This window comes from Drosophila guanche, unplaced genomic scaffold (assembly GCF_900245975.1).
Source record: "Drosophila guanche unplaced genomic scaffold, DGUA_6, whole genome shotgun sequence".
Classification (NCBI taxonomy): Eukaryota; Metazoa; Arthropoda; class Insecta; order Diptera; family Drosophilidae; genus Drosophila; species Drosophila guanche.
Window position 1 is genome coordinate 4,822,917 of NW_022995750.1, and position 272,772 is coordinate 5,095,688.

General features: G+C 43.6%; 39 protein-coding genes and 1 long non-coding RNA gene across 66 annotated transcripts; 18 read left to right on the plus strand and 22 right to left on the minus strand.

The window, feature by feature from the left end:
* Positions 1-12,748: 12,748 nt before the first annotated feature.
* LOC117586071 (casein kinase I) lies at positions 12,749-14,199 on the minus strand. The gene has a single exon (XM_034275921.1). It carries the CDS (start codon positions 14,104-14,106, stop codon positions 12,811-12,813), a length of 1,296 nt encoding a protein of 431 aa, XP_034131812.1. The 5' UTR covers positions 14,107-14,199; the 3' UTR covers positions 12,749-12,810.
* A 12,126-nt stretch (positions 14,200-26,325) lies between these two features.
* Positions 26,326-40,477, plus strand: LOC117586759 (ras-like protein family member 10B). Its single transcript, XM_034277069.1, is given in 6 exon segments — positions 26,326-26,938; positions 31,464-31,586; positions 38,540-38,653; positions 38,756-38,869; positions 39,104-39,171; positions 39,342-40,477. Coding segments are annotated over 6 exon segments (984 nt in total). The 5' UTR covers positions 26,326-26,542; the 3' UTR covers positions 39,511-40,477.
* A 2,471-nt stretch (positions 40,478-42,948) lies between these two features.
* On the minus strand, positions 42,949-48,057 carry LOC117586760 (eukaryotic translation initiation factor 2-alpha kinase). Of its 2 annotated transcripts, none has more exons than XM_034277070.1 (4): positions 47,763-48,057; positions 46,095-46,845; positions 44,874-46,028; positions 42,949-44,814 (listed from the first exon to the last, which is right to left on the minus strand). In XM_034277070.1, exons 1-4 carry the CDS (start codon positions 47,975-47,977, stop codon positions 43,414-43,416), a joined length of 3,522 nt encoding a protein of 1,173 aa, XP_034132961.1. In that variant the 5' UTR covers positions 47,978-48,057; the 3' UTR covers positions 42,949-43,413. The 2 variants fall into 2 exon arrangements, with proteins under 2 accessions (XP_034132961.1, XP_034132962.1); XM_034277071.1 differs by lacking the exon at positions 47,763-48,057 and adding an exon at positions 47,386-47,557.
* A 747-nt stretch (positions 48,058-48,804) lies between these two features.
* On the minus strand, positions 48,805-49,834 carry LOC117586761 (60S ribosomal protein L35a). The gene is made up of 4 exons (XM_034277072.1): positions 49,771-49,834; positions 49,260-49,488; positions 48,970-49,197; positions 48,805-48,905 (listed from the first exon to the last, which is right to left on the minus strand). The coding sequence occupies exons 2-4, from the start codon at positions 49,479-49,481 to the stop codon at positions 48,882-48,884; spliced, it is 474 nt and encodes a 157-aa protein (XP_034132963.1). The 5' UTR covers positions 49,482-49,488; positions 49,771-49,834; the 3' UTR covers positions 48,805-48,881.
* Positions 49,835-50,308: 474 nt separating this feature from the next.
* LOC117586575 (polymerase delta-interacting protein 2) lies at positions 50,309-52,167 on the plus strand. Its single transcript, XM_034276740.1, has 4 exons — positions 50,309-50,643; positions 50,746-51,190; positions 51,249-51,590; positions 51,647-52,167. The coding sequence occupies exons 1-4, from the start codon at positions 50,534-50,536 to the stop codon at positions 52,016-52,018; spliced, it is 1,269 nt and encodes a 422-aa protein (XP_034132631.1). The 5' UTR covers positions 50,309-50,533; the 3' UTR covers positions 52,019-52,167.
* On the minus strand, positions 52,067-53,257 carry LOC117586577 (39S ribosomal protein L44, mitochondrial). Its single transcript, XM_034276742.1, has 2 exons — positions 53,135-53,257; positions 52,067-53,080 (listed from the first exon to the last, which is right to left on the minus strand). The coding sequence occupies exons 1-2, from the start codon at positions 53,199-53,201 to the stop codon at positions 52,182-52,184; spliced, it is 966 nt and encodes a 321-aa protein (XP_034132633.1). The 5' UTR covers positions 53,202-53,257; the 3' UTR covers positions 52,067-52,181.
* A 196-nt stretch (positions 53,258-53,453) lies between these two features.
* LOC117586576 (SWI/SNF-related matrix-associated actin-dependent regulator of chromatin subfamily B member 1) lies at positions 53,454-54,854 on the plus strand. Its single transcript, XM_034276741.1, has 2 exons — positions 53,454-53,856; positions 53,918-54,854. Exons 1-2 carry the CDS (start codon positions 53,585-53,587, stop codon positions 54,756-54,758), a joined length of 1,113 nt encoding a protein of 370 aa, XP_034132632.1. The 5' UTR covers positions 53,454-53,584; the 3' UTR covers positions 54,759-54,854.
* On the minus strand, positions 54,837-56,650 carry LOC117586574 (histone deacetylase 3). The gene is made up of 3 exons (XM_034276739.1): positions 56,211-56,650; positions 56,059-56,147; positions 54,837-56,000 (listed from the first exon to the last, which is right to left on the minus strand). The coding sequence occupies exons 1-3, from the start codon at positions 56,366-56,368 to the stop codon at positions 54,937-54,939; spliced, it is 1,311 nt and encodes a 436-aa protein (XP_034132630.1). The 5' UTR covers positions 56,369-56,650; the 3' UTR covers positions 54,837-54,936.
* Positions 56,651-57,295: 645 nt separating this feature from the next.
* LOC117586572 (biotin--protein ligase) lies at positions 57,296-69,122 on the plus strand. 5 transcript variants are annotated; one of them, XM_034276732.1, is made up of 12 exons: positions 57,296-57,462; positions 57,522-57,859; positions 58,127-58,283; positions 58,373-59,451; positions 59,515-59,663; positions 60,936-61,092; positions 61,163-61,375; positions 61,437-61,622; positions 61,687-61,836; positions 61,901-62,044; positions 68,120-68,454; positions 68,510-69,122. In XM_034276732.1, exons 1-12 carry the CDS (start codon positions 57,321-57,323, stop codon positions 68,685-68,687), a joined length of 3,228 nt encoding a protein of 1,075 aa, XP_034132623.1. In that variant the 5' UTR covers positions 57,296-57,320; the 3' UTR covers positions 68,688-69,122. The 5 variants fall into 5 exon arrangements, with proteins under 5 accessions (XP_034132623.1, XP_034132624.1, XP_034132625.1 ...); XM_034276733.1 differs by having other exon boundaries at positions 61,687-61,832; positions 61,897-62,044; XM_034276734.1 differs by having other exon boundaries at positions 57,321-57,462; positions 60,954-61,092.
* LOC117586573 (kinase suppressor of Ras 1) lies at positions 64,138-67,864 on the minus strand. The gene has a single exon (XM_034276738.1). It carries the CDS (start codon positions 67,580-67,582, stop codon positions 64,544-64,546), a length of 3,039 nt encoding a protein of 1,012 aa, XP_034132629.1. The 5' UTR covers positions 67,583-67,864; the 3' UTR covers positions 64,138-64,543.
* A 3,453-nt stretch (positions 69,123-72,575) lies between the features above and the next one.
* On the plus strand, positions 72,576-76,489 carry LOC117585942 (SURP and G-patch domain-containing protein 1). 4 transcript variants are annotated; one of them, XM_034275712.1, is made up of 7 exons: positions 72,577-73,210; positions 73,271-73,989; positions 74,183-74,309; positions 74,991-75,463; positions 75,531-76,089; positions 76,162-76,291; positions 76,351-76,489. In XM_034275712.1, exons 1-7 carry the CDS (start codon positions 72,648-72,650, stop codon positions 76,375-76,377), a joined length of 2,598 nt encoding a protein of 865 aa, XP_034131603.1. In that variant the 5' UTR covers positions 72,577-72,647; the 3' UTR covers positions 76,378-76,489. The 4 variants fall into 4 exon arrangements, with proteins under 4 accessions (XP_034131605.1, XP_034131606.1, XP_034131603.1 ...); XM_034275713.1 differs by having other exon boundaries at positions 74,192-74,309; XM_034275714.1 differs by lacking the exon at positions 76,351-76,489 and having other exon boundaries at positions 72,576-73,210; positions 76,139-76,255.
* Positions 76,490-76,546: 57 nt separating this feature from the next.
* On the minus strand, positions 76,547-88,961 carry LOC117585941 (bumetanide-sensitive sodium-(potassium)-chloride cotransporter). The gene is made up of 9 exons (XM_034275710.1): positions 88,297-88,961; positions 85,256-85,349; positions 79,668-80,052; positions 79,361-79,594; positions 78,002-79,295; positions 77,505-77,941; positions 77,331-77,442; positions 77,001-77,274; positions 76,547-76,930 (listed from the first exon to the last, which is right to left on the minus strand). Exons 1-9 carry the CDS (start codon positions 88,536-88,538, stop codon positions 76,814-76,816), a joined length of 3,189 nt encoding a protein of 1,062 aa, XP_034131601.1. The 5' UTR covers positions 88,539-88,961; the 3' UTR covers positions 76,547-76,813.
* Positions 88,962-94,169: 5,208 nt separating this feature from the next.
* LOC117586653 (glutamate [NMDA] receptor subunit 1) lies at positions 94,170-108,613 on the minus strand. The gene is made up of 15 exons (XM_034276891.1): positions 108,493-108,613; positions 101,655-101,951; positions 101,447-101,569; positions 99,919-100,143; positions 99,626-99,828; positions 98,397-98,562; positions 98,223-98,328; positions 98,001-98,161; positions 97,716-97,932; positions 97,461-97,656; positions 97,178-97,390; positions 96,530-96,958; positions 95,889-96,061; positions 95,575-95,831; positions 94,170-95,506 (listed from the first exon to the last, which is right to left on the minus strand). Exons 2-15 carry the CDS (start codon positions 101,859-101,861, stop codon positions 95,174-95,176), a joined length of 3,009 nt encoding a protein of 1,002 aa, XP_034132782.1. The 5' UTR covers positions 101,862-101,951; positions 108,493-108,613; the 3' UTR covers positions 94,170-95,173.
* On the minus strand, positions 98,793-99,457 carry LOC117586662. Of its 5 annotated transcripts, none has more exons than XR_004574003.1 (2): positions 99,192-99,457; positions 98,793-99,135 (listed from the first exon to the last, which is right to left on the minus strand). XR_004574003.1 is itself a non-coding variant. In XM_034276911.1 (2 exons), exons 1-2 carry the CDS (start codon positions 99,447-99,449, stop codon positions 98,882-98,884), a joined length of 492 nt encoding a protein of 163 aa, XP_034132802.1. In that variant the 5' UTR covers positions 99,450-99,457; the 3' UTR covers positions 98,863-98,881. The 5 variants fall into 5 exon arrangements, 4 of the variants coding, with proteins under 4 accessions (XP_034132802.1, XP_034132801.1, XP_034132800.1 ...); XM_034276911.1 differs by having other exon boundaries at positions 98,863-99,123; positions 99,200-99,457; XM_034276910.1 differs by having other exon boundaries at positions 98,863-99,135; positions 99,200-99,457.
* On the plus strand, positions 102,164-125,368 carry LOC117586649 (inositol 1,4,5-trisphosphate receptor). 3 transcript variants are annotated; one of them, XM_034276883.1, is made up of 21 exons: positions 102,164-102,417; positions 103,023-103,206; positions 114,074-114,362; positions 114,428-114,498; positions 114,563-114,678; positions 114,750-115,548; positions 115,603-116,822; positions 116,883-117,058; positions 117,118-117,273; positions 117,329-117,482; positions 117,541-117,685; positions 117,768-117,794; positions 117,875-118,551; positions 119,257-119,757; positions 119,820-122,597; positions 122,655-122,847; positions 122,905-123,033; positions 123,258-123,430; positions 123,489-123,653; positions 123,712-124,146; positions 124,214-125,368. In XM_034276883.1, the coding sequence occupies exons 3-21, from the start codon at positions 114,262-114,264 to the stop codon at positions 124,778-124,780; spliced, it is 8,583 nt and encodes a 2,860-aa protein (XP_034132774.1). In that variant the 5' UTR covers positions 102,164-102,417; positions 103,023-103,206; positions 114,074-114,261; the 3' UTR covers positions 124,781-125,368. The 3 variants fall into 3 exon arrangements, with proteins under 3 accessions (XP_034132774.1, XP_034132775.1, XP_034132776.1); XM_034276884.1 differs by lacking the exon at positions 102,164-102,417 and having other exon boundaries at positions 102,948-103,210; positions 114,079-114,362; XM_034276885.1 differs by lacking the exons at positions 102,164-102,417; positions 117,768-117,794 and having other exon boundaries at positions 102,950-103,206.
* Positions 125,369-125,803: 435 nt separating this feature from the next.
* On the minus strand, positions 125,804-134,015 carry LOC117586652. 2 transcript variants are annotated; one of them, XM_034276888.1, is made up of 12 exons: positions 133,877-134,015; positions 132,807-133,114; positions 132,540-132,747; positions 131,895-131,966; positions 130,949-131,270; positions 129,679-130,888; positions 129,262-129,621; positions 128,740-129,197; positions 128,584-128,682; positions 127,927-128,520; positions 127,701-127,865; positions 125,804-127,637 (listed from the first exon to the last, which is right to left on the minus strand). In XM_034276888.1, exons 2-12 carry the CDS (start codon positions 133,042-133,044, stop codon positions 127,431-127,433), a joined length of 3,933 nt encoding a protein of 1,310 aa, XP_034132779.1. In that variant the 5' UTR covers positions 133,045-133,114; positions 133,877-134,015; the 3' UTR covers positions 125,804-127,430. The 2 variants fall into 2 exon arrangements, with proteins under 2 accessions (XP_034132779.1, XP_034132781.1); XM_034276890.1 differs by lacking the exon at positions 131,895-131,966.
* Positions 134,016-134,184: 169 nt separating this feature from the next.
* LOC117586665 lies at positions 134,185-135,312 on the minus strand. Its single transcript, XR_004574004.1, has 3 exons — positions 135,184-135,312; positions 135,037-135,118; positions 134,185-134,974 (listed from the first exon to the last, which is right to left on the minus strand). It is a non-coding gene; the product is annotated as an uncharacterized LOC117586665 (long non-coding RNA).
* A 680-nt stretch (positions 135,313-135,992) lies between these two features.
* On the minus strand, positions 135,993-137,202 carry LOC117586660 (protein-L-isoaspartate(D-aspartate) O-methyltransferase). Its single transcript, XM_034276906.1, has 4 exons — positions 137,036-137,202; positions 136,839-136,975; positions 136,368-136,772; positions 135,993-136,313 (listed from the first exon to the last, which is right to left on the minus strand). The coding sequence occupies exons 1-4, from the start codon at positions 137,088-137,090 to the stop codon at positions 136,230-136,232; spliced, it is 681 nt and encodes a 226-aa protein (XP_034132797.1). The 5' UTR covers positions 137,091-137,202; the 3' UTR covers positions 135,993-136,229.
* A 295-nt stretch (positions 137,203-137,497) lies between these two features.
* Positions 137,498-140,290, plus strand: LOC117586654 (DNA cross-link repair 1A protein). Its single transcript, XM_034276892.1, has 3 exons — positions 137,498-138,809; positions 138,863-139,316; positions 139,379-140,290. Exons 1-3 carry the CDS (start codon positions 137,635-137,637, stop codon positions 139,988-139,990), a joined length of 2,241 nt encoding a protein of 746 aa, XP_034132783.1. The 5' UTR covers positions 137,498-137,634; the 3' UTR covers positions 139,991-140,290.
* A 176-nt stretch (positions 140,291-140,466) lies between these two features.
* LOC117586655 (phosphatidylinositol 4-kinase type 2-beta) lies at positions 140,467-145,659 on the minus strand. 2 transcript variants are annotated; one of them, XM_034276894.1, is made up of 9 exons: positions 145,507-145,659; positions 144,948-145,332; positions 144,198-144,885; positions 142,413-142,531; positions 142,051-142,181; positions 141,794-141,989; positions 140,927-141,735; positions 140,799-140,867; positions 140,467-140,733 (listed from the first exon to the last, which is right to left on the minus strand). In XM_034276894.1, exons 2-9 carry the CDS (start codon positions 145,104-145,106, stop codon positions 140,730-140,732), a joined length of 2,175 nt encoding a protein of 724 aa, XP_034132785.1. In that variant the 5' UTR covers positions 145,107-145,332; positions 145,507-145,659; the 3' UTR covers positions 140,467-140,729. The 2 variants fall into 2 exon arrangements, with proteins under 2 accessions (XP_034132785.1, XP_034132786.1); XM_034276895.1 differs by lacking the exons at positions 144,198-144,885; positions 144,948-145,332; positions 145,507-145,659 and adding an exon at positions 143,139-143,463.
* On the minus strand, positions 141,018-171,149 carry LOC117586651 (serine/arginine repetitive matrix protein 2). 2 transcript variants are annotated; one of them, XM_034276886.1, is made up of 7 exons: positions 170,286-171,148; positions 167,861-170,209; positions 163,317-167,634; positions 162,816-162,895; positions 162,615-162,743; positions 162,344-162,549; positions 162,181-162,284 (listed from the first exon to the last, which is right to left on the minus strand). In XM_034276886.1, the coding sequence occupies exons 1-6, from the start codon at positions 170,670-170,672 to the stop codon at positions 162,388-162,390; spliced, it is 7,425 nt and encodes a 2,474-aa protein (XP_034132777.1). In that variant the 5' UTR covers positions 170,673-171,148; the 3' UTR covers positions 162,181-162,284; positions 162,344-162,387. The 2 variants fall into 2 exon arrangements, with proteins under 2 accessions (XP_034132778.1, XP_034132777.1); XM_034276887.1 differs by lacking the exons at positions 162,181-162,284; positions 162,344-162,549; positions 162,615-162,743; positions 162,816-162,895 and adding exons at positions 141,018-141,045; positions 158,667-158,669 and having other exon boundaries at positions 163,856-167,634; positions 170,286-171,149.
* LOC117586664 lies at positions 146,001-146,675 on the minus strand. Its single transcript, XM_034276912.1, has 2 exons — positions 146,312-146,675; positions 146,001-146,233 (listed from the first exon to the last, which is right to left on the minus strand). Exons 1-2 carry the CDS (start codon positions 146,635-146,637, stop codon positions 146,086-146,088), a joined length of 474 nt encoding a protein of 157 aa, XP_034132803.1. The 5' UTR covers positions 146,638-146,675; the 3' UTR covers positions 146,001-146,085.
* On the plus strand, positions 146,981-149,394 carry LOC117586658 (phospholipid phosphatase 5). Of its 3 annotated transcripts, none has more exons than XM_034276902.1 (4): positions 146,981-147,001; positions 147,865-148,193; positions 148,269-148,687; positions 148,755-149,394. In XM_034276902.1, the coding sequence occupies exons 2-4, from the start codon at positions 147,922-147,924 to the stop codon at positions 149,147-149,149; spliced, it is 1,086 nt and encodes a 361-aa protein (XP_034132793.1). In that variant the 5' UTR covers positions 146,981-147,001; positions 147,865-147,921; the 3' UTR covers positions 149,150-149,394. The 3 variants fall into 3 exon arrangements, with proteins under 3 accessions (XP_034132793.1, XP_034132795.1, XP_034132792.1); XM_034276904.1 differs by lacking the exon at positions 146,981-147,001 and adding an exon at positions 147,215-147,233; XM_034276901.1 differs by lacking the exon at positions 146,981-147,001 and adding an exon at positions 147,243-147,477.
* Positions 149,411-150,507, minus strand: LOC117586659 (RNA-binding protein 42). The gene has a single exon (XM_034276905.1). The coding sequence runs from the start codon at positions 150,420-150,422 to the stop codon at positions 149,511-149,513; it is 912 nt and encodes a 303-aa protein (XP_034132796.1). The 5' UTR covers positions 150,423-150,507; the 3' UTR covers positions 149,411-149,510.
* Positions 150,960-152,625, plus strand: LOC117586661 (GTP-binding protein Rheb homolog). Its single transcript, XM_034276907.1, has 5 exons — positions 150,960-151,283; positions 151,452-151,523; positions 151,668-151,875; positions 151,934-152,063; positions 152,123-152,625. The coding sequence occupies exons 1-5, from the start codon at positions 151,235-151,237 to the stop codon at positions 152,210-152,212; spliced, it is 549 nt and encodes a 182-aa protein (XP_034132798.1). The 5' UTR covers positions 150,960-151,234; the 3' UTR covers positions 152,213-152,625.
* Positions 153,963-160,752, plus strand: LOC117586656 (dihydropyrimidinase). Of its 5 annotated transcripts, none has more exons than XM_034276897.1 (11): positions 153,963-154,096; positions 156,879-156,971; positions 157,045-157,108; positions 157,173-157,363; positions 157,429-157,640; positions 157,697-157,759; positions 157,846-157,992; positions 158,247-158,485; positions 159,065-159,300; positions 159,359-159,844; positions 159,916-160,751. In XM_034276897.1, the coding sequence occupies exons 2-11, from the start codon at positions 156,893-156,895 to the stop codon at positions 159,993-159,995; spliced, it is 1,797 nt and encodes a 598-aa protein (XP_034132788.1). In that variant the 5' UTR covers positions 153,963-154,096; positions 156,879-156,892; the 3' UTR covers positions 159,996-160,751. The 5 variants fall into 5 exon arrangements, with proteins under 5 accessions (XP_034132788.1, XP_034132791.1, XP_034132789.1 ...); XM_034276898.1 differs by lacking the exon at positions 158,247-158,485 and adding an exon at positions 158,704-158,927 and having other exon boundaries at positions 153,986-154,096; positions 156,884-156,971; positions 159,916-160,752; XM_034276896.1 differs by having other exon boundaries at positions 153,986-154,096; positions 156,884-156,971.
* Positions 171,150-171,777: 628 nt separating the features above from the next.
* Positions 171,778-172,510, plus strand: LOC117586684 (mitotic spindle assembly checkpoint protein MAD2B). Its single transcript, XM_034276938.1, has one exon. It carries the CDS (start codon positions 171,845-171,847, stop codon positions 172,451-172,453), a length of 609 nt encoding a protein of 202 aa, XP_034132829.1. The 5' UTR covers positions 171,778-171,844; the 3' UTR covers positions 172,454-172,510.
* On the minus strand, positions 172,446-174,168 carry LOC117586680 (splicing factor 3A subunit 3). The gene has a single exon (XM_034276932.1). The coding sequence runs from the start codon at positions 174,049-174,051 to the stop codon at positions 172,540-172,542; it is 1,512 nt and encodes a 503-aa protein (XP_034132823.1). The 5' UTR covers positions 174,052-174,168; the 3' UTR covers positions 172,446-172,539.
* A 93-nt stretch (positions 174,169-174,261) lies between these two features.
* Positions 174,262-177,049, plus strand: LOC117586683 (V-type proton ATPase subunit E). The gene is made up of 5 exons (XM_034276936.1): positions 174,262-174,359; positions 174,459-174,567; positions 175,150-175,362; positions 175,431-175,757; positions 175,834-177,049. Exons 2-5 carry the CDS (start codon positions 174,535-174,537, stop codon positions 175,939-175,941), a joined length of 681 nt encoding a protein of 226 aa, XP_034132827.1. The 5' UTR covers positions 174,262-174,359; positions 174,459-174,534; the 3' UTR covers positions 175,942-177,049.
* A 1,078-nt stretch (positions 177,050-178,127) lies between these two features.
* LOC117586681 (protein krasavietz) lies at positions 178,128-184,104 on the minus strand. Of its 3 annotated transcripts, XM_034276933.1 has the most exons (9): positions 183,357-183,493; positions 182,893-182,974; positions 181,855-182,103; positions 181,681-181,781; positions 181,063-181,201; positions 180,636-180,801; positions 179,979-180,222; positions 179,566-179,908; positions 178,128-178,777 (listed from the first exon to the last, which is right to left on the minus strand). In XM_034276933.1, the coding sequence occupies exons 3-9, from the start codon at positions 182,090-182,092 to the stop codon at positions 178,740-178,742; spliced, it is 1,269 nt and encodes a 422-aa protein (XP_034132824.1). In that variant the 5' UTR covers positions 182,093-182,103; positions 182,893-182,974; positions 183,357-183,493; the 3' UTR covers positions 178,128-178,739. The 3 variants fall into 3 exon arrangements, with proteins under 3 accessions (XP_034132824.1, XP_034132826.1, XP_034132825.1); XM_034276935.1 differs by lacking the exons at positions 182,893-182,974; positions 183,357-183,493 and adding an exon at positions 183,968-184,104; XM_034276934.1 differs by lacking the exon at positions 183,357-183,493 and having other exon boundaries at positions 182,893-183,015.
* A 1,084-nt stretch (positions 184,105-185,188) lies between these two features.
* On the plus strand, positions 185,189-186,398 carry LOC117586177. Its single transcript, XM_034276089.1, has 4 exons — positions 185,189-185,387; positions 185,464-185,847; positions 185,901-186,170; positions 186,239-186,398. The coding sequence occupies exons 1-4, from the start codon at positions 185,241-185,243 to the stop codon at positions 186,329-186,331; spliced, it is 894 nt and encodes a 297-aa protein (XP_034131980.1). The 5' UTR covers positions 185,189-185,240; the 3' UTR covers positions 186,332-186,398.
* Positions 186,329-187,065, minus strand: LOC117586179 (protein KRTCAP2 homolog). Its single transcript, XM_034276091.1, has 3 exons — positions 186,942-187,065; positions 186,587-186,887; positions 186,329-186,530 (listed from the first exon to the last, which is right to left on the minus strand). Exons 1-3 carry the CDS (start codon positions 186,943-186,945, stop codon positions 186,413-186,415), a joined length of 423 nt encoding a protein of 140 aa, XP_034131982.1. The 5' UTR covers positions 186,946-187,065; the 3' UTR covers positions 186,329-186,412.
* LOC117586178 (39S ribosomal protein S18a, mitochondrial) lies at positions 187,054-187,700 on the plus strand. The gene is made up of 2 exons (XM_034276090.1): positions 187,054-187,229; positions 187,286-187,700. Exons 1-2 carry the CDS (start codon positions 187,133-187,135, stop codon positions 187,654-187,656), a joined length of 468 nt encoding a protein of 155 aa, XP_034131981.1. The 5' UTR covers positions 187,054-187,132; the 3' UTR covers positions 187,657-187,700.
* A 38-nt stretch (positions 187,701-187,738) lies between these two features.
* Positions 187,739-189,350, plus strand: LOC117586176 (pachytene checkpoint protein 2 homolog). Its single transcript, XM_034276088.1, has 3 exons — positions 187,739-187,870; positions 187,929-188,295; positions 188,361-189,350. Exons 1-3 carry the CDS (start codon positions 187,824-187,826, stop codon positions 189,192-189,194), a joined length of 1,248 nt encoding a protein of 415 aa, XP_034131979.1. The 5' UTR covers positions 187,739-187,823; the 3' UTR covers positions 189,195-189,350.
* A 6,672-nt stretch (positions 189,351-196,022) lies between these two features.
* On the minus strand, positions 196,023-197,521 carry LOC117586422 (putative odorant receptor 85d). Its single transcript, XM_034276459.1, has 3 exons — positions 196,508-197,521; positions 196,293-196,448; positions 196,023-196,225 (listed from the first exon to the last, which is right to left on the minus strand). The coding sequence occupies exons 1-3, from the start codon at positions 197,519-197,521 to the stop codon at positions 196,169-196,171; spliced, it is 1,227 nt and encodes a 408-aa protein (XP_034132350.1). The 3' UTR covers positions 196,023-196,168.
* Positions 197,522-223,879: 26,358 nt separating this feature from the next.
* On the plus strand, positions 223,880-224,330 carry LOC117586244. The gene has a single exon (XM_034276182.1). The coding sequence runs from the start codon at positions 223,927-223,929 to the stop codon at positions 224,143-224,145; it is 219 nt and encodes a 72-aa protein (XP_034132073.1). The 5' UTR covers positions 223,880-223,926; the 3' UTR covers positions 224,146-224,330.
* A 2,223-nt stretch (positions 224,331-226,553) lies between these two features.
* Positions 226,554-228,424, minus strand: LOC117586434 (transmembrane protein 135-like). The gene is made up of 3 exons (XM_034276470.1): positions 227,950-228,424; positions 227,112-227,888; positions 226,554-227,053 (listed from the first exon to the last, which is right to left on the minus strand). The coding sequence occupies exons 1-3, from the start codon at positions 228,100-228,102 to the stop codon at positions 226,616-226,618; spliced, it is 1,368 nt and encodes a 455-aa protein (XP_034132361.1). The 5' UTR covers positions 228,103-228,424; the 3' UTR covers positions 226,554-226,615.
* Positions 228,425-228,749: 325 nt separating this feature from the next.
* LOC117586300 (transmembrane protein 135) lies at positions 228,750-231,813 on the minus strand. Of its 2 annotated transcripts, none has more exons than XM_034276256.1 (5): positions 231,270-231,813; positions 229,654-230,612; positions 229,452-229,592; positions 229,217-229,383; positions 228,750-229,140 (listed from the first exon to the last, which is right to left on the minus strand). In XM_034276256.1, exons 2-5 carry the CDS (start codon positions 230,581-230,583, stop codon positions 229,011-229,013), a joined length of 1,368 nt encoding a protein of 455 aa, XP_034132147.1. In that variant the 5' UTR covers positions 230,584-230,612; positions 231,270-231,813; the 3' UTR covers positions 228,750-229,010. The 2 variants fall into 2 exon arrangements, with proteins under 2 accessions (XP_034132147.1, XP_034132148.1); XM_034276257.1 differs by lacking the exon at positions 231,270-231,813 and adding an exon at positions 230,692-230,829.
* Positions 231,814-236,272: 4,459 nt separating this feature from the next.
* On the plus strand, positions 236,273-237,838 carry LOC117586439 (odorant receptor 85c). The gene is made up of 3 exons (XM_034276477.1): positions 236,273-237,229; positions 237,288-237,443; positions 237,503-237,838. Exons 1-3 carry the CDS (start codon positions 236,273-236,275, stop codon positions 237,557-237,559), a joined length of 1,170 nt encoding a protein of 389 aa, XP_034132368.1. The 3' UTR covers positions 237,560-237,838.
* Positions 237,839-239,035: 1,197 nt separating this feature from the next.
* Positions 239,036-241,039, plus strand: LOC117586438 (odorant receptor 85b-like). The gene is made up of 3 exons (XM_034276476.1): positions 239,036-240,246; positions 240,298-240,453; positions 240,522-241,039. The coding sequence occupies exons 1-3, from the start codon at positions 239,287-239,289 to the stop codon at positions 240,576-240,578; spliced, it is 1,173 nt and encodes a 390-aa protein (XP_034132367.1). The 5' UTR covers positions 239,036-239,286; the 3' UTR covers positions 240,579-241,039.
* The last annotated feature ends 31,733 nt before the right edge of the window (positions 241,040-272,772 follow it).

The following is a 272,772-nucleotide window of genomic DNA, read 5'->3' on the forward strand; positions in this document are numbered from 1 at the left end:
ACAATTGTGTGACTGTGTGCGTGCAGGTCCTTTTCCTCGTTTTGTCTTTCTGAGCGAGCGTGTGCGTTATCCGCTTTATATTTGGACTACCCATAGCCATAGGACGTCCTGCCTGGCACACCCAAACTCAGCGAATCTTCAACCAAAATGTATGGTCATGCATAGCAAAAGAAGGATGAACAACAGCTAACCGATTGAAAATACATAAGTACAAGTGTGCGTACGTATCTTTGGGAGATTCTGTGGGCTCCAATGTGTGTGTGTGTGTCTCTGTTTGTCCTGCCATTAGAGAAAGCAAGAAGAAATGTTGACATTGTCATAAGAATGGCAAAGAAATGTGAGAAATGCCAAACGAACAAGCAACGGAGTGGCACATAAAAAGCGCAAAAAATTTATTATTATTTTTATTTATATCGTAGCTGTGAAAGATTTTTTGGGTGCCATAGAAAGGTGATGGGAGGTCATAAATTGTAGCAGAGAAATATATGTATATAATGTATAATAGATAAATGTGTGCGCATCGGCGAGTGTCACTCCTTTTGTTGGTCGCTGACAGGCAGACAGATTCAAGCAGGAAGTGGCCGTGGGCGCGGAAAAGGAAATGCCTTTGCGACAGTGTCAAACGTTTAGCATTAGATTTATTTGTTTCCCCCTATAGGTACTTGCATTGCCACGATATAACTTGCTACAGATAAATCTCTGTGATGTCTAAGCGGGTCAATGCTCAGGTCACTGGTTCGACCACTTCATAGCCCAGAATGCCAATGCATCTTTAGTTCTCTTTTCTGTTTTATCCTTCTCACGTTGCACTAACCATCTCTTAGACTATCCTCTCAGACCATTCTCACGATACCACGCCATGTGGTCGGCATAGTGTCCGTGGGTCTGTGTTTGTTTGTTGCCTGCCACAAAGTTGTCAACGCGGCAACTAAGCGAGTTTTGGTCTTGTGGTGGTCTATATATATTTATAGGAGTATGTAGATGTCCATATATATTTGTTATTAGACATTTCAATGTTTGTCGCTCTGCTGCAAAATTCAAAGTTGTTTTGGTGGCCAAAGCGCATGCGCGGAGAGGGACGCTCAGGAGAGAGCAGCACACAAAGTAGAAGAGATTTTATGAGAGTTTTTCTTGGGATGCCATCATGTCTGAAATTATATAAACAAATGTATGAAATGTTGAAGTTTTCTAGAGTAAAAATGGGATTAAACAAAGGTAGAGTTAGCTTAAAAAAATTCATATTTTCAATTATTTATTCACCAAATAAATTCTGTAATTTCATGTGTCCAAATTTCAGCACATCTTCAAATTGACATCTCCATTTTGACATCTTCCCAATCTATCAATAATCTGGCAGCACTGTCCACTCACGTGCGTTACGCGCTTGCAAATGCAACAAGAGAAAAGTTCTTGGAATTTCCCCTCTCTTTCTCTCTTCGACTCTCTCTTACTCCGTCCGTTTGTTGAACTATCTCTCATTTTTGCAAAGATTTCTCCCAGAATCGAGCAGAGAAAACAACAGCCACCTATTGTTCTAAGATCTCTGCTTGGTTGTGCTCTCTTTGGGTGTTCTCTCTTCGCTCAGCTCTCTGAACCCGCTCTCTGCACTCTGTTCGCCTTTGGCCAACAACGAGACGAGGACGACAGACAGGCAGCTAGCAGCAGGCAGGCAGCAGGCAGACTTCGATTTGAAGCCAGTCAAAAATGGTCCATCGACGTGAGATGAACATTAGCAAGAGCATCAGTCGACAGCAACGTCCACGGAATCGCAACCGCTGCCAAAAGCCAGAGCCAGAGCCAAAGCCAGAGCCATTCGAACCGGGCCAAATCTAAGAGAACGTGTGCGTGTGTGTTGCAAATAGAAGTGCTTGTGCAAGTGTAAGTGTTGGTGTATCTATGTGTTGTCCAAGAAGAGTCTGCTCTCCAACTCACCTTTGTTCGGGTGTGTGTGTCCATTCCTTTGGCATCGGTGCTGCTGCTGGTATAGCTGTTACTGCTGCTTGTTAGTGTTAAAAGCAAGCAGCACCATGGGGCACGAACCATGAGGCGTGAGGCATGAGTGCGCCAAAAGAATTATCAGTGTTGCAGACATACACACACACACACACACACACCCATTCAGGAGTGGCTACAAAAAAGGCAAGCACAGAAATGTCACTTGAATAGTTAAGCAAAAGAAAGAAAAAATATACTGGGGGACTCTGCCTTCGCTTGCCTCTCTGTTTCTGTTTCTGTTTCTGTTTCTGTGTGTGTGTTCACGGATTTATGCAGCGTTAGTTACATAAGCTATCATCATCATCGGCAGCAGGAGCAGCAATGGCTCAGTAGCAATAAAATCAACAACAACCGCAGCAGCACACAGCCAGAGGCATGGTTAGCATCCGCAATGCCGACTTTCGGCGCAAATAAGCAGGCTATGATTTTTGTTTGGTTCCTGAACAGCAAAAGGATGCGATGCCGTGTAGAAAATACAGCTACAATAGCTACAATGAAAATCGCATTAGCATTAGGATGTGATAACAGCTGCTACCCAGGCTACACACAGGCTGTCCAAACCCAGCCAGCCCTATCATCAGCTGCCAGCCGCATCCGACATCCAGCAACAAGCAACGACAGCATTTGGCCTAAGCCTGAACCTGCAATTACCAAGGCAACAATTGTTCAAAGTTTGGATAGCGCATACGCACTGTTGCACTTGGGCAAAAATGGAGTGGCATCCGCAGTCGCCACAATCAATGCTGTTCCAGTTTTCACCTGGAATTTATTCATTCATAATAATAGATTCAGTGATACCTGGCACTTGAGAAAGAAAAACCCTCCAATTATTTTCAAATGTGTGTCAGTCACCCTATTCCTAAAAGAATTCAGGGCTTGCCTTTCAAGCACATTTATGTTTGCTAAGCAAAAAGATAGTCACAGCTCTGATTTTGTTTACAAAGTTTACAAATATTCACCATATATTTTGTAGCTGAAATTAAACAATTCTGCGTCTATGTCGCGCAGTTTTCAATTTTTGTTCCCTAATTAAACACACAGCTAAATAGTTTCAGTTTACAGTTAAACAGCTCTCAACCCACATGATAGCCGAAACCGATCCTAAATTCCAGCTTAACCGCATTGGCACATGCCTGGCAGGTTCACCTTAAGGAATTTACGGACAAACGACGTACTCCAGCAATCAGCTGCAGCCTATATCGTCATTCGTTGATGTGCTACTGGTCCCCCTTCTGACATTCATTGCTATTTTGACCAACTTACTGCCCCAGGTCGCAAGTTGGTCAGCCACTTCCATTTGCAGTTGGAAAAGTGCACGATTTTACCCATTTTTCCCCCACAATCAGAAGGGCGGCTCATTAAAACCCACAGCCATATCAGAAATGAGCTGAAAGTTTCCCGGAGAAGAGGGTAAAGTGTGGAAGGATGAAGGCGCAGGGCGAAAAGCAAATGAGCAGAGCCCGGCGAACACACACACAGCATGTGGGCTTCTGTGGCGTCTGTGTGCGTGCTGGGGCGTGGCAAATTAGGGCAACAGCCAGCACAGCACAGGAAGAAACATGATAAGGTCTCGAAAATGTGGCCACAAACTTCATTGGCAACGGCACTCTGGCCATCAAAAGTATGCAGGATAGAATGTTTGTCTATACTCTCACAGAGAGCATAATCGTTTTGATCAAATTGTGGCATTTGCTACTGCATTATAACAAAGTTAAAAATTTAATAGACTTTATTTTGGACTCGGTATATATGTATGAGGGAAAATGCTGCAAGGGTACATACAGCTTCGGTACTCAAAGAACTTATCCCCTTCTATTATGTTTTCTATTATTGTTGGGGCGTCAGCAGCTGTGCAAAATAAACCGCAATTAAATTTGCATTAGCCCATAAAAACAAAGGAGGAGTGGCCACTTGTTGTAGTTGTTTCATCTAACGATTGTTGCTGGCTGTCATTGTCTCCGCAGCTAATTACTATAGTTATCCCAGCAGCAGAAGGGGACTAAAAAACAATAGAAAATGCGAGGACTGTAAATGCCTTTACAAAAGTGCCGTGCCACCACAAACATAAGCAACAAAAAATATAATCTAGTACGAGTTTCAAAAGATATTATGTAAAGGCCAACATGAGAGGAAAGCAACATAAGCAGAAGCATCCGCAACAGCAGCAGCAGCATCACTGAAATAAAGCCAACAGCCACATACCGTACAAATTCTGAAACTGAAAAAAGTTTAGAGAGAGAAAAACGAAATACGAAAATCATAATGATGATGGATTAACTGTTTCGTAGTGTTGTTGTTGTGGGAGAGAAGAGAGCGAGAGAAAGAGAGAGTGAGTGGAAAAGCGGAAACGGAAGCAGAAGCAGAAGCAGCAGCAACATTGCAATACAAACAAAAATCAGGTTAGTACTTCCTACTCTTCACATTCCATGTACTACGAGAATTCCTTCTGTCTACTGTTCTAACTTGGTTATATATGGTTGTTCTTTATGATTTTTGTTGTTGTCATGGTCCACTCAGCGGTTGACCGAAGTTTGTGTAAATCATTATTTATGCATTAATTATTGAAAAACACAAAGAGAGGCAGAGACTGAAGGCAGTCTCCTGTCAGCAGCTGTGTGAAATAGTCATTAATCTTGGACAGCTTACTACACGAAGGTGTGTGTGGTACATAGGAAATTACGACTGAAGTTTGGGCAAAAATGGGAGAGAATTTAATTGAAAGTTGGGTCTGGCAGATGGAAAAATTCCTAGAAGCGAAATCCATTGGAGAAATCATGAGAAATTCTAATGACTGCAGCTGGAATTTCAATTTTAAGCAGAAAAAACTTTGCGAAAAATTCCAAGTAGAATTGACAGAAGGATTCTGGCCACATTTGGAAATCAGTTTAGCCTTCAATTCCAATTCCAATTCCAATTCCGGCTGAAATTGTTTGTGGAACTCATAATTGCTTTCTGTTTGGGGGAAATTCTAACCTATTTGTGGGAGGAAATTATCTTTGTCTTGTTTGAGTTGAATTCAACCCTGTTCATAGCCATGTTCAAGCGGTTCCTTGATGAGAAGGATGTGAAGGGTAATCATATTCCAGTCATGTGGCACAACCAGAGAATGTCACTCTTGTCCAAGACTCATTAGCTCAAATGACTTGTGAATCATACGCGAGTGCCATGAATTTCCATTTGATTGAAGAGAAAAGGGAATGGCGAGTACGTGATGAACAAGAGATGAATGCGAAAATACTCGGCAAGCCCGGAAGCGAGATTGGGAAGGAGACATTGCAGCCCTGAGCCAATGACATCTGTAATATTGTGAATCCAATTAAATTATACTTTGTAATGCCTCGTTCTACTTTAATCCCATTATAGCACTAAATGCATAATTGCTTGCGGCTACACCTACTCCACTCCTTGTCCCCATTTTCCCGACTGCATTTCCACATTTTCTTCGCAAAGTTCTTACTGGGCGACGCATGTCGTCGCTGCAGGACATCGCAAAAGTTTCCTAGAAAGAATAAACTTATCCAACAGAACTATAAAGTTCTGGCTTGCCGAACGAATGTTTCATTTTTTGCACTTTCTGGGCAAAAGTTGTTTTCTTCGGGACACACTCTTGGATTAAATCGTATTGAAAAGAATGAAAAATAATAAAAACCCGCTCAGGAGTTTGCTTTTTTGATAAACAATTTAAACACAAGCCTCAGACAGGGACACAGACAGCAAACACTCGACTGCAAGTGCAATAACATTTGAGGGGCCCAAGGGAAAAAGTTTCCATTTAGCCGGCCAAAAGACAAAGAGTTGTGCCAGGAAGTCCACACTTGGTCTCCTATGTTACTCGAAGTTCTTACCTCGGGATGCAGTGCATGGCATGGGCTTTCCTCTTTCAAATGTGCTCGCTTTGGTACCCTGTATCTGTGAGGTGTATTTGTTTAGCCTTGCTGTTAGTTATTATAATAATACTAATTTGTAATGCACACAAGATTGCCCTTCCGTACCTTCTCTCATTCTCACATTCCCCATTTAATTTCAATCACTATAGAAATATATTTAGAAGAAGGTATTTCCAATTCGTTGTACTCATCTCTATTGGTCTTTCTCGTTCAGCAATAGCGTGCGTGCGTACGTGCTTCTTGTGTGTGTCCGTCCTAGACCCAGGCACCGTGCCTGGCATTAAATGAATTTCTCAATGAAGTCATGTCCCTTTCCCATGCAATGATTCGACCGCTCCGACATCCTTTGAGGCCCCATTAAAAGCGTCTGTTCCCTGCAGTCTCCAGTCTCCAGTCCCCGTCTCCCTGCCCGTCTGGTGCGTGTTTGTTTCTGTAATTGTAGTTGTCTCGTAAATTACAGTTTTTGTCAGGGCTCTTTGTCTCGCTTATTGTGCAGCAGTTTGAAATTGAAATAGACATGCAAAATGGCTGACTCGGCAGTCGACAGTACGTATATATCTTTTACCCAGCCCTCTCTTCCTCTGTGTTTATATTTGCATTTGAAATTATACTGTCGCAAGTTTGTTTGCCGAAAGACCAGGTCACGTGGAGCTTTTAAAGAGATTAATTCGGAAAGAGGTAAGCAATTTTTGTGGCAGGAAATGCATCATCATCATCGTCTTTCTGTTGCATGTGGGTTTAGCCAGAGAGTAAATTTGTTAATGGACAGCCACTGGAAAGGCATACAGAAAATGCATTAAATGAATTGAAAGGTCTGGGCTATCAATATCAATGGCCTTGCAAATGGAGTAACGAGTCTAAAGGCTCTGAGGGTATTCACAAATCAAAAACCTCTTTTGGCAACTGGAAACACCTGTCCAAGACAGTGTTTCCTTCTGGCATTTACTGGCACACAATTAAAGACATATTCAACGCGCATATTAAATTAGAGCCACGTCAGTTTAGGACACAAGACTTTGGCCAGTTCAGGCATTAACCTGGTCGAAAGGAGGTCCAGTCCGAGTCCGTGTTTGCCTTCTGGCACGTTCCCAGCTATTTCCATTAATAATGCAACTATTTTGGGGGAACCTGCAGCAGCTGTCCCAAGCAGCCTGCCTGCCTTCTCTAGCTAAACTTTCAAAGTTCCCAATTAAGAAACGCCATAAAAAGGACATAGGATATACGAAATGAATATCGAAGGAGAATTAATTGCCAACGATATCGGGCCACAGTCCGACAATCAAAGGCAATTAACCGGACAAAGGCCCAAAAGCAGCTTAGGGTTTAAATTCAATGTCACCCATCCTTTGTCCCAAAATCCGACACCTGCCCTTCCATTACTCAACCCCCAAAGATCTAAACTAATTTTAGCAATGCGTCTTATATCATTCTTATTTTTTGCCTTCACATAGGCAAAAATGGAGTGAAACTCCTTAAGTGTTTTGGGCAATTAAAAAGGGTCATTCCCTGGCATAGAAAACGAAAAGGCATTGAAAAAGAAAAGGCAGTTCTCCCCAACTAGGAAATAAAAGGCAGGGGCCAGGAGCCATTTTTGTTAAATGTTAAAATGGCAGTTGGCAAATGTGTTTGTCAGAAAATAGGGTATTTCAAAAACATAGGATTGCTCGAGAAGATTTATCCCAGCTTAAAGATAAGGAGCCAAGACTGAATGTCCAGATAAACCTTGGGCGTACAGCATTTCCTTACCTTTTACTCGTTTTCGAAAGTTTTTGTCTCACTTTTAATGGTGGGTTCTAGACAAATAAATAATTAAGCTAATCAGCAAATAACTAATCAAATATAGAGTCCCCAGCAGGATGTCACAAAGGAAGCAAAAGGTCCATCATCTCCTTGTTACCCCTTTCATTCCGCTATAACAAAAACTTCTCGTTCTTTGCTTTTGGCATTTTGTTTCCAGCTCGTTCTTTTTGCTCCCTGTGCCGCAGTTTCTGTTTGCCTGAAAATTGGTTTAATGGCCAAGAGCTTTGGCTAGGACACATACACAGGCACATATTGAGGCAATTTCAGGAAGGCTAAGCCATTCCCCCCTTTGCCCGTCGCCAGCACGCGACATTCTATCTCTTTTCCGCTGTCAAAGAGAAAAACTGCTGCGGCTGCGGCTACAGGGTTGCTAGAAAGAAAATAAATAAATAAAATGAAACAAGCTTAACAACAACAACAAGGAAAAACTTTACACACAACTTTTGTGAAATGTTGTTGCTGAATTTTTGCGTTTTCGAGTGGCTTGCGGCCCGATGGATGTGTCAATAAAATCAATATTTGCCCCTGCCCTTGCGACTAAATGTTCAATTAGCGCATCAATCAAAGACGCTTCAACGAATCAAAGGGAATGCCGTTTGTGTATTCAAGCCAAGCCACTTGATATCGTTGGTGGTCTTATGATGATTTACTCGTAGCAGTGAATATTAACTGATGTGATTAACCCGCAAATATTTGACTAATTAGCTAATAAGTTAAGCACACAGCCACAGCAAGGCCAAAACACAGCCACACCCAGGCCAAAATCGTTGTGTGCCCAACAAATTGAGTTCAGCTAAAGAAGTAAAGAAGTAAACGTGGCCAAGAAAATTGTTCAAGTAATTGTGGTCTTGATTAAGTGGGATAGTAATTTATATGCGGGTTATATTTAAATTATATCCCAAGTATTCAGTATTCAGATAGGCAAGAATAATCTATTGTTCTTATAAAGCTTTTGTTATGGACCTCTAAAAAGTCACGGCCGCTCCCCTTCTTCTTCTGATGAAACTCCATATATGTCCTGTCCTTGGCATTACAAAGATTACATTATTTCTGATTCACACACAAACACCACATACAAATCTTGATTATCTTTGCACAAGCGAAAGCTGCTATCCGTTCCCCAAAGCAGTAACAAGTGTAATGCATTTGTGGGGCGTGCAGTCTTTGGGAGTTCCTTGTACTTAATGAAATGAGTGGACCAACCGACCGACACACCAGAGGCAGGGCCTCACATGAATCCATCGCCCGTGATGCGATTTCAGTTGCATTAACAGCAGACGACAGACCGCAGATGGAATTGAGATGTGTGCGACAACACAGAATACAGAATGCAGAGCAGCCACGACACAAAGCCAAAAGGGCAATTGCAATCATTTATGCGCACTTAAGGACATTAAGCTCAGTGCAGACGCATTAATCATACGCCACATGTGCCGCGACCCAAGCGGCAGTGTCTGCTTATCGACAGCGTGGAGGTTACTCTCTCTCTCTCTCTCTCTCTCTCTCGCAGACTCAGTCTCTCGCTAGGCTCCCTGAGTCCTGGCCATGGTAATCATTTGCCATGTTGACTGATTTGCAACAGCAACAGCTGCTGGTGCTGCTGACCATTCATTACAACAAACAGCAGAAACAGAAACGGCAGAAACAGCAACAACCAAGAAACATGGCCACAAAGTCGCTCAAAGTTATGCAATGGAATTTGCCAACTCTATGTATGCTGCCATTTCGGTATCTGTGTGTGTTGAGTGTGTGCTGGTGTGCCGATGCATCGGCGATGTATGAGTGTTAAGTGTACTGGTGTGCTGGTGTGTGTTGCTTAGTGATTTGTGTATTTGTGTGCCCGCCTGTGAGTGAAGGCAAATTTATGACTTCATTTATATGGTGAGGGCCAACCCAGGTCCCAACACGGGTCCCAACACGCGTTTATCTGCCAGTCCCCGACATTATATACCCATAAACAAGTGTCCCCTGTACAGGGTCTCCTTTCAGCATAATTCACTGTGCATTTTTTTAACACATTTTTAATTATTTAATGTATGACAGAGAAGACAGAGTTCTGGCACTGAAGGCAATTGCTTTTTTTGTAGAAATATGTGCATGATTATAAAGAAAAGAGACTGATTGATTATTATCGGAGCAAAAGCGGCTTTAAAATATTCAATTTTAATTTATTGGAAATCTCCAAAGCTTCTTTCACTTTTTACAACACCCTTTTTTTAGTGGAAGTATCCCCATAAGAGTAATTTCCTTCACAATATTGTCCTTCCCGTAATTAACAGTCGATTGGAGTGTATAATTAATTGCCAACAATAAAAGGACAGCGATAAAACATTTCGGCTTGCATAATGACGGAACAATCTTAAATGCTGGCCACACAATATAAATTCTCCTCACATGCATTTGGAATTTAATTGGGTTAAGCTCCAATCTCTTTTTGGCCACAGGGCACAAACATTTTCCACGCTCTAAAGCTGCAATACTATGGTTTAGCTGTTGATTAAATTATAATTAATAGCGAACGTTTTATTTGTGCAATTTACTGGGTTGAAAACTCCTTAGAATGAGTGTATATTTATTGAATGAGACATCAAAGTAGACAGTGGAACTTCAATTCTTGAAGTATTCTTGTACAATATTGTACAGAGCATAGTTTAAGTCTAAGTTTAAGCCAAAAGTTGTTTCTTCTAGTGAATATCACACACTGTGAATATAATAATCAATTATAATGTTCAAGTTTAATATTTAAACCAAATTCTAGAAGAATGTCTTTGTTAGTATTAGCCTTTTGATGGTAATTCAATTTCCTTTTCCATGTCTCTTAAAGTCTAATAGGATAAATCAATTTGGAAGTTTACTCTTCGAAATGCTGAAATTGACTATTAGCCCTATTAGCTGCGAAACAATCATAGAACAACAATGACAATGATGGGCAAAATAGCTTAATGAGAGACTATATTATAAACCACATGGAGGATGGGGCAAGGCTAGGATTTTATCAACGCTGTGGTTCCCTTTTTTATGTCGCACCTTTGCCTCAGATATATAATAGAGTAGTTTTGGATTTTGTTTTGGAGAACATGGACTGAACATGAACATGAACATGGAGCTGACAACGATGGTACGATTTTGGATAAATAGGCTCATACTCATCAGGATGTTCCACACGTTGTGCTTCACCTGCTGTAATGTGAAACGTTATTCTTTAGTTTTTCAGCTAGTTTATTTATTGTTTTTCATTGCAGTCACTCCTTGCCCTACACAAAATTCCGTTCGGAAAAGAAAACAGCAACAATCCCATTGGATCCCCACCCATTCACAAAGATATACTTTGGCCACTCAGTCGGCCACACTCACATCGAATAGCATCGCATCGCCAGTCGTTATTGACCCTCAAATTGCACAATTTTCGTTAACTGCCCAATTTGAATGTCACCGAAGTTCATTGAGGAGCCGTCACTGGGGACCCCATTCCCAATCCCGAGGGCTGGCGGATCCATAATGTGTCCGCTCATTCGGTCAGTGGCAACTTATAAATAAAACACAGATTTGTAGCAATTTTGCCCTAATGGCGAACCAAAAAAGAACCAAAACTTAATTTGAAATTCGGGAAACCAAAAAGAGAACCAAGAAGACAAATATTAGGAACGTCGAAGCTTTAGATACACTTAAATATTCATCGTTGTGGTGTATATGCGCATATTGCATTGTGAGAGTGCTGAGGTAAGCTCAGGAAACTCGTAGGCAGAAATGTGGTCGGACTCGAGTCGATCGAGGAACCTTTTAATTAATTCTCACTTAAATTCACTGAGTTTGAGTCTCAGATTTTTAGGGCTGCTCTTTTGTACTTCCTCTGCTTTTGTAGTGAATCGTCATACCCACATATTCAGAGGGTATGAATACAACCAAAAGCCCGCAAATATTTTTACGCTTCAGCGCATTATGTGCCTATATGAGAGTATATCTATGTACATATGTGTGAGTTTTATGCTGTGAGAGTATATGTGTGTGGGGAGGTTGTTGTGTGTGTGTTCCCGTTTGGATGAGTGTACCATTAGGCATGCATTGAAGTTCTCAGGAGACGGGCATTCGTGTGTGTGTTTGTGGTCGCGAGTGTGTGACTTCCGAGTCGCTGCTTAGTCAGAGACACAGAGGCTGACAAATGGGCGTGGCAGCGTCTAGGTCTGCGCAAAGTAAGAGAACCCGAGTTATTTATAGATTTATGCACACTCACACTCCCCAGACTCCAACACCCACTGCTCCACCCCCAACAACGCCATCATCATCATCGCAGGCCAAAGCGGGAGCCACAGCCAGAGCCTTTGGGCAAGAATAGCCTTTGGGCCAACAAATAGTTAATTCTACAGCTGTGTGGGTGTATATATTTGCCGGTATATATATACATATATGTATATGAATAACTCTCTGTAGACATGTGTGTGTGTCCACATTATTGCAGCGCGACTAAGCAAACTACTTTGCCTGTGGCTCTGGGGCTGCTTCTGACCTTATTTCCTCTCAAGCAACTCAAGGGGAATCTCTCTTATCCACGACTCATGTCAGGCTCTCGTAGCGTATCCTGGCTTGCCTTATAATTAACCCTTTTATTAACATCCTTTCCTGCTCATATGAACTGTCTGCCCGGGTGTGGTTGTGTGTGCCAGTAAACTTTCTTACACACATGTCTCAAGGAGGCATATGCTCTGGAATGTCAATCAGTGGTAGTAGTGGTGCAGTCAGTCCCTTTAGAAATATAAGTGAATTTATCAGCAGATTACCATCCAATTTACTGGCAATCCTACTTTCGATGATTCATTGGGATCTTTCCCTACTGCCTATAAAGAAATCTAACCATTTGGTGCTCAGGGTATCCTCATGCTCTATACACATTCCTAGTCAAAGTTTATCCCATTGTTTGATGCCACAGAGAAGTTACTCCTTTTGTGTGGGTCCTGGCATGGATGGCCAATTATGCGAACCATTGATTTGACGAACAATGGAACCGCCTAGAATCGATGAATAGTTGGGTCTTGCGAAATATATATTTTCGTTCCTTGCCAGTTAATTAGCAATAAAAACAGGAAAGCGGAAAATGAGATCATGTTGTAGGGCGAAAGTTTTTTGGGGCACCTTATTGCTGTCCCCTCTGGGGATCCATGCGACGCCAGTGCTTGTGGTAGCTGCAAGAGCAGCAATTGAGGTTCTTTTTCATGATCTGGTGTTTATCCCTTTTAGCTACGCAGTCACGTTGCTGCTGGACGAAGCTCTGTTTGTCCACCCAGTCGAAGAAGAAGTCGTTGGTCCGCCTCCGACGGCAAAAAAGATTGCGGAACATCTGCCGCAGATACATATAGTCGGGCATCTCGTCAAAGTGAAGGCAGCGGACGTACCGGAGGTACATCAAGAACTCGTCTGGCAGGTCTGCGCATAGGTTGTCCAGCGGCGTGGAGGCCTTTATCTCGGCAATCTGCTCAAACTTCTGTGCCCTGGAATTGGACTGAATGCCCTGCCAGGGCAGTCGACCGTGCCAAAAGTAAACGAGAATGTAGCCCAATGACTCTAGATCGTCGCGACGCCCCTGCTCGGAGAAATGTGCCCGGACGGAGGCGTAGCGCGGTGTGCCCACCAGCTCCCGATTCTGCCTGTACTCAATGTGCCTCGCTGTGCAAGGACTATAGAAATTCTTGGCCAGGCCAAAATCAATAAGGTAGACCACATTGCGCTGTGCGCCCTGACCCATCAGGAAGTTTTCTGGCTTGATGTCACGATGGACGAAGCACTTCAGGTGGACGAACTCCAGGCGGGTCAGCATCTGTTCGGCCAGCACCAGGATTGTGTGAAGGCTGAACCTGCGCATGCAAAAGTTCAGCAGATCCTCCAAAGTTGGTCCCAGCAGATCCAGCACCAGAACATTTACATCTCTCTCGATTCCGTAGTATCGTACTTGGGGGATTCCTTCACCCCCAGATAGAATTTGGTATATCTTCGCCTCACGTTCCAGCATCGGTTGCGTCGCCTTGACAAGCTCCACCTTCGCAGCCACCTCCTCGCCGTTCCCGAGGTCTCTGGCCCTGTAGAGCTCTCCAAAAGAGCCATTCCCGATACGTTCGATTAAGCGATACTTTTTGGCCACTGTGAACTCCAAAGGGTCCATTGTGTCCACTTTAGGCACCACACGTGTGCATCGATTCTGCTTTTTTTCTTTCTTTTCGAACTCTTGGATCTGCTTCTTCCAGGCCACAACTATTTTATTTGGTTTGAATTTGAATTCTTCTTGGGGTGTCTTAATTTTCGGATGGCAATTTCCGTTACAGCTTCCTTTGGTGTCCTTCCAAGACTCTACGAAGTTGGGTTCTGTGCTGAACGATAGACCCTCAGCAGTCATATATGTAGATTCACCACCCGATACTTCTCCCAGCACAGACATGGCTCTAAAGTGTGGTTTACTCGATCATTCGAGTAGAGAAATGTGTATGTAGAAAAATATATTTTAGTGGCTGTCAATGCCCCATGTGTTGTGTACTGAATGAAACAAACTGACGGAATATTAGATGTATATATCTAGGAAAATGCTAGATGCTCGGATTTTCAGCATAAATAATAGTTTCCAAAGCAATTAAGTTTGCATCAATGTTTATACAAACAAATTTAAATAAAATCCATGACATTTTCGTATGAGGGCAAACAAAAATTAAATTAACACGATAAACCCAATCGGAGAAGTACCCCCGATAAGACCACAAGCAATATACGAGTAGTTGAGCGACAAAGCGAAGATTTTTGTTGGCTCTTAAATTGTTTTGCCAACTAGTTTTGACCCCTAGTTCTCTTAATAGAGGGTATTTTTTGGCAGCTACCCAACACGCTCTGCTCCTTTTATGATACAGTTTGACCCTTAATTTCCAATTAGTGGCAGCTGAGATGGCAAATTTTTTGGAAACAAATCGAGGCAAGGTAGATGCCACGTTGGCATCACTTATGCGCCCTAGTGTGCAGGGGGTTGCTGTACTTTAGAATTGATTAATTTAGTAAATTGATTATGCATCCTGCCTGGGATCCGCATTGGCATCATTTCTGCAGCATTGGCATCATTCACCAGGTGAGGTCAGGTGAGGCTGCCACTCAATTGTCATGCTTAGACCTGCTTCTGCTCCTACTCCTTCTCTTCCTTTTCTGCTCCCCTGTCGCTGCAATATTCCATTTGCCATGTGCACGTTCAATTAAATTAATTTCAGTCTGCCATGGTGCAAGGTCCTACTATTGTTGGGGGCCAACTACTGTTTCATCTGCACTCGACATAATTTTCTCATAAATAGAGCAAGAGATATCTGCCTGCTGCTGTGCCACATTTTGTGCCCATTTCCATTACCTATGCTGCAGTTCCGCGAATGCTTTCAAGTTTATTAGATTTATGACCAAAACTTTTTATGAACATTTCGTAATTACAGGACACCATATTTTTGATGGGATTTTTCCATAAAAATTCCATAAATTGTTGCATGAATTGAACGAAAACTACAGCTTTAATGTAGTCACATTTAAGGGAAATTTGTAAAATAAACAGTTATTTTATTGGATATAAATTGACGCAAAATATTAGGTTAAATATGTTCTTGAGTAACTTCGAGAATGGTACTCCTTTTCCCTTTCCTTCTCTCCTTTAAAAACCCCCAATTAAATTCACTAAAATATTTTCCTAATTTACCATCCTTTCCTTAAATCCCAACCAATTCATTTGGCAACTATGTTGTCTCAACCCTCACCCTATCCGCCCGAAATAAACCCTAAAAGCAACCCCATCAGCCATGGTTTCTGGGGTTAGGGAAAAGCCCACAGAAAGCCCTCACAATTAATACTCATCTACATATTTTGCTGCTTATAAACTGCAATAAAATAAAATGAATGGACGCCTTGACAATTTTAATGTGGAGTTTACTTGGACGATTTGCATGGCAAATCGTGGCGTGGTGGTTGGGGGGTGTGGTATTGCGGCGGTATGGTGGCGACATGGCTGACAACCGGAAGCGGAAGTGGATCCAGCCCGTACCCTGAGCTCTTATTTATGCGTTGCGAGAGTGAGCACAAGAGAAAAGCAGCAGGAGGAGCCGAACAAAAGCCGGCTTAACATAGAATCTCTCTCTCTCTCTCTCTATCTCTCTCTATGCATGGCTTTCATTAGTGTGTGGGTGCGTGTGTCTAGTAGTTATAGCTTCGCACATATACAACACACGCATGCAATAATGCTTCGTTTATGGTTGCTTTGGCATACAGCCTGCTCCTCTCAGCAGCTGAGGGACGAACGGGTGACAGTAAAAGGCAGCATTAATTTAAAGCTTATGGCGCATTAATTTTAATTAAAATGCTGCCACAACAACTAAAAGCAATAACAGCAGCGTCATCACTATACCCTCTCCTGCTACGTCCACTGCCAGTTATTCGTACACAGCCTCTCTTCCTGCCTCTTTTTACAGCATTCTGAAACTTTTGTATGATGGAAAAGTTTGGCCAGCAGCTCTGACTGATTAGCCATGTTAAGTGGGAGACGGGAGGAAAACTGAGGCAGCCGCCTCTGCTAACTGATTTAACACATTTCACTTTCCATTTCCCATTTCCATTGGTCGCTCGTTTGTCACTCGCTCTTTATTCTTTTGTTTGATTTCTTTACTATATCGTTTTTGTTGCCACACTTTGGTGGCCTCATCAACATCTCGTTTTTCACGTGTCCCGTGTCCCTTTTATGGCAATTGAAAACTTGCTTCCTGTAAGAAGTTATCCCTACCTTGGGTTGCTCCGTTTCTTGATGCCTTGTCAAAGGTTATAACCAAATTGTCTGCACATGCTTCGCATATTTCATAGTTTCCTCGTTCTTTTGTGCTGTTGTTGGCGCCACAAAAGTTTTTGGACAGCTAAATCATTTACATACACACTTTCAGGACAATTTCCAAACCACGTCCGATGTCCCATTGTGATCGCTGAAGTGCCAGTTTTCAGTCGAAGTCCCAGTTTCCAGCATTCTACGAGTATGCCCCTGTCCCAGACCCAGCTGAAGTGTTCTGCTTACATGGCGTATGAGTGATGTGATGCCTTGAGTGTCATCTGGCTGAGGTTACAACTGTCTTGCCTTTTGTCTGGCTCACCATCCATCTCCCACTCTTAACCTCCTTTTTGTAGTCTTCTGTCCCCTTCTCTCTCTACCTCTCCGTATAACCCTTTTTTGGAGATGTTGTTTTCAATTCGCATCCCACCAAAAGTTGTTTATCTTTCTTAGAATTTCTTAGAATCTGCACATGTGTGTAGAAAAGTCATAACATATTTGATTTCTGTTTGGCTTAGGGAATTGCTTTAAGATTTTAGAAGAGTCTTGAAAATAGTAAATAGAATTTTAGGTGACAAATTATTTCGTTGATTTTCTTTCTCTATTTTTTTATTTAGTTTGAAATCACAATAAATGTACTCAAATTGTACAATCATTCGCTGCAATAAAACAATTATTGTTGTTGCCAGTTTGTAGTATTTTTCTGGACCAATTGTATGCACTTCTGCAGATACTCACTTACAAAAGTCGAGTCTGACTTAGTCATATGCAAATTTCCAGAAACTTGCTCCGAAGCCTTTTTCTGTTTGTTTTGTGGTTTCTGTTTTTGCTCTGATTTTGAAGAGATTCCGACAAAGACCGAGAAACTCACTCCGAAAAAAGCTTGACTTTTGAGTTTTTACTGTTTCCCTCGCCTTGGGATGCAAATTAGTTCAATGTGACTTGGTGCTGGCTTCCCCAAAGACTCGCATACAAAATTGTCTTAATGGAAATTATAATCATGCTGACAATGCGTCATGGCCACGCCCATTCCCCCATCCCCTGGTCTAGGCCCTCTTGTTAGGGGCTGGTTGGCCTGATTATCAGAAGCGGTGACAATTTCGCTGACATTGTTGCCAACAAATTTAGGAGGGGAAAGAAAGAAAAGCTAAAAAAAGTAAGAAAAGTCTTGCACAAAAACTCATTAAAAGTGACAGAGAAGATGAACAGGAATTGTTAAGGAATTCACGGGTACCTTGTCGTGGACCCTAAATATACATACATATATAAAGCATCAAAAATTAATGAAAAGAAGGGCAGAAAAGAAATTGAAGCCATTGACAATGGTAGAACAATGAGATGCCTAAAGTTAAAGTTTGTTTCTTAACGAATCGCATAGATGCAAGATGATGGATTAAAGAATGACATGCTCTCAACACTGTGCTAAAAATATCTGTAGGATGATTTTCTCTCCCTTTTCCCCGTTTTATGGTATACTTTGGAAATTGCTTAAATACATATTCAATTTGTTGTCGGCCCTTGGGACACGTACATACAACATCAACATAATTTCGACGCTTTTCCTCAATTTGAACACGTTCAACAACCGCATCCAAGGATCCCAGTATATTGGTATCCGCCAGGCCCCACCCTGTCGATTGTTTGCTATTTTTAAATTCTGTGGGCGTAACTAGAATTTAATTTCTCAACCGCCCTTTGGTTGGGGGTTGGGTTGTGTGGCTCTTGGGTCCTTGGCTTTCCATTGGAACACGTACGTACACTTGTTCTTTTGCATTTTGGTGGGGGCGTGGGCTCTACGTTAAGCACATCTTCAGATCCCGGCTAAGGACAACAAAAGACGCTCGGCACACAGACTTACTCCTACGCCTGCCAAAAAGTAAACGTTTAGAAAAGTGCCATCGAAGGAGAAGATTTCTTCCTTATATCTATATTAATAGAACAATGTTCAGCTTTAAATTAGTCACAAGTGTAATTGATATTTAAATATTTCAAATGAAAACAATCTCAATTGATGGAAGATTAAATACAAGTCATTGAAAGCACGATAGACTCTTTTTGAAATGATTAGACAATTATGTATAGCAGCTGCTTTTGTGGAATTAAATTCTAATTGAATTTAAATCTGTCCAATTTTGTTGCATCTAAATTTTAAGTGTATGTTTGATTACTTAGTCAATGTTGTGTGTTTGTTATCCGTTTTCTTAAGTTAAGTGTATGATACTTTGAACATTTAAGAAGAATACTTTAATAAATGTGTTTTGATCTATAATTTAATTAAATTTATTCGAATATGAAAGTTATTCCTTGCGTATTTCGTTTCTTCTGCCCCATATACTTTTTTCTAATTCGGTCCGTATTCTTACGCACGTCGCGTCTTTGGGTTGCTTTAATTTTAATGTTTCACACTGTCGTACATCTGAATATTATATTCTTGTATCCGCTGCTTTGCTCTGTCTCTGCGTCTTGTCTTTGGTTTTTGTTTCTGGCCCTTGGTGTTGACTTTCATGTCAACCGCGTCTAAACATGCCCCTAACCATTAACCAGCACCAGCAAAAGTACCCTACATCCCTACATCCTCTTCCGCTTCCTTTTGCATTGCTAAAACGTTTAAAATTTGTGTTGTATATTTTTTCTGTATGTTGTTTTTTATCTCAGCTGCTGTGAAAATCCGTTGAAATATCTACTTAGGCACAAGCATGTGGTGGATGGAGATGCTTTTGAGGGAAAACATGTACGAGTATCTCTGTGTGTGTGTGGGGTGAGGTTGTTTGTGGATGTTCTGCTGTGTGTTTGTATGTGAGTGGGTGTGTTGGTCTTGTGGGGTTTGTTTGCATTGGTATGTGTGACTTGGCATCAACTCGTGCGCAAAACAGTTTAAGAAAATTTCATCTGTCTTGCATTTTAATGATTTAATTTTGCATAAGCTTGTTTCAGCCCAGGATCCGCTTCCATACTTCCGTCCTTCCTTATCGGTGTATGCCAAAAAGGATATGGGTGTTTGTGTGTAGGCAATCGGCTCTCCTTTTGGTTTGGCTTAAGACTGAGTGACATGTCATTTGATGACATTAGCCCGAAGCCCGCTCTAGAGCCAAACCGATATGGGTCGTGCCGTGCCATGGCGTTCCGTGTGGCTAATCTGAAGGCATTCGAAAGGAGGACACAACACCTTACCGCTAGTTGGCGGAAAGTTTGTCCTTTCCGGTTGAGGATAATTCTCAAGTGTTTGTCGTAGTTTGTCAGTTCTTCAGCTTTGACTTCATTATGCCGCTCTCCGCTACAATTTCTCAAAAGGATATGCGTAATTTCCGAGCCAAATGACAGCTGCCAGAGTCCGTGCTAATGATGTCCTTCAGGTCAACTGTAAGTTTCGTATTGCTCTGGCCTGGCTAGGTAACTTCTTCCACTCTATGTGCTCTGCCACGCCCACAAACGCACATACACAGAGAGACGCATCCACAGACAGAACGCCCTCGATTCGCACCTTTCGTTGACTTTGGCACGCAACTGAAATGAATCCGGCTCATCAACGTGGAAATTTTCGTCTGATTTCTACCTCCTGACTCCCAGACCCCGCCAGAGCATGTTCATGCCGAGAATTGGTGTTCTTATTTGGCTTTTCACAACCACATCTGCTGCTCGTCTCTCAACGTTCCGTGCCTGCGGGTCCCAGGGGTGGTCCATCTGTAGTTTGCTTGGCTTCAACAATTTTTATGATCAGCAAGTGTTGTCCAGGGCCTTCGTTATGGTTTTGCTAACACGTACTATAATCTTGAGTACTCCTACTATTATGTGGGAGTGGCTGGGGCTGACATTGTACTTACATATATGAGAGAGGCGTGACTATCGGCATTCGTATTCGTAAATAATTTCAATAAACAAATTACCAAAACAATTACTGACAAATGGAATAAATTACATTAAATTATTTGTTGAGGGTTTAATGAAGGGTCGATGCAATAATTATAGGTATTAATTGTAATTTCATTTAATGGGTAATTATTGAGTGGCTTTATTAGAGACTAAACGACCAAATTAAACACGAATACATCGCCTTCTGGCAGTTTTACTTTCGAATAAGTCCCTTTTAGACTGTCTAAAATTTCTATGACTACTATTTTGTAGTTCCCAATCGGGAAGGCAATTTATTTGACTTATATAAATGTTATATAAAGGTTGGAAACTAAGTATTTGCAAACTCTCAAGTAAAACCAAATGGAAAAACTTAATCAGCTAAGGGAAAACACCGAAATACTACTTGAAAATACAAATCGCATTCATCCGGTAATTTCATTAGAAACCGGGGCTCAAGTTTTTCCCCACATTCCTTATCCAGACTCAGCTCAAAAGTTGAGTAGCTGCCTGTGCAGTCTCCCTTCTCGTAGGCATCAAGCACAATAGAGAATATTTAAAATAAATAGGAACCATAGCTTCGTTTTTGGGCTGGCAGGAGAAAGGAAGCAAAAAGGAAAGGATTGTGGGCCAAATCCGCACCGCCATAGAAAACCGCACCATGGGCAATCCTAATGCCCCACTACCTCCTTCTCACTCCCCTTCTTAGATGCCTCTTCACGGTTAACTCGTGCGGTTAAAGCTGCTTCCTTCCACTCAATTATATAAAGCTGCAGTAGCCCTCGCCATTTGTAGGTGCTGCAGGGGAGAATAAATAAAAGGCGGAATCTCTTGAAATATTGGAAAAGTTTTCACGGCATAAGGAAAAGCGGGAGGGAGGGAGGAAAGGGAAAAATAAACCAGTGGCGAATCCATTTGCCATTTCACTTGGATTCGAGTCGAAGCTGAGACGGATTCGGATTTGGATTCGCATTCGGACAGTGTCGATTGAAGAGTGTTAAGTTCTCTGGATCTCTTACTCTTCCTCTCAGACACAGACTGAGTCAAGCTAAACCGAAAGCTAAACAAAACAGCCAAGAAGCGAAATGAATCCGAGAGTATATCAAGGAGCTGGTGGCTCTACTCTGCTCTTCCCTGTCTGTCTGCTCTGTCTATCTGTTCGGCAAGTGGATGTCGATGTGGATGTGAATGTACATTGGGTACACCTCCATCGCGGTAAGCCATGCCAAGCATTCGCGTATTTGCTGAACACTCAAAACGTGCACTTACAGCGACACGCGCGGCAAGGACACCCTCTGTCGCAGCCAAGGACAAATGTATGCAAAAAAGGGAGTAAAACGTTTTGTTACACTCCCCTCTAAGCGGGTCTCTTATTATATGTGCAAGCTGAAATCAACGAAATCCAAACACATTGACAGTGCTTAAGTGTTTTGACTGGAGCCTCCGTTGTGCCTGGGCACAATGGTGGGTGGATGGGTGGGTTAGTGTTAGTGCTGGTGGGTGATGCCATGGGGAACCATCTTGTTGCCAATGGGGAGAAGTTGCCAAGACTCTGCAGCTGCACGAACCTGCCGACTTGCGCAAATACTGGCCCATAACCATTACACTGTAAAGCACAACCCTGATTTATAAATTTATAAAATATTATAAAATCAATCTGTAATATAATGTAAATAATGTAAATAATGAATATGTATATAGAAATATATCTCCTTCCACTGCCCAATCAAAACTACTTGCTAACCAGTGTAATCACAAACTAAAGCAAGAAACCCAGTCGGCAGGAGTTGCCAGTATACTTAGGTCCGTGTGGGATTCAACAGGCCCCTAAATGCCTATGTATCTGTATGTGTGTGTGTGGAAAGCAACTTCCGGCGCTGTTGCTGCTGCTGGTGCTGGTGCTGATGATGGCGTTGCCCTTGCTTCCGCTGCGCTGGTTTAGATAATGCCCCCGACTAAGCAGTGGGCACAGCACGTGCTCGTGCTTTCAGGAATGGCTGGTGGCTCTGAGATGCTCCCAATGCTTCGGGACGCTCCGTGGCCCTGCTCTCCGTGATATCCCTCATTGCGACTCCACGGGCGATGGCGTTGGCGTTGGCGTTGGCGTTTATTAAGCGCGTATAATCGTAAAAAAATTAGCTTGTATGAAATACTACGCACAGAGACGAAGCTAGAGAGAAAGATACAGAGAGAGAAAGGGCCAAAGAGAGGTGTGCCTAAAATGCAAATGACATAAAGGAAGGAGTCGAAGCGAGTCCGTGTCATCGCGCTCTGGCGCTTACTCTGTCTTCGTTGTCATTTCAGCGGATTCACTTCGTCATCTCCACAGATTCACTTAAGCATTTTGATTAAACGCTCTGCTCTGCTCTGCTCTGCTCTGGTTTATTCCCTTCATAATTTGAATTAATGTGAGGAGATTATGGCGTAAATTGCTTTGTTTAAGGTAGTTGTAAGAGATTATGTAAGGGATGGGAGATGGAAGAGTATATAAGAGCTAAGACATGACAGAGCATCTTCTACCTATCACACAACATGCAATAATATATAATATGAAACATTTTGAGCATTGATTTGACATAAGATTCGTGTCGCTTGTAGCCTGCTTGCTTTGCTGTGTGCCAACACGAAGGAAAATGTTGCCCCATCTCATTCCATGATGCCACACATCGTGTGTGAAAAATGTGCATACAACAAAATCAATATCCGCCCAAAAGCTACAGTTCGGTAGAATCAAATGTCACACATTTCATTTCCGTTTGTCTATCCGCGGAAGCACACACACTGAATACACATTTGCATGTCTCATGCTGTCTCTCCTGGAAAGGCGTCCTTGCTGCTCCTGTCTGCACATGTCAGCACCGCCCTACCCCCACCAAAATAGTTGTCCATGTGCATACACATGAAATATATGGGATCTGCTGCTTCTGGTGCTGCTCCTTTGACAGCTTTTTTGATTTGTATGCAAAAAAGGCAACCTATGCTTGAGTGTATTTTTTTGAATAGGAAATTATTCTTTGAAGTGGCTCAAGGACTGTAAGGTGAATTCAAGCCTGAACCCCCTAATTAAAATGGTTACAACTTTTAATTGATTGTCTCCGCGTTGAGCGCTTAATGCACTGTGCACAAAAGACAAAAGCCCTCTGCAGCACAACTGTGGAAAGTTGCTCTAAAAACAATAAATAAGCCAATAAAATGTTAGTGGCACGTAGCATAAAAAAACAATGGCCAGAGCAGGAAGAAAAGGACAAGGCGGAAGTGAGGCATAAAACAAAAGCCAAAGAAGAAAACGGAAGGCAAGTCAGACAGGCCATGAAATGGTCGTGCAGGGGATTGGGAATCGGATGCGGAATAGGTCTGTAACTCGGACCTGGACCCGGGCACTCGTACCGGCAGTCGAACTCCGTCGGGGAACAGCCTGCGCGAGCCTGTCAGCACAAACATTCCTGTAACAGCATCGAGTGGGCTGTGGGATGGAGGATGCGGATGCGAATGTGACAGCACTGAAACCGAGTCCGGGGGCAGATAAAAGTATTACAATATACAGAAACACAATAACGGCCCTACAATTGTCTGACTTTGTATCCAAGGCCAAGTCGCGCACAGACCCTTACACTCTTTTTGGAGTGTTGCCAAAACAGAAAGAAAAAGAAAAAAGAAAGTGAAAAATGTTCAATTGCCAGGTTTTGTGTCTCGACAACGACGCCCCCGGGCAGGGGAAAGCCCACACATCAACCTCAAAAACTTGTTTACGTACGTTTTCCGAGAGTGTATCAATCAACCGGGCCACGGGGCGTATGAGCAACGAGCGCTTGAACAAGAGGGAAACCCATTCGGAATGCCCCTTATGCGCTCCCAAATGTATTGTTTCCCAAATTAAATTCACTTCGCTTTACCCGGAATCTAATCAAAGTTCTTGCGTTAAGACTCTGTTAAAGGGTGTTTGGGAAACAAACTTACTCTCAGATTTATGTGGGCTATGTTGTAGATTTATTCGCAGAGATAGACTTTTCGTTTGCTCCATGGTCTTTTTTAAGTTTTTTGCTTCTGTAATGCCACTTTGAGTCGAAACTCTGTTGTCTCTGTTTGTGTGGATCTTAACTTTAAAAGTGTTCTTTATTTATAGACCCTTCGGGTTGCTTAACAGAAAGCCAGCAATTTTGCGATTTATTTACATCATAAATTGTATTCCCCTGCTATTTGTTCCTCTTAAAGATTCACTTATCGCGCATGGCAACGACAATTTGTAGCTTGATATTTGTACTACTCTTTCTTCAGAAGTAATCATAATTTCTACATTTTGTAATGTTTTTTCTTCCCATTAACTTCACCTTTTGATGCTGACGAGCATTTTCAATTTATTTTTCAGTGTTTAGATTTAGTTTTTTGCTATCGATTACTCACAACAAGTTTTCCTCCTTCATCCCAACTTGTATGGAATATCTCTCATCCAATCTGCTCAGTTATCATTTCCCGAGTCAGAGTATCCGTACAGTTTGACTCACATCTTTCTGGTTTATGGCCTCAAAAATAATAAAAACACAAGACAACACCCCACCGTCCCAGAAGGTGACTCACTTTTGTTTATGAGTGTGTGGGCCACGTGGTGGTGGTGCCACGCCCATGGCGCCCCTCAATCATATCAGATCAAATCAAATCAGCCGCCTCGTCTTGCTCCTGGCATCCCAACAATACTCACCTACTTATGTGTGGGCGTCGTCTCGATGACGCATGAAATTTTGTGGCGAGGGGGTAAAAGAAAGGAGAGCTCCTTGTTGAATATGTACCAAATGTAGAAGATGTTGTAAATGTGGGAGGTGCTATAAATAGGCCAACGATTTGATGGCTGTCTGGCGTTTTTGGCACTCCCCGTCTACCCACTCATTTCGCTCACGGCATATTTTGCGGTTATTAAATTTATTAAGTTTCCACCGCCTGCCATGCGAAGGCGTTGAGTGGTCGGATGATAGATGAAGCTGTTGGCAGATGTCTAAACAATTAGGAGGGAAACGTTGCCCCCCTTCCCTCTTTAAGTATCAACCAATTTTGGATATCTGCAAAAAACATGGCCGCCCAACTTTCCCTTCAATCTAAAAAACATATTTTTGGCTAATCAACGACCATTCTCATTTCGTTTCGAAGAAGCGTTCAAACTTTTCTAATTATAAAGCTGCTGTCGTGTAATTTACATGCACCCTGTGGTGGTTTCCTACACCCCTCCCCACATTTACTGAGAATAAAAAGAGAGGCAAAACCAGAATTGCCAAACATTTTTCACGCCTCACTTAATGTTTTTATTTATTTTTTTTTTCCACATTTCCAGCGGAAAATAGGCATAAAGAAAATGAGCCCTCGGGCGGCCGGTGGCAGCGCAAGAGCCAGAAATCAACTTCCGTTGTGCAGCGGAAGTGAAATGTGAAATTTGAAATTTATTATTGGCAGGGGGAGCGAGCAGGCGCGCTGGAAAATTCAACGGGGAAAACAACACAAACAAATCAAGAACGAGGGCCAGGGAATATTTATGTTATTAAAATGAAATCAATGTGCAATATCCGCTGGCGACTCGATAAATTTAGTTAGCAGCGTCGGAGCTGATTGCCAGCAGAAGATCCCATTTTCCTGTGGGTTCAGTACACTGGTACTGTATTTTTTTCGCAATTTTCGTTTAAGAATTTATTGGACTGCCACTGATTTGTGTTTACTTGGTGTAGCTGTCAGATTGCTGCGGAAATTCCATTTAAATTATTATATTATGCATTTTGATTGAGTTCCCAATCAGATTGGCAACAAATTCAATTGATGGAAATAACTAAATTGTCCAATTGGATATTACATCGGAGAAGTAGACTGAAATTGGGCAAAAAAAGCTTTATTCCATATTTTGTGACTTAGATTGATCAGCAGAAAAATAAGTAGTTTTTTAGTATTCACAGAAGATACATTTCAAAATTTCTTTCTTTCTTTCAGGCCTTTTGTAGATCCCTCAAGCAAGCCATAAACTCGAATATGCCTTTTCCTGCCCCACAGCTACAGCCATCAATCCAGCTTTAACCCGACCCCCGCCCTCACATCGAACCAAAGTCTGCTGCTTTGAGGACACCTTCTTCTATCCGAAAACCATTAACCAATAAAATCAGTCAAGCTGGAGTCGTTAAAGCAAAGGAATAACAACAATACTACAAGCAATTATAATAACAATATAATGTGGAGTAGTACAATATCGCCAACAAACTCTAAGAAACTATTGATCGGTAGCACACGAAGCGTTGATTATGTCGGTGATAGTGCAAGGACAGCAACAGCAGCCACTAATAAAACAGGAGCAGCAGCAGCCCCAGTCCCAGCCACAGCCCCAGCCTCAGGAGCAGCACGAGCAGGAGCAGGAACCAAAGGAACCAAAGCAAAAGCTAGTCCCAGTGCCATTGCAGCCAACAAAGCCACAACGATCTCAATTGAAATGGAGCTTCATATACAAAATAAGTGCATTTCGGCATAGCGCATCACTCTGGAGGGTGGTGCGGAGCCGCCATGGCTGCAGGGCCCCCTTAAAGCCGCATTTTTGGGGGCTACTGGCGTCGGCAAAACAAGCATATTACAGGTAAGCTATACGTATTGATTCGTATTTCTATCAATCAAAACGTATAAAGAACGAGGAAGATTCATCAAGTGATTTTATGGTTTAACATTTATCTTCTTAATTACAAATATTTAAATATATTATCCAAATATCAAACAACATTTACCTAGAATTGCAACTTAATTGAAACAATTAATTCGAAATTGCCTTTGAAGCTTGAAATACTTTGTGTGCTTGTATGGACATATCACACTGCAGTTTGTAATGCAATTAAAATTAATGGCCATAACAGTCCTCAAACTGAACCCATTCAACAATCACCATCACCCCCATCCCATGCTGAATGGCATAGAAAGGATTCCTGTTGCCCAGTCGTATTAATTAATTTTTCAATAACAAATTGCACTTTCAATTAACACAATTCCTGATTAAAGCTCGCTCTCTTTCTCTTTGAAAATGTGTGGACATTTATATGCCATAGCCAGGGATGGGGTTAGGTGGGACAATGGATAGGCAGGACTGCACTTTTCGTGCCACAGCCCGGGCTTTAAATTATTAATGTGGCCATTTGGTGACGGCGAGCCCGATGAAAGCTGAAAAGTTGAACGGAATCACCAGCAGTGGTAGGAGCAGAGCAGCAGCAGGAGCATCAGTTTAGCGGCAAACTTTTTAATAGACCAGTCCCAGAGCAGCTGCCTCTCGGTGAGGATATTTAGCGCCCGACTCGTTTCACCTGCACCCGAAAGCTTTGCTCTGGCCTGTGCGTGTTAGCTCTTCTAATTGCATTTGTGTGCGTTTGGGGGCGCCGTTAATTTGATTTGCGCTTCGCATCGCATCGTATCTTTTGTGGTTTATCTTTTGTAATTAGACAATGGCGGGGCGCAGTGCCAGTAAAACGCACATGTGTTCAGCATTCAGAAGACTTTGGATGGGAAAGGTACATATCATCTAAGATGGGAGGTTTACAAACATAAAGAGTAACCCTCAAAATATTCTTACACATACATATTCGTATAAATATAGCTTTTTACAGTTTTCTCCAATATATTTAAAAGTTATGCTACAACCATTAGGCATTGGAGCCAGATTTTACAGTTTTTTTTGCCATCTGCCATCACAAGACATATACCATATCAACCATGAGTAACCTCGTTCGTTATTAACTCAGATCTAACTTAATTAAATCCTTAGATGTAGGTCACAATGTCTTCTATTCCTGTAATCGCTTTAAAAAGCGTATAAACGCAGTCTCTTCCCCCTGCGAAAACTCCAACAGATTCCTCTCTCCCTACAGACTTCTCCCCCATGCCCATGCCCATGCTGTATTCACGGCTCTTTGCTTGGCAAATTCAATTAACTGCAGTTGGCAGTTCTAGTTCCAGTTGGGAGTTGAGTTCCGGGTTGCTTTGCCATTTGCCATTTGCTTTCGCTTTGCTCTTCATTATTTTCCATACGTATGCTTTCTCTGTGTGTGTTTTACAGCTGCGTTTAATGTCTGCGATTGTCCGTGTATTTGTCTGTGTTAGGTCTGTGCATTAGCCTTAAAGCCCGCTCATGCTTTTAGATCTGTGCTGTGAGTCCAGACCCTTCACCCATGCTTTGCCCTCCTAAGAAACAGTGTGTCCATGTGCCAGTTCTCCATCTCTCCCAGTTGGATGTCTTTTTTTATTGTGTGTAATGCGAGATTTGTGCATTTTTATGGCATTTTAAGCACTACAAAATCAATTACGTCCCGTTCAATGGCTGTTTTGCGGTCAAGCTGTGATGGGAAATGGTCGGAAAACTGGCGGTTGGGAGTTTCCGATAGGGTGAGCATGAACATGTCTGAAGTCTTGATTGCTCTGTAAATGTAATGGCTGTGTAAAAGGAAATACATGTGAAATCAAATTACCAAATACGTGCCTATCCATATTCGAATAACTAAGCAATCGTTGGAATATAATAGTAGAACACAAAATATTCATGGCTGTGGATTGACTGTGTCCGATCTGTCCAAAAATTATTGAGTTGAAAATAAAGAGAGGCTTAAAATGTGATACAGCAGCAGAAAAGCGGAGGAAAGTGTTTTCTACTTTTGATATTCTAGATAGGAATACACTTTTATGAGAACCAAAAACCAAATACAGTCAAAATCGTGCCGCATTATATTCGTATTCGATTATGGAATGCAAAATTTAACATTGCCACCTTGAACTCCGTTTTGTTTCCGTTCCTGACTCCAACTCAATTGGTTGACTAAACTCTCGAATAAACTGGGCTAATTCTTGCATATAAAAGAGCCAAATAAAATGCAGTGCATCAAAGCCATAAAGTATATGCCATGAATAACCATTTGTGTAAATTTCGAAAAGCTTCTTTCGGCTCGAGACCGCCCGCCCGCCCTGGGCCCGGTCGCTGCTTATTTATGTGACAGATAATGTAGCGCACTTTATGGCGCAGCAAGAAGCATAAAGAGGCGCAAAGCCGTCCATGAGACAGAGTGCGAGAGTGGAGCAGTATAGCAAGGATGCTGAGAGACCACGACCAAGATGGAGACGACCATCAATGTCATTTCTTATTCAATTACCAGTTCAATAAAAATAAAACTCAATGATATGCGGCGCTGGGACATAAAAGCGTGGCATCTGCGCTATGCATTGTGACCCCTTTTCCCCATGCCCCATGACCTACGTATGGGAATCATCAGAGTGTCTCTGTGTGTGTGTGTGTTTGTGTGCAGGATATAATTTAAAATGGCCGCTAAAAGCATTCTAGGCAATGCTTTAATGCTGGCCAGCTACTGGCCGCTTCCGTTTCCGACGGTTCCAACTACTGATGGTGGCCTTGGCGGATATCCCTTTTTGGTCTTGGGTAATTGAATCGTCGTGTGCATAAATTGCATTTGATTTCATTGCAGTGCCAACATTGGAACCGCTGATTAACAGCATAGAATTTTGCATTTATATTAGCAGAACATGAGAATGAGAGTCAGAATGGCCCTCAAAAGGATTCTTACTTGACTTTATTATTAGCCAACTTATCAGGCACCCGCACTGGCACACACATACATCATGTGGGATAATCGTGAATTGGCAATCTCGGCGATGATTCCTTGGGCTGCTCAATGGCTGGAACTGGAACTGGAGCGGGAGAAAATGACAAGGCATCACTTTAAAATGCAATCAGGCGTTAAATATCCTTTGAGCCTGTCACTCATTCAACTCATGCATTGATACCCTCCACACACACTCACCCATCTACCCACACATATAGCCACAGAACACGCCCACCCATACTAATCTTCTTTCATTATCGTTTTTCCTTTTCACCTCCTTTTTTTTCTTGGAGGAAAATTTATTTTATGCCTTTCGCCGGCCTCTGCCTTATTTTCGGGGATACTTTTCCCATTGACTGCGATTCGCTTTGGCATCTCATCTCCCTGGCTTTTAGGGCAAAATTAGATGGTCTCGACCAATACACTCACACACCCAACTGCTGAACTTTTTGCTCAGAGAGCCCTGCGCTGGTTAATGGGGTCATTTCGACCACGTTTCAGTGCAGATTCTGAAATAGTCCCGCGTGTTGGTTATGAGCTTCGTTTCGTATTAGAGTTTTGGCTCGTTACTGAAGCTTAAAACTGTCTCAAAAGCTGGTGATAAAGAGTCTACAAATTTATTACCTAATGAAAAAGAAAGTTGAGAATTCAATGTTGTGAATTGAAATAGCTTTGGATTGCCTTTGGCGTTGATTGAATTAAAATTAAATTTGGGAAAGAAATATCAGACCGACTGAAGATTCAATCTGTAGATTTACCACAACCTCGATCCTCGATTAAATTAACATTTGAGAGGGAAATCCTGCCTGTCAAAAGCTGCAGTTTATTCAAATAAAGTACACAGAACTGTAAATAAAATCTATATGATTACCCAATACCCCCCCATTACCCCCATATATCAGCTCCATCCGTTTCCATTCACCGCCACGGCTCCAGTAGCCTTCGCTCTGTAGATTTACTGGGTTTTCCAGGCATTTTTATGGTTACATGACCACCGAAGGCATAAAATCCATGGCCCGCTTTTATGAGCACACAATTTTAATAAGCTAAAAATGTGGATAAAAAATTGTGTGACCTGACCTCAGGCTTGCGCGTCTGAATATGGGTGAAAGAACCTCATATAAAAGAACCTCAGAACAGAACAGTGCAGAGCTGAACACATATTTAAAATGTTTGCTCAAAACAGAACAAAATAAAAACCAAAGGAAACAGAAACATAAACAGAATTAAACCAGCGTCCGCTCGGCTTTTCCTTTTCGTACTCGTTTCTCTTCTTATATGGCCAGAAAACTGTCATAGAAATACCATAGAAGAACGAAAGAAACATAAATATATATGTACATATAACTTGGTTTGCTTTTGAGCATGGTTTCTAGGGGATTCAAGCGAGTTAGAGCTGGAATTTTCATTTTTATATGTATTCTTCCATGACGTCCTTCGCGACGCTTTGCGCAATATTTTACAATCACAATAATATTCAATATTTTGTATGTGTGTTTCCTTTTTTTGCAGCAATTTTTCTACCATGACTTTCCCAAGACTCATCAGACGACAACACGTCGGAAGATTTATAAAAACTGTTTGGTCTGCGACACCTGCATACGTGAGCTGATGGTACTGGACGTTCCACCCCAGGTGAGTAGGTGTAACCACCCAAATCCCTAGCACCAATACCAGCACCAGCAGCAGCACTAACACCTTCTCCTAGCCACAGGACATCCTAACTTTCGCATAATTTAGTTAGAACTTTCGCACTGTCAGCGCTAAGGGAAATATTTTATGAAAATGTGTACGATACAAACTATTTTTATGCAATTTTCCAGTGAATTTCATGGAGAACCCAATATATTAGAAAATTCTAAATTTTTACGCCAGCTGGGCAAAGTAATTTATTAAATAATTTAAATTGTCGGAGAGGGAGAGACCAAGCTGCTTCAATCTGTTGCCAGAGGACCAACCGAATTACATAAATGTACATATTCCGGATCCAAAGACACTTTCAGCCAGCTTTCTGTTGAGGGGTCTGTCTAGACGCGGCAATGGTGTGGCATATGGGTGCCTCGTACTACCTGAAGAATTTTCATTACAGTCCATTACGGTTCCCTTCAATTTTCGAATTCCCTCTTCTTTTTTAATAATCGAGCGAACCAGAGCAACAGCTTACCACAGACAACAATTAAACCACAAAAACCGAATGGCAGGCACCAGGAGCTGATTCTGATGTTGCCACAAGCGAACTCTCTTTGGGGGTTCTTTGCTTTTACGTTTTATTCATTTTTCTTCATTTTTTTCCAATGCCCCAAAGGCATAGAAATATTGTTGAGGGGTTGGTCGGATTTCGTTGCATAAACTGCACGGAATGCAATCAGATTTGGTTACGGAAAAAGAGCAGAAAGTATTCGAATTCCATTTGGTAGATAGCATATTCAGATTTAAATTATTGCATTTTCCAGGGACAGTAAATTGTTCACTTTTTGTTTTCGAAATATCCTCCATCTAAAGTAGGAGCACAGAAGAATTAACAATAGAACAATATTCTGATCTAAGGATAAACTCTAGGAACCACCAAAATTATTAAATATTAAGTTTTTGACATTTTGTTATTGATAAAGCCAGACTTATAATAATTATTTATTAAAATTATTTATAATAATTATAATTATTTATAATAATTATTATTAATAAAACCAGATGTCCTGAGTACCGGGTATAAAAGTTGAAACGCGTACAAACCGGCTCACACGTTCCTACTTGTTGTTGTTGTGGTTCTTGTAAAAAAAAAAATGTTTGCGTGGTTCCGACTTTCAGCTTTTCTCTGTTCTCTGTATGTTTAAATAATTGCTCTACATTTTTACATATTACAAACCGCTGGCAAGGCTCATGGAGGTACTGCAGATCAAGCGTCGCATTGGGAATTATCTGTTGCCGTCATTTGCTAAAACTTATCCGATTGATGTCTGGCCACATTCGAGTCTGCAAATGATAATAATAAACTTCCCAATGGTAGTCGTGTTCCTAGGCTTCCAAGCCTCGAACAAATTATATATTGCTTCCGAACAATACACAACAAAGCCAATGAAAATCCAGCGACTGAGAGAAAAGTCTCTCGGCGAAGTTCCTTTCATCCCCCTCCTGCACCATCACTCAAAAATTCAATTAACCACTTCTTAATATCAAAATTAATTTCTATTAGAAAAAGAAAAAAACTATTTAGTTTTATTTAACTTATTTAATTAATAATTATTTAATTTATTTAAATTGTACAATTTTGATTTGTTCCGAATTATTTACATTTTACTTTAAATTTTGATTTCATTTCTTGTGATGTGTATTTGTAGTGTTACTTGATGGCTTTTTGTTAGTGTTGTTAGTTTCAGTGAAGACAGAAGCAGATGTAGAAACTTGTTGTTGAAGTGTAACGCAGCCTACACCGGGAATCGAACCCGGGACCGGACACATGACAGGCAACACCTCTAACACCTAGCCCATGTCCGGTGGCGATGAAACGGTGTCAAAATGTTCTACTTAAACTGCCTTTTCTAGGCCTACTACGTTTTTCGAAACTTCAAACTTCAAACTTAAAATTGAAATTAAAATTGAACCTTCGAATCGAAGTTTGGGCTCGTGGTGGGACCAATGGGCAATCCATCTAATAAATTGGATTAATTTGATGAACAAAAAGAAGAAAACGTAGAAAATGAATAAAAGAAAATGTTTATGGTATCTGGCAGGAGGCGATCCTCTGCCTCCCCGTTCCAGGATCGATCAGTCTCTCCACCGAGCCATGAGTTAGGCTCAAAATGAAATACAGGAACAACAGGAACCGTGGGGCGAGGGGCACTCATTTTTTTTTAAGCTAAAACCAACGTCTGGCTGGTGGATCAATGCTGCTGACTAAAATCGTTATTATTCCTGTATAAGCTAAAAACTCGTCAAAAATGGCTAAAAGTACAACAGTACGAAAATGCTTGAAAGATAAAAAATTTAGTGGCCTTAAAGCCCCGAAAAGCCTGTGGCAAAGCTGCGGGACTGAACAAGCATCATGGCATGGGCATACTGGATAAAATCAGTAATGAATCAGGGTTATGGCACTCAACCTCAACATTTTCAACATTTATATATATTTCCAAAAAATAATTTTGACTCCTTTAGTAAGGTCATGTATCCATTTTTTCCTACTTCTCATAATATGCTCAAAACTTAAAAAATCATTACTGTATGATTATAAGCCATATTTGTAATGAAATGATTACGGTCCCTGGAATTTTCAAGTTTCAACTGCAAATTCTTCCCTGGCACTACATTTTCCCCAGTAACCCCCTCACTGGTTTCCAGTTACTTTCCGCAAATAAAACTTTCGTAAAGAGTATTTCCAAACGTCTCGTTATTCCTTCCCATCTGTTGGCTTCCCGGGTGGCTTCTCGTGGTTGTCTCTGGGAGATTATTTTGCTTACTTTACTTTATTAAAGTCTTCACTTCTGCCCATAAAAAGTGGTTGCATATATACATTTTTAATATGCCCACCGACAGCACAGGAGAGTGGTTCTGGTGGGCAGTTTTTGTGACTGTATATATGTACATACTCGTAGGTAAATATTATCAATTTTTAACTTTCGCTCAAATGCCTGAACGTGTCTGCTGTCGTACGAGGTCCTTGACGTCGTCATGCCCCCCATTTCGTACTATTATTCGCATGGAGGAGCAATTATGGCCTGCCCATAAAGTTCGTCCTGTCTGTGGTTTAACTCTCTGTCTATCTTTTGGGGGCAGTTTGCTCTGCATAAACCTGGAAGCTCAGGGCACTGGTCTGCACCAGTCCTTGCTTGGAGTGGACCCAAGGACTGCGCCACTGACTTCGGCAATTAGAGAACAGTTTTCGGTCAAACCTCAAATCACAAACTGACACCGAAACTGTTGAAGGAGAGTGCCCAGGGTCTGCCTGCGGCTTGGCCTGCATCTCTTCATTCTTTACAGTTCCCCTCCACTCTCACGCCCTATCCCCAAATGTGTTTGTTTACCACGTTTAACAATCATAAAATATTTATGGGAGCACACTGGCGGTGGAGCAAGTTTTTGTCTATGCAAAGTAGAGGAAAGGCCAGCTAAAAAGAGGATGTAACTGTGGGTTTCACATATAAATGGTTTTCCTCGAAGAAGGCCACTTAAAATTTAGAGCATACAGTCTTTAAGGTTCTGTCCTATAACTGCTCCATGGAACAGCCAGATAGTTCCAGATTTCACTTACCGAATTGGACCCATAAAAGCCTTAAAAAAGGATTACTTAAAATGAGCGAGAATGTTCTTGGCACGCCTGTCTTTGTCCTACCAACAGAGCTTCTTCAGTGCAGGGATCCCTTGGTGTTTTGTGGGTTTTGTTACACAACTTGATGGTATATCTTATATACCCTCTGATCGCTGTCTGGGATAGCAGCACAAAGACCAAAACTGGGCCAAGTGAGTGGGCTGACAATGTAGGCCAGGCACAACAAAGGGACAAGTCTCTGTATAGTCGCTATAAATATCCGAGCATTGCCAAATACATGCACAGGGCCACACACACAGATACTAGTACCCAAAGAAATTTGCATTGAAATGGCAAACGATGCAAAAGAGTTGACAGGCAGCAAAAAGCAGTTGCCAGTCGCTGGGCTGGGGGACTATCGGCAGTCGGCCAGCCACATCCATTGTCATATTAACTATGTAAATGCTACCACTCCTCCTCCCCGTTCATGTAACCGCTTTTGACGGCACTGCCATGCCCCCTTTTGCCACCACTGGCCACCTTTCCAATGCCTTTCAACTTATTCATGTCCATTTTGGCGTGAATTTGTTTTCGAGTACAGTTCTTTTTTTCATTCATTCATTATTATACTTCGTTTTTTTGTTTGTTTGTTGTTCCTCCATTGTGTTGACCAAATGGCTCTGACGGCTTGTCTAAGAGCCATGCCAAAAGAGTCAGCGGGATGGTGCTGGTAAGAGCTGGTAAGAGAGGACTTAGGGTGACCCCTGTTTATTGTGGTAAATTTTTCATCGTCAAGTGCACTGCCGCCTGGCAGTCATAACTCAAAGTCCACCTTAATGGTTCCACTTGTACAATCAGCGTAGCATTTGTTTTGCAACAGATTTTCGCCACACTCATAATACAGGGATGAAAGAAAAAACATCTGTTCTAGGTAGATATATGTATACAGACATATATGTATGTCTTTGTCTGTGATTGTGTGAGTGAGTGGGTAGGCCATTTAGTTAGCCATTGTTTACTCTAAGTGGCCTCCGCTGCGAAAGTCCAGCAACTTGAAATGACAATTTATTGAGAGCCCTCTTCTCGACATCCCCCAGAGAATGGGAACAGGTCGGAACTGGGGGACTCAATGACCTGGACTAACGATGCCTGTAGGGCATGTATTCAGACGCAAACTTTTTGTTGTAACATATTTCACAGTTGGGTAATGGATGTACACAGCTTACATACATATATTTTAACAGAGTTTTCAAAGAAGAACTCAGATGGATGATAAGCTATGGGAGCAGCAAAGTGATCTAGTTTTCACTTACCACTTTAAGGCTAAAATAATTCATAAATAATTCAAATTCCACGACTTTCCATCCATCATCCATCCAGACTTGTGGCATTTAATTCGTTTACTTCCCTTTGTGTAAAAGTTGTTTGCGTGTCCTTTCGGCTGCACTCTGTGGAGTATACAGGAGGAGGAGTACGCGTTACACCACTTGAGCTCCAAAGACCAATCTAAGGCGGCAACAGCAACAGTGCAGCAATTACAACGAAACAGACATTGAGTACATCCTGGCTAACGAGCTGCTCGCATTTCAGGCCAACACACAGCCCAGCTCAACCCAGCCCAGACCGTTAATTAACAAGGCTGCGGGAAAGGGGCCAGTGTCCAGGGGCCGGGGAAAAGCACAAATTAAATGAAATTTAATCAAAAACGTAAATCTAGCTAAGTTACTGCCTCCTGACGGGAGTGGCGTCGACTGGCTGCCAGCCAGTGGAGAATGACACAATACACAAACAAACAGGAGAGGAGGTTGATGCCGATGTAGGGACAGGGGCAAGGGGCAAAGAACCCAAAGGGCCAGACGCCCAGGCGCCAAGGAACTGGCGGACTCTTCAGCTTCTGCTGTCCATCTGTGGAGTGGTGGGGTATTGGTACTCCGGCTGTTTGTTCCTCCCTCAATGTTCGAGTCTCTTCTTTGGCCTCTCTTTTCTTTTAAGAGTCTCTTGTCTAGTCGGCCTTTGACTTTTATTTGCGCCTAAAATGCTGCGCCGTAAATTTAATTATAACGTTTACTTACTGTCTTGCTGTGGGCGTACAAAACCGAAACTCAGACCCATCCCCAGACTCTGTTTCTGCTTCTGCTGCTCATTCCCACTCCTATCCTTCATTCCATCTCCTGCTCATTAGCAGTTTAGGAGGGTAGGCAGACGCAAACGTAGAGCCTGTTGTGGGATTCTGATTTGACTTTTGGGTCCTGTTTACACCAAAACTGCAACACTGCCTGGGGACTGATTTATGCAAAAGTCCGGGAAGTTCCCGTAGCAGCAGTAGTTTATTTTTTGCCTGGGAAACCGCTGACACCACACACACATGGTTGTAAATGCATTAACTACTAGTACAGTCATTTTACAAGAACTCTGTTGTAACTCTGCTACGTTTTACGGCTATTATGAGAGTGACTCTGACATAGGAATAACCGCAGTAACAAGAGTTTCAGTTGTTCTTAATAAACGAGAAGCTGGCAGTAATTAAGGGTATTTTCCGAAACAAGGATAAATAAATAAATTCCTTTGCTGAAGCAACGTATACTAAAAAGATTACGACAGCCACAATTGTGGTAAAGTAAATGCTAAATAAATAGAATATGTGGGAGACCCCCAACCCCCCCCCCCAATGCCCTTTATCTAAATGTTTCACATAAAGGAAATATTTTATCAGAGATATTCGATACAAAGAGATTTTCCGTGTTTGGGATTATTCCATTTATAGTTCGAGGTTGGCATGGATTCTATTTCGGATTATTTTTCTCTCTCTTTCCCTCAGTCCATTGAATTTAATCCCAATTTAAAGACCATTAAGAGTACATACATCAACTAGTATAGAAACCAATTGCGTTTATCTAACGATTTATCATATTATAATGACATAAGCGCATTTGATTTGATGAACCATAGCTCGTGTTTCCACTCATACCATAAACTCAATAAACATTTTCCTGCATTTTTTTTCACTGCAAAAACATTGTATTATTCTTCCGTATTTATGTATGTCATCCATCTGCCTGTTGTGTACCGCTATTAAATGACATAAAACCCTTTTTTCCGCTTTTCCATATTTGCTTTTCATATGCGTTCCAAAATAATGCGAAACAAAAATACAACTCAACCGACCGTATTGACACATCTGTGTGCCGTACGATACGATACGATACTCTCCCCTGTTACTACGGGCACGTACGGGGAATCTTGGTCGCTGCGTGCCTGGATTCTCTGCTATGCTGGCGCTGTCCTCGTCGAAAATTTGCTGATGAAAAACAAACACTCGACCAATTGGCATGGCAATCCTTGCCAGAAGCGATTTCCGGCTGATAACTTCGCCGAATGGAACAACGGACATCCGCTGGGGCTGCGAACGGTGCACGCATATGTGCTAGTCTATGACATGGGCAATTTGGAAACATTTCAGGTGAGTCCATCATCACCATCATCATCATTGATAGCCCCCCTATGGCATGCAGATTTTAACTTTTTAATTGATTGCCAATTCACGCAATTCATTCGATTGCAGTACTGCCGCTCGATGAGAGATCAAATCTTGGACAGTTTCAGTCATCGTGATTTTAGCATAATTGTGGTTGGCAATAAATATGACAATGTGACTGAGGCGCAGGCCAACTCGCAGGTAAGGACGCTATTAGTGCTTTAAAGAGTCAAAAGTCAGAGTCTGTAGAGTATAAAGATATTTTTCTAAATATTTTACTGATATAAAGCAAACTTCTGGCAGCATTTTTTGAAGAATCGCTTGAGAAAGCCTATCTACTATCGATTCTCCTTTTGTGTTATTAGTTTGCAACAGATTTCCACTCAATATTGAATCTCTTCTTTTTCATCACACACACTCGTCATGGCCTGGCAGGAGCTCAAGGATATTTCCACGCTGGTGCGCAAACATTGGCGTTGCGGCTATGTCGAGTGCTCGGCGCAGTGAGTAATCAATATATGTACACCCACAGAAACCCATAGATGCCCATAGATACCCACAGATACCCCACAAATGCCCAGATATATCCACACAGCACTCGTATATCAATTGCTTGAGCCGCAGGCTGGCAAGGAAGACTAACTGGTATTGTTTTCTGGCTCTTTTTTTGTAGATACAACTACAAAATCGGCGACGTATTCCGTGAGCTAATGGGCTGCACGAGCAGTGGGAGCAACATGAGTGGTGGCGTTGGCGGTGGCGGTGTCGCCGGAGGAGGCGGTGGCTTTGGCACTGAGTTCTCACAATCAACTAGGAATAAAGGACGCTGTACAATACTTTAGCAAATGTTGCATAAGTTTTTTAAGCAAACATTTTGATCTAGCGCGTAAATACGAGTGTCCCGGGTGGATACTTTCGCATATGTTTGTTGCCGACGACATGGGGGCAAGATGTGGTGGCAAGCTCTCGTATACGCAATCTCCTTGAGGCCAACAGCAGCAACAGCGGAAGCAGCAGCAACATCAACTGAAGAAACAACATTGTTGCCCCTTGGCAATGGCGGCAGATGCATATTTTAGCATACATTTTAGTGGCCACACTTTGCAGTTGTCCCCGTGTGTCGACTCCCCTGCCCACCCCTCTTCTTTTGCCCTCGCTTTTGTGTGAAATTATTACAACATTTTGCTGGCTGCTTTTATGGACGGCGTTGCTTTTTTGTTTGCAAGAGCTCCGCTCATTTAAATGCCAATGCGAATGGGAATGGGAATGAGAATGGCAATGGCATGGCAATGTCAGTCGAACCTTGGATACCCCAGATACATTTGGCCAGGAGCAAGAGCCACGCCAGAGCCCCAACGAGCATCATCCTCTTGTTGACAACTTTTGTGCATTCGCATTTGCATTTGCAATTCAATGCTCGTAAGCCAGGCAGGAGGAGCAGCGCAGCAGACATGAATATGCAACACAACAATAAGAGTATCCCCGAAGATGTATAACAATTGAAAAAGTTTTAATATCATTTAATTATTATTGCTGTCGCTATAGCTATTATTTTGTTCGTCGTGGAATCGTAAATAGGCAATTAATCCCACCATAATTTACAATACATTTTATGTAACGAACGAATAACCTTGTTATGGAAACCAAACCAGAATCGTATAAGTAATATCTATAGTTAAGCTATACATAAACACATACATACATATATGTACGATAAACATACATACTTTAACGTTGTGATCATTTCAAGAATTAGTTCTTAAGCAAAACCACAAACAAAGCGTCAGCGAATGTCAAGTCTCAACAACATCCACACCCAACAACAACAACAAAACTGGATTACAAGAATGTAATGTACGTAATTTTAGGTCAACATAAGAGCAAGTTGGGGAAATAGAATAGCCTTAAGTGTTTGAGGGAGTACGAGTATTACAATCATGCCATTACAATGCTCAATCAATTTATACCCATAATATCTGCTGCACATCACATTCAAAGATGTTAGAAATAATAAATTATACTTGATAAATACTCGTAAGTGTGAATGACTGTTTAGGGTTGTGCATGAGAGAGAACCCTAAGCATGAAGCCTTAAGACAAAAAAACAGAACAACCGATACACACATCCAAACTAAGAGAATTATAACTTGATTAAAACGCACAAAATACCGACGATTGTGTTAATATTTTTAGTGATAGCGGCCTAATCCATACCATACCCAAAATATGTTCAACCTTAGGCTAGAAATAAGGGATAAGGTGCAACAGCAGGTGTTTTGTGTAGCGTAGTGGCGTAGAGGCAAAATGTTAGTTAGTTAGGTAACGTACGTACATATATCACTCTATCTGTTGGACACCGCCTAGGTAGCTGATTTCACTGCGAGTCTACTACGTAATAAATACATACCACACAGAACCGATCTCTTTCTTTACCTCAAGCAGCAACAAACTCAAAGCAACTCAAAAGAAAAGCAATCAAGGCTGACTTTGTACATAGAGATTTCAAACAAAATGATCTATGCGAATATATGCTATGAACCTACTTTTACTGCAATATAAGTGTTAATGGGTGGTGAACGGAACTATTGTAGTTACGTACGTATACGTATACATAAATAATTCTAAATCTAACTGATATTCAAAGTAGATAACTGGGCGCACTGCCAAAGTTGGTTCCACTCCCAGTTGAGTGTTCGATTAAGATTATAGGACGTACTCGTAATTAAGTAGAACAAAAACCAAAATGGAAAACAAATTTTTAGAACTTATTTGAAGGGTAAACAATGCAATGGCGATAATAAAACACACATTAAATGATACAACATTTAAAACAAAATACTGTTAATAAATAGAATACAAATACAAATTCCATAATTGTATCTTTGATAAAGGACATACATACGTACACAAACACATATATTGTTAACAAATCATTGTCAAATGTGGCTTAAGTTGCTTACTTGTAAATCCCCATTTTTCAATGCCAAAAAGGATTCATATTTCGTTCACCAGCACTGTACTGATCCCAGCAACAGTCTGTCTCTTTATCCTCAACAAGTAAGCAAACGACAAGCACTAACATGGACACATTGATATGATATATATCCATATACATATATACGAGTAAATCTAAATATAATTGTATGTATTTGGTTCGAGTTTTTGCCTTTGATTTTCAACATTTACGGATTCGTCAAAATGGCTGTTAATTTTTGGAAAATAATAAAAATGCTAAACGCTAAAACAGTTGAAAGGAAATTAAACAATAATTAAAAGAAAACGCAACAATTGTTGAATTTTTGTAAGTTTAAGCAACGCCTTGCCCCTGCAACCGAATGTAGCAAGTGGAATCGGAAAATATTCATACAAATATAAGTGTAGCAATATGTAATAAAAAATAATAAATAAAATCTAAACATTTAAATAATGTATTGATAAATCAAATGCTTCAGCCGCTTGTTGTTTGTTCAGAGCCATATAAGTTAAGTGAAAGCAGCAGCAGCTAAATTTAGATGCCTATTATTACAAAAATGCATAATATTGAAACGGATCTCTGTTACATTTTTGTAAATCAAATGCAATGAAGCGTAGAAAACAAATGTTTAATCGGAAAGAAGCTCGCAAACGCACCGAAAACCTAAATGTTAAGCAATTTAATATACATATAAAAACCGAACAAAAATAAAAAGAAAAGCCCCATCCCGAATATTGTCTACAAACAAATTGTGCTCAGTGTGCACCGGCAGTGTACTTACCGATGATGAATATTCGACGACTAATCGTTAGAACTGTAGAGAAAGTTTTTGGAAAATGCGCAAAAAGACGCCAATAAACACACAAAATAAAGTGATACAAAATATGAATGTGGAGTTTATCTTTTATTTAAACGTCTTTGCTCTAGGACTGTAAACGCACAAGCGAATGCTGCTTGATGGCAATTCGAACATATATTATGTAATGCTGAACTTATATTTATTAAAGTATCTCCAGGTTAACATTTGTTGAATTAGGGTATTCTTAATTATGCGCGTTAACAAGATGATGCGTGACTGACTGAGTACGAGTGGCGACTTCGACTGATCTCTTATTCTCGCTATCGGCTCTCTGAGAGAAAATTGATTCTGTTTAGCTCCTGCCCACTGCTGATTACAATAAAGCGCCCGATCCCCTTGGAAATACCAAACCGGACCTGTATTTCTGTAGACAATCACCTGACAATGTCATGTCATTAATAACATCAATTCATCATTATCGCTGTCGACAATTAGAAAACATTTCCATTGTTTGTATTTTTAAACATTTTTATTTCTTCTTATCGCCTAGATCTCTAAAAACAAACTTTCGCATTAGCTGATACGGCGCTACTTCGGTAGAAACAAACTTGGACAAACAATTTGAGGCGGGGCACAACTCAATCGTAAATCGTGTATCATAAACTTATTCTAGCGACTTTTTTTGGGAGTACATCAATGTGTATATTTATCATAAGTCTTATAAACAAAAGCACTTTGCGACACGCAAGAGTTTTAAAAGGTGAACGTAATACAAAACCTATTAAATATAATGTTACCAAATAAATTATTCTCTGACTTTGTGGTTGTGTCCGAGGTCTGCGGACGAGGCATAGCCAGGTGAGTGGATGATTAAAACAGAAACGGCGATGGGACACTTTTGGTAAATACATAACTTACAAACGAAATGTTAACAGATGACTGAAATTGGTTTCTGCCTCGGGCCGTCGTCTATCACTTATGCTGCTGATTCTGCTGATGATCGCTGGAGCTGCTGAAGGTACGGCTGCGACTCAGGCGACGAGCTGCCTCAGCCAGAGCCGCCTGCTCTGTGCGTCCGTCTGCCAGGTGGTCTGGCAGTCTCAGAATGTCGTGCAGCTGATTCTTCAGCTGCTTCGTCTGTGGCCGCTGATCTGGATTGGCGGACAACATTTGCTGGAGCAGCTCATACTGACCGGGGTAATTGTTGGCAAAGTCGTTCGGGTACTGTCCCTCTCGCAGCCCACGAAGTGTCTTGATGCGCTCCATTTCGGTGCAGAAGTACACATGAAGCTCAAAGAAGATCAGTCCCAACGAATAGATATCCACCCTGTAGTCGTAGTGCCGACCCAGGAGCTGCTCCGGCGACATGTACAGGTGGGTGCCGACCTGCTGTGTGTGCCGGGCACAGGATGGCAGTCCACTCTCATCGCCACATTTGGCTACCAGATTGGGTATGTCCGCCATGTCAGTGACCAGGCCAAAATCTCCAATTTTAATTTTTCCATCCTGCGAGAAGAATATATTGCTTGGCTTCAGATCACGGTGAATGAGACCCTTCAGGTGCACATAGTCCACCGCATCCACAATCTGATGGAAGATGTCGGCAATATGCGACGCCCGAGCGTCAGTTCGATTCTCCCGCAGCCAGTCGCGCAGACTTTCTTTGCGGCACAGCTGCATCTGGATGTAGAGGTAAACCTTGCTAGGCTTGGCCACCACTCCATTCTGCATGGTGGCACTCGGTGGAGTGCCATGGCTGCCATTTGGGTAATGATTGTGATTGTGATTCTGGGCCAGGGCCAGGGTGAGTGGCTTCTTGCGGAGCCTATCCGAATCCCCAGCATCGTCGCTGGCGTTGCCCTTGGAGCGTACGGATTCGATTTGAAAAGAGTTCGACACCAGCTGATGCTGCGAGTAGTTAATGTTCTTCAAATCAAACGAAGCAGAATGGATATCAATAGACACGGAGCTGCCATGCAGTGGTCCTACCCTCTTACTCTCATCATCTTCATCATCCTCTTCATTATCATCCTCCTCATCCTGATCGCCTGCTCGCATAGCTGCCGACTGCGACTCACTGCGAAACTCAATAAGAGAATCCTCCTCCTCATCATCATCGTCATACTCCTTGATGTTCCTGAGTCCGCTGGTATCGACATTGCCGTGAAAATCATGGCTACAGGCTGTGCTATTGGCCGCATCCGAGACCCAGGACAGAAGCTGCTGATGCCGTTTCTCCTTCAATTGATCGGCTAGGGAGGGCAGTGTGCTCTCGTCGGGCGTTTCGATTTGTATGGAAGTGGAGAGCTCGTGAGCCAGCAGCTTGCGATCTTCCTCCTCCTGCCAACCAGTTGGCGGGGTCTCCGTCCAGGACTGCAAACAAATTAAACGATTATAATCTCTTCTCTGATTACACACGAAGGATAACTCACATGAAAGTAACGCACAATATTGTGGTGCTCACAGCTGGCAAGAGTGCGGGCCTCACGCAACACCCTCTGCCGGGATGACTCCTTGTTGGGCAGCGTAATCCGCTTGACGGCATAGTGATTCTCATCCAGCTTATTCTTGGCCTCGAACACCACACCGAAGCCGCCGCGACCAAGGCATGTCATCAGCTCAAAATCGGTCTGGAAACGTGAGGTGTAATGCTCACCCGAGTGTGTGGTGGACTCGGATAGCGAACGCTGAGTAATTCCGCTGCTCGGAAAGCTAAAACGATTGCCAGCACGCTGCAGCTGCTGATGATGATGTGACATTGGCACAACGGGTCCGAGCAGAGCCCGGGTGGAAGCCTCAGTAGCCTCGATGGCTGTCTGAACCGGCACATGCCGTTCAATCACCAAATACTCCCGTTCCACACGCTGATTTCGCTGTCCCATGAAGATGTTTAGAATAACCGCAGAGGTGAAGGCAATCACCACAATCTCCTTCCACCAGAACCACAGCGAGAGGATCACAACCTTCACAGGAGCATCGATATCGTCCAGGCTAAAGCCAACATCATCATTGATGCTGTGATTGCTGCCCGAAGACGAAGGTGGCGCCTCAATGGCGGGCAGTCCAGTGGGTGTCTCGTTCGTGCCACACTCCGCCGGTTGCTCCAGCTCGTTGGATCCAGTGAAGAAGTAATATCCATTGCCATTCACAAACTCCGAGGCATTCAGCACAGACTGGGCGGCCACAGCAAAATTCTGATCATCATATGGCACCAGCTCGTTTCCTTGCGTTGGCGGCTCCTCCCCAATCACTTCGGGATTTATCTGATCCGCCTGGAAGATCACCAGGGAATGGCTACTGGCTGCTATCGGCTTCCAGGGTATCTTTGGCATGAGACTGGTATCGCCTGTCAGCTGCTGGTATACCTGCGTCTGGTCCATTATCTCCTGTCGCAGTCGGATCGACTCCTGGATGTACAGCTGCTTGTCATACATTCCGAGATAGATGGAGGGCGCGCTGGATGGTCTGTTGTTGGGTATCTCGTCCTGATCCTGGTCCCACAGCCACTGGGCCGAGCTGAACAAATCAATGGCCTTCAGTTCATCGTCGGCATTGGTGTTCCAGGCACTCACAATGGGATGATCGAACTGGAAAGGCACGATCATAAGATTGGCTTATAAATGGGCTTGCTCAGACTGTGATCCGACACTCACCTTATACTTCCAGAGCATGTCATGGGGATTGCTCTTGCTGAAGGCGCAGATGATGCCCTCTGGCACCACTACTTTGATGTCCACATCCAGAACGGCCAGTTCCAGCTCGTCGCGTGGCTTGATATGGCACTCTGAGGCCCGCACCATGTCCAGCTCGTGCTGTCCGACACTAAAATTCCAGCGTTCCATGCCAGTGCGGGATTCCACGGCTCTCACAGTCTGCGTTTGCCGGCGCACCACAATGACATCGTCCAGAAGCGGATCATGGGCCACAATATAGCCAGCCTCATCTCTAATGTGGTCATCATCATCATCAGCCGCGTCGGCAGGCAACGGCTCTTCCTTGAGGTCCTCGATGGTGTCGTTAATGGCGCGACCCTCGGCCGTGACATTTACACAGCCATTGATGGAGCATTCGTAGAGCAGTTGACCGGTACGGGCAGAGACGCCATATGTGCGGGTCTCCTTGCCGCCCGATATGACCAGATCATCGCTAAACTTGGCACTGGAACTAAGCAAATGTTCCGCTGTAATGGGTATGGGATCTATGGAGTCGCCATCGAATTTGTATATCCCACCACTGAGCGAGGGAATCATGCGAACGAATTGCCCATTGTTAGTGAGCTCCAGGCGGTGGATGCTCGAGGAGATCAGTGGTCCAGGTCCAGTGAGCACACTCCAGCGCAGCTTCCCCGACTTGGCTATATCCAAGGCGCTCAAACGCCCATCTAGTGTTGTTATGTAGAGTAGTCTGTGCAGGAGACAAGAAAACTGCGATTAGCTTTTGTTCAAGTAGGAAAAACAACAAGTCAAGTCCCTGACCTAATCAACAGATTCACTCTTATCGCCAATTGATTTATTTAATGTTAAATCAAATGATTGCATCATTTAAAGAAAGTACACCGCATGGATATCCGTTATTATCCGTTCGAAATGGTCACACTGTCAGCTGGTATGCGGGAGAGGGGGAGCACAGCTGATGCGGTGCCAAAAAAAACCAACAAGTGGTTTGGCCCCTATTTCTCTGCGCGCCATCTCGCTCGCACACACGGAAGAGACGAAAATGGCGCCCTCCAAATGTAGCGCAAAGCAAACGCAAGAATGGTGAAATTCGAAATGTTTTAAACAAACTCGCACTCGCAGAAAGCACAACAAAAATAAACGAAACGAAACCCGTTTCATATTGTGTGCATAACTAGCATATCGTACATCTCAGCCGTATCTTTTGACTAGCACAAACAAAAACGCTAGACTAAAAACAGTTGACTTTTTTCTATTGCACATGACTCACCGCATGCTTGATAAGGTGCGTTCCCTGATTACTACTGTTTTAGCGTAATTAGAGGGTCAACAGATATTTTCATAGGGATGAGCGGTTGGCCTTGAGCCAATTGGATATTCTAACGAAATAAACTCGACCAAAACACTAAATTTTCTCTGCCTCTCATTAGGGTTTCGTTTTAGGCGCAGTCAACACGAATTTTTCCAATAGTTTAGTCAAAAATAAACATAATTTTTTCAATATTTGCCTAGCTGCTTTTGCTTTTTTTCACTTGCACTGCACTCTGGGTGGTGACTGCGGTGTAGAGCGAACATTCGAGAACATTTTCTTTAGAATGCGTATGGAAAAGGTCACACACACAACACTTGGCCCCTGCTTCTTCTTACCGCCGTCCGATCCGGCGGTCGTCTCGCTCCACACAGTGCGTAAGGGCCGGTGGGGGATGGGAGCCCGCCTGCTGGAGTTCCGAATCTGTTCCCGCTCCTGCTGCCGCTGACGAAGGTACCAATGCCGCCACAATCGATGTGATCATGGTCAGCTGGAGGATCAGGTTGCGTCGACGTTGCGTGAAGACACCATTCAGTCCATCCTGTATGCCCATTATACGTACATATACGTAAGTTCTGATGATTTGTGTTAGTGTTCTTGGGTGTTTATGGAATGTATAAATTAGGTATTAATTGGCTTGTGCAACGGTGACGTGTTGACGCGAATTTGGTCGTTGGTGGTGTAACAGCAGCAGCAGGAGCACCCATCAAAGTCGGCTCACATTTCCTCATAACTTCCCGGCGCGCACAACAAAATTAAATGTTTATTTTTACATATAATTGTATTATAAAATAAAACATTTGATTTTAAATAATTTTTTTGTTTTCGTTCCTACCCGCAACACGCTGCTGTGCAGTGTGACCCGATTTTTACTGTCTGAAAATACCATTTTTGACGCAAATGAAGTCTAGATTTCGTCATTGCTGAAAAATACTAAGAAAATACCACGGAAGACTGAATGAGAACCTGGAGCACCGGGTCCAAATTAGAATGTGAAGATTGAACCCCCTTAAAATTAAGGCATTCCGAATCCCCCAACACCATTAGCTTTTAGGCGTAAGTATCGTAATAAGTGCTTATTTAAGCTTCATTATGTCACCTAAGACGCCACAAGAGATGCAGTTTAGCTAAAAATGCGGTTCTCCTTTTCGGAACAATTCTAAGAATCCATTCACAAAAACGGAGCAACACGACGAATTACTAGTGTGGTTGATCCAATCTAACCAGAAAACGGTTCATTGATTTTTTGGGGTTTTAAAGCCAAGTCCAGTAATATTCCTCCTGACCGAACAATTTCATAGTTCCGCAGTAATCTAAAATATCCATCCATGGGAGCATACCGAAGCTATCGATGTAGTTGATCCCAAGTTTGAGTTGTAATTAAATTTAAATTGTTTCATTTATTATAAAACGGATTTTTTTTACTCTGCAGGTCAATTAATTAAGTTGTTTTTAACTTAAATCCTTGATGGGTAAAGCATCTGCAATGGAAACAACACTCGTTAATGATGGGGAAAGAAAGATTTCGTTTGTGGGTAAACTTACAATGCGAATGCGGTGTCCCATGGCATGACCGGGCAGATTCCTGTTGAAACGGGCACGGACAGCGCCAGTGTTGCCATGAATGCGGATAACCTTGCCCCAGACGGCGCGGACGCGGGTCTTGCGCTCAGGATGCTGTGGCACGCACTTCTTGGTCTCTGCCTTATAGACGTAGACGCAACGCTTGCCAACATAGAAATCGCCATGCTCCTTGCGGCGGGCGCCCTCAATCTGAAATGAAGAGATTACACTTTACATTGGAATCTTCTTGAACCGAAATGTGATGGACCTACCTTGAGGATAGCCTGGTTCTCGTGCTGGTTCCTCAGACCGCGCTTGTAGCCGGTGAAGACAGCCTTGGCAAACAGACGACCGTGACGCTTGTACTTCTTGGCGGACACCTTAGCCTCCGTGGTGGCGGCCTTCTCGGCCTTTGGTGCCTTGGCGGCCTTAGGAGCCTTCTGGGCCTTGGCGGCCTTGGGCGCAGCAGCAGACTTGGCTTGTGTGTCGGCCATGGCTTAACTGTAGGAGCAGACAATTCCATGATTAAAACATGCACAAAACTGTGTAACATTCACAACTAGTATTGTTGGCCTATACTGTGGCTGTGGCACTGGGCATTTGTTTTGGTTATTTCATCCACAGACATCGCACAGCTAATCACATATTAGGCGCACAATAACTGTCTGCCAACATAGCACACATATCCACACAGTCTTTCGAGGCACTATTTCTCAAATTTACATGCATTTTCATGTATATATTTGCATTATTTTGTGGGCTACGAAAAAATCGCGTACGTACCGGAAATATGTCAAATGGCGGAAAGAGGGAGAAGTGTGACCGACGGTGTCAACATGGAATTATCGATCAAATATACCAACAGACCCGCGGAAATATACCAAAATATACCGTATTATTTTTAAAATATACCGTAAATATACCGAGAATTGCATCTTCCCCAATGCAGCAGGGCAGTTCTTCAGTGCTGCTTTCATGTCATCGAATTGCTCAACGAATCGATAAGAAAATTAATTAACTTAATTAATATAATCATGAAATGGAACAGACCTTGTAGTTAAATTTTCTGCAATTTTTTCAAGTATGCACATATCGAAGACAAATAATTAAAACGGCAGATTAATGACTTTGAAGGAAACCCTTAAGCATGGGGGGTTTTAATAAAATTAATATAAATAATGTTATGAGACGATTTCAATTTTTAATTGTTCTGCCATCACGCAAGCCAACTGCAAAATATTAAAATTCCATGGCACCCGGAAAATAGTCTATCGATATCGAAAAAGTATAATCGAGTGTATTTTTTTCTCTACCGAAAACAAATCAAAATTTTCATAACAATGTCGAAATCTGGATAAATTTTAGAATTTAGAATATAAAATTTAAAGCACATGTACACCCAAAAAGCCAAAGGACAACGAGCATAAAGCGCCCGCATAGTCGGCCAAATCATTGCATAAAGCAGTTTTGTTTGCTCTTGGTCCCCTCCTCCTTCGGGGCTGCTGCACTCTTTCCGCTGTGATCTGTGAATTTTGAATGAATTGAGATGGGTCTGCTAATGCAAGTGTTCCAATGGGAGAGACGGTGGCATCTACTCCAGAGATGCGATATACTGCTGAAGCGCGGCATCAAGAAGAATGCGGCATATCCAACCAAGTGAGTCCTTGCTTCGTGGGGGAGGCAGGCAGCAGGCTAGCCTTCTGTGGTTTGTTTCTCCCACCAAAAAATCATTATTGCATAATCCAAATTGTTTTGCAGGCTTGCGGAAGTGGGACGGCTGGTGGAGGCCAAGGACGATAAATACGAGACCGGACAGGTCTTTCTGCATCGCATCTTTGGCTACCGTGGCGTGATACTCTTTCCATGGACAGCCCGCGTCTACGACCGTGATCTGCACAATCCCAGCAAGATCAATGCATCGACAACAGCGACAGCCACGGCGTCGGCCACTCCGCCCCAAGAACAACGAACCAAAGATTCTTCGCTCAGAGCTAAGCCAACATCTGCAACGTCGTCGCCATCGCTTCAGCCAGTCGATGTTGCCTGGACGGGGCCACAGACCGCTGGCAGCCGTACCGAAAGTACCACCAGCTTGGGTACCGCCAAGACAACGACCCACACTCAGGTGGACACCAAAGAGGTGCGGGGCAAAGTGCAAACCTTCTATCAGGTGCTTATCGACACAAGGGATTGCCCGCACATCGTAAGACCATTAATTAAGCCTCGAAACTACTAGAATTTAATATGACTTGTCTTTGCAGCGTGCGCAAACGGAAGCTGTAACCTTTCTGGGGAATCAGGACTCCAATCGCAGCCTGTATGCCATACCCGGCTTGGACTATGTGGCGCACGAGGACATCATGCCCTATAGCTCCACCGAAAAGCAGCCCCTGCAGCATGAATTATTCGACAAGTTCCTGGTGCCTGCCCCGGAATCGGATCCACCGTTTGCGGGACAGGAAACGCTGAAGGCCTGGCAGGAGAAGAACCATCCCTGGCTGGACATGAGCGATGTGCACAAGGAGACGACGGAGAATGTACGAATCACCGTGATTCCATTCTATATGGGCTGCAGGGAGACGCCAGCCAGCTCCGTCTATTGGGTAACGTCAATTCAGTAGGTTGAAGTCCAATCTTTAATCCTTATCCCTCTCTTAAGTGGCGCTACTGCATCCGTCTGGAGAACTTGGGCGAGCTGAGCGTGCAGTTGCGCGAACGTCATTGGCGCATATTCTCCCTGTCGGGCACTCTGGAGACGGTGCGTGGCCGCGGCGTGGTGGGGCAGGAGCCCATACTCAGCCCGCGTCTGCCTGCTTTCCAGTACAGCAGTCATGTCAGCCTGCAGGCGCCCAGTGGGCATATGTGGGGCACCTTTCGGCTGGAGCGTGAGGACGGTTACTCCTTTGACTGCAAGATTCCGCCATTCTCGCTGGAAAGCAAGCCGGATGACATCAGTCCACCTGCCTCAAGTACGCCCACCGGCACGGGACATCCGGAGGAGTACGACAAGAAGCGCGACGATACCCACTAATTAACGGGGCGTGGTAGCGCCCACAAATGTTGTTGAGCCGTAGTTAAATGATTTTAAAGACACAATCTTATTTTGACGCCCATTCAGAAAGTACATGTGGATAGTGCAAATTACATTAATCAACAAAGAGGCAATAATGCAGAACATCAGCCCAAGTCTCCTCTTAGCCTAAACGCACATTTTTCGTCTCCACCTGTAGGCCAAAGTCAAAGGGCCTGCGATTGTCGTGGATATCGAAGAGACTTTGCAGCGCATCCAGTGCCGCCGTCTCTGTAGCTGTTGGCACATCCTCGCCGAAGCCCTTGCCCAGCAGCTGGCGATTCGCGTAGATGCCCACCTGATAGGCAGCCAAAACTGTGTTCTTGCCACAGTCCCCCAGCAGACGGGGCTCCACTTCTCCCAGTTTACGCTGCTGGCAGATCTCGTCTAGCAATTGCAGTGGCTGCTTGGGTGTCCACAGATCCAGCAAGTCTTTCTGATTCAGTTGCGTGCAGATAAAGTCTCTGACGAACAGGAAGGCTCGCTCCACGCCACTGGAATCTGCCAGAGCTCCAATCACCGCCTGAAGGGATTCGGCCAGGCTCTCGGGGGAAGGCGGGTATTCTGTAGTGAAGATGAGATCTTTGGTTCCCAGATGCGACGACACATGGGCCAAAGTCTCTGTGCTCAGCAAATAGCTGGCAATGGCATCCTGTCCCTCCTTTGGAACCTTTGGCAGTGACTGTTTCAGAAAGGCCTCCACATAGGCCCTGGCAATGTGGGCACCCTTCTTGGCCAGCTGCTGATTATCGGCTATTTTTAGGTCCACTTCTTCAATGCCAAGTTTTCGCTGCTTCTCCTCCTCCTGGTGCGCATACGACCGTTGTGTGAATGCCTCCTGCAGCAGCGGCAACTCAAAGTTCTCTCCCAGTCGCTTGCCAAAGGCAAACAGCTCCGAACGGTAGTTCCACTCCACAAAGCCGGCGCGTGGCTCCGGCTTCTGGGGTCCCTGTTTCTGTTGGCGATGGGCGAGCTCACGTAACGTCGGCGCAACCCAGCGCTTAATGTGACGGCGTGCTTCCACTGCCAAAATAAACATGATTACTGTATAAGATCGCTCCTATCGAATAGACATACCTGTGCGCACACTATTAAGTGGCCTGGCAAGCACCAGTACACCGGCTACACATCGAAAAAATGACATTTTTAAGGAAAAATAAACAATTAATTAACTGCAGTGTGACCGCCAGCAATGTGACCGCGGAATTATCGATAGAACATACCGGCCCACCCTTAAAATATACCGAAATAAACCTTTTCATTTTCATAATATACCGTATATCCTATAACATTTTCCTCGATTTTCTTTTCCACCCTGGTGACCGATGAAATATACCGTCCGACCCTTAGAAGTATACTTTCCAACAGCACTTTCCAACACTTATGTAAAAGACGCCATGTCCATATGCCTGTGTGTGTGTTTGTTTGTGTATGCGGCATGAAAAATTCTGGTCTGGTCTGAAAATTTGCAAATTCAACCATAAATAAGAAGAAACCAAGACTGCTGATTTTCCAAGTAAACTCAAGATGGCTCTGCAGACATACGGTGATAAGCCGGTGGCCTTCCAACTGGAGGAGGGAGGCGAATACTACTATGTGGGCTCCGAGGTGGGCAACTACATGCGACACTTCCGCGGCATTCTCTACAAGAAGTATCCGGGTATGACGCGCATTGTCCTGTCCAATGAGGAGCGCAAGCGACTGGCCGACTCTGGCCTTAGCTCACACATATTGGCCAGCTCCGTCTCGTTGCTGCGAGCGGTCGAAGTGGATGACATTATGGCTGGCAACGACGAGAAGTAAGTTGGCGGAGCCCACCCAGACATAATCTGAGACTACTTTAATGCTTGCTCGTTCCAGATATCGTGCCGTCTCGGTAAACACCTCCGACACGCCAGTGCCGCGTGAGAGCAAGTCCAAAAAGCAGCCGCAGTATGTTCCCACGATGCCCAACTCGAGTCACTTAGATGCCGTGCCGCAGGCCACGCCCATCAACCGGAATCGAGTGCACACCAAGAAGGTGCGCACCTTCCCCATGTGCTTTGACGACACGGACCCGACGGCGAGCCTGGAGAATGCGGCACAGAAGGAATGCCTGGTCCCCATACGATTGGACATGGAGCTGGAGGGACAGAAGCTGCGCGACACCTTCACCTGGAACAAAAACGAGAGCATGATCACGCCCGAGCAGTTTGCCGAAGTACTCTGTGATGATCTGGACCTTAATCCCCTGCCCTTTGTGCCGGCCATCGCTCAGGCCATCCGGCAGCAGATCGAGGCCTTCCCCAACGATCCGCCCATCCTGGAGGAGAGCTGCGACCAGCGTGTCATAGTCAAGCTCAACATACACGTGGGCAACACCTCGCTCGTCGACCAGGTCGAGTGGGACATGTCCGAGAAGAACAACAATCCGGAGGAATTTGCCATCAAGCTCTGCGCCGAACTGGGATTGGGTGGAGAGTTCGTGACGGCCATAGCATATAGTATACGTGGCCAGCTATCGTGGCACTGTCGCACATACGCCTTCAGCGAGGCACCCCTGTCCACCATCGATGTGCCGTTCCGGAATCCCAGCGATGCGGATGCGTGGGCCCCATTCCTAGAGACGCTAACCGATGCCGAGATGGAGAAGAAGATACGAGATCAGGACAGAAATACACGTCGTATGCGACGACTGGCCAACACCACAACCGGTTGGTGATTGATTATCCACGAGCAAATCCTAAACTTAATATTATAATTATCTCCGGCAATCCCCGAACTCAAATACACGTGTGTCTGTCGATTTTAAAATCTACTCGGTAGTCTGTTAATTTAGTATTACTGTGGTTGTTCTGGACTTATTCGGCATCCTTAGACTAGCACATAATTAAGTTAATTCAACTCTCCGCTGAATCAGGCTTGTCCTGATCCTGATCTCCATCGTAGAACTCATTCTTTGCCTCCACACTTTTGTCATCATCGGTTTGAGATATCCGTACGTCGGGATCCGTTTCCTCCTTGTTGCGCAGCTCCTCGATATCCATATCGGGCGGCGTCTGCACCATCTGTACGCTAGGCGAGTGCTGGCACATTTTCAGGTTCTCATAGACATGCTTCACAATCATCTCCAAATACTGTTTCGAATTTGCATTGTCCTGCCGCGAATTAATCTCTGGATGAAGGGTGAAGTCTGGCCCGAAAAACTCGTAGTACTCCGTGACGGGCAGGTCGTTGTCAATGTCCTGGTCCACCAGCAACGAGGTCTCGTGTGTCCAGCATCGTGCCACGTTGCGTAGCGTATAGCCACCGCCACCCACCACCAAGGTCGGCACATTCAGTTCCTTCACAAACTTCACGCACTCGCCATGGCCGCGCGTGCTCAGCGAGAAGCAGCCCAGCCGATCACCAGCCAGTGAGTCTGCGCCGCACTGCAGCACGATTGCCGTGGGCCGATAGAAGTCCATGATGGCTGAGATGATCGGCTTGAAGACCTGGAAGTAGCTCTGATCATCAATGCCCTCCTTGAGCGGCACGTTCACGCTGTAGTATCGACCAGACTCCGCTCCCAGCTCATACATGTCGCCCGTGCCGGGAAAGAAGTAGTTCCCATACTTGTGAAACGACGCCGTCATCACCCGATCCGTAAGATAAAATGCCTCCTGCACCCCATCGCCATGGTGCACGTCGATGTCTATGTACAACACACGCGGATGGTACTTCAGCAGCTCCAGAATGCCAATCACAATGTCGTTTACATAGCAGAAACCGGATGCCTCGAACTTCTTGGCATGGTGTAGGCCGCCCGACCAGTTGATGCAGATGTCGCTATGATTGTGATTCAGCTTCTGGGCACCCTCCAGCGATGCGCCCGTGTACATGGCGCAAAAGTCAAAGAGGCCATCGAACACGGGGCAGTCCTCGCCCACACTAAAATGCGCCAGGTACTTGGTATACGCGACAGCTAAAAGAGAGCATAGAGCATTAATATTTGTCAGCTATTAGCCGAATTGTAAGCTTACAATTGCACTGAATGTTTTGCGGCGTGACTTGCTGCAGATAGGCTATGTACTCGTCGCTGTGAAACCGGAGCATGTCCTGGGCGCTGGCTCTGCAATTGGTGAGGGAAAGGATTAGTCTTCTCCACTTATCGCTGATAGTTTGTTTTACTCACTTGTACGGCCTGTAGATCTTCATTTTCTTGTCAAGACCATAGTTCATGACCAGACTATGGGTCACAGCCAGACGCTGTGGCTTCATCGGATGTCCCGCGCCATAATGAAAGTTACCTACATCGGCGTTGTAGAAGTAGGATACCCTTCGATCTGTCATCACTTGGGTTCTGGGGACGCTGCTGCTAATGCTGCTTTGCGGGGTGTACTAACTACTAATCGTAATCCAGGTCGACGCCGGGCAGCAGGTACGTTTTTGCATATAAAATTAAAACCAAAACAGCCACGATTAACAAGAGTCGTCGCGTGGTGTCGTATTCGCCCAACAGCATGCCGCCGTCACTTAACTACTAAAAAGATTCGATCTTAAACTGAAATAACTAATTAACGCGGCAAAAAACACGCTAGTAAATGACTTGTTAAAATGAAAACAACTTTGTGTTTAGTGTGACCGCGGATAAATATACCTTCTCATTTTAAAAATATACCGTAATATTAAATAATATTCCTAGATTTTGATGTTCTATTTAATATTACTAGCTAGTTAGGAGTCTCGGCACTAAAACTATAGTTTTATCCGATTTGTCAATCAATTCTCCACAATATTGGTTAGTTTTCACGACTAATATGTATTGGGTTGATTGCAAAGTTAGCTTCAACTTGAAAAGCAAATACCTTTGGATGAGCGCTTAGTCGATGTTTTGGTTTTCTTGTTGGCTCCGTCTTTCTCCGAATGGCCAATGTTTGGCTGTGCACGCTTCCCGGCGAATGGCAACATTTGTCAATAAGAAGAAGCACACGTCTGCCGCGCTTTCTTGGCCCCCAACCCAAACAAAATTTGTTCGTGCGGAGAGATAAAGCTTCCTAATACATGGGGGTGTATGTGTGGTGTGTGGAAGTGGAATGCAGTAATCAACAATAAATGTCAGTGGGAGCAAAGGAGTGCAAAAAGTGTGTCAATTTCGCTGTAGAACACTTCCTTGGGGCCGTGGACATAGCAACCGTTGCCTCTTGCTGCCTTTTGCTGCTTCTTTGCCGAAGGAAATTACGAAACCGCACATTGATTTTCACTGTGAAATGGCATAGAGGGCATAGCTACGGTAAAACATAAAATGTTGACCCTGTATTACGTGAGTGCCACCGTCCTGCAATCCTGGCGCATCCAGAAGGTCTGCAACAAAATCGCCGAGCACCTGGCACAGCCCTCGAGTATTGCTTTCTATGCCCTGCCAGCGGGCAGTGATGATGGCTTTGGTGAGAATCGAATGACGATGATTTTTATTAGCTAATTCCCAATCCTGCTCCCTGTGCAGATCCCTCGTTTGCCAGCTCCGAGCTGTGCGGCAATCGTAATGCGGCCAAGGTCACGGACATTTTATGGTTGCATGGAAACCAGCACGGCTGCTGCCTGCGCCCTCTGCAGACGCTTCAGATCGCGCCGTGGATAAGCTTTCCGGCGGCTCCGGCCCTGCTGCCATTTGCCTACGCAGCCGACATCTTGACGCCGGTGACCACGCCAACTGAGTCGTCGCAGCCGCCTCCCAAGCGAGTGACGCTCTCAACGGACAAGGAACAGCATATGCAGCTGCTCTTGGAGACGCAGGTGGAGCCGGGCCAAAAGGAGAGCACCCTGGACACCATAGCTGTGCGGGTACGTCAATAGGGTATTCTCTGTTACGGTTTTGCAAGCCATAAACTAAACAGTTTAATGGCCACGACCCTTCTGGTCGTGTTGGGTGGTGGCAGTGCGTGCGGTAATGTGATTAGGATGTACATGCATAACCCATGCCTGAACTAGTTAAATCGATACAAAGAGCTGGCGTCATACAAAAGTATTCTCAGTTATGTTTCATCTCTCATTCTTTTGCTTGCATGACCTGCGACCTGTGACCCGTTCCATGGCATTGGCGCTCATCAGCTGGAAGATTATGGTAAGCTAATTGCTTGGAAAATAGACTCCCACCTGGCGGTGCTCGTCGAGACCGATGTGGAGCACTTTACCCAACTGTTGATAGCGACTTTTTTACGAAATAATTTATGCATAAACGATGACCTGCCCCTGATGAGGATTGAGTGTAAGCGGAAAACTGAAATCATCATCATTTATACTCCCAAATGCCCCATCTAACTCTCGTCTAATGAATGGTTCTCTCAATGCTTGCAGCTGTTTTGCGCTCCGGCGACCCACAGCCATTTGAGCTGCTGGCCAAGCATCTGAAGCGGCAGTCTCGCACCACCGCTGACCTGGAAAAGGAAGGCTGGAAGAAGCACTTGGAGGATTTGCGTGCTGTCAGTGTGCTGGCCCATCAGGCTACTGAGTTTGAGCACCAAAAGAATCGCACCGAGGGTAAAACGGGCCTCATAAAGCCAGATCTCCTTGCCCAGACACCAGAGCCGCCCGTCGTGCCCAAGGCCGTCGCTGTGGTAGAACCCACGCCCAATAAAACAGCGGCCTTGTCCCCGCCCAGGGGAGCTTCGAGTCCCGCCAAGAGTGAGGCATCATTTGCCAAGAACGAGGCCGCCAAGATCAGTCCAATTAAAAACGATTCAAAACTATCTTCGGCTAAAAGCGAAGCCCAGTCAACTCCCGCTAAAAGCGCGGATAAGTCCCCGCCAGGCAAAAGCGAAGCCAAAGCAACTCCAACCAAATGTGAAGCCTCGCAAGCAGCCAATCCCCAAAGCGAGCTGGAGAAGCTGGCTGCTGCCCAGGCAGCACAGATTCAGAAAACATCCGTGGATGGGACTCCGACTAAAGCGGTTTCGATTACACCCAGAAAACTCGTTGAGGCTGTGAAGCCAGCTGCCATTACTGTGGAGGCCACTCTGCCATCCATTACTGTGGAGGCCGTGAAGCCTGCGAAGACCTTTGAGGTGGTGCAACCTATTTCACCGCCAGCTAACACTGCAGCTGCACGTCCCGTGTTACGGCGCAATAAGGATAGCCTGCAGGAGAGCAAGCCTCTGAATGTGTTGGTCTATTCGGACAGTGCCAGTGCCAGGGACTCTACGCTGGCCACGCTGCAGCAGCTGCTCGAACGGAATGTTTACACCATTTATCCGCTGATGCCGCAGCAGGCAGCCCAAAAGCATTGGACGGAGCAGACAGCGCTGCTGGTGGTGTGCGGCTCGGTTTCGCCCGGGATTGGACAAATACTTGTGGACTACTTTCTGCATGGCGGCAAGGTGCTGAGCCTCTGCTCGGATATACTACACTTTATTCTGCCCAACTATCGCACAGCAGAGGTGACATTTTGGAGTACTCTTGAGTGGATTGTATTGTAATTACTTTTGTTTCTGTTCTGGCAGGTTCGTGAGCACGAATTGGTACAGTTCTCCTATGACAAGTGGCAGCGGGTTAAGATGATGCACCACATCTTCTGCTATCAGCCATCGCCAGTGAAGAAGCACTTTTCCACAGACAGCGAAGAGTCGGCAAAGTCGCATTCCCGTAGACCGTAAGTAGTGCTGTTGCTTTGAAATACACTGAAAAGAAAGCTAATCCCCATGCAGACTGAAGACCTCTTAACTTGTAGCCTATAATGACAAAAGTACCACTAATATCCATAACCTAAGAGCATATATAAAATATACTCTACTATATTGCATGTTTTATACACCCAAAAATCTAAAGCAAATTGCTTATCTACTGCATAACAGCAGGCGCACTATTAAAAGGGGAAATCCTCCAATGCTGCTACAGTTTACTATGTTGGAAAATGCACAATTTTTTGTACAATTTTTTCAGATTTTGTAAAGGTAATTTTGGTTTTGAATTGACTTTTGACTACAGCTCTTTGTAGATACTTTTTTAATTGTTTACGGACTTAACGTATTTTTACTATTGGTCAAGGTCAAACTTGTGTTTTGAGTTCAGCTTTATGTGCAATAAAATTCCATTATGGAAACAGGCAGTCAAGTTCCTTAATACAGATTTTTGAATACATTTTATGTGGGTTTTAGATGCCAACTAAAAACATTTAATCAATGAAATTTAAATGCAACTTTAAAAAAGCTGTAAAAAGACTGCAGAGCTAACTGCAAAAATAAACATGAAAATACATTTTTAAAACTAAAACAGTATTAAATTGTACAAATATTTGTTTAAATGCCAAAAGTTGAAACAACGAATTTTCCCTTATAGTAGTGCTGTGTAGGCCAACGCAAATGATAACCATTGGAATCTTCCATAAGTTATATTTTGCGCAGAATCCCTAGGAGAATTTATATTGAAATAACCCTGCTAAAACTAAACAATTTCTAACTAATTCCAATTCTTATATATTGTTTCTCAAATGTTTTCATGGCTCAAATTGGCTTCAAATCTCTATGTATTTGGCTTATTTTCTGATCATCATTTCATAATCGTATTTTCCTGTTGGAATTCCTCCTATTTCAACGAATTTCTTCTAATAATATTTTATTTTAACTTAACTTTCCTCCAAAATCTATGAATGAATTAACATACATAAATGTCGTTTTTAAATTGGATTCTTTTATTTGTTACTGCTTGAAATTTCCCTTTCCTTTCTAATTCTTTCTGCGTGCCTGTGTGATCGATCTCTTCTCTCTTCCTGTCCTTGCCCATTCTCCATCTCTGTGTGTGCTTCCTATATCTGTGTGCTATCACTATTATAATCCTACCTACCATTAACCAAAATAAAATACAACAAACAAAAAAACATAAACCGAAAACCATAAAACAAAAAAACAAACGAAACGCTGCTCAGAGCTCTAGTATGTCCAAGGTCCATGGAACTGAAAGATCTGGCCGGCCACAGCCACAAATTGGATGTCCAAGTGCTGGGCACTGAGGAGACCTGGAACACGCCCAGTCTATTGCTGGCCAATAGCCTGAAGAGCGGTGGCAAGGCCGTCTTCTCGCAGGTACAATTATACTCCCATCTTTCTCTCGATTTTTACTTACTTGAGATCAAATGATTTCCTCTACCAACAGATTCATTTGGAGACAAATCCTAGCGAGTTTGAAGCGGATGAGGCCAAATATTCCATCTTAAAGCAGTACGAACGCACTCGTCTAGAGATCTTTGCGGATCTCTTGAGCAAATACTTGGATGTACAGGTCGCGAAGGCAGATGAAGGCGTAGGAGTAGGACAGTCCCAGCCAGGAGTGGTATACAAGCACGCCTATTTCCTGGGACGCCATGAGGTACGAAAGTTGTACGGTGTTTCACTTTGATTACTCCTAAAATAATGTTTCTTTCTTTTAGTCCAAATTTGAACTCCTCGACAAGTTACGCCTGCGCTGCAGTGGCCCCGATAATGTCATAGCCACACCCAATTTGACTATGAAATTCTGTGGCAAGGATGATAAGCCACCCACGGCCAACAATAATGTCTTGCCCATACTTATACATTCCTGTCCAGATGATTTCTCCACCGTAGATTACTTTGATGTGCGTCAAATGGTTGAATTTTATTTATTAGAACAATTATTAATCTTATAATTATTTCCTATAGCATCTACACACGGAGGACATTGGTCGTCTGGTCATCTATGCGCCTGTCGTCAGCAGTTCCATGCATGTGATCAATAATCTGGAGCTCATCAACGGGTTGGCCGTGTTGCCGCTTCAACAGACTGCAGGCGTTGGTCGCAGCAATAATCAGGTGCGAATAGTTTAGCTTTATAAATAGTTGCACTATGACTGATTGTTAATGTTTTATTTTTCAGTGGCTTAGTCCTTTGGGTTGTGCCATGTTTTCACTGCAACTTCACATAGCCATGGATTCACCATTGGGCTCTCGTTTGCCTCTGATCCAGCACCTAATTGGTACTGCCATTGTCAATACCCTAAGGAGTCATCCAATATACGGGGTGAGTGATACATAAATATATTTAATAGTACCTATGGGCAAGTTTTTATACCCGGTACTCAAAGAGTAAATAGGGTATATTGTATTTGTGCGAATAACGGTTGTATGTAACGCACAGAAGGTTTTCTGCGTTTCCGACCCCATAAAGTATATATATTCTTGATCAGCATCAATAGCCGAGTCGATAGAGCCATGTCTGTCTGTCCGTCTTGTTTGTCGGCTAGTTCTCAGAGACTATAAGAGCTAGAGCCACCAAATTTTGGCTCCGGTCTGCTGTATGCTCACACTGAAACCAGTGTATTTCAAAAATGATCTCATAAACGCCCCCTTCTGCCCTGCAAAAGGGCGAACACCTCCCAAATCTACAGTTTTGAAGATAAAAGAAAACTAAAAACTCGATTCCGTAGGAAATGGCCATATCTTTCAGATCACCAAATTGGGATCCGATCGGAGCATTATTATAGCCACAGTGGATAAATTAATTTCCAGTGGCTAAACCCACCCTGTCCCGCAGCTTTTGTTGCTCTTTTTACATTCTCTCATTCACACTCTGCTTCTGCTTCACTCGGCCCCTGCCTCTGCCCTCCCCCTGGCGTTGACTCTTCCGACTTTTAACCAAGACTCGGTTTTTAACGCTAGATGGTGCCACTTTCGAAAAATTTGCTGTGAAACCTATCGGTCCAAGAATGTATCAATTTTATTGCTGTTTTAAATATCTCATAAATTGGAAAATATTAACTGATCCAATTTGTTTGATCCATTTTAGTTAGTAGGCTTTTACTACGTGTTCTGTAATGTAAACGATATCTAGTGGTTGGCGATGTCTTCTACATCTAGATGTAGTCCTGAGTGCCGGGTATACAAGTTGTGAAGCGTAAGAAGCGTCTCACACGTCCCTTCTCGTTTTTGTGTGCGGACGGTGCCTCTGCCTCTGCTTCGAGTCTGTAGTGTGTGGGTCTAGGGAAGGGCAGCGAGCTAACGGAGCGTGTTGGTGTGAGAAGTGTTGTAGATGTAGATGACAGATGAAGAAAAAATGTAAAATATGACAAATAACCGCTAAGGTGCAGATGTAGTCCTGAGTGCCGGGTATAAAAGTTGTGACGCGTAAAAAGCGTCTCACACGTTTTTTGTGTGCGGGCGCTGCCTCTGCCTCTGCCGCGAGTCTGCAGTGTGTGGGTGTAGGGAAGGGCGGCGAGCTAAAGGAGCGTGTTGTAGATGTAGATGACAGTTGAAGAAAAAATGTAAAATTGGACAAAACACCGCTAAGGTGCAGATGTAGTACTGACGCGTAAGAAGCGTCTCACACGTCCCTTCTCGATTGTATTGCTTTTCTATTCGTTGTCCCAGGTTTGAGTCTTTTGTATTGGATTCTTGGTCTGGCCTTGTATTTTAGCTTCTGCGTTCTCCTCTTCTCTTTTTTCCACTTTTCCCTTGTCCATCCTCGGGTTGCCGGAGAATTTATCTCGAACGATGGACGTTCATCACATGCCAAATGAAGCCCTAAATTCTGTCCTTCATTTCATAATATTCCTAGAATTTCTCTCGACAAGATGTCCCTGCTACCATTTTTATAGACTGTTAAATATTATAGGCCAAATTAGGAAAGAGCAGCTTGGGTGCTGAGAGATAATGAGGCTCAAAATGGCTTTGCAGGCTGCCCCAATTATCTATAAATTCTGAATTAAATAGCTAATATCCCGCTGCGTGACCCAATATCTCATTTTTCCACTTTAGACTTCAGAAGATACACAAACAATTTGATTATAATTTGGTTGTAGTGATAAGTTTATTTGACATTTATGCTTAATTTTGCATTTAAACTCCCTTTTTGCTATTTACATAACATTTCTGCACAATATTTGATTTACATACTAGTATCTCTCATATACATATACCATTACAGATATATTCATAGATACAGATAGAATATAGCTTTGCTTACACATAATTAACAATTTAGAAATTGCTCACCTGATTTCAACATTTTACATTTAGATATTTTTTGCCACACAGTAGTGCTCTCCTCGTTCGATTTACATACTTTAGATCCTACTATATATATATTTATATATTCTCATTCTATACATGTATTCCAATTTAAACATTTTGAACGTGGTTTGTCTTTTTCAAAGTTAACATTTGTGTGATTTTTCCTGCTTTTCTTCTCTTCTCTCTGTTCTGCATTCAATATTTTGTATATAATTTCTTAAATTTTAAAATCGTTTTTGCTATAATTTTTGTTTGTTGAAATTTAAATGTTTTTGAGTTTGAGGAATTATTTACACATTTTTGCATATATTTTTGAACTTGTTTAGGAGTGGAGGAGTCCTTGTATAGAGGAGGATACATTCACTTAAGGGAGTGGGCGAGACAGACATTTGATTGGTTTTAGACAGCAGCAGCAGCAGCTTACATTGAACATTGTACTAGATACTCATAGTAGTTGCAATTTGTAATAGTTAATAGTTAATAGAACCCAAGCAGCTGTTGTTGGTGCACCTCAGAAGACAGACTCCGCGGAGCGTGAAAGATTGACGGGATGCGAGGGACTCCTTGCCAGTCGCTTCTTCGGCAATTGCTCCAGCTTGTACAGGAGTTGGGCAAACCGGGGCCGTTGCTCCTTCTCGTAGGCCCAGCACAGCATTAGGAGATCCTTGACCTCACGGCCAGACTGGAGATTGGCCAGCGACTGCTTCATGCCGCGTCCCACCTGCCAGATAATCGATTCGGCCGGCTGGTCCTTGAACGTAAACTCCCCGCAAATCAGCTCATACCAGACGGTGCCGAACGAGTACACATCCGAGTAGTAGGTGAACTGCAGGCACTCGCCCTTGGGCTTCTCGGGCATGAGGGCACGTATCAGCTCCGGGGCCAAGTAGCACAACCAGTTGTGGGGTACTCCTAAGCCTATATCACAGTACAGCAGTTTGGTGGAGCTGAACAGGCCAAAGTCCGTGATAATCACCTTGCCGTTCTCAATGAATATGTTCTTGGTGCGCAGATCCTTGTGTATGATGTCCCGTGCGTGCAAATAGCCCATGCCCTGAGCGATTTGCTGAGCAATCACCAGCGTCCGATTCATGGCGAACTTCTCACGCCGCTGATGGATGTACGTGAAGAGGGTGTTGCCCTTGCACAGCGATGTGACAATGGCCAGGTACGGCGGATTCATGCAGGCACCCATGAAGAGCACCAGATTCTCGTGTCGCGTCTTCTTGAAGTTGGCCACCTCGTTGCGAAACGTCTCCAGCATATGCTCGTCCTGCAGGTAGTCCTCGTTGAGCAGCTTCACCGCCACATCGCCGTGCCACAGTGCTCGATGCACGGTGCCAAAGCGCCCCTGTCCAATACGCTCCAACAGCCGTAGATCGCCATAGGGTATGTCCCACTCCTTGAGTGAAATGGAGTTCTGTCGCCACTGGCCCGAGTCTCCATCCTCCGTGGAGTCCAGGCGCACAGGTGTCCGATCCGAGTCTGTGCTGGCACTGCCCGTCAGCGACACGGTCTTATCGCTGTCGTTCGACTTGTGGGTGTCCGTGTACTCGCTGGTGAAGGGCGTTCGCTTGTCCACGCCCGCAGTGCTCAGTTTGCGTGGAAAGAAGCTGCTCGTAGTGCTTGTGGTCGTGGAGTTTACGAGGCTGCTTGTGGCATTTGAGGCATTCGACACGTTCGACACTTGGCTGTTGATGAGCGAGCTGATGTGACCATTGGAGCTGTTCACCAGGCTGTCAATTAGTCCTCCTCCGTTCATGCTGTTTGGCAGTGAAGGGGGAGCCGCCTGGTACTCCGACAGATTCTCGTTAGAGATGAGAGTTTGCACATTGTGCGAGGCACTGCCGCCGTTTCCGCCGCTGCCAGCACCGCTGCTGCTGGTAATGGTCACATTGGGGAAGTTGAATTGACTCTGCTGCTGATGGTGCTTGGTAAGGGAGGGCGTAAGCAGGAGATTGGCACTGGAACTGCTGCCGCCGCCGGCCGAAGAGCCGCCATAGCTGCCAGCCTGGTCCGGATGCTCGCGTTCCCGTTCGCGCTGATTGAACAGAGCCGGACTGCTGGGCGTGGAGTTGGTGCAGCTGGAGCTGGGCGAACTGCTGTCGCCATGATGCTGCTGCATTGGCTTGTGCAGGGTGCTCTTCTTTACCAGGGGCGATCCCTTGCTCGAGCCATGCATATGCGGCAGGGTGGAGTAGCCGCCCTGCTGCTCCTTGATGTGACGAAACTCTTCCACATATTCGGGTGGCAGGCCGCACGAGGGTGGCACATGGGGGGCACAGCTTTTGTGGCAAATGAACTTGCAGTAGGTGCACTTGAGACACCTGGAGAAGACCTGTTTTTGGCACAGTGTGCAGGTGGCCATGAACCCAAGCACTTTCGTAAACCGATGCTTGATGGTGTGCCCCATCCCGACGGGGCCCACGCTGGGGGAGCTGGGCACCAGCAGGACATTCGATGAATTCCCAATGGAAGCCAATGGATTGCTATTGCTGCTCTCGCCAAATATTTCCGAACTGGCCGAACTGTGGCTATCCGGACTGGGATCTGTGGGCAGGCGATTGCGCGGTGGTGCTGGCGGCTCGCCATCCCCCACCGTCTGATTGAACAGCGTCGTCTTGTGCTTCCTGGCTGGCGGTGGGGTGCCACTGCCGCGACTCCTTTGTGGTGTGCCATTCAGACTGCTGCTCACTGCCGTCCCACTGGAGGGTGTGAACGGGGAGTTGGGTGGCGACGGCGTCAGAGTTAGAGTCATTTGGGAACCCTGCGTGCTGCCAGTCATATCCTCCGTTGCCGTCGCTGCCATCGATGTGGGCGATTGGCGGCCACTGCGCGAGGTGGAGGAGGCGTTGCCGCCACCCTTCCCCTTAGAGCCATGCTGTCGGTGATGGGCCCGCGGGGAGGCGGTGTTCAGGCCCAGGCCCAAGCCAATATTCCCCACACTACCTCTATGGATGTGTATGGGTCGGTCCCAGGAGTCCCAGTGCCATTGCTCCGGGTCGTTGTTGCTGGCCGTATTGGCCTCCAGCGTGTCCATGCACTTGCGGAGATTCTGCATGGCCCTGGTCAGGCGACGCAGCTCCTCCTCCCGCTGGTTTGGATTCTCGGCCAGCATATGCTTGAGCTCCTCATCGGTGAGCTGCAGCGTCTGCTCCAGGGTCGTCAGCCTGGTCAGACACACACTCAGCGACTCCTGGCTAAGGCCAACCACGCGCAGCCATTGCTTCAGCTCGTTGCCCGTGGCATGGGGCAGGAGCCCGTTGGCCGGGATGCGTTCGTTCAGCCGTATCTTGGTCAGCAGCAGCTCGGAGAAGTAGCGCACCAGCTTGGACTCCAGGCAGCGTATCTCCTGTTGCGTCAGCATCGAACTGGTGGCGCACTGGGTGCGCAGACCCTCCAAATGGTTGGCCGAGAGATCAATCATGTCCTGAATAATGATTAGGTTGCTGTCGCTGGACCCGGATTCGTTGGCATTGGCATTCGAGCTGGAGTCAGTGGCATTGTTGTTGCTGACTCCCGACGTCGTCAGCTGGGCGGCGCTGCTCATTTTGTTGTTGTCGTACGGCCGCCCTGCAACAAAACTCGCCGATTGATTTTTTCAGACGCGCACTCACTGAGATTGGATGATGGCACGATTTTCTGAGGCTTTCCTCCACATTCTGTAGCGTTTTTGTCAACCTTCTGGTTCGTTGTCGTTTTTAAGGCGCTCACACACACACGCCCGCAGCTCTAGACACCATTGCCAATGCGAAAAATGCGATAATTTTTATAGTTTCTGCTGTTGTTGCTGCGCTCACGAAATTTCTCTACACCACAGTGTGACTGCGGATTTGTCGAGAAAATATACGTCCGAACACAAGAAATATACTGAAATATACCACTCGTCAATTTTGATATTCATCATGATAGTGTCAAACACGAGCATAAAATACCCCATAATATACCCAAATCCACCTTCTGGTAACTATATACTTGCTACATATTGTGTAAAAAATTAAATCTGCAAATTATATTTATCAGGCATGTATTTTTTATTTCTTATTTTTAATTGTGTGTGTATTATTTTTAATTGTGTGTGTTTCAGGTTCTCGACATATCTCTTAAATGGCCAAATGATATTTATTCACATGGAAGCAATAAAATTGGTGGACTGGTCGTCAACACCACTTTGTTGGGCTCCCAGGCAATTGTTAATATCGGCAGCGGAATCAATTTAAACAATTCAAAGCCCACCCTCTGCATTAACGATATGATACGGGAGCATAATAACACTGCGGGGTCCCTGAATAAACTACCTTTGCTAAAATATGAGCAATTCATAGCCATGATATTTAATGAAATCGAAAGACTCTTAGCTGAAATACAGAATGGAGATTTTGAGAGTTTTTATGCCTTATACTACTCCATCTGGCTGCATAGGTAAGTTCATCATTTTTTATAGGCATTCTTACCTAAGAATAACTCTTCTTTGCAGCGGACAAACCGTCAAGATTTGCGTTCAGAACGAACAGGAAAAAGATGCCGAAATAATTGGAATCGACGACTTTGGCTTCTTGAAGGTGAAACTACCCACTGGTACCATCGAAACTGTACAACCCGATGGAAATAGCTTTGATATGTTGAAAGGATTGATAGTGCCTAAGTACCACTAGTTAAATGGAAGAACAATTGAATAACCCCCCCACATACCAAACATATACTCGAGCTATTAACAATTTGTATTTTTAGGCGCATTTAGGTCAATTTATTCAAATTTAGTACTACTATTTACAAAGTGTTTCTCCTAAAGTGACTTAACCGAATTTTTCCAAGCTAAAACTTTGATGATATATATTTAAAAAGCATATATGAATTGTTCCATTACTTTGAACACTGCCAAAGATACATAAATGTGTTGCTAGAAAGTTTCGTCTAATTGGTGTTGTTGTATTCAAAATATACACAGGTTTGCTATATATCCAAATGTTTTTGAATAATATCTATGCCTAATCCCATTCAAAACCATTGTTGGTTGTCATGGAATTTTGAAAATTGAATTTAATAAAACCTCATCGCAGTGGAAGGTTCCGCTGTGTGTTTCAATCCAAGCAGGGGAGTTTGTTAATTCGTTAATATAATTTCTACATATAATTTCATTCATTTGATTAATTAAAATCCAGTTAAAATTAACCGGGTTCATCGTAAGAAAGAGGGCTCGATAGAAATATCGAGACATGGATTTCAGTGGTGGACGCGCCTCGATAGAAATAAAAGATTTGTGTATCGACACTAGTGCTGAAAAACGTATTGAGGTAGACAAATTAAAATGGATATGATCGACCACTCTGCTATCCTTGCGAAAAATGTTATTATGAAATCAATGGAAATGCTTCGTTTGTATGCTAGTATGTAAAATTCAAATAAATATTTGTAAAATGTAAGGTAATAAGGTATACAATCCAATAAATCGGAGTATTTGGAATAATCCAAATTAATTTTTTTAAACGGATTAAGTTATTGTTTCGGTGTTAAAAGTCTTTGCAAGCTAGTAAAATCAAAAATAACAAACAAATCGAGGAATATGATTTAGAACTACAATATATTATCGGTATACTTTTAGAATGAGAAGGTATACTTTGGTATATTTTTAAAATGAATTTTATGTGGGTCTGGGTCATACTGGCCAGGGTGACCATTTAACATATATTATATGCTTTTCAGGATATTTTGACCACGAAATTTAGTTCATTGTTTATTTAAGATATATTGTTATATAATAGTATATTTAATGAATTTAATCGGCTTATTAAATTCCACTTGTTAGGTATATTCAATAATATAGGGTATCCAAACTCCCTTACGTATGTTTTTCAAATATCCCTTGAGGACGTTCTCTCTTCTCCGTAGGACATTTTCTCTTTTTTTTTAAGGGATATTTCTCTCTCGCAACATGGGAATTTTCATCGCAGCAATGAGTCTTTATACCATCCCCACTTACGTTGAATTCCATTCCCACTTACGTATTTTACCGTTGGCAACATAATTTGTACGGATCAGCAGCATGCTGCTAAAAGTTAGCAGCTAAGCAGCACTGTTCCCCAACATTTTTCATGGAATAAGCAACATTTAGTACCCTTGGAGGGAAGGAAGTCCACGAATTGAGAAATTTATGGAAAGCCTTGGCTATAATCACTAACCAAAAAATCACTAACCTATACTATTTGGTTAGTGCTATAATCAATGAAAAATCAAGTATATCTTTTAGAGATAATAACAAACTACAGGGTGGCCAGCAACAAATTGCTGAATAAACAAAACATTCAAAATAATAATATTTATATATATAATATAATATAATATTATATTTATATTTATATTTATATTGTTCGTTTTTCTTCTAACCCTTTCAATTATATCCTTATTTTTGTAAACAATCCAATAAAAGATGTCATAAACCTGTGGCGAATGTATTGTGCAATCTGAGAGTCTTAGTTGGATGGCAACATTAAACAGAATATTTAAATCGAGTAAATATGTCATAGACCGAGACCGATTAACCTTCTGTTGACCAATGGGTGTTTAAGTGCAAACTAAGAAATTGATGAAATTGAAAGATTTTTAACGCAGTTTATCTGAATAAAGCGGTGCCCATTCGAATTTATTCGTAAACAGGGGGGATGGGTGGCTACAAAAAACATTTACAAGCAGTTTTATTTCACCAATTTGGACAAAGTGTTTTCCTATTTAAAAGGCTTTCAGTGAGTTAAGTTTGAACAGTCACTCGAAAGCGTTTCAGCCATGCCTCAAATTCAAAATAGATTTCAATGGATTTTTGGATAACTGCTGCCCCCTGCTCCAATTAAGAAATACAAATTAATTCTTTATAGAAATCGGTGTGGAGGAGACCAGCAGGAGCGCCAGCTGGTGGCTGATTTCTCCGCCTTTTTTAAGTAAACAATTGTTCCTTTTGCAGATCGGCATCGAATGGAGGCTGTAATCATTTTGAAACCAGCGATCATCTGGCGCCGGGACAGGCAAAAGCTGGGAATGTGCATCACAAGTAATTAAATGACAACGCTTCGTCGACAACGTCGACATCATCATCAGATGGATTCAGTTACGGCCCGCTCGTTGCTGTCGTGGCCACTTAGGGTGGGATAGCGCAGATCATCCTCTTCGCTATCGTCCGCAGAGTCCAAATCCTCCTCATTAATGGTGGCTACCACTATTGGGTGCGACATTTTCTGGCTTTAAGTTGGTCTGCGACGAGTATTTTACGTTGCGCCACCACCCACCACGGGTTGTTGTTGTGGTCACCGGCAGGGACTTTAGTCCATGGTCTTCTGGACTGTGGATCCTCCGGCAACGCCTCCTCGCCGCTGTTGCGATGTAAATCTAACCACTCATCGGAGCTCAGAGGCAGCACCTGCATTGAGACCGGCAGAGGCGCTATCAATCCACATAAGAATGTTACTCTTCACCAGATTGGCCTGCGGACCTGCAAAAGACAGTTAAAGGGGAACAGTTTCAAAGTGACAGATTCAATGTGGAAATGACCTGCCATCCAACCTGTTGTCTCCGATTCATCTGGATATCACAAGCAGAATGGGCACCTCGATGAACTAATGACCCTCGGTCGAGCCTTGGCCAGGCCCTTAGCTCGCGCCAGCGCTTTTGCACCGTCCTCATGTCTGGTGAAATTTCTGGAAGTACATATGTACATATAAATAGCGTGTAATAAAATAGATATTCTTTCCTCTTTCTTTCTTGGCGATTTTTCGTTCCTCTTTTCTTTCATTCGTGTACAGTTTTACCGCTACAAAAAATATATCATGAACAAGTTGGCTTGTTCAGCAAATGGTAACAAAAAATGTTGTAGCATTTCCCAATAATACAATTTTCGAAATTACAGTAAATGCAGTTGATCCAATCGAAATTATTGGAGATATTGCGATGGGACCCATTGACATTAGAGAATTTCCAATAGTTGATCCACATTCCATAGTTGCTCCAATTGTTTCAATTGTATCAACTGCTATGGGACTAATATTGAAACAGATCCATTGCAAAATATAAATAGAGATTTTGAAAATTTATCTCAGAATATTGATTGAAATAATCTAAGCAATTGCTTACGATCCGAGATCAAGAGCGTTGCAAACAAATAATTGTTTTAGAGACAGAAATTCGGTCGGAAAGAAAAGATTCGAAACAGTCACAATCTCAATGAATTACTTTAAAAATTTGCAGAAGCACATACAAAACATATAAAAAGGTTAAAAGCAGTTGTGTAAATGGATTTACATATATTATTAAGTATAGCAAATATATTTTGTTGGTTGCCTTTTTAGTTTTAACCTTATTATGCAATCAATTGAGGAAAGATGTGTCATAAAATCAGCAAATCCTGCGGAGAAGGTCCTAACCAGCTGGTAATATTAAATTGATCATCAAAATCGAGGAAAATGATTTTAGATTCACGGTATATTTAGAAAATGAAAAAGTATTTTTTGGTATATTTTCGAAAACCTCACTGTATATTTTATCGATAATCCCGATAAGTCACTGGCCCTATCGAAAAAAAACAGGAAAAAAATTGGAAATTGGATCGAAAATAAAAAAAAACAGAAAATATGGCTCAACGAAATCACCCCCGAGTCGATCGATTTGCTCAAATGTCCAAGCAGGAGGAGATAATAGCCAAGAAGCGCCAGGAAATACTCGAGAAGCAACGAACAGCCCAATTGGCGAAGGCGGTGGCTGCAGCACAAAATTTGCAGGCGCAACTCAAGACCACAGAAGCACCTCCTCTGAAGACACCCCCCGTTGCAGACGAAGAAGAGGTGGAGGAAGAGCCCCCGCTACCGGTGGACATAACACTGTCCTCCAGCGCAGCTGCCCCAATAGAAGAGGGCAATGGCCTGGAGGCGGGGAGCAGCGAGACGGCAGCTGGAAAGGGAAAAGCTGATGACGCGACTACGACCAAGAGTACGCTTAACAGCTTCACGAGCAAGACTGGTAAAATCTCATTTGGCCTGAAGCGCCAGCAGCTGCCACAGCCCAGTGTGGAACAGCCGCCACCCAAAGTGCAGAACACGTTCTGCAATGACGGTTCGTTTTTGGAGAACTTTAAGAAAATTCTCGAGAAACATGAGAAACCCCCGGCACCCATTATGATAACCAATCCAGCGCTCAGGTGAGTAACGCAGCAAATGCACAGGAGTTTCCTTTATGTAAGAGTTACCCTTGCTTGCAGCAATGATGACAATAACTCGGGTGGCGAGGACAACACTCCACAGATGGACTCAATGCCCATTGCAATCAGCAGTTCCGCTGGGAGCATTGCTACCTCCATGCCCTGCAGCATCACTGTGACCAGCTCGGCAAGCAGTCACCTGGCGTTTAGCATGGCAGTTTCAGCACCGCCGCCACCACCATTCAATCCATTCAATCAGCCACTGATGCAACAGGGACCACCGCAAATGCAGACCATGCAAATGCCAACCTTCTTCCATGGGCATCTGCCCATGCAGCTGCATCCATCTGCCGTTGCACCACCGCCACCACCTCCACCTCCCCAGATGCCCATTGCTCTGGCCAATATGGGTCAAATTTACATGCAACTTGGACCAGGGCCAGTTGAGAGCATGCAACTGAATGCCATTCCGCCGCCGAAGGACTTTGACTTGAATGCGATACCAAAGCCTCAAGTGAATCTAGAAGCCATACAAATACCCACCATTGGTGGACAGGCGCCGGAGCAGCTTGGCCTTCTGCCGGAACATATAGTTGCTGCTGCGGCAGTTAATTCTCACCCACCGCCTCCTCCGCCACCATTGGAGCTGGACTTGGAATTGGAACAGCATCAGTTGCAGCATGGAGGACCAGTTGCACCGCCACCTCAGCCACCACAACAACTTCAGCAGCACCCACATCCAGTGGTTGTAGAGCCACCACCAAGGCCACTGCCGCAAGGTGTGTAGTGTTATTGTAGCAATTTTTGCTGTCTGTTCTGTTCTGCCACAGCCACAGCCACTCCTCCTTCCATACTCTACCCCAAACTCCCAAATCCCCATCCACATCCAGACATCCCTTTCATTTAATTTATTATTTACATGATATATATTTTACGAATCGTTTGAGCACGATTTTAAAGCAATTTATGTAGTTTTTTCAGAAACGTGCATACAATTGCCAACGTGCTTAGAAAACCTAATCGCACTGGTCGCGGATAATGGTGAAGATTATGAAGATAAAATACGTTTGCATAGAAGCGAATTGCATCCGGCTTTGTGGTAAATGAGACCTGTACATTTGATTACCGAAACGCGCAGACCAAAGACATGCATTCAGCAGTTGAAGGACATTTGCGGGTGGGAGGGTATACAAACAAACAAACATACAGACAGACAGAAAGTCCCTAATTCTAGATAAATTAATTATAAAAGTAATTGCTTGTATATTGTATTGCTACTACCTCTTTTTAGCTGAATTGAACAGAATTCCTTAGTTGTTTGAGTTTAAATTTCTAGAATTAAATTTCCTAATTCTATTGCCATAAGAAATTTTGCAAGGCCAAAGCACGAATGTTCCACAAATATTTCTAAAGAATTAAATCAATAATATTTCGTATTAATGTTCAAACAAGATGCAGATTTTTGTTGTTTGTTGCTTGTGGCTTATGAGGCTTTGACAGACTTACTGGACAGACTGTTGTGTAGGTTGTAGGGAGTATGTTTGCATGGACTCGTCGAAAAGCACTCTGTAACCCTCGTACTCGTCCCTCGTACTCGATCATCGTCTGTAATCTGGAGGAACAGCTGGCACGTGGGAATGCTCTGAAAGAAAGCATTCCTGATCTCAATGGGCGCCGCCTCAAACCAAAAAACAGTTATTCATATAATGTCTTTCGAACACGTGATTAGCATTGAGCACTTTTCATTATATGTTTCACTTCTTTTGAATTTTGATAATAGGTTTCTTTATGATAAGAACTGCGAGCAGTATCGAAGCTATCGATCCCAACTCCTTGACTACGAGCGGCAACGCATTGAGCGACAACGGGAGCGGGAACAGCAAAAGCAGCTGAGCAGGGAGCATAATCAGCAGAAGGAGGAGCAGCAGCAGCTGCCACCACACCAGGAAGAGCACAATAGCAACTCGGCGGCGGATAAATACGACCCAGAGTCGGCCATCAGTGCGGATTTTGATTCGGATGATGAGTATATGCGTGGGATGATGGATCGCAATCGAGACAACATCAAGCGACGCATCGAGTGCCGCAATGAGCTCAGCGATGAGGAGCGTCGCGAGCGTGAGGAGGCGGCAGCTGCCGGTATCGATGGTGATGAACTAGACGACGCCGAGGACAAGGAGTCTCAGCGGCAGCGGAGGAAGCGCGAACGCAAGAGTCGCTGGGGCGAAAAGGAACAGCTGCTGCCTTGCTCAAGTGAGTTTTCAAACATTATCCATTATCATGAATCCATGAGTCCTTCTCTAATCGAATCTCTTTTTAGGCTCCTCGGGCACTTTTGCCAATCAGAACAAGCCCATGCTGTCCACCATTACGCGCACAGATCCTGCCCTGCTGCAGTATGCCCGCCTTAACTATGGCTCCACCCAGCTCACCGATGAGCAGTGGAAGCAGTGCGAGGAACACTACAAGGTCAATCTGTTGTATCAGGACATGATGCGCAAGCGTCAGGAAATCGATCGACTGGCACGTGGCGGAAAATTCAAATATGAATACGACTCCGATGAGGATATTGAGGGTGGTACATGGGAGCACAAGCTGCGTAATGCCGAAATGGAGGCCACCTCGCTGTGGGCAAACGCTTTGACCAAACAGAGCGAGGGCAAGCATCATATTGGCGATTTCCTGCCGCCCGAGGAGCTCAAGAAGTTCATGGAACAATACGAGGCCAAGAAGAACAACAGACAGCCAGATCTTAGCGACTACAAGGAGTACAAGCTCAAGGAGGACAATATTGGCTTTCAAATGCTACAGAAACTGGGCTGGAAGGAGGGACAAGGTTTGGGCCAGGATGGTGCCGGTATTGTAGATCCCGTGAACAAGTAAGTGAGGCTGAACGATGGGAACTCTTTTGATTTAACGAAACATAAGTTGTGGTTTCTTGCTTTAAACAGGGCACCGCAGCGTGATGGCAATCAGGGACTTGGTGTCAGCAGCGCTGCAGCACCAGAGGATTGCGATAATGAATATGATGCATATAGGAAGCGCATGATGTTGGCCTATCGCTTTCGACCCAATCCACTGGTGAGTGTGCATAGCTATGTATACATATGTCCCACTAAGCTTTTACATTTCTCTTGCAGAATAATCCACGTCGGGCATATTACTAGAATCCAGCCACTGAGCCCCCCAACCATTACGCAACACCCCACATATGTTTAAAAACAAAAAGTAAACTATTACCCATTCTCTGCATTGGCTTTACGGTTCACTGACTTTGAATTAAACTTGTTTAAATTAAACAAAATGCAGTTAATGTACATTAATTATAATGTTTATGTTTTCTGATTTAGTCTGAATAGTTCGTAATTAACTTAGGGCTACGGTGTGTGAAACAGAGACACATTAATGTATATTTTACAAAGTTTTCACTAGGGACTATCGTCAAGGATGTTTAGGGTGTTCGCTTCATATAAAAAGTACTTGAGTAGAGTATTCAGAGCCTGTTCTGTGTGCTCTTGTCTACGTGTGGAACTGCATGGGGGAACGCCTAAACGCTAATAATACTAAGTTGTACTCGGAACTGGAAGCGTCGCGGGAATTAGCCTAGGAGTAGAGCGTCAGCACTGGGGTCTGATTGCCACGGGCCAGAGCCACAGGACATTTCATATCCGAGGTGAGCATCTCCAGCCACGACATGTACAGCGGCGCAGAGATTGCCTCCTGCAAAGCGAAAACAAAATATATACAGAGTATTAGAAAGTATTAGAAAGGTTCACTGAGTTTGTCATACCTTTCGGGGCATAGGCAGGGACATGACCACCAGGGAGGCATTTGACGAATGCTTGACCACCAGCTCATGGATGCGCAACTGACGATTGGTCTTCTCGGACATACTATGAAGCTCCTCGTCCGTGATGCCGTACTCGTTGCGTGCACCTCGACGGAAGGGCTCGATGAGGCGCTGATGCTTGAGCACGGTCTCCGTGCGTGGCTGCTCGGACACGCCCTTCAGCATGATCAGCTCCGAGAACTTGATGCGGAACTTGGTCAACAGACTGGCCATGCTGCAGAGAAAGATATGGTGAGTGGCAATTCCTAAGAAATTCTAAGCTAATCTTACCTCTTTTCCTCCTGATCTTCGTCCTTGCCATGGCACATGGTAAAGACCCTCAGCTTGCAGTTCTGCCAGTGGGAGCGCATGGAGATGATGTACGGCAGCAGAATGGTGAGACCTGCAAGGCAACTCAACGTTCAGTAAGGAAAACGCCAAAAGATTGAACTCTTTAGAACTCACCTCCATCATCGTAAAGCCAGAAGACATCGATGGTACCCTTGGCCTGCTTGCGCGTGAAGATGGTCATCGCATCTAGCAAGTTCTGTGGAATGTCCGAGCCTCCCTTGGTGTGATAAGTCACTGCCGCATCATCCTGGTTGTTCACCTTGTAGCTGCGGGAGCTGCGCTGCATATTGGGCATGGGTGGCGGCTGGGGCATAGTGTACGAGGAGTTGGGGCTGTCCATGCCGGCCAGATTCAGATTGGAGTCAATGTGCAGCAGCTCAGAGGCGGCGTTGGCCGCTGGCATCAGTTCGTTGGTGAAGCCCTGGGCATTAGCTGTGTGCATATGTCCCATGCCATTCGGCGGCAAATTCACCTCCGAACTCAGCTCCGAGAAATCCAAACCGTTGGGCAGTCGGAGCAGAGCCACGCCCATGCGCTGCGAGAAAGCATTGCTAAGGGAAGGAAGACAGAATCAGTAAGAGCTTCTACCATATAGATATCGATGCACTTACTATAAAATGGCAAAGTAGCTCTCGACCTCCTCCTTGCGACAGCGATTCCAATCGGGTTTGTAGCCCACCAGCACAATATTGGGTGACATCTTGCCAAAGCCAGTGGACTTGGTCAGTGCATTGATGCCATCCTCGAGGCTAAAGCCATCTATTACATTGTAGAAGGCCTTGATCTTGCGCGCATCCAAATACTTTTGCCCATCCTTCACCAGATTTTGGCGATTCTTGTAGCCCACTCGCACCGGAATGATATTGGCCACAAACATCAGAGAGTTATTCTTGGTCAGCAGATAGCCAAAGTCCACCAGGGGCGGCCTTGTCTTGGGATCTCCTGACAGCACCAGGACCTGGGGGTGATAGTTCTTCACGTGATCGGAGACATTCTGCAGACGATGCACGGCCATGAGGGCGGCCTTGTACTGCTGCGCCTGCGTGGTGGATCCCCAGTTGGCCTCTGGCTTGCGGTACATCACCACCAGATAGAGAGCAAAGATGATGCCAAAAGTGATGATGGCAGCCACATAGTTGATGAGGAACATAATGACCAAGCACATGGCAAAACCAAAGAGACTGATCCACGCGTTGTAGTACTTAAAAGTGGGCCGCCAGCCCAGGGGCTTGACGAAGGCCGCATGGAATGTGCAGAAGTTGATCAGGGCATAGGAGGCCAGGTAGAAGGTGGAGATGAGCGGCGCAATCAGATTGAGCTCTCCGATCAGCAGGAAGCCAGCGGAGATGAAGAATGTCAGCACATAGCCGCGATAGGGCTCGCCATGCTTGCCGTACGGCTTGGAGAAGAAGATCAGTCCCGGATAGATCTCATCAATGCCCAGGGCCTGCACCAAGCGGGGCACAGACAGCAGATTGGTCAGCGCTGTGCTGAGAGTGGCCGCAAAGCATCCGGCATAGATCAGGGGACCCCACAGGGACATTGTCTGCATCATTTCATATGAGTTAAAGAGACCCCAGGTGCAATTGCCAGTGGCCATGCATGGTAGCTCCGAGGAAATGAGGCTGCCATTGATCAGGTCACCGGGTAAGCCAGAGGCATCTCGCACAGCAGCACCGCCGGCAAAGAGCACGAAGAGGGCATAAGACGTCATCGAGATGAGCAACGCCCAGAAGGTGCCCTTGGGTATGGCCGCTCCAGCTTCCTTTAGATCTCCGCAAATGTTAGCGCCCGCCTGGATGCCCGTCACGCTGGGAAAGAAGATGGCGAATACACTGAAGAAGTCATGATTCACGCCCTCCGCATAGCGATATTCCGATCCAAAGTTCTCCTTGAAGGTGGACCCTGAAAACGAAAGCGGATTGTTAGCTATAAGATAGGAAAGGCTGGTCCTCGATCTATCAACTCACAGGAGAATCCAACAAAACCCTTGGAGATCAGATTCTCATTGCCCTGTGGACCGATGGCGGCACCAATCACAAAATTGATAATGGCCAAGAGAATCGTGACAATTAGGAAGTTTTGAGCCTTTGTCTCCCATTCCATGCCCACACAGCAGATCAGAATGAGCACCAGAATGGTCACGGTTCCTACAATTCGGATATCATTGATGCCATTGTCGACGATCTTCAGACCGTTGTTTTCTGGGAGAAGAGGAATTAAAGGTAAAATTAATATAAAGATATTTCCTCATCCCCCAATTAAATATTTACTTACTCAATAGACCATTCAACGATTCGCAGAAACCAATGGTGTTCATGGAGGCCGAGACGGCATTGGCGAATGCAAACACCACGCCCACGGATGCGCCAAACTCGGGTCCGAGAGAGCGGGATATAATGAAGTAGACGCCACCACCCTTGACCTCGCCGTTGGTGCTAATGGCCGACAGTGAGAGGGTCGTTATAACGCAGACCACCGCCGCGATCGTAATTATAATCAATGTCTGCAAGATGCCAGACTCCGCCACCACCCAACTGAGGCGCAGGAAGAGCATCACGCCCCAGATGTTCAGCAGACATGGTATGAGTACGCCCACGATCCACCCGAGCTTGATGTGACCGCCAACCTGTTCCGGTTCCGGTTCGGGTATGGTAATGCTCTGGAATTGGTAATGCAAGTTGAATTATTTATTAAAATGTTGACACATTAATCTGCTCTAATAAAATTTTAAGCCCACAAGCAAAAGGTTAATGCTAAGTGCTTTTGTTATTGATATTGTTAAAATCCTCACAAATCCATATGAAAATGGGGTTACAATTCCATTGGAATATCTGTTAAAAAACCTGGCAAATATTTGTTAACAATTTCATTGCAATAATTCTGTAAATTTCGCCACGAATTAAACAGCTGTCCGCCAAAAGAACCAGGCATTCAGGCATTACTCATACGTCATGTGTGCGATTTAGTACTCGTATTCAATTAACGACCCGTCGACGCCGTAGTCAGAGGCAGAGGCCAGAACAATAGCAACTGAAATGGAGCAACAGCAGCAGCAGCAGGAGGAGCAACAACCAGATTATGAGAAGCATCAAATTGCGTTCCATTCCAATTAAAGTTGATTTTTATCGCAGCTCTACTCGTAAATCCAGGGAACAATATAAAAATGTTGAAATGAAAGTCGAAACATTCAAGTAAAACCTAATCAAATTAACCATTGCATGAAGCTGTGCTATTTGGGCTCAGTGGGGATGTTTAAATCCTTAAATAAATGTCAGTTCTATGACTGTCTTTGACTTTATAGAGGAAATGCTGCTGAAAGGGAAATTAAATCCAAAAGCTCTTAGTGTTTGGATGGAGTGCCCTTAGGAACTTAATGCTTAAATTGATAAACTGTATGAGTCACCTTGTTTTTAGTCAAATTTTTCTGTTGATTATATGTCATTTAGGAGATGTTAACACATCAAGGCTTTTTTTTGAGGGAACAGATGTGTACATCTGTACAGCGGATGAGCATTGATAAGTTTGTGACACACAGAAAAAAAAATGTACTTTAACTTCAAAGATAACTCACAAATATGATACGTTTTTAAAGAAATTGAATGTTAACCTTGAACCCAAAACTCTTCCATTATATTCTTCCCCATTATTTTCCTCGATAAATTCCTACACAAAAATTTTCCAAACTGTTCTCTTATCACATGAGGTAATTTTCCAAGCAGGCAATTATTAAGCACTATAAAACAACTCAACTGAACAACAGAACAATTTCTTATGATTGTCATAATTTAATAATTTACAAAAGACATTGGGCCGCCTGTTTTTTCGGCTATTGTTTTGCTATTTATTTGTGGTTTGTTGGTATCATTGGAGACGGAGCTGGAGCTGGAGCCTGAAGCTCATTTATTATATTGTTTGCCCACATAATTGAATGTTTTTTAAAAAGGCGTCCAATTGGAAATGGCACACGTGGCAAGGGGCAGTGCGACAGGCAGTGCGACAGGGTTGGGCAGGACGACATCGATTGACAGACCCATTCCCCGTTGGCACACGCTGCGTATACGCAATGTTGGTTAGTTAGTCGCCCTCGATGGGTGGTTAATGTGAATTGTTTGCACATTTTTGGCGGCTCCCCAGCGAAGGCCAACACAGACAGACACCACAGAACAAAACACATAGAGAGGACAAAAGGAAAGGGGGATACTTATGGTCTCACTAGTATGAAACTCTGGCGCTTCCTGCCTGCCTGCCTGCCAACCTGCCATCCTTCCTGACTTCACCATTCCCTTTTCATTTAGTTAAAGACGCATTTTGCTCTGGGGTTATGTTTTTTTTTTGTTTCCCCGCTTTTGTTGTCATGCACAAAAATTGGAATTGAAATTGGTATTTTGGGGGAAAAAAATACAGAGACAGGGATAGAGATAATCCATTATGCTGGGCCGCTTGTGGCAGTGATTTGAGACCAGTTAATAGACAAAAATGATTCAAAATGGAAATAAAGTAAGGAGAGAGAGAAGGGAAGAAGAAAGAATAGAGTGTGAAAGCGATAATCACAATATCCATAAATAGAAAAAGAATTAGTTTCTCTTATTTGTTTTTGATAGGGAACTATTTTTCAATTTATTGTGCAGCTTTAAGGTTAAAGTGCTAATATTCTGGTGGGAAAATATTTAAATTTTGTTGGAGATAAACTTAGGTTAATGCAAAACTTCAAATAGGTGAAACCCCCTTTGAAGTTCACTCGATTTGCACTTATTTTTACGCAGTTTCAACACTCAACGCAAATTAAATTTCTCTGCCACATTTATAATGATGAGAAGAATGGGAAATGCAACAGAGATGAGGGGTAAACATATTGTTAGACTCGTACGCCCCAATAATTTAATGGCAGCGCGGTAAACAAAGCAATTCTGGAGCAAGATTTGTGCATTAGGAAATCAATAGAATCGTATAAAAATAGCCCCACAGCTCAATGGATTGTAAATTACCGAATTGTAATGCGAATATGGAATGGCAAGTACGCCGTCTAAGAGTATGAGAATGATGCAAACAATGCTCAGACGAACAAAGTACACATGTACGCCTAGCATTAAGATGTTGATAATACTTTCTGATATTTCCATTGAGATTTGACAATTTAAAATTTCCAAAGTGTTGAGTTGAGGAACGCCTCTTCAAAAAAACTTTGAAGAGCTCTGCGATCTGCTAAGAACTGGAATTGGTTTCACTTTTCGGGTTTTTTTTTTTGCGATACATCTTGAGTGGTTTTTGTGTCAATTTAATTGATGGAAAGTGAAAAGAAATAATACATTTTTCAACTCAAAACTGTTATCGGAGTGACGTCTTGTCAGCAGCCCCTGACAGGTTCAACACACGCACACATCTGTGGAGTGTACCCTGGAGCGGGTCCGACCCATCGAGTTCTGTACTCTTTTCTGATAAGCAACGAATCAGCCAACGTCAATGCCAACAGCTCTAGGCTCCAGCGCCATCTGCAAAACGGTGGCTGTCAATTTTAATGACACGACATGCGAGTCCTGCACTATCCTCACACTCACCCTGTTGTTTACTCTACGAGTATATGTACATATGTATATGTATGTACATAGACACAAATGTGCACCTCCCCCTAGAAACAGTGTCCATGGCTGATGCATGGCTGCATCTTGTTGACAATTAATTTGGCTTCAATGTTGTCATCGATAGCGTCTTGGCCATAACGTGCCATGAGTTATGGCTGAGTGCGTTGAAATCTACTTATGAATTGACAGGGAACAGAGTGTTGCAGCCAGCAGCAGCCTTCACATACCCAAGGGTAAACTAAAGGCAATCGGAAAGTAAAATATGGAAATATTTGCAAGGAGAAAGTAATCTGCAAGGCAACAGGACAATATGGTAATTTTCTAAAGCAAAAAATTATATGTAATCCCTAAGTAAAATATGAACATTTGTTGAAGGATTTGCTCGGCGGCTAAAGGAGGGGGTGCATGTAATCTTTAACTTAAATTTGAAACTTTTCGTTGCTGAAAGTTACACGTAAAATACGGTAATATAATGGAAAATTAATCTCATAGGGTTTATTTTAGATTAATCTTTGTTAAGAAAGATCCAGAAAAGCTCTAAGAGAGAAACTCCATTTGTAAAGCTTTAAAGTAGTACTACCGCATTAGAAATATTAACAAGTCCGTATCTAGATCTGTCAACCTAAATATGTATCTTGTTCGAACGGCCTCAATCTAGCAGCCACCAGTTGCAATCGGTTAGCAGACTTCGAATACATATCAAACATCTGTCAAGTCGTAAGTTCATATATGTGTTTCCGCTTAAATTCCAGCATAGTTCTTTGGGTAAATATTTGAAGTGAATTATCAAGCTGCCTTAGACGGACTCCGGCAAAAGCTATCTTATCACTTAAAGCGCCAGGGCGCGTTCTTTGTGTCAGTTTATTTGATGTCTTGGAATTGGAATTCCCCTAATGAGCGGGCGGCAGTGTAATGCAATTTTTATGATATTTATCATACGCCGTGGCGGCCCCTCGCCCATCAGTAGCCCGGAAAAAAGGGAATTAATTAAACGATAGTCGTATAGAAAATATGAGTAGCACAGGAGACAGACCGGACCCACTTTTGGTATGAGAGAAGACGCTATAGACGCATCAAATTTATTACCCCAGCGATAACCATAAAAACTGTGGCACTGGGATAGCTTATACTTGTAGTTTCTCTGCTTCCCTCTCTGCCTCCAACCTCTCAGAGATAAGCGTTACATGGAAAACGAAGGGGAGTTTGGATGTTCGGAAGAGGGGGGTGGCCTTGGCAAAGGTGCGGCCTGCTTATCTTAAGTATCCAACGTCATCATGATAATAGCGCTCAAATCTGTAGGCGCTAAATACAATCAATTATACTCGAGCGCCTCAAAATTGCGTACGTCATGGAAAACTCACAATTTGCACGTCGGAAATGTGAAAATTGTTCAAGTAAATAGATCAGACAAGCATATTAATGATAGACAGACATAACTATATACAAAACTGCCTCGAGACTCGAGCTACCCCAAAAGATTGTTTTTTTTTTCTGATCTGTTGCTGGATCCATAATTTTGTTTTGGTTCTGTTTTTTGCGGAATTCGTTCTGTTCTTCAGCTTTTGTTTATTTGCCGAGTACTTGAAATGTTTTCTGAAATGTACAGGCACTGAGTGAAGTGCCCTCTGCAAGGATTATGCCATAGAGAACACTAAACAGAAACCGTGGAATCTACGAGTGCCATAGGGATAAAGACACTCATCTTTCAGTGACAATAACACTTGAAGCTATCACTATTAATTCATGTTCAATATCAAAATGCAACACGTTTAAAGTAAGTATTTGGTGTTATGGTTGCTTTTTGTTCAAGAGCATTCCTTATAGACATCAATATATATATTATTGACCCTGGTTGTCAAACATAATTGTTGACCCAAATTGGAACGAGGCTAATAGATCTATTTTTTGTGTTGAGAATTGGGAATATATCAGATTAAAGGTACTTCAAATGTGTTTTTTTTTAATTGTTTTGCTTTATATATTAAATGATTATGGATTATCAATACGAAATTAGGAGAATAGGTTTTCTTGTGAATTTACAGACATATATTTTGTAAAACACATACTTAATTCTCGCAGCTATTTTAATTCCCAAAAAATCGGTTTCTATATCTCAGTTATTATAGAATTGTTCTTCATATCACATGATTAAATTTCCTCACTGACTGTTAAACCTATTTAATCGTATTTTAAATAATTGAAAACCAAGGACTTTCCTCCGTTAACACACACTTATTAAAAGCATATTTTGCATAATTATGTCATGACAATGGGAGAACTTACCTGGTCTTGCAGCTCTCCCTGAAGTTCTCCGATGGAAGGACGCTTCAGATTGCGCATAGAAATGCGATAATTGTCCAGACGCGGCAGTGTCTCCCTGAAATCAAACAATTAAGCCATTAATAGGAATCACTTTCGCGAACTGGCGCGGGCAGGAGGTTGGAAAATTTCCATACTGATGATACGGGAGCAGAATAATCATCGCTTCGGACAGCATGACCGTTGCCTGCAGCGAGCCGAGCACAAATATCATCCACCTCGGAGCCCACTACTCAACACCCAGCACGCACTCGCCGCAAATCCTCAAATGAGTGAGGAAAATTTAAAGAATACAGACGAAGAACCAAGTTATACGAGAATGTGTGCTCGGAAACACATAAATAATAAGACAATAAAATGGCCAAAGGCAAAGGTAGCCCCGCACAAGTGAGGGATGTGATGGTCAGCAGGGGTTCCACTTTCGGGGCAAAGTTTTATCAGAAAATTCCTTTACTGAGAGCGATCTCTTGATGTATATGTATGTATATTTACTGATCGCAATTGAAAACAGAAACAAATAAGAATAAGAATAACAAAAGCTTCAGCCAAAGAAATGCCAAAATATAATTTAAAATCTTAAAAAGCCAAAAACGGGAATGGGAAACCAATAATTCGGCGCCACCGTTGGACATTGGCGTCGACTCGAAAAGGGATTGACAGGGAAATTTAAAATTGATTTATTATAAGTATAATTGATATTTGATCACATAATGGGAGTATAATAAATATACCTAGTAGTGAAGGCAATTCTTATTACTGGATCATAAATGAATGTACCTATGTATCTCGTATAATTATCCCCCTTGATCGTCACCCCCACGCCACAATCAGTTATGCATGTTTATTAATAATAGACAGGCAAAGCGAATGAAGAAGCTCTCGAGGGCGTACTATATAAATCTACAGACATAAAGGGGGAACCAGGAACCTGCTGGATTTTCCTTATAATTCCATTTTACATTTTCAATTCATTGGGCAGACGGCAGTGGCAGCGACGACTGCGCATAAGAAACAATTTTACAATTGAACATCTACATATACAAGTACGAGTATGAGAAGGCATAATATAATAAATAAGAACATGTATGTACTAGGAATTCATTCGAACATATGTACATATGAACCTCCATACATAAATACGAAGTGGATACGCATTGATTGTTTGCCGGTTGCCGGTTTCATTGAGGTTAAGCTGGTTGGGAGGGAGAGATTTCGATCAATTGAATTCATGAACGATCGATTAAACCACTTGATAAACTACTAATTTATTTGCTACAAGCTCCAAATAATAAAACTTTAAACTCTGAGAGAGAGAGAGAGAGCTCCTGCTTGTGTGAAGTGCGTTTTGATGGACTTTTCCGATTAGAAATCCTTGTGCCCGAAATGGATGGCTTTGAAAACTTGTTGCTTTTCTTCCTATTTGAGTTTTTATTAAATGTTCGGTGCGATTGTGATGTAAGTTGCTTGCCACACGAAATGTTTTTATGGGAAAACAAATCATCTTCTGTCTACATTTCATTCCAGCAAAATGGAATTCTTTTCGGACAGCTCTTTGGCAGCATTTAATGGAATTGAGCCTGAATGCGCGAATGTGCTTACAAAGTGGGCAAATCAAAAGGAAAGCAATTGTAATAATTAATTCGGAAATGTGTTCAAAACATTTGGCACATGGGTCAGGGTCGTGCGAAGGTCGCATCTGTGAACTGTCGTGTGCCCAAAAACCATTTTATAATCAGAGCATGCGAAAATGTACAAGGAAAATGGCAATTAAAATGAAACCAATGCAATTTGTCAATGGTTTGTAACGTTTTATGAATATTTGATTGGGGAAAGGTGTGAAATGTACTATATCATGAGAGAATTGTAAGTTATTTTGAGAGTTAATACCTATTAAGTCCTAAAGAAAATCAACATCTAAATCAGCATATAATTACTCCATTTACTAATGGTAGATAACTCCAAAACATAAAATAACTGCGGAACACTGTACTCATTGTAATCTCCAATTATTTACATAAATATTTCATTGAAAATTTCTTAATGATTTAATTTATGACATTTTTAATTCAAAGCTCTATAAAAACTTAAAACAATTTGAAGCCAATGAATATTCATATAGAACATTTCCATTAAATTGCACAAAAAATATGCACATCAATTACATATTATATAATTCTAATGTAATGTGGATGAAAAGCAAACAAACTTCACTCGAGTTTCAACAAAAATTTTACATTCCCATATATCGACAGACCACTGTACCAATTGACAATCACGTGTGTGCCACATCACTCCAATTGTTGCCGATTTTGCACTCTGATAAAAACTTTTCAATCTGCTTTAATTTTTGTTGTGTTTTATATGCTAAACGTGATTACAATAAATTGGCATAAAGTAACCTTCATATTCAGTAATACAAAACTTAAACATTCATGTTTTTAAATGTCCCTTTATTTGGATGTATTTACAATCAATTTAAACCTTTTGAGAGCGCTCTCTTTTGTTTTCTGAACCCATGAACTCATCCCATACATTATTTATTTTACTTAACGAAAAAGTTTACTCTGGATCAATCACTAGATTAAATGCAAACAGAAACGGGAAAAAGGGGAGACGCCATGTGTCGTGAAATGAATTGCAGCTCATTACGGAATGAAAAATTAATGATAAATTTGCTTTGGGAAAACTTTAATTAATTGTTGTTGCATTATTTCTAAATTGTTTTAGACTCAGGTGCGCTCCACGTGAGCGCTAATGAATGGAAATGAAATTAGTATCTCAAGCGCCTTTAGACCCGCAACAGAGGATGTTGCTGAATCACATCCGAAGCTTATCTAAGAAGCAATTATCAAAAAATCGCTTTCTATTGAAAGTAGCCAGCATTTGATTTAATGTTTCACCAAAGGGTTTTCGACACGCTCTGTAGGCTGCAGGGTGTGATAATTTTTCTTGTTTTTAGAACGAATCGGAAATGCATGGAGAATTTTGCTGAATCTGAAACTCACTTTGTAAGCTGTGCCAGACTGAACTTTCTCTCCGCATCGGACTTCCGCAAGAAGTGTCCAAATCCTCTGAAGGATAGCCGGGAACTGCGACGGTTGTCCCCGTTCTCTCCTATGACCTTGGCCTGTAGATGATTATCTTGAAGACCAGAGTCCGTCTGATCGACAGGAGCTGTTGCAGTCTCTCCATCATAGCCGGCATTGGCAGTGCCGTTTACCTTTGAGATCTGAAAACGATCGGCCATAATGCTGATGGTCCGTTTAGGTTGTTTCAAATTCTGTTTGTGATGGATTCCGGGGGTATGACTCCTCTACTTCAACTTTTATGATTATTTATTAGAAACAAGACACATTTGCATTTCACACACGGTATTCGGTATAATTTGGATGGTGCACCCCCTTTTGGGGCCTGGAATAATATGATATCACACACACGGAACGCGGCCAGGATGTTCGTTGCGTTGTGCACTAGGCAAAGTTCCAGCTACGTTTAACCGAATATTTCGAAATATTGTTTTGGCACTCGTTGTTGCGACTCGCAGTTCGGGTGGACTTATTTCATTCAGTTCGTGTGAAGAGCAAGATATACTACTACACTACTGTTATTCGTGTTGCGGCAACTACAACTTGACGCGGCGACTGTCGCACGGCGTTTGAGCGCTGTCAAGTGTTAACCGCCTGATTATTATGGCTTTTTTTTGCGCTGGAGCCAGTCGTCAGCTGCTCTGCTCTGCCGCTTCCGCTGTATCTCGCTTTTGGATTTAATACCAATCGAATGCTATACAACATAATGTGTATAAGAACGCACGGAGACGCTTCTGTGTGGTGTGCGTGAGTGTGGTGAGTTTTCAACAAGTGTTTGTGGTCGCCGCGTACAAGACGGTGGCGCCACGCTCTCTTTGCCAATTCCGAACCCCCTGTTAGGGGAGCAGGTACAGTTGAGATGTGTGGTCCTAGCGACAATGAGATACCCTAACCGATTTTTGAAGCAATCTGTTAACAAAGAAACTTGCAAAATTGATTTTAATTCTTGGTTTCTCATTTTCAGTTTATAATTATTTAAGGTAGATTAGACTGTATTTTTAAAACACGATAAACCTTTTTAGGCCTTTGTTTTATAAAAGGAAATGTCTGCTGAGTCAACCTCTTTGACTCGATTGTCAATCGCACTGAGCAGTGTCCACTCTTTTGGGGACAAATAAAACAATTCTTTAGGTATTACTTTGGACTTGTTTCCCATTAAAATTTTCACTTGAAAACACATAAAACTTCAAATAAAATAAAATAAAATATTCACAAATCTTCAAACTATATCCTGCAATAATGATACTTCATGAATCATAGACAAACCCAGCCGGTTCTTTAGGAAAATTCATAAATGGGTCACTGTTTTATTGTGCCAAATAACCCCAATGTTAATTCTTTTACTCATTTTTTGCATACAAAAATGTCTTCTCTATCAGGATGATCACCGATTGGAGTGGTATACATATTATGGTAATAATGTAACCCAATGGACACCACAGGCAGTGCTGTGTGTCTTTTGCTGCACCTTGGCACGCTCTTGGCACATTCGCTGGCCATTGCGGTTTTTAAACTTGTTTCATTTGTTTACCCAATTCATAATAATCCGCTGGCTCTTCTCCATTCCCCACACTCATTCACAGCCGTATTCACACTTATACTTAGACATACTCAAAAGCCTTATAACATCTTTACTATCAGCCAACTCGAGTCGGCGAGTCGAGCCGCAGTCATTGTCGGCGGGGCAGACAATAACAGCGATCAGGGCAAGAGCACACGAATAAACCCCCTTAATCGAATTAAATTCGTCACAGAGTTTGCCGTAGCTTCCCATAAAGTGCAAACAGAGTTATTCCTTATTAAACCAAATGATTGAGTCTGTACTCTCTTGTTCATTCCCATAACCAGCTGCTATAGTGCGCTCTCCAGAGTGCGTTTCTCTTTCTTATGGCTAGTGATTCTTCGATTTAACAAGATCCAACAGTTCTTATCGGTTCTATTTGCCTATTTATTGGGATACCTCGCTAAGTGTTTCTTCTCTTAAGATTCATTGTTCTTATCGGTTCAACGATTATTTTCCTAATTGTTCGTTCTCCCATGATTCAGTTTTTTGTACATTTTACTTTTATTGGTTTAGTTTGCTTATTTATTTGCATATCTGCGGATTTCCGCTCTGCCATGAATTTTGGAAACAAAAAATGTTGAAGAACTTTTAATGCTCTTTTGTAAAATGTACAGAGTTCCCCTCCTTCAGATATACATACATAAGATGCTACTTAAGAGTACATGTTAATGAAGATCAATTGAATTTTAGTTCTTTATTATACCTTAAAGTTACTCTCTATGTTCATTGAGTAAGGCCTAATCTACTTTATTAGTTTGATAAAAGGGTACCGCCTTATAACGGACATAAAGAGGTGTTCAAATCAGAACATCTTATCTTTACAAACCAATTATATGTCCAATAACGAATCACTTGGGTATTGGTGAAGGGAAATCTAATCTACTGTTTGTAGCGCATGCAAAATTCGAACATTTTAAATCTATTCAAATAGAAATTCCCCATAGTTTTACCCGAAATCACCACCTTCATCAGAATCAGATGTTATGGCTGCTGATGTATTTAATAGGTCCCATGCATGGATAGATGCAATCCATTTGGTAACCAACTTCAGTTGTATAAGACTATCCGTAGATCTCGAGAACTACTGAGAAGGGAATAACGTATTTTGTCACTTGATTGCATTTTAATAAACGATTTTATTTTTACTAATATTTTGTGAGTGATTTAATATTTGTATTATTTTATAAACCATTAATACACAAAAATCACCGATTGGCGGAACAGATTTTTATTATACTTTTGCGATATACTTTTCACACTTCTTCCATTTTCGCTTCGGCTCATTTCTAAAAACTTTATTGATGGGCTCTTCGTGTTCCTCAGATTTTAAGACAGTCTGTTTATCGTTTTCAATGATACAAATTGAATTTCCTCTATTCAAATCTAGAATTTGAAGCGCCATAAAAATGGCCAAATGTTCGAAAATGTGGTATTTATAAATAAAGCACCAATATATGGATTGTTTTATGTGTAGTCATAGTTTATTTATGCAGTCATATCCTCCAATTGTTTTTGTCTACTATCTCCCTATTTCTCTTGTAATCTTTCTTTTCTTTTATTGGGGGTCAATCTATATTTAGATTTACTCTTTGTTTGGTTTGCACTTTTCACTTAATTTGTTTATGGTTGGGGAAATAAAACTTTAATTGGCAACTGATCTTGTATAAGTCTTAATTATCTCATATAATACGAAGGGAAACAATGCATTAATCAGGGAAATCAATAAAGTTTTAATAATATTAAATTTCTTTCCAAGAGGGCAAAGATGTGGTTTTAAAATCAATTAAAATCTCCGGATTGTCTCCGGAATCTCCGTAGTAATATTCCCCGATTTATCTGTCTATTACATTATAGATATTTTCTTCATAGGAAGTCAACCTGATATTGACAATGGGCCCTAACCAATGTTAACCAGTTACAGCTGGATTTGGTTAACCCTCAGCAGGGGACGGTTGCACTCATTAACACATCTCCAGGCCGCAGATATTTAGACTAGAGACGAATTCCATAATTGATCGAATCAACATATCGCACCACAGACAAATTTATTGTTTTACAGCTGAAATTATATATTTAAGACTTGACAAAGTTGTCTATGTTGTATAACAATCGTTTATTGCTAATTGCTGTCAGCGGAATAGGCAGGCACTCATGACCAATTACATGAGCCAGATGATAACACCTCATCCATGGCATTGGTTCGAGTTTTTATTCGACATTTGGTGGATCGACCGTGGCCTTACAGAGTGCTATCATATCGTGTGCCGGTGACATTATTTGACACTCGTCTCTTAATTGAATTAACTGATTTATACCACCTTAACAGAGTTTTCATTTGGAGCAATCCGAGGTTCCATTCCGCACATATAGAAAGCAATATAGATACAATCGGGTTTCCGTTTCCACGTCCCTAACCGTCCTTGACGTCAATCGTATTCGAACGTCTTACAATATTTGACTGGTATGTGTTTGGATAGCGTTTCTGTATCTGGCTATGTGATAATTGATTGGATAAATACGGGATGACACTTGCTGGGATTCTGGGTAAAAATATTGCTCAAATATTGAATACGGGATAAAAATAAAAGTGATAATGTTCTAATTATCATCAAAAGCTGTGCGTATGCAAAGCACAGATGAAGGAGAATCTCTCCACGTCCACGTGGACTCCACGTCAAAGAATTTCTAGAGCATCAACAATTTGGCATCGAAACTCCCTTTGATGCACAAACAAATTAATAACACCCACATCTGTCAATGAAACGTCATAAGGTCATTATCTACCGGAACATGAGTCTGTTTTGTTCATACCTCTTATTTTGAATACAAATTAATCAAAGAGCAACAAGGGTATATCACTTTAGGTAGATGTATTAAAATATATAATATGATAATATATGAAATACACAAAACGTCTTTAAAGAAACCCAGAAGATCTAGGGTCATGTGATTCTTTCTTTGGAAATGCCTGGATTTCTTTCTGAGTACTTTCTTAGTCACTTAGTACTTTTAGTCATATTCTGGCTTACAGGTTAACACTTCTGCTAAGAGTTGGATGTGTAGCATCTTCTAGTCGAATCACTCAACTATGCTATATTTTTCTTATTTGTTTTTGACAGCCATTTGATCATGACCCACAGACAGATTCAAAACGTTTTGGCACAACTCTAACGAAAATGTAATTATTTAACCAGCATCCAGTGTTCATCTTAGGTTGCAAACCCGGCCTCCTGGTCTCCTGAAGGAGCTGCTGTGTATCCAGTTCCCAGAATGCAGTTCCAGTTGCGCATGTGATGGGGAGTTTTTGCTGCTGTCGTCATCATCAGCAGCATTCGAAGCAAAGCCCTAATGAGAGACCGATTCGAACCGCTTCATTGCAGTTTTCACTGCGAATATCGGTCTGGTCTGAGCGGAGATCCAGCGACCAGTGTGACAATTGATGGTAAACACAAACCACAATAATTTTCCATCAAATGTTTAATTGTCATAATTATATAATTTCCCCGTTCGACGACAGGCTGGCACGCTCTGCAAAAGTGATATGATGTGTTGTATATGTATATGGATAACTCTTTCTTATAGATGCAGCATCATCTGATTATATTTTTCGGATGGAAGGTTTCGGCGAAAGCCTTCGAAAAAGGGTCACTCATATAGCGGTCTCAAAAAGATTGTTAATTGCCTTAAGCTTTAACAGCCGGCATTCCTAAGGACTTATTGTTAATCATTTGTTATTAAATTGTCTTTTATACTAGCTTGACTTGACCGCCGATAAGAACTGATAAGGTAAGGTAAGGAAACCTTTACTAACTGGAATTCTATTTGTACAATAATGGTATTTTTAATAGATAATCCATCCAAGCATCGCACATTGGCGTCCTCTTGTTAAGTTTTCTCCTCTGTAACTGGAACAAATAAATATCAGAATAACAATTGGCTCGAAGCTAAAAGGCAAACAAGTTGATCAGCACATCAATCATCATCAGGAAAATATGCGTATTCAATCAGCATGTCAATCAGTCAATCGATCTGTGCATTTACAAGAGACCTAAGAATAGATATTTGCAAAATCCATAAATATTTACTTGCGATGGTGTTGGGAATGGGATAGGAATTTATTTGGAAATAGGGAAAGATGGGATCTGTTTAGCATTGATATCAGAACCCATTGGATCACACTGTTTTAACTTTGATTTTAAGTATTTATTTGGTTTTTTTTTTTGGTGGCATAAACTGTTTACACATTCAAAACATTTAAAATTCATATTTCGCTACTAAATTGTATTTGGTTTGACGAATTTCCCCTTTGGAATGCTCCACAATCATGCTGTTAACTTCACACTGAATCTTACCTATATATAATATATAATAATACTATATATATATAATATGTATACATATAATTTGTTTTCTGTTTAAATTTCATTTAAATTTCATTTAAGCTTCATCGAGTTTAGTTTTTGTTGTTTAATTAGTTTGCTACTCTTAGGCCATCGCTTGCTGAAGGTTTTCTCCCTAAGACTTTGTGGTTAATAAAAAGGTTTTTCGGTAAGTTTTAGGTAGTAAATCCGATCCTAGCAATTGTCCAGGATCAGCTGAAGGTAAGTATATGTAAGTTGTACGGGCAATCGGAGCTTTCGTTTTATGTTTCGAGCTTAGTATATAAGGTTTAAGTATAATTTAGCATACACCTTGTAACAGTGGGTGGGTTCTGTGATGTAATATGTAGAAATAATTATTAGAATAACAATAGATCGAAGTTTTCTTATGGAAAAGCATTTGAAAAAAGCTAAAGCGGGTATATAGATAGTAAGTTGTAACAGTAAGCACATTGAAAGCAATCCGATTCCGATCCGAAGGGAACTCCAATTCCCAGTTCCCTCTTCCCTGCTAAATCTCTCTCTCGTTTAACAAATCCATCGAAAACTACACAAACTTAACTGCAATCAAATAAATGCTGACCTATTAAACTATCCAATAATTTCTGTAAATACATATAGACTCTGATATAACAGATTATTGCAGGCACAGGACCGGAACGGACCGATCAAATGCATGGTTAAAATTATTATTGTAAAACTTTGCCAAGTCCCGGTCCCGGCCCCATTCCACACATAGTCGTACATCGATAACAAACAATTTCCTGACTCTCCATGAACCCCATTTGAGCAATGATATACGAGTAAACGTATTTTCTACTATCTTCTAAATGCATTGGCAAAAAATGTTAACTTAAACGACCAGATGAGACACATCGCTGGTGTACCCGGGCGAGTAGCGCGGTGGCAAGACATTCTGCTGTGGCCGTGTCCTTCCGAGCATCCCTGGCGTGGCACCCATCACTTTTGGCGACTGTCCAGGCTTGCCCAGTTCGTAGGGGCGACGTGTTCGCAGCACATCGGCCGCATCGCCAGGCCAGGCACGCTCCGGTCCCAAACGCTGGCTCAAGCGTGGATAGCGCCTCTTGTCCACCGCCAGACTGATGGTACCCGGTGGATGGGTGGAGTTGAGTCCCACATTGTACTGTCGCTGCATGGCCAGTGAGGCGCGTATGGTCTTACGCTTCTGTGAATGATTTCAGAGGTTTAAATGAGTCTATAAAATGAGTATAAAATAATCCCAATATCGCATACCTCTATGGTGCCACGCCATTTATCGGCTGCATGTCGGGCTATATCCAAACGTTTTTGCTTTTTCACTTGATGTTTTTTATAGATCACTTCGATGATGATTAGACCCACGCCTCCAGCAATACCTACACCCACCAGAATGAACACCCCAGCCATGTTCTTGAGACCCAACGTATTGGGGGTCTTCTCAAAGAGTTCACAATTCTGTTGTACATGTCCATGAAAGATCCACTGTTTGTCCAGCTTTTCCATGAAGCCACCTTAAAGAGGAGAAAGATTAGCAATCCGTGGACTGGGAGTGTACTCTCAGCACTTACTTTCATGGAACTCTAGGATAGCTAGGGTTACAGCATCTGTCCAGGGTGAGCCCTTTTGCAGGCCTATGCCATAGCCACTGCGTCCGAAGAGCTCTCCAGCGGTCACCAGTTCGCAATCCTTCGAGGCCTCGTACTCCAGTCGCGATGAATCCCAAATGAAGGCCATTAGTTTGCTGTGATTATAGATTACATGTAGATCGTATTTTAGTCACGTATCATGAGGGATTCATTAACAAGGGATTGGTACAACAAGTACGATTAAAAAACATGAAGAAGTTAAGGTTTAAGGGTTTACGGGGTCGTTTAAGTACGGGGGGAAGGGCAAGAACAATTCGAACACGATACCATTAACGAGTACAATATTTACTAGAGAGAAACACAGAGAGAGAGAGAGAGAAAGAGAGAGACAGCGACAGAGAGAGAGAGAGAGAGAGAGAAAGAGAGACAGTGGTAATTTGTGTAGATTAAGTTCTTTGGTTTGAAGAGTGAGAAGAGTACTTGTTGTTGTTGTTAGGGTATTACGAGTACGAGCACGAGTACGAGCAGTAGATGTAGAAGATCTGCGTTCTGCAAACATGCGACTATACAACTCTATAGATTTCAGCTACGAAAATGGACGAGGCCTGTGGCGCCCACGTTACCCCTTCTTCACGTCCTGAATGGCCTGCTCGGCGGTGGCATAGTTGTTCGCCTCCATTGTGCGATACATGTTGGACAGCTCGACCTGCCGCCGGAAATACATATCCACCGATGAGCCCTTGACGGTGGCACAGGTCAGGTTCTCCATGGTGTTCCTCAAGCGGGCATCGTTGATGCCGCTCAGCTTCGTCTTGGGCCGCTCCAGCACGAGGAAAGCGGCCAGGTTAGCAGTATACGAGGCCACGATGATCATGGCGAAGCCGGCCCAGACCATGCCTAGCACTCTGGCAGAGAAGCTGCGCGGTGTTCCCTCACCGATGCCACTATTGAGGAGGACGCCCCAGGCGAACCAGACCGCGGAGCTGAGATTCAGGGCCTTCTCCTCGTTGCTGTCCGAGTGCGAGAGCTTGAAGCGTCCAAACGGTGAGAATCTGAGTGTAGAAAGCATAGAGTTAATCGAATCCTCGAGCAGCGAAGGTCCAGGGTGAATGGGTGAATGGAATAGCAGCCAGGCACGGATCGCTGCGATTCAACCGTCCAATGCAACGATCATTTATGGTTTATTTTATGGCTACTACTATGTACGATCTCTCTGAAAGTGTTTTGGGGATTGCGGGTGATGGTGTGCTCGGCAGGGGGAAGATACTCACCTGTCCAGCAGATAGAGGACCAGAGCCACTACATGAACCGACACCATTACCAAAATCCATAGCGTGTTACTAAATGGCTGCAGGAAAGACACGAGAGTACTCGATCGTGACGGTTTCTTCTCGAGTATTGTAATGCCTTGATACTTGAAGGGTTTCGAGAATTCAATGTACTCGGCACGCTCCGGATTGATGGTTAATGGTGCAACGATCATGCTAAACGAAGTGAGAGTCGGAGAGTTCCCGATTAGTGTGGATTTCATTGGTTTCCCTTCATTCAACTTACTCGGCCCGTTCATTGACCAGCTCCCCCATAAGGCCCGTCCACTCCTTGCGCAGTGTTATCGCACCCGAGTTGTTGCGGAGGATGTAGTGCCCGAACTGTCCATCGGGGGAGAGGGCTAGATCGTAGGTGAAGTTTATCCGCTTGGATAGTTCGATGAGCAAATCGATGCAGTACCCACGACAGCAAAACTCATTGGCTATACAAAGTACAAGTTAGAGGAATGCTCTCAGTGAATGATCCAGGTCTGAGTCTTACCAGTGGAATCAGTGGCATTGAACAGCGGACAGGGTCGCTCATCTGGCTCGCAGCGGAACTCGTCATCCCCCATGCGACGCACATAGACAAATGGCTTCTCCTCAATGGTCAGCACTTTCAGGTGAGTGGGAATCATAATGCCCTCCGGCTTGCGGTTCTGTTTGCCTGGCCAAATGATTTCGCTGTCATTGATATTCATTCGCATTTTGGCACGCATCTGCAGAAAAAAAGGATCTTTAATCATTAAAGTATTATCTTAAGCTGGAGTATCTCTGCAGAACCTACACTATCGTAGCTGAATTTTCCCACAACATGTTTTTTCTGCTTCTCGCGTATGTTGATCACATCGTAGCCGGCATAGATGCGATCGCCATTGTCATCGAACGCCACTTGGCCTGTCTCCCCCGTAATATTGCGACTCTTCAGGTACTGGAACAGACGCTTTCCTGCAAAGGTGACATTAGAACGGCTCCCCAATTAGGAAAGATCACGGCTCCAATGACGCACCCGATTCCCAGTTGACGGCCGAATCGCCGCAGTCCTTGGGCGCCTCTGCAATGGTCTCGTTGGATATCATCTCCTTGATGGCCGAGGCCAGGACATAAACGCTGTCCTGTCAGATGAAAATCACATCATGCATAATGGAGGCTCGAATCAGTGGCGGGACCCACTCACACTTACCCTAATGTGTCCCTTGTCGCTGTGAGCATGCTCCAGCTGGAGGCCCAGCACTCCGTCCGGCGTATTGTTGGCGAACAACGCCTGCTCCGTCACAATCCACACATGCCCCTCCCCGGTCATGTTGTACTCGCCGGCGTCCCGAAAGATGACTTGGGCATCCTCAGTGCTGCACAGAGAGAGAGAATAAACCAGTGCATAAATAACCAGAGCGCTTATGATAATTTTTTGAATGCCAAATGGCATGTGCAAATGGCAGAAGCCACCCCATTTCCAGGACATTTTTCAGGCGGTTGTGGGTGAAATTTTAAATAAATAAACGAGAAGGAAGTGCGATTGTGGTAGAGAAAACCATAAAGCGGGGACTTGTTGCAAATACATTTTATTTTTGTTCATTTATTCTGATTCTTGTTCAGCTCCAATGCAATTGTTTTAGTCAGAAATGTGCTATGACTGTCTGCATCTCCCGGCAAGAGGCGGAATCCTTCTTAAGCGGAAATCAAAGAGCGTTTGAAAACACCATAGAAGGAAAGGCCAAGCGCAATGAGACAGGTGCCGTCGCACAGTTCCCCAGGGCATTTGTTGCAAGGACAACGATGATAATCTTCCTTTCTAGCGGGAACCTTCTCGGGCACACACCAATTGCACTGCACAAAGAGGTGGTGGGACGTGAATTTGATCTGCTGACAGCCAAGCTCCTTGGACCAAGTGCAACAGAAGTAGTGATTCTCTGTAACGAGGTCTAAGGCATCTTTAGGATTTCTAGAGATTGAAGTATCTCTTTTTTTTACCTAGTACATTCATACCTTCTGGAATGCAGTCGGCTAGATTACTGCTACTGTGGCCATGCTCCAGAGGGTTATAGGTGCCCAAATCTGTGGCACTGCTGTTGCTGTAGTCAGGGGGCAGGTCCCTGCAACTGCGTCCAAATTCACTGATTTTACAATTTTCATTTGCTGCTGAACAGTCGTTGCAATAAATGCTCGCTTCGTGGCCATAAGTGGCAGCGATTGCCAAGCCAAGCGCGTATGTTAGGTAGTAGATAATTCCAGACATTTTGTGAATTAAAATTGAATATTTAAAGTCAACTAATAAACACTCTGAAGGGGCAACCAATGGCAACTATGGTTTCTGGGCTTCGATTGCAAATTAATAGATCTATAATGCCTTTCCTTTTACATCAAACCATCCGTCCAGAAATTAAATTAAATACCCATTAGTACCCCACTCACCTGGCATACATCAAATATACCCTCGACTGGGCTGTCTTCATGTCTATAAGGTGCTCTGTAAAACTCTCCAGCTTCGGCTCGAACTCTACAATCAGTTCAACGTTGGCACGCACATCGACATCATCGTAATAGGTCTGTGATGTGGTCTGGAAGCGCCCCAATATGGCACGTCCATCCGTGTCGGAGCTGTGTATTATGATAACCTGTCGCCGCCATTGAGGCAGACAAATTCAATGAGTCAATAAGTCATATTTTTGGTAGGAATAAGAGTACCGGAGGAAGCGCGACATTACCTTTGTATATGCAAAATGACTCAACATCTCCAGCCAGACGTCAGCCTGGTGATAGTACGGCGGCACGGTTCTGAGGAACGAGACGTGGATGTTCTTGTCGGAGAAGGCCGCATCCCGTGAGGATATGCCAATGACGGGAATTGAATAGAATCCGCTCGTGTAACTTACAGCCGCTGGCGACAAATCACCAGAGGTTTGCTCATGCGAAACGACTACGGCATACACCTGGGGGAAAACACGAGGTGGGAAATCAAATCAGTGGAAATGAGCAATGCCAAGGGAAATGGCAGGAGAAAAGTGTGACGAAGGAGTGCGACAGGGGGAAGGCAGAGCCAAACAGGCGGAAGTGTAAATGGCGCCGAGAGGGCGTTCAATTGGCTTCGCAAAAAATATGCCCAGAAAAAGTAGGTACAGTGCGGAACATAACTATTAGGAGGGGATGGAACTATATCGCTTATAATAATTCAGATTGAAACCAGCGGAGTGATTCTATTAGTGGACTTCATCCGAGTTTTTTTCCAAACTTTCCCATGTCTGATGGTTTTGAGCCACACTGTAGGCTATGGCAACCCCCACAGGAGTCAATGACAGTTGATTTGTTTCCTTCGCCTGGTAATGAAAGGTTCAAAATGGACGCACATCTTTTGCCCAAACGATGATAAATTCACTTTGGCATTAATGATGACAAATGTCCGCTCCCGAATACAGGCAGCGAATTGATTTAGACCTGCCCTAGTGGGCGTAGACGGTTATGCTCCTGGACCCAGACCCAGACCCACTCCCACAGCCACTGCTCCAGATAAATGTGCGCCGATATGTGATTGATGAATGCGTAGCACGATCCCAGTAGTTGGACGGTGGTCGTGGCCGAAAAACTTGCCATGTGCGGATGTTTGAGTGGTTTTTAGCAATGGGTGCAATGCACTTGGACACGCTTGTAAAATCTTCATCATTAATCTTTTTTTTTGTTTTTGCTTGTAAACGACTGCGCTGATTAATAGCCTTCTAATCAGTTTGCCGCTAAAAAGTGCAAGTGCATGTGGTGCAAAAGTGCATGGTTGGCGGGGGCAATGGCAGAGATTTTAAACCTTTACAACACGCATGACTTTTGAATTAAAACTCAAAACTAAAGCCATGAATTTTGGTTATACTGTTTGTGCTGGTAGAGCTGCCGGATCAGCGAAAAAATTAGCATGGATGATCATAAAATTACAGTGGGAGTAGCCAGACGGTCCGAAATATATCCGAGTGGTGCTTACGAACAAATTATGGGCTCGAAAGCTGTATTACTGTCAATTGTACATCATCACTGGGATTACCCATTTATAACTAGCCAACCAAAGAATGGCATCCACAAGATATTCACAATCAAATTACCGTCTGTCATCAGGCTATTTCCGAACCATTTCCTGTTGAATTATTAAAATGATGCTAACCAAAAGCACCCACTGGTGAGATGTCCTAGTGGAGAGGATTGGGGCACAAACGGAAGTGGAGGCATAATTGCATTCTGCATCGCATGGCTTACCCGATTCTCGATGAGCTTGTCGCACACATTGAAGACCGTCTTGATGGGATTCTTGTCCATGCGGATGGTCTTGTCGTAGTAGGTGACCTTTCGCGGCACATACTGCTGATCAAAGTTGAGATGCTGCACGAAGAAGGAAGGCGAAGCATTACAGTAGACAATCCGATTGGGAATCCAGTTAGCCTGGCTAACAGGCCTAAATTCTTACCGAAATGGTGGTGTGGAAGTGGGCCTCGCTCTCGGAATTGCTCAATACGCCTCCAATATTGTATGTCGAGGGATTATCGGATGCTGTGTGCCTTTGGGCGCCGGCAATTGCTGGCAGCGTCAGCAGGAGTCCCACAACAATGGCAGGCGCGAACAAAAGGCAGCGATAAACAAAGCGAGCGACGGCAGGGAAAGCAGAGGCAGCCATATTGTTGGGCACAAAGTTGTTTTGGGGGGGAAATGTGGCTTTTGTGTGTGATGTGATTCAATTGTTTTCCACCCAAACGTTGGACATTTTCTGCAATGGCAAGATAATTTTGAATGTTAATTTAAACGAATTAAAGACAAGAGATCACTGCACCGCCGCATCGATGAAAAAAAGTTCCGTTTCGCCAGCCAGATCGTCCAAAAAATATAATATTGGACGTGATGGCAGCGTTGTGCACGATCATATGGTCAGAGCTTTCTGGCAGCACTTGTTGCTTTTCAATGAATTTGAATTTGTTTCGTTTTTTTCTATCGTGTCGGTCGGACGTGTTTCGGTCGTGCTGCCCGTTGTGACGTCGTTGCTGTTTTCCGCCTTATCTACGCATACGCTGGCAAAACGGGGCGCAACAACAAAATCGGTTCAGTTCGTGTGCTGGAAAATTACAATTTCATACGCTTTAAGCAGCTAATTTATGGTTCAAATAATGGCCAATTCGTTGGCCTGCCGGCGGTGGGCGTAAGCCGTGCCCCACAAATTGGAAATGTGCAGTGGAAAAGTGAGAAAAATTGAAATTTTGGAAACGTATGAAAAATTGCCCATCGCGTTGCGCGTTTGGTTTGCCTTGCCTGGTGCTACGCTGGTGCTTGTTGGCTGGAGAAGTGGTGCGCGGGCCGGGAAAGGGAAACCCAATTGTTGACGTTGTTGTCAGCTCTTTTCGCTTTTTGCCTCTCCTTCTTTTAACCGGAATTGTTTGTCGCGTGTTTTTTTCTACGTTTTGTGTCTTTCTTATTGACAACCGTACCTCTCTCTCTGACTCTGTACCCACTTTTTGTAGCCGCTCTTTAACCCGCTCTTCTCTCGTTCTTCAAGCAGCATTGTTATTGTTATAATATGCGGTTTTTTGTACCCTCACAAGTGAAGGTATTGTGATTGTGAATTGGCATAGATGAAAACGAGTGTTACCAATGATAATTTAACAAAAAATTAGCAAGCTGTGGTTAAAAGTGTTTTTTCAATTTCTCGTCAATAGAAGTCAAAATTGAAAGAATAAATAATAAACCTCTCGTGAAAACGAATTTCCTATAAGGGTATCAATCGCTTCGCTTTCCGCAGTCTAAACGCCATTTGCTTTATTTATTATTCTTCTTTTTTGTGGTTAAGTGCGCGCACTCAAGGTGAAAATATATTAAAGTTCTTTCAAGTGCTTGAATCAAATAAATATTCAAATCAAATTCGATTTACGAGCTGTATGCCATTTCGTGTTTGGCTGGATGAATCAGTGGCTGAGCAAACCAGAAGCAGTTTTTTTTGTGTGTTTGAATACCCTTGGAATACAGTGCGATCTGTAAGTACAGCCCTTTAATTATAAAGAATAAGTTTAAAACCAGTATTAACCTGTTGCTCTTTTGCGCACTGGTTTAACAGGTTTTCCCAAAGGGCTAGCCGCTGATTAAAGTAGGTCATCATCCATTCCATCCAGACAATAAGCGCTCTTTCATATCAAGCTAATTATATAGATAACTATTATCTGGCCGACCGTCACGCCCATTTCAGACTGTTAGTGGGTACCGTTGAATAATAGAAAAGAAATCAAAGGCTGCACAAAAACCTTTCTGAGAATAACTGACTCGCTCTCTCCCTCTTTTGATACATTGCACTGAACAGAAGAAACAACTACCAAACGGAAAACGTCCTCTATTCAAACCAAAACCTTTTCCGTCAGCCTCACTCTCCCACCCACAGAATCAATTGCAATGCAGAGAACACCTTGCACTCTCTCTCTCTCTCACTCTCCCACCGCCAGCACTTATCTTGAATGAGAAGTGGTGAGGAGAGATGAGGAGGCAGACGCGTGTTTAATTAAGCGCCACATTGTTGACTGCCTGGTCCAAGAGAGCGGCGGGGGAAGCAGTGAGAGAGCAGTAGAGCTTTCTTGCCTGCAGTCAACTGAGAGTTCTGTTGAATGGCTGCTGGGTGCAGATAGGGAGAGGGAGGTGGAATATTTTGATGCTGCTTTTCCTTCAGCTGCACGCGATGAAATCAATTTAATTGCTTGGCATAAAAATTGCTTTTCCACTCAGAATTTTTGCACAAATTTACTGCAATCATGCACGAACGCACACAAGTATTTATTAATGCAACGACAGCTAATACGACCACACAATCACAACGACACCGACACGTAATGAGAGTCAATTAAACTCTCAGTGGAAATCAATGATTGGATCTGGAGAGAGTGCACACACAAACACGTTCACAAATTGGTATTCTTCATATTCAGATTGCATTTATATAAGGGGCGCAGAATTGACTCACTTTTCAGTACAACAAATTTAATGAAAATATGTCCCTTTCGGCAATCTCTCGACATCCAAGAAAACATTTTCTGCCCTTAACCCCTCGTATCTGTGGCAACAACCCACCTTAATTTAATGCACCTTGATTATGTGTAATGCAGCTGAATGGAGCGCCAAAGTTTAAGGTTGGGTAGCGCCGGCAATTAACATGAATAGACAAACTCGCGGACGTTCCGAAAACCGCTAAGCCATTCAAAAGCAACCAAAATATTTTAAAGCCTTGATGTTGCCGTAGGCAATTATTGGTGTACCGCAAACCGCTCCCCCGCAACCAGAAAACACAGCACTCAATTGTGGCGGTTCTTAAAATCTAAAGAAAGAGATCTCTGGTTCATTTGAAAAAAATGTTGCTTGAATTTAATCTTTATTACATAAAATATTGATGTAAAAGTTTTTGAAATTTTTGGGAAAGATTTTAGGAACACTCTCAATTCTGCTTACTGTTTCTGCACAGGCGGACCGCAAACCGCACTCCCTGGAGATTTCTGGAACACATTGAATTGTGTAAACGACAATTTCAGGCTATAAATAAAGTATGCCCCCACATCATAGCAACTCATTCGTACACTCTCTGCTTTCCTCTACCTCCCTGCCCTTTTTGAAAGTACTCCGAGCACACTTCATTGCAATTAACAAGAGTATGTGTGTGTGGAGGTCGTGTGGTTATCAATGGAGCAGACATGAATGTTGAAAAAAGTGTTCTCCGTTGCTTGTGGCTTAGCTGTGTTGGTGTTTGAGTGCTTTTGCCCCAGGTGAACCTCTCTCGAGCCCTTCAATAGAGACCTTTCAAAGACTAGACAAGGGTCAGACTTGAGAAAAAGAGCTGCATTACACACACATAGGGGAAAGGGTGTCTTCTAACACATAATTACTAGAGTACCACTTTTAATTGCTTTATGGCGGTTAATTATTAATAATAATTGTTGTAATGAAAACCCTTTGTGTTAATGATTCTACAATTGTTTTAAATCTACCTAAACTACTAAGTAGTTTTCACTTTTCTACTCGCACTCATTTCATCAGTGTTCATTCTCTCATCTCTCCACCAACCGCACTCATTTCTTATTAATCCCTATAAATAGTTGATTAGACTTTCAGCAGCTTTTGTTCTAGAGAATCTCATGGCTCATGGCCTCCAGGGAACCCTCAAGTTCAGGAGACTCTCCAACAGAGTACTCTTAATTTTCAGCTACAAAGCTACAGTTACTCTCCTTTTCCATTGATTCAAATCCCATACCCTAAATGGTTCATTGGAAATGCAGAAATCGAATGAGTAGGTCAGATGTCACTTAATGAACTATACAATTTCAATTGTATTTGGCTATTAAATTTCTTATTTATTAATTAATCTCCGAGCTTATTACCTCTAAGCTGGGAGAGATAACTCCAGATCTTAGTCAGCAGCTGAGTCAATTTCACTTTGTTTGTTCTCTATTTAATACCTACATATATGTATGAACGTACAAATGATTGTTTATTTTACTGTTTATATACTAGGTATCCCATAAAATAAGTTCAGATTAACTATAGTTTGTAGAAAGTTTAAAACCATCTGTGGATTAATGAGTGGCCAGAGAAGAATTTACTAAATAGTCTCTCCATTTCAAGTGACGGATGATTTACAATTTTATCAAGAAATCGATTCAAAGAATAGTTTTTTAATTAGGCTTATTTGCTTTTCTAATGATATCCATTAGAGTATTCCCAGTGCGGACTGACGATATATAGAATTTGCGCTGACAGGTTTTGTTTTACTATTTAATATAGCCCACGAAGTACGTGCCATGGCTAACATTTCATTTAATTTTCATTGTGGTTTTAGGTGCCTTTGGGCTTTCGGGGTGCGGGGATGTAATGCAGTTTCCGAGCTTGATTGCATGTGGGACGAGGAGAGTCCACTGAAACTGACTGCCACCCAAGCGAGTGTCGATGTGTGGATGTGGATGTAGCGGCGGCTTCAGTGTAATTTGAACTGACAGTTAGACAACAATGAAAGGGAATCTCATGCTCGACATCGACGGCCTGCATTTGATGAAAAGCTTTATTGAAATATTTGCGGTTTTCGATTTTCTATTTGTAATGTCTATTTTTCCATTGACATAAGAGATAGAGATACTTTTTAATGAAGGTCCAGCAGGTGCGAGGGCAAATTGTTTGACTTTTTTCATTGTTCATCAAATTGCAAATTGAATTTCAATGTTTCTGTGTTGGCATCGGATCGGATACTGTTTAAATTGAGGATATCCTGGATATCCAAGTCGATCGTCCTGGCTCGTCCTTAGGCCAATTGTAAGATAATTGAATTTGTACACAAAAATATAAATGGGAATTGTGCCCCCTATTTGAGTGCCAACAACAAATCCCAGAAGAGTCATCGTCTTCGTTGTCGTCTGGCGGCAGACAAAAGCTTCAATCAAGAAAGTCCCCAGCCCGAAGAACTTTTGAACTTTGTCTGGGAGTCCGCCCTGTATCTACGCCCTGTTGCTTTAACCTTTTATCCCTTTTTCTTGCCCCAATTCATTGTGCTCTTTGTGTGCTCCGTTTTGTGGCTTAGAAGGGGAAAGCCATCTAAGCTAATAACCAAGTCAAGGATGTCCGTCCAGAAGCCCAGGACTTTTGCTAAAGTGTTCGCAATTCCATTCGATATTTTTTGTGTGTTTTACAGCCATACTCGTATTTTCGTAGGCAATTTTACACAACCATTTTTCACACACGAATAGCCAAAACATATGTATGCCCTATTCCACTTCACTGCTTCCCCCAATCCCCATCCCTTAAGGAATACTGATGATAAGACCTTTGAGCCAGGGCCCCAGTTTTCGGAGCCCTCACTCTGTGCATGATTTCAAGCGTTGCACCATTGATGGTCTCCACGTTTTTTTCTTATTTCTCTTCATTGTTGGGGATAAGTGCTTTATGGCCAGAGTCATTCGATTCGATTCGACGGGCTTGGGCAACTATTTATATAGGTTTCAATGAAAAAATAGAGCATATATTTGAAGAGATTGCTTGCTCTCTGCTTCACTGCACATAAAGAAAATAATATAAAGGAAAAGAGAGAAAAGTTAAATGAAAAATATAAATTAGCTGAGTAATTATCGTTTGCATTCTTGAGACTAAGATACTAAGGTAAGCTATTCGTTTAAGGATCTTTCACATTATAATTCTTTTAATAAAATATTTTAATTTCAAAATCGGTTTTCACATCAGTTAAAGACACAACATTTTTTATTCTTTGGAAAATTGTTCTTCTTTATTGTTGATTTAGTAACCCTCAAAACATTTTACATATGTAACTTTCTAACAGCTTTCCATAGAAATAAGTCTGTATGTTTTATGTACACTTTATGTAGTTTTCTTGCGAAAAATCCTTTCGCTTGTCAATCGTATGCACTATTTGAAGTTGCGTTTCCCGATAACCAGGAACTATTAAACAATGGCATTAATCTTGGATCATTATCGAACAATGGTAATTTCGTATGTAAAGGGAAATTTCGCTGTTTTCTTTGATGGGGGTATAACACCTTATCAAAGAGAGGCGCCAGGGCCCACAGGTACAGCATGTAGATGAAGAAACACACAAGGATAATGATAACACCAACTACGATGGCCCTAACAATGCACTGGGATGTCATTGAGGGATCCATTATGAAGGGGATACCAGAAGCAGCAGCCACACCTTTCAATCAAAAAAAGAAGTCGCTTAAGAAGACACCATTTGCAGTCGTGGTACTACATCAGGATGCCAACGTGTCCATAACTATTATGGCATCCATATCCTAATCCTTTTACTGTTTTCACTCTTGAGTTCACTTTTTGTATGATTTTCGCGGCGGGGTGTGGTGAGGCGCCTCTAATCAAGTTATTGGCTTGAGGGACATCAGCAGCAGCAGGGGCGAGTGGGCGGGAGTGGCAGGAGGCAGGGCTTTAAGTTATGCAAACACTTTTGTGTGCCACTCCTACGGGATGCTTTGCTTTCTCTATTCTTTTTGCGCACACACACACACACACAATCACGCAGATAAAGAGAGGAAGAGTGAGAGAGAGATACACGCAGAGAACTTTCAACACACACGTACAAGGATACAAGACTCCGTATTTCCTTTTCTTAACTCGGAATTTATTGTATTTGGAAAATTAATCTTTCTAAATTTTCTATTTTTTCTATTAAACAACTAAGGAAAAGCCTGAGAGCTTTCAGCATCACACAAAAGTCACACACAAAGCAGGATTCGTTTCTCTCATCGAATGATGCTGCTGGCTGCCATACGCACCGTGTGGCGTGTGGCAAGGCAAGGCTTCCGTTCGACAGACTCCGCCTCGAGTGCTCGAGGATTCCGTTCCGTAAACCGAAATTAGTCCCTTTCGATGGGCACAAGTTGGCGCTTTGCGCCTTGCTCTACAACTGAAAATCCTTTCGAACTTTTTCTTGTGCTCTCCATAAGCTTTCATGCTTTAAGCTTATTTGGAAGCTTGTTGAAAGCTAAGCTACGCCTGCGCCTGGTGCATGTAAACAAATATTCCATCCAATCCATCTTTATTTTGTGCTTTACTCTTTGCTGTTTTCCTTCGCCTCTCCAGCTGTTTACACACGTGTTCGGGCAGCTGTTTCTGCTGCTGCCACTGCCAGTGCCTCTGCCTCTGTCTGCGTGTGCAGCGACGTTGGCGGTGCCACTTGTAGCTCTTTCGCAGCGGTTCACACGCATGTGATACGCTCCACTTATCGCCACGGCCACGCCACCGAGAGAGCTTTCCGTTTAGTTGCTTGGCTGATTTTCATGGTTTTTCCGGCTACATGTAAAGTGTATTCTCGCAGCGAGTACTCGTACTCGAGCGAAACGTTAGTTAATCCATTTAACCAACCATTTAATTGATTGCCTTTTGAGCACTCGATGATTATCATTTCAATCTAATTTGACAGCCCGATAGCGGGGGAGTCATGCGAATATATTTAAATTATAACTTAAATTTTAGTCGCGGGCTAACCGATGTGACGGGAAGGCGGCAATTTTTGTCCGGGGGAATAATTAATATTAAGTTGTATTCTTATTTAAAAAAAATACATTTATTTTAAGAATTAACGGAGTTGTTTAGCATTTTTTTCCCCATATTTCTTCACCCTGTAATCTTATCTTCAGGTATATTTTAACAACTTTTACAGGAACTACAATTATTTCTTAGGTTTTTTTTATCGTATTCAATCTTTGGTACTCTCGGGCTGTTTATAACTTAAAATAGGATCTTAGGATCATATACCACAAGGAGGCATTTGTTTAAAATAATAAACTCATTTGCCATAGGATGCTCGAGGCATATACACATATTCCGGCTCAAAATGATGTTCCAGTGTCAATCTAACAGTATCGGTGCCAACTGCTTCCATCTTTTGCACATGAGGTGGGAATTTACATATGTACATATGTCTCAAATGAATTATCCACAAGAAAAGAAGGCTAAAAACTCTCTTAAGCCGTGTCCCTGACCCGGCTTTCTTATCGCATGAAAGAACCTAAGAAACAAAAGGAAATAATATATGAATGTTCATCTGGCAACAGGGGCAGATGGCAGTGGGTTGGAATCACTCACTCAAGCGAAGGCACAGGCAGCAGAAAACTACTACCAGCAGCAGCACTAACAAGGCTAATTCCAAGCGTTGATGCGTAGACTTAGCTGAGTGATTGGAGAATCAAGAGTGTGGAACGAGCAGAAGAAGGAAAGACAGGCAGGCACAACATCAACCAGCCTCATGAATGAAAGGAAGAGTGCTTTTGCTTTCCGAATCCACTCAAAATTGGAGCAGAGAGCTGGACATTTCGGCGGTGGAAGCTCTGGAAAAGCTTATGACCTGAGCTTTCTGGCTCGACATAGAGAACTTTTCCAGCATTTTCATTTAACTGCTAGACGTTTATAGGTCGGCCTTTCGTCGGTTCGCGTCGGTTCGTGTCTCTGGGGCCGTGTTCCCCAAAAAATAAGAAAAATCTCCACTTCAAAGTGCTAATGTTGCCCACCGCAAACAAAAATAATTTCCCAAAGCAATTATTCATTGAAGATTGTTATTTATTATAAAAATTACGAACAACCCGCGAACCCGAACAAACGGATTCCTATTTTGTGTTTACTTGAAATTTGTAAGTTGAAAATGTACACCTGGAAAAACAGAAACAGGGAGAGATTCTACGGGGGGAAAAGCCTTCGTGTGGCGGCGGCCTCAGCTTCAGCTTCCGCCACCCACAAATAAAAAAAAAGGGAAAAAAAATATCTCAAATACCGAGTCATAGATTCATTCGTCTGTGTTTGTGTGTATATCTACATATATGTTTGTATGTATCTATGTACATATGTATGTTTATTATCTACCGCCCTCTCCACGCTCAACATTGCTGTAGGTAGAAATATCTGGATTATTGTGATTTTAATTGATGCGCCGCGTGTTAACCGAATATATGTATATCTAAAATAAATCCCATTTTAATTGTTCGCAGCAGCAAGGAGAAGTGGAGAAGCTGAGAGCTGTTGTGATAACAAAATAATTGCCATGCTCTTACAACAGATTTCCCTCCGCCTTCCGGAAAATGCCGTGAAATTGCAAAAGAAAGTAAATTAAATAATTGAAATGCTGCTCAGGGAAAGGTGATAGAATGGAACGAAAAGCTGAGATGTGAATGTCGTTTTGGAGCTGTGGCTGAAGCTTTATTTGATGGCACAGCTGTCGCTGCAGCTGCCTCGGTACTTCCTGACTTCAATCATCTCCTTCTGCTACTTTCAACCCTCCATCCTCTGCGTTGAGCCGGATTTGGGCGCATTCCTGAAGCGGGCCACCGACCCCCGTTAAGTGGCCTTCCAGCTCTAAGGAGAGGAGAAATTTATGAATTTTTCATTTCCTTCACTCACTGACATTGGCATTCCGTAAAGGAAGTTGAACTACGAGAGGCTTATGCTAATAACACGAGTATTAATACCCTTTAAAAATGTTAAAGAAGTAGGGTATGCACCTTTAAGAGGATTTTGGGGAAAAATGGCTGCATCCCATTTTAAAAGGGGATTGGCAGACTTACTAGCTTTAGGAGGATTCATGAAAAGATGGTCAATTGTGCTTTCTCAACAACGAATGTAAGTTTATATGGGCTGAAACATAAGGAATACCAAACGGAATGAGGAATAACTGTGTGAAAACAAATCTTTAATTAGCAGCAGTATAAACAGATTTTTGCAAGGGTATCTAAATCTTCGACTTTCAAGGAAAGCACTTCCTTTTCATCTAAAAGAAAAGTGCCAGAAAATAAAGCTTTACTGACTGCCGCTGTCAATCAGAGTGATTAACTTAAATCATATATCAATCTTGGATTGTTGCTCACATCTGCGGACATTTCTGAAAACCATGTGTGAGCTCTCTCATTTGTATTCCGTTGGGGTATTCCCCCAAGCATCAACTAATCACCAGAAATAAACAACAACAAAAAACACTCATATCGATCATTCTCCATGTATTTATTTTTTTTTATATGTTATTTTGGCCAGGGCAGCAGGAATAATTAAATAATGAAATACCAATGTACATACATACATATTATGTATGTACATATGTAGATTTCAGATAGGCTCAAATCTTTTGAGTCAAATGTCTAAATTATTTTATATATAATAGCAGGGCTCATTTGGAAACTGCTATTTCTGTTCGTTTTATATTAATTCTACAATTTACTTATTGTTTAAACAAACAAATTGTAAATATAAAGAGAGAGAGAGAGAAAAAAAAATTCATATCTAAAGAAGGATAAGGGGAAGAATATTCGCCGAGTATCTGCGAATCACTTTATAAAAAGAAAAGTATTACTCGTTAACACAAGTTTGATACAAATATACAAACAATTATAACAATTCAAAATGATTTCTGCACATAATTGAAGTAAAATAGGTTTTCCGAATTCCTAGAAAAAAAAACAAATATTCTTGCATATTTTAGGGAAGTATTAAAAGTACTCTTGGAATCACTTATAGATTGTGTAATATAAACTTTGGGTATCATTAATGCATACTAAAATTGTGGGAAATGGGAAGTAAACAATCTGTTAATTGCTATAGAAATGGAAAGCATTAGGCATTCTATATATTTAGTATATATTTTTAATTTCTTGTATAGATCAAGATTAGTACTACAAAATATAGACTTGTATTTCTGGGTTTTACCAATAGAATGAAATTGTTTATACTTAGAGACTGCCAATGTTATGAGATTTTCATTTTTTTTTTCTTTTATGGTTGGCAAAAATACACACATACATACAAAAATAGAAATATACATATATTTACATACATATGTATACCCACCCCAAAAGGGTGGCAAACTTTTCTCATAAGCCAACTTTCGCTTACATTTTACTAAAAACTTGCGAGCACTTGCTGAGAGGCTCCTTTAAACAATAAAACACCCTTCAGTAAACTTGTATGTGTGGTTCAATGGCTTGAAAATCGGAAGAAACAATGAAATGGCTCTGTAAATACAGACACGAATGTACACGTATGTAGCTTGTCCACCCATACAATAATTTCTGTGCTCATTCGTAATGCAGCCATTATCTACAGACAATTGTGGAAATAAATCATAAAAAGCATACTACAAGCGTCCAACAAAAATCGTTAAAAGCGACAACTTTTTGAATGGGAAAAAAGGTAAGGGAATGGTGCAAAACAACCGGGGGAATGGAAATGTTTGTTGGAAGTATTAAGCATACGCCAGAGTGTCACCAAGAAATGACAGACATGAGAGGGTGGAAACACTCTCTCATAATTATTAACCATACACTGCACGTATATTCCTCCATAGGGTGGTACCCATTGAACGGCGCAATGCCATCAGAGGGGTTGGTCAATAAATATTTTATAACTCAAAAACAAAAAAAAAAAAAAAAGAAAACAACAAAATTTAACATGACAGAAGAAAATAACACCCCAGTGAAAAGACAGTTCTTTATATCAGATTGAGGTCAGTGGGAGGAACCAATTAGGGAAAATATAAATCTATACGATCAGCAAAAAATAATAATATTGAAAATGATTTGCAAAGTAAAGAGATGGGGTTGGGAGAGTTTAGACTTAAATTTGTGCTTTTTGGTTGATTTTATGGAGCAGTTTAATTTCATGGAAAATACTATTAAAAGACGAATTTCATTGTACAAATAAGATAAAAAGATGAAACTCAACTGGGAACCATAAATATAATCTAGAAGTAGGAAAGATTACAGTTATTAAAGGCTTACACAGGCTGTAAATTATATGTAGGTATGTACATACATATATATGTAGGTATGTATAGACGTTATACAGATGATTCTGTATATGTGCATAAATCTTAAATTATCCGAGAGAACCGTGTGATACAATTTTTTTACATTTTAAGACCAAAAACTTAAACAAAGGATATGTTTCCTTAATTTTACTTTGTATGTATAACCTTTCTATGAATATCAATCACACGGCTAAAACACATTCTAATTGGTCGCTTCTTTCGCTTTTATTGCCTTTTTATGCTATTAAAAATGCTTTAAGATGCAAAAAATATGTGGGGGTGAAGGCGTAAACAAATTAAAATACAAAATGACTTGATACCTAAGAGCTTTAATGGATGCCGAATCTCATAAACAATGCCCTTAAACGCACACTTGAGGGTTTAATGATGTAATCAAATCATTTTGCTTTAATTAATTTATATATATAGAGTTTATTTGCTTAATTTAAAGCTATTAAAAACGCAACTTAAATCAATTATAAATGGTCTATAAACATACGAGTCACCCATTACCCCCTTGGACATGTAGTAAACATAATGTTTGTTCTCTTTTCTATAAAACGCCACAGGATAGACGAGAAGGAGGACAAATCATTGCAATTAATTCGCGTAAACGAGCCAACACAAAAGCCACGAGAAGACACAAGAAGCCACGAGAGGCACATGAGAGAGAGGCAGAGAACCCCCGAAGGCCACTGCACACACACACTCATCACACCCCTGGCATTCTCTGGGCCCCCTACCCGCCAAACAAAACATGGGCGACAATATAATAGGCTCTGCGAGCTTCCTGCACTTGGGGGACATTGTCTCCCTATATGCAGAGGGCAGCGTGTGTGGATTCTTGAGCACACTCGGGTAAGTGTTGTCCTGCAGCAAAACGATTACTGAATATTTTACCTAAACGTTTGCTTCTTCGACAGTCTGGTGGATGATCGTACGGTGGTATGCCCCGAGGCGGGTGACTTGAGTTGTCCGCCCAAAAAGTTTCGAGGTAAGTCGCCAAATAAAAGTAAACTTCACTAAGAAAAATCACTTATTTGTGTCTAACTCCACAGATTGCTTGATCAAAATATGTCCAATGAATCGATATTCAGCACAAAAACAGTTCTGGAAGGCAGCCAAACAATCAGCAAACTCCAACACAGATCCCAATCTGCTCAAGAGATTGCATGTAAGCATAAAATAGGAACCAAACCACAGGGAAGACTTTATCTTAAAAATTATGTCTATCTCTATTTACAGCACGCAGCAGAGATTGAGAAGAAACAAAACGAAACGGAGAACAAGAAGCTGCTGGGCACATCCATTCAATATGGCCGTGCTGTAGTGCAGCTTCTGCATCTAAAGTCCAACAAATATCTGACTGTGAACAAGCGACTGCCGTCGCTCCTCGAAAAGAACGCGATGCGCGTGTATCTGGATGCTAATGGGAATGAGGGATCCTGGTTCTACATCAAACCGTTCTACAAACTCCGCTCCATTGGGGACTATGTGGTGGTGGGGGATAAGGTGATACTCAGTCCGGTGAATGCCGATCAGCAGAATCTACATGTGGCGGCCAGCTACGAGCTGCCCGACAATCCCGGCTGCAAGGAGGTGAACGTCTTGAACTCCTCCACATCGTGGAAGATCTCTTTATTTATGGAGCACAAGGAGAACCAGGAGCACATACTCAAGGGTGGCGATGTGGTGCGTCTGTTCCATGCGGAACAGGAGAAATTCCTCACCATGGACGAGTACAAGAAGCAGTATCATGTGTTTCTAAGGACCACAGGACGCACCAGTGCCACGGCAGCCACCAGCAGCAAGGCCCTGTGGGAGATTGAAGTGGTGCAGCATGACTCGTGTCGCGGTGGTGCAGGCGACTGGAATTCCCTTTATCGCTTTAAGCATTTGGCCACGGGACACTATCTGGCCGCAGAAGCAGAGGTGGATGTGGCCGCTGGAATCTCTGCCTCTGTGGAGGCGGCACACGAACTGCTGCTGGGGGACTGCAGCAAGGATTCGGGACTGAGTTCTACAATGAATTCAACAATAAATGGTGAGGCATTGCGATTATGTTCCTGTAGCTCTTATAATCTCTTTTGATTTACAGAAAAACCCAAGGAGAAGCAATATCGACTCGTTTCCGTGCCCTATTCCGCTGACATTGCCTCGGTTTTTGTACTGGACGCAACCACCATGGCCCGACCGGACAGTCTGGTTCCACAGTCCAGCTATGTGCGGCTGCAGCACATCTGCTCCAATACGTGGGTGCATGCCACATCGATACCCATCGATGCGGATGACGACAAGCCGGTGATGTCGAAGGTCTGCTGCTCACCCATCAAAGAGGACAAGGAGGCCTTTGCTTTGATACCCGTCTCCCCCGTGGAAGTGCGTGATTTGGATTTTGCAAACGATGCGTGCAAGGTGCTGGCGCTGGTCACCAGCAAGCTGGACAATGGCAGCATCTCGATCAATGAGCGGCGGGCGTTGATCTCCCTACTCCAGGACATTGTCTACTTTATAGCCGGAATGGAGAATGAGCAGAACAAGACAAAGGCATTGGAGTTTACCATCAAGAATCCAATCAGGGACCGCCAGAAGCTGCTGCGAGAGCAGTACATACTCAAACAGTTGTTCAAGATACTCCAGGGACCGTTCCAAGAGCACACCGCAGGCGATGGTCCTTTCCTAAGGCTAGATGAGCTGGGGGACCCCAAGAATGCGCCCTACAAGAACATCTTTAGGCTGTGCTACCGCATACTGCGGCTGTCGCAGCAGGACTACCGCAAGAATCAGGAATACATAGCCAAGCACTTTGGCCTGATGCAGAAGCAGATCGGCTACGACATCCTGGCCGAGGACACCATCACTGCGCTGCTGCACAACAATCGCAAGCTGCTAGAGAAACATATCACCGCCGCCGAGATTGAGACATTTGTGGGACTCGTGCGTAAGAATATGCACAACTGGGACTCGCGTTTCCTCGACTATCTGTCTGATTTGTGTGTGTCGAATCGCAAAGCCATTGCCGTCACCCAGGAGCTGATCTGCAAGAGTGTACTCAGCGATAAGAACAAGGACATACTCATCGAGACACAGGTGAAGGCCCTAAAGAACACTTCGACATTGGTGCGCTGCTACAAGGGCACCACCGAGGATGTGTGCCTGGCCACGCTCACCGAAGTGGCAGGCGATGACGAGGATCGTTCCGATGTGCAGTCCACATCTACCACCACAACGTGGGATAGTGCCAGCTTGAATGAAGAGGAGGATCTGATGTCGCCGGGAGATAAATATGAAATACATTTGAAATGGACTGGACAGCCGGTGAGGGGCAAACAGATAGCGACGCAGCAATGGAAGATTATATTTTCTATCTTTTTGTAGACCTCTCGATCGATGGCAGATCTGGCCGATTCAGTGGCCGATGGCTCTGAGCAGGATGCCGCGATACTCAATTACTATCGCCATCAGTTAAATCTGTTCTCCAATATGTGCCTAAACCGTCAGTACTTGGCTCTGAATGAACTCTCGCCACTCCTGGACATTGATTTGATTCTCAAGTGAATAATTATTAAAGAAAACAAATAGAGTTTCCTGCTAACACTTAACCTTTCCGCAGATGCATGTCGGATGAAACGATGCCCTACGAGCTGCGTGCCTCCTTCTGTCGTCTGATGCTGCATTTGCATGTGGATCGTGATCCACAGGAGCCTGTTACGCCTGTCAAATATGCACGTCTGTGGAGTGAAATTCACACAAAGATGTCCATTATGGAGTGAGTAAATCTGAGAAGAATCTTTTTAGCATTTCTGATTTTCTTTTGTTTGCAGCTACGATGGCAAGAACCAGCAACCGGATCAGAATAAGCAGGCTTGCCGCGCCAAATTCAACACCACAATTGCCTTTGTGGAGAACTATCTGTGCAATGTGGCCACCAAAGTTTGGCTCTTTACCGATCAAGAGCAAAATAAACTCACATTTGAGGTGGGAAAACCCATAGAAATAATCTACCAAAATATCTAACTGAATGAATCTCTTGTAGGTGGTAAAGCTAGCTAGAGATTTGATATACTTTGGCTTCTACAGCTTCAGTGATCTGTTGAGGCTAACCAAGACGTTGCTCTCCATTCTGGACTGTGTGTCGGATACCTCTACGGGTGGAGCCTTTGCCAGCACAGATATTGATTGTAAGTAACCACAAAAACATATTTGAAAATACATCTAGAGATTTGTTCATTTGTCATTTTGATTGGTATTTTCATTGACAAGCTGTCGAAGAGGAGACAAAAGCCGATGGTAATCATTCATTTCGAGAAGATCCTAAGGAACCGCAGAAGATATTCATTTAATCATTCCTATTTTTCCACACATTACAGCTGAAGGCGGTGTACTCCGTTCCATTGGTGACATAAATACAGTGATGACATCGTTGGCGCTCGGTTCGGTGGGTCAGGCCATTGCGGCCCCTTCTATGGCCCTGCAGCAGCGCAAGAGTGTGTCCCAACTAATGAAGGAGTACCCTTTGGTGATGGACACCAAACTCAAGATCATAGAGATACTCCAATTCATACTGGATGTGCGCTTGGACTACAGAATCAGCTGCTTGCTGTCCATCTTCAAACGGGAGTTTGACGAAACCGATGTGGCGGCTTCCGCCTCAAATGTAGCAGAGTCTGGCACTCCACAGCCACAGCAGCAGCCCCAGCAACAGTCACAACCATCACCTTTGAGCACACCCAATGATTCCAATGATCCCAACGATCCCATGGCCAACGCAGAATCCATGGCTGCTGCAGCAGAAGCGGCTGCGGCTGCCACAGCGAGACAGAAGAACATCGACCTGGAGTCCATAGGGGTGCAGGCGGAGGGGATCTTTGACTGCGAGCGCAGTGATGCTGCCAATCTGGATTTGGATGGCCAGGGCGGACGCACATTTCTGCGAGTGCTCCTCCATCTGATAATGCACGACTATGCGCCTTTGGTTTCGGGTGCACTGCATCTGCTTTTCCGTCACTTTAGCCAACGCCAGGAAGTTCTACAGGCCTTTAGACAGGTGTGTGTTTACCAGAGGGAGAGAGAGTTTACATTTTATCATTGATTTTTGATTTTTTAAATGCTCTTGCAATGATATAATGAAGAATGTAGAATTTCATGTTGTAAAAGTAGAATTAATGCTAGAGAATGATGCTTCAAGGTTCGAGGGCATTCTCTTTTGAATTTTTCGCTTGTGCGTCTCGAGTCGAGCATTAATATGACCCCGAAATGTGCCCACATCTGCTATATAGCTATAATTTTAGTAGATTCACTGATATATCCATCATCTACCCATCTTCTATAATTTATTAGTGAAATTTGCAAGAGTATTGTAGTCCTACGGCATGCCGTTGATCTTATATGTAGCTAACGTATTCAACTAACACTTTAATCGATCTAATACTCATCTTTTCTCTTGTGTTTGCATGTGCTAACTCTCTCAATCTCTCTCTCTATACAATATAACCATCATATATATGTATCTCGATCGAACCGAATCACTATATATCGTATGCAATCGTTTTTCATATAAATAACAAAATAACAAAAACCACACCAACAATTGTATGCTAAAAACTAACTAACTAACAATAGTGGACGTATTCCGCATACCGTACTGAACGCTCTTTTGATTTTGTATGTACCCATGATATTTTCAAAACGAAACCTCAAAGGAGGATTCCTTAAACAGCTCCTAACTTGCATTATTGTCTGCCCCTTGCAGGTGCAACTTCTCGTCTCGGACAGCGATGTGGAGTCGTACAAGCAGATCAAATCTGATCTGGATATACTGCGGCAGAGTGTGGAGAAGTCCGAGCTGTGGGTGTACAAGGCCAAGGCCACGGACGAGCTGGGGGGCACAGATCCAGCTGGGGATGCCGTCAATGTGGAGTACAATGCGGCTCTGTCCCAGGAGCAGCGCAACGAGTACCGCAAGGTCAAGGAGATCCTAATGCGAATGAACAAATTCTGCGTCACGGCCTCTGGGCATGGCCTCGGATCATCGATGGTGAAGCCGCGCAAGCATGAGCAGCGACTCCTAAGGAATGTGGGTGTGCACACGGTCGTACTGGATCTGCTACAGAATCCCTATGACGAGAAGGACGATGAACTGATGAAGGAACTGATGTGCTTGGCCCACGAATTCCTGCAAAACTTTTGCCTGGGCAACCAGCAGAATCAAGTTCTGCTCCACAATCATCTCGATTTGTTCCTGAATCCTGGAGTAAAACATTTTTCAATTTATATTTTCTCTAAGTATTGTACTAATTATGGAATCATCTGCAGATACTCGAGGCCAAGACAGTGTGTGCCATCTTCAAGGATAACCTGGCGCTGTGCAATGAAGTGACAGATAAGGTGGTGCAGCACTTTGTGCACTGCATCGAAATACATGGCAGGCATGTGGCCTATTTGCAGTTCCTTCAGACCATTGTCAAGGCGGAGAATCAGTTCATTCGAAAGTGCCAGGACATGGTAATGCAGGAGCTAATCAATTCCGGGGAGGATGTGCTCGTGTTCTACAACGATAAGACCTCGTTCCAGCACTTTGTGCAGATGATGCAGCAACAGCAGCTGTCCCGAATGGAGAAGCTCAGCGATGACAGTCCGCTGAAGTACCACGTGGAGCTGGTCAAGCTTCTCGCCTGCTGCACCATGGGCAAGAACGTGTACACGGAGATCAAGTGCAACAATCTGATCTCGCTGGATGACATCGTCACGATCATCTGCCATCCGCTGTGCATGCCCGAGGTGAAGGAGGCCTATGTGGACTTCCTCAATCACTGCTACGTCGACACGGAGGTGGAGATGAAGGAAATCTATGCCTCGGGCCACATGTGGAACCTCTTCGAAAAGAGCTTCCTGGTGGACATCCATCAGTTGATCTCGAATGCCGCCGCCAGTGCGAACAAGACGCTGCAGGCGTACGTTTTGAATGGGGTAACCAATCTGCTGGGCAGCTTCTTCTCCAGCCCCTTCTCAGACCAGAGCGCCATCGTGCAGACGCGTCAGTTGATCTTCGTGCAGCTCCTGCAGGCCGCCTACCGCCTCACCCAATGCAAATGGATGTCGCTGGCGGACCGATTCAATGTCGAGAACTGCATCCGCACGCTGGTCGAGTCGGCCAAGATGCGCAGCATTGCCCTGCCGCTGGAGTTGGAGCAGCAGGTAGCCAATATGTCCAGCAAGACGGCCATGCTCACGCGCCAGACGACCAAGTGGCTGCTGGCCTCAAAGCAACCGAAATACGAGACCCAACAGTCGGCCAGCCTGATGCGGTGGGACCGCTCGATCATCGAGGGCCTGCAGGACATTGTCTCGCTGCTGGAAGATCAGCTGAAGCCCGTGGTGGAGGCGGAGCTCTCGCTGCTCGTGGACATCCTCTACCGCTCGGAATTGCTCTTCCCCGCTGGCACAGAGGCCCGCAAGCGCTGCGAGAGCGGGGGCTTCATCCGCAAACTGATCAAGCACACCGAGAAGCTGCTGGAGGAGAAGGAGGAGCGCATGTGCGTTAAGGTGCTGCGCACACTCCGCGAAATGATGGCCATCGATGTGAACTACGGCGAGAAGGGGGATGCCCTGCGTCAGACGCTCTTGCTGCGCTACTTCCAGTGCAAGAGCACACCCAGGCTGGAGGAGGACATGTTGTTGCCCCTCCGCGCAGCCGTGCCGCCCATGTCGGAGATGGCCAAGCAGCACCATCTCGTGACCCACGGACCGGGTGCCAAGTACCTGGCGAGGGCGGGCAAGACCCTACACGAGATGCAGAACCATCTGGATCGCGAGGGTGCCTCCGATCTGGTGGTGGAGCTGGTCATCAAGTCGGTGCACTCGCCCAACATATTCGTGGAGGCCGTGGAGCTGGGCATTGCGCTGCTGGAGGGTGGCAATCCGATCATCCAGAAGGGCATATTCCAAAAGTTCCTCAGCGACGACCTCAACCAGGCCTTCTTCAAGGTATTCTTCGAGAAGATGAAGGATGCCCAGCAGGAAATCAAGTCCACGGTTACCGTGAACACCACGGACATTGCCGCCAAAGCGCATGAGCACAAGACAGACACGAATCTGGAGTTGGATAAGGTCTCCCGCAAGCATGGCTTAAAGAGCAATGGAGTGGTCATCACCGAGGAACTGAAGCGAGAGCTTCACAATGCCGGGCTGGCCACAGTGCGGGCGTATGGCAATGCACGGATTATCCACTCCGGTGAGGAGAGCTCCTCGATCAGTGTGAACAGTCCGCTGGAGGATATACTGGCCGAGAAGCTCGAAAAGCACAAGGACAGCAAGGAGCAGCGCAATCAGCTCTCCAACAAGGTGCTCGTCATGCAGCCGATCCTCCGCTTCCTGCAGCTCCTCTGCGAGAACCACAATCCCGACATGCAGAACCTGCTGCGTAATCAGAACAACAAAACAAACAACAATCTGGTGTCCGAGACGCTGATGTTCCTCGACTGCATCTGCGGCTCGACCACCGGCGGCCTGGGACTCCTGGGGCTCTACATCAACGAGCACAATGTGGCGCTGATCAACCAGACGCTGGAAACACTCACCGAGTACTGCCAGGGGCCCTGCCATGAGAACCAGAACTGCATTGCCACCCACGAATCGAATGGGCTGGACATTATCACGGCTCTGATTCTGAACAACATCAATCCGCTGGGCGAGAACCGCATGGATCTGGTACTGGAGCTAAAAAACAACGCCTCCAAGCTGCTGCTGGCCATCATGGAGAGCCGCGGCGACAGCGAGAATGCGGAGCGCATACTCTACAACATGAATCCCAAGCAGCTGGTGGAGGTGGCCTGCAAGGCCTACCACCAGGAGGAACTGATCGATGAGCATGACGAAGCGGATGAGCCGGATGCGGCGACCGATGACGACGATGCTACTGTGAGTCCCCGCGAAGTGGGCCACAACATTTACATACTGTGTCATCAGCTGGCGCAGCACAACAAGGAGCTGGCCGGGCTGCTCAAGGCCTCCGAGGATCCACAATCGGCCAGCTTTGATGCCAAGACCAGCCAGGCTCTCATGTACTATGCCACGCACACGGCACAAATTGAGGTATGACCAACCCATAGATCGTTTAGGGATTGCCTTCAAGTCCTGGTTTCTTTATAGATTGTACGCAATGATCGCACCTTGGAGCAGATTGTCTTTCCCATACCAGAAATCTGCGAATACTTGACCACGGATACGAAAATCAAAATTCTCAACACTGCCGAACGGGATGATCAGGGCTCAAAGGTGGCTGACTTCTTTGACAAAGCCGAGGAGATGTTCAACGAGATGAAATGGCAAAAGAAGCTAAGAAGTAGGCATATACACCTGCCATTTTGATTGATTACTCAAGGATTTGTCACTCTTCTAGGTCAACCCTTACTGTTTTGGATCAGCAGCTACATGTCGCTGTGGAGCAACATACTCTTCAATTGTGTGGTTGTCATTAATATAATTGTGGCCCTTTTCTATCCCTTTGACAAAAGTAATACTGTACCAGGTGAGAATATATACAGCTTATACAGTAAGCTGGGAAGGGATTGTGCAAGAGAACAGCTTAGATGATGCTTAGCTGTCGTATTAAAACATATAGAGCAATGTTTACAGCAATTAGAAAAGCATAAATAAATAATTATCAATGAGATTTCAAAGCTGAAATCAGGCTGCATTCTTCACAATCTGCTGGAAATTCGAAATTTGATTTTATATTTTGTTCACTTTCAGAACTGAGTCCGCACATTTCGCTGCTATTCTGGATCATAATGCTACTGTCCTTGGTCTTTGTGATAATGCTGCCACGTGCATCTGGCATACGAACACTTATAGCCTCCGCCATATTACGCTCAAACTTTTTACTGGGACCAGAGTCAACGCTCTGTTTGCTTGGAGTTGTCACGGTATGTACTCGAGATTCCTTAATTTATTGTAATCTGTTATTCCAAATCCTTTTTATAGGTCACACTCAAGAGCGTTCACATAGTCAGCATAATGGGCAACAAGGGAACATTGGAGAAGAAATTGATCAAAATAATCACCGATATGCAGTTGCTTTATCATTGCATTTATATTGCATTCTGTTTCTGTGGTCTGATTGTTCATCCATTCTTCTATTCCTTGTTGGTATGTCTAATGATCCTTCTGATTATTTTGATCTTTAATCGAATATGTTTTCCACCAGCTCTTTGATGTGGTCTATCGCGAGGAGACGCTGGTCAATGTCATCCGTTCGGTGACACGCAATGGACGCTCGATAGTGCTGACTGCTGTGCTGGCTCTGATTTTGGTCTACTTGTTCTCCATCATTGGCTACATGTTCTTTAGAGATGACTTCCTGGTCAGTGTGGACTTTGAGGAGCAGGAGAATGCCGCCTCACCGCTGGCCATGCCACCGGTGACGATCTCAGTGCCGCCAGCGGTAGAAGAGTTTTGTGCGTCACCCGATGCGCTGGGAAATTGTGCAGGCAACAATCCAGCAGCTAGCAGCGCCAGTGCTGGCGGAGATGTAAAGGAACGTTCGTGTGACTCTCTGGTCATGTGCATTGTGACCACACTGAATCAGGGACTGCGGAATGGCGGCGGCATTGGTGATATTCTCAGGGCGCCCTCTAGCAAGGTATTACAGATATCATTTTGATACATTTTTCCCTGACGATTCCTAATGTGTGTTTGTTTCCTTGCAGGAGGGTCTGTTTGTGGCTCGAGTAATCTACGATCTGCTGTTCTTCTTCATTGTGATCATTATCGTTTTGAATCTAATCTTTGGTGTGATCATCGACACCTTTGCCGATCTACGATCGGAGAAGCAACAAAAGGAGGCCATACTGAAGACGACCTGCTTCGTGTGCTCCCTCAATCGGTCGGCATTCGACAACAAGACAGTCAGCTTCGAGGAGCACATCAAGAGCGAGCACAACATGTGGCACTATCTGTACTTTATTGTCCTGGTCAAGGTGAAGGACCCCACCGAATTCACCGGTCCCGAAAGCTATGTCTATGCCATGGTCAAGGCCGGCATACTCGAATGGTTTCCCCGCCTGCGGGCCATGTCCCTGGCGGCTGTGGATGCGGATGGCGAGCAGATTGAGCTGCGCAGCATGCAGACCCAACTGCTGGAGACGCAACTGCTCATCAAGAATCTGTCCACGCAACTGCACGAGCTCAAGGACCATATGACCGAGCAGCGCAAACAGAAACAGCGCCTGGGTCTGCTCAACACAACGGCAAACAGCCTCCTGCCGTTTCAATGAAGATAAATCCGATTAGAATAGATAACGTAACCCTTCCTTCTTTGCACTTAATTTTGGTAAACATTCCCCATGCACTCACGTAGATATGAGAACCTTAAAGAAACTCTCATTCTCAGAGGGTACACTCCTGGAGTGATACAAGATTATTTATCTCGCGTATCGAGTGTCCCCGAATTACTTCTTCTGTATTAGATTCGAATTCCAAGAGCAACATAGAAACTTGCTCAAATAACACTTCTCCCTCTAGAAATAATCTTCGCAATCTTATATGCTAAAACCAACAACTAACTGAATAACTGAATATATAGTGAACTCACACTCAGAGAACTTAGGGCTGTTAACATGTTAATTAGTGGGCGTGTTAAGCATTTTTTTCACAATCTAGACAAGGTCTTTCCGCCTTACCTCTACCCTCCACCCTCTTATACCCTTGTTGACTCTAAAATACCTGAATGCTAGAATCTAGAGCTGTAGTTAACTTGAACATGTTCGCCGAGCGACCTCAAAAAACAATTTTCGGAAAAGTTTTACGCTGTTTTAAGTTACTTTAGTTAATTGTTAATAAAATATACGAATAATTTCTCATAAGTTTTTTAATATCAGAAACAATCGATTTGCAATCAAAACTAATTATTGTGATTACACCTTTTTCTTCCATTTATATTTCGATTCCGTTCCGTTTTCATCCTTGAATGGTTTACTTAGTACTCGAAACGAGTTTTGTTGGTTAAATTCATTCTAAGCTAACATCTAGATTGTATCCTAAGAAAAACTAAACTACATTTAAGTGCAACTTTATATCTTTACATATAAATGCATATACATAAATATCTTTTAAATAAAGACCATGAAATTAAGACGCGATCATCTTTAAAGGGTTTACCTATCCCACGCTACTAGTATACTGCAACGCTTGCAAAACGATAGGAAATCCGGTTTAATTATGATACTAAAATTGGTTACACTTCCGCAAAGGATCTGCCTTTCCAGATTAGGGAGAATCAAGATAAAAACACGATTAGCTTTGATTATTTTTAGCCAACATTTTTATTATTACATATTACACTACAAGTTTGCGAGCAGCTTTTCAAGGGTCGAAGGTTGTAAACGAATAATTGAATATTCATTTACGACTTGAGGACACTTGAAAAGCTTCCGGCACACATCATTCATTCATAGTTTATTGTTACATCTGGTTTTTTGTTTAAACGTTTTACATAAAATTGTTTAATGCATCTTTATGAGCTTTGCCGTTCTCGGTTTTAATTTGCTTGGTTTTTGCTTTTGCTTTTGTTTAATTTGTATATCTACGTATTTGATGTAAATGTTTTGTATATTTTTATGTAAAGATTCATTCCATTGGTTGGTTGGTTTGCATTGCCTTTCATTGTTCCAAATTAGAATAAATATAAAAAACGTTGTACAAAATCAGTTAAAAGATCTAAACATATAAACATTGGAAGAAAGCTGCCGGAACGATGACGAAATTCGGATGGGTTTTCGAGTGCGAAATACGTAATCAGGAAACAATATTAATACTTGAATTTGTGGCAGTTAAAAATAGTGGTTAGTGTCTGCGAAATACTTGGAGGGCATCTTGCTCTGGGGAGGGAGTCAGATTGGAATTCGATTTGGGTTTGGAAAATGGCAGATACAAAAAACGCCTCAACAGTTTTTTAATTTACGATAACCTCCTGAATATAATATATCTACTATATATATGTATATTGTATATATAAATGTAAAAATGTTTATCCTTCTTTTCCTATTTATCATTACTTTACGCTGCCTTTTGTTGAACATCATTAATAATTTCCATAAATGTAGTTTGGTTGGAAGAAAAATTATTGGAGAAGTTAAAACATATACATATGTAGGTATTTAGTAATCAGAGTGTGTGTGTGTGTTTTTCTATAAATAAATTAGTTATTAATTAACAATATTTGTTCAACTGCTCTTAGTACAATTCGAGGCATTATAATACAAATTAGTTTCTCTTGCGGTTCGGTTTAAAATTAATATTCGTTTTTGTATCGTTAGAGGTACAAAGAAAAAATCTCATGGCATATTTGTTGTATATATAATTAATAACTATTTCGTGGTATGGAAAACAATAGGTAAAAAACGTTGTCATGGGGCTGCGTTTGTGTTTTGGTATTTGTTTAGTAGTTTTGCATAAGAAGAATTCGAGTTAAATTGCTGCATAAAATTAGCTTGCGACTAGATTGAAGTTTTCTGCTGCTTTGCTTTCGAGTTGTGTATGCAGTGTAGATACTTTATATATTTAGTATATATACTAACAAATCATATATGTATATCATATACGCATATGTATGTAAATATAGATATATATATATGGGATAAATTTGTTCATATTACACGTTAACTAGCGCGGCTGCTTTTGGTGATTCTACAATGAAAAGGGGAGTGAGTGAGTCCTCCAAAGAAGCTTGGACAGTTTGCAAACTTTTAAAGCGGTTTCATAGAGGGATACAGGGACATAAAAGACAACTCTTAAAACAATAATCGAGATAAAAACAGGATTATGCATATCTTCATTTAAAAGCGAGCAGCCACGCATATCTCTATGGGTATATATGGGTTAGATATATACTTGTGTGCCCCCGAACCAGAGAGACAGTGGGGCCTGTTAGACAGTTGTGCCATAGGCATTGTTAAACACAGCCCGCGAACTGTCCGTGTCCAGTGATATATCCTCGGGACTGGCCAAATCTACGCGCACATTTGAGTTGGTACGACGACGGGCGGTCTGTGCAGCTCCCCAATTACTTAGGGTCCAATGGAAGCCGGAGGAGCCCGATGGTGGTTCAGCGTCCACTTTGACCTGCGTACACACCTATTTGGAAATGCAGAGAAGTCAATAAAGCATGGCTCTAAGAAGAATGATTCGTTATCTCACCTCACGATTGCCACAAGGCAGAGTTTCGGTGCCATTACCCAGAGCGGAGCCAGAGACTGAACCAGAGCCAGAGTCCCTGGTGCTGCCAATGCTGCTGCTGCTGTCCAGCGAATCATTGCTGGACTCGATCACCGCTCCACGATAACGCGCCACAGACTGGACAGCCTATAATACATGGAGAAGGATTAGACATATAGATTTCAGAGCTGATTATGGGACAGCTTACCATTGCATCGCCGCCTTGGCAATCCTCAATTGATTTCAGTATCTCCCAGACCAGCTCCGAGTCCAAAGGAATGGGCTGTTCCGTGTCGCGATTGAAAATAGCTATGGCAATGTGCACGGGATGCGGCACTGGCAGAGGTATGAGCAGATTTTCCGTCACACTCTTGTCACCGCACTGCTGCTTCCATGGTCTCCAGGGCTTCTGGCCATCCTGCCCCGCTTTCGGTATATGTTGGGCCCGATGGGCGCGTACTCGCGGCGTGGTCAGACCCACAGACATGTCCCGCTTCTCGGGCTTGCGGAAAGTGAGCGTTATGCGGGAGCGCGGATTAAAAGCGGTCACCTCAAGAAAAGGCAGATGTACCTGCACATTGCCGCGCGGGGCATACACATTGCCCAGCAGGTCCAGCCCTTTGGAGCCGATCACATCATTGGCATTCTTCACCATCTCCGTATAGCGCATCAGATCGAGTGAGGCATGTGGTTCTAGCTTAAAATGGGTATCGTGTTCAGTCAATGGCGTTAGAAAATCTAAACTAAATATGTCGGTGTATATAAGACCAGCCAAACCCGGCCAGTCGTTAACCGTGAGACCCTGTAAAAATGTAACAATTATTTATGATTTTAATTCAAAAGATAAGGTAAGGTTCACACTCACCTTGTTATCCCAAAATTCTTCTTCGGTAATCGACAGTCTGCCGATGACATGAGACGGATAATACTTCTCTAATATATGGGCGGCCAATTGTATTGCAATCTACGGGACACCAATGGATAAGTATTCATTTGGGTTCACTCTCATCATGGTACGTACCTTCAATTCTTTGGTATTCAGCTTAATGCGCGACTTGACCTGAGTGGTCAGTGCCGTTTGCAGTTCACGTCGCCGTTTCTCCAGCTTCTCGTGCAGCGTGCTCATCAAATCCTGCGCCTCTCGATCAAGCGACAAGTACGGACCAATCTTGCTGATTTGAGCGGAGAAGGGTCCAAAGCAGGCCTCGACAAACTGCAGGAAATCCTGCTGTGGCTGCAGAACCACCCGTTCGGTGGCATGTTGATATGCCTGCAATTCGTCCAGTTCCATTTTAGCCTCTAGCGCGGCCAGGGCCTGCTCTGGTCTGATTATAAAGTAGTAGTCCAGGGCCAAACCAGGTCCAGCAATCCGTTTCACTGCAATGCTATCAGAGGCAGGCACGCGTCCGCATTTCTTGATGAAAAGATGGTAGGTGAGCGAGTCCCAGACAAGCCGCAGTGTATACCGAATGACACCAACTGGAAAAGTACAGCTTAAAAGATTGACAGACACGATCTCATGGCACTCAGATAGATTTTTTACCTATAAAGACAATCCCTGCTGCCAAGGGACAGATGAGTGTGGCGACCAGAACCGCCGCCACCGGCTGCAACAGTCCCTGTATTAGTAGATTCCAAACAATGGCCTCCAGTAAAATGCAATAACGATTCTTCGTATTATCCGGCGCATCCAGATCATAAATGAGTATCATATAAATGTGCAACAGCAGCACAAAGACGGGTATCCACAGCGGGGCAGTGATAGCCAGGCCAATGCTCAGCAAACTGGTGGCCAGACAGATCAATGGAAATGCGAACAGAATGATAACGGTCCCCAGGAAACCCTTCACGAAGTAATTCCATGTGCGATTTAGATTACGCGTCAATCCCTTGCCAATAAATCCTGCCATGAATGTACGTAATAAAGCGAAGAACTACCAAGATTATCATCCGCACTTACCCGTATCGGGTTCCGTCTCGAAATGCGTGCGTGATTTTGATATGTGCCGCCAGAGCTCAATGAGACGCGAGGCCATGGTCTGTGTGATGCTCGTCTTTCGCGGAAACAGCGTTCCATTGATCTGTGACAGTTCCAGGTCCGGCATGAAGGGTTTCACATAACAGAGAGCGCGCAGTCCCAGAGGACTACACCATGGGACGAGTATGCCGAGAAGGAACATCATGTTCCAGGACCAGCACCATATTCTCTGCAGCATGTTCAGCAGTCGCCAGAAGGGCCAGCGCGTGCTCGTGGTGCGTATGATCTCTTTTTCGACGAGGAACACGGGCTGGCTGGGGTCGGAACGTGGCGTCACAATAGAAGTGGCATGCTGGCTGATGACAGTGGGTATCACATCAGACTGGCCCTGGAAATTGCGGCGAATGATCCACGATTGCGGCGACCAAATGCGACAGGCCCACTGAAAGCTGCGAGTGGGCGTCTTGGCGTTCTTCAGCTCCTTCAGCAGCACTGGCTCACGCTCCTTCATGAAGGCCAGATCGCGGGAGAGGAAGTAGGCGGTCTGATGGAGCTGGTGCTGGGTGCACATCTTCAGCGCCTCTTCATGGGCCGACCAGGCGCACTTGTACAGTCGGTTCTCCTCGGCATTTCGGAGCTTGGAGCGCAGCCAGGGCGCTACGCGCGACAACACAGAGTGATCGTTGGACAGACACTTTTGGTGATCCTCGCGCGTGCGCTTGATGTCCTGCTGCACCTTGTCCACAGCCTTGTACATGATCACCACGGACTGGGCCTGCTGGACGAGCAGCTCGGGCACGCCGGTACCCAGCTCGGCCAACTTGGCATTGCCCACAATGGAGCTGTAGACGCGCTGCAAATACTCCTTCATCACGGCCTCGTTAACCTCCTCTTCGATCTCCTTATCGTTGAGCTTCTTGGCCCTCAGCTCGGCAATCAGACGCTCACGGAAATGCAAAAACCAGCCACGCGTCTCCCTCTCCAAAATGCCAATTAGGATGGGCAAAGCCTTGCGCATGATGTCGCGACAGAACAGACGCAAATCGATTTCCTGTCCCTTGGGCGTGAGGAACAAATAGGGCACGGGCTGGCTGACCTCACAGCTATTGAAATCGAACTTTTCCATGGTGGCACGGCGCAGCATTTTACGAACATAAGAGCACAGGCCATCCAGGCAGTCCTCGAACTCGGGCTGTGTAGGTGGAAGGAGAGATTTAATAAATCAATCAAACAGATAAATCTAAAATCTTACCCGGCAAACCAGTTCGGCTATAAGGAAACGACACCTCTCCTCCTTGATCTTGTAGTCGAGATTGTGGGCCAGCAATGCGGGTACGCCAATAAACATATCTGCCAGCTTGGTGAATGCCCCGATCAAGCCATGCACTGCATGCACAACCGAAAAGAAGTGCGAGAAGATACGCGACCGTGCAGTGACCACCACAAAGCGGGCCGCCAGGGCCAGATCACTCAGAAAGGAATCGTGGGCACGCAGTCGGCCCTTCAGCAGCAGCTGCGACAGACGCCACTTGTGCACCTGACCCGGAAAATGCAAGCTCGGCACATCGAATTCGCTGTAGGAATAGGCAGTACAGAGAGAAAGAGCATTAGTCAGTCACATGGTTAATGGTTGAAAGAGAAGAAGCTGAAGGCAACATAAAAACACACATAAATGAACACTATATTAAATGACAAATTGTTGGCATGCACAAGCGTGTACCAGATTCAGATTCAGAATTATGTTTGCCCGATTCCAAGGTTTGTAAAGAGTACATAGAATATGTGTGCGGGGTGGGGGGACAATCGAGTATAATAGTTTAAGACTCGCTCCATTAAGAGCTTTACAAAATTATAATCAGTAACTACTAGTATGGGGATTTCTTAGGAACCTCTCTCCAGGGTTTTCTTTTTTTGTTTGCATGCAGATAGATTTACTTTCGTTTCAATTTGTTTCAGCATGCACAATTTCCAGAGCATTTTTATAGTAGATTATGATTAAACAACAGAGAACAACATATTAATAAAACAACATTCAGTAAATGAAAATATGTACAAACGGAAGAACACCGACTGAAACAGACAGGCAGGACAGGCAGAAAGACATTTACGATTGAATTATGCCTTTGCCCAGCAGCAGTATGTAGTAGTAGTAGATTTTTGTTCGCTGGCTTTATTGTGTTTAGTGTTTGATTATTTACCCATTTTTACGTATTGTTTCCAATTGTTCCAAAGTTAATTTCTTCGGCTTTCCATATTTATCCTTTTGCAAGCTTTACAGAAATATTTCACATACAAATTGTTGTTGTCAACCGTTTTCATGTTTGATAAACAAAAGGATTCAATTCGATTCGAATCAGTTTCGTACATGCAGTAGGAGTAGTAGTAGTTGGAGAAGTTATAGGAAAGTAAACAATAAAATTAAACACAAAACAGATAACAGATAGCAGACAACCCGAATATCTCTGTATCGTCTTTTAGTTTTATTATTTTTGGTGGATTTGGAGGCATGCCTTAATTTGATTCATTTGCGTTTGCTTTTAGTGCAAAAGTGTCAAGGAATGATGTAGGCGAATGTTTCGAGGGAAATTAAGGAAATACACAATTGTAATCATTAAACGGTAAGGTGTTTGGGGGTGTGAGGAGATGTGACATAAGCGCTTAAGTTGACCAGCAATTGGCAAAACTGTTTTGCTGCACTTTTTTACTAGACGTGTCTTTGCATTTTGCTTCTTATTTAGCGCATAATGGTGTGTCTCCAACCAACATCCATCATCTATTCATCCATCAATCTATTCATCATGTGCAGCAGCAGGCTCTCGTCTGCGACTGACATCAAAACTCACCCAGTTTCCCGCAGCGTTTTCAATTGGGCGCTTGTGAGGCGGCGCGGCTCGCCGCTACCATCGGATGCCACTGCATCCAGTTCGTCGAAGGGAGGCGCTATAAATAGGTCACGCAGATTAATGGGACGCGCTTTGCGACTGCTGACACTGTTCGTCGCATTACTGGCCGTCAGATTCAGGCCACTGCTGGCCAATGCTTGAGGCAGAACTGCAATTAGACACGATTAGAAGGGATCAGGCACCAAATACGCTTGCCTTGCATCTTACCGATGGGAAAACTCTTCCAATGATAAAGGAACTGCTCGGCGACGCTCTTGATCTGCTGCACCAGCTGCTCCACCTCAGGCGGTGCGCCCACCAGATTGATGTTGAACTCGATGGGCTCACGCTCGGGCCCGGCCAGCGTTTGGGGGCGCAGCAGTTGGTTGCCGGCCGTGGCACTGGCAGCTGGAGCTGGAGCCAGGGCCGGGGCCGGGGCTGCAGCTGCCTGCAGGGACATGGGCATGCTTTTCTGACCGATCACCTCCGTTCACTCTAATATTTCGGCTTCCATAGCGTGATCCGAAAAGAGAATGCTGGAAAGAACGAGAATTTGTTTATTTGTGTGTTTAAAAGTTATGATTGCGGAACGTGAATACCCTTCGAGAAGGTATAGATCAAGACTAGTTCGCCCTGCCGCAGTAAGAGATTTTAATTTATAGAAGGGTATCACTGCATTCGGCCTGCGAGTGGCACTCTTAGTGGCAGGCCAAACTAATTGAAATCGCACAAACGCGCGCAATATGAAAATTAATGATCTAATTGAAAATACACTCGCGCAGCGCATGTGTAATGGTTGAGAATTGTACAAATTCCAGACAGATATAGAAACAGAGACCGAGTGCGAGTGCGAGAGGGCTCGGATAAGATGTAAACAAATGTGAATCGCGTTGAATTTTTTTAGCCTCAACTCAAAACGAATTTCCCATATCACAAATTAGCCTCTGCCACTTTGCCAGAAAGGCCAAACGGGTTTGACAAACTAGCTGGAAAGGTGGTGGAGTGGAGTCGAGTCGAGTGGAGTGTGGGGACAGACGTTTCGCACAACTCAAATTACACCTGCCACACGGAGGTAGCAGGCAGCACCTACCACAACTTACGACTTAATTTCGCGCTTCGTTTGTTTTAGTGAGACGAACTACACGGTTGGTCTGGGGGCCCTTAAATGCCTCGTTCCACGCCCTATAAGAGACACTAGTTAACCAACTCCCCAGCACTTCTTATTGTTTAATTGCCGCACCATCCAGTTGTTCTAAACTGATTGTTCTCAGCTTCGACTTTCAGAAATCTCCGTTTACCTTGTTTCATATATCAAATTGCTGTGGTTTTAGATAGTATATGCATTTTAATAACGAATAGAGAACGCAAAGCCAACGTTTTTCCGTTTTTTTTATTTTATTGAGCGAACAGACAAACAAATACACATTGTACAGCAGTGTGACCGTGACTGTGAAATTATCGGTAAAATATACCGTCAGGGCCTCGAAACTATACCGAAATATACCCTGCATTTTCAAAATATACTGTAAATATACCGTGAATTTAAAATATTTTCTTAGACTTTTATGTTATATTTGATATTCAGCATTTTAAATGTGTTTACTCAATTCCCCGCAGGATTGGGTGATTTTATGATTTATCTTTCCTGGATTGATTGCATAATAAGGTAAAAGCAGAAAAGGTCAACCGAAAATATAAAATATTTGGTATACTTAAAATTATAAATCCATTTGATCAGCTGCTGCAAATTTTTTAATAAATTCATTGAGATTGTGACTGTTTCGAAGGATACAGCTCCTCCATCATCAGCGATCTTTTCTCTTTCAACGTGGAAAAATATGGTAAGTCGGACATTCTACATTTCGGCAGGCATCGATAATTTATAAAAGGGATGGTATATTAGCATTTTGTGAATATCATCTAATCACAAAAGCCATCCTTTATTATGCGTTTTATTTTCTGGGCATATTTGCAATTCCTCTGGGAATTTAGTTCTCATTCCTTTATACATTTCATTTAATATTTATTTTTTAAATGCCGCTTTATGCCTAATTTTAATGATTTTATGGTATCCAATTTGTCATTGACAAATTTGAAGTTTGTTGTCGCAAACACTTTTACCAAATATTCTATGATTTCATGTCTTTTAAGAAGCGCAAGGATTAGTTCGCCAATAAATCTTCGCAATGTTTTCTTCAGGGCAGAAAATTCATCAATTTTATAAATTGGTTGTCTTCCGTTTTCCGTTTGATAAAAAATTAAACCATGTTGTGTGGGTAAAATATTGAAATGGGTTTCAAGGAACAAGGAATGGAACAAGGAATTTCATCTTTCCCGCGTCTCACTAATCAATGTCACTGGTTTTACCATGATTACAGCCTCCATTCGAGGGCAATCTGCAAAAGGAAAAATAGTTTAAAGACTAAGACTCTCAGCCGTGGAACTACAATTTTCTTACGATTGTGCAATACATTCGCCACAAGATTGACCTACGCTTTATGACATCTTTTATTGGATTGTTAACAAAAACAGCGATATAACTAAAAGGGTAAGAAAAAAAACTAATGAATAAACGCTACGTTTTTAGAATGTTTTGTGACGTTACTTGACATTTTGTTGCTGGCCACCCAGTAGTATGTTCCTTTGTTTTCCATTATTTTCCATTATTGCGGGCGAAAACTCTCCTCTTGGGGGTGTTTGGATACCCTATGTTATTGAATATACCCCTAAAATAGAATTTAATGGACGGATGAAATTCATTACATACCAATATACCGTAAATATACAATGAATAAATTTCGTGTCAAAATATGCTGAAAAATATATCATCTTTAAATGGTCACCCTAGTTAAGTGACCCGACGACTTTGTGCTATGTGTGTGAGAGAGTTTCGCCGCAGGCGCCAATGTGTGTGTGAGGCTACAGCGAATTGGTTGCGCGACTATGAATCCGATGAAAGACATTGTTTTTTTTTTTTGAGCCGTGTTTTAACTTTATTTAAGATCGTTCTCTTGCAGACAATTTTTAAATTTCCTCTTTGGGTACTTGGTAATCTTATTTCACTTATCACAAATAATATACGTTCACACTTACATATACAAGCACTATTCCTCGATTTTGATGTTCTATTTGATATTAATAGCTTGTTAGGCGTCTCAGAGCTAAAACTATTATTTTATCCGATTTATCAATAAATTCCCCACAAGATTGGATCGTTTTTACGACTTATATTTATTGGATTGATTGCAAAATATCCCGCCTGACCATCTGAAAAATATTTCTAGTAAAAAACGGATTTAACCCAATAAACACCCTACAAATCCTCAAAAAACTAATACTCAGATATCAGACTAATATATCAGAAATCAATTCCGCATAATGTTGTTAAGCTCGGGAATTAAAAGCTGAATATGATTATATTAATTAACGTATTTATGCTCCGCACAATATGTAAGTAGACAAATAATTTATATTAATTCAACTTAAGAAAAGGACTTGATATTTTGTAGGGTTGGTTGTATATGTAGATTCATAACGTTCGTTTTGCTGACCGCTGAACAGATGATTAAACTAGCGAATAAACTCCCAAATTTGGTATATAACTATGCCAATCAGCAGCACAACGATTAGCACCTGTCCTAGTTTGTGGCATCAAGAGCGTAAATCCGTGAGAGGTACATACATAACGCCCATAAGGCGCTTCATCTCTACTTTTCCATTTTTGTCCTTGTCATACTGGAAAAAAGGAACGTTAGTCGTTTAACTATATGTAACAAGAATCGAACCCACTTGCTGCATGTACTGCGAGCCGCCCTCGGGTCCAACTGGCACAATAAGGCGACCGCCGTTAGCCAGTTGATTGAGTAGTTCGGTGGGCGTATCGGGAGCAGCGGCGCCTACATGTATGGCGTTGTATGGCGCATTCTCTGGGTATCCTTTGCGTCCGTCGCCCTGCACAATTTTCAGAGTTTCAGAGTCGAGCATGCTACGATCATCGGCATTCAAATTAGTCTTGCTCATTTGCACCAACGCGGACTGGTGCTCGATGCCCACAATGCAGGTGTCGGCACTCTCCCCCATCGACTTGATGTACCGATAGAAGCAGGCGGTTAGGTAACCAGAACCAGAGCCCACGTCCAGCACATGAGCACCAGGCTTCAAATGATCGCGCAGATATTCCAATGCAAAGGCGTGCTATGCGAAGAGAGATGAGTGCAAGAACCCCTTAGTATATAATCCAATCCAACAGACACTTGTTACCATGTGCGGTGCGCTAATAGTGACTCCGCCTCCAATTGGTTGGGGCGCATCCATGTAGGGGTTGCGTGGGGAGTAATGCTTTCGATCCGTATCAATCATTGCCTTTGCCACTGCGTCGGATGCAATGACGCCGTACTCTGTGGATTTTGGATACCAATTATAATTCGTGCCTTTGAGGCATGCAAAAGGCCACTTACCTTTTAGTTGGCGTATAAGATCCTCATTGCTAGCACCAACGGAACGCCAGGCCATGCTGAAAGCTCGGACAAACAGTCCCAGTTTAATAATTTCAATCACAAATAACTTTACGCCCCGCAGCTTGTTTTTTTTTGTTCGAAATCATCAGCTGTATTTCAGAGTTGTCGATTTGCCTTAATTCTTTGAAAATTAACTGCGTGATAGCTATCGATAACATTTCAAATGGAGTATCAGCTGGATAGCAGAGTAACCAGCATAGCATGTTGGCAACAAATTATGTTCGTTTTATGCTATTTTTTTGGGTTGGCCTTTTTAGTTTGTTCCTTATTTTGTTAGCAATCCCATAAAAGGAAGTCATAAAAACTAGCCAATCTTGTGGAATATTTATTGATGAATTTGATAAAATTATAGTTTTAGCGCTGAGAGTTCCAACTAGTTGGTAATATCAAATAGAATAGAGAAGTCATGGAAAATTATTTAAGATTTACGGTATATTTTTAAAAGAGAAGATCTATTTTGGTATATTTCGTATTTTATCGATAGATCCCCGGAAAACACAGTGTGTCCTTGTGTATTGTTTTTGTGTGTTGAAATTACAATGTCAAACGTAGGCAAAATTCGACTTAAATCCTTTGAAGAGCTTCAAGCTTCAACCGACATAAACGTAAGCATAGCTAAATCAGTCAAAGTCGATGAGAAAACACCTGAGAAGAAAAAAGCGGGAAAAACTACTAGTGCTACAACCACGAGAAAAACCAAATCGGATGTGGAGAAACATAACGCTCTTATCGTAACCAATACTACTGTCAAACGTTCCTCGAAGAAAACGACCCTGCCTGGACAATTGCGCATCGATTCATTCTTCAAAAGTAGCTCGAAAAGCTTAAAAGTGGAGAACACAGCACAGACGTCGCAACGGAAGATTGCGCCAAAGGCGCACAAAGGACGCAAGCGCTTGTTTGACGAGAAGACTGCCACAACGTCCAGTGATATGTCGAAAATGAAGCCACAGGTCCAAAAGCGTGTCCAGCCGCCGCGCAAGTCAAAGGGCAAGGAGAATACAAGTATGACCGAGGCGAATATTGTTGATCTCTGCTCAGAGTCGGAGTCCTGCGAGTCTGACGACATGAAAAGCGTCAAGATGGAACCGCCACCAGAACCCAAAAGCCCCAAAGTTCCGCGGATAGAAAACGAGCCGTGTCCACCTTCGCCAATGGCTTCAAATCCCAGTGAATTATTTCTTGGAGATGTATCCATTAAAGAAAATCTGCTCAGTCAGTCCTCGTCAGCCGCCACAAAAAGTACTTCAGTAGAAGGGAATGCTTCTCCAGTTGAAGCAACAAATGTAATTACCAATGAAAAGGATGCCCTAGCATCCGGTACGCCACCGCCAATGCCCAATGAAATCGTTTCCAAAGCTAAATCGCCAGACACTGCAAATGCTTCGTCTGAGAAAAGTGTCTCCACAGGACGTGGGAAGAGGGCGCCCAAACCTTGTCCGCCCTATAAAGTTGTTGAGGGCACACACTTTTGTGTCGATGGCTTCCAGTTTGGCGCCATACCCGGAGTGACAAATTATTTCCTAAGCCACTACCATGCAGATCATTATATTGGTCTGACCAAGACGTTTACATTTCCACTCTTCATGAGCCCCACAACGGCGCGCCTGGTGCGTGCCTTCATAAAAATAGACGATATGTACATCCATGAGATTGATGTGGATCAGACAATCGTGGTGGAAAACATCGAGATCACCGGTATAGAGGCAAATCAGTAAGTAAAATAAAACTTCCTAATATTATTGAGTTAATGTTCCCTCTTTCCAGTTGTCCGGGCGCTCTTATGTTCTTTTTTAGGCTGCCCTCTGGGCAGTGCATTCTTCATACGGGCGATTTTCGTGCCAGCTTTGAAATGGAATCTCTACCGATATTTTGGAACAACATCGACATTGATCTGCTCTATTTGGACACGACATATCTATCTGAAAGCTACGATTTTTGCCACCAGACCGAAAGTGTCAGTCGTTTGTTGCATTTAGTGCAGAACTTTCATGAAAGAAACCCAGGAAAACGCATACTTTATGTTTGCGGTGCCTATGTGATAGGAAAGGAAAAAATCTGGCTGGCTTTGGCCAAAAAATTCTGTTTGAAAGTCTGGACGGAAGCGCATCGTCGCGTTGCCATAGATTGCCTGGAGTGGCCGGAACTGCAAACGCGCATGACTGCCGATCCATACCAAGCCAATTTGCATGTCATAGCCATGGGAAAAGTTGGATACTTGGTAAGACAGACTCATTATCGTTTGGTTTTTCGTCCTTAAATTTTGTGTGTTTGCATTTGCAGCATTTGTCAGAGTACTTCACACTATTCGAAGATCAATACGACATGCTGCTGGCCATTCGTCCCAGTGGCTGGGAGAAGAAGAGCAAGCCCTCCTATGGGAAGCGCATCAGCACCATTGGCATCGAGTACTCGGAACATTCCAGCTACAAGGAGCTAGAGCGCTTTGTGCGTTTCCTCAAGCCCAAGCGGGTTATCAGCACGGTTCCGGTGGGCGGTGATCTCTTCGTAACTGGAAAGGTGCCACCCAAATGGCATAATTTCAAAGGACGTCTGTCTATGATGCCTAGAAGATATCAACCATCAATAACGACGTTTATGGCCACACCCAAACGTATTGTTCCGCCATTCAAAGGATCAGGAACCGAAATGGCATTGAGCCCAGTGGATGAAAAGGATTCTGATGAGGGGAAAGGTGTCGTACCTGATCATGTAACCATTTCATCTAGCACCTCGGAAGAAGTCGGAGGTAAACCGACAGAAGAAGCACAAGATGAAGCCAGCAAAGACGTTGCTGACAAAATCAAAAGTCCGGTCAAGTCGAAGCCCAGTGAGGGTAATTCATCCATACTCTTAAGAGTCACCTCAGATGCATCCGATGATTGGCTCCGATGACTCCTCAGAATATTCTTAAATTTTTTCTGTAATTAATAACTTGCTTGTTCTGTTCTCAGGAAAGTTTTTTCTATTCAGGGGAGTGATCTTTATAGAGTACACTTTTTATATATTTGCAACTTGCTATTATATATGTATATATTCCACTAAATCCATCTTAATATTCAAATAGTTCCATATGTGTGTGCAGGCTGCAACCTTCCCTGCAACTACTCCCCGTACATTCTATAATAAATTAAATTATAGTTTATATATGTATTAAGAAATAACTAAAGATAGCGTATAAGTATAAGTATAAATGTGAATAACAATCAATCTAAATCAACATAGAGGCCACTTGGGTAGGCTACAATAATTCAGTGCTAAAGAATACTCATGAGTTTTGATTACTTTTCCACTGATATGTTTGATGTTAGTATAGTATATAAATTATATGCTAAATCGCTGAAGCGTTTAGGGTTTTGTTTTTTTTTTTTGGAATGGCCTTCATTTAGAATTCTTTTCTTGCTTTCATTTTTACGCCACAATAGAAGATAAGACAGATAAAATAACGAGAATAACAAGGAATATGAGATGTAAATAAACTTTTCTCGAATGACTAAACTAAACACTTTTGACGATAAACTAGACAACAACGACGAAGCGCATAGACACATTGACGAGGCAACAGACTCGGGGGGGGGGCCCCTGATTTGGTTGTTTTTGGTGGGTGCGGGTGCGGGTTTAATCCAATGGCCAATTAACTGCAAGGAAGAACAAACGAAATTAGCTCATAGAAAGGTTACTTGCACCCATCAGCTTAACTTACCACCAGGAGAAGAAGGGACTCTTGTTCTGGAAGCGCTGCGTAAACGAAAAGAAACGACTGCCGCTGGACCTGTACGAACGAAACTCATGCATCAACTGGAATCGTTAAAACAATTGTAAGACACTCACCGCTCCACGATTACGGCTGGCATCTGGACCAGCTGCACGGGTGATTTGCCATCCCTCAGTGCCTGCGTGAGGTTCAATATTTGGCCACGCATCACAGACATCTGACGCTCGAACAGACGCTTATCGAATCCCCGATCCTGCTGGAACAGATACAACAGCTCTGTGCAGATTTCCTCCACGAAATTCATGTCCGACAACTGGGGCAGAACCTGTTCTTTGATCTCCTCGCTGAAGGGGATCTTGGCCTGCGGCAGCCAGGCCCAGTGGTAGGGATAGGCGCGCCAAGAGTCGGGATGCTTGAAGGGGAAGGCCAGGCCATTGTCAATGGCCGCAATTTTTATATATGCCGTGTCCACCATATTCCAGTTGTTCTCCGATGAGGGAGATATGTTCTTGGTACTTGTGGTGGGCTGCTCCTCCTCGCTGCTGGTCAAACTGTTGACGTCTTGCTGTCCGTTTACTTTGGGTGCTTGATTTCCACCAGCCGGTCGCTGCAGATCTTCGGGTGGCGATCCATTTATATCGACAATTTGCTGACCCACTAATGCGGGCATCTTTGGCAGTACAACGCCCATCATCTTGCCACCAGTGCCGCCTATCTGGCCTCTAATCCTGGGTGCCTCGTACTTGATCAACCAATTGTCGTTGCCGCGATCCGTGTTGCGTATGATGTAGTCCAGGACGACAAGTCGCTCAAACTCCAACTGAAACGATTTGGCCACGCCCGGCGCTATTCGTTCACTCTCGAAGCGTCGCAACCAATAGTCCGCATCCTTGTATCCCTCCACAAACAGTTGAAAGGAACCCGTCTGCAAGGGGGGGCAAACATGAGCAAAAAGTTACTGTGGGTCAGGACAAGATTCTCACCTTCAGGGGCAGACTCATGCGATTGAAATGGGCCGATGGATAGTGCTCCTTGATTCGCTTCTTCAGCCTGGCCTTCTGTCGATCGAGGCGGGCATAGTTAAAGCTCTCGGCCACCAGACGCACCACACGCGTCTTGGGCACCACATTTAGATTGAGTTTGCGATCCACCAGGCTAGCTCCAGCCTCCGATAGATATCTACGCAAAGAGTTTACAAAAAGTTAGTCAAAAAGTCAAGCGGAATATGTGGTGATGTTACCCTTGATTTGGTATCAGGCAGGCACGTCCAAAGCAGCAGGGACAGCAGAGCTTGTGCATCCATTTGGTCCATTTTGGATTCAGTCGGCCATAGGGTTCCTCATCCTTTGGCTTGAACACAGCCAGGCATTGCTGCAAATGCATAATTAATAAATCTGTTTGTCCATAAGGAACCTCTGAGGTAGAGCAACTGTGTCTGGGTCAAACCAAAAGTTCTGCAAAATAACTCAATTACGAGAACTTCCCCGTTTGCCAGAATCTTTCATTTATGCGTTAATTATTCATTCTGTGGGTTACAGGGCCAACAAACTTTTACGCCCTGAGCCCATTGCGAAACGCAAGTAAAACTTTAATTCCACTTACGTGTGAGGGATCCTTGACGAAGTAGGAACCACTGCTTCCCTGATAAATGCGCTCTGGCAGCACACCATTCTCAATGGCCACCTCGGCCTGTGCCACAATCTCCGAGAAAAGCGGATCATCTGTAAGTTTAAATGGAAATTATATAATTGTTAAATATTCCAATGGATTAAGGACTAAAATTACTAATAAAATTTGTGCGAAGCACAAAAATTCGCATTACGCAGCAGAAAGCAGACTGCGGTGTTCTCAGGTTAGTTTAATAAATAATTAAATAATCAAGTTTAATGAGGGTTTTATTCTTCGTGGGCTTTGCGTGCCAGCTGTCGTTTAAAAATAGCTAAAAAATAGCCCAGACCCGACACAGCACGGCGGTGGATTCCTTGAAACTTGGAGAAAAGAAGAACGACTGAGACCCGACGACAAAGAAGCAACAATTATAAAAGAGAAATCAACCAACTAGAATCCTATAAAGTACCGATAAAGTCAAAGTTTTCGTTGAATTCCCCCTGCTCATCATCCTGGCAAATGCTAAACACTTCCTGCACACAATTCTGGCCACTGCCACGGCAGCTCGACAAACGCGACATTTGATCGCCACAATGAAAAGTAAAGTGGAAGACGCGAAAGAGTCGAGAGATAAATGGACACAAAACAGGTCGCAATTAGCATGGCGAAAGCATTTCGATAAGGCACGCTCGCTCGGGTTGGGTTGGTTGGCCCACTTACACATGTTCTTCAGCGGACAATTGGCGCACTGGCAGCGGGGGCGTACTATGCGAACGGTGACTGTGTCTTGGGAGCCGTCTAACATTGATGGGGCGGTCACTATGAATGGCGGCTCCCCCTCTGCATCCGAGGGCGACTCAAGAAAGTTCTTCTCTGGCGCCTGGCACTTCTTCACCTCACAGCACATGCAGACGTAATCAACGGATTTGGAGTCCACCGATGAACGCGCACTGTCGGATGCGGCCAGAGCCGCCTTGCTCGTCGTCGGCTGCTCGGTTTCGGGGGGTTCCTTCTGATCATCGTTGTTCATTTTTTGTCATTCCCTATGTCCAGTCGGGTAGTTCAGTAATCATTAGATCAAGTTCCATTTTCGTATACGCCTGCTTATATATTTTTTTTGAGTCACACTCCTCCCACACGGCTCAGGTTACAGATTGTGTGGCAACAGAGAGACTCACAGTGATTGCAAGACTAAGAATTTGTTGTGACACAAAAACAAGAAAAATAAAATGTACATTTGTTGATCAAAACTTATTAAAGACGAGTCAATTGGTGTGTTTAGCCAAACCCTACGTTCCATTCTACAGCCCTGGGACACTGAACAAATGCCAGTAAAAACTTATCTCTCAATGCTTTATGACTTTCCGGGAGTGGGTAAAGCTGCTCCTAAACGAATTCGGAATACTCTCATGACAATAAAAGAGGATTGGAATAAATTAATGATAAAAGCAAGTTATCTGCTTAAGCCTCAAGCTTGTATTTCCAAATTGTATTTCCCATTCACAAATCTGTAGAGTCCTACTACAGCACAATTCTAGACCTGCTGGAGAGGGTATTCACATTAAAAATGATAAGAGAGTATGATTAAGCCTCGGCTTAGCTAACGCAAATAAAAAAGAATGAAATAGTGTCACCCAATGCATACATGTAAATATGCACTCAAACATAAAGAAAAGAGAGTCGGAGAGAGAGAGAGATACCAACCAGTTGGAAGCCCCACAGTTGGATGGGTTGGGATGGCCACTTGTATGACTTCTTCACTTGTGATTCTGCACTTACCACCAAATGTATTCGATATAAAGTCCACATGATCGTGTCCACGGCCTAGTCCTCCAAGCAGATCACTAATGCGACTTCCGTGACTGGCACTGCCGCCTCCGAGGAGTGGCTGTGATTCCCGATTATCGCTGCCCGCGTCCGTGGACATGCCCTCAAAGTCGATTTCTGGCACCAGGCAAATATCGTCGGCCTCGTCGTGCGGGTGGTGACGTCCAATGCCAACGTGCGTTGTCGATTTGAGAGGAGAGGATGGTGCTGATGCTGATGCTGTCGCCTTTGTTGTTGCAATGTGACTAATCACCTGTGGCTGTGGCGTGGCACTAGAGCTACGACTCTCGCTGCTCTCCTCAGAGTGATTTTTGAATTTTGCTCTACCGTTGACAATGCCATTGCGCAGGGCGGCACTCGCAACGTTGCCCGACGGGTTTCGGTTGAGTAGAACTTCCACTTCGTCGTCGTCGTCGCCGTCTGTGTTGATGCCGTCGCTTAAGATAAGCAACTGATCCAGCTGCGATTTCTGATGTACATCCACCGCCGCATCCCCACCGGCTTTCACAGTCCTATCTTGACTGTCATTCTCATTCTCATCGTTGTCGACATCGTCGTCGTCTACCGACAGAAGCATTGGCTCACGTTCCTTCTTCACCTTCTTCTTGGGTTTTCGCTTCCCAACTCCAATTGTATTAATCTGCGGAAAAGCAAGCGATAAATATATGCAGGGGCAGGGGGCTGGCTTCAGTCTTCACTCACCTCGACTTTTGTGGTCAACTGAGCGACATTGCTGGTGCTGGTGTCGAAACCGTTGAGGAGTGGCGCTACGGATTGGTCCTTGACAAAGTCTCCGATGAGATCCAGCTCATCCTCGAGCTGCAGCAGTGGCGGATCCGCCTTATCCAGCGCATTGCTCATGGTTGAGAGTGTGGGAGCTTCGAGGCACGTGTGTGTGGGGGTGGCTGGGTGGCGAAGAGAATTACAAATACAATTTTCGTGGCAGACACAACAACAAAGGGCCCGCGCTGTTGTTGTTGCTGCTGCTGCTTCTTCTCGGTTCTGTCTGTCAGTTTTCGGGCGTACGCTTTGTTATCTCCTCCGCTTCGTATGCATGTTCTTGAACAATATGCTTCTATTATTCAAGCTGAAATTTGATTATTTCATCATTTTTTAATTGTTGTTCTAATATTTATAGTTGTTTTTTGTGGCAATTATCGATTTTTAGTCGATTTCAAGTGCCCTTTTTCCAAAATGTTCTGATCATTTTGATAATAGTTTCGATTTGGCACTGTCATCCCAAGTCGAAAAGTTTACTCACCATGTACTGTTCGTGAAAAAACAGCAACGCAACTTAATTACGCGTTTGAATTGAATTTTTGCTAGAACACGAAAGCGAAAAACAGCTGGATTTTAAGCTCTGGCTGCCTTGGAGTGTGACCGTGCAGCGGCAGGCCGAAAACCCCACCAATGGTGTGAAAACGCGTCCATTAAAAGGTAGGCAAACACTGGCGGGCGTCTAGAAGATAAAACTACAACAAACTGAATTCCATTTATGTGCCATATGTCACAGCCTCGACCAGAGGATAATCGGCCCAAACAGGTCTTCCTGAGCCAGATAAGCCACTGCTACACCTTCGCCAACTGCTGGCAAATCCCTTATCGGAGGAGCCAAAATTCGCCTCCAAACCCACAAAGCCCTCTGCCGAAATGTCCAAGTTTACCACGAGCTGCTCGCTGGCAATACCCTTTGCCTGTGGCCTGTGTCCCATTCGCTTTACGGCGTTGAATGTGCTCAATAATCATCGTGTGGTCCTATGTGTGCCGAAAAACTTTACATCAGCGTACGCGTTAACTTTATTCTTAATACTACAATTGTTTGCATACTCAATGGGTACATCTACTGCTTCAGCATACTCTGTCGTAGCTGCGAGATCCAGGACAAAACATCTGTCAGCTGCCGCTGCAGATTAGTGCTCTCTGCAACGAGCTCAATACAATCCCGGAATTTGGTCACTGCGTGGCGTAAACTCATGGGCGGCAGAACCCTACAAGAAAAACACATACATTTCATGTAATTATGTATGCATTCATGAAAATTGTCTACCATCAATCATTCCACTTACGAGAACCAGTGCAGGGGCTCCACGTAACCATTGGCCTTATCCACCGCATGCCTCTCGATGTTGACCTCATTCTCGTCTTTGGCTTTTATGACCCGGCAAAGGGCATTGAATTCGGCACTGTTCTCCGTTGGGATCTGCGCCTTGGATACGGAATTACAGCCCCCAGCCTGGAACCTCGTTCTGGCCAAGAGTATGGCTCCGCTGGCGTTGGCTCTCTCCAGATTCACTCGACACTGGGTGTGCTCTTCGATTAAGTGGAACATATCCAGGTACATGGCATCCAGCAGCTGGCCAGCAGCCTCTTTGTCTACCTTGTCAGCCACCATAATATAACTTGATTTTAATTATTTTAATGTAAAAATGCAGAAAAAACAATTGCAGTCATATGATCACAAGTATGGTAAGTTATCGATAGTCGATTAGAAAAATACCAAAACAAACAAATGCTCACAACATTTCTTTCTCGCTCTCACCCCAACAGCTGACAGCGGAAAATAATCGATAATCGATAGCATATATTGGTGACGCGGTATTCTCGGTATAAACAAATTAATTCACATACGCTTAAATACACTTAATATAATGTAATATAGGCCGGGCGGGAGAAAAGCAAATTATAGGAACCCCCGAGCTAGACTGGAAAGAAAGTACCATAGAAAACCGCTACCATAGAAAACTGCTGTTGTCAAGGTATATCAAAGAGAAGGGATGCCGAGTTGTCCTCCTCTATTTGGGAAAGGGTTATTTAATAACGTTTCTGACAGGGTCTAAATGAGCAACCTAGGCTTTTACAGCCATACCCTCTGTTTATTGTGCACTCGTTGGAGCGGTGAGCGATGTTGGCCAAAAGAGCAACCGAGAGAGGGATAATGTTTATTTTACGATGCTGTTGCCAGATTAGTGAAAGTTTATAAAAACGCTGGTAATTAGCATTCAGCCGCCAGTTGGAAGAACCCCTTAAAGCCCCAAAGTTCGGGACAGCAGCAACAAGTGTATGCCAAACGGTTACACCACCATTTTGACCGTGCAAACAGTTTCAAAGTTAAACCAGAGAACTGCCGATTATGGCATATAGCCTGACCGCAAACTTGCGAAGTCGCAAACGCGAAAAGTCAATCAAAGGCAGCGACGATATCGGAAGTGGGACTGCGCGGATTATGGACAAGGTGCGCCAGCGATCCAGCCAGCAAAAAAAAACTATTTTTGATTAAAGTGTTTACATGGGGGGCCAAACATCTCTCTATGCGACGATACTTGTACGAATACGTAAGCGCGGTGGATGACAAATATTGGTGAAAAGCGTGGCCGTTGACGGACATGTGTTTATCTTATCGCAAACATTGAAAATATTCACACTTATGTGACGACAATAATATATGATGAATTTAGTCAAGCCGCCAAGGGAAATACTCTTTTGGGATTACTATGAACACAATTTTGGTTTATTGTATGATAAGAACGTCTATCTAATGTATGTCCGGCTATCAGACGGACCCATTCCAAAAAGCAACTTCTTATGATTCAGCGCTTTCTTTATCTGTTTAATTATTCAGGAAACAAGCGAGGCGAGCATTATTAACCCTCACATTGACAATACCCAGCAGACCATAATGACATCTGGGAAGGAAGGTCAGGACTTGATGTCCAGTCGACGCACAGTTAGCGAAAGCTCCTCCGAAGAGCCTGAACGTGTAGGAATCAACGCATCAAACGGAAACAGCAACGGAATGTGGCGCAATGAGCTAAAGATTGGCGCCGAAAGTTCATCCGCACAGCCAGAGAAGCAGCAGCAGGTGCAACACTCCAGATTTCGACACCGGAATGAGAGATTTAGCGATATGGTTGATATAGTTCTTCGCTTTGCCTTCGTCGCTATCTTTTTGTGAGTTTTTATTGTTAATATGATTGGGATTAGTATTAGATAAGAAATGTGATTGATATGATTAATCATTTGCAGCAAACTGGAGACAATGTCGGCCTTCAAGCGGGAAATACACGCCGAGGAGCTGTGGCTGTACAAGAATCCCAGGCGTCCGGACATCGTCAAGGGCGGGGAGCTGCTATTCTGGGTGATTGTGGCTCCGCTAATTGTGACCGTTGTCTTCTATGTGTTTACCAAGGACAAGCGAGACTTTCGTGCCGCCAGTTGGGCCTGGACCCTGGCCCTATGCATGAACGGCCTTCCCACGAGTATGCTGAAAATCACAGTCGGCCGACCCAGGCCAGACTTTTTCTATCGCTGTTTTCCCGACGGCTTAATGGTGTTGAACTCTTCGATCATCTCGGATAGTAGTTCCATTTTGGATTTCAATTGTACTGGAATTACGAGTGACATAAACGAGGGTCGCAAGAGCTTTCCCAGCGGACACTCGTCCTGTAAGTTTTAGCCCTACTTTTGGTCTTGAACTTTTAACTAATTCCCGCCCTTTCTGACTTGTTTCAGTTGCCTTTGCCAGCTTTGGATTGATTGCCTACTATGTGGGCGCGAAGCTGCATGCTTTTGATGCCCGAGGACGCGGCCACACCTGGCGTCTGTGCATTGCTGTGATTCCGCTGATCATCGCCACTCTGGTGGCGGTAAGTCGCACCTGCGACTACCATCACCACTGGCAGGATGTGACTGTGGGTGCCATCATTGGTCTCCTTACAGGCTATATCAGCTATAGACAATATTATCCATCCATTTTTGGGCCCCAGGCAGGCACCCCGTCGATCCGTTGGCCCAGGACACAGGGAAATAAATATAATAAGCACAGGGCCGCAGATGATATTGGGGCTGGCGGAGATATGCTACGAAGGCCGCTGCTCGGTGGCAAAGAACAGACCAAATGGTACTAAAACTACTTCTTTCAATTGCAAAGCTTTACGTATTATGTAGTTCAATTATTGCTCTTCCCCTAAGCTCTTTTTAAATTATATCGAACCACTGTCATTGAAGCTGTATTCCCATAAGCCTGTAATTATTGTACACATTATTGTTAATCCCGGAATGGAGAGGGAGGGGTTTGTTTACCTCTAAATGGGTAGGTGTAGTCATATTTAAATAAATAAAACAGACAAGTCACGTCATTTACTAAAAGTAATTTTTAATGCTCATTCTCTGCAGCAAAACATCCAAACAATTGATTCAAATTTGCTACATCAAAGTGACCGAAACTAGCCTAAAGGTCTATTGACAGACAGACACTTCCTCTGGCTCTCAATTCATCGAATTGAAGGCCTGCAAGAGCACCTGCTTTTCGCGCTCCTTCTTCTTGACCACGTCCAGGCTGCGCTGCCGCCAGGTGCTCTTCCGTAGCTTGATCGGGCGACTGCCGACATAGCGTCCATCCATTTCCTTCATGGCACGTATGAAATCCGCGGGTTCACGAAAGCTGACAAAGCCGAATCCTTTGCTCTTGCCGGTGCGCTTGTCACGAATCACGCGCGCCCTCTGGAACGACGGAAACTTGTTGAAGGTACGCGTGAGGACCTCGTCGTTTACATCGTTGCCCAGATCTCCGCAGAATATGCGGAAATCATCGTCGGGCCAGTCGGCCAACGAGGAGTCCTCCCAGACAGTGCCACCGGCAATCCGCACAGTCTTGCGATCTTTTTTCTTGCGCTCTGTGGTCTGGAAAGATTGCAAGGCGGACGAGGCGCGAGCTGCTTTGATGGCTTCCTCTGCTATTGGATTGGGCCCGGACTTTTCCGCCTTCAGCTTTTTTAACTTCTGCGTGACGTCGAATTGCACGGCGTTGATGTCGATGGACGACGGTGCCGCAGCCACAGTCGGCACATGCACTGACTGCCGACACTGGTACAATTTTGGGGCGCTGCTCAGCACCACGGGTGTGGCTGCCATGGATTTGACGGGCGATGTTGATGAAGAATTGTTGCCTGTCGGCACAAAGGTCGACATAAACGATGGGGGTGGTGGAATTGGCGGTGGCGGTACTGACAATCGCGCCCCAGGATGCTGCTGCAGCTTCTGCTGTACATTGTTGTATGTATTCGCGGCGATGATCGGTCGAACTTGGTTGGGCACAAAGAGATTCCGCGCGGGTGGCTTGGAGATTTCAGCCTCGAAGCGAGACAGCTCGTCCTCGATATTGCGACGCTTCGTACCCATTTACTTATTTCAGAACGCTTTAAAACTTTCAAAATCAAATAAATTTTCACAGAAAATGCTGTTTTTCAACAGCTGATGCCGAATTATCGATACAATTATCGATACCGTCAGACTCTCGGAGATATACCGAAATATACCCTTTCATTTGAAAAATATATCGCAAATATACCATAATGATAATAATATATATGATTGGATTGATTGCAAAATAAGGTTAAAACTAAGCAGGTCAAACAAAAAAGTAGAATTAAAGTAGCACTTGTGTACCCTATTTCCAATAATTAATATTACAACTCCGATTTCCAAGCTGCTTTAAACATTAGTAGTGACTTTTTGTTAGACTGACATACCTTAAACATTTCTAAAATGTTTTCTATATATATTAATCGATCAAGGTAGACCAATACTACAAAAGTTTAATAACATTTGAGCAATTCATGGGAAAAATAATGTGAGTGGGCTAAGTGGGTTAAGGCCTTGTTTCCCTTGATATATTTCGGAGCATTAAGCAGTATATTTTATCGATAAATCCGCGGTCACACTGGCTGAATCGTAGTTTCTGTGGAAATAATACATAATAATTGAATTAAATATCATTAAAAAAGCTACAAGCTGTGATAGCAACAAGTATATTGAGCTAACATCAGTACAGAAATCATTCGCCCACTAGGCAGCCCCCACTCGCGCCCGCAGAGAGTCACCCACACACAGAAAGTCGAAAGGGGCGACAACAATAGGAAAAAAGTGACAAAAAATCCCCTAAACTAAACCAACAAGTCTAAACATAATTGCGTGTAAAACATACGCATAATATGCCACCAAAAGAACGCAATATAGCCATAATGGGCTACCGTTCCGTGGGTGAGTGTTTGATTGAACTCCAGTGGCCCTCCAGCGATGCGATGACTGTTGTTGCTGTTTGGCTCTGTAATTGCGTAGTATTTCAGACGAACAGCACAACACAGCAATAGCAACAACTCTGACGAAGCGACGAAAAATTCTCAGTAATAATTTACGTTTTACCTGCAGGCAAATCATCGCTCAGCATACAGTTTGTTGAAGGCCAATTCGTGGACTCGTATGACCCAACAATTGAGAATAGTAAGTGCGTGCGCAGACAGCAGCTGTTTCCCCTTACAGGAGCAGCAGGATGAGATGCATCATCATCATGTGATGGCAGCATGCATCATTGCGATTGACAGACTATCAAATTGTAACACGTAATTTTTCTTAAATTGCATTTAGCATTCACCAAGGAGACCAAGGTCAACTCGCAGGAGTATGATATGAAGCTGATCGATACTGCTGGCCAGGACGAATACAGCATATTCCCTGTGCAATACAGCATGGATTTCCATGGCTATGTCCTGGTCTATTCAATAACGAGTCAAAAGTCCTTTGAGGTTATCAAAATTATATACGAAAAACTTTTAGATGTGATGGGCAAGAAATAGTACGCAAACTTGTAATCTCCAATAGCAATTCTTTAATAACTATTATATTTTTTCCAGTGTACCTGTAGTGTTAGTAGGCAATAAAACCGATTTGCATCAAGAGCGAACTGTAACCACAGAGGAGGGCAAGAAACTGGCTGAATCCTGGCGAGCAGCATTTCTTGAAACATCCGCCAAACAAAATGAGGCAAGTAACCCTTTGGCTATTCAGATTATTGCGCGATTTTCATATAACTCCTTTTGCAGTCTGTTGGAGATATATTTCATCAGCTACTGATTCTAATTGAGAACGAGAATGGTAATCCCCAGGAGAAGAGTAGCTGCATTATTTCATAAGAGAGATAGACCCTGGCAAGCGGATATCTATGGTCAAAACTGTTGAAACCGTGATGGCAATACGAAAATCGATTATATCTTATCTAAACAGTTCGGCCAGCAGGCGTGCTTGCATGGGCGTGGGCCAGCGGCCGTGTCCCAGGTGCGCAGGAAGAAAACATCTACAAAAACTAATAGCTTTAAGTCAACACAGCAAAGTAACCAACATCAATCAATTTAGGAGCGACCACAAATGCTGCCCAGCAGGTTTTTTTGTGGCTGTCGCCTAGAGCCACACACAACAGGTTTAAGTTAGCTCACCTTTTTTCACAACAACAATTCAGTTACAAACTTTATAAACAGATTAAGAGTCAAACGATTATTTTATATATTTTACTGTTTTTAGTTTCAATTTAAATATAATTTTGTCCAAGTAATATGATCGATTTTTAAATTTTGGAATTGAGAGTAAAGGCTAGACCATGGATGTTCCTAAGGAGTATAAAGAAATTGAATTTTTCCAATATTTGGGGGGTTCCAGTCTGTTGGATACCGTTTGGTTTTAGTTTCATTATTAATCTCGAAAGGATCCCAATCTCCCTCGAAATTACAGCAAAACGCATTTTACAATATTTAATAATTTAAAACGATTTTTAAAAGTATACATATTTTAAATTCAAATAACGCGCACAACTTTCCATCATAGCATTCCATCAGCCCTCGTAATAACTCTGAACAGCACATTTATTTACATTATCGCTAATCGTGGTAGTGACCACGACTTGAGGTCCCAATATTTTCAATAATTCCCATGTGGTGGTTTTATTTTTCGGTTTAAGAAATATAGTTCATCGTCAAGAAATTCTGTATTGAAGTCACTGTAACAATTGGGCAATTTAAATGCTATTTTATTTGGTTGACCCTTTAGCGCTTTACCTCTAGTTTGCAATAAATCCAATAAATATAAGTCAGAAAACCAGCCAATTTTGTGGAAAATTGATTGATGAATTATATAAAATTAGAGTTTTAGTGCTGAAAGCTCTAACTAGCTAGTAATATTGAATAGAATATCAATATCGAGGACAATTTTATAGGATTCGCCAAGTTTGTTAGTGTGAACGTATATTGTTAGGATATTTCTGGGGAATTTTTGTGCTCATATTCTAGACACAGGAGAGAATTTCCCTAAGCGCGCGCAGCTACCTATATTTTGAATTGAAGACTTGCTAAGCTTTTTTAGTACACGAATATGTAAAACTATCGGTTGTTTTGCAGCTCTGTAGAGACAGATGAAAGAGAGAGGAGCTCTTTCAACACAAAATAGTGCAATTATAAAGGAAAATAATGTTTTAAAGTGAACAATATGCATCCTCTCTGGGTACACTGTTTCGTGTTTGTTTACAAAATGAAATCCGTTAAAAATTTAAACTTTGCATGAAAGCAGGAGGAGTTTTTTATTTCAGAGTGGGTAATTCAGGGATGATTTCTTATCATTCCTGATTCTGTCTCGAGAAAATTTTGTGGACATGAGTACTGAGCTCTAACCTAATTTAGCAATCAATCCAATAAAAATAACTCATGAAAACCAGCCAAACTTGTGGAAAATTTACAATTCTAACTAGCTAGAACTATTAAATAAAATAGCAAAATCTGGGAATTGTTTAAAACTTACGGTATTTTTGCGGTATATATCCTGAAATTGAGAAGGTATATTTCGGGAAATTACTGATGTCCCAGCGGTATTTTTTATCAATAAGTTCGAGGTCACACTGCCCACAGATCGCCGCGCCAATCCGATTTATAAATTTTTGATTTTCCAATAGAGCAGTTGTTGTGCGCACGTTAAATAAGTTTAAATTAAGTCGTTCATCTAAGAAAATCGAGTGATATTGTGCCCATTTTACGGTAATTCCCAAAACAAGACAAATTTGATTTAATTTGAAGGGAAAGAGCAGACAATTTTCTCGTCTATTTTCTGTCTTGCATTTGTTTTTCCGACACTGCGTATGTGTGATGTGTTTGTGTGTGTGTGTTTGTTCGTGTGTGTATACTTATGCGCAATGCGTGGGTATTTTTTCGAATTTCTGTTCTATTTTCAAATTTAATGGCATACATACAGCCATAAATAGCCGAAATTTGTACTACCAATATTTGTAACCGTTGGACGGAATTTTCACCAAACATTTTAGAAAGTACAACAAATACATGTGTGTCTCCCAAGCTAAATACAATTAAATCGCATGACTACATTTCTCAAGCCGAAAATGTACAGACAGGTGTACGTAATTCACATCCATACATATGTACTCGTGTTTGTATAAATGTATTTATCAATCCGCTAATCAAGTGCATTGAACACATCTCCCGATGCGATACGATTGTCGCCCCCCCATCTGTCTGGTCTGGTTTGCCCTCTCTGCCGATGGGTGGGTACTCCAGATACAGGTACAGGTCTTGTCGCCGCTTTTAAAATGCCTTTTAGGCATTGTTGGTATTGGCAGGCCTTACTTTTCTTGTCTTTTATCGATTTAATAACAAACAGAAAGCCGCCCAGAGATATACGCGATGTCGGGGAGCATAAATACACGTTAGATGACGGCTGGTACAAAATAAATGGTCATTGATTGGGCATGGGCTGTGAGGGAATCCTGCGAATGGTTAACTAGCTTTGCTGAATTTAAAAAAACCGGCCTTTTGTACTAGACGAAAATTGGAGGTGCCATAGGCACATACATATGTACATACTTATGGGTGGTAAATATGTATGTATGCATGTATGTACATATATTAAAACCTTTTCAGGGAGTAGTATTTATGGCCCTGCTCCATCCGTTTGGACAGATAGATAGGCATATGTACCTAGTTGCTTACCAAATAAAATCAATCTAAACGTAATCTGGCATCGTAATGAAAGCCCCACGAGGGTATCTAAGGGCTGTACTCGTTCTCTTCTGGATTTTCATGTATTTGGTACAAAAATTTACAAATTAAAGAGCCAAAGTGCACTAGCGACCTACAAATTCCGGCACAGACCGCGGCTGTGCACATTTTCCCCTACATTAATACGGCTGCATTAATTACATTATGTACTTGGTGCACTTGTTAGCTATGTGACAAATAATCTAGTTCATTGCATTCACATGTTTACATACAAATTTACATGTGTATGTATTTGCATTGTCTCTACACAGTGAAGCTCTGTTTATTTCGGATATTCTGCTATGGGAAAGTGTTCACTTAATCCTACACTGACTGACACCAGACAGAATTTAAATTGAATGAATGAAATGTAGTACCTACATATGCATACATACAAACATACATGCATACACATGTGCAAGTATTCTTCAAACACGTCATGCACCCCAATAATCATTACCATAACACAAGCGTACATGATACAGATGGGGGTAAATTTATATGAGTCAGCGCATGGCTTATTGATGCGATGGGGCAGGCTTTTATATCAGCGAATCTTGTGTGGAGCACAAATCTGCCACATGTATTTTGGTTACGAGTACTTTGGTACACTTAATCCTAAATAAAGTCCATCTAAATAAAACAAAAATAAACATTACATTTTTAGTAGTTGGTTTCCTTTGACGAAGCCAATTTTATGATAACCAATGTGCCACACCTGCCGCTACCTAGGGGCATCTTGTCTGAATAAAATTACTGAAACTAAGGGTGCTTGCACTCTTATAACGCTAACCATTTGCTTATGCTAAATTTAACCATTAATTTGAAGCACCCTTTCCCTACTTTTGGGGCCCATATTTCATTGGCCACCACTGTAGGCTGTATTCATCGCGCCATAACAAACATTTCCTGCAGCACAGCACCATTCTCTTTTTGTAGGTTTTTTATTTAGTTCGTTGTGCTCTTCATGTGGCACAATTTGAACTTCTTAGCGGCTTTGGGCCATCGTCAATGCCATTTCCAGCCAAGTTAGGGTCTACTCTATGAGTGTGTGTGTGTGTGTGTGTGGTTGTTGAGGGCGTAGTCGTGGTACATCAACACTTGAAAGAGTCGCAAAGGGGACCGAAGCAGAGGCCTCAGCTAACAACTAACAAAGGTTAATGGCCGCTGGTCTGGTCTGGTTGGATGACTGGCTGTCGTCGTCGTCGTCGGAGATGGTCTCAGTGGCAGCGCAGCGCAGCACTTGTAAAAGCTTAGCTGCAACATTGATATTCCGTGTTGCCTCTTATGCAGTTATGCAGTTGTGTTCGTCTGCAAGTTGTGTGGCAAACAACGGAACTAAAAAGGGGGAAACAATCTGTTGAACAGACAACGAAACGAACGACCTGCATTGACATTTTGGGTGCTGTACTATGTTCTGAACTGGGCTGCGTGTGTGCATCATCATAATCAGTTACACACCATAGACTGCAGAGATTGAGTGACTGCAGTGACGCACACAAGTTGCAGAAGTTTAATGCTCGGCACGTGTCTGGGCGCCAGTCGCAGTCTCCACCCCTCCTCCCAACATTGATTCAAAGGCCTATGACTCATCATCAGGCAACCACAAGAAGCGGAACCACCCTATTTTGAATGAACAAATGAATGAATGAGTGCCCTGCCCCTGGCAGCTTATGTGTCTGCGCGTGTTTGTGGGGAAATCCTCCCCAGCATTATTGTTTTTATCTTCGCTCATAAAACACTCATAACTGAACGCTTTCCATTGCAGACTCTACTCTCAGCATGTCGACCAGCCCGAAACCGGTTAAGAAGGTACCAATTCACTTGCAGAGCGCTGCCAATCGTGTTTACATCAAGAATGGTAAGACTCCACCGCCAGGAGGGTGTGTGTTTTTCACAGCGAAATCTAAACGTTGTTTTTGGTGTCGTTTCAGGCGAGATCGTGAACCATGATAAATCGTTCAAAGCGGACGTCTACATTGAGGATGGAATTATCAAGTATGTGGTGTCATAATTTAATCAATGAAAATTCACACTAGAATTCATCCTTGTGTCTGTGTAGGTTTGTGGGACCCCCGTCGGAGATTACGATACCCGGCGGCGTGCGTACCATTGACGCCAGTGGGCTGCTAATCATACCCGGTGGCATCGATCCCCATACGCACATGCAGCTGCCTTTCGGTGGCGCTGTGGCCGTCGATGATTTCTATCATGGCACCAAGGCTGCCGTTGCTGGGGGCACCACCATGATAAGTAAGTTGCTCACCTTATGATCCCTGTGTGTCGCGATGGAGATAACTAATTTCGATTTTACTCAGTCGATTTTGTGCTGCCCAATAAACACGAGTCGATGATAGAGGCGTACGACAAGTGGCGCAGCTGGGCCGATCCAAAGGTCTGCTGCGACTATGGCCTACATGTGGGCATCACCTGGTGGTCCAAATCTGTCTCCGAGGAGCTGGGCATTCTGTGCAAAGAGCTGGGAGTCAATTCCTTCAAAACATTCATGGCCTACAAGGGTCTCTATCAGGTGGGTAACATTTCTCAATGCATTTTCGATAGTTATGTAATTGAATTCACTTGCAGCTTAATGATTCAGACCTGTTGGATGTGTTTGAGCGTATTCGACAATTGAATGGCGTGGCTATGGTTTGTTTTGCTAATCGATAAATAATCGAATGCACCTCTGCTGCACCCAACGTAACTGTATTCTTATTCTCTATTTTTTTCAACAGGTGCACGCTGAAAATGGCGACATTATTGCAAAGAATACGCAACGTTTGCTGTCCGAAGGCATTAATGGACCGGAAGGCCATGAACTTTCACGACCAGAGGAAGTGGAGGCCGAGGCGGTGCATCGCGCCTGCGTTCTGGCCCACCAGGTGAGACACTCCCAAGCCCAAGTCGTTCATTGAGAGTGGGACGGTGTATAGAAAAAGAGTTTTACGTACAGTTCCTGTACGATCAAGGGGACTGTAATATTTATTTATGTTGTATATTCTTTTAATTTTGGTTATTATTTCTTATCCATTGTGTATGATGCACCCTTGTACATATTATGCGGTATGCGGCACACACGATATAACCCCTACCTACACATAAAACGAATGAATGTCTCTCGTTGGTGCCTTAAAAGTCCGATTGCCCGCTGTATGTGGTTCATGTGATGAGCAAATCGGCGGGCATTGAGCTGGCCAGAGCACGGCAACGGTATAGAGGTCGATACATAATGGGAGAGACCCTGGCCGCGGCTTTGGGCACTGACGCCACATGCTGCTTCCACATGGGCTACGAACATGAGGCGGCGCATGTGCTCAGCCCACCATTGAGGCCCGATCCGACGACACGTGAATTCTTGATGAAGCTCCTGGCTAAGTAAGTTTTGCAGCTCGATTCGACTCGACTCTGGGGTTTAAGCATGTCTCTGGCTGATGCTGCTGACTAACGCCTACTAACTGGGATACGAAACTGTGCTCATGCCTGCTCATAGCTCTATCCACTAACTGCTAATCCACTCTGTTAATCACTCTGATAATGTTCATGCTTTCACTCACACACGCTCACACAAACAAATCGCTCGCTCGTCCGCTTAGATGAAGACGCCGCTCTTTGTGTCCGGCCTGACCAGCAAATCCTCCGCCGAGCTTGTCGGCCGTGCCCGCCGCAGCGGCTACTGTGTCTTTGGCGAGACGTTGGCCAGCTCCATTGGCCGTTCGATGAGTGGCGTAGCCAAGGGGGAGCGCATCTACTACATCACCAGTCCGCCGATACGCGAGTCCGCCGAAACGCCAAGGCAGCTTATGAAGTCGTTGGCGTAGTAAGTACTTCCCTTTGTTACATTTCTATGCGGGTGTTTCGTTTTGTTTCGTTTTGTTTTGTTAATTTTGTTTAATTAATGAATCTGCAAACCATCTCCTTGCTTTACTAATAATCTCTTACTCTGCCGCTCCACAGCGATGACCTGCAGCTGACGGGCAGCGACAACTGCACGTTCAACAAGGATCAGAAGGCAAAGGGCAAGGGAGACTTTACCAAGATACCAAATGGCGTCAATGGTGTTGAGGATCGCATGTCCTTGGTGTGGGAGAAGGGTGTACAGGCGGGTCTACTCGATCCCTGCCGCTTTGTGGCAGTGACCAGCACGAATGCTGCGAAGATCTTCAACATTTATCCGCAGAAGGGACGCATTGGTAAGAAAAATAATAAATAATGGGCGATTGAAAATTATATCGTTTGTCTTCTCCTTAGCTGTCGGATCGGATGCCGATATTGTGATCTGGAATCCGAATGCCACCCGCACCATTTCCAAGGACACGCACCATCAGGCCTGTGACTTTAACATCTTCGAGGGCATGACCGTTCACGGCGTCTGCGAGTTTGTCCTGGTGCGTGGCCGCATCTGTGCCGAACGAGGACAGGTGCGTGTGGCGGAGGGCTTTGGTCGCTTCATCCCTACGCCGGTTCGTCCGCCATTTGTCTATGACATTATCGAGGGCAAAGTGCAGTCGGCAGTGCAGGAGGACCATCCCGAGGAGCGGCAGAATGGTGGCGGCAACAGCGTGGCCAAGAAGTTTGCCGAACTGGACATCCAGATACCCATTCAAGAACCAATTAGCGCCATGCTGGCTGGCAACCTGGCCATGCCCGCAGAGGGTTCGCTCTGCAGCACGCCCTCGGTGCATGGACGTGTCGATGGCAAGCACGACATGCAACAGTCATCCTTTTCGATTAGCGGTGAGTGGTGGCGGTGGGGGTTTTCCTTGAAATATTTTGAATAATAAATAAATTCTTATCATTTTCTACAGAGGAACTCGATAGGGGTGGTGTGAGGGCCTGCATTAAGGTGAAGAACCCACCTGGCGGCAAGTCTTCCGGCTTCTGGTAGATGCGATGCCACTCGTCTGGCGCATCGATTCGCACAATGCATCATGACACGGACAGGCAGCATTGCAAGCCAAAGTCTGTCTGCTCCCATGCGCTCATTCAATAACTAAGCTCTGGCATTTAATATACCGATCCTGAAACATAAATCGTAATCTAACCAAACTTGAAATTAAGTAAACATATAGCCACGAAAAGAAAGCGCCACACCCCCAACTTAAGAAAGATAATAACCATACCATCTGCATCTGTCATTGCCTCTCTCTCTATTGTTATCAATAACTTTTTGTTAGGATCCTGTGAGATCCTCGAGGATTATGAAAATCAAACAAAGTGCTTTTTTAGGATACTTTTTGTTGTTAACACACGATATATTTATTTTTACGATATTTGCTTATTTACATTGAGATTTAGCACAATTTTGTTTGGTACAATCGTACATCTTGAAAGTTATTATAGGGGCTATGATATCTAAGTCTCGATAGATGAATTCGAGTTATTATACTATAAACATTATATACCTATTGCAATTGTTTAATCCGCTTTTGCCGTAACCCCCTTCCCCACACACGCATAGCCCCCTCATTCGTATGCCCCAGGGATTCATCCATCAATCATTGAAGAGTGAACAACCGATTGGAAACAACATTTTTGGCGAACTTCATCTGAGGATATCTAAAATAAAATAAAATACTGTCATCTTTTTTCGATGAAAATTTATATAAAATTGCATAAATATTTATTATATACGAGTATACATACTTTATATACATACATTTAAATAAAAACAAAGCCGAACACAAAGAACAAAACTAATAAAATTTACCAAAAAAAAAACTAATCTTTATATATAAATGATGTAGACGAATTTGTTTTATTGGAAGGGGCAGGAAAACCCTATGAAAAGTCATTTTAGTTTTATATTTATACCGAAACTCTTTACATTCCAGTCTTCAGTGTGTTTGCAATCATATTCCAAGTCGGTTCTTATTGGGAAAACTTGTCCCCTACTTCCTCTTAAGTGGAAAATGAACTTAAGATCTCTATAATACTGAAAACTATTGAAACTAAAGACTGATGGGTTTATTTATAACGTTTAAAAAAAACCACTCACAAGATATTTTGTTTAAAAAGGGGAAGCAGTTTAACTGTCTAGCCCCTAAGGAAAATAGCCATAAACTCTTCTCCAACTCTACTATTAGTAAACCTCTCGAAGGAAAAAACATCCAGGAAGACAGGGAGACATTAAAAGACAGTTACAAATTTGGATTAGTTAATGATCGCGTTTATTTTCAATTATATGGATATTTACAAAACGATTTAGCACAATTAATATAATATATGTATAATATTCATACGCTTATCAATTGTGTTTGTGTGTGTGTGTATATTTAATGCATGCTCGTACTCGTACTCGTAACGTACACTCATCACTCTCTATTCAATAAACGATGACTGACAGACAGATGACCATGTGAAATCAAGTGCTTTAAAACTTTCGTAAATCAAAACTCCGCACACCAAACGTACACAGCGGAGTGCACACAGCTATTTACGTGTCTATATGAATACATAATTACAATTGTTTTTTTATAACGATCAAAAGTAAAATACACCCAAAACCGGATAAGCCCCAACCCGAGCTACAACTGTACGGAGTAGTTAGTTTCTTGCATTTGTGCCATGTCAGTGAATGGGTGGGGGGTCGGGGTGGTTTATCCGGTCAACTGGTTGCAGGGCCATATTAAAAATGGATTTAAACTTAATTATTAAAATTAGCCGAGGTAAAATACAATCTGTTCTGGCTCTCTTCTTCCGTGCGTGCCACTACTTACATACATGCGCGTTAATGCAAAAACAGTTAATAGTTATATCATTACAAGTGTCATTCTACATAATAAACAATCTAATCAACTAAATCTGTTTGTATTTGTTGTATAAATAAACTGCCTTTACTTTTGGGGTCTAAACGAAATATTGGGAGGGGGTGGCAGGCCAAGAGGTTTGCTTAATAATTAAATATCTTCAATTCAGTGTGTTCAGTGTGGTGTGTTCGCTTATGCCCTAAAAATCATTCGTAAAGTGACCTAAAATTGACTTAACAACTAAATTCCAATAGTACATAAATGACCATTTATTTGTTTTTTGTTTTTTTTTGTTTTTTTTTTTTTCCTCTATTTTTTTGTTTCATTTTGCAAGTGCGGCCGGTGAATATTTAATTGATGATTGAAAGTTTAGGAATGCATGCGACCGCTTAAATTGTTTCGTTTCGTTTGTTTCCACCCCAAAAATGCTATGAAAATAAATAATTAGTAAAGTTTATGTTTCAATCGAATTTCGTTTCAGACTCACTGCCACATCCAAGACGCTGATTAATTGCTCTCTGGTTATCCTGCTTATAGCTTCTTTAAATAGGCGGCACACTTGACGGCGCTGCTAACCTGTCCCGTATTGAGGAGACTCAATTTCTTGTGCTTCGCTCGGAACTTCCTCACATAGGCATCAATTAAATTTTTAATCTTGTGTGGATTAATTTCACCAGACCGACTGTGACAGATCTGCAAAAAACAAAATCAATTTCATTACAATTTTGTTCTCCTCCTTTTATCAGTTAATTGCTAACCTTTGGCACAGCCCTTCGCATGATGTCCTTGTAATCCTCCTTGGTAATCACCTTCTTGTTAAAGTGCGGCTTCAATACCAATTTCACTTCCTCAACGACTCTCTCCTGTCGGTTCAGCTTACGCAAAAACTAAAAATTGAAATGCAAAAGAAATTCATAATATGTCGTCTGCTCAGCTTTGAGTGCTTGACATTGACTCACTCTATCCTTATTTTGCAGATCCGTTGCCGAATTGGGCAGATCATCGAATGCCGCCTTGTGATCGTCCGATGATTTGCCACCTAAAACAAAAGTTTAAGAAATATTAAAAATATTATGAATAGGGATTGGGAAATCGTAAATTCTTAATGGACCAAACAAAATGATACAAGCGAGAGTTAAACTTGTACAACTATCGCGATAATATCCGAAAATCATATGCAAATTTTGGTTTTAAAAGATTTCTTCGCTTAATAATCTCTTCTCAGTTGTTCCAATAACTTTTAGCGATGCTTCAGCCACGGATTGCTTATTTGCTACGTTTCTATGTTCGTTTACGAGCATTTATAGATATTTTTCGCTTTAATATCGTTTGTTTGGTCCACTTGTAAAGCTAAATTAAATCCCAATCGGATATTTCCAACATTATAAATGTTTCTAAAATGTTTGGCAAGCGGCAAGGATTAGGAATTCTAACATAAATTCTAAGAACTCACAACGAACCTTTTCTAGATTTACGTTCGCCTTTGTTATTTCCCCTTTGTGATTTCTTGAAGCGCGACATTTTGGCAGTATTGCCCACTGGGGAGGTGCTGCCAAAGAGATTGTCGAACATTTCCGTCTTGGCACCACCGCCACCACCCTTAGAGCGTTGCTGCGCCGGCGGCTCGAACAGATCCTCATAGTCCGCCGATCCGGGTGAATATGGGCTCTCGATATCCATGGTAAAGGAGTCGTCCAGTGCGTTGACCGTTGCACTCGCTGCGTTTCCGCTGCTGCCGCCGTTGCGCAGGCCAGAACTTGTGGTGGGCAGATTGGCGATGCCACAGCTGCTGCTGCTAGCCACGCTGCCGCCACCCGCTTTCGGGAGCGGCGCGAGCTTCTTTGCCAGCGGCGTTGGACTAGAAATCACCGGTATATGCTGGGAGCTGGACACCACACTGCTGCCCGAGAGCAGCACATTAGAGAGGACCGTAATGGTATTGCCTTCGGCATTTGTTTTGTCGTGGCCTCCATCGCCGCCGCTTCCGCTCGCACTCGGCGCACTGCTGCTGCCGAGATACTGCGTGGATGTGACAACGTCGCAGGCCTTGCCGCCGGCCTTCTCTTGCTGGCTGTTGGCGTTGTTACTTTGGTTCGGCTTGTTCATCAGCGCCATCACCAGATCCACGGGATTGATGACACCACTCGTCTGTGTCTGTGTCTGCGTTCCAGTGCTGTTCGAGACGGATGTCGGCGCAAGGCTGTGGCTGCGACTGCGACTGTGGCTGTCGCTATCGGATTTATCCCCTGGACCTGCAGAACCCGAGCTATTGGGTAGCGCCTGCTCTAGGTTTTGTGTGGGTGTGGGCGTCGGTGATCGGGGTGACAGGGAGGGCGACTTGGTCGGCTCAAACGGATCGTAGGCATCCGGTGAGCAGGGTCCCGACTCTGGCGGCGTATTCGGTCCGATCTTCTGTGTGCCGCTCTCGTGGCTATGGCCATGCGGCTGCTGCTGCTGTCCATCATCATTGTCGTGGTCAGCGATGCCAGCGCCAGGCAACTCCCTGGAGGAGCACGCAGCCTCCAGCTCGTCCGCCGAATTGATGTCATCGGCATCCTCGTGCAGGGGATTGTTGCGCACGTTGTGCGTTTTTTTGGCAGGTAGATTGAACTTGACAATTGGTGGCTCTGGCGGGGTCTTGGGGCCTGTCGTCTGCTGCAGTGTCTCGTACGAGGAGGTCTCCATAATCGTGGCCAGAGAATCAGCCTGTGGCGTCTTCTCCCGCTGACCGTTCTCCCGCATCAGATCGTGATGCTCCGCGGGCGAGGCCACTCCACTGCCGCGTCGCCTCTGGTGTCGATCCCGCTGCTGTTGCTCCTGCTGCTGCTGTTCTCTGCTATCTCTGTCCCTGCGCATTGGATGCGGCGGCGGCGCCTCGTTGGCATCTTCGCTATCCGTGAGCACAATCACGTCCGCGGGCTCTTGATGCACTTGGAACGGTGAGCGTTCCAGGTCTATGATGGCCACCGGCTTGGCATCCAACTTTTTGCGCTTGCGGGTCTTGTCCTTCTTCAGCTTTGGCTTCACGCTAGCGTTGCTTAGCAGCCGATCCATGGAAGAGCCGGTCAAACGACTCGCTAGAAGGTCATCATGCCTGGCAGGCATTGTTACCACCGTCTGCTGTTGCTGCTGCTGCTGTTGCTGCAAGGCGCTCGCATTCGTGCCGCTGGCTGGCTCCTTGTTGAAGCTAACGCTCACGAGAATGTTGTTGCCAGAGGCAAAGACCTCCTTCGAGGGTATTGGCTCCGGTGTCTGCGTGCGACGCTTGCGATTCTTTTTTTCCTTGCGCTGCAGCTTGTCGATTGGCTTCTTTTTCTTTTTGCTCTTGTCTCGCTTCCGTTTCGCCTTCTTGCCAATGCCCAGAGGCGTGGGGCTGCGTCGTCCATCATCCGCATAGTGGCCGCCGGGATGGCCAAGCATGCCCTTGGGCGAACCCAAGGGCGGTGTCCACGAGGAGTTCTTATCGCCTCCATCGTGAATGAACTTCATATGATCATCGGAGAGGCTGGGCGATGGCGACCAATTGCCCGCAGGCACACCCTTGCTGATGGGAGGCGAATGGCGTCGCTTCTTTTGTGGCGCCAGGAAATCATCGGCATCCTCAAAGGGATCGCGTTGCCTCGAGATGCGCCTCATTCGAGCGGCCGTTGTCGGACTAGTGCTGGCCGCACGCTTCTTGTTCTTCTTTTTCTTGTCAGATTTCTTCTTTTTCTTCTTGATCACCGCCTTGGGGCTCTTCGAACGCGTCCGACTGCGACTCAAACGTGGCGTATACCGCGGTGAATTATGGTACACGGGCAGTGGAGCCATATTGCGGCCGCCATTCACTCGCGTGGGCGTGTGGGAGCCAGATCTTAACGAAATGGGGCTATGTCCGCGATCCATCGCATGCATCGGATGCATGGGCGGTGAGTCCCTTCGCTGCTTGGGAGGCGATAGCGACGGGGAACGCACATAGCGACGTCCTGGTCCCGGCGACATGGACCTGCGGCGCTGCTGCTTGCGATGTGGCGAAGTTCCGGGCGGTGGAGAGGGCGATATGCTGAAGCTGCGCAACCGCTTGGGCGTTGCCGAGCGCGACCGGGAGGGTGCACCACCACGGGATCCGCTGCGCGAGAACGCAGGGCTGTGGGAGGATCGACGACGCTCGAAGCTACCGCCGGAACGACTCCTGGCTGCGCGCATAGCATCACGGCCATAACGATCCATGGCCATGGGCAAGTGATGCCGCGACCCAGCGCCCACCACATTGCGCACATCGTAGCGTGCCAGCTCCCGTCGCTTGGGTCGCTGATATAAGTTCTGGCTCTGGCTCTGGTTCTGGTTCTGCACGTGGTACTGGCTGCTCTGATTGTTGTGTAAATAGTTCTGGCTCTGGCTCTGGCTCTGATTGTGGCCCTGAGCGTACACATTCTGGTACGGCCGAGTGTGGAACTGCTGTTGATTCCGGTTGTTGTAGCTGAAGCGCAGGCTGCCACGGCCTCGTTGGAATTGGCCGCGCTGAAAGTCGCGCCCACGGAAGGAACGTCCATGGCGGCCATTCGAGTGGGAACGTGAGCGGGAACGGGATCTGGAGTAGGACTTGGAGCGGCTGCCTCGCGGCCTGCGTCGATTACGACTCCGAATGGGGCTGCGACTGCGACTTCTGCTCGGACTGCGACTGCGACTGCGGCTGCGGCTGTGAGGCTGCGGCGGACTCCGCGTTCCCCTGGGCGAGTGGGGACTTCTGGACGCCGGCGAACTTCTTCGCGGTGTCTTTGTGCGTCGTCGTAACCCGCTGCGTGCATCGTCCGTCTGCTTATCGCCGCGATAGTTGCGCTCTTTGGGTCGCTTGCTTACCTTCTTAAAGGTCTCATCCTTGCCACGCTTTGAACGCTTCGATTTGCTATCGTTTTCCCTCGGCGGCTCCTTGGAGGTGGCTGCGGAAGCGGCAGCGGTGGCAGCTCCACCCCCTTCGATTTCGCTGCGTTTACGACTGCGACTGCGTCTCTGCTTTGAATCATTTTCATTGGCCAAATCATCCTCGGAAATGAGCTCCGTGTCAATGTTCTCCGACGGTTCTTGCTCTGTATTCTGTTCGTCGCCGCTGGACTTAGAGCACGGCGTCTTGGGACTGGTTGAGACAACGGCACGCTGCTGCTCGCTCGCTGCAGAGGCACCCTCGTCATCGTCATCGACTCCTTTTTCGTCCAGGCAGGGCGTGTAGGAACGATCTGGCTCACGATCGCTGCTCCTTCTATTTCTTGCGGCACCCGCATCCTTGTGCTTCTTCTTGGCAGGCTTGGCTGCCACATTCGGTGTCTCTGCTGCTGCTGCCTCTGTGGCATCCAACGCCTTTTCAAACTCTTTGGGCTTGTCAATGTCCAGCTCCTCCCAGTCGCTGTCGTCGTACAGTTCCAGCACACCCTTCCCTCTATCCCTTTCGACTCTGCCACGATCCCGCACCCTAGGACCGGGACTGGGAGTGCTGTGCGTCTTGGTCTCCTCATCTTCATCGACTGCTGGCTCCAGATTTGAGTTGCTATTACTCGAAATTCGTTCCGTTTCAGGTTCTGCCTCTGCCTGGGGCTGGCGTTCCTCCACCATGGGCTCTCCATCGATGTTGGAATCGCCGTCCTCCTGCTCTTCTGTGGGATTCTCTGGCTCATACAGATCGGAGGCCTTTTCTGGTGGCAATGGTATGCTGTTATCCTCCTGCGCTGCTACTGCTGCAGTATCCTCAACATCATCATCATCATCGTCTAATTGTACTAAATCCTCATTCATGTCATCGTCCTCCTGCATGGAAGGTATTTTCGATTAAATAGAAATTCGAGAAGAAAAGAGAACAACATTTGGTTTGCGTTAGTAGGTAGAGGAATACATGGATGGAGACGCAAAAGGAAATCTCAAATAAATTATACCTAAACGAATATTTTAAACATGATTCTGATCTTTTATATGCCAATCCTTATGCCACTTATCAAACAAATTAAAAACATTAAACCATCTTCTGGATCCCTACCTTATCTGGCTCTTCGGCTGCAGGCCTTGGTTGTGGCCCAATTGGCAGTGACGTGGCATTGGCCACCGCCTGCGACTCCTGCGAGTAAATCGAAAAGTTTGGACAGTTGTCGGCATCATCATCATCGTCGTCCAGCTTTGTTGTCTTCGCTGCAGTTGCTGATGTTGGCCGCTGCTGTGCATAGTCTGTGCTCAGCTTGAAGAGGGGACTGTTCCACGAGAGGCTGGCCGGTGGTGTGGGTGGCGGTGGCACAGTCAGCACTGCGGGCATTGATAGACGACCCACGGCGGGACCAGAGCCAGGACCAGGCATCACCGGCGCTGGTATGTGACTCATGGGAAACAGTGGAGGTCTTTGTGAAAAGTTGTTGGTTGCTGGGGATGCCACGGCGGAGGGATTGTTGGACACACTACCGCGAAACGATGATGTGTTGGGGCTTGATCCCTGCTGCTGTTGCTGCACATTTTGGTTCCTTTGCTGCTGGTGCTGATGTTGCTGCTGGCGATTGGGTGTGTTAAAGCGCAGATGAAAGGGCGTAAAGCTGGATACGTTGTTGCTGCTGCTGTTGTTGTTGCCGCCTTGGTTACTATTGTTGAAATTCTGACTGAAACCGCTGCCGCCTTGACTGCTGCCTCCACCGCCGTCACCGCCCGAAGAGTGCCGCTGATATTGATTGCCAGCAGCACCACCTCCGCCTCTGTTGTAGTTGCTGTTACCACCGTAGCGATTGCCAGAGCCACCGCCACCGCCGCCACGACTAAAGTTGGGTCCGGCGCCTCCGCGCTGATAGACCGGTGCCTGGGTGATGGGTTCCGTGAGTGGCTTTGAGGCTGCTGCAGTGGATGCTGGTGCTGGCGCTGCCACACGCTGAGGCAGATTCAGACTCCCATCGGCACTGATCTGCACTTCGCTAAGGTTGCGCGTCGCCCCATGCCAGCGATCCTGCAGATCCAAGATGCTGGACAGAATATCGCTGGCCGATGACCCTGACGTTGTGGCCGCTGTACGCGCCTTGCCCTGTAGCAGGGTCTTGCGTGTGCGAGGATTGCCGATGCTGGCAATGCGTACCGACGTCTGCACTGCTGTGGCGCCCAGTCCAGTTCCTGCTCCTGCTCCAGCTCCAGCTTCGTCCTGCCCGGCCTCACTGTCCGAAAAGTACTCCAGATCGTTGGCATTGCCAAACAGCGTGAAGCTGGAGGCATTTCCCCCACTCAGATACGAACGCAGACCATCCGCCTTGACGCCCAGCTGCTCCGCCAGCCTTTTGCTGGCAGTCAGACGACGTCGGCCCGTTTCATCGCTGGCCGACGAGGCAACCACTCGACGACGTCGCCGCCGACGACGACGTATGACCTTCTTGCTGGTCGTCTTCAGGGCAAACTTCTCGTCAAAGTTATTGAGGTCATACTCTACGACATAGGTGCGATGTCGTGTGCGGCGACGCCTTCGCCGCTGCGTCGTTTGTCTACGGTTTGTTGTGGTGCGTGTGGTTGTTGTCGTTGTGGTTGTGGTACGGGTGGTACGGGTATGTGTGGTGGTGGAGCCGGAGGCGGCCTCCGCTGATGTGACGGCACGGGTGCGACGCAAAACAGCAGCGCGAATGCGTTCGTTTTGGCGGGTTCGGAGTATCCTTGGCTGTTGCTGAACCTCTCTCACGCGCAGACGCGTCTCGGGCAGACCCATGCCACGGATGTCCTCGTACAGCATGTTCAGGTCCTCGGCCAGGTCGAGGTTATCATCGGAATTCTCATCGTTGGAGTCGATGCATTCGTCGCAGTACCAGGAGCCCTCTGGGATCTCGTGCAGCGGCGGATCCAGACAGTCCATGTGGTATCCCTGATTGCAGCTGTCGCAGAGCAACATCACATCCTCCCGCTCCGGACTGTTGCATATCTCGCAGTTGGTAACATCGGCCACAGTGGCATCCGCGTCCTCCTCTTCCTCCAGGGTCAGTTCCGTCTTTGATTTGCTCAGATCCACGCGAACCTCACGCACCACATTGCGATCGGCATAGTTGTCCCGCACCACGATCCTGTCGAAGGTTATCCGATCGATGGGACAGGTTTGGACATTCTTCGACCATGCCTCAATGCAGGGCGCACAAAAGATGTGCTCGCATGTGGCCGGCGTCCCAATCTCCTGCTGCCGAAAGGTAAACAAACAAATGGGACACTTTTCCAACAGCTCGTTGCTGCTGCTGTCGGAGCTGAAACCGGGATCCTCCGCTGGCGCAGGCCTGGGGCTGAGCCTCGTCTTGGCCTCATCTTCGTCGCTTGGTTCTTCCTCATCGGACTCTAGCTTTTTCCTCTTGCCGCTTTGTCCGTGCAATCGCTTGGGGCGTTGTTCGATCTAAAATAATTTAGCATAAGGATTAGCAAACAGTCAATTCAGTGCAAAATGGGCTTTAGTTTATGTATTTGTGTACCTCACTGCCGCTGGAGGAGCAGTCATCACTTTGTGGTCCATAGCGGGTTCTTCGATTGCGCGTGGATCTTCTTTGCACGGCATCCGAGTCGGAATCTTGAATGGCAGGTGGACGTCGCTGTCGGCGGGCGCTGCGACACAAACGCGTGGCCGCCGACGAGCAAGATGGTCGCGCGTCAAGGTCAGGATCATCGCCAGGGTTGGGGGGGTTGGCTTCGTCAGTGTCGTCAGAGTCATTGAATTCGATGCGCATGATGATGCGTCGATTCCTCTTCTCCGGCGCAGAGTTTTTGCTGCAAGACGGCTGCTGTTGCTGCTGCTGATTCATTTTAGCGCCTCCGAGACGGCTGCAATCACCGGAATCAGAAGCCGAATCACGGTCAGGCATGCTGATGCAACTGCGTATGTGTATATCAGGTTATAGATGTGTATATGTACACTTTGAATAGTCGGTCTTGTATTACATATAGGGAATATTCTTTTCGCTGAATATTCATCTATGCCGCTATTTCTTCGGTTCTGTTCAGCGGTTCTTCTCTTCTATTCTTTTCTCGCTTCTGCAGCTACATCATTTTCAGTTTTCACCAAGGAGGGAGCCCAGAGAATTTTGTGACCCGTCTGTAATTGCAGTCCGCAGAGGCCGAAGGGAAGGCATCAATCACTCGTTTTTCTTTTTTTGTTAGCCGATTAGTTAATCATACACTTGCATTTTCGTGTGCACACTCGTTTCAACTATCTACAATGGCGCACGGGAGAACGCCTTTTTCGGTAGAAGTCAAAGATATATTTCGTATATGTTTTACACGCAAATTTTCTCATACAAATTTTGTTCACACACACACTTGGATTTCAGCCATTTTTTCAGCTAAAGATGGCAGTTCTAGGCCAATATGCGCATTCGATAGTTTGCCGCTGGATGCATCGTCGGCGAAAAAAACACAACCCTGCCGGACTTGCATTTGCAACGGCGCTGACTTTTATTTGTCAGCATACATAAATCAAATGGTTTGCTTGACTAACATAAAAATAAAAGGTAAGTTAATTCATTTTAGGGATCTATGGTGATGCTCGGGCTTGTTGAATAATCAAATTCGCACTGGAAGCCCACCAACTCATTTCATCATCTTGCATTGATTTTTGTAAGGGTATTTTACTGTCGGTTCATTAACAGAATCTCGAAAAATTAGATGCTGAATAAATCGATTCAAAATACGATCAGAAAGCTAAACAAAAAGAGTTTAACTATTTTGCAAGATTGAAAGGTCAATGACCGATTTGAATCCTTTTTGCTAGAGTTCGAATATACGTTCTCTTATTCTGACAATACGATTTTTCAGATCAAGACAACTTCAAGCTCTCTAGCGTAGTATTTTCTTGCCTGAAGTGAAAATAACACAAACCAAAAATCAATAAATGACTCCTATTTATTTAGGAAAGTGAATGAAGTCTTTGGCAGGGCAGTGGAAATCATCTTCGAAATTGCCACACAACAGCGGGGGCACTATCGATATTTACAAATATCGCAATTTTGCGAAATACCTATAATTTTTTGTTTGCAAAATGCAGTCGGAATATGCGAATGATATACACTTGGAGGCCATTGAGGTGTTTCTGAATCACATTCTGTACGTGCGCGGCATATATCCGACACAAATCTTCAAGAAGCGACGCATCTACAACACACCGGTATACGTATCGATCTATCCCCCGCTGAATACATACCTTGCCGGCGTTCTGCGATCTGCGCGGGAGCTACTTGACCGGCGAGAACTGAAGTGCTTTGAGATCATTCTGTATCACAGCGAGAACCAGCCACTCGAGAGCTATATGCTGCAGTTAGATATTTTGGAGTCGGGGGCCGCCAGGCAGCCAGCCGAGGATCCGCACCTGATCGAGTACGAGCAGCAACTGCGTGTCGCTCTGCACAAGCTGTCGGAGCGCGTCAAGCCGTTGCCGAAGCTTCCCGGCAACTGCCAGTTCAAGGTGCATTTGCACACAACACAGACGGCCTTTGTCCAATTCAGCCACGAGGCACAGTACCAGGACTTTCCCTGGCTGCAGGCCGAGACTCCACAACAGATGGACGCGCGATCACCGAAAGTATGCCTGCTGCCGCTGGCCACAGTCGACAATGTGGGACTGAAAATGCAGGCACGCATCTTTGCTTGAGATGATTGATATTTCCGGTTGATAATTGTTTGTATTAAATCAAAATGTTACATTGAATCAGTGTGTATATCCTACATACATATATTCTAGAGCAGTCCTTGACGCTTCAAGTCCTCAAATGTCTTGCGATTGACCACATTGCCCAGGGAGTCCTCGTACTCCTCCTCCTGGTCGGCTATCCAGCGCTCGCTCTGCTTTTGCGACTTCAGCTTCTCCCACAACGTGATGGCGTCCTCGATCTGGGTCACATTCGCAAAATGCGCCGTATTGGGTATACCGAGACACCGCATGCCGTGCGCGTGTCGCCATTCGGCAAAGTGCCGCTGAAATGCCTTGGGCCCCTTGTAGGTAAAGTTGCCGCAGATCTCGCAGTTGTAGCTAATGTTCAGGCCATGCAGCTTGTACAGCCAGTAGGGTATGGGCTTGCCGTCCCAGCCCAGGGGCAAGTTTTTGGGATTATACGGCACGTCATCGGCATCGGGATCATCGTCGTTATCTGACTCGCTGGCCTCCACATCGCTATCGTCGCGCTCGCCGCCTGTGCGCGCCTGTTTCCGCTGTACGTTCTCCTTGGTGGCCGCCCGCTGCTCGGACAGCAGCTCGGCGTATTTATAGAGCAGCGCCTCCAGTTGGGCGATATCTTTGCTGCGTTCATGCTCCTTCGACTGTGCATTGGCACTTTTTGCGCTGGGCTTCTTGGCCATCAGAGCGGGGTCGAGGGTGCTTTTGCCCTTTGTGGAAAACAAGCGCTGGGCACGCTCCTCCAGAGTGCCGCCACACTTTAGTCCCAGGGCAACCAGCGCAGACTTCAGACGATCCAGACCCAGGGAGGCCAACTCCTCCCAGCTCGAGAACGCCGAGAGATCTAGGTGAGCGCCCGTATTGGCCAGCGCCGACTCGGTCTCCTTTAGCGACCAGCCGGGAAAGGTACCCTGCAGCCACTGACGCTGGAAATCGAGCTCCACCTTGACCAGTTCCCCCTCCAGATCCAGCAGCGGCTGAATGCGTAGAATGAAGTTGTGCAGGTATTCGTTCAGTGTCTCAATGTACTTTCTGTACTCGCGGTTCTTGCGCTCTCGCGGAATATCAAACACATGATCGAAGGACATTAAATACGCAATGTAGTCTAGCTTTTCGACAGCCCTCAAGTTCAGGTAGAGCTCGTAGCACTCGTTCAGATCCAAATACCGGCCGCCGCCTTCCTCGTCGGTAAACTCCACGAGCGCACTCATGTCATCGGGATTGTTGTATACCTTGATCATGTCGTCAAACTCCACGGACAGCGGCACACTCACTTCAGCCGGATGGGATTTGTAGAACAGCTTGATCTGCTTTAGGCGGGCATAAAACTCGTTGAATTCGTTGGGCCCCGACAGGGCCGCAATCTCCTGCTTCCTCTCGTTGTCCTTGTCCTCGTAAAGGTCTCGCAGTTGTGTTGTGGCATTATGATGCAGCTCCATAAGATATTTCAGCCTGTGCTCCGAATGAATGCGTTCCTTTTCTCCCGGCTTTTTGGTCGCGTGCTCATCCACCATCAACTTAACGAGGCGCTCGCGCTCTTCATGGTATCGGCGCTGCTGCTCCAGGAGCGTCTCCATTGCACTTGAATCGTGGAGTTTAAGTTGAAGTTTTCAGGTTTAATTATCGTTTATTCCCAAAAGAAAAAACAAATTTTCATAAATTTCGCGTGTGTACAGGCAGTAGGGATGGTAAATAATAAATGTAAATGTATCGATATATATCGGTATATATTTTGCCATTCACTTGATTACTCTGTCCCAAATACAAAAATATATCGATATCGTAAGATACATCTCTACTTGCAGGCAAAGGGTCACACTCTAAAATCATATGATCGATTTGCAGTGAAAATTTTTCAGACAGACGTCGGGCAGAAGGCAAAAAAGTAACTTAATCGTTTTCCACATTTCCTCGTATTGTCTGGAGTTGCACATTAAACATTTGACGGGGCATATAATTTACATTGAAATTACAACTATTACAGGCACGGTTACACGTGGATTTCTTTGGAACAGTTGAATTTCTTTTCGGTTTCGTGCAAGTGAAAAAAATCAGTCAAGATGGCATTGAGCGACGCTGATGTACAGAAACAGGTAAATATGAGATGAAAATGATTAAAAGTAATGTTATAAGGCAAAGACAGTCAATATGGTCCTGTGTAGGGGCAGGGTTTCAATTGAAAATTGTGTTTTTTAATATGCAATCAGCCAAAAAGATGGCGAAGTCATGGGATCCAGTCAGTGAATTTGAAGTCATGTGAATTTCTCATGGCAGCACATTCCTATTGGCAACAGCCTGGCTGCCTTATTGGGTTATCACTCTTTCGACATGCCATCTTATTTTGTAAATGAAACCTTTTGCTTGGTATAAATTTTGGTTATTTATTTAAATGCTCCACGCAAAAAGTGAGTAGAAAAATTCGTGTTGGTCATGTGACACGGGCTCCACCATTGAGTGCAATGTGTTGAAGCGAGACAACTAGTGGGTGTTTGCGATGCTGCCCCTCCACACACTCTGTCACACGACCAGCAAACCCCCCTCCCAACCACCCCCTTACGTTATCAGCCGAAAAAAACGAAAACTTTCAAGCAAACTAAATAAATAAATGGGGGAAAAAATAAAGGATGAAATGTTGAACAAATTGTTAACGTAATGGCTTGTGATGCCGTTTTCAGATCAAACACATGATGGCGTTCATTGAGCAGGAAGCCAATGAAAAAGCCGAGGAGATCGATGCCAAAGCCGAGGAGGAGTTCAACATTGAGAAGGGACGCCTCGTGCAACAGCAGCGTCTCAAGATCATGGAGTACTACGAGAAGAAGGAGAAACAGGTGGAACTCCAGAAGAAAATCCAGTCATCCAACATGCTCAACCAAGCTCGCTTGAAGGTGTGTGTCTGAATTCCCCGCCTCCCTTTAAGGATATTCCATCTAAAACCGTATCTGTGTGTTGTTAGGTACTGAAAGTGCGCGAGGATCATGTGAGCAATGTCCTGGATGATGCCCGCAAACGTCTGGGCGAGGTCACCAAGAACGAGGGCGAATACAAGGCCGTCGTGACCAAGCTGATTGTCCAGGGCCTCTTCCAGGTGATGGAGCCCAAGGTGACACTGCGTTGCCGCCAGGTCGATGTGTCGCTGATCCGCGACATTCTGCCCCAAGCTGTCGAACAGTACAAAGCCCAAATGAAGCAGAATGTCGATCTCATCATTGACGAGACAAACTTCCTCTCTGCTGATACCTGCGGTGGTGTAGAGCTGTTGGCCCTCAACGGACGCATTAAGGTGCGTTCCACACCCCACTATATTAGCACCCCACTGTATTAAATTTGCCTTGAACTTGAATTCAATTTGTTTGCAGGTGCCCAACACGCTGGAGTCCAGATTAGAGTTGATCTCCCAGCAGCTTGTGCCAGAGATCCGTAACGCCCTGTTCGGCCGCAATGTCAACCGTAAATTCACCGACTAAATTGTTAAGTGCATGCAGAAGATGAACAAGAAGAAGAAACCAACAACCAATAATACCAGCAGGAAAAGTTCAAGATTAATATAAAACTCCACCCACAGCAAAACAAAAAATCAACGTAAAACTCATCCTCATGTCAGGCCATAGCCAGGTCTGGTGTCTATGTAGGGATTGTATTCAATTATAAATTATATTGCCGTTGTCTTTGTATAGTTCTGATTGATCCTGAAACAATCACACACTCAAGAGCCCCCTCCCCCGGCCCGTTTCGGTCTTCAGTTATATGAGATATCCATACACCCACACCATTTGCATATGTATATGTATGCCAATAATTACTATATACATATATAAATATTTTAGGCATACACAAAATCCTATCAGCATACGAAAAGAAAGAAAAGAAAAGCAAAAAGTGCATTGTAATACGAGTTTGTTAAAGTTTGTTCGTTTATTTTTTAAACCTAAATGTATATTTGCTGAACCACAGGCGCATACACTTGAAATATTTTTTTGCATACATTCCTGTCCTTTGATTTATTCGTTTTCAACCCTCCCCTTGTTCTTTGCGTTATTTACTATATTATTGTACATTAATTTCTGTCGTCTATAGTCTTTGTTAAACAAATGTGTCTATGTTTGTAATTATTCATGTGCAGCAGTGTGAGGAGATGCAGTAGCAGCAGCAGCAGCAGCAGTCACAGATGCCACTGGTAGTCTGTGCAAACGTACACTCAGCATTGTTGCCTGCCGGAGCACCGAAATGGATCGGATATCGGTCTGATTTCGCTGAACCGAAGGTGACGTACGCTTGCGCAATTGCCACTGGCACAGGATACACGCAAATATCATCATTAATCCTCATTCAATGTCTGTTGTTGGACACGTAACGAATACACACAGTTACCAAAATCAAAAGCAAGCACGCGCACCCATAAACACATCCGAAAACCCAACCGAAACTCACTGATTGAAGTATTGCCAAGTATGGCCCATAAGTAGCTAAATTTGTTGACCCTCAAATCCAGCTTCCACTCTACAAAAACCATTTAAATATATATATATATATATACTTAACTAAAGGATAACTTAACAAAAACTATATAAAAAACTTAAAAAAAAAATGGAAATTATGGATTAAAACAATTTATGGAATTGCTGCTGCTGCCTTGCGACCTGCCAACTGCCACCACTGCACATGCATCAGAATAATTTTTAAAGTTTTTATCTGAATGTTCTCGCCCAAATGTTCGTTCATAGTGTATTCTTCCCCAGGCTCATTTCTAACCAAGTTACACACCAATTGCAATTGTTCAAATATGATGAATAATAACTACAAATTTAGCAAAACAACAACAAAAATACAAAAACAAATAGCATATGCGTTATTATATAACATCGAGTACTATATACATTAAATGAAATACGAGAAATGCAAGAAAAATTACTTTTAAACAAAAAATTTATGTTGAATAAAAACAGTATTTCCAAAAACTAAACTAAGCGAATCCAAGTCTTTTTGCACTCCAGGGAGCAAACATTACTTAGCCGAAAGCTTTAATAATAATCGTAGGATTGGTGGTTTACTGAATATAGGGAGGAATTCACTGCCCTGATTAACTGAAGCAGCAACTGGGGACCCTTATAAGTATTTAACAACATTCCCAGTTGGCAATGGTTAACTTTCGTAAATTGTCACTCCGATTGCAGCCTAATTTCTCATAAGCGAGTGATAGTAATAGTGATATGCAGGTAATACTATGTTCGTATGGTAATATAACATAATAACAAATCAAAAGTACGCTTAATTATGTTTATGCATTTAAATCCGATAAGAACTCTTTTGGTGTATGACACCAGGCTGGTCTCACTTTTCGACACATGTATCGATATATGGCACAATCGACATTACTGTGATCGTAAAACCGTATAGTGTGTGCTAAAAGTATACCTACATGGTTTCGAGGGGTATAAAAGAGAACATTTAAAATGGATTAAATTCTAACGCATCCCACATTGAAATTCGCAATCATTGCTTTATAGCCAGGACAGAAAAACACAGCAATTTTCTCATCTGTTACATTTGTATTTCATTTATTTTGTTGTTGTATACATATATGTACCTTTTCATGCAATTCAAGTATTCGTAATTCCATACGCTTTGTTCACATAATAATTTGCGTTGAAACTGGTGGTGTCCTTGCATGCAAGTCATTATTTAATCATCTTTTCCAAATCTTTACTTCTAAGATAATCATGTCAAATTCCATACTGGCTTGGCGCCGCGCTCTCGAAGGTGAATACTAATTACTTTTTTCTTTTCATTTAATATATGCATATGTGCCGGGGGTAATTTGTTAAATAAATAATTGCGAAAATACAAACGGGCCTGCAGTCCATTTTCGAATATGGCGAATACATCTGGGATGTTCCATTCAATTTTATGGATTATAATGCGTTCAATTCTTTCAAATTTCTTGTTCGAGATGCCTCTTCTGTGTATTTGCATGTGTGTGGTGATAAGTTGTTTTTTGGTAATTGTAAATCTTTTAACCTTTATTAACACAATTCTATCCGTTTGCTGTTGTTGTATAGTTAAGAAATATATTGCATTCACAAATCGGGAACTGATTGAGGATTGAGGGGGTGGTGGGGTATACATTAATTTAGAAATTCTCTCTCTTCGCCATTGCCTTGGGTGGATATTTGGGATGTGGGCTGGCTATGCATATCTATGGAGGGGATGTTGCAGATGTGTGTCTGTATGTGGATGGTTTGCTTATGGGAGAGCGGCTCCGCGTTTAATCGCCATTCTTTTGTTCGTCCTCAGATTCGGATTCTAGAAAGATTAGAAAATTAAAATTACAAACATTAATAAACGTCTTATAAAGATCCAACAAAAAAAGTTAAATTTTTATTATGTGGCTGTCCAAACGATTATTGGCCAAATGTAACTATGAATAGTTATATGGACACCCAATCATTCATTTGCTTTGGCATGACCGAAATTAACCTCTTGGAATTGTGCACAATGGAGTCTGTAGCACTCCAAGATTTTGGTTAGAGGCATGCGGCATAGAGTACCATAATTGTGTCTGGGGTAACTGAGAGATCGGAGCTGCTGTAGCGTTATGTGAAACAGAGAAGCAACCATAAGACCCAATTTCTTTTGGCATAATATCCTCATGGCTGCAACGAACTTTGGATTGATTCGGAGCTAAGAACTGATGGGAGTTCTCTTTGGGACTATGCAACGCAAATTTGACTAAAGATGAATTGTCTGTCCAAACGATTATTGGCCAAATGTAACTATGAATAGTTATATGGACACCCAATCATTCATTTGCTTTGGCATGACCGAAATTAACCTCTTGGAATTGTGCACAATGGAGTCTGTAGCACTCCAAGATTTTGGTTAGAGGCATGCGAGTATAATATCATAATTTTGTCCAGGTTTTCATTGGCCTGCGTTGCTCTGGTTTTATTATGGAGCAACGAGGCAAGCAAAAAACCCAAATGCTCTTGCAATTTTGTACAACGAAAGTGCCATCCAGGACAAGACCATTCTCAAAAATTGCACTCATATCAACCCGAACATTTTCGTTATAAAGCATATATTTAATTTACCTTCTTCGGCTGATTGCAGCCATTCGACAAACTTGCGCATTTGTTCGAGGAAATGCATTTTGCCTTTGTTGGAATGACCATCCTTGTACCAGCGCAAGATGATCTCCTCGGAGATGACCTCTGTTTTGTAGAACAACAATATGATCTTCTGGAAGGCCTTCATGAAGTTCATATTCTCATAGCAGAACTCCTGAACCTTAAGGATCAGGGCCAATTCCGAGCGGTCTGTTGAGGCGAATGCCTTAAACAAAGTGCAGTACGTCTTCAAGTGACGAACAGCCTGATCAGTGACCAGTTCCTCCTTCTTGTTCCATTCGCCCAACGACATGATGGTAGACCAAATCTGTGCACAAAAATAAAAAATTATTCAATTAAAGTCTCCCTCTCGGCAATCAATCGTTTGATTGACTTACAATAACAATTATTTCATGATCGGGAATGTTGTTGCGTGCCGAAAACTCTTTAATGTCAGCGGTTATCTCATTGTGTGCCTTCTCATCGTTGATATCATCGATGAGGGTCTGCTGAAGCTCACGCTTGGCCTCCTGGCTGGCCTGCGCCTTATGCAGCTTGACGATCTCATTGAGTTCCTTGTCAAGAAAAACTTGTTTAAAATATTCCTCAGTACGTTTGTTTGGTGGGAAAAAGTCCATAAGTCTTAAAGGAGAAATAATAATAATATGTACCTATTAATAAACATACCACGAAAATAATCTTAAATTTATTTATCTTATAGTTTTGTAAGAAATTAAATCGACACCCAAATGAAGCAGCAGTTCATTTGCGAATTAAATAAAACTCCACGAAATTTATTCTAGGAACATCAATTAAAGATACACAACTGAATGGTTATAACATCTTCCTGAGAACATTCCATATTCGGACTAATAAACTTTTATAAGTGTACGAAATTAAATCGACACCCAAATGAAGCTAAATGTTCATTTGCGAATTAAATAAAACTCCATTAAAATTACTCTAGGAACATCAATTAAAGATACACAACTGATTGGTTATAACATCTTCCTGAGAACATTCCATAAAGACAATAATTTAAATGAAAAACTTACTTGCTTTCCAGTCCACCCTTCTTAAGCGCCTGAATCAGATATGCAATGCCCTTCTCTTGCTTGAACGTCTGAAATAGCTCCAGTAGAAACTCTAGTGCAATGCCATCCTTGATCAGATGCTCGTTATTTAGTACCAATAACACATTAGGCGGTACAGAGCCATTAACTGAGAACAAGATAAGGTTATCAATAAGAATTAGGTTCGTTTTATAAAATGTAGCGAAGAAAGCTAGGAAAATTGATTTATTCTTGTCCTTGGGCTCGTGGCTTTTGGATTTGGTTAAATTTGCATCCAAGAGTCAGTATACCAAGAGTAACTTTTACTTTAGCCCAATCTCAGCTGTAAATCGAACAAGGGTCTATCTAGACTCGACTATATGTACGCTGGGTGGGCTCTAAGGAGCTCAAGGGTTCTCTGAACACTTACCTAACCAGAGCGCAGTCATTCGCGCAAGCTTGATGCGTTCACTTGGAGTAAAGCCCTTTACGAACAATAGAACTTTACCCATCTCCTCTTCGAACATTTTCTCGAGGTACTTGTACCGTCTGATGAGCTTGACAAATACCTGAAAACGAAAATATTATACATTTACTGAAAGTTCTTTACTTTTACTTGATTATCTTCAACGAGTTTTAATTTTGTTGCAACAGAAGAAATCTTTAGATTGTTGGTTTTATTTTTTACACAAAATAAAGACAAGTAAAATGTTGCTTTTCATGTTGCATATTTTGACACCGATTGCAAAGTTTAGATAAGGTAACCGGTTCTAATAATATGCAATTGAAAAAGGTGACCCTCCAGGTGTGAGTGTACTGTATATAATGTATACTATAGCAGCTGTTGTTGACACATAAGAAATCTTCGGATCGTTAGGTTGTTTACAACAAACCAAAGACAAGTAAATATGTGGCGATTCATGTGGCATAATCTGACACCGACTACATTTTTGAGCTTGTAATCAGTTCTAATTATATGCAAACACAGCCACACGCAGGAATTGGATCGGATCGATTCGGATATATGATCTTTTAAGTGTAAACAAACCTGCTCATGGTTGCGCATGGATTCCATGCTCTCGGGGGCATCGAAGATGCAGTAATTGGTGCGCGGCTTTTCGCCATCCTGAGAAATGGAACCACCAGGCACTGAAATATAGAGCATTACGAATGTTATGACTATGATTATCGATGGAACAGGCAGTTGTTAAGTGTTACTTACCTAATAGACCACCCGCAATCAATATATCAAAGAGAACTTCACCGTAGCGACGATAGTCGAGCTTGTTGCCCGCGATGTCTAGATATTTAGAGATTTGCTCCAAGTCGCCATCAGTTTTTTCGAGACCAGCAATGACCGCATCACGGAATCCCGTTGGGTCATATTTTTCTCTTTCATCTCTTTTTCTGGTCTTGATGCGTTGACCCGATAGCACTGGTCTTTCTATTTTTTGACTCATACAATAAATTGCTGCAGATAGATGAATGTGTAAACGTTTCACAATTAATTTAGTGCTTATATCAGTTAAATGTTCAACTTTAAACTGGTTGAGTTTATAAGCAAGGTCACAAGATCGATTCACAAGTACTAGCTTTCCAATCGGACGTTTTGTTGTTTTAAATGTTGCGAGCATTTGAAATGCTGCCTAACCTTAAAATCCTCGCCTGCCGAGTGTACATGTGCTTTCACACACATGCCCAAGCACAAACACAATAGTGCAGAGAGAGAGAGAGAGAGCAAGAGAGCGCGAACACACAGACACAATCTTTTTACAGTTTGATAATGCCGAAAGAAGAAGGGAGAAGCAACGCGAGCAGAAGAACCACTGAAAGGCAACTCGAGATGAAGAACGATGGAAAAAGTAAGGCGAGAAGTACAGAAAACCAACAAGAGCAGCAGAGCTACAGAAAAAAGCGGAGCAAAGAAAGAAGAAAAACTGTAAAAGCAAGGCAAGGGAACGACCCGCCTATACACGAAATTCGACAAAGAAACTGTCGAGAATAAAGTGAAATTTTTGACGTTGTTACTTGTGGAGCAGTTCGGGCAGAGCTCGGAGCAAGGGAAACGAGGTCATTGTACATACAAGACACACTCGTACCTTTGTGTCAATGTGTGCGTGTGGTCCCGTTGGTTGCGGGGGGAAAAAACGCAGAAACGCCAAAAGATGGAAAATACGCTGTCATTTCCAAGTACACAAACATTCAATTAGCGAATACATAGAGATGGAGAAAAATTGAACAAAGACAAACGTAAACTTACACTTTCGCTTAACGGAAATAAGTTTGGCCTTTTTTTTGCCGCTTCCGCGTGTCCTCGTCAGTTATTTAATTTGCAGGGGGGGCTGATTTGTGTGATTCAAGGGAGAATTTTAATGAGTATGTGTGCGTGTGTGCCTGTTGCTTTTCACAATTTAAAGAGAGAGCTACGGCTGTGTGTGTGTGTGTGTGTGTGGGGTTTAAAATGTGTAATTTAATTTAACCTCGCACAGCGATTACCAATACACACACGTTAAACACAGACGGACACAGATCAAGCCAGATGTAGAATATATTTCGTTTTCGCCGACAACGGTCTTTTCTAGCTTACGAGCTTTTTTGCACTGCAAAATTGACACGCACGCACACACACACTCAGCACCACAAAGTCGACAAAAGCAGAAGAGAGAGAAAAGGACAAAATCTTATAACGGAATTTACGTTTTCGAATTTGTATTGAGTGATTACAATTTTGTGAATTTAAATTTCAGACTTTGTCCGGAATTCTATTTTTAACAGCTATCACAATCGGTTACTAAGTATTATGTTCGCTTCAAGTTCTCAGCGCCCCCGGTCAGTCCTGGCCTGCGCACACCACTTTGTTAAATGAAATTCAGAAAGCGAATGACACACACGAATCGTGCCGAACCGTTCGACGAGAGACGATAACGAAGAGACATGTGGTTCGGCGCCATTTTGAAGCGACACTTTGTCATACTACACGAATAGAGGAAGGGTAGGGACAAGGGGCCAAGGTATGCATATTTCTGCGGCTTTTATTAAATAATGTTCATACGTAGCCATGTATAAGCAGGGGTACAGTCGAACAAAGGCCTAACCAACTGCGCCTAAATGGTTTATTGCGTGAACGGCTGCTGGCTGGCTACTTGATGAGTAAACCTCGTTAATACATTAGTATGTATGCATGCATGTATGATACATACCGATTCGTACATAACCTTTTCTTCGACAAAGAAAAAAGAGACATGGCCGTCAATGGCGGAATGGAAAATTCTATTTCTCTCACTTTCGAAATGTGCTGGGCTTAATAATATGTATACATTTGGCTTGGTACTTACGATTAAAACAAAAAAATCTGTTTTGCTGGGAATAAAAGTAACTTTTGTGTAGCTGTTTGAGCTGTTTTTTGTCGAAAAATTTTGTCTGCACCTCACGAATTTTTGTTTATAGTGTGACTGTCGGTCAAACATACCGCATGACCCTCAAAAATATACCAAAATATACCCTTGCATTTTCAATATATACTGTAAATATACCGTAGTCTTATATGCTATTCCTCGATTTTTATGTTCTATTCAATATTACCAGCTTGCAAAGACTTTTGACACTGAAACAATAATTCAATCCGTTTGAAGAATCAATTTGACTTATTTTAAATACTAATTTTTATTGGATTGTACACCTCATGACCTTATATTTTAAGAATTTGTATTTTAATTTTGATTCAAATCACCCCTTCTGGAAGCAAGGGAACCTTGTGTTCAGTTTGTAAATGTATGTAAAATGTAGACACATGTATTTTAACTTCTTTAACATAAGATGAAAAGAAATTTTTTTTTATGAAAACTGCACAAAGGGAACATAAGTAATTAATATAATTGACTCGGAGTGGTGTGGCGTCGAAATACATTGAAATTACACCGGAACGCAGGATAATGATGAAAAAATAATCATTATCGTCTACCTATTCACCGAATCCCACAGATATATACCAAAAATAATATACGTTCACACTTACATATAACGTAATCCTAAACAATTTTTGTTCGTTCGGTAAACTTTTTTTTTAGTTCAAAATTTTTAGTAACATTTGTACCTTGTCAATGCGGACTACAAAAAAACAATTTTCCTCGATTTTGATTTTCTTTTTAAATTACCAGCTTGTTGGGATTCTCAGCGCTAAAACTTTAGTTTTATCAGATTCATTAATCAATTATCAACAAGATATGCTAGATTAGTTTAAACTAAAAAGCATAAAACCCAGGAATGTAACGTAAGCGTGAATTCAATCTTACGTATTTTACCACTTGTTGCTTGTCATCCGATATACCTTTGTATGGTATTAAAATTAAAATATTTAAATTCGTCTTTACAAGCTGCTTTTATACATTAAGAATAAATTTAGAATGACATGGTTTTATCCCTTTTGGGACTGACTAGTATTTGCTTTGACTGTAGCCTGAAATTTCCAACATTTTCTCAATTCTATAAAATCATCTTCTCCAAGATGATAAAATATCCCGAAAAGTGTAAAATACCTTTAATTTGTAATGTTTAAGTGTGACCAGCTCTACAACTGGCCTGCCGCTGGGTGGTTTGTTTTTTGATAAAATGATTAAAGAAAAACAATCGGATTTGGCCCATTTTAGCGTTCCTGAATTTAAATATGAGCAGTTTCGTGATGTTCTCTTGCGTATGCGAGCTCTTCAGCGCTACAGCTTCTGCGTGGAAGCCCAGTCGGAATCAGATGTGGACAAGGTAGGTACAAACATACGTCTGTATATGGATCCTGAATGCCTTCATTTAATCATCCTTTTCATCATCATAACTACAGCTGCGTCAGGGCTTTCTCAGACTAATGGCTGACTACCTGACCCTGGAGGAAGTGACTTCGCTATACACAGTGTCTGTTCTGGTGTTCCTGCTGATGGAAAAGGATCGACCACGGCAGTGCAATGAACGCCTGGAGATGCTCAACGCTAGCTTCAATTATTCGGATACGCTGAAGCCCACAATGATCCACTATGCCACTGTAACCATGCTGGAATGCTTTAAGCTGATACCTTGCCAAGAAGAGCACCGTTATATCTACATGCTGGAGGCGATGCCACATATTCTGGTGGCCTGCGACACGGGCAAGATGATTGCTCTGGGACTGCTGCGCGCCTTCATAGGCGTCCTGTCCAACACCTCCCTAGTTCTGCACATTTATCGTAACGTGAGTCCATTGAAATGATGGCAAACGCTTGTCTAATAGCTATATTTTTGCAGATGTGGGAGGTCTACAACATGGTTAAGTCCATCAGCCAAGAAACCATCCTAGCTGATTGGTCACTGTGCAGGACGTACATCCTAGTCAAATCATTTTCTCTGCTTATGAGTTCTACGGCCCTCAACTCGTGCAATCTGGGGCTGAGGCAGGCGGGCTACCAGGGATTCGACATGCCGCCCATAGCCCCAGAAATCTCGGAATGGTTCACGTCGTTGCGCGACAAGATCGAGGAGAAGCATACACATCTCTCAAGTAAATCTGGTTTTAAGGTACGTACGAAATAGAACTTCAGCCAATGAGATCCACTTATGTATGTACATGTCATACTTCTTCACAGCTAGTGCGCTTTATAGACCAAAATATATTGCGTTATTTGACTGAAGAAAACATCGAAACGACATCGGAAGTAGGCATTGAGACAGTAGCGTAGTGTATGTGTAATTATAGTTTATATTTTTTCATTAGAACATAAAGCATAAGCTTTAAGATTCGATTCATGATTGTCGGGTCATCATTTGAACTTCTTTGCAGTCTTTCGGGCTGGTGCGTCTAGAGGCACCACAGCAGTGGAATAATACTTGCTGGAGATTCGATTGAGAAAGTACAAACCCACCAGAGAGAACAAAATACTGAAAGAATAACCAACATTAACCATATGCGGCAGGAAGGAGTCGCTCGTATTTACCTGGTCGTGGCACACACACGATGAACAATGCCCGCAGCGGCCACAGTGAGGGACATGCAGAAAAGTATCTCCGGCACTAGCTTGGCCTGAAAGTCCTGGCCAAATATCAGCATTTCCGCATTGGATACGCAGGTGAGGCTCAAGATGAAGAGCCAGGAGAAGAGGTAGCCGCCCACCAAGACATTCAACTGTGAGCCATTGAACCAGTCGGCGCAGAAACGGAGCGTGGCAAAGATAACCAGGCTCAGTATGCCGGAGATGATGGAGGAGACAAGCGTGTTCTTGCTACTAGTTGAGGCAGCTGCAATGGTTATAATTAATAAAGTATAATCGCTTTAATTGAAGTCTAGCTTACACATATTTTTTTTTTCATTCGCCGGCGTTGCGTCTTTGTTGTACGTGTAATTCCAGCGCAATTCACATGTGTGCGTATTTGTGGTATTTTTTCGATTGTTTCCTATTCCAAGTGAATGGCAGTTTAGCCATCACAACATTGCATCGCATTTAATTAGTTTTATAAAGTTTTTAATAAAAACCACCTGCAAAATGGCTTCCCTGCTAAAAGTAGCGACTAGCACGCTCCGAAGCACAATATGGCAGACACGGAGCGTGGCCACAACCGCGCCGCAGCTGTTAAAACAGAGTAAGTTGGATTTGGCGTTTGGTTGTTTCATAACCTTTCACCGAAATTCTTTGCAGTCCAAGAGAAGCAGGAGAACAATGTGAGGACATATGAGGGCGTAAATATAGACTCTGAGCGTTCCGAGAAATTGCTGAAATCCGCCTGTCAGACCAAATTCTGTCCGGAATGCACGCTGGGCCTGGATATCAAGCACACCGACGTGCTCATCCTGTCGCAGTACGTCCGATCAGACGGGTGCATGCTGCCCAGGCGCATCACCGGCCTGTGCTATCGCCAGCAGAAGAAAATGGGCACCCTGGTGACGATGGCCCAGAAGGCGGGCCTGATGCCCAACCTGGGTCCGTCGTGGAGCAAGAAAGATCCGAAAAAGCGATACGGCTGGAAGAAATTCAACAAATATTTCCTCGAGTCAACAATTAAATACTAAAACTAGTGATAATGGGCAATAAATGTGTTGATATGTTAATACTAGCCTCCACCCTGCATTTTCTTGCTTCGCTCCGTTTTTTTGACTTTTTGAGAACGGTCACATTTCTGAGGCGTCGCTTGTCAATTAAACTTTTTAGATTCCCGCAAAATTTCAAAAATTTCGAGATGAGCTGCAGAATGCACGTCGAAGTACGGCTGCACAGCACCGACCAGTAAGTCCTACACCAACACCTGTTGCAGTTTAATTGATTTCGCCCCTTATTTTAATAGACCAATACCGGCACTTCGATCTGTATTGACGCCGGCTGTGAACGCGTTCCTGGTATCAAATTGGAACCTGCCCGAGAATGTGGCCTTCAAGCCGAACTTAAAGGAGGTTGACCCCTCGTTGGTTGCGAGTGTGCTGCTGGAGCGTGACTGCGGCGGTAGGCCAGAGATCGATGAGGAGACGATGTCGTTCTGCTTTCATTTCTACAAGCCGCATGCAGTTGCGGCATCCGCAGGCTCTGGGCTCTTTGATGGCAGCGTCGATGCTGATGGCGGGGCTGTCGTAGATGCCAATCACGTCTTGCTGCCATCCCAACAGTTTTTGGGCTTGTGGGAGTCGCTGGTTTTCGAGAAAGGACTGAAGGAAAGGGTAAGCTCTTAACTTATTTGACAAATGACAAATGACAAATTTATGCATCTTTGTGGTGTTTGCAGCTGCTGAAATTCGCCTTGTCTGCGTTGACCTTCTCAAAACATCGCGTGGACACGAATGTGATTGCCTGCAATCGTTTGATACTGCTCCATGGCCCGCCCGGCACTGGGAAGACGAGCCTTTGCAAGGCCTTGGCACAGAAGCTGGCCATCAGGACGCATGAGGCCTATGCCTACACACATCTGGTGGAGATAAACAGCCACAGCCTGTTCTCCAAGTGGTTCTCGGAGAGTGGCAAGCTGGTGGCCAAACTGTTTGCCAAGATCGGGGAGCTGGTGGCGGACTCCAACAATCTGGTTTGCCTGCTCATCGATGAGGTGGAGTCGCTGGCGTATGCCCGCAGTTCTATGAATAGCAACGAACCGCGAGATGCCATGCGTGTGGTGAATGCGCTGCTGACACATCTGGACGAAATCAAGACGCGACCCAACGTGCTCATTCTGGCCACCTCCAACCTGGCACAGAGCATTGATCTCGCGTTCTTGGACAGAGCCGATATCCGGCAATACATTGGCTATCCGGCCGTGCCGGCCATCAGGTCGATTTACAAGAGCATGCTGGTCGAGCTCATGTCCGCGGGCATTGTGGAGTGCGAGGCTGTCGAGGTCGAAGACATCGAGGAGGGACTGCTCACCAATCTGTCAGAGCGCAGCGTTGGCCTCAGCGGTCGCACACTGCGAAAGCTGCCCCTGCTGGCCCACGCCCAGTACACCGCCAGTGAACTTTTCGAGCAGCATGGCAAGATTTTCCTATCCGACTTTCTAGATGCCTTGCTGCTGGCCCTAGAGCAGAACATGCGCGAGCACCACCTCTTGAAAATTGAGTCTTCGGAATAGTAGCAAGTCAACAGCACAGCAAACCAATTTCTCCCATGGACAAGAGCCGAAAGAAAAACCAGAATCTCTTCACTTTATCTCCATCAAATGCGAAACTTTGTAAACTTCAATTTTTTACAATGAAAAACAATTGAGAATCCCAGACTGAATCCAGGAGCAACCTCCGCCTTCGCCTTCTGCTTTGCTGCTTCGTTTCATTTGCACACACGACACAGGGATTTTTTTCCATTTCTTTATCCAGCTCTTGATGTGAAAATCAAGCGTGAAATCTTGTTATTTCTTTGCAAGCATCCGCATCGGCTCATCTCCATGCAGACATCGTTCCGGACTCTACGCAATCTCAGCACTTTTGCCTACGCACTCGTCTGTCTGCTAAGAACTCACTCAAGTCCACTGGACAAGGGATAGACAAGCGTGGACCACCCATCATCGTCATCTGGGGAACATTAGATCCCTTGCCTTTGCAAGTGCAAGTGACGACTAATCAAATTTGTTTGACAATTTGATTTTGTGTTGATGTTGCCTGTTGATCCGCATCATCCCTTTGGAAGTCGTCTATTCACTGCATCAGCTCTGGGCCAAATCGATTTGGGAGGGGGTAACCTAATGGGGCAACATCTGCAGCATTGTGTCTAGAAAGTTTCACCACAAATGCAAGTTTGAGTGGAAGTCATGACAGCTTTCAGAATATGTGGCATACGATTGAGTTGTAGTTTAAAGTAATAGAAGATTCTTCTTTAAAGATAAATAATTCTCCAGACTCTAAAGTTATCTCAAATCGATTTAATATCGATTCATAATTCTCCAACGCACTCTACTCCTCCTTCTGTTGTGAAGCACACCGCTGTGACCTTTAATTAAATCAGAAAAAAGTCTACCAAAAACAGATTCACACAATAGAAGGTTGAAAGGATGGGCATGGGTATAAAAGGACTACAGGACAGACGACAGGTGGCCATAAACCGAGTTCGGTAGACAGTAAAAATAGACAAATAGTGGGCGCCACGAGTTATGTGAACGAACGGATAGCTGCAGGGCCCATAAAATGTAGATGTGTGCCAGGGAATGGGGGCAAGAGTGCGATAAAATAGATTCCACGTTGATGAAAATGTGATGCGAAGCCTCCCAGTCTACCGTCCTTCTGCCGGGTGGAGGGATATAAAATATACACGGTTTATTAGCCACACGGCAAGCGGGAATCAGTATCTAAATGTGGCGCATGGTGGCTACGATAGTCAGCATCTAAATGGTGGGGGGAGGATGGCTGTATGGCAAGCAGTTCAACAGACGATAAGCGTAAATGGGGCAGCAGGTTTATGGCCTTGTTCTGGAATGGTGTGGCTTTTGTTTCGACAGCCGAAGAAGAAAAAGAAAGGATTTCTCCAGTCGGATCTGGAAATGGATCTGATGGATGTATGGATGATGTGTGCAGGCGAAGCAATTAGTTAGCACAAAGATATCTCTGTTTTTCTCTTCTCGCTCATTTAAGTCTGCACAATGTTGTGGCAGGGTTGCCAGGGAAGAGGAGTTTCCAGCTCATCTGGCAACGTTGGTTGTTGATTTTTACATTGTATGCTCGAAGGCCTTGTTTATTTGTTGTGCAGCTATCAATGGATGGCAGTATTCATTGGTCTTCATTTCCATTTCCATTGCCCTGTTTTTGCCACACTTTTGTCTGCTCACAAGGTATATTGAAGAAGGGGGAAACCGTCCCGCAAAGAATCCCTTAGTGCCAAAACATATATTCTAAAACCATGCCAAAACACACTAGCCGACGAGTCATGTCTATTTCCATGCATTCTTGTGCATTCTCTTTTGTAATTGCCTAAAACTAAGAGCAATACCAAACTGCCCTCCCTTTTACGAATATTTAATAGATGTAGTTTCGTTTGGGCAGTAAAATATAAATGTAATCCTCACATTTGAATGTGAAACGAGGTGTGAAATATAATAAAAATATGACCAGTGTCGTAGTTCCTGGATAAGGGAAAAAAGTGGAATGAAAACAGTCTATTAGTCTCCATATAAGCCAGTGAAAACTATGCATGTAAACCAAAAAAAACATTCAAAAAACATTTACCCTTTCCTATAACATGCCTGTGGCCAGGGCCGGGAACAAAAAAAGGAAGTGATAAAAGGAAGCTTGGAAAAAATTACAATCCTTTTGCTGAGAACTCCTATGCTACTGCAGCAACTGTCCATATGGGTAATAGGAGGGAGATAGAGGGAGAGATTCCCCTGGCATAAATTGAGAAATAAATGTGCAATGTATTTTGTTGAGCCGGTTGCAGTCGGTCCGCATACACAGGACCACATTCTCCCCCCAAGCAACCATTACACTCCACGCAAAATCATGCAGAAGCACAGAGAATTGAACTATTGATGGTTACGTTTATTTATGTTTTCCTCCTCTCGTTTTCTGTGTTTCAGAATGGGCGGGAGAAGGGAGGAAGCCTGCAAGCAGCATTTTCCAATTGCATTTCAGCAATATGGAAAATTTTGCTTCCACAACTACAAAATTTCCATTGTTATCCAGCTACTGCTGTGCTGTTTTTCTGCTCCCTACTCCTATTGTTGCTTTTGCTGGAGCATTTGTTTCACATTTATTGTTTGGATTTGAAAGCTTACCGTTTTGTGGGCGTTAAGAAATTTAAATTCTCTACACAAGCAACAATCAACATGCTTTAAGCTGCTGTAAAAGCTGCAAAATTCAATCATTTCAAATCGTTTGAGCCTGCATTGAAATCGATAGCTTTTTATTGGTTGCAGCCTTAGGATTATTGTTGCATTTGTCCAACATTGAGTGTCCCTGGAGGCGTATTTAGTTGGCCTTAAAGTTGATATTTGTTGGGCCACATATTGCCACACATATTCATGTCCAAAAATGATGAGGCTGTTTACAAATTTCCTTGGAATCGCAGCATGTAATAGATATCTTCTAGTCCAAACAAAGCCATCAACGATTTACTCTTGTTTTGAAGTTCTGGCCCATAACCGCTTCATGGCTGGCAATTTCGATGCAATTTTGATTTAATTTAATTTCCTGCGGTTTGCTGGCAGCCAGACGACGACGACGTTGGCGGCGCCACGCCCCAACTCTCTTTGCAGCAGCTGCAAATTTCGCTGGTGCTCTGGAATTTGTTTAGCTATTGACCAAGGATCGTTAATTATGTACAAACATACATACCTATATATTTTAGCCAAGAACTTTTGTTGGCAGCAGCTACCGACCGAGCAAACAAAAAAAAGGCAGCCACAATGTTGGTTTTACAGTGCACTGGAGATTGGGCTAAATTAAATTTCAGCTGCCTTCAGAACGCAGGATTCAATATTTTTGAAAGCCATTTTCATGTCAAATAAGACTGAGTGTGTTAGGGTAAAGGATATGTGATGCTGTAGGGGAGATTCCAAATGGATTGTCAACAGACTCCTCTCACTTATGACTCCACTACAAGTACATAAGTTTAGTATTAGACGATGAGACCCCTGCCACGGCACGACCCATGTGACAACTCTAAGTAAAGTCAAGCAATGCTAAAATGCAACACACTTGTGTTCTGAATTTGAATTTCAGCGCGATTTGTGTAAAGGTGGTAGATGTACATAGATGTACCTATGTATATTTATACATTCGAATGTGTATAGAAATATGATATAGAGTCTTCAAAGTTAGTGCTATATATACATATTTCATATCGCATTTAAATATTTTTAAATTTGGCGGAACTGAAGATGAGAACAAAGACTCGTAACTCGTTTCTAGGTTCTTATACCAATACGTAAGTATCTGTACATGCATATGTCCCGTTACGTTTATCAGCGTATGTGTGCGTTGGTGTGTGGGTTATTTATGCCTGGAACGTGACTGGAAATATGAAATGCAGCAAATGTGTTTACTTAAATGAAGTGAGTGAAAATTGACAAATACATATCCATACACACACGCACACACACGCACACACACGCACACAGATACGAAGCAATGCAAAGACGAAACTGCAGTCACACGATAGAAGATGGGGAGGCAGGAGTGGCGGAGGGCAGGGCAGGAGATGAGTCGCATCCGACTAGCGGAGCTTAGGGCACATGAGAAATGCGCCAAAAATGGCAATGACGCTAATCCCTTGGCCGAACGTTGTTCACACATGCTCATGCAAGCACACACACACCAATGCACATACCCGTACATACATATGTGCATATGGATACACAGTGAAGAAATATGTCAAATTCAATAACAGACAAGAACAAATAAAATGGAGCTTTGAGTCGAGGCTGAAGATACCCTTCCTAGGTTATGTTTCAATGGAAGATGTATTTAAAGTGTTTTGTTGCTGTCATTTTTCAATGAAAATATACTAAAAGCTGTTTCGCATCGTTCGCTGACTACATCAATGGATATTAAAGCTACTTAAGCATTGAAGCTGCTTTTCTTGCATAACAAACATCTGCTCAAAATCATCATAACACCCCCCTGCTAGGGTACAACAAAGTGACGTAGTACTTGCTCTGCTCCTTTTCTCCAATCCAGAACTCAGCAGGAGAAGAAAAAGGACCCAGAGAAGCAGCAGCAGTAGCAGCAGCAACTGTGGCGCCAAGCTCTGGACAATGGTAGACCCCCTTCGCACTGGCCTTATAAAAATGTACGATTTTTCTTCATTTGATGAAACGAAATACAATTTCTCAACGAGCGAGTGAGGGAACAGCGATTCAGCACGGCACAGCACAGCACAGTAGAGCAGAGCGGAGGAGAGCACAACGCAAAAAGTTGGTTGCAATTGCAATTGCAATTTTCTTGCCAAATCAGCGCACGATGGCTTCGTATATTGACATTTTTAAAAGCCAATATTTCCCAGAGTTCGACTTCCATTTTTCTCCATTCTCACTGTAATATGAGAGGCGGAGGGGAGAGCGAGTAGGAGAGAGACACATGCACACAAAGTATGTCCAAAAGTTTTGGATGCACGAATTAATTTATTTGACTTTGGGCAATGTATAAATAAAAATTGAATGAGTCCCGGTTACCCGAACAGAAGCACAGAAGTGCAGGGGAGTGCATGAATTACTGTTAACGATTGTTTGGCCAACTCTTACAACTGGAACAAATGGTTCAAAAGATTCAACAAAAATATAAGTTTTTAAAGAACTTTAAAATAGCAAAAACAAGAGAAATAATCTAGTAATTGTAGCTGAAATCAGTCCAAACATTTGGAGTAACTAAGATACACGATGGTAAATAAATGAATTAAAATATTAAAGGGACTGAGTACGATTCAACAAGTAAAGTAAATAACAAGTAGTAAATACTTAAAAATCCGAAATAGATTTCTCCTCCTCCATCTGCTGCTCCATCCTCCTGCACTGCATTTCAATTAGCCGCAAGCCCGACATCATCCAGATGTGTGTGTGTGTGTGTATGTGGAGGTGGTTGAAAAGTAATTTCACCTTTCTCCTGGCTGTCATTTGTGTCGCTGCAATTACTTTGATTAATGGCGGCATAGCACCCAATGAGAGTAGGACCATACGGCCTGGGTCGCAACCAACCCATCCTTTCAGCCGTGAGGAACCACTGGAACTGGGCCTGACAGTCTGACCGAAAAAAAAAGAAACTTTTGCCAACTTTTGGCAAACGGAAAACTGCAAACGCAAATGAAATTAGTCGAAACTATTTAGAGCACATTTCCATAGGCATCGCTACATTCATTCGACATTCATTCGCATTCGCATCCTCATTTTGGGTACGCCTCCCGTCCTTAGAGTCAAGTTCGTGACGCGTGTTATTTCTAATTAGATTAGGGCGTGACTGTCAGCCGTGCCCTAAGCTCCCAGCGCTACCCATCCGCTCTCCCCAATCCGGCGGCTGACTTGGCCGATTTGATTGCCATTTGGTTGTCGGCCGACCTCTTCGTTTTGTAGTAATTTTAATTGAAAAAATTCTTCAATTTTGCCATCCATCTGACTGGCTACTATGATTTCTCTCCTCAGGCAGGACAGACGTAGAAATGTAATTAGCCTCAAAGCCAGCTTTCTCTTCCCTGTTTGTCTGTTTGTGTCAACTTTTCAATTAAATATTCATAAAAAAAATTGCAATTTGCCAGCCACTTCACAGTGAGAAAAAGATATTTTGCAATCACTTTCGTGCGCTGCATAAGTTCAGGCGCCCTGCCTAAATATGCCTGTAATATGCTTGATTTGCCAGCAGGGATGGAAAGCTAAAAGGAATCTACAAAGTTTGCTGATCGACTGAACCAAAGAAACTTCTAATGACCGTTGAAATTACACAAAACTACATAAACAACAAACATTCCAGCTAAACTGGACTAGTTGTGACCTCTATTTCGCAGCTCCAATGACTAACAGAATCGTGTGATTGCCCTCCAGCTTTTGCAGCCCTGATTTGATGGAAGCAAATTTCATGCATAGGTTGGACTGGGAAATCTTTAATTAAATTGGCAACGGGTACGAAAAGCAATGAGCGATTGTGCAAGGTGAATCGCAGGTTGAAGTGACCGAGGGAGAGAGAGAGAGAGAGAGAAGCAAGAGGTTGGGGTGGGTCAAACCCCCAATGGAGAGCGACCAAAGGGCAGTGGGTGGGCCAGACTGGCGCTAATTTTAGAGCAGTGCCAAAGCTTTGTCCTGCATTTCCCCCTTGTTGCCCAGTGCTTTGTGCAAACGAAATGGCGATAATTAATCATTGCTTCTGTGGTTAAATGACCGCTCTTCGATTCCCCAACCGCGTTGCCATGTTACGTCGTCCGATTCGCGCTACTCATCGCCCCTTTGCTACTTGGTTTAGTTTAATTAGAAGCCACAACTCTTTGCGGCAATTGGCGTAAGTTATTGCCGAACGATGATTTGGTGGATTCCGCTGACATACTGGTACTCGCACTCGTATTGTCACTGCCACATGCTGCTGCTGCTGCTGCTGCTGCTGCTGCTTCCTCACACTCTCCCCGTGAGCTCTGACTGAACTACTACTTGCCATACATTGTCCGGAGAAGGGCAAAGAATTTATACGATAATTGCAAGAGCTAATAGAAGCGAAGGAGAAGGAATCAATATGAAGTTGGTTTCAACCTTTTGCAATGTAAAACTTACGTCTGAAACTGTGACCAGTGATACATTGAGAAATATGGTGGCCTTCAGGCGACTGGCCCTTTGGGATCGCTTGACAATGATAATCAGCATCTTACGATACCGAAGATCTGCCTGGAACCAGTCGTGATTGTAGACAGCTTCGCCAATGTGCTGACTCTGAACGGAGAGGTCTGGATAAGACTTGAACAAAAGTTAGCCCATCGTTTGCCACTCACCGCTTCGAGCAATCGCTGGGCGTAGGTGGTGATCATAAAGACCTGCACCATGGCACAGAATAGAAAGAGTACAAGCATCACCAGATTATCGATATTTCCGCCGATAGTCATCTGAAAGCCCACAAAGCAGATGATGAATGCAGAGGACACGAAGTTGGAGAGCAGCGAAACGCCAAAGATCTCGTTGATGTTGTGGCAGAGCTGCAGCAGGCGCTGATGGTAGACGACAGCTGCCTTAAGGAACGCCAAATCCTGTTGCGGTGAGACTAACCCAGCCACATGCTCCTCGATGCGACGCCCCAGGCGACTGAAGTGCATTACCAGCAGAGTGACGAGGGCGCACATTAGCATATCGGCGGCCAGTTGTCCCGAAAGACACGTCTGTCCCGCCACATTCTGGGACACGTACATCAGATAGTAGCTGGAGTTGGTGCTCCAGTCCCAAGGAACCCAGCAATAGTACGGCAGCATCCGCACAAACTGGCGAATGCCCAGCCAGAAATCGTATACCAGATAGTGGATTGCCCAGTAGAGATTGTACGTCCAGATCAGCACCAGGTGCATGCCAAAGTAGAAGATGCTGTAGCGACTATATGCAGCCAGTTGCTTTGCCACTTCGAAGGCTTCCTGCTGATGCTTTTCCCTGGGATGCAGCTGCTCCATCTGCCGCACGACTTGGGTGATTTGATCCCTCTTGCGCCAGATGTGCCACACCTTGAGATCCCCAACGATCACGAAGCCAATGAAGGATAGATTCATGGTAGCTTCCAGGAAGTTTGAGCCGCTTCCAATCGCCAAGAAAACATAAATCAATTCGGAGAGCAGTACGGCGTTCAGGTTCAGGATGAGTGCGATAAATATGCAACGGAGGAAGAGCGCCCGCATCTTTCCTCTCCCCTGATGGTCGTAGGCCTCCATTCCAATGGAAAGGTAAAAGATGTTTGCATACCTCAAAAACCTTTCCAGCTTAATGGGCTCCCATTTTTCCGATGAAGTGTTCCCGGGTCCTGCCATTGTGATTGCTGACGCTACTGAGCGACTTCCGCTCTTATATATACATATATAACCCGAAATAACATCGATGATTTAATAATTTACTGTTGCCATACACTTCACAAGTGCCACGCCTCTTTGATTGCCATGCACCGGGGGCGAGCATCTCTCAATTAGTGCGTTGTGAACCGTTACAGTTGGTCATCCCAGGGGCGTGTCTAATTGGGCCTAAGTCGAAATCGATGACTCCCCCAATTAATGGTGCTCCACTCTACTACCTCTGGCATGTTCTGCCTCACAAATGTCAGCGATTAGTACGACCCCAAATGAGCATTCGAATGGACATGTGTACAAATGGCAAATGTTCTCTCGGCGGACAAATGTCGGTCTGGAAAAATCAGTTCGATTCTCCACTATTTGTGGGAAAGACTTGCCTGGCTGTGTAAGTGTTTTTATCAGAGCAGAATCAAGAAGGGGAACCACTCCCCACTCATTTAATAATCCTACTTATTTCAGTGGTAACTTTATCCTTTATCAATTATACAATTTAGTATTGTCCTGACACACGGAAATTCATTTGGCACACTTCAGTAGATCAACTTGATGTGATTCGTGGTACAATAGTATCGAAGCCAAGCATCTTTATAGCACAATCTCCGCATGTATATCTGGATACGAGTGTGCCTTTGTGCAGTGACAGCATTAAATTTGACATGCAACAAACACAAGACGAGAAAAGAAGAGGTATGTGAGAGCTGGAGCTGGTAAGATAGGGAAACACCATACAAGACTTTCATTCCTCGCTGATTCATACACTACAAAAAGGTATTAGTCAAGCTGTAATGTGTAACACGAGTGCGCTTATACTTAAATATACCCCTTAAACATTCACTAAATACCACAAGAAATATCTTATTTATTCTACAAATTTGTATTATAATTTCTGTACAAGGGTATGCCAAGCATCGACTCTCCGTGTTGTGTTCTCCTTTTTGTGGTTATCCTTTTTTGTGTAGAACAAAGAAACAATGTCGCTCTGTCGCTCATCCTTTCTTTGTCTCTGGCCCCGTGTCAGTGCGAGTGTTTTCTGTATTTTAGCTTGGGTTTTTTGCCTATTGCCTGTTTGCACACACACAAACACACGCCCAGGACTGCAACCCATACGGATTTCTATTTCTTCTTGGAAACTGACACCCAGTTTGAGTGCGAATGCGAGTGGTAGTCTCGGATCAACTGTTTTGTAGCTTTCAAAGAATGCCAAAGTTGCTGGCTGGCATTGTTTTCCATTTGCTTGCTTATTCCTATCGTTTGCTTTACTTTTTTTCTTTGGTTTATGCTTTTCCTTTATCCGTTTTTCTTGGAAAAAACACTCGTAGTATGTTGCAATTAAATGCAATTCAACGAAGCAGGCAAAGAGAGTGTGGAATGACAGCACAATGCTGATGATGTGAATCAAATGGAGAACACGCTAACTCTGACTCCGACTCCGACTCCCTGGTGGGACACTGGACTCTGACTATTTGACCTCATTTGCGTATCGCATTCCTAATGAAATCTACATGACTATTCCATACAGCAACGTTAATGAAGACTATTTATACTAGCACACAAATGTCCGTTGCGATATATAATCATATGTACATATTTACATTGAAAGTGTCTGCGTGACGTGTCCGTCCTTTGAAATATATGACCATATGAGATTTATTCTCAAATGCAATTAGCATTTTAAATTTATCCCATACTGCGCACAATTTTTCACTCCTTAATGGCATTTGTAATGTTAAACCAAATTTAATTTAATAAATTGTTGTTGCCACGGCCCCCTCGGGCAGTCAGCGTTATGCAATTTTAATGCATTTCTATTTGCCATTTAAAGTTATTTATTTTTGCCCCCGAAAAGCTTCCATTATTTACATTTTCCAAATGTTTATGTGTACTTAGAACTAGTTTTGGGCACAAAAAAAGCGAAAACAAAAATATGTACATATTAGATAACGGACAAATTATTCATTGATTTTATTTTAAATAAATGTATTTTTGGGGCACTGTCAAGGTAAGCAAAATGGGCCACTACTGGAGTGCACTTATTTCAGTTTCAGACAAACACTATTCAAATATTATTATGCATTTTTAATGCAATCCTATTTTCCACTTCAAGGCTTTTATTGTTTTTATTTTAGAAAAAGTTTAAGGGGTTTTTATGCCCGTAAGCTGCTGTTGAAAATGGCATTTATTCATTTTGTATTTTATATTCCATAAGAAAATGACTTTAAAGCATTTAAAACAATTTTCCGAAATTTAATATAACTTACATTCGAAATTTACAGGAAGGAAATTGTAAAAAAAAGAGTTTATGTGTTTTAAATATTGTGCTATAAGCGTAAGAGAGGGGTAAAAAGTGTGAGAAGTTCGCTCTAGTAATAAAAACTTTAGAAATATAGTAAGCTATAAAATATACCAAGTGCATAAACCAATCGAGAAAAATTAATAAAAATGGTTAAACAACACCCATAAGGCATTTTCAAGTTAAATAAAAATAATTAATTAAGAATAGCTTTCGCTTTTTCTTCAACTCTTTTTGGGGCTAATACTTATGCAGATTAATCCGAATGTACATATATATAGGGGGAGATACGTACAAATACGAGTACTTGTGTATGCAAAGCCGCAGCGCCTTTTGGCTGTGGGGCAAGGTCCTTGGGTTTCCGTTTTGCATTTCGGTGTCGACCCCATTAGATGGGTTTATCTACAACAGGAGAGAAACAGAGACTGAAACAGAAAGAAAGTGAAAGAGGGAGAGAGAGAGAGATAGAGACCAAAACAAGAAGGGGTCTGTGAGCCAATTTCCTGCCCGAAAACCTTATGTCTCCACAAAAACCCCAGTAAACAAAGCAATTATGTATACACATACATACATATGTACGTGTATGTACATAGTATGTATATCATATGTACGTATGTATGTACAGTGAATGCTTTCGTTAGTTAGTATGTTGCATTGTTGCATATTATCAAAAACATTTGTAGCAGGAAACAGAGCATCGGTAGCAGTTCGGTTCTGTTTTCGTCCATGATGTGGACTCTGTGTGTGTGGTGTCTGTATATTTTGGCTACTGGCATTTTTGAATGTTTGCCAAATGTTGTTGTTGGCTTTGGCGTAATTGTTACACCAACAGTGAAATGTGCAATGATAAGGCCGCGATGTGTATTCTACTTTTCCATGCCATTTTTTAGTTCACTCTCTACATTTTCCTTCGTTTTTTCTGTGTTCTCTGTTGGAACTGCCATTGCCCTCTGCTGGCACTGTGCCATTTTCCTTGGCAGCACACACATGCTTGGGGTATCCGTATCCTCGACTGACGTTTCCAAAAACATAATAAACTTCATTTAAGTTGAGCTGTGGGAAATATCAACTGATAGGCGGATGATGGGGAATGACTTGTCGAAAGGAGGGCATCATCTTGAGGCCTTTCAAAGAATACAAATCTATGGAGTAGGCAAGGCTGATACATAATTTGTGTAGGTATAAGGTATAAGGTGTAGGTCTTTAAGTATATGTTTCCTTTGCGCAACACCTGCATTTAGTTTGATGTACAAATTCTCACATAAACACGCACGCCGCCCCCCCAAATGTATGTGGAACTTAATTTTCCCATCTCCCAGCTCGCAGGCGCCACCAACTTTTTCAACTTTTTTTCAGAAGAAAAACTTTCACGCTCGCAGTTTATTGGCGATTTACGTGTAGCTGAGAGTTTTTCAGGCTCTCCGAATTGTTTGAAAAGTAATTTTAAATGCATTTTTCTGGTATTTAAATAATTTGGTTAATATTTTCCAAATGTTTGCTGATTTTTTCCACTGATTTGTGCAGATTTGTGCGTGAAAATTGCCAAATGGAAAGTATTTGAACAAGGGGGAGGCAGTCTACCAGTTACTCTGTTTGTCCTTAACAAACAGCCAGGCAGACAGGCTGACATATACATATGTATGTAGATATCTATGTACTTATATGTAGGACATGTCTAGCCTGACTTTGACAGTCGCTGGAGTGTGCGGAGCTTTGTTATGTTCTGATTAACGACGAATCAAATCAAATGAGATAATGAGTCGGAATGGAATTACTCAAGAGTAAGTGGAAGTATGTGTGCGCTCAATGAGGCATGCAACCGAGCCAAAAGCAAACCAAAAGATTAATTCTTTAATGGTTATACCCCTCACATTGCCCATACGCACTGTTAGTCGTTCTGAAGGTTTCTGAGAGTACGTTTTTTTTGTAGATTTATTGTTGGATCGACAGTTTACTAAATCCTAAGCTGACAAATTTCAATTGTGTGAAATATACACAACAAAATTAGACTAATACCCAGGCTGCAAGCTGCTGCTACTCGTAGCAGAAACAGGGTTTAATAATAATCATAACAAATGCTCGCCATGACCCACATTTCAGCACAGACATGTCAGCCTCCATGGCAGCCTCTCACTCTGGAGAGAGGGAACAGCAAATGATTGTTTAAATATTAAACAAGAATAAACATAACACAAACATATATGTAAGTAATATCTATAGGGATTCTCGTATATGTGAATGGAACAAGCATTTTGTGGGGGGGGCAAATACAATGGAAAACTACACACACAGCCCCAAAGCCTGACTGTGGGTCAAATTTGCATAAATTTAAGCGCTCTACAGTGCCCATGCCAGCTACAGACAGTGCGTTACATATTTATGGGTAACACAATCGAAGGTTCGGTGGCTAATAATTTCGTATATAGGAGTACGAGTCTATAGCGTAAAGCTTGAGCCGAGCAATGGCCTGTTCCAATATGATAAATTAACAAAATAGAGCCAATAATTATGCTTTGCTTCGGAAAGTTGTAGAACTGTTATGGAATTGACTTGTCATAAGTTTAGTCAACAATTACGTTATCGAAAAGCAATAAAGCTATCATATAATTAATCGGTAATCAGTTTGATTTGGTAATTTGAGGTTATTTGAATTTGTAATAGGAATCTCGTACAAAAATAATTTATAGGAGTATTTATTTAAAAGTTAGCTTTCCGAATATTTGCACGCTAATTATGGCTAATCATTAAAAGTTATTTATTATCGAACCAACATTTGACTAGGTATAAAAGGTATTTGTAGCGTTTTCCACTTAGTTACTAATAAATTAGTTATATGATATCGAAAATGATAATCTTTAAATGCTGATAAAATTGTTAGAATTGCCTCTAAGTTTCTATTCATCCTCTCTTGATTAGCCGGTATTATCTGATTACACAAACTTCGCTTTGACTTTGCTTTCATACCGTTCAGAAGTCTTTATCGGCATGCGAATGACTTTTCATATCTATTGAAATATATAAATAAATAAATCTTTGGGTTGACATCTTGTGGTCTGCCCACAAATTGCAATTTAAATGCAATCGATAGATATGTATGCTCTTTTCTATGCGTAAACGTAAACGTGTCCCTATTCGTAGTGTGTAAGTGGGTGGATAAATTTGATTGGAATTAATAATTATTCTATGGTCTTGCCATAATCATCCTTATTGTGTCAGTTCCAGTTTCACTTGGTCTCCCTTCAATGGTTTCTCTGCTTCTCGTTCATTGAAACCCAAAAGGCTTACCACATTCACACATATCCTCATGCACACGTATGGATAGGAAGATACGTCTGTGTATATATAGTAGAATGTCACAGCTTGACTTCCATTGCTTCAATTGGCTGCATTGGCGACAAGAGCCAACCTTTTTGTAAATATTTCATTCTGGTTTTATTGACCTGTGGTCAACTCATTTCTGAGGTTATAAAGTTAATGAATTGCATTTTGATATGTGCTGTGGTGGTGGCTTATGGTCTATCTTGTTCTATCTTTTGCTCAGCTTGTCCTTTGACCAGCAGAATTTATAATCTTTAAAATGAAAGCCAGGGGCGATGTCAGAGCAAATTAAGTTTAAATTTAGCACTGTTTCTACCTCTATCGAACGTTGCTACTGCTTCTGTTCTGGGGCGTGGGGTTCACATAACAAATCCACATACAAATGAACTGACTCTCTCACCTGTTCCCGGCGATAAGCTGAGGGTGAAAGTCCCATTCGACTGGTGTACCTGGTGCGTTGATAAGGACACTCAGTTCAGCTCGATTCTATGCATTTGTCATAATTGGCATCGGAGTGTGCTTCCTCTGCACCTAACCTGTGCGAGGAAGGGAGCATTCCCCCACCGACACCCACACCCAAACACTAATCGCATCAGCAGCGCCACATCTCTTCAGCTTGTTCTCTTCTTGGCCTGAACTACATTAAAGTTACATTTTATGCAGCCAAAGTTCTAGATATATCTAGGTGGCACTTGGAAAAACTGGGAATACAAATTGAACAGTTTTAATTTGGATTTATTGTTGATTGAATGTGTTATGTCTGTGTGTAAAATGATGCAGCGATCAGTATTGCAAGGGTACACCTTAAGCATTCATTCCCACTTACAACTTTAAACATTGATGTTATTGCTCCTGTGTTCTTCAGGCATTTTGCCATTGGAATCCTCCATTCCCTCCTTCAATTCTTTCTATTTTTGGCTCAGTGTGCTCCATGTGTGGGCTCCATGTGCGTCTTTCGGCTTCTGCTGCTGCTGCTGCTGCTTCTGCTTTCAGCTCCTGCTTTTGTCACGTTTGCGACTTGTTCCTCAATTTTGCGCATCGTCATATGTTTGCCATTGTGAGCGCCACGTGCGTCATGAAGCGAGTCGTAGTCCCCATACGGGTGGGATCTGGCTACCATCCTAGCTCTGTGTGCGCCATCGTCCTGTGTTTGTCATCGGCAGACCGCATTTTTAATATGCGCATAAATTGGCTGACATTGATGGATCCTAATAGAGTTGCAGTTGCGCCACGATGTCGCTACCAGCAGTTGCCGAGGAGCAATACAAACGGGAGTTGTATCTGCCAAAGGAGGCGTGTCTGCCACTTGCCCGTAGCTTTGTTGCTGCAGCTGTCGTGTGCAATGAATAACTAAGTGGAAGTTTGTGGCATCACCCATCGACCGTTGGAGGGTGATCTACTATACAAATTTCAACGTGTGTATCGCAGGACTCTGATTACTATTCGAATGCAAACACTCCTTCTCCTTCTCATTCTCCTCTTGGTTTGCTGCCCTGACACCCTTAGCGAATATTCGGCAGACGCCTTTGTGCATGTGAAAGTAATTAATTATGGGCCGGGATAACCCCATGAACCCCTTTTCGATGTGCATGTCCAGTTCAAAGGTCCCTGATTGTATGTGTCTTCGGGATTACCTCTCTCCACTCACCTACCGCTCACACTCAAACATTTGCATAATAAAACTGCTGCAGAGTTAAGTAAATTGTAATTGAGTGTAAAAACATGTGCATGAGATATATTACACATACATTCATATAAAGATATACAGGGGGGGTGGGGGGTGTGCCCCTGCAATTACCTTAAATCATAATCATCAAAGGAAATGAAAATGAATACATGACAACATACGCGGGGCGGAGATTTCAGTGCTGTGGCATGAGCATTTCTTTTGGTTTTTTCCGCTTTCCTGTTGAGGCTGCTAAGCGGCTTTGACATGCTTCACGGCCAGTCCTAGACGGAAAACTTTCTCCCCCACCATACACATACATAAACGAGAAGTATTTAAAGCGATGAATACATTTTTTTTGCTACGTCCTGCACTCACTTACTGAGAAATGGAGAGAGAGAAACAGACAAATAGGGAGAGGGCCTAGGAGGAGTGTCTGTAAGAGATATTGCTGCTGTGGCAGGACGCCTATCAATGTGTGTCGCGTCCCAGGCGCAACATTTCGAGCGTAAATTGTAAACTTTTGATTGGATTGTGCAGCAAGTGGCATGTGCGGTTGCGTTTTGGGCGACGTTTACGCTGCGTATACGCAACGTGCGTTAAATTATTGGTGAAAAAGGACGCCCCCGCAGTGACTGCCTGCCGGCATCTCTTATCCTCAGGCCTCGTCCTAGGCCTTCGGCCCACAGCCCTGTCGCAACTCATTAAAAACTTTTCCGTTTCAAACAGTGCTGTGATTTGTTTTTGCTCCGACGGCTATGGCATGCCCGATACGGCGCACACCTGTATCATCGCCCCGCCATCGGAATCAGGCGGTTTGTGTAGCAAATTAAAAATAATATTTGCATAACCAAACGGGGATAACCCTATGGATTGGCGGGATCCTTACATATACGAAACACTCAAGGATCTTTGAAAGCTTATTTAATGATGAAACTTGCTGAAATTTTTGACATTTCTCAATCGCTTCCACTTTTCATTCTAGACAAACGCTTTCAACTTCTTTCGATTGATTAAGTGCTGATAATCCGTTCATTTATCGTGCAGGCACTTTAATTAAGCCATGGCCAAAACCATGAGGAAGAACCACCATAAGTCATGGCATATCTACTATACCATGGATGCCATCCCCTACCGCAAGGACTGTCAGCTGTCTGTCAACGAAGGCCAACACAAAATCAATCAACGTTTGCCATTGCGCCGCCAGCGGGAAAAGTTCTCTATGAAAACGCATTTTCATTATGAACTTGCCATCACCTCGAGCTACCCCGGCTTCAAATACCCGCCACCACCCCCTCGCTTTAGACAGATAGAGCACCATGTTGTTGCTTATAAAAGTTTGCCAACATTATCTTTGTGGCTGTCATATATTTTGCCATGTTTTTTACCCTACTTTGGCTTACTTTTGGCTTGTTTTGGAATACCCTTGAAGCTGGGGTATGTTGATATTTACAAAAAAAAAAATGTGTTTTCAATTGTAATGTACATAAAAATGAGTTCACGATCGTTGATCTGTCTGTCTGCCTCTACTTGATACTTACTTTTTATGTTATGTACCATTAACAAATATTATATATAGCTATCAATCGCCCTTTTAAGGGTATCAAAAGCATCTGCCTCTAGGAACCTTACTCGTATTTTGTGCTTTGTTTTGTCCGTTTATTGGGATTTAATCTCTTTTCTGTTCGTGTCTCTCGTTTGCTCTCCCTCTGGATGGGGGCGACTGCTTTCATTGGGGTCGCTTATCAAAAATCAATTTGTATAACATTCACTTCAACTAGTGGAGCACGAAGAAATTTGTTTGTGATTTAATGGAGGGTCTTTCCAGGAGCAGGAACTTGGGAGCAGTACAAGGACAAGTACGAGGATGGGTGACAAATTTATGCATTAAAATAAATGCGAATTTTACACATTTGTGTAAAGTTTTCCATTTGGACAGACAGGAAGTTTAATTTGACATCTGTGTATGTGTTGCGAGAGAGTGCTTTGTGCGTGTGTGCTGTGTGTGTGTGCGTAATGCTTTTGAAACTATTTATGTAAAGTTCAGCCAACAGCCAACAACAACGGAACGCTTTCACACAAAAAAGAGCTGCCTTCGTAAGCCATACAAAATGATTTTCTAATTTCCACATGCCATAAAAAACAGTTGCAGAATGCCACACAGCCAGTGGAAAGTGGGCGAAAAGGGAAAGCCAGTGGCAAAGCGGAAAGAGAGAAAGAGCGTGTGGAAATCGTCATTTGCAATTTACAAGCAGAACCCAACAAAAAATGCACAAAAAAATGCTGCCAAATGGAGATACGACCAACGTCAGTTATATATGGAGCAAAAAAAATTCGAAATGTCTACAAAAACAAAATCAAAATATCATCTAGCTCTCACAGAAACAAACAACTAAACATCATGACAGAATTTAAATTTAAAACGTTGGACGGAATAGGGAGCAGGGCCATTCGATTGTGATTCGTTTGAGGTTCACTGCAAGTTGTTGTTGGTTCGTTGCAGGTTTGCTGCCATTGGAGGCATAAAGAACCGGCATGTAGGATACAATGGGAGAGCCAAACTTACGTACCGTAAGTTAAAGTAATGTTTGGTTTGGGAACAGGTGATTTATTCACTATTCATAAATGAAAAGTGCACTAAAATAAACACAAAAGATTAATCTCGAAAGAGGTTATGAGATATAGTTAAGTTCCTGTATTCATCTCCAGTAAATTTAAGAAATATTTCTAGGAATATGCCTAAGAGTATGTAAAGACCTTTGGAATTAACATACTTTTGTTACAACTTGGAGTGCATATAATTCCCAATGGATTGTATAAAGCGTATGCTTATTGTACAGCTTGCTGCATTGTCGGTAGATGTCTTAAAAATTCAATCAATATTCAAAGCATTTCGAATAAAACAATTGACATCACCTTTCCGATAGAAGTGCTCGTAAAATTCGTTTTGCATTGGCACTTGCATCAGCGTCAGGGCGCATAAACAACAAGGAACGTACCGAAAGCACCAAGAACGACGAGGAAGTGCAAGTAAGGTCGGGACAACGATTGAAGCGAGTCCGTTGTGCGGAGCATGCGAGCATAATTCCGCCGGAACCGGAAGTTGGCTGCTGTTGACATCAAGTCATGTGCTGCCATTCCTGAGAGTGAATGCCACAAATGGAACTGGAAAGCGGCATGCGATTGAGTGGCCGTCACACAATTTGGGCAGAAACCAGTTTGCAGTCAATGAGCAGAGAGTAGGATTTCCAAACCCTTAGGAAATTGGTGTAGATTAACATTAACATAATTAACATCTTTCTTTTACTTAAACTGAAAAAAGAAGTAGTATTTATGGGTCCTAATATTTCTGTACCTCTATAAAAGTTATGGACATTTTATATGAAAATATCTTTGGCAGCATAGCTATAAAATAATAATTAATTAAGGTAGCCTTGCATTGCATTCGTGTTCATGTATTAAAATTAATTGGTAGCCTAACTCTCAATAGATATTATTAATAGTAGAGTTTAGGCAGTCTTGAGGTGAATAATTTACAGAATGATCATTATTTATAGCAAAGGATACATATGCTGCATGTATGGGTATATCATTCTATCCTGTGCTCCACTTAATTTGAATGTAGAAATGAGGACTTTAAAGTGTCCCACAAATAACCAGCAGGCGGCAGAAGCACGAGGACGAATACGAGTACGAGTACTCGTTAAACCAGGACTTGCATTTGCTGCAGCAGCAGGCTAAAAGTCTGCAACAAATGTTTTTGGGGACTTACTTGACTGCACACACTCACTCACACTCACACACTCGAACACACTCGCAAATATTCACACACAGACACACAGTGGGAATAGTGCCACGAAACAACAATATTGACAGAGACAATGGCATAATGCATGCAGATGTCTCCACATGTACGTGTGTGTATCCGTATGTCTGTGTGTGTGCAAACAATTGCAACAACAGGCATAACAAGCAGAAAAGTGTCACTGTTTTCTTGGCCAGATGTGGAGTGGGTGGCACTACTTTTCGTAGGCACAGAAATGGGTTGGGGGACAGTTGCATAAACACTTATAGAGCCATTTCGGTATAGTCATCTAAAAGTGCTGCCATTCACACACACATACACTTGTGCATGTGTATCCATATGTATGTGTGTATGTGTACGTTTCTGGTCGCTAATATGTCTGGTTCCTTTGTACTGCAGTCGGACATCTAGTGGCGGAGAGAGAGAGAGAGGGGGGACTGCCGTGGTGCTGTGGTTCCTGCTCCAGCAATTGGGAACGATTGCCAGCCCTTTTCAGATTGTCCAACCTGGAACCATACATTCTCACTCATGCACAGTAGATACACAGTAGAACAAGCATTGAAAATCTAAGAAATTAGGCCATGATTTGGGTGAACTGATAAAGTACTTAGTAAACTGTTCAGTAATGGATTGCCTTGTTGGAAATACAAAGAAAAAGCAAGATAGATTCGTATTTTGATAAGTTATTGGCAACAGAAAGAGAATAATGTTGGTTAATCTAAAGCTTCTAAGTTAAGGGTTTAGATGAAAGCTTACATACAAAAATCTAAGCTTCCCATTAGCCCGCCTAATGTACTCAGCTTTTCACTAAATACTCTAGGGTAGTGGGACTCCGAAACCATTTTTAGCTCAGTCTTTTATGCCATCCTTCTGTAATCGCTGGCATTCAGGCCATAATTGCTACTACAACTGGGGACAAATGTTGAGGGGAGCTGCACTGCAGCTGTACCACCATGGCTCTACTCTCTCAGTACCTGTTGGGCACATCCTGTAATTATTTTTTGAAATACTCGTATCTGGCCTTGTTCCCTATGTTACTTTGCAACAATAAGAGCATCAAACTGTGAGGCTGCCACACACACTGGGGGAGAAGTGAAAATAGTTGGCATAACGTATTGGGCCGCTGCTGTGTTATCATTTAATTAAGATTCTTTAATTAAGTTGGCATGTAGGGGCATAGGAGCGGGGAGACCACACTGATGGCAGTATCATGTTGCAGCAACATGAAATGCCACGAGCAGCAGCAGCAACAACAGCAATATCTGAGTGGCATCTCTTGGCTTAATTAATGCAGGGGGCAAATGTGCGCGTTTTCGCACACTTTCACGCACTGGAAAACGCGCGAAAAACTCGCAAAATTTCGAAAATGATTAGCTGCCGCCCACCAAACTCGTGTGCCAGAAAGTGAATTTTTGTATAAAGTGTGTGGCGCTGCATCTCTGGTATCCGGTTCGGGGGTTCCGCAGTGTGTGCGCTGAATTCAAGTTGAATGTTTTAAATTTTGCATTAGCTGTGGGGCACCAACATCCCACCCCATCCGAACCTCCAACTCCACCCCATCTGCGTCGCGTGCTGCTCTTCCTGCCGTGCCAGTGACCCACAAAATGTGCATGTCGCAGTTGCCACAGCAATGGCTCCCAAGGTGACTGTTTCGTTTTCGTTTGCCGATGTGTTGACAGACACACGGACACACAGACGCACACACATGCCTATTTACATATTGAACTTTTCGTGCCACACAGAGAGATATGGGGAGAGCGAGAGGGAAGAGAGGGAAGAGAGCGATGCAGTCATAACGGCACGTCATGTGGCATGGTGCATGGTAATTGCAACATTTTGCCATCCCTCCCTCTCCAGCTTGTCCTTGGCAACCGTCTCCATCTAGCAGCTGCCACAATGACAATGGCTGCTGCTGTTGCAGCTGCTGCTGCCGTTGCAGCCTCAGCACAATGCCCCGAATACGTCCCCCCAAGGATTGTTGCAAGGACTGTCACAATTAAGGCCTCAACAGCCACCCCCACAGACTCCAGAGTGGAGCGGACAAGCACAAGTGGAGCCCAGGAGTGTTGGCGTCCAGCTGGTCCTGCAGCCGGAGTTCAATGGTTCACCTTGCTAATGGGTCAATCGATGTTTAAACGTCGGACAGGCGGATGATTGTATTGGGGGCGATTGAATTGATTGCAAAGTTGACAAACTATGGGATCAACTGTTACGAAACCTTCTGCCCGGAAAATGGTGCCGAGAGTGCCTTTGGCCTTGTCTTGTCTCTCCGATTCTCTAACTGCCTCCCATTTCTCGCTTTCTCCTTTCCTCTTCGGGATTATCCTTGTGTTGGTCAGTGCAATGCGCTTGATTACTTTAATGTCCTTTGTTTAATGAGCGACCACAAAGGGAATCAAAAAGGGAGTGATAGCAAGGGAGACATGACAGCAATTACAAATTGCGAATACTCTTACCCCCTATAAAGATGTCTCATTTATCACCAAAAATCTTGAAAATCTGTAAAGCAGAAATCTACCTTTCAACCTAGTTAGCAATATCTTAAAGTCTCCTTAAGTTGCAGCTGATGAGGAACTAAAATATTTTGCTTCTGTTAAGAGCATTTCCTTCTCCATTTAATTATAATACCCTCACCAAAGGGTATGAAAAGAGAACACATAATGGGGGACAGATAGAAAGAGCGATAGAAAAACTAAGACAGAGAGAGAGAGAGAGAACGTTCGTAAGAGCTTATCTTCCCCTTTTATGGCGTGGATTAGGACACGGCAGCCCCACTCGCTTGCAACAGTAACAGGAACAGCAGCAGCAGCATCATCACGGTGCTAATTACACTAGCCAGAGAGCACTCTCCCTAATTAAAGCTGAATGCGTTGCTGAATAGAATTTGAATAATTTCCATTTTCGCGTCTGTTTCTTTTTTTAGCTTCGCTGCTTTTTGGCAAACGCTAAACGAAACAATTCCCGAAAAAAGAAACATTTAGCAAACAGAGAACCATATCAAATAAAAGGAAGCCGCAACATAAAATATTTATGATTCTGCGGTTTGGTGCGGTGCAAAATATTTTTCGGCGATTGGTCAAAGGCATCAAAAAGCAACAGAAATTATTTGGCGCACGAAACAATAGTTTTTTTTTTCGTGTTGCGAGTTGGGAGAGCAGCAGCCGCAAATATTGTTAAACATAATGTAAATGTTTGGCGTTTCCACAGCGGCGTGGCAGCAGCAGCTTGAGGTTGGCCTCCACTCTCAACTTTTTATCACCTGCGGCTGACCGACAAAAGCTTTCTGCTTCTGCTCCCCACTTGACTTCCAAAACCTTGGAGTGTGGCCAAAGTTGTTTTGCGTTGTTTTCCATTTTTGTTTTTGCCATTTTCATGCTGCCTCTTTAAATACTGGGGTGGAGTGTTCGTGCTTTCAGCTCTAAGAGTGAGCTTCCTTTGCCGCAGAGACCTCAACTACGATTATATGTGCCTAATGGTGATCTAGATGGGTACGTCGTTTGTTTTATCCACACTTATAGACATAACGTCTTATAGGCCATCATAATTTCTTTATTAAACGATAAAAGCATTATCTAATGTATACCATAGATACACAGTTGAAATACAATACAAAATAAATACCTTAAAAATTAAATAGAGTTCGGAGATCAAAATCTTCCATCGACTTGCCTTGATTACTGGTACATATGTATATATTTTTCTACGCATCTTGGCAGTTTTAACTTGGCAAGGAAACAGCATAGAGCACCAACTGAAATGGAAGTAGAAGATGCCAAAGTTTGTTTTGTGTAACTTTTGCTAGATATTTGCTTTGTTTGATTATCTGTTTGCTCTGTTCCACCTCGTATCTATATCTCTCTCCCTCTTCATATTTCTCTGGCTCTGTTCTGTGTGTGCTGGAGTATGTGTGATAGACAAACGTTTATTTGACATGGGTTTCTATGCAAAACAATATTTTGCAACAAACTTGTCCATAAAACGTGTTCGCCTGGCCATTCCTGGACCTCTGTAGCTTAAAACCAAATTTCAACAATTTGTACGAAAATGTTAAATATTTATATTTGTACTGGGGGTAACTTAATATATACACAGAGATCTTTCTGTCCGGCCACTCGCACAGAAAATGAGACACAAAGTGCGTGTATGTTCCTGGGTTCTCGGTTCTGGGTGTGGGATATACGAATATCCGTATAAAATGCCAGATGAGGTCAGTGCAGGCTAGGAGGCAAGTTGAGGTTGCTTCTGCACGAAAGGTGCTGCAACTGTAGATGGACCTGGAGCTGGACTCAACTTGTAATTTGATGCAAACAGGTGCAAGTTTTGTCAGAATCCTTTCTCTACCTCTCTTTACGTGTTGGGTGTTGGGTGTTGGGTGTTGGGGTTATGTTGAATGTGTGTGCTTGTGGTTTACTAACTTTTGCATTTGCTCGTAGCTGGCGAATTGGAGACTGGGTCCGAGGCTGGAGTCAAAAGCTTAAATGCACTTCACAGCACAGGGAAAAGTTATTTTAAATACATTTATTTATAACACAGCACAGAAATGTATCCCATCATTGTGTATGTGTGTGTCTGACTGTGTATGTGAGGCTAGGGTCAACTTTAAGACAACTGGCAGGGCTTAAGTCCATTTCCATCTGCATTCCATGGCCCCTGCTCCGTAGCCGTTAATAGCAGTAAAGTTGGTGCGTTGGTGTGTGTTGGTGAGGAAAGCGGCTTTGGCTGAAATAACCGCACAGGAATGAGAGAATACACCAGACGTTAAGGTACCTCTTAAACAATAGAAAGGATTAAATAGGAGTACTTTATTCGTAGAGCTAAAAATAAGTGGTTATGGAAATTGCGAAGGTAACTTAATATCTCGTTCAAAGTGTTCTCTCCAATCAATTCAGAGTAACCCTTTGATATCTCTGCGCTTGCAAGAAACGTATATGCCTGCTTCCTGTTTACGGGGTATTCCAAATCCAATGAAAGTGTTCAATGCATTTGTGGAAAGTATTTAAAAGTTGATGGACTTGATGAAAGTGCCTGAGAAAGAGAAAGAGCTTAGGAGTTTCAGAATCAAACGTGAAATAGTTTGAATGTTTTTATATCAGAGAGAGGGAGAGTGCTTTAAGCTGTAAGCATTCACCATTACTTCCACCAGCTCCCTCCCACTTGCAATGGCCACCATTCCCGCTAGGTCTCTCGTCCACTCTCCCACTATCTTCTCTTTGTAGTGGCAGAACAGCTGACAGCTGAGACTAAAGGCATGCGACAAGCAACTAGGGAGAGAGAGGGATAGAGCTAGAAATAAAGAAAACCGAAAGAAGCCAGAAGATTGCATTAAGGAAAGTTCAATACTCCAAAGTCTATTTCTCATTAATGTTAATATATTTTACTGCGCCGTATAAAACTACAACTACTAACACAGATATGCAATTGAAGATAATGAAAATATGGAACGATCTCCATGTATTTCCTTACCTTTTATATATGTACCTTCAGAAACAGCATCTACAGCAGCACAAGCACAAGTGGGTGGTGGCTAAGACAGCAGCAGTGGGATTGGTAACATTTGTGTGAGCGGGTGGAGACTATAAACCATTTCGGCTGCATTTGCTTGCGTTCTTTCCCCCTCAAAAAACCGTAAAGCAAGAAAAGCTGCAGCACAACTGCAAATATGTAAAACAACAGCAAAGGCAACAGAAGCGACAGCGACAACGAACGCGACAAGTGGCCTGACAGTTGGCAACAATTGTAAATGTCTGACATTGTTTTGTTTTTGTAAGGGAAAACGCTATATTCCTTTGATTTGCGTACTCCGAGAAGTTCCGAGGGGGAGTACAACGGTCTCCTCCTAATGGATTTGCATGACCACACGTGCAGTATGATAGACGGAGGAGTTGGCGGGTGGCGGGGTGCACTAGCCATAAACATAGTTGCGTTAATCAACCAGCACTCAACACAATCAGTGGCCTCATTCAGTCTAATGGGTAGTGAGGAGAGGATAGCTTTAGCATCATCATGAAGAGAGAGAGAGAGGAGTTACAGTTACAAATGGGTAACTGAGCAGCGCACTCAGCATAAAGAGAAAGCAGGATAGCTGCAGCATAGCGGTACTAATTATGAAGAGAGTGAGAGAGTCGTGGGTCCAGTAGAATGTGATCCGTTATGCGAGGCATGACCATTGTTTATGATAGGAGCCAGGGGTTGTGTTGGGGGAAGTTACTTAGCTATAAAATTCACTCGCCAGGTGGCTGCATCGTATACCTAATTTCCTACATGTGTGTGTGGGGGGAGAAGTAGAGATGGGCATGAGTTTTGCTTGTGTGAAATAAACCCAGAAAGGTCATCTCTATTTGAGTGTACATTTGATATAAATTTAAATCTCGTTGGATGATGATTCGTGCGTGTTTCCGCCACCCAGGCACGCTCTCATCTCTAGTTATGGATTTCGTTTTTTTTTCGTTTGCTAAATTACATTTCATTGCTTTGTATTTGTGTATTTGTGTTGCAGTATATTTAATTTGGCTCGTGAACTGTTTACACGCTAAATGCGTTCGTGTGTGTTTGTGTGTGTGGGTCAGGTATTGCAGAGTCTGGCAGGGTACTGCAAAATGCTGTGGAATGGTGCGGGGTGGAAGTAAATAAAAGCTTAACTACAGCCACAGCAGCCGCATGCGTTGTAATTACTTGATGTAAATTTATTATGCCCTGGCTTTGAGAGTGCTACCATAAAATATCACAAGGAACGCAAGAGCAGAAAGATTCGGTGAATGCATCATGGCTGGAGCTTGAGTAAAGCTTCTTAAATCTTTCTGTGTCTTTGCCAGACGAAAATATTCAAATTATGACAACTCAATTTGTCCCTACAAACAAGCAGCAAAGGAAACTGCGAACCGAGAAAACACTGAAAGAAGAACCCGGTTAGCAGCCATCCCATCAATCAATCTTTATCAACTCGACGAAATTTTCCACTTGCCAGGCGTTAATAAAAACCCAAGTGAATCCAAGCTCCAGCCACTGCTTCCCCCCGCCGAATCATTACTCATTTTGGCACTCTTGCCTTATAATCAGAATAAACGCTTTTAATGACAGCTCCCCCAACTAACTGTCTGGCAGAATTCGCAGCGCTTTGATATCACCTACATACAACACAACGCGATAAAATTCATATTAGAATTTAATCGGGTGTTCAGTAATAACTGTAAAACTGTGTACTTTCTGCCGCGCGTTTGGCTTTTCAGAGTCGTATCAATAAACCCGAATGGCTCTTTACTCGCATTCACTAGTGAATGCGCTGATCCTTATGAGAATGGAGATGGCGTCGCTTCATTCCGCATTCATTTTCAGTCATTTGCTCATCGTTGCCCTCCAAAACACTTTGTGTATTATGACAATTGCATTGTGAGGCAACAAGAACACTCTCCTCTCCTTTTATGGGCCTCATGCTGATAAATTGATTTAAAACATTGTGCAAATATGGCGTACACGAGTATACCCACAGTCAGAACTGCTTTAACAGGCGCACACAATATTTTATTTATTGGCATTGCCATGGCCGCAGGACGAAAGGAAGTGAAAGCAGGCCCAGATAGGAACGGAAACCGGGAGGTCTTCGATTAGAAGGAAGCATGGAAGCAGAGAGAGGCCTATGAATAAAAAAAGGAAGCAGAGGAAAGGGACCCTGTGACCATGAAGTCTCTCAGTACCAAAGGGAAGCAAAAACTGGCAGCACACAACGTGGTCCACCTCCTGGTTCTGGTTAGCGATAAGGCAGCTACCCATTGCAGTTCCATCTGAAGCCTGTTTACCTGGCCGGACACAGCTTGTAGAACCACCCCCTATAGAGAACCATTTAAATGGTCATTTTAGGCTATTATTGGACTTGGATATCCAGCCATACCCAGACTCAACAGGACAGCAATTGATTAATAGCAACAGAGGAAAATCCAACACGCTGTGTATACGCAATTTATCAGATATGTCATTGCCAAAGACTAGACTTTTAAATTGAAAGAAAACCCCAACAAGTGGTTCAGTGAGGCTTTAATAAAGAATAAAACAAGAAAACTTCCTCATCCGTGGGAAAGTAGCAGGCGGACTCTTATGAAATAATTTGGGGGAAAGCAGCTGCCTGCCGAGGGACGTGACTTTTGGATAGCCATAATTGCCAGCTGGTGGGCCCTGGCCTGGTCCCAGGACTATCGCCTGGCATGATGTGCTGATGGTGTCCATCATTAGGTGTTGATGTGCCACATGCTGGGGAAGGGATATCAGAAGCTAGGAGTCGCCACTTGCAGAGTCTACGCGCTGCCAAATGCTGAGGCCAAAGGATATCCTGAGGACCATATAAAGTCATAATTTTGGATGGACTTCCCCATCCCTTTGCTTTGGGTCGTACCCTGCCATATGACGAATGCGATACTATGGGTCTGGGCGAGTCCTTTATCCAGGCTGTGAGAATAATTAAATAATTTCCTGTAACTGCAACAAATGAACTCAACACAGACACTTCCGTCTGGGGCGGAATGTCCTTGGGCCTGGGCGCAAAAGTTTTCGAGAACAATCTTCAACTCGGAATTCCACTTGTCCCTTGTCTGGGACTCTTGGTGCTCCATTGAATATACAAATTAAATCGCATCCGTCCCCTAACATCCTGTCAACAATTTCCTGCTCTGCTGTCGGGTTCCATTTGCAACAATCAAGTTTTTAGTTTAGTAGGCGAAAAGTTTTGAGGTTTTTATTGCTTGGAAGGATGCAACATTTAGCATCATTTAAGCCGTTTCATTGCATCAACCGTGTGACCCCACCGGATGGGGAAAGACATTCCCCTTAACCCATGGAAGCAGCCGCTCACCCATTTAACCATCGTCTAACCAGCTCGGAACTGCCATTGCTGAATGCGGCTCATCACGCTATAATGCCATACCTTGACTTAAGAAAATTACCAAGCTTTCCCCATGCACCCAATCCCATTCTACATTTGCTCTTTTCGCTCTCCTGCTCATCAGCCTTGATTGCTGTCTGACTGGTGGGTGGATGAGTGCTGGTAGGTCTGTGTAGGTCATGTGGTTGCTGGTCATGTAATTGTCTGCCGCACACGCACTGCCCGAACCGCATTGACACTGGGGCACAGACTCCACCCAAAGTCGTTGCAGCGCAAGGGAGAAGGCTTTGTATGCGACGCAACACACGGACTTCGAACATTGTCAGCGTGGCTCAGGGTTGGGGCTGACTGTTTAGGACTCAGACTGCAGTGCAGTGACTGCCTGGGAAGCCTCTGATGTCATTATACTCTATTAGGGGTGAGGTTAACATAATTTTGATTGAAAATAAGCAAGCCGCAGAGAGAAGCGATTTCTAATGCTGCACATTGTGGGAGTTATTTCTTTGCTCATCAATTAATCTTTCAATTTATAATGTTTGTTGAAATTGTGATTATGATATTTTCATTTCAGGTAAATTATATGTTGATTAAGTGACTGATGCATTTGTTAGGGTATTTCACAGTTCGTTGTTTCGTAAAATTAGCTAGGAGAAGGAATTTTCGTTGGCTTTGGCTTTTCTGGCCAAAGTCTGGCCTCAGACTTTTGCGGGAATCGAGTGGCAGGTGGCTCTGGTCGGTCCTGTTGTACCCACTCTGTGCTGGTCAATCTTTAGGGAAACAATTAGGAGGCATTTGATTGTTGTACAGAGTTCCAGAGCCAAACAAAGCTTTTGCCCTTTAAGTGGAATGAGGGAGGGAGGGAATCAGCCTAATTTGGCTTTAAAGGTCAACAAGCAGAAAGCAGAAAGCAGACAGACGATGCCAATGCTGTATGTTGACCGAATGACCGATCCAAAAAACGATTTCAATTAAAACAGGAAATCCACTTAATTTTGAATGACAATTAGTGATGGCTACCGCTGGGTGTGGGTAGGTTTTTGGGGTGTGTGTGTAGAAGAACTCTATAATGACTAAATGACTGACAAAATCAGCAACAAATCACGACAAGCCAACAAGCCAACAAGGCAACACAGCAACGTCAACAACAAATCAGACAAATTGCATTAAAAATTCCATGCCACTCGAATGTGGCACCACCCCGTGCCCCCCCCACTAGCTATCTTTCTCTCTATCTAGCTTTCTATCTATCTCTTTCTCTGTGTTGTTGACAGACAGCTACATGAGTGGGTGGTTGGGGGTAGAAAGGGGTGTTTTGGGGTGGTGCCGCAGTGGGTAAGTGAGCGATTAGTGTCGCATCGGTCTGGGCCAAATGTCCATTAACGATAGCCATGACGTCGACAACAAATCAAATCAAATCAAATGTACTTTAACACGCTCTAGAGCCAAGTATTTAGGCGATAGCTTAAAAAGAGAGTAGGTACAGATGGTGGAAAACCCAGCAAAAGTGGCGTAGAAAGTGAGGAAAATCAGAGAAAAACCAAAATCCAAAACAGCAAAAATGGAAAATGGCTCGACGGACCATACCCCCCCACCCTTTAGTTCGAGTCTGAGCTTGACAATGAGTGTTCACTCACTCACTCTCAATCTATCTTTCGCCCTCTCTGTCTCTGTCTCTCTCTCTCTCTCCCTCTTTCTCTGTCGGCCGTCCACGATGGCCGCTTCCGTTTCCGATTTAAGTGCTGGGAAATTGAGGTGCTGCTGTGGAAGGGGGTAAGGGAGTACGGCAGTACGGGCGTACGGGCGTACCGGGTGTGCTCCATCAAGTGGCAGCAAAGGCTTCGCTTTCTCGTTAGTTACAAGTTCCATGGAGTGCCACAGCGACTCCTAGCAATTGATAAGAGCTGGACAAATGTTTGGCCAAGTGTGCGACAATTTTAATTTGCTGTGTGTTTCAGCCATTTTTTCTGCATTCCCCATACCCCCCTACCGGCACACTTCTGTACCTATCCCCCACTTCCTGTTCCTCTTCCTGTTCCTGTTGATTGGCGCCATACACTTAACCAAAACGTTTAAGCCGTAAATCGTTGTCTCTGCTTCCGCTGTGGAGGCGGAAGTCCAACATTTAATTACGTGCAGTGGAATCAAGGCATACCCCCATACTCCTGCCTCCTTCCTCCTGATCGCAAAAGACATCAAGAATACGCCATGAGGCACGAATTGCAGATGAACTCAACTGAATGGCGAGCGAAACAGATGGATGCAAATGCCCATTGCAGATGTGTACGTGACAAGTCAACCAGAAACTGGGTTAATTTCGACCCGCGACTTTATTGCATTCAAAATGGAGTGCAACTATAACCAATAGAGCGCAAGTCCCACCTCGAGAGATGAAGCGGTTGAGCGAGGGAGCTCCACATATCATGAGCAGCCATGAAAATGGCATTGCAATTCAGGAGATCAATCGTGCGTGGAGTTTTTAGACCCGGACAAGGCGCAAAAGTTGCCAATGGACAACGACGACTGCTGCTTGCTCAATGGCCGCAAAGTAATCTAATAGCCGTGTACATGGGACCGGTTCCACTCCTGCAGAGTGCGGAGTGCCTCCGGTACACTATGGTGCCTCTGTTGGTCAGTGCCGTGCCTCTCCTGTTCTCCTGTTCTCTGCCTCTCATCGTCTGTGGCCATCCTGCAGCTAATGCAGCTGTTAGTGCCGCTGCACCACACACGAGAATTATTTCAGACCACATTCGTAGTGGCGCATCATGTTTGTGCACCAGTAAAAATATGCTTGAAAAAGTTTGCGAACTTTAAGAGCAGCCAGGTATTGATGATTGAAAATAGTTGAAAACATGTCCAATTTTATTTTGTTTCCCATGAAACATCATTAGTTTTCTTACAAGCAGTCTATTCTTAAACACTTTATGTACTTTTGCCGGTTCCCTCAAGTACATTTAGAGCAGCACCGGTCTCTAATTTTTCCGGGGCTCAGCCATATACCTCGAATTAATTGATTCAGATACGGATCGGGGCAGGCCAAGGACCTCAGGCCGGCTAAGGCTTGGATTTATGGGTCTTCCCCTGGCGACGAATTGCAGCGAAGTTTGTCAACATTGCGTATACGTCGCATGGGCCGGGGCTTGGCCTTTCACTGAAACAAGAAATTAGTCAACATTTTGATGTCGTCCCAGAGAGAGAGAGAGATAGTGAGAGAGAGAGAGGGAGTACTACCTGACTTTTGTTTATGGCTCCGACCAGAGAAATTTATGGCAGGCCATCTGGACTGCGTCTAATGACATAATTGGAGGCCATTTGAAAGTGTGGCGCCGGAAAGTGCAGCAGCAGTGCGTTGCAACAAGAAAGAGCAGACACTTTGAGGCTGCAATTAATTTACGATTTTTTTTGAGGAGGTTTGACTTCGGTCTGGGTGCCGTGGCCGTGCCACACACTTTCCAGCCAATTGGGCGTGAGGCAGCGGTGATGAAGAGTGGTGCTCGGGTGCCAGCTGCCACAAAACTCTGGGCATATGTTGCCGCAAATGATTGCCACATTTGCTGGCAGCCGCAGTCAAGTTGAAAGCTGTTTAAGCAGCGCCCTGAAAATTTGCTTGAGCGTCGCTTCATTTATTTTGAATTGAATTTAAGGGGAAGCCTAGAGCCAGAGTTCGACCTGCGGCATGGCTCTTGCTGCATCCATTTCACTTTGCACTGGGCCCTCTGCCAAGATGTGTGCAATTTCCTGGTTCGGCTCCTGCTTCAGCCCGTGGCTCCTCCTGCTGTCCGCCCCTGGATCAACATTTCGCTTTTGTCTTCTTGCCACTACGCAGAGTGGGGGGTCGGTGGAGCTAGAGAACAGAGACTCTTCAGAGATTTCAACGGTTTTTGCCGCAGCTGGTGCTTCTTTTGTGTTGCACTTGCCTAATCCTCACGGTCGGTCGCTATTTTCATTTTCCATGCCGCATATCGGGGCACTGAGCACCAGCAGCAGCAGCAGCAGCCATGTGTTTTAGGAAGCTTAATATGCTGCAAGTAGATTAATTATACTCTGCCAAAGGTTATGGGTGCCTCACAGATGACGAATCTCTGCCTTACCTCGTTCTTTTTTTGGCCAGAAAAAAGGAAATATGTGTGGGTATGGTCTTTTTTCATGTGCCAATCGATGAGTTAAACCGAAAAGCAGCTTTTTGGTTGCCAAAAGTAGGAGAAACCGAATGAAAAACACTGACAGAAAAACGCTACTGTAAAAGTTAAATCATTGAATGGTACATTTCAAAGCTTTCGCTTTGAATATTTAAATCGTAAAAGTACATCTGGAAGTTGGTTTTTCCGCCAGTGTAACCTGGACAGGTAAGTTCCTTGGAATGCCGTAAATGAATTTGGAGCAATTTTCAATTATTGCACAATCGAAGCGTAAATAAGTTGTAAATCATCAATTACCCAACAAAAAGAAGGCATCTTAGCAGAGAACACAGATACAAACTCCCACACAGCCAGTTGCAATTGCCAAGAAATCGCCAAAAGCGGATACGTGTCGTATCGCTTCCCGAAAAACCAGCAACTATATATGCTGGGAGACAGAGGATGACGGGAAGAGCAGCAAGAGAGACAGAGAGAGAGAGTGAACTCCAGAGCTGGTCAGACACAATGGGCAATCGTAAAAATAGCAACTAACAATAGAAAAAAAAATAAAAGTCCGAGTACTCCCCATACTGAGACTCGGCTACAGAGTCGTGAACAGGCGATAAGCAGACTCGAGGAAGTGCCTTGGATTCAGGCAGTGGAAACCTTAAGTAGATAGATATAGAATGTCCTCCGGTTCCCCACCACATTCGCTTGGACTGCGATGGCATGTGATTTATGTGGTAAATAAAAGGAGAACAAGAACTAAAACAGGAATCAAAGCGAGCGCTCTCTCTCTGTCTCAGATAGGGGCCTCAGCAGCAGCTGCAACATGCAATTGCAACAAGCAGCAGGCGGCAGGCGGCATGCAGCAAAGACAAAAGCAAATGAAGACATAGGGAGAGAAGGTGGGAGGCAGGCAGAAAGAAATAGAGACATGGATGCAGAGACTGGGTCTGAGACAGGGACAGACACAAGGAAGACGAGACGTTGTAAAAGTTTTTAATATTATTTCAAGTCTGAAAATGAGGGCAATCAGCAAGTGCAATTGTCGTCGAGCGGCTGGCATAACAAAAGAAAACGTTTTTGGCGGAGATTGGGTTGTGCTGTGACTCTGAACCCCAGTGGGGAATCAGCGAAGGAACCGAACCGAACAGAACAAAGGCGTCATCCGAAAGCAGGAGGCTTTGTAAGCTCTGCTCCGCCTTTCAACGCCAATGCCAAATGATGCATTCCAAAAGGAAGGAAGGAACCAGACAGAACAGGTAAGGGTGTGGACTCAAAGAGTGGGTAAGAATCAAAGGTGGATACACTATAGATAAAGGGTATGCAAGTATGTACATGTTGCCGCAATGGAGAGAACAAACAAGGGCGCCAAAAGGTAAGGCCAAAGATAAAGCAAAGACAAAGCAAAGAGTGGGGCCAGCTGTGGAGCTGTAGAGCTTTATATGAATGTAGATAGCACGGCTTACAAGTAGGTAAACGATGTAGTTTCAATTAAGGATGTGCAGGGAAGTGGTTGCCACAGAGAGCAAGGAAAGTGCAGCGAAGTGACTGCCACGGTGGGAAGGAAAAGATACGGAAAGAGAGCTACTCTTTGAAGCAAAAACCGGAAAGAGAGCTACTCTCGGGTCAAAGAAGAAATCATTCAGTTCGCTGAAAATATGGATTATGCGACCACCAGAGCCAACAGGATGCAGCATGCAGTAGCTCACTGTAGCTCTGGCTGGGCCAATCAGCCTGAAATGAAGAATAGTCTCCCATCATGTCCTGCAATGTCACATTCGGAACGTGAGAAAGGAACAAGCCTGCGTCAAACTGAACTTGTACCAGTAACCCAGTTAGCTCCCGAACGGGAATGATGGGAACGAAGGCCCCCCGCACAATGCGCATCCTGTTGCGAAAGGACAAACACGCTCCAAAACACGAGCACACCCGAATGGAAACGAAGAGAAAAGGAACAAAAACGAACAAATCCGAATGGAAACAAAACGGAAATTAGCATCGAGTGAAAACGAACGTAAACTGGAACAGCGGTTCGATGAGGTTCGAGCGGAACTTTCATGCAATTCAGTGAATGTTGAAGCAACAAATGAATGTTGCCAAACATACTCACGGGTAGTCTGTCTGCTGTCGGGAAAACAAGTGCAACATTCTTGCTTATCCTTATCTCTGGGGGGTGAACTGTCTGTTGTGTCTGTTATCAGTTCAACAGCGGCACGTGTTTGTGGGTATACTTCAGGTCTTAATCTTAGGTTCTTCTCCAGGGTCTATCAGTGGAGCAACACCCTCAGGCGGGAATTATCATGCCGTCCCCTCTGAGCGAAGCATTTGGCTGCACTTGTACCTGCCTCTTTCTGACGCTAGTCTGGCTGCAACTCAGCCTGATCAATGCGTTCCTGGAGCTCCTGCAGTTGGCTGTGCCGCTGCATCTGGTGAGGCAACATGACTTGGAGGATGCAGAGCAGCACATGGCCGCCGAGTGTACACTGGGAGCTATAAGTAAACGAATGATTGCCTTTTGAATGGACTCACAGTGGATGCTGCCATATAAGTACTTGTATATATTTTATTTATATTTAAATAATTCCCATTTAATAATTAATCTAAAGACTGTGCAAATATTGAACGGATAGTGAAGAGCAAACACTTTATGAGTATTGACTTAATAGCATATAAAATGTGAATTTTATGTGATTTAGAAAACAATAAAAGGAGTGTACATTAATTGAATAGAAAAGTAATACATTTTTGTATATTTATAAACATGTACATATGTCTTAACATTATGTACGTATGCTAATTGTATTTATTTCCACAATAAAACGAACATTTTTGGATCACATGCTATATTTTTGTCTCAAAATTTGGTCTTAATTTCATTTATTTATTTTGCATTCCCCAGCTAACCAACAATTTCAATTTCCCATTAAAATTCTCCCACACACACACACACAAGCACACACAAAAGCACACACACAAGGGAAGAGCAGAAATTTTAATTAAAAATTCATTTTGTGGCAGAAGCCGAGCCAAAAGGTGTCATCTACATTTTTGGACAGCTTCTGCCGCTTATCTACTGTTGACATATCTTGTCTTTATGGCCAAGACTTTCTTGTGGCCATAAATTTCATTTGATATTTCTATCAACATGCAATATTGCTGCCAAAAAAAAAAATAAAAGAAACAAGAGGAGAGAAAGGTGGCTCCTTTGCACAGGTTTGTTGCAGTTGAAAGTTTCGAGTTTTTTTTGTTTTTGCCAATTTTGTTCGATTTCTTTTTCTTTGAAACGTTGTTTCGATTTTTTTTCCTTTAACTTTGGTTTCTGTGTAATATTTCATTTGGATGTTGCCTTCGAGGCAAGAGTTTATTCATTTGCATAATTCCCTTGTTTACAATTTGTGTGCCACAGAAAAGAGAGTGAAAAGCGATTGACTTAAATGAAGTTACAACTTGGCAGCAGCAGCAGCAACTAAGTGACTGCAACTGTTGCAAAATAAGAAAATTTATAATATTCAATTTATATGCATTTTTATTCTGTGAGCGAACAACAAGTAGTTCTTGGCCAACAACTGCAACTCGCCTAAGCTGATAATCCCAGATTCCAAGGCGCCAACAGCTGCACCCACTCACTCAGCAGATCACTCCACCTCCTCCACTAGCAATCTTTAAGCAGTTCCTCCTCCTCCTGCTGCTTTTCTTTCGTTGTGATTAATGAGATTTGTCACTGGCTTCATTTGTATTTTCCATGCCGTTGACTTGGCCCTAGGCACCAGAATGCTTCTAGAATGAAGCCAACAACTGACTGACATGCATATAAATTTCATAAATGCTAAGGAGAGAAGCAGAGTGAGCGGGAGGGAGGAGAGCTCCTGCACTTGCACAGCGCCCCCTATCTCCTCCCCTCCTGCAGCCTGCCAGCCCACTCTTTGGGAAATAGCTAAAGACTGCCCAACAGCAGCTGGCGTGGCAAATTTGCATTTTCATTATTTTCAACTCAATTTTCAAAATGAAAATCAACAAAAACAGAAGGAAAGTCGCTTAGCCATGGCTCCTCGCCTTATTATAATACGCATAAAAATAAAGGCCGACGACTCTGAAGACCAACGGCAAGCCCCTCCACTCCCCATAACTAAGTGGCACATTAAATTTACCCGAGCCTATAATTCATTTGTTAAGTCGTGCCTCCAGTTCCCAGTTTCAGTTTCAGTCTCAGTTCCGCTTCCATCGCTGGCCAAGATTATCATGCGTTTGGGGATTGGAATGGGAACCCAAAAGAGCTCACATTTCTGGCATGCCCTTCAAAGCGGGGATGCTACAATAATCTGGAAGAGTTTGTCCTAGTCAGAGAAGAGATGGAACAGAGATTATAGATAAAGACTATTCTGTGCTGAATGCTGAATTAAATTATTGGCCATAAGTTGTACTGGACAAATACCTCCAGAAATTCTAGAAAGTGTATCTAACGCATCACCTCTGGACTCCATTTTTTCCCTTATTGTTTTCATTTGGTTTTGCTTTTTTATTATTATTTTTATTTTTAGTGAATTTGTAGCTGCACTTTTGGCGGAGCCTTCGAGCTCCATTTCGTCTCGTCTCGGGCCTTGGGTGAGTTATGGGTGGCAATAAATTTATATGACATATAAATGTAAATAATTGAGCAGCGCGGAGCCGCCGTCTAGAGTTGTCACAGCCGTGGGTAGGTTGGCCCGTTGCAAGGGGGGTGCCAGTGTTCCTGGGTGCCTTGTTGACTCCGTGATTGATGCCGGACCTCACATCCGGCAAACAGTGCTCATCCTACTGCTGCCTCCAACAAAGCGAAACTCATTCTCATCCTCTCCAGCTTCTATGGGATGGTCACATACACCGCCCCCTTCTGCTCCCATGCTTGGCTCGGCTCCCATAAAATCCCCTTAATGGCCATTTTGGGTCAAACATTTAATTTAAAGTTTTATTGCATTTTATTTGAATTTTTGTATGCCGGTCAGCTCCAGCTCAAACAGTGAGCGGATACTTGGGGAAGGGCGATGTCATGTCTATTTTCAGTTTCTTGATAACATGGTTGATCTGATCCTGGCTCTTCAGAGCGTAGGCCTCGAAGGGCAGCACATTGAAGCGACTGATCCGATTGCCGGAGATGTTCATGAGGAAGTTGTAGTAGCTGGGACGTAGGCTACGCGCTTCCAGGATGGCCGCATGGAAGAGCACGCCCGTGAAGAAGCCATACATGATCATGTTGAAGTGTGGCCATTCCGGCAGCTTGCCCTCGGCAATGCCCCAATTGTACAGCAGCTGCAGGGCCTTCCACATCAGATACATGGCCACCGTGGTGTTGGGGAAGCGGAGCAGCCCAATGGAGCCAATCAAGCCAGCGGGAATGGCAAAGAGAGCGTTGTCATGACCGCAGGTGTGTCGCAGGCCACAGGAAATTGTCTGTGGAGATGGAAATTAGAATAAGAAGCGTCTCTTTCGAGTGTCGAAGTCTACACACCTTGTAGAGCAGTGAGAAGCTACCCAAAGCCAGTCCCAGCTGCAAAGAACCCTTGTTGAAGATCTGTTTGCGCCACTGCATCTTCATCTTAACAATCTTGGTTATGTTGAGCAGTAGCTTCAGGCCAACCTGCAGACCCAGGCCGCCCAGGAATGGCTTTAATCCGCCGTAGAGAGCATACGGAGCACAGCCCTGTCGATGTGGACAACTGGGATGCTTGGCGGTCCTCAGGCGGTCGTACACCTGCACATAGGCGAAAATACTTTGGAAATTCAAAGGCCGCTGTCGGGAGCTTTGTGTGGTGGTGACAGTTGGTGTTTTGAGCGGACCCTCCTCCTCCTTGCCAAGAATCACACGCAGGCCCTTGAAGGTGGCATCCTTGGCCACCGTTTTGTGGAGCCCCACCCGGTAAAGATACATCAAAGCGGTGATGCTCAGGCCCATGATGAGCACTTGTCCATTCGGAAGGGAGCGGACCAAGCCCCTCGACTCGAGCATATTCCAAACGGTCTCAATGCCCACATTGGCCACGTACAGGGCCAGTGGCGTGCGACGCTCCGGCCGCTCTATGGCAATGCATAGCGAGCTGGCCAGAAACGAAGGAAAAAAGGCCACGGTTGAGAAGTAAAAGCGACCCAGGAGCTGTCGGATTAGGCACACGCTAAAGACGAAGAGCCCTCCGTTCATGGAGAGGAAGGCAGTCGACTGGAGAATGCCAGTAAGAGTGCGCCAAAGGTCCTGCAGCCTAGGCACACGCATCCTCATGATCAAAGCGAGCTGCAAAATTGAATAAATATCTTATAAATCTATTAAAATCAAGGTATTTCATTATACACACCAAATAAACCGTGGAATAAGTGCGAAAACTAGGCGCAACCTCAGCGAGCATCATGCCTGCTGCTGCAGCGGCACAACTGGAGGTCCATGGATGCACATACTTGTGGCAGCTGCACTCGATGGCTGCTCCAAGAAGCTTACTTTGTGCTGCCATTTTGGGAGGGGCCTTGAATATTGGATTATGCTTTGGGAATTATGATTATCGTATTGGCCAAGAATTGGGCAGAAGATGATAAAGCTTATCGGCTGTTCAGCTGCTCGACCAAATATCGCTCAAAGTGCAAACATGCCACCCAATTGGAACCTTGAAGCGTCACAAAATCTCAGTTTTCACCAAATATGTGGTACTTGTGGTAAGGCGGAGTAATCCTTAGTGATATCCGTTGATTTGTAGCCAGAGATCAGTTTGGAATTTCCGCCTTAGTTGAAAGTTTTTCACGTTTTGTCCCGTTCAGCCATTCACATAATACTGATTTGAGGTCTGTGTGGACGCACTTTAGTAGCTCCATCGAACTCGTTTATCAACAATTTCTAGCTCTTCTCTTAGCGTACGGCAAGTGCCTGGTGTGCCTGAAGTGCGCCTAATACCAATGCTTATCGACAGAATGAACACACGAAATTGTGGAGGTTCTTGGCTCGCGGTCTTATGGTAGCTACGTCACCGGCTGTGGTTGTTTTCTTATCTATATTTAAGAGAATCCACTCTTAATTATTGAAAGGCAACGAACCTGGTGTTTATTTTTATACCCCGGAATCGGAATTTAGTGGGGTATATGCGCGGAAAGATTAAACACTCATAAATCTTTGTTAAACATATGTTTTTATTGAAAACAGGCACCACAAAAAAACAGTCGCAAATAATTTACAATGCACCCCCCTTACCCACAAGTGATAAAATCGCTTAGCTTAGTGACCCGTGTGGCAAAGAACTGAAACGTTGAACGCACTGTACAGCACTGAGGCACACGCAGAGATGGTTAGAGAGACTCTTAGATATATATACACCTGGCTGAATAATGATACTGAATGTACAAATAGTTTGCTTAAAGGGGGGGTATTTGCTTAAGAAGCAAACGCGAACGCTGGGAGTATTGATTTCTCGACAATTTTTAACGAATTGATAGTGTCCATCGCCTGTTGCTGTGTGCTCAGGCCGAACACATCAAAGGCGCTCAGATTAAAGCGGCTCAGTCTGTGGGTGAGAACGAATAATCAATACAGTAATTTTAATGCTGACAAGGCAATAAATGGAGCGAGCTGTTACGCACCTATCTCCCGATATGGCTTGCAGAAACTTGTAGTAGCTGGGGCGCAGAGTCTTGGGCTCTAGGATGCCCGCATGGAAGAGCACGGCCGTGAAGAAGGAGTAGAGGTAGAGCATAAAATTGGGAATCACTGGAATGATGCCCTTCTCTTGGCCAATCGAACAGAGTATCTAAGGGGGAACACAAAAAAGCGTTGCAACTGGAAGCCCAACAGGGATAACTTATTTTCTTAGCTCACCTGCAGAGCCTTCCACATGACATACAGGGCCACTGTATTGTCTGGATACTTGGTGAAGGCCAGCGAAGCCACCAGACCAGCAGGAATGGCAAATGCGGCCTCATCTCTATTGAAGCTATGACGTAGCAGACAGGAAATAGACTGAAAAGAAAACACCAAAATGACACTCAGCAATCAGAAATCAGAAACGGCAAACACTCACCTTATAGAGAAAAGAGAAGCCGCCCATGAAGATGCCCAAAGGCAGGATGCTGCGGTCAAAGATGTGCTTCTTCCACTGCATTTTGCCACTGGCTATCTTGCTGACATTCATAACCAGCTTCAGGGCCACCTGGAGAACAACGCCACCCACAAAGGGCTTGATGCCGCCGCTGATGGAGTAGGCAACGCAGCTCTGTTTGTGGCGGCAGCTGGAGTGCTTAGCGTTAAGGAGATTGCTGTAGACGCGCACCCAATCGGAGACGGTCGAGAAGCTGACGGTGGGGCGGTGTTGCGGTGGAGCTGGTTGCTCCCCGGGCAATGTCTCCCAATCGTTGAGTATTGGTCCGGCCTCCTCCTTGCCCACGAAATGGCGCAGAATGTTAAAAATCGAATCCTCGGTGTGTCCACGTCGGTATATATATAGCAGCGCCGACATGCTCAGCCCGAAAATGAACGCTTGTCCGTTTGGAATGGAGCGCACCCAGCCGCGGGATTCGGCCATCTTCCAGAGCGCCTCCGTGGCCACATTGGCCACGTACAAAGTGAGCAGCGGACGGCGGGCTGGACGCTCCACCAGAATGGCCGTGAAAGAGGCAAAAAAGCAGGGCACAAAGGCCACTGTGCTGAAGTGATAGCGTCCGAGCATGTTTCGGAGCAAGCAGTTGTACAGAATGAAGGTGTACGCATTGGTCACCAGGAATGCCGTCGACTGTATGATTCCCAAAAGGGTGCGCTTGAGATCAGTCATATTTGGCACACGATGGCGCATCAGCAAGGACAAGGCATAGACCACTGTGTAGACGCGCAGACAGTAGGGCGTGGCCGAGAGCAGTATCCCCGCGGTGGCACTCGCACAATGATCCGTCCATGGATGCTGGAAGTCCTTGCAGCTGATGCAAAGTGGGTCCAGTAGCTTGCTCTGTCCCGCCATAATTCAATCCAATGTTAATCTTTGGGTGTCTGGAAACGAAAAGACCGCAAATTAGTCACTGATAAACCGTATGCGGTGCTGTTCCAAGTCCAAGACTGATTTTTGAACCTTTAATCTTATCTAGAGACTCCTACAGCCGAGTGGTCTGAGGCTTTATTTGGGGTTGCTATCGGAACATGGAAATTAGCTCGAAATAAATGTAGATTTAGCTGGCTCGAGTGTTGACTGCAGCTACTGCTGGCCAAAGCAGAACTGAATCCAGTAGCTGGCGGAATTGGCTTGTTGGATTGCAGTATCTATGGACATTTATTATTGTCTATTGATTAGATAAATTCGCGATTAGCCGGCGGTGCAGTGCCAAGGAACAAAGACCAAAGCAGACACCCTGTATGCGGATTACAGACACGACTGGGGGGCTGTATACTTCGACACAAGTAGCTGCTCCATAACTCAGCTTTTGCAACAGCTAATAAATATGTATAAAAAGTAAGATGATAATGTAATATACATGAGGAACAGAGTCCCAACTGGCTAATACAACTGCGAACTTTGTATGCAAATTATGTGTTTTCTTTCAGAGTGATATGACAATTACCGGTCAAGACCTTTGGCCAATGCGGTGATAAGGTGGCTCAGACTGCTCGCAATTTCAGCAACCTTCCCCGTTTGGTTCAAGTTGTACTCACGTCTCAACTGTTATGCACTTTACTGGGGATAATGGGCAATAATAAAGCAATTGCTAGTTAATCGCAGATTTGTGCGCTCTCTCTTCTGCCGCTCTCCCCTCACAATTGATACGTATTCGTTGCTCTGTTGCTCTAAAATTGAATTAAATTAGTTTTACTGCTGCTGCTGCTGCTGTGGCGGGCGACAACGACGACGACTTTTCGGTTTTTGGCAATTTTGTGTCTGTTGTCAAAATGTTGATTTCATGACGCACTGCGATTGCTCTGTTTAAACTTTAAACTTTCAAGCACCAAGAGGGTCGCAGTTACTGCACTTTGCCTACAAGCAGTCTGTGATTGTTATAGTTTAATGCTTTAATTATAATTCGAGTTCCAGCATCAGTAAGAGTCCACAAAAACAACAACAAGTGGTCGCCGGGGCGCGGTGTCGCGTCTGCTTAGGCGACCAGCAGATGCAGCTGCGCACTAACTAATCTAACTATTGTTTATTGTTACAGTTGCCACAGTTTTCGACTGCCCACATAATGTTTTATCAGAGATTTAATAAAATGTTTTTTATTTCGCGTGTAAACAAAGAAATTATCGTTATCGGTCTGAGCTGGAGACGATATATCGTTTGCAGGGAGAGGTGATACTTTATTCTGCGTTTCGTGCCAATCAGCTTTTGTTTGGCGGAGGTAGAGCGCGCATTTGAATTTTGATTTTGAATTTAAGATTTTACATTAGACATTCCTTTCTCTTTAGATTCGTGAAACAACTTTGGTGAGAATGATTTATTAAAATTAAATTAGCATTAAATATTTGTTTTTTAAAAGTATATGTATTTATAATGCCATCGCTCCACTCATATTCATTAATTGCGTGAAAATTAACAAGCATCAGATATGAAATCCGCTTTTGCCACCATTCTCTGTGGTCCACAGGCAATGTGTGCTTGAAATTTTCATTTGCGAATGGCATTTGGCACTGCTTCTTTGAGGCCACAAATCGTGCCGCAATCAACTCAAAGCACTTTCCCTGCCAAAATGTTTGCAGACATCGAAAGACTCCTCTGCGGGTCTGTTCCTCCTATCAATTGGATTTCGGTTGTAGTTCATAAAGTGTGTCTCTGTCAGGATGAGGATGGGGATGGGAACTCCATTGCCATTTCCATTTTCAGATTCCTCTCCTGCTCCTCCGTTTCATTTGCGCCCTGGCGAAGCTCTTTCGGTGCGGTTGACATGGCACAACGGATATACCAAAATATTTCGTTATTGTTTGTTGGTGCTGCCTCCTGCCTCCTGCCTCATGCCGCAGCCACAGTTTGGGATTCCCCGCTTATGCCATTACCTGTGGCATGGCTTATTTTGTAAAGCCAAAAGCGCTTAAGTAGTTCATTTCGAGCATAACCTCCTAGACGCGGGTGGGTTTTGGGCTTCGTTGCTGTTACCAGCTTCACTTCTGCTGCCACTGCTGGTTGCCCCTTCCCTGCCACGCTTAGATGCTTAACAAAATTGCGGTTGCTTTGTGTGATTCGTTTGGTTTTTCTGGCGCGGCTCAAGCGTGCTCTTGTTTTTGTAGGCTGGAAGTAGGAAGAACGAGAGTGCGAGAGTGCGGAGGGCATATCAAACATACTTGACTCTGTCAGAGCCCGACACTTACTTAATTTACTTGAGGTGTTGCCTGGGGATCTTTGAATAAATCTTTGTTTCTGACATGTCGCCAGGTTGGCGCCGCCTTTGAATGAAGTGTTAATGCCGCTTTATTGTTGGCTGCTAATCGAAAGTTTTCTCAGCCCCTGGCGGCTTTTGATGCAGGGTTCAATTGGCAATTAGCTCGGCACTTGACCAGGTTGCTGCCTAATTGTTGTAATTGCTGAAAGGGCTGAAAGGGGTTTCGGCTTGGACTGGGGGTGTCTGTTAATCCGGTAGTCACTTGGGAATCAATTTGGGCAGCGAGGCATGCGTTTAATATTCGGCAAAGTCCATTGAAGATTCGATTCTACGCAAAATCTATGGCCAGCTCACAGCAGGGGGCTCTGTTCATTGAGTTGCTTGACCACACACATAGGCACACCCACATCCCAGGACAACCAGTGCCCTACATTTTGGATTCCATTCCTTTAGGTTTGAGGGCTCCTAAATCTACAGGCACTGGATTGCTCCACAATCAGAGCAACCCAATGCTGGCCCCCATTTATAGACTTGTCTTAGGGCTCATTTATCCTGCCTACCAGACTCACCCATCCCCAATAGCTAACCAAACTCCTTAATGCGGAGGTCCTGTGTGTGTTCCTGGCTGCCGCCTGCATGTGGCCATTTGTTTAGCCTAGTGTCCTGTGTGTCCTGTATGCTCTGTATGTGTGTGTGTGTGGTTGCGTCCAAATGTGTTCAATTAAGCGGTAATAAATTGTTCATTTGCTCATTGGTCCGCATGGCCATTACAACAACAGCCACAGCAGCAGCAACAGGAGCAGGAGGAGTCCTGGATCTACGGCTGGAAGAGACATTGTCGTCGCTGTAATATTTTATTAGACCCAGCAGCCATGCCCCCATGCCCTCAATGGTGGTATACATTGATGCATATCCTGCCATTAGCAAGCCTTTTGCATAATGTACAATTAATTTTCCACAAAGTTGCCGTTTTATTAATTGCTTTCATTTCACTTCTGTGGCCCTTGTTTTGGGTTTGTTTCTTCGACCACACTTCGATCACAGATTGGTTAGTCCCGAAATTTGTGTGTGCAAAAGCGAAGGGCAAAAGGCTACCAAAATTATCAATACCCAGACATGAGGCAACCGCAAGGCCAAATGGTTTTGCCGCACAAATGATGATGTTGGTGGTGGCATCATCTTCGAAATTGTGGCAGAGACCGCACTCACTTCACATCAAAATAGAACATTTTGTGGCTACTTCTCGTAGCGAACAAGTGCCAACACAGACCTTTTCCTATCACCACTTCCGCTCCACACACACACACCCACACGGACTTGCTTCATGCAACATGTTGCCAGTACATACCATCATTGGATGTGTCAAATGTCACACAGTGCAACCCAAAAGACAATTGCTGCAACCAACCAGTGTGCTTGTCGAGAGGAAGTTGTTACCAAATGTTAAATTAACAATGGGATTATTTCAGCGCCTTGTATTTTTTGTTCTCTCTACGTCCTGGTGTTGCTTGTCTTATGAGTTTTCCTATGAGAATGAAGGCTAGAGGAGTCTTCGTTTTGGTTATTATTTCCTTCTAGGAGCATGGACAGCCTTTCCTTTATCTTGGTGTTTTCATCTGGCTTTGGTTCCCAGCTGTATCTTAGCATTTTCCGTTGTCAAACTTTTTCATGTTTGTCAGCTTTTGAAATTGAAGAATAAGAATAATTTGAGTTTAACTTATTTTCTAAGATTATACTTTGAAAGATTCTATAGGTGAGAAAACAGGCGTCAAAAAAAGCCATTTGAGTACCTTAATCTCATGGATGGATGTGTTAGTCTTCACCTGTACCTCCAACTCTACTTCTTGTGCCTTTATCCCATATGCAAATATTGTCCACTCTCGAAGGAGCACCAACAATCACCACAACGAGAAGGTACAAAATCAATTCCCGCGGTCCCTCGCAAGGTGCAACATCCCCAAAGCAAAGTCAAACTAAATTAGTTTGCTGCTCATAAAACTTTGCCACAAACTTGGCCATGCCCCAAAAAAGCCGAGGCACGAGTAGGAGTATGAGTGTGTGTGTGTGTGGTGCACCCACAAAATAACTTTTGGCAAGGATGAGGCCCCGAAGCAAGGAGCACAAGCCTTACATTCCACTTGAGATTTGAGACTTGAGACATGGAAAGTTTTTCGTGCGGCCATCCGGGCGGCCAGTTAGGTCTCAGAGCTTTAATTGTATTTCCAGGTGAGAGGCACACTGCGGCACAAGTACACGGCCTCCTTCCTTCTGGTCTACGCTTCAATTTCCATGCGTGATAAATGGCAAAAATGGAAAAATCCAAAGATTGCTCTTGGCTTTTCCTGTTTTGCGTTTCGCGCTGTCCACAGTGTCCGCGCTAGAGGCAACATTTCAGGGTTTTTGTCTTTCAATTTAGCCCCCAACCCACCAAAACAAAAAAAAGAGTCCCCTTCTGGCTAGTTGCGGTGGCATTTGCCACACACACCGCTCCCCACAGCCATCACATTTCGTAGCTCTTCTACCTTGCCCCAACGTGTAATCGCTTTGTTTGCATTCGCGTTGCATAGTTTTTGTGGGTGGTGCTCCACGCACATAGCTTGTGATTCAGAGTATCGACATCGGGCCAGATGTCTGTTGTATATACGAGTATTTCTGTACATGGATGTATGTGCCTGTAGCAAACCATATAATTGGTCTGTTTGGTTCTAACGTGTTCTGCGGGAGTAATTCATTCTGTTTCTGTTCTCCGACTCTGGCACTGGCACTGGCTCCAGCTCCAGCTCCGGCGTCGGCTGTGGCGCCAGCTAAGCTGCATTGTTCAAATGTGAAAAGATTTAATTTATTTCAAGTGCGAGCGCACAAAAAAGACTTCACTTTGGATTGGTTTTGGTCTGCGGATACCCGACGGACGGGACGGGTCTGGTCTGGTCTTTTAGCTTGATGCGCTGCCCCTGATTCGTTCTGGAATTGCATTTATTTAAACGTTTCAATTGCTTTTTCGTTGGCTTCAATCTTCGAGTGATTTATTGTGTGTCCCACCAGACAGAACGAAGCATAGATAGGATAGGAAATGGGAAAGGGAATCGTGATTGCGTTTTCGTTTGCGTTTGCTTAGGCATAACAATTATCCGCAGTTAATGTACATAAACTAAATCAATAATTAAATTGTGTACCAAGCCCCGAATTAGTCGCATTACGAAACAATACTGTAAGCTGTCCATATAATTATGTAATTATATGTCAAAACAAATGTCCTACCCCGGAGCCACAGGCTTCAGCTATAAATGTCCTGGCCACGGACCCACATTTGGTTTGTTAAAGGAAAACCCTTGCCTCGTTCTGTTCGGAGAGATGAAGTTTATGAAGTACGCCAACTTCTTCTACAAAGGTGTGGGTATAGAGCCCTATGCCACCCACTCTCGACCGCAGGCCAACAGCCTGTGGGCCAATCTCATCTTTTGGGCAAATGTGCTCAACCTGAGTGCGATTACGTCCGGGGAGATCATCTATTTGGGCGTTTCTCTCGCTGAGGGAAAGCTCCTCGAGGCCGTCACCGTGATGTCCTACATCGGTTTCGTAATCGTGGGCATGAGCAAGATGTTTTTCATCTGGTGGAAGAAGCCTGCCTTGAGCGAAATGGTGCAGGACCTTGAGCACATCTATCCTAAAGGAAAAGCAGCGGAGGAGGAGTACAGACTGGACAGCTATCTGCGCTCCAGCTCCCGTATAAGTGTCACCTATGCGTTGCTCTATTCCGTGCTGATTTGGACCTTTAATCTCTTCAGCATTATGCAGTTTTTGGTCTACGAAAAGTGGCTGCATCTCCGCGTGGTGGGCCTGGCGCTGCCTTATACCGTGTACTATCCATGGAACTGGGAGGCCCCCTGGTCGTATTATTTGCTACTCTTCTGCCAGAACTTTGCGGGCTATACCTCGGCGGCGGGACAGATTTCCACCGATCTCCTGCTATGTGCTGTGGCCACTCAGGTGGTGATGCACTTCGATCATCTGTCAAAGGTGCTGGAAAGCCACAAACTGAGTGGCAAGTGGGTAGAGGACTCACGATTTTTGTGCAACACCGTCCAGTACCACCAGCGAATACTTCGGCTCTCGGAAGTGCTGAATGAAATCTTTGGCATCCCATTGCTGCTCAACTTTATGGTCTCCACATTTGTCATCTGCTTTGTGGGCTTCCAGATGACAGTGGGCGTGCCGCCGGAAATCATGGTAAAGCTCTCCTTGTTCCTGTTCTCGTCGCTCAGTCAGGTTTATCTGATCTGCCATTACGGACAGTTGATTGCCGATTCGGTAGGAACTTCTGAGGTTCATTTTAATCTTCTAAATTACTTGCATTTTATCTTTGCAGAGTTTTAGTCTTTCGAGTGCTGCATACAAACAGAACTGGAACCATGCCGACAGTCGCTATCGTTTGGCCTTGGTCTTTATAATAGCCAGAGCCCAGAAAACCACTCATCTGAAGGCCACTGTCTTCATGAACATCACGAGGGCCACTATGACAGACGTAGGCGCATAATACCTATTCATCACATCATTATCTAAATGCTTTTCTTGTGTGTTTAGCTACTGCAAATATCATACAAGTTCTTTGCCTTGCTGCGCACCATGTATGTGAAATAGAGAGAGAGAGAGGCCAGAGATGACGAAGAGAGATCCCTAAGACCCTAAGCCCAGCGCTCTGAACCTCACTCATGCCATGCTTTTAAAAGCTCAACGGAAAAATAATTATGCGAAGGCATGGGCTATGTACACGCATGTCCATTCTTGATGCTTCAGCAGAAAAAACCTTGCACTTTGGACCTTTTCTTCACTCTATGAATATAGACAGATGGGTAGATGCTGCAACAAAAGAAAACTGCAAAGTTAATTTAACGCTTCACTGCCCCAAAGTTGTGCTCATAAATTTGTAGTGTTCGATCCATTAAAACTGCCATAGGGGCAATAGGTTGTCAACTGTGTACAAGAGTGGATAAAGAATGCAAGGAAGGTAGGGCCAACAGTTGTGATAATCCATTTGAAGTCTAAAAATACAAAAAGCCAACGCATGCAGGTTTCTCCATGAATGATCAACTTAAGCAATTCAGTTTGTTGAATGGAGCCATTTAGCTCTTAAGTGGTTATAAATATAATTGAAATTACAGTAATAGAGCCACAAACATTAGACAGTCTGGTAACTCTGGCAATGCACTTTGCTCATCGATCCTTAAAGCATGCAACCCTGCCATCGATTGGGTATTTCGATGCTTGGCAACCACTAGGAAATTGAATAAATAAAATACAAATAATTTCATTCCATTGTTTTACTATCATACCTTAATTAATCCATTGATATGAGTGATTGTGTGATGGTCGAACTCCGCCGGACTCCGCAATGTGTAGTGTATGCGGGTGTCAGATGTTAATTTTTATTTTCGGGGGAAGATCACATCTCATCATTCTCATGGAAGTGACGGTAGAAATGGCGTATCAAGTGCAGTCCCGTGTACGAGAAAGCCAAGTAGTTTATAAAAATAAGAAAATCAGTCGCACAGTTTTTCACGTGCGTCCAGTAATCCCACAGCTCTGTTGCCCACACAGGAAAAGAAAAAAATATTTGTAAGGAAAAGTAGCGGAAAGCCAACAACTATAAAATCCCCAGTGCATTTATGCATTAAGCTTTCAATTGAAAGAGCATAACTTACCCATCATCACGCTTGCGTTGCAGTTAAATAATTCTATACTCAGTCAACTCAACTTGAACGAAGTTTCAAGGCACATGTGATGGCACATAAAACACATCATTATCATACTAAAGTTATGGGAAAAGTCATAAAGAAAAAACTCTAAACTACAGTCGCATAAAAATATATTTGCTGGTCCCAGATAAATAGTCAAACCAAAATTAGGATGAGTTCAAACTCTGAAGGGATCACATTGAAGAGTATAGTTATATGCAACAGCTGCAACGTTTCAAAAAGCTCAGAAGTGGGCGTGAACTGTCAACCAATGCAACGACATTATAATGAGGTATTTGCAATGGTTCCTGTTATTTTTTGTTGCAGTAATATAACGAGTGATTAATTAATTAATTGATTATCATTGGAAACCCAACTTGAACTTTGGAACTGCTGCAGCTGTTGCAGGAAATGGCAGAATGTACCTGCACTTTCCCACATAATTTCGATATTGATGACCTTGTAAATGTCCAGTTAGTGATACTGCTGCAATTGCATTGCATGACATTTTCTCAGACAGATGGACTATAAAAGAGCCAAGACTGCAAGAAAGGCTGCATTCAGTTCCAGGAGGTACAACTCTACGCAAATTCAGTCCCAGAAATAGAAGAAAGGACAACTCTTTGTTCAAAGATGGATAAGTTCATGAAGTACGCCAATTTCTTCTTTACGAGCTTGGGCTTCGAGGCTTATTCAACGGAGTCCCGACCTCCGACAGACAGTCTGAGGAACAGACTCGTGTTTTGGGGAAGTTTAGCAAACTTGGGGATTGCGGGACTCGGCGAGTTTATCTATTTCTGCTTGACCATTGCCGAGGGAAACCTGCTGGAGGCCGTCACCGTGATGTCCTATATTGGGTTCATAACCGTGGGCCTGACCAAGATATTCTTCATCAAGTGGAAGAAGCCGGCCTTGAGCGCTTTGGTGCAAGAGTTGGAGGATCTGTTTCCACGTGGAAAGGTACAGGAAGCAAAGTTCAAGCTGGAAGAGTATCTGGGCTCCTGCTCTCGCATCAGCTTCAACTATGGTCTCCTCTATTTCATACTGATATGGACCTTCAATCTGTACCCCATCATGGAGCTGATTGTGTTCGAAAAGTGGCTGAAGGTTCGCGAGGTTGGCAAGATGCTGCCCTATCTGTTGTACATTCCGTGGAAGTGGGATGACAATTGGACTTACTACATGCTGCTGGTTGCCCTGAACATTGCTGGCTACACCTCGACATCGGCACAGATTTCTACCGATCTCCTGCTCTGCTCTGTGGCCACTCAATTGGTAATGCACTTTGATTATCTGGCGAGGTCTATGGAGAGCCACAGTCTAAGTGGCGCTTGGCCGGAAGACTCTCGTTTTATTTGTGAAGTGGTGCGCTATCATGAGCGGATTCTGCGTCTAACGGATGGGGTGAATAATATCTTGGGAATACCTCTGCTGCTCAACTTTATGGTATCTTCGTTTGTGATCTGCTTTGTGGGTTTCCAGATGACAGTGGGCGTCTCCCCGGACATGATTACCAAACTATTCCTGTACCTCGTCTCGTCGATGTGTCAGGTGTACATGATTTGCCACTACGGTCAGATGGTGGCCGATGCGGTATGTTTATGATTACTTTTTCCATCAATTTCTCTTAATTTATTCTTTCAGAGCACCGGGCTGTCTGTGGCCGTTTACAACCAGAACTGGAGTCATGCTGACGCTCGCTACCAACGCGCCTTAGTTCTCATCATAGCCCGGGCGCAGAAAACAACCTATCTAAAGGCCACCGTTTTCTTGGACATAACCAGATCCACCATGACCGATGTAGCCACTGACTGAACTCTTGTTTCATATATATTTTGAAATGCGTTTTTCTTGTTTTCTCTTTTCAGCTCCTACAGATATCGTACAAGTTCTTTGCTCTGCTCCGCACCATGTATGTCCAATAGAGGACGGACACCAAATCTCTAAAACCTTCTCTGTGCAGCATGCCCCCTCCCTATGCTTTCAAAAGCTCAACGCGGACTTAATTATGCGTCGGCATGAGCCACACACACTCACACACACATATGACCATCGCTTTGTCGCTTCCACACAGAGGATAAAAAGGAGGCAAAAAAAAAAAGGCTGCACGCTTTTTAGCGGCCGCTGGGTGACGTTGAAAAGGCAATTCTATGAGTGTGCTGCAAAGGAGTGGAAATATCGTATGTGGGCTACAAAAGAAAATTGCAAAGTATATTTTACGCTTCACTGCATCAAAGTTGTGCTTATGAGTTTTCTCTTGGTTATAATGCTCTTTGGAGCAGGGTATGTGCGATCTCTACAAGAGTTTTACAGCCTACAAAAGAAGAAATGGTTAATGTGTGGAATAGTATAGTATTTGAATTGAAATGGATCGTATGAGGAGAGAGAATAAATTTCAAAGAGCTAAAGGTTCTTTATTAAAATAGATTAAAGAAAGATCCACACCAAGATCTGGGAGAACAAACCAGGAAAGATGCCTCAACGCTAAAAGAATGTAATTTCAATGCTTCATAACGCTTAATTTAACTTCCATTGAAGCTTTAGAATTTATTTTAGGGTATTCCAAGTATCGGCTATCTTTATTTAGACTTCAAATCTTGTTGCTGGTACTTTTCTTACAATTTTCAGATTTTCTCTGGGTAAGAAGGAGGGAAGGCAGTGGACAGCAAACCCCTTTGATGGCATCTAATGCAGTTTTTCCATGGCAAAAATGATGTGTGGCGGTATGGCTGGAGAGAACGAGTACTAGTACGAGAACTCCAACTCCTACGCACTCAACAATATTAGCAATTTATGCGCTGAAGCGTGTCCAGGCGGAAGGGAGAGGAAAGAGACCGTGTGTTGCGGGGTGCAAAAGGAAATGGGAGTTTTTCGCCACATAACATTTTCATTTTTGACGAATCTCCTCGACATCACCTGCACGGCCCCACCACCCGCCCGGCTAGTTATTGTTTGCCAGAGCCACGCGCATAAAATATATTAAAAATCTATTTTTTGTCCAATGTCCTGCCAGCATTCGTTGCCCTTACTCATCCTCTCTCCTCTTTCGGCACTGCCTCTGCCAGGTCCTGACATATTTTTTGTGTAGAAGCTTTATTTCCTTATTTATTTGTTATTTTGTTGTGTTTTTGTATGTGTACATAGATATCTATTTTTGTGATTTTTTTGTTAGCTCCTCTTTTTAGAGGGGATTTATTTTTCATTTTTGTGAAATTTTTATAAAGCTCCCAAATGTGCTGCAATTTAATTTCCAGTCACGTTTCGTGTGATTTTCAAATGGGCAACAGTTACAACAAAAAAACAAAAAAACGAGAAGCAGGACAACCAGCCAAGCAACAGAATGTGGCAGGGCGCCTAAAAAAAGATACTTTCAATATCTACCGCTGTCAGATTGCATAATTTAAGGCGCCATAAACATGGAACACGTTTATTAGGACCCAAATCCATGGCAAGAGTCACAGATCATATCAGGTCAAGTCAATTACTGATACTGTCAGAGTTTTGTTCTGTACAATTTAGTGTCTGGCAACTGAAATATATGTGTAATGAAATAATTATATTATTACGAGCATTTTCATACGTTTCTATAGAATATTTAGCTAATTGGAAGCAAGACAGAAACATCTACATGATTTAGAGCTGTGTTGACCCTGTGGGGCTCCGCTTTGTCTGTGCCTGGTTTTGGGGTCAATGCACATTGAATATTAATATTTGTGGTACCCTTTGCCAGTGGGAATACATTATATATCTCTATCTCGCTGCGGAACTACTCAACTCACGCATTCTTCCTATTTTTCCTATTTGTATGCTATTTATTTTCGATGAAAAGACTTTGATGTAATGTGGTGCCCATAATTTCCCCTAATAAAAAACGAAACCCACCAATAACCAAACAAATTGAGTAGAGCCATCTCTTACTAATTTCTCTACCATTCCCATGACGATTTCCACATGATTTCCCTTACATATAATCGACCTTCAGTGCTGCATAATCCTCTCGCTGCCTCGGCTATCAAAATAAACACTCTTTGTCATTTATGAGCAATTATGAATTTACGTACACTTTTGCATGCAAAATGCATTCCAACGAGCAGATCAAAAATTGAAAGCCACAAAAAAATTGCACCCATTGTTTTTTGCTTTTCCCGAAGGCCACACCTCCCCCACACCTCCCCCACCCTCACACCCCCACACTTTCCGCTCTACGCCCAACCGGTTGTTAAATCCACTTATCAAAACGTGCAAATAACTCAACTCTGGGGATAGGGACAAACACACGATGGCAACAGCAGGACAACGGGCAACGGCGAAGGAAATTGAGGCAACTGGCGACCATGATGACCCAGTGGAGCGTGTCCAATGACCAATTGGCAAAAAACTGTTGGCACTGCAACAATAGCGGCAGCAACAAGCAGGAAAAAATGTGGCCCAATCGCTGGACAAACTTGCAGGGATCGAAGTGCATTATTCTTGCCACATTTTGGTGCTGTATGGCGAGAATGGTGGCATGGGCGGCAGGGCTCTGTTTTTTCAATTAGCTGCCATTAAATTGAATTCAAATATTGAAACAATATGTTGCCTCCACCGGCACACAAAACTCTCTCCGCAACCATTACCCCGCTTTTGCAGCATGAGATTTTAGTTTCAGCTTAGCATTCACCCGACCCCTGCTCTCTCGTTTTTCCCCTGTGTTCTCTGATCTGGTGTGATTTATTGATTTTGAGTGCAGTTTTTCTTGTCAAATGTTGACTGCGGCTCATACGCTCGAGTGTCCACAGAATAAATATATTTTTCTCATTTTTTGTATGCCAGTGGCAAAAATCGCACCAAAAATTGTTTCCATTTTCATCTAGTGTTTGGTCAAAGGAATGGAAAATCTCTCTCTTCCACTCCCACACTCGGCACGAATCTATATGTGGGAATCTTTTTCAATGGCCAAAACATACATAGATTTCTATGCGAAACTATAAATGGAGACTAAAAGCCTCTAAATTAGTTTGCTCGCATTATTACCCATACGCACTGTGGTAGTCGTATGCAACAGCCGCTGCGGCAGTGATATTTCTATGGCTTTGCATTAAGCAAATGGTTAGGTTTGGTGTTTTATGAATACTCGTATGGCCACCACCCAAAAATGGGAAAGATATTCCCCGCTCTGATATTTGCTAATGGCCTTCGATAGAGAGAGAGAGAGAGAGAGAGAGAGAGAAAAAGAGAGAGTGACTTCGGAGCTTTCTTTATTGTGTACTGTGCCATTATTCGATTGATGATTGCTGATGATTTAAGCATTGGCTTATTGATTTCTTATGGGCCATTAATAGAGGATTCCATCCACTAATAGCATTCATATTTGAAACGATTTGTCAATGCAGTCGAGCATTAGTCCTGCGGATCCCATAGATGGATAATTGTGACAGTAATGTGAGCGATACAATAGGGAGGGAGCGGAAATCTATCTGTGCGCAAGAAAAAAGTATGCATACACATATGCGTGTGTATGTGTGTGGGGGTATAAGCAGAGCTTAGAGCCTAAGTAGGTTGCTGAGCCTCCACGCAGAGAGAGAGACAGAGAGAGAGAGACGAAGAAGAAGATGCCACAAAGGCGCGCGGCTTGTATGCGGAAAGATAAGCGAGAGGATTTCATTTGCTCATTACTCAACAGCTTACTACAGGGAGGAGGTGCGACAAAAAGAGGGTGTTGGCTGTGGCAGTGGAAGGCACTGGGCGGTACGTTCTCCAGACACAGGCGAAGCAAAGGAAACACTGAAGGCGGCTCATAAGAAATGCATGTGCACATAATTCATTTTTTATGCTGGCTTACAGCAACAACAAGCGATATGGGAGCAGAAATATAGATGTCAAGATCGAATATGCAGATGCCCTAAAAGATTTGTATTCCGGCGTTTGGTTGTGTTATTTTTACTTTTCCATTGATTTTTTTCATGATATATTTATGCAATATATTCGATTAATTATTCTATTCTGAGTGAAGAAATCAGAGAGTGTTTCCGGAAGATATCTTGGCACCACTGTGGAAGATAGGAATACCCACTGGAAGAGTATAATGATGTTGGGACTAAGTATAGTTACATGAGTTACACTCACCGCAACCACCACCCACTCACTTACACAAGTGAAAAACTTGTGAGAAGAAAATTTAGAGACGAGCCAGAAAGAGGCCTTGTCGTCGTCGTGGTGGTGGTGGTGCTGCTGCTGCTACTGCTGCTACTCCTGATACTGCAGCGCTTTTCTTGCAACGGAAACGGAAGCGACATCCAAGTTTATGTTAAAGTTTGATGCGAAACCCCCAAACTCTCTTTCTCTGATGGCACACCTAAGTAGCTGTATGTGTGGATGGTAAAGTTTCACATCGTTTCTCTCTCTTCGTGTTGACTTTTGTGGCTCCTGTAAGTGTTGAGACTTGCGGTGGTGTCCGTTGCATCTATATTTACGTATGTACATGTGAGTTACACGTGCGTGAGTGTGTGTGTGTGTGTTGCAGGTGGTAAGGAAATTAAATCAGCTTCGTGCGCCGTGCACATCATTAGTATGTATAGAGGAAATAGAGAGGGAGAGAGAGAGAGAGAGACCCTGAGGGCCGAGGCTGCGGCTCTGCCTGCTCCTAATGATTATGATTGCCTCTCTTGATGGTGCTTTTGGTTGGGTTTCCTGTCCTGTCCTGCCCATATAAGTATGCCAGAGTTTTCTTATTGCCACTGCAAATTGAGTTTTGCCGTAAAGCGGCAACATTCCTGATTAGTCGTTGAATACCAAATTGACTTGCACAGACAGATATCGACTAGATCCTATACTCCATCTTCTGCTCCAACAGCTGACCAAACAGCAAATGTCAATGGGTGTTCTGCCAACATCTTCATCCTAGACCTCTCTTCTGTCTTCCGTCGTCTTCCGTCTGCTTGTTTGTTTGAGCTCTGGCTCAAAGCGGTGAAAGTGCTCTGGAACTGGAGACAGGAGCGGCAGGCAGGATATTTGCACACTGATGCATTTGTCGCCTAAGCTGCTCCTTATGACATTTATTTTTATTGACTGCACTGTAGGGCAAGCAACGCACAAAGTTCTGCAAATGCTTTTCTTTTCTTTATGCCACAGAGAAAAAATAAAGGAGAGCTCTCTAAACTGTTTGTCTGTCGGCATGTGCTCTCCGTGGTAAGAGGCTTGGCCAGCAAAGCTTGAAAGCGAAGCTCAAACCAATTGCCAGGTTATTGTGCAAAGAATGGAATGGACCCTGAGTTGGTGGCGGAGCTCTGAGTACTGGGAGGGTTTTGACATCATTCTGGTGTCTGGTTGCCCCTGTCAGTTGCCTCTGATATGAGAAATGTTCCGCATTTGTGCAGCAAAATTCATAATTCAGTGGCAACAGCAGCAGACACGTTCTACCATTCAGGCCAATCGCATAGCCGCATCGCTTTCTATTTTCCCAAGAAACTCTGCCCACATTCCCTGGCAATTGGCTATCCCTCTGTTCGATCTGTTTATGCACTTAACGAGCCAAGAGAGGAAATGAGTTGAACTTATTGATCCATGTGCGCAGCTAAGAGGCTCTCTAGAAGCCTCTCTCTTTACCTGCAACGGCCTCATGCCGGTTTCTTTTGCATACCTTTTGTTCTTTAATTAGAAAAGTGTTTCATGTAAACTCTCGACTGGCAGCTATGACAGCTCCAATAGCAACAACATCGGTGTAATTTCATTTTTGTTGACAGACTCGAGGCTTTTGTGGCATGCCACTAAGACGACCATGCCCCTAGCAAAAGCCCCCTGTCGCCCACGCCCACACTGTCAGCTATCAATGGCAATGCAGGCGGACAGTACAGACAGCACGGACAGGCGCTCCCACCGTTGTGTGTTGTTATTGTTGTTGGCGTTGTCCTTTTGTTGCTATTGTTCTTTTGTTCTTGTATCCTTTCGAGGGGTATTGTGATTCGGATTGGATGTTTGCAAATGCATAAAAGGTAGCTCTTGGAGTTTGTTTAGTATTATTTATTATATTATTATTTTAGTGATCAGCTAATGTTCTGATTCTAATAGCTTATGTGTTTTATGGTATATTATTGAGCCTTTACTTATTTTACTGGCGACAAGAAATGAAAATGGAATAATCCAATTTCATTTTATAAAGTTTATGGGATCGAGCGTTCAATCTAATCTTGTAAATCATTTCATTATTTATAGTTTGCAAGTGGCCCACGTGGGCCTAAAAATATCACTTTGTCATGGAGTTGCCACGGTAGCGACTGTCATTTTATTAATTATTTCTTTATTCCAAATAAACATTTGTATATTTCAGGCACATCAGAAGAGGTATATATCCAACTCCCATTTCTACATTTTTTGATTTAAATAATGTCTTTGCAAGGGTATCTATCGTGTCAGTACTGAAAATTTGCTTTTGTTGTTGTCTTGTCTTGTGTTTTGGCTCAGTTTTAATATCATTTTCGTTCCACTCCAGTTGGCATTTTAATTTAAGTTTCATTTTCAATTTAAGACTTTGACTTGCCCCAGCACTTGCATTGCGGCTGCATCATGGTCACCGCCCATCCTGCCGCCAGCTGCAACTCCGGTTCCTCCCTCTCCTGCTCCTGCCGCAACCCCTTTTGAATGCTCTTACCCATTTTTGTCCCAGTTGTTTCGTATTTTCGCGCTTTCACGCTTTTCTTTCGTCTGTGTTTGTGTGTTTGCGTGTTGGTTCTCAGCCATTTGGCGGCCATTTTAAATTTATTATTTGTATTTGTTGTGGTTGTGCTGCAGCCCTTTGTTGTGGTCCACGCCCATATACCCTCCCTTCCTTTCCCCTACGCGGCTTTGTCCCCTGCCGCCTGCGAATCCTCCTTGAGCTTGCATTTTCAATTAGAAAAACTTTGCATAGCAAATGCCTGACAATAATTGCGCTTGTCGGGGGAACGAGGGGGACTGTTGTGGCGTTGGACGTGGCTGTTGTATTGTGCATAATCAGTTAACGAGGAAAATCTTTGTTGAAAATAATTTATTGGCAGATTTTTAATTAAAACTTTTTGGCCAAACTCAAAGCAAACCACTGAATGGATCATAAATTTGCATTATTGATAGGACAGTCTCTGCTGTTATCCTTGGCTAAGGATTTCCAAGGCCCATCAATTGATTAATGGGAGGCTTTCGCAGAGGGTAGGCTGGTGACCGTGTCCATGTGTCAACTGCTCTACCTAAATTATGGCTATCACGGGCCCAGGCGTCAGGTGTGTGTGAAATCCGTGACAATCCAAAAGCTGACCCTCTTTTCCGAGGCTGCTTTCAACAGCTGTGGTCTATTCTACGATTACACGATAGCTTTTCAGATGAAGCTATTTTACAGTCGGTTAATTTTTGCCATCTGTAGAACATACAGATCCGTCGGATCTCCTATTAGCATTGAAGATATGAAGATTATTCTCGGAATCATCGGTAGAAAAAGCATCGTCTAACATTATCATAAAGCTTTAAAGCATCACCCAGAAACCCTGCTCACTGATCTGTGTCATTTTCTTTGGAGTCCTGCCACAGTTGTGCACCATTTCAGGTGACCTCCTTTCCATGGGGCACTGAAGCATGAGGGATATGTATACGTATATGCCACAAATCATTACCAGCTGAGACCGAGAGAGGTTTACAGATACCTACGAGTATCTCTCACTCTTTCGAGTGGCTGTGTGTCTGAGAGTCTGTGTCTGTCTTTGAGTCTGTGGGGGCAATTTGCATTGGATTTTATGCTAAACTTTTGGCAAATTTTCGGACCATCAACAATGCATCAGCGGAGTGATGCCCCTGCAGCTTCATCTCCATCTCAACATAACTCGGATCAACATCAGAGACAGCGACAGCCGCTGCTAGTGCCACTGCAACAGCAACAGCAACAGCAACAGCAGCAATAGCAACAATAACGAACATGAGGCATTTGGCGCAAAAATGCAACTGCTACAAATTATGTGAATTATGCGTTCGGCTGCCGCATGCGTTTGCATAAATTTTCCAACTGCCACGATGCCCCAGGCAATGCAGCAGCAGCAGCATCAACAGCCAGAGAGCAGTTGTGTAGGAGCGCAGGACAAACGAGTGGTGGATGCAACATTCGTGGCGCGCTTGCCACATATCTTGTCTAACAAATTGCATTCGAGTGTTTAACATGCGCCCAACAGGCGTTGATGTTGATGTACGAAGGATGCGAAGGACTTTTCCATGTTTTCACCCCGGACAACGAAGCATCGCCTGCATCGCCTGCCTCATGGTTGTGGCAAGTGTTACAGTGTTACCGCAGCTGCCGCTACATGTTGTGTGTATATGCGTGCGTCTGTATGTGTGTGTCATAATTTACTTTGAAGTGGCATTTATGGTCGCCTGTGGATAGTCGATGCGAAGAGTAGCAGAAACATCCGCAAATAAAAACCAAAAAAAAAGATCATATAAATTGCAGCAAAATTTAAATTGCCACAAAACAAAATCAAATCAAATCAAATGCAGTACAAACACACACACACATGGAGGCATACAGAGAACCACAATTCATTGCATAATTGCATAAAATGGCCAAAAATGTGATTTCGAAATTTGTTGTTGCATACTTTTGGGCATCACAAATACCCCTCGCTCACGTTGCTGCATAGTTTTCGGGGGTCCGCTCATCGCGATGCATCGCTCAGCTGCTGTGGCTAGTCGAAAGTCACACGCAAAACCATCAAATAGCTTCCCCCAAAATTGTGCAAATTTAATATGCAATAGCCCAAACAGACACACTCAAACACACACACACACGCTTAGATCAACACACAGATACATTTGCACGCATCTGAATTTAATTAAATTTCGCAGTTATTGGCCCAAAAGTATCGAAGCAACAACATTGCTTTTTTTCTGTTGGTTTTTGCGACTCTTGCTGTTTGTAATTAAATTAGGCTTACATGAACACACACGCATACAGCGATAGGCAGACACACTGACACAGAAACAGTCACAGATACAGTTACAGTCATAGATGCAGTTACATTCATAGATACTGTTGCGCGCATACAGAGAAGCATAAACAGTTACAAATGCAACTACAAATACAGATACGACCGTATCTCGCATTGAGCTACTGATTGTACAAACAAAACAGACGATTTAATTACAAATTGAAATTAGATGGCAAAACACATTTATAAATTCAAAAGTCACGTTTTTATGCAGCAGAACGAAGTGAGAAATATCCTAGAGAATATAAACATTAAGAGTCTTTACCACTTGCTAAAAAAAATAACATTTTTTGGTTTATTTCTAAATATTAGTTTGAATGTAATGTTTAAACCAAAAGGTATCGAACACCGCACCATCATTTATTCCTTTATTAGCTATTCTTCATCTAATCTAAAATCTGCGATTTTAAGTTGTTCTTTTTAACCCACAAAAGTAATGGCAACAGAAAAATTATTTTAAGAAAGAAAAACCCGAAAAGAGTGACATTTTTGTCAAAATATTCAAATGAAATTTTGATACACATTAAATATTTAGACCTTCTTAATCCTTAGTCAAAGAAATTGGATTATTCGACTAAGGGACACCTGTCAGCTCCGGAAAAACAAAAACACACATACAATGACAGACATGTACACACAAAAAGCTCACACTCACACAGATACATATGCATTGGGGATTGTTTTGTTGGCATTTACGTTAATATTTACAATGGATTCGCAAGCGAATGCGGAAATGGTGTTAGCTGTTTATTTCGTTACGAGTAAATAATTATAAGCCGAAAATCGGCCACCAACTGTCAACGCGGTGCCTTTCGATGGTTTGGGTTCCATTTGCATTAACCATACGGCTGAATAAACTGAAATGAAATACAGAATATATGCACGTCTCTTTATGTATGAATGATCTGTGTTTTTGGGCTGTGAAGCGTCATGGTATGGGATCTACTAATTATAGCTGAACTCCTGGCCACAAAATATACAAATATATGTCCAACTATTCAACCGAAATTAAATCGTTTCGACAATATTTTGTTTACTCTCTCCGGCACTGCAAATATTTAGATTCCAAAATGATTCATATTTAACATTTGATGTCCACTTGCATTTTAATAAGCTTAAATTAGATTTTATATTAGATTTTCTGATGCGGCTTTCAATTTGTGGGAGATTTGAGGTTATCAAAGAGATGTACATAGGCCTAAAATGTCGTGGAAATAGCTATTACACATTTCTAGCACTTCGTTTTCGGGATGTATGTTGTGGGATATGGCACTCCGATGAATTTTAATTACATTTTAGTAGCAGCTTTGGCCCTCAGTTGCTGTTGCAATTAAGTGTGGAATTCTTTTTTATTTGCTGCTTGTATTTCTGTTTACCCAAAAACAGGCAAATATTAATAAAACAAACTCCCGCAGAGAGATCTCCCTCCCTTGTTTTTCCCCTTCGTTTTCTCCATGCAACACGCATACGCAATGTTGGCCGTCAGGCGCTGTCATGTAAGTGGGGTGTTGGGGTGGCTCTCCCACACTGCCTGACTGTGGCCACAGACATGGCGTTTCTTGTGGGCGGACGGCCTTCATCCTGAAAATGGGCTTAAAACTGGGCTCCAAAATATCGATTCTCTTTGAATGCGGACTGAAAATTCGCAGGATGGTTTCGACTGAAACTTGATTTAAGATATAGTTTCATAGTATATTATTCTGGAATATAATAGCAATATGGTTGATATTTGGAAAGGCAATGCTTTGGACTGCTAATTCGCATTTTTATATAGACTGCACTGAGACTTCCCCCTTCTACAGGAATTGCTCCTGCCTTTATTGCTTGTCAAAGTACACGTCTTCCTTTTGTCAAATATCTCTCTAATCGAATCAAATTACATATAGATTTGTCCGCAAAACAATTTCCACTTAGAATCCCCTTTATTGTTGTACAATTAATTTAAAAGTAAACCACCAGTTGGTGCACTTAGTCCTGCATTTCCTGCTGCTGTTGGTTTTTTCGGTGTGGGTTTTTCTTGCGGTCATTTCTCAAGCGCTGACAAATCGGTTCTTTGCTAAAGAAATGGAGAGCCGGAAGCATGAGGCTGCCTTCAGGATAGATTGTTGTGCATAGGGAGCGGGGTGGGAGCATGGGGAGAAACTGTTTGTCTTGTGCCTGGCCTCGAGGACTACTTGTGTGACAATTGTCATCCTGTCACTTGACTTTTCGCAAGGGAGGAAAGAAAGGATAGTACCCCACGGTACTATGCAGCTGTGTGCAGTATGCATTATCCCTAAACCAAACAACAAAATGAGCAGCCGAATAGAAAGCCAACCAAGTTGTGGAAAATTTTTAATTAAAAAATTGCAAAGGATATTATGCAGAATGGTGGTGGAACTGATACTTCTTATGATTCCCCTGCTACTGCTCCAAATGCTACTTCTCCTTCTTTTAGGGTTGCTCCTGATGAGACTCCTGCTGCTCGTGCCCCTTCTGCCCAAGCGAATCACAGTCAATGCCATTGTGAGACACAAGAAACAAAGGACACTTGACAAGAGACAAGAGAATGGGGGAGGATGGGAGTCGAGGAGGAGGAAGTGTGGCATATTTGGCATTGGAGAAAATGCAGCAGTTCCGGGTAATGAAAATGTCAACGCGGCTTAGTGGGCAGCTGGGCGGAGAATTCGCTGGGTCGCCTCTACGGCAAGGACTACGGGAAAAAGCGGGAAAAGATCTCGGTGATAGGGTGGCCTGCACGCTCCTTGAAAGCGGAGATTTTTATGGGAATTTATGAAAATTGACGTATTTTATGGGCCATCATCGCCATAGCAATTATGAACGCTCGAGTGAGAGGCCAGCCCCCCTGCTGGGAACCGCTCATTAGGTGGCCATAACCGCATGAGCCCTTTACGAGAGAGGATGTGGGCAAATGCCTGAGTGTTTGGTTCGAGATTTCAGGCTTCGCCACCTTGGCGAGTGGCAGCACAGTCCAGGACATGAACACGAACACGTACACGTCGCGGTCACTGACAATGTCAGCAGCAACTCCATTTCCGTCTAAGCATTAAGTGGCACTGGCAGGCCCGAAACAATGACATTGAGGTGTCGTCGTCGTTGCACAGTCCCCTGGATCCTTTGATAAGGATGCATATGACATGGCTCCTGGCTGTCGGGGACTATCGTTGGGGCGGGCCAATCCCCTCTGTAAAGTCTGAAATTAGCAAGAGCTCTGTGCAAAATGTACTGCCGGGAGGAGCTGCAGCATCAGCGGCAGTATGCGGTCGCTGTAACGGGCCAACAAACCGCAACAAAAGCCACGGCAACATGGCCAATCTGTGGAGTTCATAAAAGTGTCAACAACTGGCTGGCCTGGCAAAGAGGCAAAAAAATAAAAGAAAAGCCTTACGACTGAATCCAGGACTGGGACCCTGCGTTGACCACCGCTGATAACGCAAATGGTCGACAACCCACTCAGGGACACGCTAACACGCTAACACGCTACCCACATACGCACAGCAATACGTGGAGAAGTTGGCCAGCTAACGCGCATTCGTTAGGCAAAAGACAAAGTTAACTGGCAGTCACGGCGGATCCACTGTCGAGACCAGGCCTGAACCAGGCCACGTCTCTCTTCTGGCCTTCGTTTTACTTCTCTCCTCTCCTCAGCTCCTCTATCTTTAGTGTTTTGTTTTGGCCATCGCAGCGGCAATCAGCGTTCAGCGCTTCAACCTTTTCTCATGGTCGACGTTGGCCAACGCTTTTCCGTCTTATCAGCGGCCACCTCTATCTACTTTGTTGCCACTCTCTATGTCCTGTGTTCTCTGTCTGTTTCTGCTTCTATCTGTGTGTGCCACTGCCCCAGCCACTGGCTGCCTTTTGGTGCTTCGTTTGGTTTTGTTTTCAGCTGTTGCCATCTGCACCTGCCACTGCTGCTGCTGATGCCCATGCTGATGCTGTTGCAGTTTTACTAGCAAAGCAAAGGTAGCGTTGGAAACCTGGCACGGCTTTCCTGCTTAAAGCCGTGCAGATGGAACTTAATGGTTCCTAATAGTTTTACGTAAATGTGGCAAAATTTTAAACTATATTTATCAATACATTTGTAGATTTTCTTGAGCTCAGAATGCGCTACTTTAATAGAGTGCCACGATGACACTTCAAGGGTATTAAGTGTTCCATTTCTGTTTTATTAACATTCGCCATTTTTCTTGTATCTCCCCTTTTTTTCCACCCTATCTTGGACAGCACAAACACAGACATGTCCCAAAAACAATTTCCTGATTTATGCAATTTTATGCATGCGCGACATTCCAGTACCTTCTTCGCCCAGCACCTTACCTCTGTCTTGGTCAGGGTCTGTGGGTAAAACCACAAAAAGTTACCGCTCTGCTGAGCTGGCACATGTTGCAATGACTTCTGTCAGCATTGTGGATGCAACGAAAAGGAGAGTTATAGCTAATGCTGCTGCTGCCCATCCTTATGCTGCCTCTTCTGGTGGTCATGCCTCTCCTTCTGCTGCTCCTCTTGTAAGCGAATTGAATTGCTGCAGCGGTGAGCAGTTTTGTAATATTTTAGATAAGCTTGTGGCCCAGTTAGTTAGTTAGTCTATGGCTGGGACTGGACTCTATCTCCATCTGCGTCTCCATCCGCGGCACTGCTGCAGCAGCAGCAGCTGTTGGGCTGCAGAGAGTCCAAAAGCCAAAGCAAAAGTCAGCTGCGTGTGGCACTTCGTTAGCCGCTTTTGTGTTGCAAGCAGCAGGTGCACCACAAATAAAAAAATAAAAAGCTTTTTAATGAAGTGCATTGCAACTGAGGCAACGATGGAGGCCAATTAAATTTTGCTGGCCATCAAAGAGGCCAAAGCGAACACTCGAGTAGCCGGCCACGGAGGGGGAGATGGTGATATAATGAAGGAGCAAGCATTTCCCACAGATCAACTAATTGAAATCTATAGGAACAGCACGGAGTAAAGTACGAGTCGCATTTATGTGGCGTGGCAGCTTTAATAATTTAAGGGCGCATCTGATATCTGGCTTGTGGCAAAACTGAAGCGAAAATTGTCATATGTAGATTTATAGTGAATGATAAGAATAATATTTACAATGCCCCAAAGGTTACACAAACACAAACATACACACATACACAGCTGAACACATGGACAAAGTTGACTTTATGGGGATACTTAATGTGCCACAAAGACCCACTGTCCACTGAATGGTACAACATTCAGGCTGATGGCACATTATGCCACACGATGACGCCCCTCCAATTACGTATAACGTATACGTATACAGAGGCATACCCTATGGCATACGACACCAGACTCGTCTGTGTGTTTGGGTGTGTGTGGCATGGTACTTAGTGGCCCGTCGATGGCTGGATGGTGAGATGTGTACCGCCGCCTCTCAGTCGCTTGTGAAGCTCGCAATTTGATGCACAAGTTAATATCACAACTGGACACTTTGATCGCAGTTAGCGATTAGATTTCCGACTTGACATCCAGCTACACAAGTTTATGCTATGCAGGGGTATATCTGCTATAATGTCTTTTCTAAAAGAAGAGTTGATTAAATGAAGACATTTTATTGTAGGGGAGGAGAAATCGCCTTCTAGAAAGAACTTGTGTGTTTAAAGAGAGTTGGCGGGATTGTCCTCTATATTCCTATAAATAGTTACAGGAACTTAGAAACTAATATTCACTGGAATTTAAAGGTTTAAAGGTTTTATGCTATCCCAAGATTTATTCCTATTCAAAGTCATGTCTTTCTATGTCCACATCAAAGTGTTGTTTCTTTTGCCACAAACAATTTCGTAGAGCATTCAAACTCGTATAGTTCTAGCGGGCTATCCCATCTTCATATTTATCTTTGGACAAGGGTTTGGCCAGTAGTTACTCGCTCTTCTTTAGGATATTATCATATGTCACACACACACACACACGCACATACTTATGTATCCACACACAAACACAGCACACATGAACGTACACGTAATATGCAGCTATCCTATTCCAATCGCATCTGCTGCTCCGAAGGACCTTCCTTCTTGGGCATTCCTTTCTGGTGTAATAAAGTGTTGCGGAAGTTGGACATATTGGTTTTTAATATTGAGTTACTTGTTTGTCTGGACAACTTTTGAGTGGGAAGCAGCAGCTCTAAGGAGCAGACTGTCCAGTGCTCGTTAGAGAAACATATCAGATTTCCCAGCTTCACATGCCTCCATCCCCGGGGCATGCCCCTAGCCCCTTGGCCACCAATCATACGCGGAAAATGGATTCTGTTTACTCTCGTTATAATCGCTTTGCCTGAGTCAGCTGCCCCTGCCCTTCCTGCGTCAACCAAATAAATTTCAGAATACTCTGGACTTTGGACCAATTTTAAAACAACAAACGAGCCAATCCCCCCGCGCCCCATGTCCCGTGCACCCTTTCCAGCACTGTGGGGCGCACCCTTCTCGCTCTATCTCTCTGTCTCTTTCTGTCTTTCTCTCTCTCTCTCTCTCAGTGGGAAGGGGATGCTGTCGCCATGGCCGCCCCAAATTGGCGCCATTTATTTACTTGTTTGTTTCAACTTCCGTTCATTGCCACGCCGCAAAAAATGTAAGCTATGGCATATACCTCAAAACGATCGTCCCCTCGCGGGCAGGGCCCCTCTCTGGTGTTGCCCCTTCGCGCATTTCCGCTGCCATTAGCCGACAAACTTCATTTGTCATCTCATTTTTCTGCACGCTCGACAGTTTTCTTCCCTTTTTGCGCAGTGGAAATTTATGTAAACGGACATTCTCATTCTCATTCGCCGGACACGAGACACAGACTCCGTCTACGTCTCTGGCCAGGGGCTTGGGCTTTTCAGCATCGTATTGGATACGGATACGGTTACGGTTACGGATCCGGGGGATTCCGAGTCGTAGCTGGGAGCCGTTTTGCGGTTATGATGACATAAAAGGCGCTGCTGATAAAACGTAAAAAGGCAAACAGGGCAATGGCCAATCGCTATGGCCAAAAACAATTCTCCAAGGCGATTGTGATCTGCGTGGGTGGCTCGTAATCGCACGACAATGTGCACCGGAAAGGGAACACTCGCGCACACACAGCTGCAACGGAAATAACATGCTGTGATTTAAGACTTCATTTTGTCGGCTTTTGGAACCGGAGCTACTTTAATGTTTGCACAAACTGTAGATTGCAGCAGCTACCGTCACACGGCTCCCGTCTCACGTTACACGTCCCCCCACTATCAGAGTTCATTTGTGGAGCTTTTGGCATTTTCACTGTTCATTTGTGGTGCCTTCGCCTTCGAATAATTGAATTATTTAATGCTGCCAAATTGTAATTGTAACTGAAGCAGCAGCAGTGCCGTCAGCAGCCACTGGCAGTGCCGGCAACACACGAACGGAAACGGATATGGAAGTTTCCCTCTGCCACCATGCTGTTTATCCTTTATTTAATTAGCAAAGCAGCTCAATTCTGGGCGTTAAATTTCGCGCTTCTGTAAATTTTCCCCTCAATATTGGATGAGTGCTGCTGGTGGCTTCTGTTGGGTTTAGCGACCTCTGACGCACTCCTTTGGATGGGGAAACCATTCAGCGGTGAAAGGCTTTCATGGCCAGGAGGAGGAAAAGGAGCTTGCACATAAAAGCTCGCAATGGTATCAAAAATCACGTGCGCACAGGCATTGCCATTCGTTGCAGTTGCATTTGCCACTGCTGGCAGCATTGCCAGCTGCATTCGAGCAGGAAACTAAATTAAACCGTTTTGCTGCCGCTTCCCGGTTCTTGTCGGTCAGCAATGAATGAAAAAAAAATGGCAATAAAAGGCGTCGAGTTAGCTAAGTGGTGCATTTCCCCATGCCCCATGCCACAATGCATTGTGCACCGAAGTGCGTTTACAGATGAGTGGGTTGAACCACTTCTTGGGCATCGCCCTTGTGCTTCCAGCGGGCAATCAATTCATTCCGCAGTTTCCTTCCTGTGCAAAAAACCAATTAAATTTTATAAGCCATACAACTTTTTGGGGTGTTTCCACACCCATGACATTTTCTTATGGTTTGAAGTTCTTTCTTTTTCATTTTCTTCACGGTTTTAGAAGATTTCCCGCCATACCCTAGGGTGCAATCAAAAGTTTACCCTCTAGCATGGAGCGATATCTGCTCAGATTTCTGTCTGCATTTCTTTAACTACTTTTTCAAAGTCATTTCGTAGGCCAAAACCGCAGCAGAGCCCCAAAATCGAACAACAACAATGCGAGCGTTAATTATTCATGAATAGAATCCATAGAAAGAATAGGCAGAGGAAGTTCTAGGACCACCGCTGCCAGATGAAAACTTTCAGTGCAAAGGGAAAACTTTGTGCCAGGGATTTATCCAAGTATACATTTTGCCGAAAGCATTGTGGCTCTGCGTTCCGCTCCATGTCCAATAATGAAACGCTCCCTTATGTATTCATCATGCGCCCCGTGCTATAACAAGTTGCATATGTTGTAAATACTTTCAAAATGCCGTGGAGAACGGACCATGCCACATCTGGGGCTAACATTCTGAGACTCTGAATTTGAGCGAAAAGACTTACGAGACTCCGAATTTGATGGAAAAGGCTTTTCGGACTGAGAGCATGAGGGAAGAGGCTGTTGATTGATTGTTGTTTGGCTTGAGGCCAGTTTGATTTGGTTTTTATCAAAAAGGATCAAAAAGTTGCAATATGTTTTCCAACTTGTTGCCTCGGCAAAAACCCCTTTAGGTATATTTGCAAAAAAATGTAATAAAATCAATTTGTTGTGAAATTCTCCAATGAAATTCACTTAAATTATCATTTCAAATGCGAAATTTTCAAATTATTTATGGCGCAGAAATCAATTTTGGTTCTTTGCATTGCTTTTTCACCAACAATTTTTACTTGTTTTTGGACTGCTGTGTTTTACCAGCACACACAAATCAATGCAATTTAGAAAATTGCATTTATGGCCCGAAATAAATTTGAAATTAAAATTTAGTTTAACAAAAAAACAAAGGAAGAAATTAGTTTTATATTTTAAGTAGAAAATAGACACTCTTTGGTGTCAAAGTTGCTAAGTTAAGTTCAGGATAAAATGAATTATCACCATCTTAAACCGTTTTTAATATGAATATTGTTTCAATGTTGATTTCATAGTTTGAATGTGCTAAAATTATACCCTAATACTTTATAGTCTTTTCAAAGCTTCTCCCTGTGTGCCATTCAAACATAACATAATAATCGTGCAGCTCCTTCTTGTAGAGCATAAATGAAATGGAGAAATAACGAATATTCTGGGGATGACGAACGACATTTGTTTTGTTGGATTGCATTTTCGGCCAAAAAACATGGAAGCAGAGCGGCATAATAAGGCATAAATTAGAGAATTTTCTAGTGGCCAGTTGACATTTCGCACAATGTTTATACGTCATTTCCAAATATACATTTATCCAATATACATACATATATACGGGGCGGTAAAAACATATCCATTTGCATATTTTAAAATGTTATTATGGAATTGCAAATGGGGATAAAAACTAAATTTGATGGCAAACAATGCAACTAATTAAGTTTCTGGTGTTTCCAAATCAATTTCAGAACGAGACCCACATGAAAAATGGTATTATGGCAACTTAAAAACGAGGGAAGATCACCATCCCCAGGCAAGGTGTGGGCTAAAACAACAGCTCAATCGGGCCAAAAAGGGTCCCACAAACAAATAGCAAACAACAACAGAGCCATCAAGAAGTGGCCCTGATGTCTTTGTCTATAATTTATTCATAGTCAAGAAATTTCATCGCCTTGAGGCTGGCCCCTTTCTCTGTTTGTTGTAGTTTTCCACTTGGCCAGGTGGCCTCTTAAGGGAATCCAGGGGGATTGTCAGGCGTCAATGGGCTTTTCCTTAGGCCTGGAAGCGTTTCTCAACTCTGGGAAGGGTTTTCTAAGGTTCCCTGAGGAGCGTTCAACTAACGAAATGTCCCCTTGAAACGTTTATCATTAATAATTTATTATATTTGGGCTTTCCTCTTTTGTTTTCTTTTAAGTTTTTCGCATCATTTGGTCAACTTCGCTGTGTCCAGAAGCTAAGGATTAACGTACTCCTAGATATGTATGTGTCACAAGTCCGGTGGGTTTTCTAGATTTAATATTTCATAAGAGCTAATTGATTTCACGCATGGATGTGGTATTTATAACGAATATTTTTCAGCTCTTATGAGCTACTTTAAAAGGATTACTTTGTAGGTTAGACTACTTTTAGGTACATATATAAATACTTAGAAGTTGTTAGCAAACCATTAACAATAAAGAGCCTGAAAGCCTGTGCCCTTCTATTCAACAGTTTCTAATTTCCCTTCCATATGGAAACAAGGCTGCCTTAATGTCTGATGACGCAATTATGCAAATATGCATATAAAATGAAATCTTAAAGGTACGATTTTCTGCTACTTAACATTTATATATTGTAATATGTGTATCCTTGTGAAATTCTTCGTAGTAATGGCAGTTGCGGTCTGTCTCTGTGCACGGAATGGATGCTGGTCCCCTTTCAAAACAATTGCTGCTAGAAGTGCTGCAAGTGTAACCAAACTCATTAAACTGCGTGCACGGCTGTTGCGGCAGCTTGTGGTCAGCATTTTGGGGTTTAATTTTACTAATTCACATGATGGCTCACACACAGTCCATATACAGCCACAGAGAGAGACACACACAAGCACACACACTTTGTGACCCGCACACAGAGGGAGATCGACCAAATGTTAATTTTAATTTATGCGGCCGCCTCGCACATTTGTCGCATTAGTTGTGGGCCTCTTTAATGACTGATTTATTGGTCAAGGGAAAAGGCCAGAACGCGGGTTGGGACAGGGCGGCGCAGGGAAAAGAGTGAGAAATGGTGCCACAATTTCGAATTGAATTAAATTATTTATTTATGCTCATTTGCAAACATTCAATAAAAACGTAAGGCTATGCTGAAATATCTATGGAGTGAACTTTTCCAGAAAAATATCAATGGGGAATTTCTATAGAATGGGTCTGGGGGATTTCTGCGGTGAGCAATTGGAAAGCGGAAAAGCGGCTTTTTAAAGTAATTAGGACATTTAACCAATAAAGCGAGTGTGGTAGGCTTTTGTTGCAGTTGTTGTACTTTGAATCTGATTGATTAGAGGCCCGCATGGTGTGGCAGGCAACCATCATGCTGTGACCCAAAGGGCAGTCTTTAAATGTGAAACGTGAAAGGGAGAGGAGAGCTTGCAAATGGGGCAGAAGTTTCAATGTAAAAAGTTACCACTTAATGCCATACACACATACATATATATATATATACACACATGCATACACTGCAACCAGCATCCTGCCGTGCCCAACATACACTCTGCAGCCTCCTACTCCACTTTCAACGAGCGAACTTTTTCCTGGGGTAAATCAGAGAATGCACAAACGAATTTTAAACACTTTCGACATAAAATCCACTTTACAATTTTGTTTGCGTATTTCAATTTCGGATTTTGATTTCGCATTTGATTGCCAAAAGCGATTTTTACAGCCATACAGACGAGAGGGTATCCCGAGGGGGTTAGTGTACCGCGTGTTGTAAGGATACTTGACCCGAGAGCCCGGGATCCGGGGACCTGGGGACCCGGGGGCCTGGTCATCATCAGACCCCCGAAAAACTATTAATTTGATTAAAAGTCTGTGCACTTTTTATTTTCGAACAGCACACGCGGAAAACTTTACTGTTTCCGGTTCCACTCTTTGGCATCCCCTTCTCTCACTCTCTCGCTCTCTTACTCCCTCTCTCCCCCTCTCTTTTGCAAAACGCAAGTGCAGCCACTGCTTTATGTATGTGTGAAAGGAGTGGGTTGATCGTTTGTTTTTCCTGTTGGTGTTTTCCAACGCACATTAAAATGTCGTTAAAGCTGGTGAAAATCAAATGTACGAAATTTTCCATGGAAAATTTATTGCGTTGTGCCAACAGCAGCGGCCTGGAGTTCAACACTGTAAATGCCATTTTAACGCCTGGATGGGACCCCAAACCACCGCTTGCCCTCCCCTCTCATCCCACGCTCACCCACGCCACTTCTGCCAACATTTTCACCCCGCTCCACCCCTATTTGCACCCCTCTGCCCGGTGCACACTCACCCTCCCACCTCTTGTTTTCTGGCTTGCTCTCGGGTTGACTTGTGGTCTTGTTTTGCGGCCACCCGCCATCCCCGCCCCCACCAGTGGCACCTCATTTGCATGCAATTCATTTTCTTAAGTGCAATTTCCATTGTTTTCCACCGAGTTTATTTGGTTGTTTCGCTCAGCTTCGTTCTGGTCGGGTCTGCTCTGCTCTCTGCTCCCCTCTACTGTTCTCACTGTGTGGCATGCAACCTTTTGTTGCAAATTACATTATTATTATGGCTGACTTAGAAAGAGGCAGCAGCAGCAGTAAAAGAAAGAGGAGCAGACGCAAAGGCGCATTGAAGGAAAGGTAAAGTGAGTGCGTACGAGCAGGAGACAGATAGAAATGGTGCCTTACCCTATGCTTTACATATCTTGAGTAGTATGAATGCGCTTTCCACCATAATCTGTTCATAAATATATTCCTGGCTAAAAGAGTTTCAGACTTTCCAAAGTGCCCTTAAAAAATGCAACAAAATTAATGAAAACTTTTGCGGGAGGAGGTCTAAAGCATATGACAGTTGTATATCCCTCTTTCTCCGGCTCTTTTACCCTTCTTTCATTCCATCTCTTTCCCGCTGCATTCCAAAATTTTCATTTAAGTTGGACTTTTGGCGAGGGTGGGCTAACAAAAATGTTCTCCTCTCTTTTTGGGGAAGGTATCTCTCGAGCACGAACGCCGGAAAATTAGTTGTACTTTTCTTACATTTTTGTTTAATTAATTTTACAAAACAGCACTTCAGCCGTACTCCTGCCTCACTGTCCCCTTTTTTGCTCAACGCCCCTTCCCGGCCGTTGTCAAAGTTTATGACACTTTTGCCTGGGATTTCATGTTGACAACATTGACAAAATGTCAATGCGATTCAGCTGGAACGGCGCGGGGCGCAGAGAACATAACAGAAGAGAATGCTCCGCATAATTAGCCTCAAACTCTTGACAGTTTTCCTCAGTTATCCTTATATTTTTTTATTTTTTTGGGTGGGTGGAGAAAAGGCCTGAGAATGCTGAGCATTTGCATGAATTAATTAGCAAAAGTTTCGCGCTCGAATTCGTAGTTTGGAAAGTTGGCCTGGAACTGGAATCCAATTGGACTAGTGACAGAAATTAGCTGACCAAGATCCCACAGCGGACGGCAATCGCAGGGGCAGACAGTGCTTTTTGTAATTGAAATTGTACTTGTACCGCAAAGAAAAGGGAGTATGCATGGAAGGATGGTCTCAAGGAATTCAATCATTTTCAAGGCAAACTTGAAATTTGTGTGCACAAGCCGAATTGGTTCTCCTTTGGTTTTTTGTTTCGTGAGTGCTTTGTTTTTGTTGCTGCTGCCGCGTTGCATTTTAATTAAAAACACAAACTGCCGCATGCCGCATGCATATTTATGAAAGTAATGCAACCAACAACAACAGACACAACAACAACAAAAGCAACAGCAAAAGCAGTGGGAACACCGTGTACCACCTTTCTGCACACCTATGCATACCGCCTGGACGTTGGACGCACGCCTAGTCAAATTATATATGCGCATATTTTATGCATTTTTCCCCAGCGTTGCTCACTTCGCCGCTACGCTTTTCTCTTAGAAAAGGGTATCATGGGTTCAAGCAGAAGTTTGCTGCCGGCGTAGATCGTAGCAGCAAATCAAACATATTTTTCGATCTCACAATCATCAAGCCAAAATGGGGAATTACACATATAGGAATGGAATGGATACGATATAGATGCCAAAGGAACGATCTTTCTGCAAAGGGTATGCAAAGACTCTTCTCACAGAACTGGCGTTGCCTTCTTTTTCTCTCGTCCACCATCCATCTCTGCTGCTCCTCCTGCCCACTCTCCCTGTCACTCGTGCTCTCTGTTCTGTTCCTTCTATGCGAAAAACGCAAAATCGCTTTGCGCCTGAAAGTATGCAGCAAAGCGTGAAGCATGCAAAAGGGCGGCATACCGATTGGTGTTTCAATCCCCCAACACTATCCCCTATAGCGCCTCTCCGCAACCCTCTAACACACACACATGGATGGCCGTGACGAGCGCTCGAGATGAAAAAGTTAAATTTGTTTCGTGTCAAAGCGTCGCCGTTGGCCTGCGCTCCGAAGGCTAAGACCTAAGCGTTCGACATTTTTGTGCCACAGAATTGAAAAAAAAGGAACAGCAGGAGAGCGGCTGCCATCCTGCTGCCATCCTGCTGCGTATCTTTCACTGGGAAACCACCGAAATCGCTCCCTATCGCATGACCCCCTTTTTGTGTGTGACAGGCATGGCATGGCATGTTGCGTATACGCCATGTTGACCAACAGCGGCAACAGTTTTGTGTTTTACTTTAAATTGCATAAATATGAGCACATCATTGTAGCTGTATGGCTATCTGTGTGTGCCGCAATGCATCTTTGTGTGTGTATATTGTTGCATATTTTTGGCCGCAAAAGTGTGGCCTCTGCCTCTGTTGCTTGTCCTTCTTCTCTTTCGCTCTCTCTCTCTCTCTTTCTCATTCTCTTCCCTCGTTCTCTCGTCCATTCTCTGGCTGTTGCACGCAGTTGACAGTTGCCCCGTCGCTTTGGACGACACCTGCAATGCCTCGCATTTTATTACATTGTATGCCAGCGTATGCGAGCGCATCTGTGTTTGTGTGTGTCCGTTTTGTGGCTGTGTGTGTCTGTGTGTCAGTTGACAAACGCATTGGAGCGCATAAACAAATGATATTCAATTTATTGTTCCTTTTATAAACATTGCGTGGAATATTCCGGGTTTTGCATCTCCTGTTCCTACTTTTCTCTTTTCGGCTGAAAGATGATGAAGGTCAGGCCGCGTAAAATGAGGCAGCTGACTGTCGCTCAAAACTCATTTAAAGGGATTAGTTTCGGGCCAAGCTGTAAGGCGATTTAATGGTTCGGAGCCAGAAAGTGTCAGCAGGACAAAAGATACTAAGCTTAGGGTGAAATAATTAGCAAAAAGGGGATTGTAGCCTTACAATCTGAGGCGAAGAGGTGTAGGAAAAACGATTTATTTAAGGGAAACAATATATACTGAAAATCGCATGCACGTTGTCAACAAAAAAAGGGGAAAGATGAGTCAAAGTTGCCACCAAAAAAGAGTGGAACAAGTTTGGTGCTTTGTTGGAAAGTTTGGCACCGCACCGCAAGTTTTTCCAAGCCAGACGGAGGACCACCTCCTACTTTTCAAAAGTTTGCTTTGTCGCGCATATGATATTCCCTCTGACATTCAATCTGTGTGTGTCTCGTTCTACCGAACTCCATTGACCCGGCCAGAAGCGCTCTGCAATTTTTAAGAGTTCTTATTGCTGCTGCTGCTGCTTGAGTGCATTTAAATTTACTCTCCTCCCAGTGTTTCTTTGCTCTTCGATGGCCATCCAATGAGCCATAGAAATTTCATGATTTGATATATTAAAACCTAAAGATAATGTCTGATACCAGATGGAAAACTTAAAAATCAATGAACTAAATACCACAGCAAAGGCAAACAAAAACATAACAGCAGCTAAAAGCTTCCATGTGGCCATAAGCGCGATAGAGTATTAAGGTTCCACTTCCACAAGAGTGTCGGTTGTGTTGGCGTTGAAGTCTACATCAGCAACATCAACGCGAATCGAGCACCGTGCCGCCGGATGTGGCCGCTGTGTTCAGGTACTTAGTAAGCATATCCGTTTTGGTTTTATTTCCGCTTAGCACATACACACACTCTCGCATGCTTCTACACACTGCTTGCAGTGTACGTAGCAGTGTACACGTGCCTGTTATTGCTTCTATATGCATACAATTGCAATTGCAAGTTTATGCACAAAACAAAGGCCAAAATCCTTTACTGTAGTTGGTGCCTCGCCTCGATACATTTTTGGTTCTAGGGAAATGCAATTTTTGCCCTGTGGTCAAGGTAATTGCCTGCCACAGCGTTGCAGGCAACGTCTTTTGACACGGACTCACTCTCTCTCTCTTTCTGGGAAAACTCATTTCCGGCTGCCACAATTAAAATGTTAATCCGCGAACTGCATGTGGCAGGTCGTATAGACTGGGACATGATTATGATTATCATTTGGGTGGTTTTTTCTGTGATAATTATAAGGAGGAATGAAAAAGCTGAGCAGTCCTTTGACCTTTTGAATTAGCTTTAAAATATGATTAGAGCCTGCTGCAGGGTGTTTCCATTAGCTGGTCTTTTGACTGGTCTTTTGATGCAAGAGTCTGAAGGAATCATTGGCTGACAAGGAAAGGATTGCATGTATTTCTTTCGAAATGGGAACTCCACTGGACTATGTACATATGCCATAAAGGCTTGAAGGCCTTTCCTTAAATTTGAAAGCTTCGGACACATGTATCATAGTTCTGCAAAATGTGTTCTTCAATATTAGTAGCTCTTTCAATTTTCATATTTAAGGGTATTTTCGGTTTACAGCATTCATTTCCCTTCTATTTTGTACAGTCTGTTGCTAAAATTGCAGCAAAGTTGAATAAAAATAGTTCGTTAATTAAGGCGCATTCCCGATGAAAAATGCTCGCGCAGCTTAAGAGCAAAAGCGAAAGCAAATATCGGCATGCGGTAGCAAGCGTCTGTGGCAGCATAAAACTTAAATAAGACAAACCCCGCACCCCGTCCAAAAACCACCAGACCCGTGCCACACTTCAGACCAGGGAGCCATTCACCATCCTCCACCACTCGACCCCGGCGCATTTGCTAGGATGCAATTTTAATTTAGCCACCGAAATGAGCAAGGCAAAATGAGGCAAGGAGCGAGTGGTGGAGACGACTCCAGTGCTGGGGGTTTTGGGGTTTGAGCAAACAAAGCGCACCGCCGAATTGTTTCGCGCATTCATTATTCCCTTACACAGGATATAATAAATTGAAGGAGGTGCTTGTAACTTAAAGACCACTCACATCTTGGGGTAACTCTGGATGGAATCTTCCGTAAAAGTCAGAAAATGTGTTAATGCCAATCTATATGTTAAACAAAATAGCTGGCAGAACTGAAAAATAAAAGTTTTCTTTGAGAAATTAACTGAAATCGCTCCATAAGGGTATCAATCACTTCGGCACTTCAATGGCATTATTCCATTCTTATTTTGAGTCATTTTGGAGGAGAGTTGGCCTAATACACATAGCCAAGTGCAGCTGCGGCCAGAACGGAGAAGCGCGTTGCGGTTCCCGAGGCATGGGAATGGCAATGGGATGACGGGGCGTATGCGCAACTTATGAAGATTGCTGTAGCAGTTGCTGTTGATGTTGCCGCCGCGTCAGATGTTGTTGTTGCTGCAGCTGAATTTCGCCTAAAAATGTCAAGTCACAAGTGTTGAATTCACACTTGACAAAGCAGCTGCCGTAGGGCGTAGGGCGTTTGGGCGTGGTGATGGCGTAAAGTTGCTGTTAGAGCGGTAGGGAGAGAGAGAGAACGAGAGAACACTGCAACTGACAGTTTTCATTAAAATGTTATCAAAAACGCAGTTTCCGCTCCCGCTAGCCGCAAATGTGGCAGCCTCCAAGAAGAAGGAACAGACCAAGATCTGGGGCGGCACATCTCCAACTAAAATGACAGAGAGAAACACTAATAACAGCAAAGCACAACAGAACAGAACAGAATAGAATAGAAAAGAACAGAGCAGAATTCAGCAGTCAGTCGTGCAACATGCCGCATCGTTCTTCAACCTCTCCCACGCGGACTAATCTCAGCCAGTCAAAGTGAAATGCGAGCATGGCAGCTGCAACACATGCCTCACGCTCCGTTCCACACTCCAATCCACACTATACACTCCGATCCCTGACTAGCGAGTCTGCCACGACCCACTGCAAGTGCTGCTTATTAATTGCAATTTCTTTGCGGCAACAAATGTTTCCATGTCATTGGCAGGGACGACTCGCAAACGACTTTGTCGAGCAGGAGGAGTCCTGGCAGTCACCGCACATCGATAAGTTTCCAAAAATTAACCATATATCAATCAATTTACGGTTGAAAAGTTCTCGAAATGTAGAAGGTTCACTGTAGGAAAAGAGCAGTCGACTTTAGGTACCAAAAATGAGTCTGAGAAGCACTAAAAAACTTTATCCCATGATAACAATAAATAGTTATGTTTTAAGCCAACAAATATGGTTTTGCTTTGACAAAAAATGTTAAGACAATTTTGATCCATCCCTTCCCAAAGTCATCTAAAATCGTTAGTTCTTTGCCTTTCTCGCAGTGCAACTTATTTCTGTTTATTTCGAGTGCATCTGATGAAATGCCTTTGCCTCTCCACTCATCAACTTACAAGCACCAACATTTTGGCAAAACTTTTCTCACTGCTAAATACTTCATACTTACACAGCTACAAATCTCTCACACAGATGCAATACACAAACGCAACCCACCTACACACACACACAGACTCTGCTTAGATAATAATTTATTTAGCGTAAAAAGAAAATGAATGCAAATTTTTGGTGGCGTACCCAAAAGTTTTTGATTAAAGTGAAAACGAAACTCGGCTAAGTTTCAGTTTTTCAGGAGGGTATGGTATGGAGGATAGACATACCATCCAACCAATGCACTGGATGGGGCCCGACAGGGGATGCTCATGTTATTCCAGGTGCTGTACTGTGGATAGTTTTAGTTACCTTTCATCCTACTCCCAAGACTGCTTCTGTCTCAGGTGCTTCTGTCAATTTTCATAGTTGCTTCTGTTTTTCCTGCTGTTTCTGGTGTTGCTGCCAATCTGAAATTTATTGTGCACAAATTTCTGTGAATGTACATATACGAGTATGGGTGTATATAGATCCTCCACTGTGTGTGTGTGTGTGTGTGTATTTGTGTGCCTGTGAGATGCATGTTTTGTGTTTTACTCTCGCTTCTCTTATTTCTCATAGTATTTTTGTGTGTTGTAATAACATACCCCATAACTGTAGAAAAGAAGGGTATATTTATTGTCACGCCGAATGTAAGAGTCGGAAAGAATTATACATTTCTGAACATTCCTGTACAAGAAGTCTTTCTATGTGTACATCCTTAGATGTGTTTGGCAATTGGGTAATATATACGAAAATTGTTTTGTGTTTAAGCGATTCAAGTTATTCAACCATTTTTCCAACAATTATGTCTCGATATCTGCGATATCAGTCTTATATTTAATAAATAATGCAATTATCTTATCCTACTGTTATATTTTATTATATTATAAATATTAATATTAATATTATCTAGGCAATAATTGCAATCAAATTTTGTAAAAAAGTGGCCAATTGCATTTCACTTTATCATCTTATGTTCCTTATTTACGAGAGTGCTATTTAAATTAAATAATTTCACTGCATGTGTAATTATAGGGTAATCCTCAGTCAAAACATTTATGTTTGAGCGTTCTGTATTTGCTTTTTTTCATGAGGCAGGAAAATTGTGTGGCAAAAGTTTCATTGACTTTAGCCGCTGTTGCTCATTAGTTGAAGTTGAGCTACCAGCAGCAGTAGTAGCAGCAGCAGCAATATGGCTGCGGCAACGTGGTAGCAACAGCAGCGCGGAATCATGGAAATTGTAAATAAAAAAACGGCCCAACTGCAAATCCCAGACCTTCTGCCCCGCCTTGCGCGCACAGATTTTGACAGTCGTCGCACAGGACGCACTGACACAGCACAAAAATAGGACAAATTCTGTGCAGGATGGATGGTCCTTGGGGGGCGCAGGGCGTTGGGCGTGGGGCGTGGGGTGGTGGTCTGGCGCTAGTAACTTTTCTAATTGGCATTTTTCCGCAATGATTGCAGTTGAACACGCCGCGATAAAAGCTAATCGAATTATGCTTTTGGCAAATGCCACAACAGCTGCACGCGGACCAGCGGAAAAAAAGAAAGGCTGGCAAACAATTATGGGTGCTTCGAATGGTGGAGGTGGAGGGTGGCTATGGTTGTGGTTCCTTCGGGTTCCGGGTCCCTGTACTGCTGTACTGTTGTTGGTATACGAGGAGTCATGTCAACGCCCAGCCAAGCAGAGGAAGAGTGAGCGGACTCCGGCCAGAGTTTCCGGCAAAAAGTTACTGGCGAAAAAATTGAACAAATAATGGAAAAGGGTGCTGCTGCTGATTGAAATTTGTGATACCCTCATATAGTTTATTTTAATTTTTATACAATTTATAGAATAAGGATCACGAAGAAATGAGAGTCATCTGAAAGAAGCAGCTGTAGCAATTGTTCTTTAGAAAGGACAGACAAATTCAGGTAACACCATCCTTAAATGGAACATACATATATTTTTTTCTTCTTTGAATTCCTTGCATTGCCATAATCTTCCAAATATAGTCACACCCTCTTCAAAGGGTATCAAAAGCCGAAAAAAGGATTTGTGTATGGGGAGAAATTTTACAAGCCATTAACAAAAATGTTGCGCCTGGGCATATGCCACATAAAATTCACTCCCCCAGAAACAGAACAACAATGCAAAGAGCGCTCTAACCCAGAAAAAGAGAAGAGTAGAGAGAGGAGAAAGGAGAAAGAGAACAAAATCGTTGAATGCCAAAATGTGCAGCGATCTTGGCGCCGCTGAGTCCGTTGCGGGTGGAAAGAGGGGAGGTGTAGGGCCCAAGGCATTGGATGGGCCTCCAGGAAACGCCCGCCGGAAGCAGGAAAAACAAACAAGAGAATGTTCTGCACGGAAAAGGGGGGGTAGGAAAACACACATAAAAATAAAAACTGCGATACGTAAAGGCATGTAGAAACCAGCAGCAGCAGCAGGAGCGGACAAAAAACAAGAGGAACACCAACAACAATCGCTCCTGTCGTGGAAAATGATAAATTTAAACGCAGTGACATGACAAATCGCCGCTCATTTGTATTAATCAGACAAAACAGTGAAACGAGAGCTGGGGAGAACAGAAAAATAGGGAAGCAAAGAGAGGGTAAAAGAGAAATGGAAAAAAAAATAGAGGGCAACCCTTTATCCTTCGTCCCCTGATGTTGCAATTATTGTTTTATGGCTTGGCTCGGCTTCCTCCTTGAGCTTTGCTTGGCTGTTTTTTGTTGTTTTTTTGTTGTAGTTGTTTCTTTCAGCTGTTTTAGTTTGCATCTAAAACTTGCTTGGGGCCACGCCCACCGAGAGTTGCTACTGCCATACGAGAGGTCTTTTTATCGACGCTGACTGTGAAATTAGCCGACAGTATTCCAAGCAACTCCTCTGCAATGCATTGAAATTAAAGATAGATGTCACTGACTAAAGTAAAACTGAAAGATACCGATAGAAACCGATTGCGTCGGTGAAAAAAATATGGTTGCACAGCGCCTTAAGTTCATTTTTGGGGTAAACAGTAGGGCGTTGTGGAATGGGGAAGGGGGCAAGTAACTGTATGCTTGAGTTGTTCGGCATTTGCATTGCACAACGTAATAATTTGAGCAGAAGTTAATTTTGCGAGAAATTAAAATTCCTCAACGCAAACTGCAACTGCAGCTCTCTCTCTCTCTTTCTCTCTCGTGGCTCGTTAGAGTAGGAATTAGGACGGAGGGAGAGGGCAACAGCAACATGGGGCAAATTCATTATGTGGGCCAAAAGGCATTTACTTCCAAGTGATTTATGCTCGACTCGACTCCGTCTCAAGTGAAAGCTCCAACATTGTCCGATTCTGAGCCAAAGTTCTGTGGCAGCTTCTGCTGCTGGCACTTCATTCCATTTGCTGTTATCTGCGGCCTGTCAGCATGTGTCAATTTAATAAATATACAAACAAGAACAATGGTGAAAGGAACTGATGATAAAATGGGAGAGAAGCAGGAAGAGACGCAGAGAGACAGAGAGCGAGAGAGATGGAGAGATGGAGAGACACACAAAAGCCATGTGTGTGAGGGAGGAGCTTCTCTCTCGTTCTTTTTCTCTCTCTCTCTCTCTCTCGCTGAGTGACTTAAAAAAATGAAATGAAATAATTCCAAAAACATGAACTGAAAACGGAAACGGGCAAGTGTCAAATGAAGAAACATGCTTCACACACACTCAGGCAATACACAAGGAGCAGCCGGCAAAGGACTCAAACCAGATGGAGCGGTCACCCACACACACACACACTTAAGAAGAGAATGGGAGAGGCAGCAACACATGCACAGGAGCACAGTGAAAGGCAAACAGGAAGATGGTGGAAAAGTAATATTTGTGATTAATTTGGTTTGCTTTATGCTTTCTTTATTTTTTGTAATTCTTTATTTCTTGGTCGGCTGGGCAGCGCGTGCAATCCTGCAGAAACAACAAGAACAGACGAAGGCTACAACGGATTCAGAGGGGCTAAAATTTGGGGCAACGGCAATGGCAACGGCAACGTGAACGTCATCAGCATCGTATCGTCTATGGGGCAGAACGTGAGCTGTCAACAACTTGGATGCGGGGGGGACAACGACGACTTCCATTGTTGTGCTTCCGTTTCGGACTTTTCCCCCTACGAAAATGTTTACTTTTGACGAAATTAAATCGATTTGAAGGAAATGCCAGTGCAAGGGCTGGTTGAATGTCCTTCCATTCCTTTAAAGAGTCCCAAAACTTAACTCAAACGAACTGAAACGGAAACGGAAACGGTAGTCGACTGAATTAAATCCCAGACAAGTTGCCAAGTTTTTGATAAATTTGCTTACACTAGGAACTTAATGGGGAGTTTGTCAGTGGGGTTTAATTTTTCTTTTGCTTCTCATAGAGAGGGAGAGGGAGAGTGGGAGAGGGAGGGAGCGGAGACCGCAGAAAACTAAAAGTCAACAGAAAGCCATAAGTAGCCAGCGCCAAGAAGAAGTATGCAAAAAGCTTAACAAGCAAATCACTGAACAGTGTGAAAAGCGAAGGAAAATCATGGCAAAGCATCCTCCAAGGGGAAGGATTTGCGACTACCAGACAGGACTAAGACCAGATTTTGCAGTTGTCTAATAAAGCTTTGCCTTGAGACCCGTAAATTGCAAATGGCAAAATGAACAAAGTCTTAATTGTTGTGAAAAGGCAGAAAATGTGCCACTAAAAACACTTTAAAATCCACTCAAAAATAAAAGAGAAAAATCCGATACGAATTACATGCTTCATTAGAC

Bases quoted from the DNA above. Each gene is read 5' to 3' on its own strand.
- LOC117586661 (XM_034276907.1), top strand. From the start codon at position 151,235: ATGCCACCAAAAGAACGCAATATAGCCATAATGGGCTACCGTTCCGTG. The intron at 151,524-151,667 runs GTAAGTGCGTGC...AATTGCATTTAG, and splicing joins TGACCCAACAATTGAGAATA to CATTCACCAAGGAGACCAAG. The intron at 152,064-152,122 runs GCAAGTAACCCT...CTCCTTTTGCAG, and splicing joins CATCCGCCAAACAAAATGAG to TCTGTTGGAGATATATTTCA.
- LOC117586574 (XM_034276739.1), bottom strand. From the start codon at position 56,368: ATGACAGATCGAAGGGTATCCTACTTCTACAACGCCGATGTAGGTAAC. The intron at 56,148-56,210 runs GTGAGTAAAACA...CACCAATTGCAG, and splicing joins AAGATCTACAGGCCGTACAA to AGCCAGCGCCCAGGACATGC. The intron at 56,001-56,058 runs GTAAGCTTACAA...GCTCTCTTTTAG, and splicing joins GCAAAACATTCAGTGCAATT to CTGTCGCGTATACCAAGTAC.
- LOC117586658 (XM_034276901.1), top strand. From the start codon at position 147,376: ATGGCATATAGCCTGACCGCAAACTTGCGAAGTCGCAAACGCGAAAAG. The intron at 148,194-148,268 runs GTGAGTTTTTAT...AATCATTTGCAG, and splicing joins GCCTTCGTCGCTATCTTTTT to CAAACTGGAGACAATGTCGG. The intron at 148,688-148,754 runs GTAAGTTTTAGC...GACTTGTTTCAG, and splicing joins TCCCAGCGGACACTCGTCCT to TTGCCTTTGCCAGCTTTGGA.
- LOC117586071 (XM_034275921.1), bottom strand. From the start codon at position 14,106: ATGTCTGTGCTGGGAGAAGTATCGGGTGGTGAATCTACATATATGACT.
- LOC117585941 (XM_034275710.1), bottom strand. From the start codon at position 88,538: ATGGCCGATCGTTTTCAGATCTCAAAGGTAAACGGCACTGCCAATGCC. The intron at 77,443-77,504 runs GTGAGTTCTAAA...GTTGCCTTGCAG, and splicing joins CTGGCTTTACGATGATGGAG to GTCTCACCATTCTGCTGCCG. The intron at 76,931-77,000 runs GTATGACAAACT...TTCGCTTTGCAG, and splicing joins CCCTGCCTATGCCCCGAAAG to GAGGCAATCTCTGCGCCGCT.
- LOC117586660 (XM_034276906.1), bottom strand. From the start codon at position 137,090: ATGGCCTGGCGTTCCGTTGGTGCTAGCAATGAGGATCTTATACGCCAA. The intron at 136,976-137,035 runs GTAAGTGGCCTT...CAAAATCCACAG, and splicing joins TCTTATACGCCAACTAAAAG to AGTACGGCGTCATTGCATCC. The intron at 136,773-136,838 runs GTAACAAGTGTC...CTCTTCGCATAG, and splicing joins CTATTAGCGCACCGCACATG to CACGCCTTTGCATTGGAATA.
- LOC117586572 (XM_034276732.1), top strand. From the start codon at position 57,321: ATGTTGACCCTGTATTACGTGAGTGCCACCGTCCTGCAATCCTGGCGC. The intron at 58,284-58,372 runs GTAAGCGGAAAA...CAATGCTTGCAG, and splicing joins GCCCCTGATGAGGATTGAGT to CTGTTTTGCGCTCCGGCGAC. The intron at 62,045-68,119 runs GTGAGTGATACA...TGTGTGTTTCAG, and splicing joins GGAGTCATCCAATATACGGG to GTTCTCGACATATCTCTTAA.
- LOC117586300 (XM_034276256.1), bottom strand. From the start codon at position 230,583: ATGGCGGGACAGAGCAAGCTACTGGACCCACTTTGCATCAGCTGCAAG. The intron at 229,384-229,451 runs GTGAGCTAAGAA...GTTCCCCCTTAG, and splicing joins TCATGTGGAAGGCTCTGCAG to ATACTCTGTTCGATTGGCCA. The intron at 229,141-229,216 runs GTGCGTAACAGC...TCTCACCCACAG, and splicing joins CAAGCCATATCGGGAGATAG to ACTGAGCCGCTTTAATCTGA.
- LOC117586573 (XM_034276738.1), bottom strand. From the start codon at position 67,582: ATGAGCAGCGCCGCCCAGCTGACGACGTCGGGAGTCAGCAACAACAAT.
- LOC117586244 (XM_034276182.1), top strand. From the start codon at position 223,927: ATGCCGTCCCCTCTGAGCGAAGCATTTGGCTGCACTTGTACCTGCCTC.
- LOC117586651 (XM_034276886.1), bottom strand. From the start codon at position 170,672: ATGCCTGACCGTGATTCGGCTTCTGATTCCGGTGATTGCAGCCGTCTC. The intron at 167,635-167,860 runs GTAGGGATCCAG...CCTTCCATGCAG, and splicing joins CAGCCGAAGAGCCAGATAAG to GAGGACGATGACATGAATGA. The intron at 162,896-163,316 runs GTTCGTTGTGAG...CTTTTGTTTTAG, and splicing joins CGAACGTAAATCTAGAAAAG to GTGGCAAATCATCGGACGAT.
- LOC117586656 (XM_034276897.1), top strand. From the start codon at position 156,893: ATGTCGACCAGCCCGAAACCGGTTAAGAAGGTACCAATTCACTTGCAG. The intron at 156,972-157,044 runs GTAAGACTCCAC...GTGTCGTTTCAG, and splicing joins TCGTGTTTACATCAAGAATG to GCGAGATCGTGAACCATGAT. The intron at 159,301-159,358 runs GTAAGAAAAATA...TCTTCTCCTTAG, and splicing joins TCCGCAGAAGGGACGCATTG to CTGTCGGATCGGATGCCGAT.
- LOC117586681 (XM_034276935.1), bottom strand. From the start codon at position 182,092: ATGAGTCAAAAAATAGAAAGACCAGTGCTATCGGGTCAACGCATCAAG. The intron at 180,802-181,062 runs GTAAGTGTTCAG...TCTTGTTCTCAG, and splicing joins AATGACTGCGCTCTGGTTAG to TTAATGGCTCTGTACCGCCT. The intron at 178,778-179,565 runs GTAAATTAAATA...TAATCTTTCTAG, and splicing joins GCTGCAATCAGCCGAAGAAG to AATCCGAATCTGAGGACGAA.
- LOC117586652 (XM_034276888.1), bottom strand. From the start codon at position 133,044: ATGCCCATGTCCCTGCAGGCAGCTGCAGCCCCGGCCCCGGCCCTGGCT. The intron at 130,889-130,948 runs GTAAGATTTTAG...CCACCTACACAG, and splicing joins TAGCCGAACTGGTTTGCCGG to CCCGAGTTCGAGGACTGCCT. The intron at 127,866-127,926 runs GTAAGCTGTCCC...CATGTATTATAG, and splicing joins GCCAAGGCGGCGATGCAATG to GCTGTCCAGTCTGTGGCGCG.
- LOC117586178 (XM_034276090.1), top strand. From the start codon at position 187,133: ATGGCTTCCCTGCTAAAAGTAGCGACTAGCACGCTCCGAAGCACAATA. The intron at 187,230-187,285 runs GTAAGTTGGATT...AATTCTTTGCAG, and splicing joins GCCGCAGCTGTTAAAACAGA to TCCAAGAGAAGCAGGAGAAC.
- LOC117586176 (XM_034276088.1), top strand. From the start codon at position 187,824: ATGAGCTGCAGAATGCACGTCGAAGTACGGCTGCACAGCACCGACCA. The intron at 187,871-187,928 runs GTAAGTCCTACA...TTATTTTAATAG, and splicing joins CGGCTGCACAGCACCGACCA to ACCAATACCGGCACTTCGAT. The intron at 188,296-188,360 runs GTAAGCTCTTAA...TGGTGTTTGCAG, and splicing joins AGAAAGGACTGAAGGAAAGG to CTGCTGAAATTCGCCTTGTC.
- LOC117586655 (XM_034276894.1), bottom strand. From the start codon at position 145,106: ATGAGCAATGCGCTGGATAAGGCGGATCCGCCACTGCTGCAGCTCGAG. The intron at 144,886-144,947 runs GTGAGTGAAGAC...GCTTTTCCGCAG, and splicing joins AGTTGACCACAAAAGTCGAG to ATTAATACAATTGGAGTTGG. The intron at 141,990-142,050 runs GTAACATCACCA...CTCTTTGCGTAG, and splicing joins TGCCTGATACCAAATCAAGG to ATATCTATCGGAGGCTGGAG.
- LOC117586575 (XM_034276740.1), top strand. From the start codon at position 50,534: ATGGGTCTGCTAATGCAAGTGTTCCAATGGGAGAGACGGTGGCATCTA. The intron at 51,191-51,248 runs GTAAGACCATTA...TTGTCTTTGCAG, and splicing joins CAAGGGATTGCCCGCACATC to CGTGCGCAAACGGAAGCTGT. The intron at 51,591-51,646 runs GTAACGTCAATT...CCCTCTCTTAAG, and splicing joins CAGCCAGCTCCGTCTATTGG to TGGCGCTACTGCATCCGTCT.
- LOC117586760 (XM_034277070.1), bottom strand. From the start codon at position 47,977: ATGGGCATACAGGATGGACTGAATGGTGTCTTCACGCAACGTCGACGC. The intron at 46,846-47,762 runs GTAAGAAGAAGC...TCTCCTGCACAG, and splicing joins GACCGCCGGATCGGACGGCG to ACTACTCTACATAACAACAC. The intron at 46,029-46,094 runs GTGAGTGTCGGA...GTGCCTTTCCAG, and splicing joins ACATGCTCTGGAAGTATAAG to TTCGATCATCCCATTGTGAG.
- LOC117586684 (XM_034276938.1), top strand. From the start codon at position 171,845: ATGCAGTCGGAATATGCGAATGATATACACTTGGAGGCCATTGAGGTG.
- LOC117586439 (XM_034276477.1), top strand. From the start codon at position 236,273: ATGAAGTTTATGAAGTACGCCAACTTCTTCTACAAAGGTGTGGGTATA. The intron at 237,230-237,287 runs GTAGGAACTTCT...TTATCTTTGCAG, and splicing joins GACAGTTGATTGCCGATTCG to AGTTTTAGTCTTTCGAGTGC. The intron at 237,444-237,502 runs GTAGGCGCATAA...TTGTGTGTTTAG, and splicing joins CGAGGGCCACTATGACAGAC to CTACTGCAAATATCATACAA.
- LOC117586177 (XM_034276089.1), top strand. From the start codon at position 185,241: ATGATTAAAGAAAAACAATCGGATTTGGCCCATTTTAGCGTTCCTGAA. The intron at 185,848-185,900 runs GTGAGTCCATTG...ATATTTTTGCAG, and splicing joins TTCTGCACATTTATCGTAAC to ATGTGGGAGGTCTACAACAT. The intron at 186,171-186,238 runs GTACGTACGAAA...ACTTCTTCACAG, and splicing joins CAAGTAAATCTGGTTTTAAG to CTAGTGCGCTTTATAGACCA.
- LOC117586664 (XM_034276912.1), bottom strand. From the start codon at position 146,637: ATGGTGGCTGACAAGGTAGACAAAGAGGCTGCTGGCCAGCTGCTGGAT. The intron at 146,234-146,311 runs GTAAGTGGAATG...TTTTTCTTGTAG, and splicing joins GAGCCCCTGCACTGGTTCTC to GGTTCTGCCGCCCATGAGTT.
- LOC117585942 (XM_034275712.1), top strand. From the start codon at position 72,648: ATGGCTCAACGAAATCACCCCCGAGTCGATCGATTTGCTCAAATGTCC. The intron at 74,310-74,990 runs GTAAATGAGACC...TTTTGATAATAG, and splicing joins GAATTGCATCCGGCTTTGTG to GTTTCTTTATGATAAGAACT. The intron at 75,464-75,530 runs GTGAGTTTTCAA...ATCTCTTTTTAG, and splicing joins ACAGCTGCTGCCTTGCTCAA to GCTCCTCGGGCACTTTTGCC.
- LOC117586422 (XM_034276459.1), bottom strand. From the start codon at position 197,521: ATGGCAGGACCCGGGAACACTTCATCGGAAAAATGGGAGCCCATTAAG. The intron at 196,449-196,507 runs GTGAGTGGCAAA...CTCTCCGTTCAG, and splicing joins CCCAGCGATTGCTCGAAGCG to AGTCAGCACATTGGCGAAGC. The intron at 196,226-196,292 runs GTAAGTTTTACA...CGCTTCTATTAG, and splicing joins CACTGGTCACAGTTTCAGAC to CTCTTGCAATTATCGTATAA.
- LOC117586438 (XM_034276476.1), top strand. From the start codon at position 239,287: ATGGATAAGTTCATGAAGTACGCCAATTTCTTCTTTACGAGCTTGGGC. The intron at 240,247-240,297 runs GTATGTTTATGA...TTATTCTTTCAG, and splicing joins GTCAGATGGTGGCCGATGCG to AGCACCGGGCTGTCTGTGGC. The intron at 240,454-240,521 runs GTAGCCACTGAC...TTCTCTTTTCAG, and splicing joins CCAGATCCACCATGACCGAT to CTCCTACAGATATCGTACAA.
- LOC117586680 (XM_034276932.1), bottom strand. From the start codon at position 174,051: ATGGAGACGCTCCTGGAGCAGCAGCGCCGATACCATGAAGAGCGCGAG.
- LOC117586653 (XM_034276891.1), bottom strand. From the start codon at position 101,861: ATGGCTGCCTCTGCTTTCCCTGCCGTCGCTCGCTTTGTTTATCGCTGC. The intron at 98,563-99,625 runs GTGAGTGGGGTA...CTCTCTGTGCAG, and splicing joins GTATATTTGATGTATGCCAG to CACTGAGGATGCCCAAGTCA. The intron at 95,832-95,888 runs GTAAGTGCTGAG...CTCCTCTTTAAG, and splicing joins TATCCTAGAGTTCCATGAAA to GTGGCTTCATGGAAAAGCTG.
- LOC117586577 (XM_034276742.1), bottom strand. From the start codon at position 53,201: ATGTCATTTTTTCGATGTGTAGCCGGTGTACTGGTGCTTGCCAGGCCA. The intron at 53,081-53,134 runs GTATGTCTATTC...TTATTTTGGCAG, and splicing joins ACTTAATAGTGTGCGCACAG to TGGAAGCACGCCGTCACATT.
- LOC117586649 (XM_034276883.1), top strand. From the start codon at position 114,262: ATGGGCGACAATATAATAGGCTCTGCGAGCTTCCTGCACTTGGGGGAC. The intron at 114,363-114,427 runs GTAAGTGTTGTC...CTTCTTCGACAG, and splicing joins GGATTCTTGAGCACACTCGG to TCTGGTGGATGATCGTACGG. The intron at 115,549-115,602 runs GTGAGGCATTGC...TTTGATTTACAG, and splicing joins AATGAATTCAACAATAAATG to AAAAACCCAAGGAGAAGCAA.
- LOC117586434 (XM_034276470.1), bottom strand. From the start codon at position 228,102: ATGGCAGCACAAAGTAAGCTTCTTGGAGCAGCCATCGAGTGCAGCTGC. The intron at 227,889-227,949 runs GTGTGTATAATG...TCAATTTTGCAG, and splicing joins CTTATTCCACGGTTTATTTG to CTCGCTTTGATCATGAGGAT. The intron at 227,054-227,111 runs GTGTGTAGACTT...CCATCTCCACAG, and splicing joins GCTTCTCACTGCTCTACAAG to ACAATTTCCTGTGGCCTGCG.
- LOC117586761 (XM_034277072.1), bottom strand. From the start codon at position 49,481: ATGGCCGACACACAAGCCAAGTCTGCTGCTGCGCCCAAGGCCGCCAAG. The intron at 49,198-49,259 runs GTAGGTCCATCA...TCTTCATTTCAG, and splicing joins AGAACCAGGCTATCCTCAAG to ATTGAGGGCGCCCGCCGCAA. The intron at 48,906-48,969 runs GTAAGTTTACCC...TTTCCATTGCAG, and splicing joins TGGGACACCGCATTCGCATT to ATGCTTTACCCATCAAGGAT.
- LOC117586659 (XM_034276905.1), bottom strand. From the start codon at position 150,422: ATGGGTACGAAGCGTCGCAATATCGAGGACGAGCTGTCTCGCTTCGAG.
- LOC117586179 (XM_034276091.1), bottom strand. The intron at 186,531-186,586 runs GTAAATACGAGC...TTATTCTTTCAG, and splicing joins CGTGTGTGTGCCACGACCAG to TATTTTGTTCTCTCTGGTGG.
- LOC117586654 (XM_034276892.1), top strand. From the start codon at position 137,635: ATGTCAAACGTAGGCAAAATTCGACTTAAATCCTTTGAAGAGCTTCAA. The intron at 138,810-138,862 runs GTAAGTAAAATA...CCCTCTTTCCAG, and splicing joins ACCGGTATAGAGGCAAATCA to TTGTCCGGGCGCTCTTATGT. The intron at 139,317-139,378 runs GTAAGACAGACT...TTGCATTTGCAG, and splicing joins TGGGAAAAGTTGGATACTTG to CATTTGTCAGAGTACTTCAC.
- LOC117586683 (XM_034276936.1), top strand. From the start codon at position 174,535: ATGGCATTGAGCGACGCTGATGTACAGAAACAG. The intron at 174,568-175,149 runs GTAAATATGAGA...TGCCGTTTTCAG, and splicing joins ACGCTGATGTACAGAAACAG to ATCAAACACATGATGGCGTT. The intron at 175,758-175,833 runs GTGCGTTCCACA...ATTTGTTTGCAG, and splicing joins CCCTCAACGGACGCATTAAG to GTGCCCAACACGCTGGAGTC.
- LOC117586576 (XM_034276741.1), top strand. From the start codon at position 53,585: ATGGCTCTGCAGACATACGGTGATAAGCCGGTGGCCTTCCAACTGGAG. The intron at 53,857-53,917 runs GTAAGTTGGCGG...TGCTCGTTCCAG, and splicing joins ATGGCTGGCAACGACGAGAA to ATATCGTGCCGTCTCGGTAA.
- LOC117586662 (XM_034276908.1), bottom strand. From the start codon at position 99,449: ATGTCTGGAATTATCTACTACCTAACATACGCGCTTGGCTTGGCAATC. The intron at 99,136-99,184 runs GTAAAAAAAAGA...AAGATGCCTTAG, and splicing joins AGAAGGTATGAATGTACTAG to ACCTCGTTACAGAGAATCAC.